The sequence below is a fragment of the Anser anser genome, assembly GCF_964211835.1.
Source record: "Anser anser genome assembly, chromosome: 23".
Classification (NCBI taxonomy): domain Eukaryota; kingdom Metazoa; phylum Chordata; class Aves; order Anseriformes; family Anatidae; genus Anser; species Anser anser.
This window is the reverse complement of record NC_139744.1, coordinates 4,245,698-4,482,335: the sequence shown is the minus strand read 5'-3', so window position 1 is coordinate 4,482,335 and position 236,638 is coordinate 4,245,698. Positions and strand designations below refer to the sequence as shown.

General features: G+C 45.4%; 15 protein-coding genes and 1 long non-coding RNA gene across 43 annotated transcripts in view; 4 read left to right on the top strand and 12 right to left on the bottom strand.

Moving 5' to 3' along the window:
• The window catches only part of DAD1 (defender against cell death 1), a 3,304-nt gene extending 2,151 nt beyond the window's left edge, over nucleotides 1–1,153 (bottom strand). The window contains exon 1 of the mRNA XM_083809657.1: nucleotides 847–1,153. Within this exon, the coding sequence (XP_083665783.1) occupies nucleotides 847–1,096 (250 nt within the window). The 5' untranslated portion in view covers nucleotides 1,097–1,153. The remainder of the gene's footprint in view (nucleotides 1–846) is intronic.
• Nucleotides 1,154–5,494: 4,341 nt separating this feature from the next.
• On the bottom strand, nucleotides 5,495–6,807 carry LOC310885814 (olfactory receptor 6E1-like). Its single transcript, XM_083809619.1, has one exon. It carries the CDS (start codon nucleotides 6,611–6,613, stop codon nucleotides 5,672–5,674), a length of 942 nt encoding a protein of 313 aa, XP_083665745.1. The 5' UTR covers nucleotides 6,614–6,807; the 3' UTR covers nucleotides 5,495–5,671.
• An 8,001-nt stretch (nucleotides 6,808–14,808) lies between these two features.
• Nucleotides 14,809–26,392, bottom strand: LOC310885805 (von Willebrand factor A domain-containing protein 5A-like). 10 transcript variants are annotated; one of them, XR_014574988.1, is made up of 18 exons: nucleotides 24,949–26,392; nucleotides 23,831–23,889; nucleotides 23,171–23,418; nucleotides 22,844–23,066; nucleotides 22,369–22,511; nucleotides 22,047–22,158; nucleotides 21,474–21,601; nucleotides 21,113–21,201; nucleotides 20,582–20,726; nucleotides 20,204–20,283; nucleotides 19,592–19,703; nucleotides 19,085–19,249; nucleotides 18,837–18,991; nucleotides 18,294–18,475; nucleotides 17,908–18,114; nucleotides 17,069–17,384; nucleotides 16,857–16,983; nucleotides 14,809–16,675 (listed from the first exon to the last, which is right to left on the bottom strand). XR_014574988.1 is itself a non-coding variant. In XM_083809594.1 (18 exons), the coding sequence occupies exons 2-18, from the start codon at nucleotides 23,877–23,879 to the stop codon at nucleotides 16,596–16,598; spliced, it is 2,466 nt and encodes an 821-aa protein (XP_083665720.1). In that variant the 5' UTR covers nucleotides 23,880–23,889; nucleotides 24,949–26,392; the 3' UTR covers nucleotides 14,809–16,595. The 10 variants fall into 10 exon arrangements, 8 of the variants coding, with proteins under 8 accessions (XP_083665720.1, XP_083665721.1, XP_083665716.1 ...); XM_083809594.1 differs by having other exon boundaries at nucleotides 17,164–17,384; XM_083809595.1 differs by having other exon boundaries at nucleotides 17,164–17,384; nucleotides 18,837–18,940.
• A 13,987-nt stretch (nucleotides 26,393–40,379) lies between these two features.
• Nucleotides 40,380–62,157, top strand: PLA2G4C (phospholipase A2 group IVC). 2 transcript variants are annotated; one of them, XM_083809605.1, is made up of 15 exons: nucleotides 40,380–40,509; nucleotides 42,536–42,655; nucleotides 43,490–43,632; nucleotides 47,585–47,783; nucleotides 48,027–48,144; nucleotides 50,428–50,571; nucleotides 51,702–51,755; nucleotides 53,411–53,488; nucleotides 54,045–54,167; nucleotides 54,283–54,408; nucleotides 54,611–54,661; nucleotides 56,056–56,151; nucleotides 57,163–57,317; nucleotides 59,821–59,989; nucleotides 61,714–62,157. In XM_083809605.1, exons 1-15 carry the CDS (start codon nucleotides 40,498–40,500, stop codon nucleotides 61,881–61,883), a joined length of 1,758 nt encoding a protein of 585 aa, XP_083665731.1. In that variant the 5' UTR covers nucleotides 40,380–40,497; the 3' UTR covers nucleotides 61,884–62,157. The 2 variants fall into 2 exon arrangements, with proteins under 2 accessions (XP_083665731.1, XP_083665730.1); XM_083809604.1 differs by having other exon boundaries at nucleotides 54,280–54,408.
• A 3,135-nt stretch (nucleotides 62,158–65,292) lies between these two features.
• LOC310885806 (von Willebrand factor A domain-containing protein 5A-like) lies at nucleotides 65,293–85,929 on the bottom strand. 7 transcript variants are annotated; one of them, XM_083809598.1, is made up of 18 exons: nucleotides 83,500–85,927; nucleotides 75,210–75,278; nucleotides 74,166–74,413; nucleotides 73,808–74,030; nucleotides 73,293–73,435; nucleotides 73,046–73,160; nucleotides 72,186–72,313; nucleotides 71,953–72,041; nucleotides 71,556–71,700; nucleotides 71,295–71,377; nucleotides 70,704–70,818; nucleotides 70,384–70,548; nucleotides 69,998–70,101; nucleotides 68,374–68,552; nucleotides 68,000–68,203; nucleotides 66,111–66,334; nucleotides 65,676–65,799; nucleotides 65,293–65,500 (listed from the first exon to the last, which is right to left on the bottom strand). In XM_083809598.1, exons 2-18 carry the CDS (start codon nucleotides 75,250–75,252, stop codon nucleotides 65,421–65,423), a joined length of 2,412 nt encoding a protein of 803 aa, XP_083665724.1. In that variant the 5' UTR covers nucleotides 75,253–75,278; nucleotides 83,500–85,927; the 3' UTR covers nucleotides 65,293–65,420. The 7 variants fall into 7 exon arrangements, 6 of the variants coding, with proteins under 6 accessions (XP_083665724.1, XP_083665725.1, XP_083665726.1 ...); XM_083809599.1 differs by having other exon boundaries at nucleotides 66,282–66,334; nucleotides 83,500–85,926; XM_083809600.1 differs by lacking the exon at nucleotides 72,186–72,313 and having other exon boundaries at nucleotides 73,046–73,099.
• Nucleotides 85,930–87,122: 1,193 nt separating this feature from the next.
• LOC310885811 (olfactory receptor 10A7-like) lies at nucleotides 87,123–89,232 on the bottom strand. The gene has a single exon (XM_083809615.1). It carries the CDS (start codon nucleotides 88,665–88,667, stop codon nucleotides 87,717–87,719), a length of 951 nt encoding a protein of 316 aa, XP_083665741.1. The 5' UTR covers nucleotides 88,668–89,232; the 3' UTR covers nucleotides 87,123–87,716.
• A 4,564-nt stretch (nucleotides 89,233–93,796) lies between these two features.
• Nucleotides 93,797–108,040, bottom strand: LOC310885810 (olfactory receptor 4D1-like). 7 transcript variants are annotated; one of them, XM_083809610.1, is made up of 4 exons: nucleotides 100,069–102,970; nucleotides 99,192–99,288; nucleotides 98,832–99,049; nucleotides 93,797–98,727 (listed from the first exon to the last, which is right to left on the bottom strand). In XM_083809610.1, the coding sequence occupies exon 4, from the start codon at nucleotides 98,718–98,720 to the stop codon at nucleotides 97,761–97,763; it is 960 nt and encodes a 319-aa protein (XP_083665736.1). In that variant the 5' UTR covers nucleotides 98,721–98,727; nucleotides 98,832–99,049; nucleotides 99,192–99,288; nucleotides 100,069–102,970; the 3' UTR covers nucleotides 93,797–97,760. The 7 variants fall into 7 exon arrangements, with proteins under 7 accessions (XP_083665736.1, XP_083665734.1, XP_083665735.1 ...); XM_083809608.1 differs by adding an exon at nucleotides 107,269–108,040 and having other exon boundaries at nucleotides 98,832–107,174; XM_083809609.1 differs by adding an exon at nucleotides 107,269–108,040 and having other exon boundaries at nucleotides 98,832–103,406.
• Nucleotides 108,041–108,233: 193 nt separating this feature from the next.
• On the top strand, nucleotides 108,234–111,023 carry LOC310885809 (olfactory receptor 4N5-like). Its single transcript, XM_083809607.1, has one exon. The coding sequence runs from the start codon at nucleotides 109,812–109,814 to the stop codon at nucleotides 110,772–110,774; it is 963 nt and encodes a 320-aa protein (XP_083665733.1). The 5' UTR covers nucleotides 108,234–109,811; the 3' UTR covers nucleotides 110,775–111,023.
• A 2,248-nt stretch (nucleotides 111,024–113,271) lies between these two features.
• Nucleotides 113,272–118,144, bottom strand: SDR39U1 (short chain dehydrogenase/reductase family 39U member 1). 2 transcript variants are annotated; one of them, XM_083809623.1, is made up of 6 exons: nucleotides 118,000–118,144; nucleotides 117,011–117,117; nucleotides 116,591–116,673; nucleotides 115,812–115,933; nucleotides 115,078–115,221; nucleotides 113,272–114,879 (listed from the first exon to the last, which is right to left on the bottom strand). In XM_083809623.1, the coding sequence occupies exons 1-6, from the start codon at nucleotides 118,031–118,033 to the stop codon at nucleotides 114,464–114,466; spliced, it is 906 nt and encodes a 301-aa protein (XP_083665749.1). In that variant the 5' UTR covers nucleotides 118,034–118,144; the 3' UTR covers nucleotides 113,272–114,463. The 2 variants fall into 2 exon arrangements, with proteins under 2 accessions (XP_083665749.1, XP_083665750.1); XM_083809624.1 differs by lacking the exon at nucleotides 118,000–118,144 and adding an exon at nucleotides 117,333–117,839.
• A 5,276-nt stretch (nucleotides 118,145–123,420) lies between these two features.
• Nucleotides 123,421–128,904, bottom strand: LOC310885808 (olfactory receptor 6A2-like). Its single transcript, XM_083809606.1, has 2 exons — nucleotides 128,165–128,904; nucleotides 123,421–125,826 (listed from the first exon to the last, which is right to left on the bottom strand). The coding sequence occupies exon 2, from the start codon at nucleotides 125,818–125,820 to the stop codon at nucleotides 124,855–124,857; it is 966 nt and encodes a 321-aa protein (XP_083665732.1). The 5' UTR covers nucleotides 125,821–125,826; nucleotides 128,165–128,904; the 3' UTR covers nucleotides 123,421–124,854.
• Nucleotides 128,905–132,797: 3,893 nt separating this feature from the next.
• On the bottom strand, nucleotides 132,798–135,212 carry LOC310885525 (olfactory receptor 6B1-like; the record flags this gene model as incomplete). Its single annotated transcript, XM_083808990.1, has 3 exons — nucleotides 134,828–135,212; nucleotides 132,937–133,433; nucleotides 132,798–132,827 (listed from the first exon to the last, which is right to left on the bottom strand). The coding sequence occupies exons 2-3, from the start codon at nucleotides 133,405–133,407 to the stop codon at nucleotides 132,798–132,800; spliced, it is 501 nt and encodes a 166-aa protein (XP_083665116.1). The 5' UTR covers nucleotides 133,408–133,433; nucleotides 134,828–135,212.
• Nucleotides 135,213–141,254: 6,042 nt separating this feature from the next.
• Nucleotides 141,255–143,884, bottom strand: LOC310885816 (olfactory receptor 5AP2-like). Its single transcript, XM_083809622.1, has one exon. The coding sequence runs from the start codon at nucleotides 142,490–142,492 to the stop codon at nucleotides 141,557–141,559; it is 936 nt and encodes a 311-aa protein (XP_083665748.1). The 5' UTR covers nucleotides 142,493–143,884; the 3' UTR covers nucleotides 141,255–141,556.
• Nucleotides 143,885–149,355: 5,471 nt separating this feature from the next.
• Nucleotides 149,356–186,272, bottom strand: LOC310885813 (olfactory receptor 4S2-like). 3 transcript variants are annotated; one of them, XM_083809617.1, is made up of 4 exons: nucleotides 184,677–186,272; nucleotides 183,614–184,582; nucleotides 154,022–154,454; nucleotides 149,356–152,470 (listed from the first exon to the last, which is right to left on the bottom strand). In XM_083809617.1, exon 4 carries the CDS (start codon nucleotides 152,434–152,436, stop codon nucleotides 151,492–151,494), a length of 945 nt encoding a protein of 314 aa, XP_083665743.1. In that variant the 5' UTR covers nucleotides 152,437–152,470; nucleotides 154,022–154,454; nucleotides 183,614–184,582; nucleotides 184,677–186,272; the 3' UTR covers nucleotides 149,356–151,491. The 3 variants fall into 3 exon arrangements, with proteins under 3 accessions (XP_083665743.1, XP_083665742.1, XP_083665744.1); XM_083809616.1 differs by having other exon boundaries at nucleotides 183,614–186,272; XM_083809618.1 differs by lacking the exons at nucleotides 183,614–184,582; nucleotides 184,677–186,272 and adding an exon at nucleotides 173,878–174,598.
• LOC310885778 (olfactory receptor 14C36-like) lies at nucleotides 165,379–173,576 on the top strand. Its single transcript, XM_083809525.1, has one exon. It carries the CDS (start codon nucleotides 169,240–169,242, stop codon nucleotides 170,203–170,205), a length of 966 nt encoding a protein of 321 aa, XP_083665651.1. The 5' UTR covers nucleotides 165,379–169,239; the 3' UTR covers nucleotides 170,206–173,576.
• A 19,684-nt stretch (nucleotides 186,273–205,956) lies between the features above and the next one.
• On the bottom strand, nucleotides 205,957–209,344 carry LOC310885799. The gene is made up of 3 exons (XR_014574980.1): nucleotides 209,120–209,344; nucleotides 208,717–208,820; nucleotides 205,957–207,389 (listed from the first exon to the last, which is right to left on the bottom strand). It is a non-coding gene; the product is annotated as an uncharacterized lncRNA (long non-coding RNA).
• Nucleotides 208,590–235,967, top strand: LOC310885792 (corticotropin-releasing factor receptor 1). Of its 3 annotated transcripts, XM_083809566.1 has the most exons (14): nucleotides 208,590–208,631; nucleotides 208,731–208,893; nucleotides 217,128–217,212; nucleotides 225,576–225,695; nucleotides 227,191–227,276; nucleotides 228,378–228,484; nucleotides 228,739–228,859; nucleotides 229,212–229,365; nucleotides 229,585–229,645; nucleotides 230,499–230,571; nucleotides 231,640–231,725; nucleotides 233,498–233,633; nucleotides 233,823–233,864; nucleotides 235,692–235,967. In XM_083809566.1, the coding sequence occupies exons 2-14, from the start codon at nucleotides 208,843–208,845 to the stop codon at nucleotides 235,830–235,832; spliced, it is 1,263 nt and encodes a 420-aa protein (XP_083665692.1). In that variant the 5' UTR covers nucleotides 208,590–208,631; nucleotides 208,731–208,842; the 3' UTR covers nucleotides 235,833–235,967. The 3 variants fall into 3 exon arrangements, with proteins under 3 accessions (XP_083665692.1, XP_083665693.1, XP_083665694.1); XM_083809567.1 differs by lacking the exons at nucleotides 208,590–208,631; nucleotides 208,731–208,893; nucleotides 228,378–228,484 and having other exon boundaries at nucleotides 217,193–217,212; XM_083809568.1 differs by lacking the exons at nucleotides 208,590–208,631; nucleotides 208,731–208,893; nucleotides 217,128–217,212; nucleotides 225,576–225,695; nucleotides 227,191–227,276 and adding an exon at nucleotides 227,304–228,240.
• The last annotated feature ends 671 nt before the right edge of the window (nucleotides 235,968–236,638 follow it).

The following is a 236,638-nucleotide window of genomic DNA, read 5'->3' as shown; positions in this document are numbered from 1 at the left end:
AAGAGCATCCTCCTGTGGTGCATGGTGAGCCCGCCAGGCCTGGCTCACTGGGAGAGGTCACAGCTGAGGGTGCTCTCGAGGAGATGCAGCAGCTGCAGGGGAACAAGCCTGGAGGCTGGCAGGAGCAGAGCTGTGTGCTTTAAGGTTAACAGGGAGTACCCGTGGCTGCTAGGCAGCATGGAACTCTGCAGTTTTCAGATTGCTCAGAACATTTTATTGTTGCTATAGCAACTTCCCGGTTTCCAGGAAGAACTGCTAGAAAAATACCAAGTACCAGGACTTGCCAGCTGCCAGGGGAGTCTCAGGGGCTGCTGCAGAAGCTCCCTGGCCTGCCGGGGGTCGTTTGGGGATCTCCAAGGGGCTGCTGTGGTCAATAAAAGAGATTTGTCCATTTCTGTGGGAACTCTAAGCTCCAGGGGGCTTGACACGTTGCTTGGGGCTCTCAGGTTGCCAACAGACCTTAAGACATTGCCACGGAGAGTGAGCAGAATCACAAAACCACAGAAACGTAGGAGTTGGAAGGGACCTCAAGAGATCATCGGGTCCATCCCCCCTACCTAAGCAGGATCCCTAGAGCAGGTTGTCCAGGTAGGTGTCCAGATGGGCCTTGAATATCTCCAGAGATGGAGACTCCACAACCTCCCTGGGCAGCCTGTTCCAGTGCTCCGTCACCCTCACCGTGAAGAAGTGCTTTTGCATCTTGGTGCGGAGCTTCCTGGGCTCCATTTTGTGGCCATTGCCCCTTGTCCTGTCCCCACAAACCACCGAAAGCGGCTGCCACGGGGATGCCCTGGCTGCCAGGGGAAACCGCGCAGGGGCCGAGGCGAGCGCAGGGGCCGCACTGACCGCCGAGAATGAAGCTGCCGACGGCGGAGATGAAGCCGCTGAGGAAGGAGTTGAAGGGGAAGGTACCGACGCCGAGGCAGTAGCCGAACTGGAGCGCGCCGGTGAGCAGCACGTAGAGCAGGTAGGCGTCCAGCACCTTGAGGCGACTCGGCGTGCCGCTGCCGTACTCGGCCAGGAAGCGCCGCACCACCGAGCCCACCGAGCCTGCGGCCCCCGCGCCGCCTGCGCCCGACCCCGCCGCGCCCGACATGTTGAGGTGCGGAGCGAGCTGAGGTGGCCGGAAGCAGCACCAGGAAACGCTTCCGGGGCGCGGCTGAGCAGCGCAGGCGCGTGACCTCCCTGAAGGCCGAGTTCTGCCCAGGGAAGGGCGGAAGCGAGGTGTCAGCAGACACTGCACGCATGCGCGCCGGTACGTGACGTAGAGAGGGGTGGGGTTCTCAGCTAGCGCCTGCGCCGAAGCCTTATTGGGCCCAATTCCTGGTGATTTCCAGGCGCCAATGAGAGCCGAGGAGTATTTTAATATTAATAATAATAATAATAAAGACAAGCCCTTGGGGAACATACTCAGGGGGAGCAAGCACACGAGCCATATGGGAGCGAGTGTGCAAAGACTCAGGCTACGGGAGCGATGCCTTGGTGTAGTTGAAGTGACACGAATACACTTGGCAGAAGGCAGGGGCTTCCTGCGAGCCCCACTTCTGCTGCGGCAGCCCCTTAGCATCAGCTGTCAGAGCACCCCTGGCTTGGAAGTGGCAGGGAAGCTGGAATGATTTAAACAGCAGCAAGACTTGGGCAGGAAAGTTCTGTTTCTGTCCTCTTGAAAAGCTGATTTTTTTTTTATTAGTATTATTTTTTTTTTCTAAACTAAAAGACGCTGTCTCATTTTCCTCTTATTTCAGGCTCTCTCCGTCCTTGTGGTTCCTTCTGTCGTTCCAGGGGGAAGAAAAACAACCTAAAAAAAGCCCAACCCTGAGACCCAGACACTTAATCTAAACTGTTAAAAACTAAACTAAACTAAAGTAAACTAATAAACTAAAGTGTTGCAAGGTCAGAAATAGAGAGCAGAGGTTTCTTTACCAGTCCAACCTTAAATTACCATGTTACAGCCTATTTATTCTTTCTCCCAAGAATCCCCCCTTTCCTCATGAATTCCTTTGATAAGAAGACTGCCCAGTTCCTTATTTCAAGTGCCCCAACACAAAGCCCGTCAAAGAACTGAAGAAATGATAGAAGTGAGCAGGAAGACCAGCGGCAGATATCTCCACAACCTATGCAGTCTGCGCCACCTCACAATCAAAGACACAAGCTGTGATACTGCTCCTGCCCTGTCAACTCCTCAGTCACAAGTGACCTCACAAGCACTGACTCAAGCCATGTGTATATGTTTCGGTTTAGTTATTGATTTGGCTTATTATTTTTATTATTTGTAGAATGATCTGTAGTTGTTAAAGAAAGTATCTGCTTGTAGCCTGGCTCCCGTGGTCATCACCCCTTGTTATGACAGGAATGTAATAATAAAGTTTGTTGAGGTTGTATTTCTGGTGATCTGAATACGTAAACACCAAAAGTGCTGGTGGCCCAAGTACAAATAAAATTGTAATTGTAACTGGAGGTAAGTGTTGACATTTGTCATCTGTAATAAGAATCATAGAATCATTAGGGTTGGAAAAGACCTCCAAGATCATCTGGTCCAACCATCCCCCTACCACCAGTATCACCCACTAAGCCATGTCCCTAAGCACCACGTCCAACCTTTCCTTAAACACCCCCAGGGACGGTGACTCCAACACCTCTCTGTGCAACCCATTCCAGTGCCCGACTACTCTTTCTGACAGGAAATGTCTCCTCATTTCCAACGTAAACCTCCCGTGGTGCAACTTGAGGCCATTCCCTGTAGTCCTATCACTAGTTATCTGAGAGAAGAGGCTGACCCCCAGCTCCACAACATTTCCCTTCAGGTAATTGTAGAGAGCAATAAGGTCTCCCCTGAGATCCTCTTCTCCAGACTAAACAACCCCAGTTCCCTCAGCCACTCCTCATAGGACTTGTGTTCCAGACCCTTCACCAGCTTCATAGTCCTTCCTTGGACACGTTCCAGGGCCTCGACGTCCTTCTTGTAGTGAGTAGCCCAAAACTGAACACCGTGCTCGAGGTGCGGCCTCACCAGGGCAGAGTACAGGGGGACAATCACCTCCCTGGTCGTGCTGGCTGGGATGATTCCTGATACAAGCCAGGATGCCGTTGGTCTCCTTGGCCACCTGGGCACACTGCCGGCTCACGTTCAGGCAAGCATGGACCAACACCTCTAGATCCTTTTCCTGTGCACAGCTTTCCAGCCATTCTGCCCCAGGCCTGTAGCATTGCATGGGGTTGTTGTGACCAAAGTGCAGGACCTGGCACTTAGACTTGTTGAACCTCATCCCATTGGCTTCTGCCCATCAACCCATCCTGTCCAGGTCCCTCTGCAGGGCCTTCCTACCCTCTGGCAGAACGACACTTCTCCCCCAACTTGGTGTCACCTGCAAACTTACTGAGGGTGCACTCAATTCCCTTGTCCAAATGATGAATTAAGATATTAAAGAAGATGGACTCCAACACTGACCCCCGGGGAACACCACTGGTGACCGGTCGCCAGCCGGATTTCACTCCGTTCACCACCACTCTCTGGGCCCGGCCAGTTTTTAACCCAGCAAAGAGTGTACCTGTCCAAGCCATGGGCTGCCGCCTTCCCCAGGAGAATACTGTGGGAGACCATGTCAAAGGCTTTGCTGAAGTCTAAGTAGACTATGTCAACAGCCTTTCCCTCATCCACTAGGGGGGACACCCTGTCGTAGAAGGAGATCAGGTTGGTCAGGCAGGACTTGCCTTTCATGAATCCATGCTGCCTGGGTCTGATCCCCTGGTTGTCCCACATATGCTGTGGGATTGCATTCAAGATGACCTGTTCCACCACCTTTCCTGGCACCGAGGTCAGGCTGACAGGCCTGTAGATCCCTGAGTCCTTACAACCCTTCTTATAGCTGGGCGTCACATTAGCAAGTCTCCAGTCATCTGGGACTTCTCCAGATGACCATGACTGCTGATAGATGATGGAAAGCGGCCCAGCAATCACATCCACCAACTCCCTCAAGCACCCTCAGGTACATCCCATCTGGCCCCATGGACTTGCGACTGTCCAGGTGGAGCAGCAGGTCTCTAACTATTTAAAAAGACAGGGCTCTCCTGGAAAGAGTCCAGTGAAGGGCCACAGAGATGATTCAGGGCCTGGAGCATCTTTCCTATGAGGAAAGGCTGAGAGACCTTGGTCTGTTCAGTCTTGAGGAAAGAAGACGGAGAGGGGATCTTATTAATGTTCACAAATATCTTAAGTGTGGGAGACAGAGGGATTTGGCCAACCTGTTTTCAGTGGTTTTTGAGGATAGGACAAGGGGCAATGGCCACAAAATAGATCACAGGAAGTTCCGCACCAAGATGTGAAAGAGCTTCTTCACGGTGAGGGTGACAGAGCACTGAAGCAGGCTGCCCAGGGAGGTTGTGGAGTCTCCATCTCTGGACATATTCAAGGCCCATCTGGACAACCTGCTCTAGGGAACCTGCTTATGCAGGGGGGATGGACCCGATCTCTTGAGGTCCCTTCCAACTCTTACAATTCTGTGATTCTGTGTGATTTTGTAACAGTTACCAACTGAACTGGGGGGGGTGGTGGTTCTTCTGCTCCTCGTCCCAGACTTCCAGGTCAAGAGGCTGAGTACCCCGAAGATAAGCGGTCTGTCTAGAGAAGTCCTTCTCTGTTTGTGAACAGCAGGTCTAGCCAGGCAACCCCTCTGTTAGCCTCACTAACCAGCTGAGTCGGGAAGCTATCTTTCACGCACTCCAGGAACCTTCCAGACTGCTTCCTCAGGGCTGTATTGTATTTCCAGCACATGTCCATGAAGTTAAAGTACCCCATGAGAACAAGTGCTGGTGATTGTGTGACTTCTGCCAGCTGCTTATAGAACACCTCATCTGTCTCTTCATCCTTGTTTGGCAGTCTATAACAGACCCCCAACAGGATGTCCGCCCTATTGGCCATCCCCCTGATCCTCATCCATAGAAGTTATACACAAAGAAAGAAGATCTAAAGAAGTTATATACAAAGAAAAAGAAGAGATATCAAAGTCAGTAAAGATAACCAAATCCACTGACTAGGAAATGTAAAGACAGCAAACAATCTTTAAAGCAGAAAGTTACTGATGTTAGCAGTCCAAAAGGATTCAGCTCTTGTTAGGGCAAACATAAATCTACCTTCTAACCTAGCTGTATTTGAAGATTCAAACAGGAAGAATATCTCAAAAACAAATAAATAAACAAAAAAGCACCATCCCCACCACCACCAACAGCAAAAACCCCCATACAAATAACACACTATATTAACTTGTCTATATGTTACATCACAGTGATTATTACACATTGTTATGATCTCTTTATCAGAGAGTGTAGTGAAAGAACAAGGGGTAGTAGCTTTAAAGCAAAAGAGGGTAGGTTTAGGTTAGATATAAGGAAGAAATTCTTCTGCCCTACACTGGGCAGCTGGGTGGGAATTTGGTTGTTAGCCAAGGCTAACCCACTAGAACCGAGTGGAAAGAACACACAGGCAAAACCAAGTGCAGGTGCTGGAGGGCTGAAAGACCCTTTCTGTGTTGGAATGTCTGGGTTTCTAATAGAAAAAGGTACTATGTAACATGCAAAAAGCATAAACCATTTGAATTCAGAGTCTTTAATTCAGTTACACAATGCTGATGCATCTGGGCAACAATTCAGTCACTCGGAGGGTCTACACCAGCTCTCATGGGTGCCTCAGGGAACTAGAAAATGCCTTTGACATGCTCTCCTTCAACGCTTGTTTGACTTGGTTGTTCCTGAGTGAGTAGATGTATGGGTTAAGCATTTGAGTCACCACGGAGAAGAAGAAAGAAAGAACTTTGTCAGAGCCCTGCCCACCCCGTTGCGCTGTGCGGTTATACCTGTAAATAGACGTGCTGTAAAATACAGTCACCACCATAAGGTGAGCTGAGCAAGTGGAAAATGTTTTCTTCCTTCCTGAGGAAGATGGCATATGCAAGATGGTGATAATAATGCAGCCATATGAAATGACAGTTATTGTTAAGGTACCTGGCACAATGATAATCGATAGGATAAAGAACAGTCCTTCAATGAACCATGTGTCTGTGCAGGACAGCTGCAACAACTGTGAAGCATCACAGTAAAAGTGGTTCATGACATTGGGACCACAGAAAGGCAACTGGACAATCATAATGGCAGGAGAAAGCATCAGGAGAAAACTTACTGCCCAGCAAGCCAGGACCAGTTGGAAGCAGAATCTGTTGTTCATAATAGCTGTGTAATGCAAGGGGCGGCAGATGGCAACATACCTATCAAAGGACATTGTTGCCACGTGGAAAAATGTGCAGGTACCCAAGTAAAAGAAAAGCAGCATCTGAAGAAAACAACCGGGCAGGGAAATTATTTTCCTCTCTGTCAGAAGGCTGTAGAGGGTGCTAGGAATGAATGTGGAGGTGAAAGTGATTTCCAAAATGGCAAAATTCCTGAGGAAGAAGTACATTGGAGTCTGAAGTAAATGGTCCACAAGTGTGATGCTGATGACAGTAATGTTTCCAAACAGGATCAAGAAGTAGGCAATCACAAGAATCAGAAAGAGGATGATCTCCAAATGGCGGCTGTTGGTCAGCCCCAAGAGGACAAATTCCACTACTGTTGTGTGGTTCATTGAATCTTCATTGCTAGCAGAACAAGAAAAGACCCATTTTGAGAACTAGTGGAAAACAACAGAACACAAGTGAATATGGTTTTGTTAACATATAAGGGAGATACCAGTAAGTAACCCCCTGGGAGAGACTGGAGCAGCTGCAGTAACTACATTTAAACAATCTTGTTCAGGTAAATAGAGTCCCAAGCTCCGTTTGTAATACTGAGTCCTCATTCCAGTTCAAACAACACATAGGGGTCCCCTCTTAGGACAGTTGGGAGGGATACATGTGCAGGAACTGTTTTGGACCTTAGGACTATGAATCTCTGAATGGTAATGACAGTATTTATCCTCCATCAAATGCAGACAGACACTGAAGCAGATTAGACACACTAGTGATGGATAAATTAGTATTGCAGAAAACAAACTTGCTGCAATTAAAAGGAGATATAAAGAAAAAGAGAGAGGAAAGAGACTTTACAAAGAAAAGGCTGGATAGATGGGTAGCAGTGCTACAAAGACAAGTTTGTAGAGCTGGTTACCACCGAGCAAAGGGAAAATGCATCAAGTAATGGATGGATACCACACTAAGCAAAAGTAAAAGAAAGAGAAGGGGGAAAGTATGGGAAGAAATTCTGTTTACTTTTCATTTAACCTCAGCACTATAGCTTCAGTAGATCAACTCTGATGCTGATGGTCATGCTTTCTTCTTCGTGGCACCTGTCTCTAAGTATCCCTCCACACTACACCATCCTACCCTAAACTCAGTCAGGTACTTTGTCCAATGCACTGTGTCTAATGCACTATGGAAAGCAAGCACATCTTAGACAACTCATAGCCCATACCAAACTCGCCATCTCATTTTCCCTCTTCAAGTGCAACTTACAAAATATTCAACAAAAGGGTAAATCTGAGCTAGGACACTATGATTATCCTTATCACACTACTCCCATGAATTCTTTCCCCCTTAGTTCACTTAGTGCTAGCAAAACACAGGCGTTTATTACCAGCAGCTCATGTTTTTTTTCTCAAAAACAAACAAAAAGCAAAAAATAAGCAACAAACCACGCACAAAAAAAACAACCAACCAACCAAAAAAAAACCCAAACAACCATGCAAATGGAACACCTCCTCCCCCCAAATCACATAAAGTATAGGACATCCTTTTTTAATACCACAGTTGGACAGACATTATCTGGAAGCTGAGCTTGGTCCCTTAAAACAAGAGACTCCCTCAGTAACAACTTAAAGATTTTTCTTGAGTTTAAATACTACGCCAGTCAGTTTTCCAAGCCATTATCCCTTTCATCTTTCCCTGTCTCCAGAACAATCACACCAAAGCTCTAAGAAATGCTTCAAAGAGTTACCAATATATCCACAGCAACCCAGGACACTTCAAAAAGAAGTCTAATTCTGATGTTTCTCCTCTATGTAGTCTGACTTTCAGCAAATAAATTTCCTCTTCTGAGCTCCTTCTTATAATGCTGTCAGTATTTTACATTGTTGTACTTCCTCACTGAGTCAAACCTCAGGGACCAATTTGGTATCAAAATCTGCCAAATACCTTCTGGGAAAACATTTGTGAACGTTTAAAGAGCAGCAAGAACATAGTCGTACCATAGAGAAAATGTGGTTGGAAAGCACCCCTGGAGGTCCAGTCTCCTGCTAAAAGCAAGCTGACTTCCAAGATGGACAAGGTTGGTCATGACTTTATCTACATAAGCTTGGATATCTGCAAGTATGGGGATCCCACAGCTTCTCTAGGCACTACCCGTGCTTCACCATTTTCATTGTGAAGTGTAATTTCCTTCTGTCCAGTGGAGGTTTCCTTGTTTAAGCCGTAACCTGCACCTCTTGTCCTTTCACTGTGCACTGTGCACAGGCGTAAGTAATCTTGGAGGCTGCAGTAAAGAGAGAGAGAAGGCTTACCAATTACTGCAACAGGCAAGACAGACCTGATTTGGGGAAGATTACTCCTATTTATTGCTGATTAAAAATAGAGTAGGCTGGTAAGAAACAAAGACAGAACCAGAACATCTCATGTACAATCCCGCACCCCTCTTCTTTGCAGGTTCCGCTTCACTCCTTCAGTCCTGACCCATCCCTGACAAGTGATGGAGGAGGGGTGGGAATGGGGATTGCGGTCAGTCCATAACAGCTCCCTCTCTGCCCCTTCTTCCTCACACTTTTCATCTGCTCCAGTGTGGGGTACCTCCCACAGGATGCAGTTCTTCATGAACTGCTCCATGAGGTGCAGGGGGGCAACCTGCCCCATCCCTGGATGTGTTGAAGGTCAGGCTGGATGGGGCCTTGGCCAGCCTGATCTTGTGGGTGGCATCCCTGCCCATAGCAGGGAGTTGGAGTTAGATGATCTTTATGGTCCCTTCCAACCTAAGCCATTCTAGGAGTCTAGGATTCTATGATCATGGTCCTCTCCATGGGCTGCAGGGGAATCACTGTTACATCACCTAGGGCACCTCCTCTCCCCTCTTCTTCACTGACCTGAGTGTCTGCAGAGTTGTTTCACTCACATTTTTCTCACTTCTCTCACACAGCTGCTGCACAGCATTTTTTACCCTTTATTAAATATTTTGTCACAGAGGCGCCAACAACATTGCTTATGGGCTTACCTATGCTTAGCAGTTGGTTTGCTTTGGAGCCAGATGGAGATGTCTGTGTCCCCAACAGGGACAGCCTTGTTCTCTTCTCACAGAGGCCACCCTTGCACCTTCACATCACTGACAAAACCTTGGCACATAAACTCACAATGCTCAGTACATCCCCTTTTAGAAAAACATGCAATAGCTTTGGAAGCAAACTGGAGCAGTTCAAAGGTTTATAGCTCCAAGCTGTCTGCTCCCATGCTGCAATCTGAAGTTACTGCCTCCCACCTCCCAAGCAGTCATTCAGGTGCATCATTTCATTGCTCCATAAGCCACGTCTGCACAAAGTCTGTGCAAGCTCTTTGTGACAGGCTGAGTTTAAAAAGGCTGACTTTGATTCAGCAAAAAGGCAACCTTTCAAACAAAGCTATAGTGTGCCTCTATTTTGAACCATTCTTTAAAGCAACCATTTCTAAGGCTTTTCCTCTATTTGTCTGTTCCCAGAACTTTTTTTTTTTTGAGTCAGGGCTCCCTCATCATTTTCTGGAGGGCTTCTCCTTAGTCAGTCAGTCCCCAGCTTGTACTGTTATTTTTCCATTTTTCAGTATATAAACTACTCAACTTCATTTTACATATACAAATCTCCCAAAAGATGCTTTACTCTCTCTGATACTGTGTACGCACTGCCTGCAAGTGGTGCTTGAATGGACACTGGAGCAGGAAAGTAAGATACCAAATAACAGAGAGTTTCAGGAGTGCATGTAGCAGAGTTTTAAAATGTATATGGTAAGATTTTTGGTTATCATCTGAACTAAAAAATGGTAATTGTGCAACCATTGTCTTTCCTGTAGCTGCTTAGCTAGACTAACATTTGTGACAATGGGTGTACATGATGATAGGGGGAAACATCATGCAAGAAGAAATTCTTCACATCTAATATTGTTTCACCTGCCTGTCCAGATGGAGATGGCTAAAGCAAACTATAGAAATGGTGAGACTATGAATTAATGTGTTAGGAGAGGTTTATCTAATGTATTTTTAGTGTTCAGGGAGACATGAATTGCACCCTGGTCTCTACTGCCTATATTTAAATATTTTAAGGAAATTTAGGAGTGATGGATGCAGGTTAGACACCATGATGTAGGCATGGCAACTGCTAGTATGGCTGTCTGGTGGATTTGAAATTAGAACACTGGAATGATTTCCTTGTGATCTATAATATAATACAGTACACAACAGAAAATGAAGCATCAGACTTACTAGGCGGATGAATGAATAGGTGGAATAAAAGTGGTATGATATAGAGGAAGGCAAGAGATGGAGTCTCTCTCTAAGCATCATTAATGCATATAGTAAGTACAGTAGATAATGTCTTTATTTTTATTCCTTGGATCAAAAGGAAGAGTTGGACGGAACAGCTTAATGATTTCAGCTAACTGTACCCAGTAGACCTGCCCATGAACATGCTAGAGAAAGCTTCCCAAATGACCACAATAAAACAAGAATGGGATTAGTTGTCTTGTGCTCCCCAGGTGAACACATTAAAATTGAAATAGTAGATTTAACAGGCTGTCCCATGGCACTGCGTATCAATAAAATACAGAAGTAAGGAGGGATCTGGAATGCTGTCAACATCTAAATTAAATAAAAATTTGTGTAGGATTTCCATTACCTGCATTGTGCTTCATTTGACCTTAGCTTTTCAGTTTACATATATACCATTCATTGGGAATTTATGCGGTTTATAATCAAAATAGGGGTAGACATATCTTAGCATTGTGAACTTTAGTTTCAGGCAATGACACTTTTGTACGCCCCAGTGCTGGGTACCACAATGTCTAAATGCATTTTTACAAGGTTCCCTTAAGGTCAGAGTCATAATAGTGTTTCTCTCTCAAACTTTGGGAGACGTCAGTAGGAAGCAGCATAGGCCTTACACTTCTGTGCAGTAAGGATACTACAGGCCGTTTCCTCCTTTAGCTGTAAAGGATAATTATTCTTTGAGGCTGAAACTAGTTGTCATTAAGCACTTTGCCTCACAAGTCATGCAGAAGGACCATGGCACCTTCTGGACAGTGAAGAAGGACAGTGAAGCACCAAAAGGACGGTTGTGGTTTAACCCAGCTAACAGCTAAGCACCACACAGCACCACACCCCATGGGATGGGGGAGAGAATTAAAAAAACTAAATTAAAATGAATGCTTGTGTGTTGAGTTGTGTGTTGTGTGTTGTGTGAGATGGTTTATTAGGACAGAAAAGAAAGGAAAATAATAATGACAATACTACTACTACTTATAACGTGTACAAAACACTGTTCTGCAACAATTAAACCATCAGCATGTTATCAACATTATTCTCATCCTAAGTCCAAAGCGCAGCACCATACCAGCCACTATGAGGAAAATTAACTCTATCCTAGCCAAACACACAAGAAAAAAAAAAAAACACATCAAAACCAGAAATATCCTTGGGAAAGAGTGATAAGGAGCACACCTAAAAACCTCTTCAGGAAGAAAAAAATACCAAATGTCTTTGGAATAATAACATGATCAATCCATGGATTTCTTCCTACCTTCCTTTTAAAAAATGTGTAGATTGCATCAGGAGTCTGTCTATTGAGGAAAAAATGTCCCCTTGAAAGCTTCTTCCAGGAATTTCTCCACAGATGGTGGATGGAAGTTATTATCAGTGTCATCTGAGCAGCAGTAACTTTGCTCAATTCCAGGGAGCAGCTTTGGTTGTGTCATACTCTAACAGGTATAGAATAACTTTGTTAAGGCCTTCATATGTGGTGATAATTGAATATTGAATGATAATGATTAAAAACTAACCATTGTCTCCCTGTTTTATTAATGAACATGAACCAAGTTATGCTTTGTTTTAAAGTTTGAAACAGGCCTAATTTATCTGTCATCTAGACACTCCTGTGACAGTGGTCAATAATTCCTTAGTGTGGGTACATATATATATTTATTCATTTATTTTCAACGCAAGATGATTGATGCATACGTGGGCTGATCTCTGCCCAAAAATATACCATGTTGTAGACGAAATGCTGTGCCTCTTGGGAACAGAAGTTTAGCTTAGTTTACATGATGGTGGGGCTGAGTGCAGATTGATATGTCATCATTCAGTTAAAGAGGAATGTGGAGGATGATCAGCCATTCAAATTGTCAGTGTAGTGCAACAGGTTGCAAGTGACCACTAACAATTAAAATACATCAATTGAAGTTGTATGAAGGCAGCTGAAGGATGTCCAGGAAGATCATATACTCACAGAATATCCTGAATTGGAAGGGACCCACAAGAATCTTTGAGTCCACCTCCTGGCTCCACACAAGACCACACAAAAATCAAACCATAATTCTGACAACATTGTCCGAACACTTCTTGAACTCTGGCAGGCTTGGTGTCATGACCACTTCCTTGGGGAGCCTGTTTCAGTGCCTGACTACCTTCTCAATGAAGAACCTTTTCCTCATACCCAGTCTGAACCTTCCCTGTCACAGCTCCATGCCATTCCCGTGGGTCCTGCCACTGTCCCCAGAGAACAGAGATCACCTCCTGCCTCTCCGCTCCCCTCATGAGGAAGCTGCAGGCTGCCATGAGGCCTCCCCTCAGACTCCTCTTCTCTAGGCTGAACAAACTAAGTGAGCTCAGCCACTCCTCATATGTCTTCCCCTCTAGACTGTAAAACAAATTTGTTGCCCTCCTTTCGACACTCTCTAATAACTCTATGTAGTGGGTTTACGTAGCAAGGTTTTGGTAGCAAAGGGCTGCAGGGGTGGCTTCTGTGAGAAGAATCCAGAAGCTGCCCCATGTTAGATAAGGGGCCCACCACTGGCCAGAGTTGAGCCAATAAGCAATGTTGTTTGCACCTCTGTGAGAGCAGATTTAAGAAAAGATAAAAAAAAATAATAATAATAAAACTGCTGTACAACAGCATCTGGGAGAGTGAGGAGTGAGAAACAGCCCTGCAGGTACCAAGGTCAATGAAGGAGGGGGTAGGAGGTGCTCCAGGAGCCAGAGAAGAAGTTCCCCTGCAGCCTGTGGAAAGGACTATGGTAAAGGAGGTTGTCCCCCTGAAGCCCATGGTATGCTGCACCCCACGGAGGAGCCCATGGTGGAGCAGGTGGATCTGACCTGAAGGAAGCTGCAGCCCATGGAGAGCCCCCACCAGAGCAGACTGTAGGCCAGATCTGTAGCCCGTGGAGAGAAGCCCATGCAGGAGCAGGTGACCTGGCAGGAGCTACTGCCTGTGGGGGACCCAGGTTGGAGCAGTTTGCTCCTGACGGATGGCCCCTGTGGTACAGACCCATATCTGGAGCAGTTCTTGAAGAGCTGCTGCCTGTGGGAAGCCCACACAGGATCAGTTTGGGAAGGACGGCATCCCATGGGAGGAACCCCACGTTGGAGCAGGGGGAGAGAGTGATTGTGAAGGAGTGGCGGAGATGAAGTGCTATAGACTGACCGCAACCCCCATTCCCCCATTCCCCTGCACTGATCGAGGGGAGGAATTGGAAGAGGGCGGATGAGGGGAAGGTGTTTCTGGTTTCTTTCCTTTGTTTCTCACTTCTCCTAGTAACAGGCAATAAATTTTACTAATCTCCCTACTCTGAGTCTGGTTTTGCCCATCAAAATAATTGTTGAGCAATCTCCCCATCCTTATCTCAGCCCATGAGCCCTTTGCATCATATTTTCTCCCCCTTTCCCTTTGAGGAGGGGGAGTGAGAAAGCAGTTGTGGTGGAGCTTGGCTGCGCATCTGAGTAAAACCACCACAATCTATTAACTTTCTTTTCTAGGTAGTGTTGCAGAAAGCACAGAGAAATAGAATGATCTACATGGACAGAAACTGGATTATTTGTTAGGGTAGGAGGGACGTCTTTTTTATGTCCTTATATTGTGGCACGCAAAGCTGCACACAGTCCTGAAGGTGAGGCTGCACCAGTGCAGAGCAGAGCAGGACAATCACTTCTCTTGACCGGCTAGTAATGCTGTCCTTGATGCACCCCAGGATATGATCGGCCCTTTTGGATGTCAGGGCACACTGCTAACTCATATTCAACTTACTATCAACCAAAGCCTCCAGATAACTTTCCATGGGGCTGCTCTCCAGTCTCCCATCCCCCAGTTTGTATGAATATCCAGGGTTTCCCTGTCCCAGCTGCAGAATCTGGATGAAGAAGAAGGTTGAGATTCATGAGCAGCCACCTCATCTTCATTTCCAATATAAGACTGACATAGATTTTTGAGGAATTCACCAAGGTGAATAGAATATTAAAGAAGGGCAAGTTGCTGAAGAAGAAATACTTTTGAAGTGTGGAACTGGTAGTCAAATGGTTGTGGAAATGATAACCATGTTCCCCAGGAGAGTGAACAGCTAAATCATCAGGAGCAGAGTGAATATTTGTATCTTTCAGGTGGAAAGGTCAATAGAAAGGATTCCCTGTCCTTGGTCCAGTTGGGAGGATTCATCTGATTGCCCAGTCTGTTGAAAGGACTACATGAAAGGAGGGATTAGCAGTCACTTCAAGCTGAAGTTACACAGCATCTCTGGGAAGATGACGTGAAGGTGTTGCTTAAAAACCGCAGCTGCTAAGGAAGGTGTCTGAAGGTGCTGACTGCAAAGGTATTTGGAAGGTGTAAGACTCTGCTTCATTAGGGTTACCTGATGTTTTCAGTGCTTTTCAGTGCAAATATGTTAAGGAGGACATGATAAACAACACTACACTGCTATCAGTAACTATGATTGTGTGCAGCTACATTTTTGATAGGTATTCACTGCCAGTTATCAGAGTTAATCATAGCACAGTTATACTGTAGTCACATGCTGACAGATTTCAACAAGCATAACTGACCTAAATGTATTTGCTGTTGCTGTGATTATCATATCTATATGCCATGGTTTATGTAAGCTGTTAAAGATCATTAAGCATGTTCTTCATATAGTCCAAGTTTCTTTCTTCACTAGCTAATGCTTCACACTTTCCACTAACAGAAAATGCTCCCCAAGTGATGTCATATCATAGCAGATGTCCTTTTTCGTATCAGTAGAAGAATTGGCACTGCATTTATCGGCTGTTTTGTCCTGTAGGTTTGGGGCTATATGTTCAGTATTGCCAGTACGCGGCTGAGTGGGGATGGTTAAGTGGGGAAGGAGCATCACCTAGCGCATGCTTGTGGTAAATACCCAGAATGTGCCTGACTGCCTGCCCAGGGAAAGTCCATGTCTTGAGTGTTGTGGTTTAACCCAGCGGGGAGCTAAGGACCACACAGATGTTCGCTCACCACCCTCCTCCCCCCCATCCCTTCCAAAAAACACACACACAGTAGGATGTGGGATAGAATTGGGGAAAAAAAAGATAAAAGCTTGTTGGTTGAGATAAAGACAGTTTAATAGGACAGAAAATGAAGGAATAGTAATAGTAATTGTAATAGTAGTAAAAATAATAACAAATATAAATAATAATGATAAGAGGATATGGAAAGCAAGTGATGCACAATGCATCACTCACCACCTGCTGACTTCTGACTGATGCCCATCCCATCCCCAAGCAGCGGCCCCAGCCCTCGCTCTGGCCAGCCATCCCATATTTATTATTCAGCGTGACATCATATGGTATGGAATATCCCTTTGGCTGTTTGCGTCAGCTATCCTGATTCTGTCCACTCCCAGCCCAGTTTCTTGTGCACCCCTAGCCTCCTCAATGGCAGGCTAGAGTGAGAAGCTGAAAAGTCCTTGACTTAATATAAGCACTGCTCCATGACAACTAAAGCATTGTTGTTTTATCAACATTATTCTCATCCTAAATCCAAAACACAACACCATACCAGCTACTATGAAGAAAATCTACTCTGTCCGAGTTGACACAAGGACACTGAGAAACATAAGCCTCTGACTGGGCCCCTTCCTAGGGTTTTCCCAACATTGCAGATGAGCATAATAATAACCCTGATGATTCCCTCCCCAAGACTGTAAAGACTTTAGAGGGAAATGAAGATGAAGGAAAACACCTAGGTGGTCCACAGAAATCCTGGGATGGATAGGCTACTCAAAATGGTGATTCACCCACACTCTAACATGTTTCTGTTAGGCTACGATGGACCGTGTCTGGAGATGTTGATGACAGGCACAATTAGGAGAGGCTATCTCCCACTCTCACTCCCACCCAAACCAAACATGCCGGAGGCTGTGAACTGTTCAGGAGTTCAGCATGGTACAAATGCAGCTCACCTAGTAGAAGATATCTCAAAAGCAGTGAGGGTTCATCTGTTATGTAAAACCCCAATTGAGAGCAGCAGTGGGATCCCAGCATGGCAGGTAAATTTAAGCTGTATTTTGTGGCCCTGTTTTATTCCACGGATGCTGATGGTCTGCAGCACAAGGCATGTGTTGAGCTCAGAGCCTAAAAACACTCAGCTCCACGCTGCTCTCGAGGAGGGTGTTGGCTGCCTCCAGACACTTGTCTAGCTGGGACGCTGCAATGAGGGAGAGATAGGGGCACCGTGGGAGCAAGGCAGGAAGAAAGGTCCACAGACAGAAAGAAGAAAGGGGACACAGGACTCCCAGGAAATAGTGGTCCTGAAGAGATTAAGGTAGGCCTCACTGGAGAGAGCAGGGAGGAAGCCATTCTGTGGAGATCTGGAAAACAAGACTCACCAGCTCGGCTGCACAGCCAGGTCACAGCCTTGGCCTCCAACAACTCACATGGGTCTTGATAATACCTGCTTTGCTTCTGCAGCCAGGTCACAGCCAGCACTGTGGCCCAGATGCTTGGCTCTGTGACCTGTAGAAGAACAATGACTCAGACCCGCTGACATTGTTGAGCACCTCTTCCTTTGTGACTTCTGGTTTCTGATCCCTTCACTCACCTCTGGGTGCCCTGGGATGCCAGGGTTGCCACCAGCCAAGGGGTTTCCACTGCCCCAAGTCTACACCCTGCCACCACAAAGGATTCTCCCCTTACCTCACCAGGCATCTTTCCCTTGATTTCAGCCTCATCGACTTGCAGTGCAGAAGCTAAGCTTGAGCTGAGGGTCCAAGAGCCATCTACATTCTGCAGTGCGACCAGCTCCTGACACTCATCAATGGCATTGCTGACCCATGGCCCCAAAATTTGAGAAGACAAAACAAATTTGGGATCCACATACTCGAGAGAAGAAATAGGTGGTGGCGGTGGTTTAGGTGCTGTGGGAAAAAATGTGAACTGGAGGGTTTGAGGAATCACAGGAAAGCTGGCCCCTCTCTACTCCCCTGTGCTCTGAGAAAATGCCCAGAACATTGTCTGTGTTCTTTGGGCAGTTACCTGCAGGCTGAGGACCTCCCTGCAAATCCCCAAAGTAGTCCTATCATCAACCCTTTCTGGATTTCCCTAATCCTTAGGGACTTTCTGGACGTCCCTAATCCCCATCCGTATTCTCCTAGCTTTCCTACCCAGCCATGTCCCCAAACCCTCTCTTGATATCCTTAGAACATCTCATCCAAATGTGCATTCATGATGCAGCACTGGTCCTGACCTGTCTCTGGGTGTCCCTGACCTGGGTCCCATAATTGCTGAAGGACTTTCAGCTTTAAGCATGATTAGGGGAAAGGTTAAATGCAAAATTCATTAGTTTTCAGACCAAGAGCAAACATGGAGAGTGACAATATAACTCTCCTGCAGGACATTGAATTAATCCCTAAATCTCCTGTCTGGGTCAAGATCCCATACCTTTTGAGTGAGCCCCATTCTGAGCCAAGGCAGCAATGTCATGGGTTAGATGCTGGATGGCAAGCCATGACTCCTGTACTGCAGTCAGCCATCCAGGTGGGATCGCGATGCTCTTAGGAAAGCAAGAAGAACCGCGAATGGAGCCACGTAGCTGAAGGATCTGGCAGGCGACCAGTGACTGGTGGCGTGGCAGCAGTGCCAGGGGCCCTTTGAGGGCAAACAGGGAAAGAGACTGAATTAAGCCCATGGGAAAGGAACATCTGGTGGTGATGGGGCCTACCCCTTGAGACTGGGGGTGCCCTGTGGCTGGGGTTCTGGCTCCTGTGGAATGAGAACATCCCATGGAGACACCCCTCCAGATCTTTCCCCCAAGCATCTTTCCTTACCTTGGTACCAGGTAACCCGCTGAGATGTGCGAACCCCCACATAGCTGGTGAAGGGGCAGATGATCCCTGAAGTCAGGCTGATCTCAACTGCACGTTGCCTTGGTTCATCCCCTGACCCACTCACAGCCTCTGCCAACAACATCCTGAGCAAGCATCTTGCAGCCAGACGATGACCAGCCAGCCTGGGGACAGAGTGGGGTAAGGCCCAACTACCTGGCTTTTCTCCATGCTGGAGAAAGGTGGACAGAGATTGGTCCTGGACACCCGGGTTCTCTCCCTTCAGGGGTAAGAATGGGTAGAGGGAAGATGTGGATGCATAGGTCCCCTGTCTGCAGTGAAATCAGGTCCAGTTTCATGGGTCCTATCCCTGTGGGTTCAAAGCAGGGAAGGAGAGCATGCTTGGACACTTGGGTTCTCTCCCAGTTTGGGATGGTACGTGGAAGGTGGGAATGAATAAGCAAGCTATCTGTTTCCTTTCTCAGCTGGAGTCCATGTGTAGAAATGAGGGTGATGCATGCATCTTTCCTTAGGACAGGCTCTCACCGGCCATCTCCCTGTGGGCATAGTGGGAACTGGATCGTGTGAGTGACATTCTGGCCATTCAGGCTGAACTGCAAGGTCAAGACACCGGTGGCCACTTTCATATCCTCGGAACACCCGGAAAGGTACTGGAGGTTACTGGAAACACATGATGGCTGCTGGGAGATACTGGGAAGTTACTCAGAGATTACTGGTAGTTAATGTAAGGTTATTAGGAAGTAACTGGAAATAACCATAGTCACAGCTCTCACCTGTGCTTCTCCACGGATCTTTGCATAGAGATGGATGTGTTCACCCTGAAAGATGGACCGAGGGGTGCCTCCCAGCACCTCAGCCTCCAGGCCAAGGGGTAGGGTCCAGCTCAGAGAGACTCCCTCAGCTGCTGGCTTAAGGGCTCGCTTCAAGCAGTTCAGAACCTGGGTAGAAATGGCAGGACACCACAGTTTGGCAGCACCATTAGGGTTCAGCATATGACCCTTCTGTCTGAGTTCCTTGGATGGCATGGGGATGTGTGGGGTGCCAGATGGCTTCCCTGGGAGCAGTCAGGTCTGTGAACTATAGGGGGGGGTAGAAGTTCAGGCATCTGGGTTTTCCATGGGGTGGGGCAGTGGGGAAGAGTTAGGGGAAGCCTGGGTGTCTGGGTTCCTTGGGGCACCTGGGTCTTGGCTACCATGGGTGGGCAGTCCAGGTGTCAGGGTACCTGGAAGGTATTGTATCTGTGGAAAGAAGGGCACCAACCAGGGCTCCTGGGTTCCTACCACAACTGCCAGTTTTTTGTCAGAGTCGACGTAGGTAGCTTCACCCCTTGTATCCCTGGCCAGAGCCATGGCCAGGGCAGTACTGTCCTCAGAGAAGCAGAAGGAGAAACACCTATGGTGGAAGCAGGGAAAGGTGTCAGAAATAAGAGCCAGAGATGGATGCAAGGATGCAGGAAAAGAGTTGGAGAACACAGGCTGGAGTTATAGGCAGGGGAGCAAATCTAGGGTGCAGAACAAGGGGCAGGAGGAAGAGTAGGGAGTGGAGTGAGGAATTGGGGTTGGAGCTGGGGTTAGACAGGAAGTGGCAGGAAAGAGCTGGAGCTTGGGGCAGAGCTGGGACCAGTATGGTGGGGCTGGGGTAGAGCTTGGGGGCACATCAGGGTGTACAAATCCCTCCTCGCTTTGTGATGGGTGCCTTGGGTGTGGGAGTATTAAGCAAAGACTCCCCTGTGGAGGCTTGACACAGGACAGAGCTGTGCAGGGTGGGAAGGGTCCCTGGGACACTGAAGGGGTCCAAGGATTCAGACAGGTAATGGTGAACAGGGGCCCTCATCAGTGATGGGAGGGGGTCAAGGGATGACTGAAGGACTGGGGGCAGAGAGTTCCCATTACCGGTGGCTGTTGCGATGACGGCGGACCTCAGCAGCAATGTCTTCCTTGTCAGGAGGTAGCCCAGTCATGAAGATGAAGAGCTGGGAGACAGGAGACATGAATGAATGGTAGCACCTTGCACAAGACCCCAAAATGGGGACGGCAGGTCCCCGAAAGGGACCCAGGTGAGAGAGACCCTGTAGAGACACTACCCACAAGGAGAGATACCATTCTCTCAGGGGACAGAACCCCCCTGAGATATAGACCCACTTTATTCCATTCCCCCACATTCTCTGTTCACCTTGGACCAGCGTGCCCCTTGTGTCGCTCCTTTCCCCCACACTCTGTTCCCCTCGGGGACACCTATCCCACCACTCCTCCATGCTCCTGTGCCCAGACCTGGCGTGCATGTCCGTGGGGCTGGGGGGTATTGTAGATTGTGCGGAGAGTTCCAAGCAGGTCAGCGTCACCCAGACGAGAGCTGGTGGACGGGATGCGTTGCATTGCCTTGATCAGGTTGTCTTGGGTATATTCAACACTCTGCCTGCAGCAGTCACAACATGTTCACAGAGCACATCACCCTGTGCTGGCCCTGGTGCTCCCTGAGACTTACCCCCATAGCTGTATCTTCTGCAAGTAGGTCTTAAAGAGACCTTGCCTCATAGTTCCTACAAGATTTTGCTCAACAGAACCCCAAGAGATGCTCTCCCATAGTGCCACAAAGATCCTGTCCCCAGAATCCAGCACCCAACCATGCACTCCAGTACCCAGCCTTGCCCCATATCAATCTGCCTATTTCAGAACATCCAGACCTATCCTCCAGCATCTCCCTCTGCCTCACAGCAACCAGTCAAGCCCCACAGCATCCAGCCATACTCGCCAGCACCTAATCCAGACACATAACACCCAGCCTGCCCCATGCTTGCTCACGGATAGATGCCCACAGATGTTGCTCCATAGCAGTAGATGTTGAAGTAGCAGCCCAGGGGTAGGCTTTTGAGAAGGAAGAGCAAGGATTCCTGTGGAAAGAAACTGCAGGCAGGTCTTAGGAGGTACCAGTGGTGGATACAGGTGCCCTTGCCCTTATCTTGGTCTTGCTAAAGCCTCTGGACTCCTCTGGATGACCCCAGCCAGTGTCCTGACCTCTCCTAGGCACCCAAGATATTCCAGGACCCTTTCAGACCCCACCATTGCCCCTACCCGTCCTGTTTCCTCCTGCCCCCCCCTCCCCCCCCCCCATGTCTGTGTCTCAAACACCTGCCCTGGCTTTGTTCCCTCTCAGCGGAGGTACCTGTGCATGCTCAAGGAAAGTGGTGTCCAGAAGGAAGATGAACTCCCCAGACTGGCACTGCCCCGGCATTGCATCAGAGATGCTGGGTGAGAGAGTCACCAACACGAGGGGGTCACCAAGCAGGGAGCCTGGAGGAGGTATAGGGTGGGGATAAAGCCCAATTAGGCCCTGTTAGAGACCCCTCTCCTCAACCTGGTTCTGATCCTCATTGTGCCCTCAGCTTACACCATCCCAGAGCTCCTGATAACCCACACTGGTGCCTTGTTACCCTACTGCAATGTACACAAGCTGCACAACACATTGCCCCCAGTACTCCAGCCCAGTGGCTCCAATACAGGTTACCCAGTGAGCCCTAATATAGAGGTCCTCATACCCATCCTGGTACATCTAATACCTCATCACAATGTCCCCAGCATCTCATCGTGGAATCCTAGGACACACACTATCCCATCTGAATGCCTCCTATCTTTGTCCAATGAAGCCTCTCACCCCACAATCCCCAGTGTCCTCCTGTGCCTCAATGACTCCTGTTACTCAGAGGTGCCCCCATGTTCCCTCCCCAGATGAACTCACCAACGGGGGCCCCAGGGTCTCCCTTCTCCACCACAGCACTGACTTCAGTGGGGTCTCCATAATACACGAGCAGCTCGAAATCATCTCTTGGTGGGACCTCAGCCAGTGAGACCTAGAGAATGGATGCCTGGTCATACACAGGAGGAGGAGGCCCAGGCCCAGCATTAGGCCAGGAGCAAAGGCACCAATCCCAGTGCATCTCCTTTTTTTCAGTGATGATGCCACTTGCCCCCTATCCCCACGATCCTGTCCCTAAGGAGGCCATCAGTGAAGATGCCACTTGCCCACTATCCCCAGGATCCTGGCCCTCAGGAGGCCATACCTGTGCAGTGCTGCAGTCCTGGGCAGTGTAGATCAAAGGAGTGAGAGCACAGTTGGCCTCAGCACTGGCCACACCACGGGGTGATTGCAAGCTGGCGGTGAGCAGCAGGCTGTAGTGAGGCTTGTTATTGAGACAATTCCAGGCTGCAGGGAGAAACAGTCTCTCTCTTTAGTGCGTGTGGGATTTGGCATCTATATATAAGACATATGGGGACAACTGGGGATTGTTGATAAAGTGTACAGAGGGGTTCCTGTGTCTGCTTATGTGGAATGTGTGGGGGAGGTGTGGATCCATTTTAAGGGACACAAGGAAGGAAGAGTGGATCTGTTCATGGGTTGCATGGAGGCAAAATTTGTGTCTCTTTGTGGGTACAAAGAAAGGCTGTATTAGGTCTGTTTGTAAAGTATATGGGGAGGCTCTGGTCCTTTTGTAGATTGTGTGACTGGGAGGGAAGGTTCCTTACGGGATCACTCACTGTAGTAGTTCCAGTGAGGATGCAGTGTGGCTGGCAACAAAAACTGGGCTGCTCCATCTGGCTTCCGTGGCAGCTCTTGGACATAGCGTAAGGTCACAACCATCTCCTTGCCAGGGGACAAGGAACCCAGGAAGCAGGCAAACACCTCGCCTGAATGCTCAGACTGATGCTGAAGGTACTCCCAGTTCTCCTGGCCCTTTGTAGCTTTGTGCAGCTGCTGTGTCTGGATGGAAAGGGGAGGGACAAAAAGGTGATCCCCAGGCAGGCCATGGGCTGCTCATTCCATGCCCCTCTGGTGTTCCCCCGTTCCTCCCTGAATGCTGGTACCTCATCGTGCAGCATGGCCTGGACCTTGGCATCCTCGTTTAAGGCCTGGAAAGAGTAGATGGTCATGTGGGGGGCGAGGGGGAAGACGAAGATGACTTCTGAGGAGGTACGACTCTTGTTCTGGTAGGTCAGTTCAGAGGCCACATCAGCCACATAGTCCTGGATAGCAACATCCACCACTGCACTACACAGGGGTACTGGGTACAGGGGTATACGGAGATCCTTCCCCAGCAAAAAGGATCCTGGTACTGTTGGGAGAGATGCAACCTTTCCATCAGCACACATGAATGACACAAGGAGGGGGTTGGAGATGCTTCAAGTGTGTTCCCACCCAGGAAATTAAAACTAGGTGGCCAATCAATGGTACACAAGGACAGATTCTCCCCTCCCAATGGCAAAAAGGGATCCTAAGTCTTTATCAATGGATCACATTTAACATTGTTGAGGGTCTAGCGTGAGCCTGCCACAGAACAGTGACTACTTCTACATCTCAGCTTCCTTTTTCCTCCATAACTCTCTTCCCCACCCTGATCCTGTAGACCTCTTGACCATTCCCATCCTTGTTTCCCTCTGGGAAGATCCAGCCTATCCTCCCTCTTTCTTTACCCTCCTTTGGGAGCATCCCCAAAATATCCCTCAGCTGTCTGATCCCCAGCTCACCGCCACTGATGTAGGATTTTTCTAGAAGTCCAAAGCTCTGACGCCACATCTCTGGAGACCTGTAGACAGGAAGGGGTCTCTTGTAAGAGGAGATACCACCAGGTAGCCTTTATTTGGTGAAGATTCCTCGCTATTTCCCCAGTTCTATGTACATGGCTGAAGGCCCTAACCCACCAGGTACAGCCAGAGCAAACCCAGGGATTCAGAAATCCCTGTTTGCAAAGACTGCGCAATGACTCTGCATTGAAGAGGTCTGCACGCCATCCACATCATGGGAGAATCTTGAAGAGAACTGAGGGATAGCAACAGGAGATAGAGGAAAGAAGGTGTGAAAGCAAGAGTAGCTGTCTGGCTGTCTGTAATTTTATTGTGATGAACAATCCACGTCTGGATGAACAGGCTGGCAGATGGGATCCATTTTGGGACAGACAGATGAAGAGATGGACAAAGAGAGACATGAGAATTTTTGTTGAAGTAGATGAATAGATGGAACAATGGATGGATGGATGGATGGATGGATGGATGGATGGATGGGCAGGTGGAAGGGTCCATTTTAGAAGGAATGAGTGCAGACCCAACACAGGCAGTATTGTGTGAATGCTGCTGCACAAGAGATAGCACCTGTGAGGGTATATTCATGGAGTAGCTTGCAAGGGCAGGCTGAAAGGCCAGGCAGTGTGGGGGGAAATGGCGAAGAGAGAAATGAAGTCAGGGTCAGGTATTTCATGGTGACAGAGCAAATCCCAGAAAGGCACTGGGGGGAGTTTGTAGGGAAGTTAAGTTTGGTTGCCTTCTGCCCAAGTGCCTAGAGGTGAATAGGACTCCCCACCTGTATCCCAAAGCCACCCATATAAGTTTCTGTGATTACAATACACTTGCCTCACTTTCTCCTGCTCTGGGTTGGCAGGGTCAGCAGCATCAGAAAAATCCCCACCCCACCATCACGCTGACAGTGTGGACAAAGAAAGCAAACAGGATGCACATCCCTGGGGAAGTAGGGCTGAGTGATGGACAGAGGGATGGACTGAACAGGAGCAAGCTCTTTCCAGTGATGGAGGACAATGAACAGACAACAGGGAGCAAGTAACAAAACGTAGAACAAACAAGCAGGCACTCACCAGAATAACAGCCGGGGTCGTCAGCTGGGACAGACAGACAATCAGATGCACTGAAGAGATAGAAGAGGAAGGGGAAGAGACAGTAAGAGGAAAACAAGAGGCAAACGGATGGGACAGAAGAGCGAGAGATGGAGAGACAGATCAAGAGATGTTCAGGCAGACAGGAAGATGCAGGGCTACGTAGGTGGAGAAGCGTCTGCAATGTGGAGAGAGGCGGGGGGACGGAAGGGCGGATGGACAGGCAGGGGAAGGCGGGCAGGGGCGGGGAGAGGCCGTTGGGGACGCCAAGCTCCTCCCGGGCGGCGGGGGGTCTGGGGGCCGTGCGTGTCGGGAAGCCTGGGGGGCTGCGGGGCGAGGAGGGGCGCGGGGCACCGCCGGTCGACGGCACCTAGTGGGGGTCCCTGGGGACCCCTCTCCCACCAAGTCTCACCTCGGAAGCGAAAGTGGCGGTGGGCAAGGAAGCGTCTGCATACAGACTGCGTTGCTGCAGCCAATGCAGCCTCCACGCCTTGTTCCCCACAGCGCCTGAATGGGAAGGGTGAGCGGGGCGGGGAGCGCCATCCCTCGCCGCAGGATGCTCCGTGCACACAGGCTGGTATAGGCCGTGCCCAGCACTCGCTGCCCCCAAGGACGGTGCTGCAAATCCCTCAGCAGGACTGCTCCTGGCCAAGCAGTGGCTGCCAAGCCTCCCCACACTGCCCAGCTCTTCAGCTCAGTCCTCACTTCTGGTGCAATGAGCATTAGCTGCCAAAGGCCTTGTACAGCCAGGCTGATGTCTTGTGTGCTCCTGAGGTGGCAGCAGTCCTCCCTCCACAGTCCTGTCCCACAGCCAAGCCTGCAGCACTGGCTGCAGATTTGGAGGATGGTCTCAAGTCCTTACACAGATTAGTGGCAGGCTGTTAATTGGGTTAGAGATAGTGAAGCCTCAAACCCAACATTCTGGCCAGCTGAATAAGGGAGAGAATTGGTAGACAAGCTCAGACTCACACACCTCCTTTTGACTTGTATGTCGCCTCTGCGGAATTGGAATACTCTGTCTCCACCTTCCTCTCATAATATAGCTCCATGTTTATACCACCCAGGCAGCAGTTTGAGACAATACACCTCATTTATGGTCTATAGATGCCTAGGAGGCCAAATTGCACTTGACTTCAGATGATCCCGCAGCACAACTCTCAATTCTCAACCAAACCTGGGCAGTTTTCTTCAAACTACCTCTATGTATTGGTGTGCTCCTCAGACAAGATGACACCAACGGCTATGCTGATGGTGTCACAGCCTTGATCATCACTGACAATTCTAGTTGCCTTTTTTTCAAATTCTGACACAGTGAGACCAGCCTCATTACACTTATAGAGATCAAGCCCTTTAATGAAGTGGGTGAACATGCCATTGGGAAATGACTACCTTCAAGTACTGGTTGAACACCTCACATTGTCTCCAATTGACCTGGTGCAAATGAATCATATAAAATATCCTGAGCTGGAAAGAACTCACAAGGATCATTGAGTCTGATTCCTGGCTCCACACAGTACTAACTTAAAAATTAAACCATATCTTCCACATGCATCAGGGGGCTGCACCTGGGTTGGGGCAATCCCAGACTTGAGCACAGACTGGAAGAAGAACTCATTGAGAGCAGCCGTGCAGAAAAGGACTTGGGGATTCTGGTGGATGAAAAGCTTGACATGAGCCAGCAGTGTGCACTTGCAGCCCAGAAGGCCAAGTGCATCCTGGGCTGCACCAACAGTAAATATGATGTAGAAATTATAAGAAAGCCAAACTCTTCTGAATTGGCCAGGTGGGGAACTCAAGGGCATCTCAAACTATATACAAGCCTGTATCCTATTTTTGTTATAGGGTAAACTTAAGGTTTCACTCCAAAAGAATAAACAAATGCTGATAAAACAATGGTGATCAGGGGATCGTGATGTGTGAGTGTACTCAGCAAGTGGCAGGGAGAAGAAATTGTGAGGTAGAGGGGCAGTGTCAAGGAGCCATTTGTTTAGTCTGTTTCATCTCTTTTATAATGAGGAATCATAGAAAGATAGAATCACAGAATGTTTTGGGTTGGAAGGGACCTTAAAGATCATCGAATTCCACCCCCTCCCCCGCCTGGGCAGGGACACATTCCACTAGACCAGGTTGCTCAAAGCCCCATCCAAACTGACCTTAAATACTTCCAGGGCTGGGGCAGGAGATAAAGAACACTATGTTCACTATGTTGTCACATCAGTCATAAGGTGGAATATAGTTCCCTATTTGGAACATCCTCAGAAGTAGTGGGATACAAGGACATCAAGAAAAGCCATTAAGCCCATGAGTTTGGTTGTGCTGAGCAGAGAAGGAGGTGTTCAAAGGCTTATATAACAGTGGACTGGGGCTGAGATGCAACATTTAAGCCTGTACATGAATCCAGAGATGACCTGGATCAGGATGGAGGGGAGGGAGCTGTGAGTTAGGATGGAGCCTGTCAGCAGGCTTGTGATAAATGTCTCAGGCACATGTATTGCCATCAGAGTGTCTCGGCTGATCACTATGATGGAGGCCTGGAGAGCAGGACCTGTGCATCTGCCAGTCTCTTGGAAACATGAGTTCGCGTAGGTGGATCCATGGAATTTCCTCTCCACATTCTGTGTGGGATGGATTGCTGACTGAAAGGATCATGTTTCCCAACACCTGGAGATTGCTGTTTGACTTCTGTAAGGGAAGTTTGATACAGGAGAAGTCTATGACTTTCTGTTCTGTCCATAATCAAAGCCTGTGAATTTCTGCTCTGATGAGCTCCAGTGGGAACACATTGTCCAACTCCATTTCCAGTCTTGCATCTCACACTGGTCTCCATTAAAAGTCGAAGTAACTTTTCTTTCTGCTTCTGCCTGTCATTTTGTCAAGGCACCTTACCAGATTTTACCAGAGCTGCAAAGTAACAGAGACTTTAGCACCACATTCCTCAAGGGACTCATTAAAATGCTGACAGCTATAATGAGCTCTGCATGTGGTTTCCAGCCACTTCCTTCAGAGTTGTAAACATCGTGTAGCTAATTAGGGAACTCTCAGATGTGTTTCGGTGAATAAATACAGCATCACTTTTGTTTGTCACTTGTTTTAATTATGTATTGCAAGAATGGAAAATGAAGGTATTTTAACAGGAAATTATTCTGGTTTATGTCCTGGTGGGAATCAGGCAGAGAGAAGAAAGTATCTTTTGGTGGCCAGAGACACCCTTTGGTTCATGTTCTGGGAATAAGGCAATCCTTGTTACAGTCTCTTCTCTTGCCACTGCAGCCCACAGCAGTGCCACAGCTATTTGCAGAGTCTATGCCTGCTCTAATTACCCCTATCTTTATTTGTTGTACTAACAATGCACAGAAGCAGGAGGAATATTCATCACCATTCCCCAAAAATTTCAAGACTTGTGGCTTGTTTTAATGAGAGTAAGAAAGCCTATTTTTGTTTTGTTTTGTTTTTTAATGACATCCTTTTTCCTGTGGGTCTGCCAAAATCCAGTTTCTTCTGGACATGAACCCTGAAAAGAGCTGGCTCAATGGAGAGATGGACAGGTGATAGAAATTTTCAGGAGAAATTAGACTGAAAAATATTTAAATAAAAGAATGAACAGAAAGAAATTAAGAAGAGGTGAATACATATGCAGAAGAGAATATCCAGCCATGTCGTTGGCTTGTCAGATAACATAGCGAATGGAAGGGACACCTGAGTATCAGTTTGATTGACTGGTTCAAGAATTAATGAGAGTTAATGAGAGACAGTTAATGAGAGAGACCTACGGTAAGAGTATTCATTTGAGAGGAATATTTTTTTCTCCAAACTTAAAACCATTTTTCAACATGTCCAAGTTTTCAACCAGTAGATCCTGTTAATATCTATTTTTCTTCTGAGATAACCAACAGATGGTGAGGTTTCCTATTCTCTTAGAAAAAAATTTACTTTCCCAGACGTTTCCTTCAGCTAAACCAGCCAATAGCAGTTGCTAGTTCCTACTTTCTCAGGGTGTTTTCCCATTTTTCCAGACTGTTTTCACCTTTTCAGATGGTAAGTTGCTGTTACAGTTCCTTGGTTTTGCCCTCATTGATGGTATCTTCAGGATATCTCCATTTCTTAGGTACTGACCTGCATTTAAAAGAGGTCAGTTGTGCTTCTCAAAGATGCTTCTGGTTCACAGGCTGGCAGTTCTCAGGCAGGCAGGATTTTCTTCTGTCAGTGTTTCAGCAGACATTGTAGCAGATATTTTCTGTCAGTATTTCTCCCATTAGGGTCAGGTCACCCCTGTGGCTGCTCCCATCAACTGGTTAGGTGATAAGCCTCAGAGAACAGTGATGAAGAGGTGGTATTTCACCTAGAAGATGGTTTCAAGAGTAGTACCATGGGGGTTTATCTTGAGGCCTGTTCTATTTAACATCTGGACCTGTATCAGCAGATGTGCTGAACTGTCCTCTAGTCAGGAGATGACACCAAAGTGGGGAACCAGTCAATGTTCTCAAAAGCAGGGGGATGCCACTCAGCAAGACCTTGCAGGCTGGAGGAATGAGTCAACAAGAACATTCTGAAATTTGAAAGGAAATTTTAAAGCCTTGGGAAGGAAGACCCCTACAGGTTGTGGCTGATGGGCTGGTGAGCAGCTCTCCAGAAAAGTCCCTGGGAGACAGTGAGCTGATCATGAAACCAGTGTGCCATGGCAGAAAAGACCATCACTCTCCTGGGCTATAACAGAGGCAGAGCCTGTAGATCAAGGCAATGAATTGTCCCCCTTTCTTCAGGACTCATCAGACCACACCTGGATTTAATGTCCAGTTTTGTTCTCCTCAAAGACATAGATAAACTGGGGCAAGTCCAGTGGAATGCCACTGAAATTGCTGGGGCTGGAGCACTTGCTCTGTGAGGGTAATGGTATCCTGGGCTGCATTAGGAGTGTTGCCAGAAGGATGAGGGAAGTGATCCTTTTGCTCTATTCAGCACTGATGAGGCCGCACCTGAAGTACTGTATTCAGTTCTGGGTTCTCCAGTACAAGAAGGACATGGAGCTACTGGACAGAGGGCAACAAGTGGCCACATGTGATTAAGGGACTGGAGTACCTCTCCTATGAGTAAAGGCTGAGAGAGCTGGGACTGTTCATCCTGGACAAGAAAATGCTCAGGTGGGATCTCATCCATGTATACAAATATCTGAAGGGAGGTTGCAAAAAGGCTAGAGCCAGGCTCTTTGCAGTCATGCCCAGTGTCAGGACAAGAGGCAGAAGACACAAACTATAACACAGGAGGATCCATCTGAACATCAGGATTTATTTTTTTTTTCCTGTATGGATGACCAAGCACTGGCACAGATTTCTCAGAGAGGTTATGGAGTCTCCCTTCTTGGAGATACTCAAAAGCCATCTGTTCATGGTCCTGGCTATAGGTAGCCCTGTTAAAGCAAGGGGTTTGCAGCAAATGACCTCCAAAGGTCCCTTACAACCTCAACTATCCTGTAATTCTGTGACAAATAGAGAAAAACGATCCTCTTCCACAAGCTCATATAGTTCCATGTATAATTTTTTTTATTTTATTTTTTTCCGGACTTTCTTTGGGAGCTCTCTGCCCCATACATGAGATAAATGAATTAGATCTCTCTCTGTCTTTCTTTCCTCTCTCACCCTCATTTCTGTTTGTATGCAAAAGGAATGAAGGCTTAGAAACTTTGACTTGTTTTTCTGAAATGTTCTTTTTATAGATTTGGAAACTTCTGTTGCTGGACAGCTCTAGCAACTAACGTTGTTTGCCTTTTCTGCGAACATGTTCTAGAAAAGTCCTTTTACTGTCTTTGAAGATTTAGAATATAGTGGTAAACATGTTCCCTTTTGGAGTTACAGCTGGATGACAGGGGAGACATCCTGGGATGTATAAGGTAGCATCAACTGTATATATGGGTAGCTGAAGTTAGACCTTGGTCATTAGATTCAGCAGTGTATAAGGATCACTTTAGCTTGCCGGGGGACTACTTCTAAGAGAGATGGTGTACTCTCCAGACTCCACTGTCTGTATTGAGCAATTCTCTGTGGTATATGAAAAAATAGAAAATCTTTGCAATGTAGGGTGTGATATTTGTGAACTTGCTTTTCCAAGTGAAAGGGACCACGTAAAGAATGTGGAAAGCGAAACCACAAACAACATCCCAGTATGCAGTATGATATATGAAGCTGTTGAAATAAGGCGTGTTGAAAAGGGCCTTTATTTTTTTTCTTATAGTCAGCTCACTCACAGCTTCCTGGTACATAAAATGTTCATTTTAACTGCAGCTGAATTTCCTGTTTCCTTCTTAGGAAGAACCCCAGAAACTGCTTCTCAACACGTGCTTTTTAATGAGACTGAATGAAAGTAACTGGAGAAGCAAGCAATGAATGAATCAGGTGAATCAGTGAACAGGCACTCCTTGATTGTATCTTAGACCCTGCAGCCTGGGTTCTGGGGAGTATCGGTACTGTACATTCTGGAAGGTACCGGAATGGCAGGGTTGGTGGAAAATACCAAACTTGCGTTATCATACCATCATAGACAGGATGGAACAGTACTAAGTAATAGTCAATCATCTCATGGTTCTATAATTAGTAGTCCTAAGAGAAGAGTCCCTTGAGATCTCCAGGTGTTGTCCCAAAACTGGGCTCTTTACCTGGTATGCAAGGAGCTGATTAACACACACAGTCAAGATATTTGTTTATTTCATGTCTGCACAAAGATGGGTGCTAAGTGGTAACTCCACAAAGCTAGCACACTGATTGTCCCAATTGCAGTTTCTTTATACTAGTCTATTTCCTTATTATTGGTCAATTATTACAACCGATGAATAGAAGTTAGTTCCTATATTTCTAAATAATGTGTAAAGATGCAGTAACATTTTAATCTGCTATACATGCGCATATAAGGAGTGGTCTTAAGTGAGGAGTGGTCTTTTTATGACTAGGGAGCTAATGTGAGGAGAGGTCTTGCCTTCAGGAGGTGTGATTTTCAAAGGATTTCACATTATAATGAATTAAGTTCATCTAGCTGACTTGGGTAACTTTATAGAATATAGCCAAGTGAGGTTTCCTGGTTTTTGGAATTAAGTCTGCCTGTCTGTCTGTAATTTTTATTTATTTATTTATTTGTGTATGTGCACAAGATCTTACTGTTCTTTCTTGGTGACTCATGCTATGATCTTCTTGTTTTATTTTGTTCATTAGCCTTTCATCACAGGAACCACAGTGGGCTGCACTCCTGATCTCCCCCTGAGCTGGGTACCCCTGACAGCATGTGCTTCTCAGGGCTGAATCCTTGAGGAAGAGGCTCATCTGTGGGCAAATGCCGACAAGGAAGTGAGGATACCCACTGTGGAATGTGCATCTCAATACTGACCCTTCAAGGAAAAAGCTCACCTGTGGACAAACACTGATGAAGAAGTAGGGTGAGTAATTCACTCTAGGGGGTATTTTGGAAGTGCGCAACTGGATTTAAACATCTCCCCAGTGTTGGCTAGATCCCATATTTCTCAAAATGTTTTCCTTGTGCACTTAGCTCTGATCACCTGTCAGTAAAGATAGCTCACTGGATGTCAAATGTCTGCATGTGTTTACTGTGGGCTCCGACTGTGTACCTCAAAGCACAACATGTGGAGCATAACTTGTACGGGATCAATACTCAGCCTTCCATGACTACCTTCTCTCCTGCTGCTCCCCACCCATCTCTGGTTGGTGTTGCACCATTGAGTCGCTTACCGCTTTGGTGCTGTTGGGAATGGAAGAGTCCCTGACCAATAGATTGGTGCGCTCTGAACTATACCCTCTCCCATCCAAAGGCAGCAAGTCGAGCCAGGCAAGGCCTTATGGCCATCCCATCTGGGTGACTAAATTGTTGTCCCACAGCTGGTTTCTCTACCCAGCGTGCAAAGAGATGATTAACACACAGAGCTGAGATATTTATTTCATATCTGTATAGAGTTGGGTGCTTAGGTGGTAGCTCCACAAAACTAGCACATTTTTCGATGCTGCAAACATGTCTTTATACACATCAATTAGATACAAACTTAATACAATTGGTGGCTAAATGAGAATGACAACTTCTAATTAGTTAATTCCCTGTCTTGTGTTGGTTTAAAGGCATCGTGACACTTAAATTCCCTGCAAATGCCATATGAGGAGTGGGCTTAAAGTGAGAAAGGGGCTATTTCTGATCCGGAGGTGTGGTTTTCAGATGTAAATGAAGATAGTTCACCCAAAGTTCGACCAACAAGTCATTTTGCTCTCTCAGCTATTTCTTATCTCCTTATTGTTGACAAGTGTCAATGTATGTGTTTAGCCAGAGCTCATTTTCCTCTGTTCTTCATTTCTGAACTTACCATGGAATCCTCCCCTTTCTCCCTTTCCTTGAGCCAGGATGTCCTTGGTTGCATATTTAGGGCCTAACCTTCTGTGACTAACCTTTGATCATTCATCATGCTTCCTTCTCTGTGAAATTCCACCAACTCTAACTTCTACAATTCTCTTCTTTGAGACCAGAATGAATAGAGTATTAGCTTCTATTTTATTCAAGTCTCACTTCTTATTTCTGTTTCTTCTTAATCGTTCAGGAGTTCTCCAGAAATCTTCTTTGTTTGTCTTGTTTGATTTCCCCTTCATTTCCGCTAGGGTTTCAAATGACCGTCTAGCCCTTTTTCTAAGTATTTGGCTACAGCAGCTTACACAACATTGGATTATGACATATATATATACAAACATAATTGCCCTGGTTATCACTAACCCAATCACTTTCCAGAACCAAATTCCCAAGTCTGGAAACCAGAAAGTAAGCCATTTCCAGACCTTGGAGAAACCTAAAGAGGTGTTGTTCCTTTGTATTCTGTGTAAAATCTACATCTGTTTCCAAATTTCATTTAAATCTGTAGCTATCCTTCCACTTTATCCTTCTACTTTGATCAATATATACATAGCAGCTGGTACTTACTACTGTACATACTCCCCCTTGTGATGTTAACAGCACGTCTAAAGCCATTTTATCCTGTACTGTTTTTTATCACTAGCTGTGACCCTTCTTCCTGTAAGACTGACGGTGCGTCAGAAGTCCTGTTCCCTATTGCCTTGACTATCGCAGAAATGTTAATTATATCCTTCTCTGGTTCGCTTACCCTCAGTCACAGAATAAAACACCTGTCAAAAGAATGAAATACAGTATTCCTTTCAACTAATGGGTTTTGTACTCTCTTACTTCTCTGCATGAAAGTTCTAAGCCATATCTGTTCCTTATTCAGCTTTCTCTACACTTTTCATGTTGGGGACTACAGCCCTCAGGGTGCAAATGCCATCCCAATTTGGTGACAGCCACTTTCTGGCTTTAATGCCACATATCCAATGCTGGTCTTTTCCATCAGGGACTGGCCATGCAGCGAGCTTGAACAATCTTTTCCCACACTGATAAGCATTTCTGAAATCTATGGTTCTGTTGCATCTTAGGTAATTTCCCATGTAAAAATGTACTATTTTGGGTAACCTAGCTTGTTTGTACCTTTGGGAGGACTACAACTCTGTATACAAATGGAGTAGATATTATTTGGCATTGAGGCAATTATTTCCTATTCTTGTGGGTCTGTTGTTTCATTAATCTTGAAGGTTGTATTGGCCCAAAGGTGCTTCCAAGAAACACATGAAGGGATAGGTATGCCAATTAAGATAACCCTTTTTCTGCACGTTCAGGGAAATGGGTGCAAATCCAATGATTAGTCTTAGCCAACTCAGCTATCTTGAGTTAGATAAAAGTGGGGATTTTCTTTCCAAGGTGTGGCCCGTACCACTATATTGTTGACACTCATATTAACCACCAATATCGCTAAGTGTATTAAAGCCATACTCCTCCTCTGCATTTGGTTGGTCATTATTTCTGAACAAGATAGTATTCTTATGAATCAAATAAGATATGTAAATGTGCTAATATAGACTGCAGTGTGTGTAGTCCAGAGTACAAGGTGAGGTCCCTTCCACCTTTCCTTTAGTAGTTCATCCTTCCAGGTTCAAATGCAGACTGAGTCTTCCAGCCTGAAATCATGCTCTGGGACATCCAAGGGAAGTAAGTCCCGCTAGTTAAGATACCTGTGTGGAGAAGACAGTAGCCACGAAAGAGGTATCAAGTAATCTTCATTGCCCTCAATATGCATATGATCATTTTGGTATTCTGCCCTATTGATAGGATAAGGTTCTCTGCATAACATTTCCAAAGGACGTATTCCTTCCTTTACCCTGGGGGTGATTCTAATTCTCACCAAAGCGACAGGCAGAGCATCTACCCATTTAAGGTGAGTTCCCTGACATAACTTTGAAGCCTGTCTTTTTAGGTTCTGATTCATCCTCTTGACTTTTCCACTAGACTGTGACCTCCAAGGGGTATGTACATCCCATTGAAACTGAAGACACTTTGATCCTCCTTGAACTACTTCTGAAATGAAATGAGGCCCATCATCTGAGGATAACCCTTCAGGAAGTCCAAATCATAGAATCATAGAATCTTAGAATGGTTTGGGTTGGAAGGGATCCTAAATATCATCTAATTCCAACCCACCTGCTATGGGCAAAGACTCCTCCCACTAGACCAGGTTGTTCAAAGCTCCATCCAACCTGGCCTTGAACACTTCTCGGGAGAGGGCATCCACAACTTCTTTGGGCAACCTGTTCCAGTGCCTCACCACCCCCAGAGTAAAGATTTTCTTCCTAATATCTAATCTAAATCTCCCCTCTTTTGCTTTGAAGCCATTACTCCTCATCCTATCCCTACATTCCCTGATAAAGAATCCCTCCCGTGCTTTCCTGTAGGCCCTATAGGTATTGGAAGGTTGTTATAAGGTGTCCCTGGAGCCTTCTCTTCCGCAGACTGAACTACTACAACTCTCTCAGCCTGTCTTCATAGGAGAGGTGCTCCAGACCCTTGATCATCTTCATGGCCCTCCTCTGGACTTGTTCTAATACTTCCATGCCCTTCTTGTGCTGGGGGCCCCAGAGCTGAACACAGTACTCTGGGTATCTAGGAATTATTTATTTTAGCAGAGCTTTTATTACTTCTCTAGCCTGACTGGTGCAGCAGTGAAAAACCTCTTGCCATACTGAAAAGGTATCTACTAAAACAAGTAAATATTTGTATTGTCTGCATTTTGGCAGTTCAGAAAAATCTAGTTGCCACTGTTCCCCGGGAGTAATACCCCATTTCACTTCACCTGCAGGAGGCCACTGTTGTATTTTAGGATTGTTTACATGGCAAATCTGACACCTTTTCAGTACTATATCTGTGTTTGTTCCTATAGTATATCTTTTGACATTGCTTATCATTGCATCCACTCCCATGCAGATTTCTTCACGTAACTTCTTAAGGAGGTTTTCTGTAACTTCTTAAGGAGGTTTTCTATCATTTTGGTTGTTGTAAGAACCTGCCAGTTAGGAGTTATCTACCATCCCTCTGCATTTTTTAAAAACTGGAATGTTTCTGCCAGCTGATAATACTTTTTTTTCCAGAATATTAAGGGGGATCCATATTCACTTCTCCACACAGTATTAATGCTCCTACCACATATTCTTGTAAGACCACTTTTTTAGCTGCCAAATTGACCTTTCTATTTCCTTGAATCACTTCTCCTTGTCCTTTTTCATCAGCTTTGCTATGAATTATTGCTAATTCCTTTGGCTCTAAAACCTTCTTGCCCTTCTTGAAGATAGGAGTGACTTTTGCTTTCCTCCAGTCTTTGTGCACTTCTCCCAGTCATCATGATTGATCAAGGGTTATTGAGAGTGGCCTCACAATGACATCTGCCAGCTCCCTCAGCACTTATGTGTGCATCCCGTCAGGGCCCATGGACTTACATATGTCCAAAAAAAAAAAAAATGATCTGAAAGAGAAGTCTGCCTGGTAACTCATAAGAAACATACATAAGAAATATACATACATATGTATGTATAAGAAATATGAGTGGTGGAAAAAACCTTTCTGATTACTGTGTAGCAGTTATCAAATGAAATGTAGCATCCAGAAAATATTTGCAGTGTAGGGTGTGATATTTGTGAACTTGCTTTTCCGAGTGAAAGGGACCACGTAAAGAATGCGGAAAGCAAAACTACAAACAACATCCCAGCATTCAGTATGATATATGAGGCTGTTGAAATAAGGTGTATTGAAAAGGGCCTTTATTTTTTTCTTATAGTCAGCTCACTCACAGCTTCCTGGTACATAAAATGTTCATTTTAACTGCAGCTGAATTTCCTGTTTCCTTCTTAGGAAGAACCCCAGAAACTGCTTCTCAACACGTGCTTTTTAATGAGACCGAATGAAAATAACTGGAGAAGCAAGCAGTGAGTGGTGTGCAGACAGGTAGCAGTGGGCACATGCTTAATTTCCTCCCTAATTTTTAAAAAAGGATGCCAGAACTCATTTTTAGTGTTGGGAAAGACAGATGTGCCAAGTTACATCTTATGTCTGGACATCTTGAAGAATCAGTAAAATGATGCTTATTGCTTACCATGTCTGCATTGCAAAACCTAGGGCTTTACAATCTTTGGTTGCAGGACCTTGACAGTGCTGAATGCACTGCAGTGATCATCCATTTTGTTATTCAATGAGTACATCTGTCTATGCATAGACATGCTAATACAGAAACTAAAGACTTATTACATGATTATTTTTTATACAATTTGTTAAACAGAGACCTCTCTTTTACAATGTTGTTATCCTAGGATTTGGCTGTGATCAGTATAGTATGCTATATACTAGTTGGCAAAGTGTTATACTTCTCATATTAAGGAAAGACCATATTTGCTGTTGGAAAAATGTCATGATACAAGGCAAAAATAAATATTGAAGCATGGCCATAGTAGGACATATTAAATCTCTATTGGATACCAGTAGTGGCTTTGTAGATTCTGATGGAGATAATTAAGAACTAGGCAGGAACATAGTGATATCCCACTTACCATTCACTAATAATGGTTCATGGAACTAGAATATATAGGATAGGACACATGGCCTGGGAAGAGTACAGGGATGCAGTCCAGATGAGCAGGGATGGGATAAGGAAAGCCAAGGCACAGATGGAACTGAGCCTGGTAAGGGATGCAAAGAATAACAGGAAGGGATTCTATGGGTACATTGCTCAGAAAAGAAAAGCCAAGGGGAGTGTACCACCTCTGATGGATGAGAAGGGTAAACTGGTAACAACAGACGTGGAGAAGTCTGAGGTACTCAATAACTTCTTTGACTCAGTCTTCACTGACAGTCAGGCTTCCCACATCTCTCGTTTCCCTGAACCTATAGATGGAGGCTGGGAGAGCAAGTCCCACCCACTGTAAGCAAAGAACAGGTTTGAGACCACCTAATGAAACTAAACAAGTAGAAGTCTATGGGGCCTGATACATGCATCCTAGGGTCCTGAAGGAATCAGCTGATGTAGTTGCCAAGCCTCTCTCCGTCATATTTGAAAAGTCCTGGCAGTCAGGAGAATTTGATGGTGACTGGAAAAAGGACTCCCATTTTTAGAAAGGGTAGAAAGGAGGACCTGTGGAACTACAGACCGATGAGCCTGGCAAGATCACGGGACAGATCCTCCTGGAAGCAGTGTCCAGGCACATGCAAGACATAGAGTTTATCTGAGACAGCCATCATGGCTTCACCAAGGGCAAATGGTGCCTGAGCAATCTGGTGGCCTTCTGTGATGGAGTGACTACAGCAGTTGACAAGGGAAGACCGACTGATATCATCTACCTGGACTTCTGCAAAACCTTTGACAGGGTCCCACATGACATCCTGATCTCCAAATTGGAGAGAAATGGATTTCATGGGTGGGCCATTCCATGGATAAGGAGTTGGCTAGAAGGCCGCTCCCAGAGAGTGGTGGTCAATGGCTCTAGGTCCATGTGGAGGCCGGTGATGAGTGGTGTCCGTCAGGGATCTGTCCTGGGACCAGTACTGTCTAATATCTTTATTAATGACATAGACAGTGGGATCAAGTGAACCCTCAGCAAGTTTTCATATGACACCAAGATGAGTGGAACAGTCGATACAACAGAAGGAAGGGATGCCATCCAAAGGGACTTGGACAAGCTTGAGAAGTGGGCCCATGTGAACCTAATGAGGTTCAACAAGTCTAAGCGCAAGGTGCTGCACCTGAGTCGGGGCAATCCCAGACAGGAGTACAGACTGGGAGCAGAACTCCTTGAGAGCAGCCCTGCAGAAAAGGACTCGGGGGTTCTGGTGGATGAAAGGCTCGACATGAGCTGGCAGTGCGTGGTTGAAGCCCAGGAGGCCAACTGCGTCCTGGGCTGAATCAAAAGAGGCGTGGCCAGCAGGTGGAGGGAGGGGATTGTCTCCTTCTACTCTGCCCTCGTGAGGCCCCACTTGGAGTACTGCATCCAGGTCTGGAGCCCCCAGCACAAGAAGGATGTTGATCTGTTAGAACGGTTCCAGAGGAGGGTCACAAAGTTGATCAGAGGGCAGGAGCACCTCTCCTTGAAGAAAGGCTGAGAGCACTGGGGCTGTTCAGCCTACAGAAGAGAAGGCTCTGGGGTGACCTCATTGCAGTCTTACAATACTTAAAGGGAACTTATAAAAAAGATGGAGAGCAACCTTTTGCTGAATCAGATATTGACAGGACAAGAGGGAATGATTTTTTTTTTTTAAACTAAAAGAGGGGAGATTTAGATTAGAGATTAGAGGAAAATTCTTCACTGAGAGGGTGGCAAGGCACTGGAACAGATTGCCTAGAGAGGCTGTGGATGCCCCATCCCTGGATGTGTTCTAGACCAGGTTAGACGAGGCTCTGAGCAACCTGATCTAATGGGTGGCATCCCATCTTATGACAAGAGGGTTGGAATTAGATGATCTTTAATGTTCGGTCTAACCCAAGCCATTCTATGATTCTATGAATATTTCAGTTTGTTTTGTATACACAAGTGCACACCTGTTCTTTACCTGTCTCTTGAAATTAGGTTGTTAACAATTGAGTGTTATACCAAAGGGTTATTCACACTTTATCATAAAACTTCCATTCTCTTCTTAAAAAGCAGAATGCTGGGAACTCAGAACTGCTTTCTGATGTAAATTATCAAATCAATCTGAGTCAAGTAACCAGTAACAGCCAGTAAAAGACCAATGTTACCCTAAACAGTTATACTATTACTGTCTAACTGTTTAACATTGGTCTTTTTATTGCCTTTGGATGTACACAGTACTTATGAATTTTTTTAGCATAAAAATTCTTGTTCAAATGATAACATTCTATGGCAATTATGGTAATATGGGCAGTGTTGCTAAGGTGGAGCAGTCAAAGCCACCAGTCTGTAAATCATTAATCCCTAGGATTTGTGGTGACTAGCATGATGCAACATGACAATTACTCAGTCCTTGTTAAACATTACTTTTTTTCTTACCCCCCCCCCCCCCCAACACATTTGGAAGTAATAAATTCAGCTCCTTTCCAGTTGCAAACTTACTCTGAGCTAAAACATTGCTCTTCATACCTTTTTCAAAGATCTATAGGATATCAAGACAGACATCTCAATGGCTACCATGGTATGCTCTTTCCCTTACCCTAGTTTTCCTCTCTATTTTCTAATTCCTCTTCTGTCTGCTTCGTTGTCCATATTCTATGACACTTATGTAATAATGATTTTGAAAATGGATTTTCTATGTACTTCATGCGTATGTTACTCTGCAAAGTATTTGAGTCTTCCTGTCTAGATAATATCAAAAGATAAACCTCCAAGACATGAATCAGAGCAAGGACAGGATTCATCTCACTGACTGTAAACATCTGCAATATAGATTTCTACATATGAGCTAATCATGAATGCATTTCATAGTGAAGTGGAACAGTGCAACAGTATCTCTGGGGTGTATGAAATATGGTTTAGGAGTGGTACTCTAGAAGAGGTTGTTTCTCTCCATTGATGTTAAAAGATGTTAATGTTAATGTCAAGAAATGTTAACGGCTATAACTGACATGGAGAAGGCTGAGGTACTCAACATTTTGCCTCAGTCTTCACAGGCAACCGCTCTTTCAATACCTCCCAGGTCACAGAATCTCAGGGCAGGGACTGGGGGAATGAAGTCCCACCCTCTGTGGGAGAAAGCCAGGTTCGATACCATCTGAAGAATCTGAATATGCAAAAGTTGATGGGGCCTGATGAGATGCATCCAGGGATGCTGAGGGAACTGGGAGATGAAGTTGCTAAGTGTATAAGGAATTGGCTGGATGGTCATATTAAAACGGTTGCAGTCAATATCTCAACGTCCAGGTGGAGACCAGTGATGAGTGGTGTCTCATCCCCTCAGGGTTCTATTTTGGGAATTTAGCAAAGCCAAGTGTACAGTTCTGCACCTGGGTTGGGGCAATCACAAATATCAATAGAGACTATGTGATGAATGGATTGAGAGCAGCCCTGCAGAAAAGGACTTGGGGGTACTGGTGGATGAAACACTTGACATGAACCGGTAATGTGTGCTTACAACCCAGAAAGCCAATTGCATTCTGGGCTGCATCAAAAGAGTCATGGCCAGCAGATCAAGGGGGGTGATTCTCCCAATCTCTTCTGCTCTCATGATATCCTGCTAGGAATACTGCATCCAGCTCTGTGGCCCCCAGCACAAGAGAGACATGGACCTATTACAGTCGGTCCAGAGGAGAACCACAAAAATGATCAGAGCATAGAACACTTCTCCTATGAAGATAGGTTGAGAGAGCTGGGCTTATTTAACTTAAAGAAGTCGCCTTCTCTAAGGGAGAGGAGAGAGCAATAAAGGGAGACCTTATAGAGGTCTTCCAATACTTACAGAAAGCCTCCAGAAAAGATTGGGAGATGCTTTACCAGGGTGTGTAATGAGAGGACAAGGGGTAATGGTTTTAAACTAAGAGAGAGGAAATTTAGACTGGATATAAGGAAGTAATTCTTCATGATGAGGGTGGTGAGGCACTGGGACAGGTTGCCCAGAGAAATTGTGGATGCCCCCTCCCTGGAAGTGTTTATGGCCAGGTTAGATGAGGCTTTGAGCAACATGGTCTAGTGGAAGGTATGTCTTCCCAGACATGCCAGGAGTGTTGGAACTAGATGATCTTTAAAGGTCCCTTCCAACCAAAACTGTCAATGATTGTATGATTCTATGATTCTATTATGTTCAGGGTACTGTAGATCTCAGGGTGAAATCTAAGGTTAAGTGAAATGAATGCTGCCACAAACATACATCTGATCTATAAGAGAAACCTGGGAAAGTTATATTTCTTTAGACTATTGTGAACATTAGTTCCAGCTAGACATCTGTTTGTAACCGAAAGATATATCATTGACTCAAGGAAATCAATTGTTGAATTTGACTGCAGTTGATAAATTGTTTCAACAAGAATTCTGCCCCTTCTATCCTCTGTTTAAAGTATACTAGAAAAATGAGTTCTCCGATCTTCTTTTTGATGATGTTAGGTATTAAATTAGGGTAAACATTGGCTAGTCTGTGGAGAGCTGGATCATATGTATGGATACTGTATATTAATTTTTATGTAGTGAGAAATATTCTTACCCTGAATGTGTTTCACTTTCTATGCCAGGTTAATAATGAAGTTCGTGTGTCTAGTGATCTCTCAGCAGGTGAGATAGAAGCCACTCAGAAGAGAAGGGGAAGAGTGCAGACATGCCTGCTTAAAGAACTTGGTGTTCATTGTGAGGAGGTAAGCACTGACAATCATGTTAAGGTAAAATGGATAACACTCCAGCAATGTAACTAGCACACAGACTGTAATTTGAAGTGAGGTCAAATTACTGACCTCAAGAAAATTAACTCTATATCAGCCAAAACCAGCACAACATCACATGGCATGAAATATTCCTTTAGTCCATTTGGGTCAGTTGTCCAATACCTATTATATTGCCTCCTAGTCTCCTGCTCACCCACAGCCTGCTTTCTGGGGGTGGAGTGCAGAGTGGGAAAGAGAGAGCCTTGATACTGTGGCAGCACTGTTCAGTAACAGTCAAATTATTGGTGTGTTATTAGTACCATTCTAGCCTCAAATCCAAAATACAGCACCATATTTGCTGCTATAAAGAAAGTGGACTGTAATCTTGTCAGATGCAATACAGCATACTTCTTTAGAAATGTCTTGGCTGGCTATAATAGTTCTTTCTCTTTTGGAAAAAATAAAAAATAAAGTTCTTGGTGACAGAAAGGGAACAGAGAAACACAGTAAGTACTTCTCAAGATTTATTTATATTTTGAAGCAACGGCACAGAAACGTAGCCAGAACAAAATTACGTATCAGAAAGACAAGTGCAGTTCATTCATGGTGGGACAATACAAAGGAGAACATATTTTGTGACCGTTATGTAAAGGGAAAAGAGAAATAGGGGAAAGCAGGTAGATTATGGAATGTGTCCTTAACAAAACTAACAGTTAGGTGAGAATTGCAATGGCCCTTATCCCTGACTGTTTGTTAAGCCTTTGCTCTAAAAAGAATGCACCAAGATTAACCTTTATGTACTGGTGTTTTCTGTCTTCCACTCCTCAGAATAATGTACCTAACATTGTTGTTCTGGGATCAGGAGGAGGCCTGCGTGCTATGATAGGCCTGCTAGGAACCTTGGTGGAGCTAAAAAATCAGAATATCTTGGACGCTGTCATGTATCTGTGTGGCGTGTCAGGATCCACTTGGTAGGTACCTGTTGACTGGTGTGATAGTAAGTGAACTGCTTCATAGATTCAGTAGCAATCTGACACTTTCGTCACTGTTCAGAACCCTGTATTGGACTCACAACTGATGAACCTAGTGGCAGGTGAGATGTGGCCTGTAAAAAGGTGGGAGGCACAGGAAATACTTATAATATCACCAACAGTCCAGCAAGACTGATCTTTCATCCCTAGAGAGGAAGAACCTCTCAATGGTGACTTAAATAATAAGCTAACTCTGTCTTACCTTCTTGAAGATATAATTCCCGTTGTTTACAGGTTAATGATGATGAGGAGAGCAGAAAAGTGACAACCAGCCAGGAAAACGTTGAAAACTTCTGGGTACCATACTACTCAGAAGTACAGGGGCTTGTTTAATAGAGGCTATGTTACATTTAGAAAGGGCCTATAAAACTTAGCTACATCTTTCGAGTGTATGGGAATGACTCAAGGTGCATAAATGTAAACACCTAGTGCCATTTTACCTACTTTGCCTGCCCCCTGCCGGTTGGGAAAAGCACTGAGTCTCCTACATATACTGCGTCAAATCTACTAAATTTGTAGTGATGTCTCTCACACACATGACACGTTAAATGACATTATATATATGCATGGTTATGCTCTTGAATATTGTACTTGATATACTTTTCAGATGTATTTTTTATGCAATTGAAAGAAACGACATTCAGGAACAGGAGCCATTTTACTTTAAGGTCTATGTGCACCATTGTCAGTGACATGCATGGATTGTTGCACACTTAAATTTAGACAACTAAATACATGTGCCTGTATGTGAAATATACACCTAGCCTTCTCTTTTATTTAAAGGGATAGGTTTATGATCTGTAAAGATAGACTTATAGTGACAGCTTGGATATTATAGAAGAAAGTCCTGTCTGGTTTTCTTCAGCTGGTTCAAAAGGACACAGGTCTACAGCTCCTGTGGAAGTCTTGGACACTTTACACCTCAAGTGTCACTATCTGTGGTTAGGAGCCCTATGTGGTGTCTGCAGTAATCCCAAACATCCTCACACTAGAGGGATAGGATGCCATCCAGAACGACCTGGACAGGCTTGACAGGTGGGCCTCTTTGAACCTCATGAAGTTCAACAAGGCCAAGTGCAAGGTCCTGCATCTGATCTGGGGCAATCCTAAGCACAAATACAGGCTGGGCTGTGGATGGATTGATAATAGCCCTGAGGAGAAGGAGTTGGCAGTGTTGGTGGATGAAAAACTCAACATGAGTTGGCAATGTGTGCTGGTAGCCCAGAAAGCCAAGCCCAAATCCTGGGCTGCATCAAAACAAGCATGGCCAGTAGGTCGAGGGAGGTGATTCTCTCCCTCTTCTCTGCTCTCATGAGATCTCACCTAGAGAACAGTATTCAGCTCCAACATAAGAAAGACATGGACCTGTTAGATCAGGTCCAGAAGAGAGTCACGAAGATGATCAGAGGGCCAGAGCACCTCTTCTACAAAGACAGGGTGAGGGTTGTTCAGCCTGGAGAAGAAATGGCTCCAGGGAGTCCTTACAGCAGCCTTCCAGTGTTTAAAGAGGGCCTTATGAGAAAGCTGAAGAGGAACTCTTTAACAGGGAGTGTAGTAATAGGACAAAGCATAATGGTTTTAAACTAAAAGAGGTAGATTTAAATTAGATATATTAAGAAGAAATGTCAGTCTGAGTTTGGTGCTGGGAAAGCTTGTGGGGCAGTTTACCTTGAGTGTCATCACGCAGAACTTACAGGACAACCCTGGCCCAGGGTTGATCAGGCCCTGATAAGGTCCAGTCAGCATGGGTTTATCAAAGGCAGATCCTGTTTCACAAACCTGATCTCCTTCTACGACAAGGTGATGTGCTCAGTGGACAAGGGAAAGGCTGTAGATGTGGTTTACCTAGAATTCAGTAAGGCTTTTGACACTGTTTCCCACAGAATTCTTCTGAAGAAGTTGGCTACTCAAGGCTTGGACAGGTGTATGCTTTGTTGGGTTAAAAACTGGCTGGGTAGCCAGGCCCAAAGAGTTGTGGAGAATGGATTTAAATCCAGTTGGAGGCTAGTCACTGGTGGTGTCCTCCAGGGCTCATTATTGGGGCCAGTTGTCTTCAATATCTTTATCAATTATCTGGATGAGGGAATCGAGTGTACCCTCAGCAAGTTTTCAGACGACACCAAGTTAGGCATGAGTGTTGATCTGCTCAAGGGTAGGAGAGCTCTGCAGAGGAATCTGGATAGGCTGGACTGATGGTCTGAGGCCAACTGTATGAAGTTCAACAAGGCCAAGTGCTGGGTCCTACACTTGGGGCACAACAACCCCAAAGCAGCACTACAGGCTGGGAGATGAGTGGCTGGAAAGCTGCCTGGCAGAGAAGGACCTGGGAGTATTGGTTGATAGTCGGCTGAATATAAGCCAGCAGTGTGCTCAGGTGGCCAAGAAGGCCAACAGCATCTTGGCTTGTATCGGAAATAGTGTGGCCAGCAGGACTAGGGAAGTGATTTTCCCCCTGTACCCAGCTCTGTTATGAACACCATGAACATCGTGTTCATTTTTGGGCCCCTCACTACAAGAAGGACATGGAGGTGCTGGAGCATGTCCAAAGAAAGGCAACAAAGCTGGGGAAGGCTCTAGAGAACCAAAGAAGGGCAAAAAGTCCGGTGAAGGGTCTAGAGAACAAGTCTTATGAGGAGCAGCTGAAGGAGCTGGGGTTATTTAGCTTATAGAAAAAAAGGCTCAGGGAGACCTTATTGTACTTTACAATTACCTTAAAAGAGGTTGTAATGAAGTGGGGATCAGTCTCTTCTCCCAGACACCAAGTGATAAGATGAGGGGAAAAGGCCTCAAGTTTTGCCAGGGGAGATTTAGATTGGATATTAGGAAAAATTTCTTTACTGAAAGGGTTGTGTGGCCTTGGATTAGGCTGCCCAGGGAATTGGTTGAGTCACCACCTCTGGGGGTCTTCAAAAAACATTTTGATGTAGAACTTAGAAACATGGCTTAGTGGTGGACTTGTCAGTACTTGGTTAAATGTTGGACTAGATGATCTTAGAGGTCTTTTCCAACTTGAACAATTCTATGATTTTATGAAGTTCTTGACTATTAGGGTGGTGAGGCACTGGAACAGGTTTCCCAGAGAAGTTGTGGATGTTCCATCCCCAGAGGTGTTCAAGGCCAGATTGGATGGGGCTTTGGGCAACCTGATCTAGTGGGAGTTGTCTGTGCCCATGGCAGGGAGGGATTGAACTAGATTATCTTTACAGTCCCTTCCACCTCAAACCATTCTATGACTCTGTGATTTTATGATCTTCATTGTACAGAGTCAATACACAGACAACAGGCTGCTCTTGATGAAGAAGGTAATTCTGTACACCTTAATTTATACTTGTATTAGGGCCATAGAGTTGGTCTTGGAACAGTCTGAGCCCTTCTGCAAGTAGCTAGCAGAGATGATATTTTAGTAGGAGATGATACCACACTGCAAATGTACCAAATTTATTGGTCCTAATAACAGACCAAAAATTTCACAAGTTTGTAAAAATGGTGACGCGATGTAATTCATTTTACTTAAGTTTGTTCCATGTTCTTTAATGGATTATCCATTTCTTAGCAGGCTTCACATCTTTCCCACTAAAGATTTCTGCAAAATCTGTATTCCTACAGCAATTTACCCTAAATACGTGGCATGTAACCATCTGAAATTCAGCTTCATGTCATCTAACTAATTAAATGACATTATCAGAATGCAGATGGGAAGCAAATGATCAAGGAACAATGACATCCTTCTATGCTGCAAAGTTCCTTGCTTGTGGAGAAGCCTATGACTTTTTCTTCCCATACATTTGTTAAATCATTCCAATATCTGCATGTAGATTGAAAGAAAAAAAGAAAAAATCAAAGCTCTGTTCATTTCCCTCTTTACTAGAGAAAGGATTTTTCTCCTTAAAAGGTGCATGTCCATGCTGTATACAGATTCAAAATGGTCAGAAAAATTGAAGTCCCTGGAAGAGAATCTGATCAAAATTCTCACTGTGGACACTTGGAATATTAAGAAGGCAATAGAATATTTAGAGGAGTCATCAGAAGATGAACATTACTCACTCACTGATGTCTGGGCCTCCTGTGTTGTATACAAAATACTGCATCAGGTAAGAAACTGATTACAAACACCTTAGGAATGTTTTGAACATCTCAAAGTAATTGCAACTGAACTTGACTTTGGTGAATGTTTTGAGGAGTTGTATAAATTGAAGTAATATTTTAGAGCATTATGTCTAATTTCTAGATACGTAAAGGTAGAGAGGTTAGTCCAACTCCATTCTCCAAAGTGGGGTTTTCCCCAGTAGTACAGAAGAGAGGAACAACAACTTATGTTCATACTTATTTTCCAGTTTGATGAGAATGAGCTGACTGATCACACGGCTGCCTTGAAGACTGGAATAAACCCTTACCCAATTTATGCAGCAGTGGATAAGGAAGAACTGCATGAAGAGGGTGCAAGCTCTCCAGGTAAATATGGGTTCGCCTTACAGTATTTTAAATACCATCAGATATCTTAAATACCATTAGGTTCCTTTAAGTTAATGGCAGACATTAACTGTGCCGACATCCAACCCCATTTTGACAAATAAATAATGGAGAAAAAGAGGCACTTCCAGGGGCTGAATCACATTCTGTAAAGGTCACTTGCATGATAGGATAAGGTGCGACAACTCCAGAATGGAATAGACTAAACAGATTAGATAACACATCAATAAAATAGATCTTCAAAATGTATGTTGTGGATGAAACTTTACACAGATCTGATGTAGCAGCAGTTTAAGATGTATTAATTCCTTTACAGTAAATCACAAATTAGTTTGTATGATTTTTTTCCTTAGCAGCATTTAATCATTAGTTAATCGTTATCATATTTAACACAAAAACTCCTCTACATCAGCTTATTCAGCAGGCAATCATTGAACCTCAGGGAGTCTGCCCTGACAGGCATCCCTCCCCAGGGAAAGATCCTAGGTCACAGCCCGCTGTGGTCCTGGAGAGCTCAAAGGGGCCTCCAACTGAGTATTTAGAGGGGCGCAGTTCTCTTGCAAATGCTCTATCATGTATTGGCCCTAGGAGGAGCTCCAGAAAAATCCAGATCTTCTAAAACTGAACTAGGTAACTATAGTCTTTTTCAGTATATGGGTGGAAGGACTTCACATAGAAAAGTTCACATTCATTCAATTGCTCAGTCAATCCTGTCTCATTAAACTGAATTTTCCCTCACTACAATTTAAAACTTTCCTACACCTACTTGCACAGAGGACAGATCACCTCCTTCCACTTAACATCTGTAGGCTTTGATATAAAATGATGAGACTTGATTTATAAAGCACAAGCTGGCCCAGAATTCTGATAATCCTGGAAGGTCTGAGTGAGAACTGGGAACTTCATTGTGGAAAGACAGTGTGATCAAGGAAGGGTTTATGAAATAAAGGGTAGGTGGCTTTGCAGTTTAGACAGGTGCATGTATGGTAATAGTCACAACAAAGAAAAAGTTTCACCATTGCTATAGAATGCATTTTATTTTCCATACCTCTTAGAATAATTAACCTCTTACTAGAGCAAATCAGATTGATTCAGTTGTCCATACAGAGGCCTCTATTCACATTTGAGAATCCTTATGTCACAGAAGTGACTCAGGATGTTCTGTGACAAAGGGGGAATTGGTACCTCCTTTTAATAAACATTTTTGGTAAGATTTAGTCATGATCATGAGACAGCTGCTCAGTTAGGGAAATGAGAGGGAGAGAGCACACATACACACACACACATAAAATTTGCAGTAGTTTATATACAATTTGCAATAAAGCACTATGCAAACATATCCAATCACATTATTACAGCAGTCCCAACTCTGCAAAACATCTTCCCTTATTCCATGAAAAACAGAGCTTTGGCACAGGATAGGTGCAGGCCTTGGGTTGGCACCAATCCTTTGTTATGTGTTCCTGAGGTCTTGATCTTCTCTGAAGTTGATTTTTTCTCAAGACAGGATTCTTGGTGTTTCTGTCAAATAATCTGTTTGTTGTTCCCAGCCCATCAGGTAAAAGTGCTCAGGCCAATGTTTATAGCTCTGGGCAGAGACAAAGTGATCAGGTCCTAACTTCTAGGCAGATCATTTAACCCTTTCATTGCAGAGCAGGTAGCACAGAGCAGGCAGAGCGGTTAACCCTTGCCTCATCCTTACCATACTCTGCCTACTTCACCTACTCCTCTATAACAGTATGGGCTTCCTTTCCATCCTACATCATAACAGTCAGCTCCATGCAGATGACTCAGTTCAAGATAGGTCCCTTGGTACCATAAGTCCGTGGTAATAGACACGTGGGTACTTGAATGAAGCCCTTTCTCTTCTCTTCACTGACACTAAAGTGTATTAGGGCAGTCACGCCATGTGAGCAGAAGGACTCTCTTAGCTTATAAGCATTGAGAGGCCTATGAGTTATGCTAGCACATCTGAGAGATTTATTCAGAGCTGTACAATTTGACAGATGATCTGCAGGAATCCCAGACCTTCCAGGTGTAGCAGTTGGAGGCTAGGTTATAAAGGATACCAAGAGCATAACAAGCAGCAGGCATAGCATGCTATGACTTTCTTTGTTCCCCATATGACAATTCATCTTTGTCAGCTGAAGTCAGGTGATTTAAGAAAGGAAAAGAAAAACAACCAGAATGCTATCTTGGGATGGTGAGGTCAGCTATACTTCTGAATACTGTGTGACAAAGCACAATATTCTTTGATTTTCTCAGGGACCTGGTTTGAATTCACTCCACATGAGGCTGGATATACTGCCTTGGGTGCTTTTGTGAGTACCAAGCACTTTGGAAGTAGATTTGAAAAAGGTAAACTGATGGAGAATAAGAATAAGAAGAAATGCATTTGTTACATGCAAGGTAAATCTTCCTAATTCTTCTTTGTAGAATATATATATATATATGTATTTGTATTCTGTATACATATGCAAGTATATATATATGTATGTATATACAGGTATTCTATTCTGTATCTTTCTGCAGGTTATAATAATATATCTATTATTGTATTATGCGTGTGTATATATATTACGTATGCATGCATAATAATGGAGAATTCTGGCGAGCAATTTGTCTATCTTTAAACGTCCAAATGGGAACATCGGAATACCTCTCTACTCTCCACTACCTAAATTGACCAGTTTTCTGTGGTTTTTAAGGAAAATTAGAGACCTACATCCTAGATTAATGAAGTTGGTAAAATATTCCCAGCCTAGCTGTCTAAATGTTTTATAATCTCAGCATGTTTACTTTACAGGGAGAGATGCTTCCCAAATCAGATGCATCCTGTGAGGACTGGTTCCTCCTATTATTTCAATTTGTTTCACTCTGTTTCAGTGCAGGTCCCAAATCTTTTTATTCCCTACCTACAGCTGCAAATCTCATCTCACTTGTCTATGACGCATCTAAATATATCTATCACCCTTAAACACATCTTGCATTTAATCACTTCAAGTCCCAGTCTCCTCAGAACACGCACTTGGCATCATTCCCTCTAGGAAAAAACAATCTCAACAAACAAACAGAAACTCCACTCTAATTCTGGCTATTTAATTCACTCGGACAGAAAAAAAAAAAAATCAAAACACAGAGAAGCAATGAAGAGTACTTATGGCTCTGGGCTCATGTGTGGGGTCTGCCCAGGGAAGTGTTCAGCCAACAGTTCTACAGTGTGAGAGTATTCAATGTTTGCCACGAGATACTGGACTTAATGTAAAAAAAATAGCCCACTGATCTGTAGATCTGGCATGAGGAAGAAGGAATAAATCAGATTTCGAGCTGTACAATCCTTTCAGTGGACAATAAGGGAAAACTATGCAAGTAGTTTTGAGTTAGGCTTTTACCTTATAGGTGTTGAAAGTTAGGTAAGAGGAGTGTACTATTGAAAGGCAATCTTGGATTGAATTCTTAGTAAGATTATCATAAAACAAGCACTTCAACTGCATTTTCTTTTTTTTTTCTTTTTTTTTTTCTTTTTTTTTTTCTTTCAGGCTTATGGGGGAGTGTTCTTGGAAGCAAAGAAGAAACTCTAAAGGCTATACAAGGTACTCTATTTTTTTCTGTTGCCTCTATGTTCAAATTACTAGTTGCGTCTGCTGAAATTGAGCATATACTTCAAATTACCCTTGAGTAATCCTTGCAGTCCTCCAGTTTCAAACAGGAATAGGGCTATGTCTAACAGAAGCTCTACTGGTACTCCATTTTTCCTCCTCCCACTGTTCAGTAGAATCACAAGGAATTTGGTGAGGGTAGTTTGAAATACTTTTATGGAGAGTGGCAAGAATGAAAGCGTATTTTGTGATGAAATATTGAAATCTTTCTGATTTAAAAACAAAAAATAAAACACAAGAATCATTCAGCCTAGTGCATATTTCCCTACGTGAGCTACCCAGAGGACACAACTTACAGAAGTGTTCTACAGGTACACCAGTTTGCACAGCAGTTCACACAAAAGGGCACACAGAAAAAGGCCAGCATCTGTACTGAGGACAGCATCCACACCATCAGCAACCACAGCTACACGTTACATGGCGTGGTCTCTAGCACCTGCTGGTAATATTAGAGTCCTCAATCAAAATGGAGCTATAGGAGAATGAATCTCTGCAGGTCTCTGACTGCAGCGAGTGCTTGCAACCTTTTACTGAGACTCAGGAACAGGAGATGGTCTTCCAGTTGCAGGAGAACTGTGCTTGTTGAGGACCTGTGCCTCAAAGTAGAGGTTCTGTGGGAGGAGGTCAGCAGGCTTCACAGCATCAGAGATGACAAGAAAAAGATTGGTCAGATCTTATCTAAGACAATTTGAAGAGCCCAAGTTCCATCAGTATCAAAGAAGGATCAGTCTTTGCATGTCAAATTGGGTAGTGGAGACTGTCATGACGACACAAGCTGGAAGCTGGTGACTTTTGGCATTAAGAAGAAAGCTCCTGCTCCCCCTGAAAATTTGCATTTAAGGAACAGATTTAGTACTCTCATAAAAGAGAAAGGACTGGGAGAATGAGAGTCTGAGCTCTGTCTCAAATGAAGCTCTGTGTCAAATAAGCCTGTGCCACCTACAAAAGGAAGCAGTGATTTACAGTACTGAGAGACTCTGTGCCACAGTGGACAGACACCTCCATGTACCCAACTGTTCTCTTGTCTAGAGAGGTTTGCTGTTCGCTGAGGGCTTGGATTCATGAACTTACGGAAATTTAGCTGTTTCTTGTGTGAACCTGATGTTATCATCCTCCACAGCTCATCCACATGGGCATTGAGGATACTGCTAATTGAGACTTGAAGTGTCAATCATGACTACATCTGGTGAGGGATGTTAACGGCAACAAGAAGGGCTTTGTAGGTACATAATCATCAAAAAGAAGACTAGGTAAAATGTGGACCTGCTGCTGAAATGGAGGCAGGCAGGAATCCCGGCGGCAAAGGACATGCATAAAGTTGAGTCACTTGGTTCCTTCTTTGCTTCACTCTTCATCTGGCACTTCAAACACAGATCTATGAGTGATGAACAGAACCAGCAGGAGATTAGTGCTCTTCTAGAATGCCAGCCAGAGGACAAGGGAGATCTTTCAAGGAATCTAAAATGGAACTGTACTTACATTTACATTTAGGTGCAAGGCTAGATTTCTTGATGTCTTTTGCTGAAAGACAATGACTATTTTATGAGAAGGGGTATTCTTATTTTAATTATCTTTTTATTTCTTTCAAGAGTTTATCAAGCAGTTGTTACAAAGATTACAAAGATCCTGTGAGACAAGGATATGCAGCCCATATGGATATGATCATGGTGGGTTATTGTGATTCTTTGTGCTTTTTTGCCTTTTTTTTTTTTTAATTTAAACACACTGATTTGCTTTCCCCATGTAATCCCTTAGGGGACTGTCAGGATTGTCAGCCAAGGTACAAGGAAATCCAGGCCTTTTTCCCCCTCTCACGCATGTAATAATTTGTAAGGTCTTCAACAAGTAACTAATTCCCATTTACTCCAAATTTTGCTACTCCTCCTCCTATTGTGTTTCATGGAGCTTTTCTTCCAGAATGAAAACAAAGACTATTTCTATTCTGGTATGATTATATAGCCATCCAGATGTGAAAAACTCAGTGTTAGATGTTTTTATTGTCAGCAGGGAGAAATATTCACTTTGCTACATTCTTCTTCTCACCAGCTTAAACTTCTTTAGGATATGAAAAATGAGGGCAGGCTTTCTACATATTCCATCTGATACAATGACTATATCTTCACTAATTCATGTTAGTTACCATCTACTTAGATCAATACCACCATGCTGATGTTTGGTAAGATAAATTCCACCCTGATGTAACTTCTATCTTATCTTTCTTAGAAAGTATGTCAAATACCACCGAGGTTTTTCAGACTGCTTTTCTTCTACTAGAACTTCAGCTATGTGCTGTAAGTGGGAGAGATCCTGAAGAAGTCTTCAATAAATTGTTGAAAATATTGTCAGGCAAGTGAATGATGTGGAATTTTCTTAGTACCTGCACTCTCAGTAATCAGATTTCACAAATTCCTTTGTTGTGTATTCTTATACTTTCCTTTTCTTCTTTTCTCTTTTTAAGAAGATGAAAAAAAATGTGCATCCTACCAAATGTGCCTTAAAGTGCATGAGACTTGGGTGATGAAAACAAAGGAGGAAAGAATAGAGAGCTGTGTTAATCTGGGTGAAGAAATAGAAAAGGAATTTGGAGGCAAGTATTGCACATTAATGCTTATCATAATGGTGATGCTCACCCTACCCCATTTAGAAAAATTCACGTTTTTCTACAAATCCTGTGATTTATTACAAAAGCCCACATGCATTTGTTCTAAAAAGCTGTCATGTAAGTTGCTGTGTATTTGTTTCTTTGATGTCACTGGCTTTTAGCTTTTTCTCCACTTCATTTTCCTCAGTGTGTCTTGGAGAAGAAGGTACTCCAGAAGAAATGCCACGATTATTGCATGGCAAGTTTATCTCATTTTTAGTATCTTTTATTGCTCTTTATATTGTATGTGCTTTGAAAAAAATCCATCTTTGGAGGATTGTGAACATAAATTCCAAAGTAAATCTTGGGTAGGGTCATTGTGGGATAATCTAGTGAAAACTGTACTGTAGAATGTGTCATGATATTCTAGTTTCCAATGTTCACAAAGCTTTCTGTTCTCGTGAAAGTAATTAGAATATGCCTTCCTGAGTAAATAAATTAGGAGGCCTAATCCTGAACAATCAGTTTCCCATTTCCTCTTGTTCCTGAGTGAGCCTGTACTTCTCAGGCATTCAAAACTGATGAAGTATATGTTGCAGAGAGTGGATTTCTCAGTGGATTGCTGTTAGCTACTTAGCATGCATTACTCTCAAGTGTTACTTGGAACATCTGTCACTAGAGACATTTTGAAATGAAAAGTCATGAAATAAGAAATCCTATAGCAAGCATTTTGGCAGCTAATCAAAATTTCCGCCCTTTTATCTGCTTAGATAGAAGTAACTTTTAGTTATTTTTAGCACTAAAGTTTTAAGTAACTGAACTCATTTAGCTTATATCTACAATATTTATTGGACTGTGAGTCAAATGAAGCTTATTTGGATTTACGTCAAAAAGACTGAGAAGAGGTCTAAGCAAGACACAATTAAATTTCAAATTAGAATTTCACATTGAAGTTCCTAGAATACATTTGCAATGTTAAGCTGGTACATCATATGTTTAGATCCAGGGCTCTGCTAATTCCATCACCCACTGTGTATGGGCAGCTTTCTGCCAATTCCTTCTGGAGCAAATTGGTGGGTGCTATGAGATTAAATATGGCCATTGTTTCTTTAATCTCCTGTGCTTGTTCCAAGGACTGTGTACACAGATCACACCTGGACTGTCTTTGCCTAATACAGTCCACCAAAGTATTGCATTGAGCTGGTTTTCTCACATTTTCTCACACGATCTCTTGAATTTCTCATGGTTTTCTGTCAATATTCCCCACCTTGCACAGCTTGTTCTACTGGGCTGTAACATGGCTCTCACTTTATCCAAGGGACTTTTCAGCTGGAAAGAAGATTAAAAGAAAGAACGCTCTCTGAGCCACAAGAATGTTGCAAGGGGCCCAGAAAAGATCAGGCCTTGACTGACTTATTCAAATCTGTTTCAAGTGGGCTAAGATTCCACTGACTGATGTTAATTATCTGAACTAGTGAAAAGTATGGTTCTTTTTCTTTGGAAGCACTTGGGCCTTGGCACTAAGGCTGGCTGTATACTATCAGCACGTATGTTCTTCTGACATGATGCATCTTCACTGGATTTTGTTGCACCAGTCAAAAAGTGAAGTTATCTAGATTCAACTATGTTCTAAATTGTTTTATCTCTTCTTAGGCCACTTATTGAGTATCCATAGGATCCTGACTAAAACAATGCACTGTACTTTAAACTGGACGTGGGGAACAACTAATAACTTCCTTTACAAGTGCCGTAAGAAACTCCAATGAAATCTTTATTTATTTAAGATTCAAAAAATACAAACTGGTAATGTTATCTGACTTGATCGATGGAGCAGAATGCATGGGATCTGGTAGAGCTTTTAGGCTGTGCTTGTGTGATGTTAAACCAATAAAACTGTCTTTGCCATTTATTTTTTTTAATACAGCAAGTTAGATAACTTTCCTTTCCAAGATCCACCCTCTCTTAATAGCATCCCATTGTGGGCAGCAACTAAACAAGTCATAAACAGAATTTTATTTCACACTACTGGAATCCAGACCTGCAATATCATTGCAGATACATAAGATACTAGCTCAATTCAGTCACATAAACACAGGCATCCAACATCACACAAACTGCCCTGAGTTCAGGGGACCACAACATTAGGGTGAAAAGTACAAAAGAAAACCTATAAAACCCCTGTGCCCATTTGGAGGAGAACCTGGAGGACACAGAAAGTAGACTAAGGAGGTGGAACTAGACATCTAAGTTTATGAAAATGAGTTGTGCTCCTGACACATGGACAGTAACATTGGTCTCTAGATTCCATCACCTGCACTAACTGAATGCTCACTTAAAATAATGGAAGTTTTGGGACCTAGTTTGTAAGTAGAAACCTTCATTTAGACAGATATATTTACATGTCATGATCTTGAGCTAGCTCATCCATTCATTTTTCCCCTCAAAGATCTTATCTTAAAATGACTAGTGCATATTTCTAGGGGCATAATCTCTTTTAAAAGATCATCAGGAATTTTGGTCTAAAACTGACCACAGTCAAAGAAAGAGGTAGGTCATATGGGTGTAGATTCCTCCTGTCAGAATACAGTTGGACATCTGGTTGGGCATGAGATGCAGGTTCCTATATACTTTTGGAATGCATAATCATTAAAGTCTGATGTACTCTTTTGGGGCTGGTCATATATATATATATATTCATATTTGTCTTCATGAAATCTCATTGCTTTTTTTTTTTCTTTTTTTTTTTTTCCATTGGATTAGCTAACATTCAGTCCTCTCACCTGGTCAAAAACAAAACCATCTCCTTGATTGATGCTGGCCTGGCAATAAATTCTGCCTATCCTCTGGTACTTAGAGCACAGCGTCAAACAGATCTGATCCTTTCCTTTGACTTCAGCTCTGGAGATCCTTTTGAGGTACATATGTGGTTATCTCTTTGTAGACCCTATTTTGGGAGTGATTAAGTTGGAGACTGGAGAAATGCATTATAATCATTAACAAAACAAATTTCAAAGAAATGTGTAAATGGATTCTGACAGGCTGGTAAGCTGATCATCATGTTGCCTGGACTTTTTTTCAAGGCAGTTGGCAGAAACAGATATTTTTAGAACTTGAGGCACTTTATCTGTCTTGTTCACAGGTATTTGATGATATACTCTCAGGTGATCAAGCTATCAGGTTATCAAAGGTGCATAAGAGCAACAAGGAGAAAGCTCACAAATTTCTTAGTCTCCCTTTTTTCCTTAAAGCTGGCCAGAACTTTTGTGTGGGTAACTGATGCTACTCCTTCCTTAAGAGTAATTGATGACATTCTTCAAAGAGATCATTCAGGTATGCAGCGTGAGGAAATGTGGTATTGATAGTCTCACCAGCAAAAAAGTCTGCAGCAACTGCAGAGGTTGGAAATTCCTGGAGAAGAGAAAGGAAAAGAAATTCAACCAGTTTCAAAGATGACACAGCAAGGGTATTTCCTAGAGATTTTTGTGCTGAGTGGAATTTTTTGAAACAATTAAAACAATATGAAGTTGTTAAATGCTCAGTGAAAAAAGATTAGGGAAAGGATGCACTCAAAAAAAAATATACAAAAAAATAACAACAACAATAAGAAGACCAGCCAAAACAAACAAACAAAAACAAAATTAAAACTCCTTAGACAGTGATCAGGGAAGATATTGATTACAATTATTTTTATTTTTATTATTTTATGTTTCTAACTCTGTTTTATTCTATTTTGGGGGGGGGGAGAACTAGGAGGGAGAAGAACGCTAAAAAACAAAACAAAACAAACTCCTTACGCAGTGAGCAGGGAAGATATGGTTTACATTTATTTTTATTTCTATTATTTTATGTTTCTAACTCTGCTTCTCTGGCTATTTTCAGTGTGGTCACTTCAGGGACAGTGGAGGTAAATGCACCAGGAAGCACTGGCTGCTTTGGGTTGCCATATCTTACAGCAGGCATTGAGAATAGAGTAGAGTAGAGTAGAGTAGAGTAGAGTAGAGTAGAGTAGAGTAGAGTAGAGTAGAACAGAACAGAACAGAACAGAACAGAACAGAACAGAATAGAATAGAATAGAATAGAATAGAATAGAATAGAATAGAATAGAATTAGAATCGAATTGAATCTAGTCCAGCTGCCTGACCACTCCAGGGCTACCCAGAAGTTAAAACATATTCCTGAGGGCATTGTCAGTCTGAGGAGTCAGTATGGATCAGGACTAGTGGCAGAAAAGTATCAGATATTTCCTTTCTCCTTTATTAAAAAGTTGCATTACAAGTGAGGGTAAATGTACAATACTATTTCTGTAATTGCTTCTATTTAAATATAGTTGTCTAGGGAATTAGTTTGGGGAACTTGATTTAAAAAAGAACTTGCTAGCTTTCAGAGATTTTATTAGTATTTCTTGTCTTTCAACTGAATGTGGGACATTTGAATGTCTTTTGTGACTACAAAAGCCATGTCTTCTTTACCTTTTTCCAACAGTAATAAATAAAAGTGATAAAATCTATAGAATCTAATCCACAGATGACATAAATACTAAGGTGTCAATAACTGCCTCTCTATGGGAGAGGCTAGTAGTGTTCTTAACGCCTCAGGACCCATCTTTAACTGTAAAGTGCATTCTTTGTGGAGGGCTTGTTGGAATGAGTTGTGCAAGACCCCAGTTAATCTGGGAAGTTTAAATTAAGTGGCTGCTGTTCACAATCCTTGCACCATCTCAAAGCAGAACATTGCAAACACATTCAGAGAAGAGTGAAAAATGTCTCAAATGTTGTTTCTCCTCCTGAAATCTTCAGTCATTGGAGGATAAGTAAGTTTTCTCAGGGACACCACAGAAAATCTCATTTTGTGCAAGTTCCCAAAATGACACCTACTTTAGTCAATACTTTCATTCAAAGTTAAGCAAGCATTAAAGTTTATGTATGGCTTGAATTGAGTGTGTTGCCTCCATTTGATGGTCAGATACACATATGGAACATGTAGCGACTTTTTAATTTTGCTAGAGTGCAAACATGACAGGACTGCTTCGGAAAGCAAAATTTGTTCTGAAAGCCTGTGAACCTGGTCATATCTTCAGACTGTTGTATAGATGTCAAGACCCTTTAATTTTGATATCTTTCAGTGTCAGCCTTTCTGGATGTAGCTGTAATTTGTTAAACAAAGGTTCTTGCTAGAAGTGACTCCAGAAGCAAGTGCTGGATTTTCATTTATATTCTCGATTCAGTCAGTTCCTCAGAGAACTGAAGAAAATTTTGATTTTTATACATAATTTAGGTTATAATTTACTATAGTCTAAGAAACTATCATCATTTTGTAGCAATTAATTTTATTACTGGAGATAGGATTGATTTATTCTAGGTTTTCAAAAACAGACAAGATAAAAAATGCATACAATTTCTCTGTGTCTCTGTGTCTCAGACTATCGAGAAAGCAGCTGAATACTGCCAAAAAAATGGTATTGCATTTCCTAAGATAGAGAAGCAGGAAACGGAGAAAGAAAGCCCTTCTGATTGTTACATCTTTCGAGGAGACAAGTCATGCCCTACAGTCATGCACTTTCCACTCTTCAACAAAGTGAATTGTTCTGGTAACATACATTTGATGCAATTTTGTCTCTGTGTACTTGCATTTCATATTTTCAACTTCCAGTGCCAAGCATTTCAGAGTCCTCTTTTACCCAGTGCTGTTGTAAATGGACACAGAAGATAAGGAAGAGAGTAGGCTCTATTCATAATCAACAGATGCTTGTGCAGGTGTTAATATTTAGTGTTTACCCTCACTCCCTCAGATAAATATATGTCTGTACTCATGGCTAAAAGATTTTATGTAATCTTTGGTTTGTTCAGTGTATCAAGCTCAGGAAGTGCGGCCTAGATGAGTGGACAGTGAGGTGGACTGGCAATTGGCTGGATGGCAGAGCTCAGAGGGTTGTGCTCAGTAGTGTGGAATCTAGTTGGAGGCCTGTAGCCAGCGGTGTCTCCCAGGTGTCAGTACTGGGTCCACTGTTGTTCAATTTATTCATCAATGACCTGGACGTGGAATGGAGTGCACCTCAGCAAGTTTGCTGATGACACAAAGCTCGGAAGAGTGGCTGATACCCCAAAGGGCTGTGCTGCCATTCAGAGGGACCTTGACAGGCTGCAGGGATGGGCCAAGAGGAACCTCATTTAGTTCAACAAGGACAAGTTCAGGGTACTGCACCTAGGGAGGAATAACCCCAAGCACCAGTACAGGCTGGGGGCTGACCTGCTGGAGAGCAGCTCTGCAGAAAGGGACCTGGGAGTCCTGGTGGACAGCAGGCTGACTGGGTGGCAGCAATGTGCACTTGTGGCCAAGAAGGCCAATGCTATCCTGGGCTGCATTCAGAAGTGTTGCCAACAGGTCAAGGGAGGTGATTGTCCCCCTCTACTCAGCCCTGGTGAGGCCACACCTGGAATATTGTGTCCAGTTCTGGGCTCCCCAGTACAAGAAGGACATAGAACTACTGAAGCGAGTTCAGAGAAGGGCTACAAAGATGATTAGAGGACTGGAGTACCTGTCATATGAGGACAGGCTGAGAGAACGTGGCCTGCTTAGCCTGGAAAAGAGAAGACTGAGGGGAGACCTCAATAATGTATATAAATACCTGAGGAGAGGTTGTAATGAGGATGGAGCTGGTCTCTTTTCGGTAGTGCCCAGTGACAGGACAAGAGGCAACACGCACAAACTGAAGAACAGGAGGTTCCATCTGAATATGAGGGGGCACTTTACTGTGAAGGTGAGAGAGCATTGGAACAGGTTGCCCAGAGAGGTTGTGGAGTCTCCTTCTCTGGAGATAATCAAAACCCACCTGCATGCCATCCTGCACAGTGTGCTCTAGGTGATCCTGCTCAGCAGGGGAGTTGGACTAGATGGTCTTCAGAGGTCCATTGCAACCTCGGCCACTCTGTGATTCTGTGATCATTTTAATTAAATTGTGGTCCTCCCATTAAAAAGAAGTTGAGGAGACATCACATTTAGAAGCTAGACTATCCAAATTGGGGATATTTATTACTGTTTCCCATGTAGTTACTGATGAGGAACAGGCTGGTACAGATTTATCTCTCTCTGATAACTGATAAAGCTGGTGATCAAATAAGTACCTCTGGATTTTCATTGAACTTCTGCTCTCTCGTTTTGCTGGCTCCAGCATTATCTTAATGTGATAAAGATTTTTTATATGAAACTTGTGTGTCTTCAGGGATTAATACTTTCCACAAGTCCATGCTTTTCTTGGATGATCTTGTAGCTTTATATTTGGCATTTACTTACATAGTGTTTTCTGTTTTCTAGATAAAATCAAAGAATACAGAAGCAAATTCTCTACTTTTAAAATGTCCTTCCCCGAGACAGACATCAAAGATCTCCTTGCAAAAGCAAAGCTGAATGTGTCCAATAATAGTAAGAGAATTTTGCAAGAGATACAACTGCTTCTATGTTCCTCTCATACAAACAAGTTCTGAATGCAAAGGTAGTTTTTGTGTTTGTTTGATTGTTTTCCCTTTGGTGCAGAATAATGAATTTATGACTCTGTATTTCTCACCTGCTCATTTTTCTGCATTTCCTGTGTAGAATATTTAAAACTGATCAAATATGAAATATCTGAGCTATAGGTTGTTCCTGATGGCAGAAGTATTTGACTTTGTCCCATGGTGCACTGAATAGTCCCAGTCAAATAATATTGCCTATAACATCCCGGCATTAGACAAGTATGCCTGTGATATTAAAAAATGTCAAAGTCCTCAGAGCTGTCCTGTGTTTAATTTACTAGTGTTTTCCTGTGTTTTCTTGTGTTCAGACTGAGTTTAAAGAATTAGGAAATTGAATCTGAACTCAAGAAAAGAAAAAATGTTTTACTGAGAGGTTGGTCAGACACTGAAACAGGTTGCCCAGACAACCTGTGGACTCTCCATCTGTGGAGATACTGAAATCCCAATTGGACAAAGTTCTGGACAACCTGTTTGAGCTGACCCTGTTTATGCAATGGGTTGGACTGCATGATCTCAAGAGAGCCTGTCAAACATAAACAATTCTGTGTGATTATGTGTAACCAGGTTGGTAAATCAGCAATAGCATTACAGGAAAAGTGCTATTTCATTAAACTCAGAATAATTTCTTTTGAATGAGTTCCAGTTGGAAATCAGGCATCTTGGTTGTGGGCAGTAGATATGCTTAAGCTAGTACTCCATGGATTTTGGCTTACACGTTTGCTTGCCGAATCAGTGGTAAGGAGTATCCAAACACTATGAAAAACAAGGTTTTGTTGGCAATGAGTTGTCAACACACACACACAGACAGGCAGATGCGCAGCTTGCCACAACAGAGAACCATTTTGCAAATCCTTATGCATTTGGTAACTGACATGCTAAACATCCTCAGTGCTGCTTTGCAATGGAACTGCATATTCTCAACATGGTTTGCTGAGCCAAGGCCAAAAAGGACTTGTACCTCTGTCACCTACACCAGCAATGACAGATCAGGATACAATTTTTCTGAAAGTCTGGTAAGAAAAGAAAAGCACCTCCTATACTTTTACCAAGAGCTGTAAGTCAAGGCAACCACACTGTCAGTGTATGAGTCCATCCTTAAGGATAGCTTCACATTTGTTGGTCACAGCAAACAATTAGTCAGGGGAAAAAAATATCTGGGAATGAAAATGGGAAACTGTTGAATGCACTGACGTCTGTACTTCCCCTGACCAGTATGTTTATTTTCTTTGTAGCTAAACCAGGTAGAAATGAATTAGGCTTAAAAAGAGTTGCAAAGTGTGTATGTCTAACCTACTGCAGTCACACATCCACTTATCAAGTTTTACATTTCCTCTGGGGATTAAAATACCTCCTCCCAACTTTTCAAAATATGTGGTGTTTGTCCTCATGATGTGGGCATTGAATAAGATGTGCAAGACATAGATTTGTGTATGTATTGCCTTTGGGTAGGACCTTATTCATTCCATTTATGTGCCTAAAATATCATTGTCAAGAACTAGCATTTATATTTGCCTAGACAAGTTTTGATGAAGTTTGTTCTTTAGCTTTTTCATCTAAACAGTATGAGCTCAGTTCTTCCATGCAATGTATTGAGGCAGAGTTCAAACGTGAGACTGTTATCAAGCTATAAAACATTGGTCTCTGTTTTCTTGGGAGACATTTAGAATCACAAAATCATGGAATCATAGCATAGTTTAGGTTTGGGCTCAAGGTCATATACCCCTGCTTAAAGAGGTGAAGAGATATGATCATAGAATCATAGAATGATTAAGGTTGGAAAAGACCTCCAAGATCGTCTGGTCCAACCATCACCCTACTACCAATATCACCCACTAAATCACGTCCCTAAGCACCATGTCCAGCCTTTCCTTAAACACTCCCAGGGACGGTGTTTAAGGGACAAATGAGTCCCAGCACTCATTTCCATGGGCTATCAGAACCAAGGAAACACAACTGGGATCCCTGGTCAGCTTTCCAAGGTCATGGACTTGCCCTAAGAGTGTTTCAAATCTCATTTTTCCAAAATTTGAGTGAAAGAAATGATTACCAGGGTTCTGCAACTGTGTTTGCATATGAATTTCAAAAAAGCTGCAATGAATGTGATCAAAGATGCATTTAAACTACTGTTTTGTCTTCAAGTGGGACAAAAAGGTATGCTCAGGAAGAATATGACAAACCCTCATGAATACTCTGCTTTCCTCTGGTTACTCTCCCAATCTCCAATCATTTGCAGATCAGGGATAGCATAAGGCAGATGTGGTTTCTATTTTTCAGTAATAATTAGATGATTTTTTTCTCTTCCATGAGCTCCGGGGGGAACGTTGTCACCCAGGTGTCAGGCTGCTGGGTATGCCCTACTCTTAGGTCAGTACAGGATGGCAGCAGCGAGCACAGCTGTGGAAGGTGTGCCCAAGTTGAAGAACAGCTTCACCTGGTGGCAGAGACTGGGGAGGAAGTGGGCAGGCTGAAGAGCATCAGAGAGAGGAGATTGACTTGATGGGGGTAGTGCTCAGCCAGCCACTACACAAAAAATGAAGGCTCCCCTACCCCCTTGCCACTAGGCAGAGGGATGGGATCTAATACCCAGGCGAGTGGAAGCAGGTTCCTGTTCAGCACAGCAGGTGAACCCCCCTGTTGCCTATCTCACCTTCCCAGGTGCCCCTACACAACAGGTATGAGGCTCTGGAACTTAACGGGCAAGCAAATGACAATGTGGACAAAGGTCCATCCACACTGGGGGAGTTGCCAAGGCGAGACAATCTATGCCCCACATCACAACAACTCCCACCAAGAAAAAAAGAAGGTTTATTGTCATAGGGGACTCCCTTCTGAAGGGAATGGAAGGCCCGATTTGCCATCCAGACCCAACCTACAGGGAAGTCTGTTGTCTCCCTGGGGCTCAGGTAAGAGTCATCACTTGGAAAGCCACTCACCTGGTACATCCCTCTGATTATTACCCATTATTGGTTTTTCACGTTGGCACTGATAAGATAGAAAAGGGAAGACCAAAAGTGACTGAAAGGGACTTTAGGGCTTTGGGGCAATTGGTTGAAGGATCAGGTGCACAGAGAAGAGCAAAAGCAAGAGGACTCGTGTCAAGATATATAGACAGTTTAATAAATGAAGAAAAGAGGGGAAAAAAAACAAATGATGCATAGGCAATCATTCTGATACAAAGGCACTCACCATCTCCTACAAGTAAACTGATGCCCAACCAATCTCTAAGCAATGCCTTCTCTGGAAGACAATGCCCCCTACCCCACCCTCACCTTGCCCCAGTTTCTCCCTCACTGGCCCTCCCCTCCCCTCCCCTCTCCGGCTGTCCCCTCCCCTCCCCTCCCCAGCCCTCCCCAGCCCTCCCCAGCCCTCCCCTCCCCTCCTCCCTCCTTTTCATATTTTATTTTTAGCATTGTATTAATGATATTGAATATGCTTTCAGACAGTTTAGGTCAGTAATCCTGGCTGCATCCCTGCCCAACTTTTTGCTCACTCCCAGTAGTATGGGGAAGTTCACATCCTGAAGCTGATGGGCTCTACCAAGCAGCCTAAGAGGGAATTTGCTGCTTCCAGACATTCATCCAGATGGATCTCTGCAAGCAGAGAGAAAAAGTAGAGGGCAAACACAACTCAGAAAGGGAAGACAGCGTATATTGACAGTCTCATAGACTGCCACACAGGAGCACAGGGAAAGAGGAACATGGGTGTTGGCTGTGCATTTTGTGGGAAATGCCTAGAGTATGACTCCTCCCAGCAAAATCTACTTACCAGTTTGGTCCCGTAGCCACCTACAAGCCTTGGCTTCCAGAAGTTCTGACCAAGATACCCTCCATTTATACCGGTGCAACCAGACTAAGGCCAACACTGTGGCCCAAGCAGTTGGCTTCACATCCTATGGAGGAAAATTGAACAATCAGGGGGAAAAGAAAGACCAAACCTAAAATAGCACAAACCTTTGGACAAATCTTTTCCTGAAAGGAGGACTTCCACACACACACACAAACTCTCTAAGCTTCTGAAATCCTCAAAACCAGAAAGTTCCCAGATACCTGTGTTGATTACATCTCTCCTTTCTACAAGCAGACAGCCTGAATATCCTGACTGTTCTGATCTTCTCCTGCTGGTTCAGCTCAGACTGGAAACTTGGAGGAGAGAAAGGTTCAGCTCATGATATTTCCCCCCACCTGCCCCTGATCTGCTTACCTTACTGGGCCTTTGGCCCTTAACTTCAGCCTTGCTGAGCCCCAAGGCTGAGGTCAGGGCTGAGGTCAGGTCCCACGAGCCATTTGCTTTCTGGAGTGCCACTACTGCCCTGAGACTGGAGAAGTCGCACAATCTTGTCGACAACGGTGAAATTTTCCAGTCCCAACTTACGTGAAATGGTGGTGGTTCCTCCATCACCAGCTCTTCAGGAGGAGATTCCTGCTCTGGAAGACAGCAATATTCACATAGCTCATATGAGATAGGCAATGGTTAGTAACCTTAAATTCTGCCTTCTCCAGGTATCCTCAACTGTCCTACATCCTTTCTGGGCTTTCCAAAGTTTTCCCAGTCCTCCAAAGGCATCCTGAGCTTTTCCAGAACTCCAAGAGCATCCTCAAATTTTCCCAGTCCTTCACAGGTATCCTGACACTGCTGATCTTATAGGTCTTTTCCAACCTAAATGATTCTATGATCATTAAAGGTCCCTTCCAATCCAAACCATTCCATGATTCTACAGCATTTAAAGCCCCACTTCATCCTTCTCCACCATCAGTTCTTGAACCCACCAGTCTTATCATGAGCTGCTCCTTTCCACATTCTGGGATGTAAGACTTCTTTGAAGCTACAACAGCACTGCAATACATGAGCGTGAAGGTGAGGAGGGTCAAGCACAGGCCACAGGACATTAACGTTATAGGCATGGCCGAGTTCTGTAGCAGAATTAAGAGTTTTTATGGGCAGAAGAAGAAGTATTGGGGAACAAAGAAGTTGGGGGCAGAACTAGGGATCATGTAAAGCTAGCCTAAATGTATACAAAGTAATTTAGGTTGGCAGGAATCTCTGGAGGTCATCTAGTCCAATGCCATGATTCAAGGAAGTTCTCATTTAGATCAGCTTGCCCAGGAACTTATCTTGAACAGTTCCAAAGTTGAAGATTCCAACAGTTCTTGGCTATTCTTATGATTAAAAAAAAAAATAACCTTCCTCATACCCATTCAATATTTCCCTTGTTCCAACTTGTATCAATTGCCTCTTATCCTAATGTCACGTACCTCCAAGTCTCTGTATTCTTTGTATCTTCCTCCAGTCAGGTAGTTGTAGACAAAAGTAAGGTATCCTTATTAACAAAACCAGTTCCTTCAACCTCTTTTAGCATGCCATGTATTTCAGCCCCCTCACTTTAGTGGCCTTCCTCTAGATTCATTCTAGTATATCAATGTTTTTGTTGTAATTAGAGAGTTTCCAGTAACTATCATACGTCTTTTCTTTCTGTTTGGACACTACAGTCAGGCTCAGCTGACTCTGGATGCCTCCCCTAAAAGGCCTAGTTTGTTCTCACCAGTGCCTGGGCATTATACCTATTCTGAAGCTGCAGGTCTGCAGGTTGAGCAGGAGCCTTCCTATTGGTGCCAGAAGTCACAAGTCTCCAGCTTTCTCCATTCTGACTGTGAATTTCAGATGTCCTATCTTCCTTGCTTCATGTCACTCAAAATCTTCTCTTTGCAGACTTTCCACAAAGACCACAACAATCTCCTCTTCATTCACCCTGATGGTGTGCAGTGTGCTCATTACTTTTAGTTCCTTCAGTTAGCAGCTCCAGGCCTTGTCTAGAGTATACCTCTCACAGAGGAGGGCACTTCTGCCCCAGCCCCAGAGAGAAGCACCAGCCTCTCTCTTCAGCTCAAGACCTAGACAGCAGTCTCTTCCTTTCATGCTCTGTCTGGACTGAGGCTTCCAATGCACTATGGGCAAATTTGCTTTGCCTATTTCTCCATCCGTCACCAGCACAGTGATAATCAGGAAGTCTGGTGAGAAAATAAATACTGAAAGGAGAGTTCAACCGTTATGCAACACATCAGAGAATCCACAGTTGAGAATTTTCTACTTACCTTTACAGGGGGATGAAAACTTGGTCAGTGCTACAGCATCAGAGGCTTTGGGATGAAGCATCTCAAGACAGAACTGGAACTTTTGGACCATCCAAAACTTGGTGGAGTTGAACCACACAGGCCTGAAGCCACACCAGAGGAGCTGGCAGGGAACCAGGTTGTGAGAGGGAGGAAACAGCATGGGGGAGTCTAGAGGCAAAGAATCTGAGAGAGAGGCAGGAAGATGGGGAGTGAGGGTTAGACTTTTGTATTTTAGAGATAAGCAAAAGGTTGTTCAGGCCCACAGGATATGGGGCTGGTGATGGTGAAGAGGCATCAGACCAGCAAGTTCCACTTTCCCCTTACAATCCTGTCCCCACTATTCTTGGCCTTACCACGGTGCCAGGTATCCATCAGTTCCATGCGTACAGCTGTGCTGGATGTGAAGGGGGATTGGACCCCCAGGCTGAGGCTGAACTTAACTGCATTCTGCCAGATGTCCTCTGACCTGCTTGTCCCACACCGGGAAAGTTTCCACAGCAGATGCATCAAGGCCATACGGTGCACATGCAGCCTGCAGGGAAAGGGAGTTAGTTGTTGTTTCCACTGTGGGTAGAGGGATGAGATCATAGAATCATAGAATGATTAAGGTTGGAAAAGACCACCAAGATCATCTGGTCCAACTATCCCCCTACCACCAATACCACCCACTAAGCCATGTCCCTAAGCACCACATCCAACCTCTCCTTAAAAACCCCCAGGGACAGTGACGCCACCACCTCCCTGGACAACCCGTCTCAATGCCTGACTACTCCTTCTGAGAAGAAGTTTCTCCTAATTTCCAACCTAAACCTCCCCTGGTGCAACTTGAGGTCATTCCCTCTTGTCCTGTCACTGGTTATCTGCAAGAAGAGGCCAGCACCCAGCTCCCCACAACTTCCTTTCAGGTAGCTGTAGAGGGCAGTAAGATCTCCCTTGAGCCTCCTCTTCTTCAGACTAAACAACCCCAGTTCCCTCAGCCACTCCTCATAAGACTTGTGCTCCAGACCCTTCACCAGCTTTGTAGCCCTTCTCTGGACATGCTCCAGGGTCTCGATGGCCTTCTTGTAGTGAGAAGCCCAACACTGAACACTATTCAAGGTGTGGCCTCACCAGAGCAGAATATAGATCACGTCCCTGGTCCTGCTGGCTAGATGATTCCTGATACAAGCCAGGATGCCAGCGGCCTTCTTGGCCACCTGGGCACATGGCTGGCTCATGTTCAGGTGAGCATCAATCAGCAACCTCAGATCCTTTTCTTCTGCACAGCTTTTGAGCCACTCTTCCCCAAGCCTGTAGTGCTGCATGAGGTTGTTGGGACCAAAGTGCAGGACCCGGCACTTAGCCATGTTGAACCTCATCCCATTGGCCTCTGCCCATTGATCCAACCTGTTCAGGTCCCTCTGCAGGGCCTTCCTGCCCTCCAGCAGATTGACACTTCCCCCCAACTTGGTGTTGTCTGCAGACTTACTGAGGGTGCACTCAATTCCCTCATCCAAATCATTAATAAAGATATTAAAGAGGATGGGCCCCAACACTGACCCCTGGGGAACACCACTGGTGACCAGTTGCCAGCTGGATTTCACTCTGTTCACCACCACTCTCTGGGCCCAGATGTCCAGTCAGTTTTTAACCCTGCAAAGAGTGTATCTATTCAAGCCATGGGCTTCCACCTTCTGCAGGAGACTGCTGTGGGAGACCATGTCAAAGGCCTTGCTGAAGTCTAGGTAGACTATGTCAACAACCTTTCCCTCAACCAAGGCTGCTGTGGAGTAGCAGCAGGAGTAAAGAGGAGGGGGCAGTGAGGCAATGGTCACCCAAATCCTCTCCCCAGGTCAAGGCAGAGGAGACAAGTTGGGAGCACTGGAAACCCATATTGTCTTCCCATCTCAAGGTATGCAAGCAAAGGACACCTATTGTCCCTCCTCCAGACCTTGATAATGTCCCTTTGTCTTGTGGGCTATTGTGTTATCCTCTCACCTGTCATCTGCTGATGGGGACAGTGAGAACCTGAGTGTGTAATCGAAGGACTGGCTGCCTACATGGTACTTTAGGGTCACAGCTGCCACATCTGCCTCTGGATCCTGGGGACACAAGGGAAAGAGTCAGACAGAAAAGTTTATCTGCAAGGCACAGAGAGGCTGGCCGCTTAGCTTCCCTCTCTGCTATGCTAAAGTAGTAGATAGATGTCCATAGTTGGAGCAGAGGCAGTGTCATCTCAGGGGGAAAAAACAGGCTTCACAGAGACATAACATTGGTCTTTCCCAGGTCTAGCAGAGGTGAAGGACTCCATGTGTTGAGAACGTGAAACTGGGAGTGTTTCCTATACCTTCCAGAAAGCCTTGCTCCTGGATCTGATTTCTCACCTGTGCTTGTCCATGGATCTGGGCATAGATGATGCTCTGATGTCCCTGGAAGATAGACTCAGGAGCTTTTCTAATCATTGTCACCTCCAGGCCTGGTGGAAGGTCCCAGTGTAGTGAGATCTCGCTTGCCAGAGGCTGCAGGGCCTGCTGCAGGCATTTCACTGCCTGGTGAGGGGACACAGAGAGCACAGGCTACTGGAGGGGGTCTCTGAGTTGGAGTGGATGATGGCAATTGGATTGCCTTGCATATCTAGGAGAAACATTGGAAGCACTGAACAGAGCAGCGGGAGTGCTGGAAGCACAGGCACTTGGGCAGTTACCTCAGATGTCATGTCCAGCCTGGAGTGGATGCACACACATTCACCCTTGGTCTCCAGGGAAATGGCCTGGGAAAGGTTGAAGCTGTCACAGTTGTTAACAGGAAAACAGAAACACCTGTACAGGAAAAAAGAGGAAGGTTAGAGAGTGGACAAAAGTGAGAGGTAAGAAGGACAAGAGTGGTATAAAGGAAAGGTAAGAGTTTTTAATTTTAGGAATGAAACTGATTCAGCTTTCTCTCACCCTGGAGTGAGAGAGTTTGCCTGCTGTGTAGGGAGAGGTTAAACTGGTTTGGGTTATAGAGGTCATGGGAATGGGTTTTGGGCCCTCAGAACACACTGAGGTATTGCATGGGGAGGGGGAAGAGGAAAAGTGCTGAGAACAGCCTGGAAAAATTGTGAGAGAAGGCCCACTACAAGAAGAGTATAGGCAGTCTCAGTGAGCTAAGGAAAGTGTGTGTGGAGGTCATTGCTGAAGTCCCATCAAAGTAAAGAGAAGATGTAGGACAGACTAGGACCTGAGAGAATTTTTGAAAGACTGACAGTCAGGGCAAGTAACCATGTTGGGGGACAGGAACAGGGCTCCCCCATTACCGATGATCATCACGGTAACGGTGGACCTCAGCCATGATAGCTTCCTCTTCACTGCAGATCTTCCTCTGGATGAATATGAAGAGCTGAGGCAGAGAGGAGGGGAAACAAAGATTTTTAGGGCTGTGCACCCTCACAGAGGAAAGACACATGGCAACTCTCAATGCAAGCGTCAACAGCATGACTCACAATGAGTACTGAAATCTACCTTTGCCCCAGTGTTTACATTCTTTCACCTCCCCATTACCCTTTGTGCCCTGATACCTGGCGGGGATGCCCACGAAGGAGAGGTGTGCTGTAGATAGACTTTAGGAGGCCCAAGAGGTCACAGCCCCCTAGATCAGGGCAGATGGAAGAGAGGCGTCTCACAGCATTGTCCATGCTTTCCTGCGTGTATTCCACACTTTGCCTGTGGGATAGCAAGCAGAATGTCAGAGGGAGAGAACCTGGTCTACAGCTATCCCCACATGACCACTCTCCAGGAAAGCCCTACCTCACCACCAGTGTTCTAGAAGCAGCCTGAAAGGAGAACTTACTCTATCAGTGCCCATAACAGATCCAAACCCACAGCTGCCATCCAGCTAGAGCTTGTCCCATAGTTTCACTTAGAGTTATACTCAACTTGCCCCTTGGCCCTGACCCAACATCATCCCCAACTCACGGATAGAAGGCTTTGAAAGTCGCCCCAAAACTGTAGATGTTGAAATAGCAGCCCACAGGCAAACTCTTGAGGAGGAAGAGCAGTGTGTTCTAGGGACAGACAGAAGGATGGGCAGAGCTTAGATGGGAAAGCTAGGCAGAACATCCACTCCCATGAAGCAGCTTGCCTCTATCCTCATCACCTGAGCAGAAGTATTGTGAAAAGTCCACACTGAAGCCCTCCTCAGATGGTACCTGTGCATCCTGGAAGAGGCTGCAGTCTATGAGAAAGAGGAATTCCCCAAGATGGCCTGTACTGGGCACCACTTCAGGAATGCTGGGCTTCAGTGTCACCATCACCACAGGGTCTCCCAGCAGAGATCCTGGAGTGTGGGGGGAAGCAGGGAGGATTTTTTGGTTGGAACCCCCTTCTCTGTCTCTTTGCTTTTGTCCTACACGTTGCCTTTAGCTCCAACCTATAATATTAACTTAGAAGGAGCTGTTGACTCCCTCAAGGGTAGAGAGGCCTTTCAAGGAGATCTTAACAAATCAGAGGGCTGGGCAATCACCAACAACATGACATTTAACAAGAGCAAGTGCCAAATTCTAGATGGGTCTAGAGGAAAGATGTATGAGGAGCAGCTGAAGTCACTTAGTTGGTTTGTTCTAGAGAAGAGTAGACTGAGGGGAGACCTCATTGTGGCCTACAGCTTCCTCATGAAGGGGAGTAGAGAAAAAAGTGCAGACCTCTTCCCTTAGGTGACCAGTGACAGGACTTCAGGGAATGGTATGAAGCTGTGTCCAGGGAGGTTCAGACTGGATATTAGGAAAAGGTTCTTCACTGAGAGAGCAATTGGGCACTAGAACAGGCTCCCCAGATAAGCAGTCATAGCACCAAGCCTGTTGGACTTCGAGAAGCATTTGGAAAATTCTCTTAGGCATATGGTTTAATCTCAGATAATCCTGAATGAAACCATGAGTTGGACTTCATGATCCAAGTGGGTCCCTTCCAACTTGTGATATTCTGTGATTCTATAATTTGATGAAGCTATTGCCTGAAAATTCCTCAGATTTCCCCAGTCTCCCTGGTGCTCAGTTCTGTCATCCACACTCACCAGGTGCAGCTTTGGGATCTCTCCTCTCCACCACAGCACTGAGATTGTGAGGCCCTTTATAATACACAAGCAATTGCAAATCATCAAAGTGCCAGGGTGCTGATTTCAATGAAACCTGAGGACAAGTGGGGTGTGGGGAGGAAAGAGAACCAAATAAAAGGACCAAGGAGCCCTTAGGATCATCAGTACATCACAGACCCTTCCCTACTTTCCCACTTTGGGACTCTGGCATCTGACAGGGCCATACCTCAGCAGATGTCTGATCTGGAGCTGTGTATTGCAGAGGGGTGTGGCTGCTGTTAATGTCTATATGAGACACACCACGGGCTGACTGCAGGTAGATTCTAAAGCGCAGGTTTTCCAATATCTCGTCCTCAGAAATCCGCCAGCCTGTAGGGACAAAAAGATGTGAGAAGGTGAAAGGAGAGAACATAGGGCAGCAGACAGTGATAGTGGAGTACTATCTGTAATGGGTGGTGGTGGTGGGTCAAATGTGGAATCTGAGATTTCCTCACTGCAATGCTTGTTTGGGGGGATATGTAGTCTCACGGTGTGGACTGTATAGGAATTCGTGGGGATCTTTTGCAGTGGAATGTGTGGGGAGACTTTGGGGTGCTCCTAGCTGTGAGGTATGAGGGGTTATTTTCAGATTCTATCGGTGTGGTATGTGTGCAGCTATGGGGTCCTGCCCTGCAGAGATGGTGAGAAGGACTGTGCTCCTCCCTGGTATAGGCACCTGTGGCCTATATACTATACACTCACTAAAGCGTGTATGTTGGGGCAAAAGGTCTCGTGGCCAGCAAAACAAGGCAGATCCATCAGTATGCAGCGGCAGCTCCTGGATATAGCACAGGTTGATGGCCACCTCCCTGTTAGGAGGCAGGGTCCCCAAGAAACAAGCAAACACTGGACCCCATATATCCGGCTGATCTTGCAGGTATCTCAAATTCTCCATGCCTGACGTGGCTTTGTGCAGCTTCTGGGCCTACCACAAAGGGAGAAAAATATGTTACTGAGGTTTCAGCAGAATTTTGCTCTCCCACTTCCACACTCCATTTCAACCTGAACCCCTCTCCCTGCCCCATCACCACACCCCCCCCCCCCCAAAGAATCAGAGTACCTCCTCCTTGTCCCAGAGCATTGCTTCAATACGAGTGTCCCCCATGGTAGCACAGAAGGTGTATACAACAGTGTCAGAGTGCACAGGAAAGATGAACATGATCTCGTCAGAGACTTGCTGCTTATTGCGGAAAAACAGCTTAGACTCCACATCAGCCACAAAGTCCTGGATGGTTACATTTACTGCCACAGATTCCAGCTCTATTTTAGGATAGATTGAAAAGATCCATATTCCCCTGTCGAATAAGCCTGAGGAAGACATAACGATTGTCAGAGTCACTGGTTGACTGTAGAGGATTTTAAATTTGAAGTGTCTGCTTGCAATAGGCAACGTTTGTGTGTCCAAACTTGCCACAGAAATACAATTTGCAAAAGCTGACAAATAGCAATGAAAGGTCACTAAGGCTGCCAGCATGTTTCACTTGGACCACATTTCCTCATCTCTCTAAGCCCCTTTCTGTCCAGCATGGACCTCAGATCACCTAACTGTTCCATGCTTCACCTTAATTCAGACCTATCATGGCATTGTGAGGAGTCTGTCTGTCCTTCAACATGTAGAATGAGATAGCCCCACAACAAGCTTCATGCAAATGGCAGGAAGTGCTCTGCAGCTCTTCAAACCTTCATACCGTTATCTCAGAGACAAGGAGCAAGTCCTACCTCCTGTTTTGAGACTAATGTTCCAGAGAGACTAGCTTAAGTGGACATATGACTCATTTTGCACTACTAAAAAGGAAGGAGGGATCCTAGCATAACAAAAAAGGTAGAGTCACAGGAGGTCCGCATCATCATCCCATTTCTTGATGGCTTCCCTGGAAAGCCCTGAGCACTACGGGTGAAATGAATCACATGTACAACAACCTCTTTTTTCCTATGCAACTCATAAAAAATAAATACTGACTACAGGCCATGCCACTGAGTTCCCAGAACACAAAGAAATGTGCTTCCCTCTCAACCATTCAAGAAATCAGTTCCTTTCCACATTGCTCTCCAGCAAAAATCTTCCCCGCTGTTCACAGACACCACACTCTTGGCCCCAACTCACTCCTGTAAATACGATGCTTGCTCAGGATGCCACTTGGCCTCATCTTGACTTTCTGGTTGAAGACAGGTTCTGTGTAGGAAAGAGCATAAAGCGAGTTATGAGGACCTCATAAAAGAAACTGGGCACCTCCATCTTCCCTTCCTCTAAGACAGGAAGCTCCCACCAACATACATGGCCAAGATGACTCTTGCTTCCTCACATCTTTATCTCAAGATTCTTTTTCACTAGCCTGGTTGTAGATTGGTAGGAGAGAGGCCTGCGATGGGAATGGCAGATGTCCAAAAAATCTGTTGACTCAAGGGGTGTGTGTGTGCTTAATTTACACTAGACAGGGAAAGGAAGATGGCAGATATAATGGGTAAGAGACGGAGAAACAAGGCAGAGCATGGGTTTGGGCCCGAGAGGTGGTAATTTCACATGGAGGAAACCAGCACCAATGATGACAGGAAGAAATGGACAGAGGGGTGGACAAAGAGCAGATGAAACATAGTCTGGGCAGATGGGTGGATGCATACATGGATTTGTGTAAGGAGAGTGGCAAAGCTGTTGGTTGGAGAGGGCTGTATTTAGTGGCAGCAGGAGTGAATGGCAGAAAAATATGAACATACGGAAAGTTGGGCAGGAGAATGGATTAATGAATTTGTAGTTGGATGCAAGGATGGCCATCCAGGCCAGTGGGGGCAGATGAGTTTGTGGTGGTTTTACCCAGCTGGACAGCTAAGCTCCACCTCAACTGCTCTATCACTCTCCCTTCTCAAAGGGAAAGAGGGAGAACATACGATGAAAAGGGACCTAGGGCTGAGATAAGGGCAAGGCAATCATTCAATAATTATCGTGACAGGCAAAACAGACTGAGTATAGGTAGGCTAGAGAAATTTATGACCTATTACTAACAAAATAGAGAAATTAGAAACTAAAACAAAACCATACCAAACAAAACAAAAAACTAAAAACACCTTCCCCTCATCCACCCTATTCCAATTCCTCCACCCAAGCAGCGCAGGGGAAATGGGGAAATGGGGACTGTGGGCAGTCTATAGCACTTCGTCTCTGCCACTCCTTCACAGTCACTCTGCCCCTGCTCCACATGGGGTCCCTTCCATGGGATGCCATCCTTCCCAAACTGATCCTGTGTGGGCTTCCCACAGGCAGCAGCTCTCCAAGAACTGTTCCAATATGGGTCTCTACCACAGGGTCCATCCGTCTGAATCGGACTGCTCCAACATGAGTCCCCCACAGGTGGCAGCACATCCCAGATCCCCTGCCCCACTGTGGGACCCATGGTGGGACTCCATCCTCCACGGTCTACAGCATGGATATCTGCTCTGCCGTGGGACCCATGGGCTGCAGGGAGACAGCCTGCTCCACCAGGGGCCTCTCCACGGGCCACAGGGGAACTTTGTTCCAGCTCCTGGAGCACCTCCTGCTCTCCTTCTTCACTGACCTTGGTGTCTGCAGGGATGTTTCTCAGTCCTCTCACTCCCAGCTGCTGTGTGCAACAGCTTTTCCCTTTCTTAAATCTGCTCTTACAAAGACACAAACAACATCAATTATTGGCTCTGCTCTGGCCAGGGGTGGGTCCCTTTGGGGCTAACTGAAACTGGTCCTTATCTAACATGGGGCAGCTTCTGGACTCTTCTCACAGAGGCCACCTGTGCAGCCCCCCACTACCAAAACTTTCCACATATACCCAATACATTCCCCCAAGCCAAGAACAAGCTGAAAGATGGAAAAAAACATCTTCGAGTTCATCAGGTTTATATGAAGCATAGGGTGATTTTTACCATAAAAGCCAAAGAAACTCTCTAAGACTCTCATTTTGGAGTTTTAGAAAGCAGGCATTCTTTAATTGCGGTGGATCACTTCACCTAGTGTGCGCACCGAGTTGCTCAATCACAAAGGTTATAAGTAATCAAAATATACATATTCATTCGATTTCTATTGGATAATTATTATATTCATATTACGTTCCATAAATCATTAAAATATTCAAATGTTCCTGATGCATGCACATTTGTTTCTACTGGTGGTCTTTCAGGGTCTTCTGGTGGTCATCAATAGTCTTCCTTGCTGTGTTCACTGGTTGAACCCAGTTCTTGTGCATGATCATGCCATCTCATTCTTTCTTTTCTTATTGTTTCAACTTTGGCATGTATACTGAGCTTAGTCATTTACACATCCAAGGACATATGCATAACATGAGTTCCTCATCTCATCTTCTTCTGACACATCCTCCAGGCCTGGATCATCTTGTTTTCACTTTGAGATACAAGTCTGTATTTGCTTACAGATGAAGCTGGCTAAGTAATACAAAGTTTCCAAACTTCCTCCTATCTAACTAAACATAGCAAAGGTTAGACCTATCTGCTCATAATGCATTTCAAATTTTGCCCCATTGCTCTATCAAAGGGGGGAAAACATACGTCTTTTAGGTTCAATATCATTTTGACCAGGTACCAATGGTAGGACATGGTTGCCAGCTAGTAGCACTAAGAAGCTGCAAGAGATCCAAAGAAATAGAGCTTAGCCATACAGCCCTGAGCAGAGGTGGTCCAATCTCCAGTCAGAAAGCTGGCCAGCAGCCTGAGCAGTGTGATGGAAGTGTAGCAGATCTCCAAGCTAGACAAATTCACCAGCACATCAGTTTGTGCAGATGCTGATTTGTCACCATCAGCAATGAAGATTTTCCTAAGCACAGTCTGCAAAAGGAGAGAGAGAAGGAAGCAAAACACCTAGAATCAGGTGTGTTCCCAAATGCCAACATTTTCCCATTCTCTTTTCTCCATGCTGTGTTGTTGGTTTTCTCTTCCCCTCCCTTCAGAAAGGGCACCTAGGAGAGAGAATATTTGTGAAAGGAATTACTGTCAGAGAGAAAGCAGTGTTGAAGACACATCAGTCAGTGTTTCAGGGGCTCCATACTTACTGGAAGAAGAGGAACAGGTTCTCAGTGAGAGCTTGTCCTAAGACAACTCCCTCCAGCGAAACAGTTGAGTTACCCCATGAAGTTGCTCTGTGAAGGGTATTTGCTTAGACTTCAACAGTCCAATTACTATGCCTGAAGTTATTCCCAGCATGCTCTTCACAGGTGTTAAGAACAGAGTTCCTTTAGTTATCAGGCAGGAGAAAGACAGCTTGGAAAGTGTGTACGAGGTGATTTAAATCTTGGATTCACAGTAAATGAAAGAGGGACCATTTGAGTATACAAGTAAGTCATAATCCAGGACAAATATATTTAGCTTTGATTATGGCATGGCAGAAGTTAACCATTGCTTGCAGAATTGCTGCATGAGCTTATATTATTAATTATTAGTCCATGTGGTGGATAATATAATAACATCACTAATAGGAGAGCTGCAGAATAAGGACTAAGTGGCTGCTTCTGGGTCAGTCTCAACTGACTCTTCAAGACAGAACTGACTTAGGAGGGACTATAAACAATCTGCCTGAAGAAACTGAGAAAGTACCAAAAGCTGCAGGCCATTGAATTTAGAGGGGATAGAAGACCGCTTAGATTCTGTGGGGTGCCATTAGCAGGAAAATAATCAGTGAAGAACCCACTGTCTAGTAAACTGCTGTGAAGATATAGCAATCCTGATCAGATGACCAGCACATAGAGGAACTGTTGATCCATACAGTAGTTAATCTGAGGAGGCCCAGGCCTGTGCTGTGCTGTGCTCCATGTCCAGGTTGGCCTTCAGTGCTGCACAAATCTCCTGGCCACAGCCTAACCTCAGCAGCTTATTGTAATGGAGGAGCCTACATGCAACTTCTGCTCTGTACCAGTGATTACAGCACCTGCATGCTGTTGCTTTTTTGTAAAAGTGCAGCAAGAAGTAATTATGTGAACATCCTCTATGTTTTCCTTTAAGAAAATCCTCCAATAACTGAAGTGATGAGACCAAGGTAACCCACATGTGCATGGGAGATGCCCAGCATGCTGCACCAAATTGAAAACATCTAACTCATCTGATGCTTTACAGCTTCTAGTTCTCATAGTTCCCAGCATCAAAGAAAGGTGAAATTCTCTATATCATTCTCTCTTTTGGGTTAGTATTAATAAACAGCATTTTAAATGATACTTTACAAAGTCTGAGTGCTTTTTTTTTTTTTTAAAGTGGGATCAAATCAAACCATCACCTCCTAATCCAAAACATGGTGCAAACCTTCTCCAGGCCGGCTCAACATGTCAGGAGGGATGATCTGATGATCTTGAAGCTCCTGTGCTGTGAATGTTGACTCTAAGGGCTAGTACACAGGTCCCGTGGACCTCAGCAGGTTAGTAGGTCTCAGGGACGTGTGAATGCTTGTCCTAAAGGAACCTGGAAAGGTCTGTGTACCTTTAACATTATACTGCTATCAGTAACCATGATTGTGTAGCTACATTTTTATAGGTGTTCACTGCCAGTTATCAGAGTTAATCACAGCACAGTTATACTGTAGTCACATGCTGACAGATTTCAACAAACTTAACTGACCTAAATGTATTTGCTATTGCTGTGATTATCATATCTATATGCCATGGTTTATGTAAGCTGTTAAAGATCATTAAGCATGTTCTTCATAGAGTCACAAGTTTCTTTCTTCACTAGCTAATGCTTCACACTTTCCACTAACAGAAAATGCTCCCCAAGTGATGTCATATCATAGCAGATGTCCTTTTTCGTACCAGTAGAAGAATTGGCACTGCATTTATCGGCTGTTTTGTCCTGTAGGTTTGGGGCTATATGTTCAGTATTGCCAGTAGGCGGCTGAGTGGGGATGGTTAAGTGGGGAAGGAGCATCACCTAGCGCATGCTTGTGGTAAATACCCAGAATGTGCCTGACTGCCTGCCCAGGTAAAGTCCATGCCTGAGAGCTGTGGTTTAACCCAGCGGGGAGCTAAGGACCACACAGATGTTCGCTCACCACCCCCACCCCATCCCCCCATCCCACCCCCAAAAACCCCCACACGTTGTAGGATGGGGGAGAGAACTGGGGAAAAAAATTAAAGCTTGGGGGTTGACATAAAGACAATTTAATAGGGCTGAAAATGAAGGAATAATAATAATAATAATAATAATAATAATAATAATAATGGTGATGATAAATATAAATGTAAATAATATGAGAGTATAGAAAGCAAGTGATGCACAATGCATCACTCACTATCTGCTGACTGATGCCCATCCCATCCCCAAGCAGTGGCCCCAGCCCACACTCCAGCCAGCCAGCCCATATTTATTATTCAGCATGACATCATACGGTATGGAATATCCCTTTGGCCAGTTCAGGTCAGCTGTCTTGGCTCTGTCCCCTCCCAGCCCTGTTTCTTGAGCACCCCCAGCCTCCTTGCTGGCAGGGCAGTATGAGAAGCTGAACAGTCCTTGACTTAGTGTAAGCACTGCTCTGCAAAAATTAAAACGTTGGTATGATATCAACATTATTCTCATCCTAAATCCAAAATAGAGCATCATTCCAGCTACTAGGAGGAAAATTAACATTATCCTAGAAGAAACCAGGACAGCTCACAATGAACAATACACTAGTAGTTGTACTCCTAAATTCCACTGATTTAATGAACAAGATCTCCTGGCAGGAGAGGGAGACTCACACACAGCCAAGATGTGGGGAATAGGGAGCAGGAGGGCTGCCAGAGGTTGTGCAACAGGGCACTGAAAGAGCAGGTGAGAATGTGGCAGATGGATGAATGGTGTGTGAAGGGGATGTAAGAGGGGACAGAATGAGAAAGGGAAGGAGGGATGTTCATTCACTGCTGTAGTGATCTTGGCTGGAGAATCATCACACACGAAGGAGTTAGTGATCCACACAACAGTTAACCTGAGGAGGCACAGGCCTGTTCTGTGCTGTGCTGCACATCCAGCTTCACCTTCAGGAGTGTGCTGGGCTGCACAAATCCCTTGGCTGCAAGATAACCTCCCCCAGATCACTGTAACAGGTCTGACACTGTAGCCTGCTCATTTTAACATGTTGCATGCTGATCAGGTAGATCACCATTTCATGTTGCACAGCCTGGGGTTCCCAACATTGATGGGGATGTGATTATCTATGCTATCCTCTTTCTATATGTATCTTATTTCTTTACTGCCCTAAATCTAGAAAATGTCATTTAAAATGACACTTTACAGCATCTGAGTGTCCTTTTTAATGGGATCATAGTGAACCAGCAACTCCTGGTGCAAAACATTTGATGCAGTCATCAGATCCCAGTGAGAAATGCCTTTCTGGAAAAAGGAGGAAGACAGACTGAGTGCCCGGCTGGCCTGCATGAAAGTGTGGGGGCAGCTTCAAGGTATTCTTTTTGCTCAGGGAGCTTTCCTCGTGATTTTGGAAAGGGAGGAGGAAGTGCCTCAATGTTCCAGTCCAGCTGAAGTATTAACTTATTTCAGGGAGTAAGGAGGGAAAATTTGCACTGTGTTTGGTTGGTACCTAAGTGTTTGAAGCAGCCACCGGGATGTTTGGAGCTGAAGCAGCAGCTCTGCCTGAGCTGCCGGTGCAGCAGCACCTGGGTGACAGGTTGCAAACAGTGGGGAGAAGGGGCAGGGTGGCCCGGGCACCTCTGAGGTATGAGCTTCTTGTTGGGAAGAACAGGGATTGGAGACCTTGGTGACCCTGGGATGAGGAGTGGAGAGCGGGGTTGGTGGACAAGTACGGCAACAGCATTTCTATCTGGCCATTGGAGATGACAAAGGCAAAGGAGAGGGGCTGAAAGGAAGCTTGGAGCACTGGGGCATCGGCCCTGCTCGCCTCTCCCCAGTCGATGAGGAAGAGGCACCTTGCTTAATTGTGTCCTCCCTCCCCGCAAATGAGACCAGGCAAGGGGGGACCCCTCTGCAGCATAGCTCACAGTGAAGGCTGGGGTGTAGGGGGGTGGGGGTGGGGGGTGAGTGTCTCCCATGTGCTCTATGTGCTCTGCTTGTAACACTGGGCAGATGGTGTAATAAGCAATGGGCTATGACTGTCCTACATGCAGGAGCAGAAGTCAGCCTAATGCATGGAAATCCACCCTGTTGCCCCAGGAGGAAACATGAGTGTTAACACAAGGGGCGGGGGCAGGAAGGGGAAGAACTGTCTTGCAAAGTCATTCTAAGCTCTCAGCCAGGAAGATGTGATGCATGACCATGCAGTTCCATTCCAGGCATAATGATACAGCACCTAGGGAGAGCTCAGAACTGTGAGCTCTTGATGATCACCGGCAGTCAGGGTGGGATTTCTAAGGGAATGGTTCTTGGGAACCTCCCTTTTGTTCCCAGGAGATGGAGAGACTCCAGCACCCCTGACTCAGCTCAGCATTAATGGCAGTCTTGTATTCTCTGCCAGACTGCCCCAAACAGAGTTACCGAGTTAAGGGGATTTTAACACATGTAAATTTGAAAGGACCCCATAAGAATCAAAGACAGTTTTTCATTTGGGTTTGGGGTCTGCACATGGCAAAAGTACAGAATTAGAAAAATAGAAAAGAAGAAAGGAAGGAAAATGACTATGTCCAAACCTGCCACCAGGGACCACTCACCACAAAAAGTAAGGACAGGTATAAGTGTCCGCACCTTAATCATGTAAGAAAGTGATACTCTCATACACACATACTCTTTGTCCCTGGTGCTCTCAGAGACTCCTCTCTTCAGTCAGCTATCCTTGCTACCAGTTTCTTTAAGCTGTACATGGATAAACCTCCAGTTGCTGGAGGACCCCTTTGTTAGAGGAGTTCCTGTGAAGACCATTGCTATTTGATAAAACTGAGTGGTGCAAAATTAGTAGAGGACTGACTAAGGATATAATTCTGTGTTCACAGTAGAAATTTTGTTTTACCAGCAGCCAATTTTAAGAAATCTAGTAACAAAATATGTATGAATATGTATGCTAATACACTTATTCTGAATTATTATGAATTTATGAATATCATAATCTTTGCATGTATGTCTCATTGGCAATTCGAATCTTAGCTTGCACACTTTCTGTCCTCAACCATGAAGATCCCAAATATATAGGCAACATTTAAACTAATTTACTCAAACCAGTTCCATTTTTGGGCTCTCTCTGAGGGTATACGTTGTTCTTAGTCTCATGCAAAAGCCCTACAAGTAACAAGAGATGGGCAGACTCATTGCCCAGAGCAACAGAAATGAACAGCAACACAAGTTCCATGCCCCACAGCCTGGCAGGACTGGGGAATAAAAACAGACAGACATGCAGAAACCTCCTAACCTTTGCAGCAGTACAGCAAGCACAAACAAACAAACATGCACATGTGCACAGAACAGCTGTAAGGATGGATGCAGAGGCACACACTCACCATGGAACAGCAGCCTGCAGCAGGAGCAACAAGCAGACAGACACAGGAATGTTTCTGTGACTGAACCCTGTCAGCTGCAGCATGAAAGTATGGACAGACGTGCTCAGACGAGGAGGAGGAGGAGGAGGAGGAGGAGGAGGGATGATCTCTGCAGGAAGTGGGAGGGACAGATAGGAACTGAGTTCACTGTTACAATGCCTGTGTGGCTGCCTGGAATGCAGCCAAATGTGCACTCAGGGCTGGGAACCGGGGATGCTGCCGGTCCTTCCTGCTGGGATGGGCTAGGGGGACTGGAGATGCTGCCAGCCCTGCCTATTGGGATGGGTGGAAGGCACTGGGTGTAGGGATGCTCAAGGTCTCTGGACTGTTCTGGAATGTCAGTGGAGCCATGAAGAAAACAAGGCCATGGGGAACCTGCATGGGAAGTGCTTTTTGGGCCTGGATGGAGGAAAGAGGCCAGGGAAGGCACTGACAGAGACCATGTAACGTGTTGGCAATCTCCTGGGGGCTCCGAGCCGGGGATGCCACTTTCAAAAGGCTTGTTGTGTGCAGCCAGGGCTATCAGGGAGCAAACTACAGCAGGGCTGCACAGGGTGGGGGGTCTGCCCAGTACTGCCAACTCTGCTGAGCAGCTGGGCTCAGGGGATGGGGGCAGGCTCCTGTGTTCCCCTCAGGAAGCACCCCACAGCCAGAAGCAAAAGTGGGTACTGAGCAGGTAGCGTCTCCAAATGGCCACCCCAGTTTCCCCTGCACCCACTCAAGTACTTCAAACAAGTTCATCAGTTGGCCTTCCTGATGCTCTTCCCTGCCTTTTACTTTGTCAACACGCCTCATTGGGTCCGACAGGATACAGGTAGGGAGCCAGTTTTAGAGCAGTGAAGAAGCCTTGGAAGAAGAGATGGGCATCTTGGATCTTTCTTGTAGACATTGCTGAGCTTGCTTGGAGGCATACGCCCGCAGAGAATTGAATGCCAAAGCTGAAAATGGTTTGGTAATGGATGAGCCTATACCCAGACGTGGGGTACTGTTTTCTTGAGGACCACTTAGACCTCCTTGTTCCCCAATGCAAAGACTATTTTAGTTGAGCGCTGGAATCACCAAAGTGCACTAAGTTGCTCCCATCCTGCAACAGTGGATTCTTGCTGCCAAGGAAATAGTAAGTGAGCACTGGAAATGACAGACAGGGTCCATCATTTTAAGATGGTGCTTGTACCATACTTTCTGTAGGTTTTCTGTTTCTGAGCTGCGGGAAAGAAATTTTAATTTCCCACTAGATGCACCATAGAGAAGTTCTGCTACTGGGCTTGCGGGTGCAATGTATGAACCTCATCCATGATCAGGAGTATTTGGACTATGCTGAGTGCATAAAACAATGAAAAATAAGTAAAGAATATGAATCATAGCAGATGGAGCTATACTCTACTCATTGGCATCCAGTGACAGGATGAGAGGCAATGGGAACAAAGTAAAATACAAGAATTTCTGATTACATGTAAGAAAAATATTCTAACTTTAGAGGTGGTCAAACAATGGAACAGGTTGCCTAGAGATGCTGTGGTGTCTCCATCCTTGGAGATGTTCAGAACTGAACTGGGCAAGACCTTCAGCACACTGCTGTAGTTGACCTGCTTTGAGTGAGTGGGTTGGACTAGAGATCTTAAGAGCTTCCTTCCAACTTCAGTAAGTCTCTGTTTAAATGCAAGTAAGCATTGCAGTCCCACACATCTCTTGATGACTCAGACACCTTTGCAGCTGCCAGCAGGATTCATGGGACTTCTGCTTCCCCTCCTGATGGATTCCTGCTTGGCCATCACAGGCTGTTTGGGTGCCTTATCAGAAGTGAAAAACACACAAATGCTTAGCCTTAGAGCTTGGTACGTTCCAGTTGTCTTTTGTATGCATTAAACAGTAAACAATTGTTTTATTCTTTTAAACAACATATTTTTGCTAGCAGACTCTCAACACTGGCTAAATATACCCGAAAAAAGCGACCCAAGAGGAGGACCATGACAAGATCCTACGATTATTGCTGGGCCAGATATTGGTAGAATAAGCTGATAAGGTGTATATAAGGTAATATAACAACTCAAAGCTGTGACCCACCTGGGAGGAGCATGTAAGGTTCTATTCCACTTGTTGGAGTTCCTGGCAGCTGCCACCGCAGAGTGACAGTCTGTAATGTCTCCACACATCAGCTCTGACACATCAGCTTCCCCATGAAGTCCCATGAGTTAGGGTCAGTTTAAAACCCTTAGCTGGGACCAGGTGATCAACAATATCTGTACTGCTAAACGTGGCAGCTTATAGGCCTGCAGTCATGCTTGTCTCTAATATTTGTCCCTACAAGGCAACACACAAAGCTCAGAGGAGATGAATCCCAACAGAGGTTTCTTCTTTCCCTTTATGGTACTTTTTGTGCTTAGGTAAATCAATCAAATAATACATTTTGCTCTTGGAAACAACACATTACTTACTCTTGGAAGACTAAACGATGTGTCTTGGTTTCTGAAGTTTGTTCAAAGAGAAACTTTGTGTGCTGTACGAAAATATGAGGCAGAAGAATGATGGGAAATCTGGCCAAGAGGCCCTGATTTACCAGGTAAAATGGCACATACAGTCGTCACTTACGGACTTAGAGCATTCATTGACTATGAACGAGACTGATTCCAGTTTCTTTCTCCCTCTGAGAAAGCAAGGACTGTTTTCTGCCCTCCTCCTGAATGAATACTCTAATGTCCTTGAGTCACTTATCTGCAATTGCTTGTACAAGCCTCTCAGTCACTTTGCCAAAAGCTATTATTCATGGCATAAAGAACAAGTAGCAGAGAGATGCAAAATACAAATGACAGTATGGCCTGAGTAGCAAGATAATTGTCTAAGACACATTGCAGTCTCTGCTACAGTGACTTTACTCTTTTCTTTTCTTTTCTTTTCTTTTCTTTTCTTTTCTTTTCTTTTCTTTTCTTTTCTTTTCTTTTCTTTTCTTTTCTTTTCTTTTCTTTTCTTTTCTTTTCTTTTCTTTTCTTTTCTTTTCTTTTCTTTTCTTTTCTTTTCTTTTCTTTTCTTTTCTTTTCTTTTCTTTTCTTTTCCTTTCCTTTCCTTTCCTTTCCTTTCCTTTCCTTTCCTTTCCTTTCCTTTCCTTTCCTTTCCTTTCCTTTCCTTTCCTTTCCTTTCCTTTCCTTTCCTTTCCTTTCCTTTCCTTTCCTTTCCTTTCCTTTCCTTTCCTTTCCTTTCCTTTCCTTTCCTTTCCTTTCCTTTCCTTTCCTTTCCTTTCTCTTCTCTTCTCTTCTCTTCTCTTCTCTTCTCTTCTCTTCTCTTCTCTTCTCTTCTCTTCTCTTCTCTTCTCTTCTCTTCTCTTCTCTTCTCTTCTCTTCTCTTCTCTTCTCTTCTCTTCTCTTCTCTCTTCTCTCTTCTCTCTTCTCTCTTCTCTCTTCTCTTCTCTTCTCTTCTCTTCTCTTCTCTTCTCTTCTCTTCTCTTCTCTTCTCTTCTCTTCTCTTCTTTTCTTTTCTTTTCTTTTCTTTTCTGGAAACAAGTATAGGTTTTTCTTCTTCTCTTCCCTTTCCTCCCCTGTCAAATAATGAGATGCTCATCTCCCAAGCACCAAGTGGTAAGATGAGGGGAAATGACCTCAGGTTGTGCCAGGGAAGGTTTACATTGGATATTAGGAGAAACTTAACTACTTCAAGGGTTGTACATCATTGGAATAGGCTGCCCAGGGAAGTGGTTGAGTCACCATCCCTGGAGGTCTTCAAGAAACGTGTAGATATAAAACTTAGTAGCATGGTTTAGTGGTGCACTTTAGTACTACGTTAAAGGTTGGACTAGATGATCTTAGAGGTCTTTTCCAACCTGAATGATTCTATGATCTATTAAAAGATGTTGGGAGCATGTAAGGGGTGGAGAATTTTTGTTTGTCTATGAAATAATGAATATTTCTTCTATAAAGCAAGGCATAAAATTCAAAAAAATAGAAAGAGAGAAAAATCTTCATCTGTAGCATCTGATACAAGGTGATGTATTATGAATACTGAATTAGTAAGTTTCATATACACTCATACTGGACAGAAGAAACAAAAACTTTCTAAGTACACTTTGAGATACATCCAATTTCCTAGTGTTTCAAGTTGTCAGGACATTTAAAAACAGTCAAGCATAAAAGAAACAGTCAGTCCAAACATGCAGAGGAGAAGAAAGATTCCTTTTAAGCAGCGTAAGTTTATATCTTACTCAGCTCAGCTATAATTTTGACTAGTGCTCCTTTCACTTCTTTGTTCCTCAGGCTGTAAATCAAGGGGTTTAATGTAGGAATTATGGCTGTGTAAAAGAGAGCTATGATTTTCTTAGTGTCTTGTGAATTACTGGACTTGGGCCGTAAATAAATCAAGGTCCCACTACCATAATATAGTGTTACAACAATAAGGTGGGAAAAACAGGTGGAGAAAGTCTTGCATCTTCCCTCTGCAGAGGAAATCTTCAAAATGTTGGAGATGATGCAGGCATAGGATACCAGGATGAGACAAAATGGTGTAAAGATGACCAGCACTGTGGCTGTAATTATCTGCTTCTCATAGAAGGAGGTGTCAGTGCAGGAGAGCATAATGAGTGGGGGAATATCACAGAAGAAGTAGTTAATCTTGTTGGGCCCACAAAATGGCAATGTGAACACCCAAACTGTCTGCACCACAGACACAACAGTACCACTAGCACATGACAGCAGGACTAGGGAAAAACAAGCTCTGCTGTTCATGATGATTGCATATCTAAGGGGGCTGCATATGGCCACATAGCGGTCATAGGCCATGGCTGCCAACAGGTAGCATTCGGTAGCTCCTAAGAAAATCACAAAGTAGAGTTGTGTGGCACAGCCCACGTAGGAAATTCTCCTCTCCTCTGACAGGAAGTTTACTAACATCTTGGGAACAACAATAGATGCAGTAGAAACATCCAGGAAGGATAAGGCCCGTAGGAAGAAGTACATGGGCATGTGGAGGTTGGGATGCACTGTGGCAATGAAGAAGAGAAGATTTCCAGTGATGGTGAAGGTGTAAATCAAGCAGAATGTGAAGAACAGCAACTTCTGCAGTTCTGGGTGGTTGGACAATCCAGAGAGGACAAATTCTGTCAGAATAGTATGGTTTCCTAGTTCTGGTCTTTCTGTTGGCTTCATCTGGGAGGAATCAAATGGACAGAGTGTCAGAGGAGTAGTCACTGCAATGAGATCAGAGCATTTCAGCCAGTTATTGAAGCAAGGAGCCTCTTGGGAATCCCTGGGGAGGCATTGGATTGAGGGTTACCACTCTGGAGATGGCTTTGCTGAACAAAGATGGCAATTGCTGTGTGTGCTTTGAGAGTGTAACACTGGTGTTCACTAAGTGTCATAGTGTGGGAGAGTGACCAAAACATACAACTATTAGCAGTTGGTATTTAAGGGTTTGCTCCATTGTGGGTGTAGGGTTAATTGCCAAGAACATGTGTTCCCCCAAATGTCAGGTTAGTGGTCCCAAATGGTTCCATAGGAGTTCCCTGCACTAAAGACAAAGCCCAGCTGACAATGAAAACACTGACAAACCAAAGAAAGAAAAAACAAAATAAAGCAAAACAAAGTAGCTTTTGTCTACAGTTTGTTAACAAAAGAAGGGATAATAAGAGGGAAAGATACCCACAGAGAACACCAATAAGGCATAAAGAGTGAAGTTCAGTGCTGTCTGCCTCATTAGTCACCTTGATTCATTATCCTGAAGAGTGCCTCTATGTGTGTGATGCAGATAGAGCACTATTCAGCACTGTGGCAGCTGTGGCAGCTTCATGTTTTGTTACTGCCCAGAAGGGGAAACTGAGAGAAAGAGAGAGAAGAAATTAGACTGCCACCGCAGAACAAATGGTCATTAATTCTACATTCTCCAGGCTCAAGTTCTGTTACCTAGGGGGGAACCCAACACTGGACTACACTAGTGAATCTCAAGGCACAAAATGTTCTTTGGTGGCAGAAGTGTATCCTTATATGGGGAGAGTGGTGCGGAAGTACATTTTCCACAATACATATAGGGACCTGATCAAGAGACCACAACAAAAGAGAAGAATACATTATCAAAACAAGAGCAATGCTCACAACCCTGTCATGTTTCAGCCACCATTTGTAAATACTTAATCCAGTTTCTCTGTCTCTCTTACCCTTTTGCTGCCCTTTTGTCTGTGGTTTTTCTAACATGAACAAGGAAGTCAAAGTTGTGGAAGTGGGAGCCACAGATGATTTTAATTTATATATAAAATAAGGGAACTCTTAACATCTTCAGGCATTTAAATATCTAATGTATTTGAAGGGAATCTTTGTGGTTTTCATTGTTTCTATTGGCATAGAAATGAAAGAATAGCACATTACTGAAGTTCCAGTTTTGAGAGAGATCTTGATATAGCCTACTCATAATAGAGAAGAACATTAAAAGTTACCCTTAGACTGTAAGGGCACATATTTACAATACTTTTCTTAACTTTTGAGGTCCAAGTAGCTGACGTAGAATCTACCTAAGCTCTTTGATCATTTACAAAGTTTTAACCTATTGCCTTGGTACGAAGTTTTAACCTATTGCCTTGATTTAGCTTTTAATTAAAGTTAATTAAACTCATAGCAGTCATTGCTTTACTGATAGGTTTTATTACCTAATGAAAAACACCTGTGAAGAACAACTCTTACTTTGTGTACTGCTTTTTTAGTAACTATGAGGACTTACAAGTTTTGGTCTTACTACTTCCTTGGATTTGCTTTGTATAATAATAATAGGCATTTTGAAGTAAGTGTCTTACCTTCAGCAGTTCTGCCATCCAGTGTCTCCAAAACGGGTTAGGTGATTTTCACTAGAAGAATTTCCTTTCTTTTTTTTCTTACATTACAGACAGTGTTGGACCGATGATGCCTACAGCCAGCTTACATTGCAGTGTCCCCTCACAAAGCTTACATTTTTGTTTGTTTGGTTTGGCTTGGTTTGGTTTCTTTCTTGGCCAAGAGAACATCTGAACTACCTCTGAATCATCATTTACTCTGAGTTTAAGTAGACTCTCTTGAAATCCCTATTTCCCTTTTGGGTGGGATCTATTTCAGATGACTTTGGAACTGTAGAAGTTGGTTGATCTGAACTTGAGGCTCCCTCTGTAGACAATGGGAGGGAGCGAGCCAATTCCATACTTCTAATAGTAGATTAAATGCTATTTTGAGTGGCAAACTTCTCTTACTTGTCTGTAAAGGGGGATCAGAGTGACTTCTTCAGACTTAAGCATATCATGTTTTACATGTTTAATGCTATGAACTGTGCATCCTGAAACAGTTGATGATCATTATTAACCAAGAGGGTGTGAAAAATAGCTGAAAACATCAAAAGATGTGTGATTCAAGTGATAGAACTATGGGAGAGAAAACTGTTTTAGCCCTACCTTAACCACTGATCTAGTCTGCTGTCTTTGTATATTTGGGCAGGATGCTTTTAGGGGCAGTAGCTGAGATTTCATTCATTTCTAGCTAATTATTTTGAATCTTCAGTCTTACCTACTTTTTAACTTTAAATCCTTCCCTTCCCTTCCCTTCCCTTCCCTTCCCTTCCCTTCCCTTCCCTTCCCTTCCCTTCCCTTCCCTTCCCTTCCCTTCCCTTCCCTTCCCTTCCCTTCCCTTCCCTTCCCTTCCCTTCCCTTCTGTCACATTTATACGGTGTTATGTTCCACATGAAAGTTCAAATCACTGGCAGAAATAATCATGATGACTGAAGATGCCAAACTGATCAATATATTACTTCAGCCCGTTAGCAAAATAATGAGGAGAGAGAAACCATGAGAGCACCTAGAAGAATACAGCAACAGGAATTTCTGTATGATTCTATTTGACACACTTCAATGCCCTCTATCATGGGCACAATCTTCATTTCCAGTTTTAGATGGACTTACTGTGTTTAGAAAGATGAATCACTGGAATTAAGTTCTGTACATTGTGTACAGTATTAACTTCAGTAGGACTCATATACCTGTGATTAGGCATTTAGTGTCATTTGGATGTCCTAGGATTGAGACACGAGTACAGGACAAATAGATATGTCTAAAAACTAAGGGAAAACAGCACCTTTCTAGAGCTGCAGCTGGAGACTGAGGGGGATACCCTAGAGAATCTAAAATGAAATTCAATGGATATGTTTAGGAAAAAAAGAAGACAGTCAATAAGTACACTAATCCAAACACCTGTGGTGCTAATGTCAATATATGGACTAATCATCATGCCCCTTTCAACATCCAATGAAGAAGAACAGTCTTTTCAATTACAACATTCATCTCTAAGACAGTGTGATGGGGCAGATCACCTTCTAGGCCTGTGAGAGGTGCTGACTTCTACCACTGAGCTATGATTATATTATCTTCAGGGCACACCCTGCCACATGATAACTGTTCCCCTAGCAAGCAGTGTTCCAAAAAGGTGGTGCTGCAGCTAAACAAGTCTGTTCAAAACAGCCCTGGCACACTTCTGTTTATCCTAGATACCTGCTTATCTTATCTCTAAGTATGGAAGTATAGGGCCAATGCTTGTGATCACACAGATTTGCTTCTGACTCTATTAGCTACAGTACTTGTCTCAGTCTTTCTCTGATATTCCGCAACTGCACAGTCTGTTCTCACTTCCTCTTTGCTCCTTAACTATTTTCAGGTCCTGAGATATGAGCGTTCCACCAAGTTATGCTTCCTATATCCATGTCTCTAGGCTTTCACAAAATATCCATTCACCGCCTATGCTTTTTCCACAATTGCTGTCTAGCAAATCTAGCTGTCTGTTGCTGCTTGTCAGGTCTCTTGAAATCATGATAGGATGAAAAGTAATGGCTTTAAAGTAGAAGAGGGCAGGTTTAGATTAGATATAAGGAAAAAATTCTTTACTCTGAGGGTGGTGAGGCACTGGAACAGGTTGCCCAGAGAAGCTGTGGATGCTCCACCCCTGGAAGTGTTCAAGGCCAGGTTGGATGTGGCTTTGAGCAAACTGATCTAGTGGGAGGTTTCCTGGTCCACAGCTGGGGGGTTAGAACTAGATGATCTTTAAGGTCCCTTCCAACCCAAACCATTCCATGATTCTATGATTCCATGATTCTATGATTCTATGATCCTATGATTCTATGACTGTGCAGTACATTTCTGTATTCAGCAGAGAAAGATAAGCACATTCAAAAGTCTCTTCATCCTATACTAAGTCAAAAATCTAAGTGATTTCTCACATTTAGTGAGAAATTGTTCTCAAAAGGTATGTATTTCAATTAACAGAAGTGAAAGTCTAGATAGTTTAGTCTAGTATAAATTTAGATCAATTTCAAATTTCTAGAAGTAGATGAGAAAAATATTCACTCTAAGGGTAGTAAACAATGAGTTTATTTCTTGCTTTAATCTGAAAGCAGTATTCATCTTGCTTCACTTTTGATATCTAGAAGTTTATATATTATAGGTACTGACTCATTTTACAGCCTGTGGACAAAGTATTCAGTTTGACCATGAGAGTTTTCAGATGTCTAGACATTTAGATCCATATCATATGATGTCTAAGACATCTGCACAGGGCTAGCACATACAGTGCAACACTTAGGGCATATTCAAGCCCTTCTGAAATGGGAACTTAAAGCTAGACAGAATTTGCAAAATCGTACTATGCACCTAAACATGGACAGTCTAGTCACTTCCCATATATCTACTACCTAACTGATCTTTCCAGCAATCAGATACACCTTACCTACTTCTTTGTGCTACGCTGTGGTTGCCTGTTTCTAAGTTAATGATCTAGAAACTCACTTAATAATCAAAGGAGAGAAAGACGTGTCCAAGAACAATTTCTCCTGAAGTATAAAACAACAACAAAAAAAAATGCATGAATATTTAGTTAAAACTGGTTGTTCTTATCCATTGCCATTCTCCCTCCTAAAAGGCCTAATTCTCTACCCTGAATCTTAACATAAACTAGGATTAGTAACTCCAATTTAATAATTCTAAATTGTCATGTCTAGCAACGGCGGCCATTAAGACTGAAGAGCAGAATCCACTACCCAGAAAATTTAAAATAATTACTTTAACAAGTGTTAGTTAATGGAGGCCAAGAATTGTCCCTGGCCTGTTGAAATATGGAATTATATTATTTTCCTTACTGTGAATTTTGTCCAGTTCAGTTAGCCTTGGTTTTTAATCAGTAGTACTCACAATTTATGTGGTGCGATTTTCTTGAAACACAGAGTCAAATAATAGTTGAGGAAAAAAAATATTGCCTTTAATCTCTCCTTGTTAGGTGTTTTTATTAAAAAGTGCCACGATTGCCCACAGTCTGGTATAATATCAATGTGAAAACAATATTGTAGCAGTTCATGAACCAAAACACAATGAAAATAAACTAAATTACCTGAAAATGGCTTTTTTTTTTTTTATACAGTAAACGGATGTAGTAAATTCTCCACTGATTACATCTTCATAGCTTTTACTTGTTCCAACTGTTTAAGATTTGCCCTTTTCCATCCATTTGCCCTTGTCCATCTGACAAACTTTTCTTCATAATATTCTCCATTTTTAAATATTTTCTTTCTTTAAAGTAGTAAGAAATTTTATTCATAGAATTACAGAACAGCTTGGATTGGAAGGCACCTTAAAAGCATCTAGTTCTAACCCCCCCCGCCACGGACAGGGATGCCACACACTAGATACGGTTCCAAAGCGCCTCATCCAACCTGGTCTTGAACACCTCCACAACCCCTCTGGACAACCTGTTCCAGTGCCTCACCACCCTCTGAATGAAGAATTTCCTGCTAATTTCTAATCTAAATCTCCCCTCTTTCAGTTTAAAACAATTCCCCATTGTCCTGTCATTATAAGAGGAGGCTTAGGGGAGACCTCAGTGCTCTCTACAACTACTTGAAAGGAAGTTGTGGGGAGCTGGGGGTCAGCCTCTTCTCACAGATAACTAGTGATAGAACAAGAGGGAATGGCCTCAAGTTGCACCAGGGGAGGTTTAGGTTGGAAATGAGGAGACATTTCTTCTCAGAAAGAGTAGTCAGGCATTGGAACGGGTTGCCCAGGGAAGTGGTGGAGTCACCGCCCCTGGGGGTGTTTAAGGAAAGGTTGGATGTGATACATAGTGGGTGATATTGGCGGTAGGGGGATGGTTGGACCAGATGATCTTGGTGGTCTTTTCCAACCTTAATCATTCTATGATTATCTGAGCTAAAAGTTGCTCTCCATCTTCTTTATAAGCCCCCTTTAAGTATTGAAAAGCTGCAATAAGTTCACCCCGGAGCTTTCTCTTCTGTAGGCTGAACAGCCCCAGCTCTTTGTGGCCCTCTTCTGTATCTGCTTTGACAGATCAACATCCTTGTGCTGGGAGGCCCAGACCTGGATGCAGTACTCCAAGTGGGGACTCACAAGGGCAGAATAGAGGGGAACAATCACCTCCCTTGACCTGCTGGCCACTCCTCTGCAGGATGCAGCCCGGGATGCAGTTGGCTTTCTGGGCTGCAAGCACACACTACTGGCTCATGGGAAGCTTTTCATCCACCAGAACCCCCCAAGTCCTTCTCTGAAGGGCTGCTCTCAATGAGTTCTTCTCCCAGTCCATACTCATGTCTGGGATTGCCCCAACCCAGGTGCAGCACCTTGCACGTTGACTTGTTGAACATCATTACGTTCATGTGGGCCCATTTCTCAAGCCTGGGGTACATGAGCAACCTGATCTAGTGGGTGACATCCCTACCCATGGCAGGGGGGTTGGAACTAGATGGTCTTTAAGGTCATTTCCAACCCAAGCCATTCTATGACTCTATGATTCTATGATTCTATGATCTAGACTGGTAATGTAAAGGGCAGTTATTTATAGCTCAAGTGGGCCCATGGCACCTCTGGCCATTGTGGAAGAGCCATAAAATTTAGATGAGTTCGTGACTGAGGTGTGGACTTACACAGTATAGCATAAGTTACCCATGAATATGAAACGTGCCGCAAGCCAACTGGTTAAAGCCTCTCTGGTATGGGGGTTGATGGCCAAAATATCAGCATTGGGAAGCCTGGCAGATTGCTTATATCACACTGCCACAAATCCACCAAGACAAATACCACATGCTTACAATGGTAGAAGTGACAACCAGATGTCTGGAAATACATCCTGTGCCCTATGCCACTGCTCCAAAGCACTAGCCTGAGCCTTGAAAGGAAAGTTTTACAATGACGTGTTACCACAGAAAGAACTGAGACATCAGAATTCATTTCTGAAACAACCTCAAAGACACCAGTGTCAAAGAGTATGGCATTGAGTGGGTATATCACATCCCCTATCATGCACAAGCCTCTGGGAAAATGGAACAATACAATGGACTGTTAAAGACTACACTAAGAACAATGGGTGCTGGGACATTCAGACATTGGAATATGCATTTGGAAAAAGCCACGTGCTCAGTCAATACTAGAAAATCTGCCAAGTGATCTGGCCCTGCACAGTCAAAACTTTTATTTAATGTAGAATGGGATAAAGTCCCTGTAATGCACATAAAAACAAAACAAGCAAAAAAACAAACAACAACAAACTACATGCTGGCAAAGACAGTCTGGGTTATTCCTGCCTCAGGCAAGAGCAAACCAAAGAAGAATGAGTTTTGATGGAACCAAAGTGCAACGATGATACAACTGGACAAGTATAGCAGTGTTACACCAGAGCTGGCCTCTGCATGCAAAAATTTAACACCACACACCACCTCTTCTACCCTGAAAGACCATTATGTCTGATGGAGCCCAAAGTCATGAAAGCAACAGCCCTTGCATAGAGGGCTGAACCATAGAGGGGTAGTCCGTACACCAAGGGATATCTGTGTGCATATACCAAAAGGCTGGAAAGGCGGTGATGATTAATGAGAATGTTTTGGAAACTGTGAGACCTGACCATGACATAAATGGTATAGAATAAGAGGTGGATATTGTCCTGGTTTTGGCTAGGATAGGGTTAATATTCTACATAGTGGCTGCTATGGTGCCATGTTTTGGATGTAGGAGGAAAATAGTGCTGATAACACACTGGTGTTTTAGCCGTTGCTAAGCAGTTCTTACCCTAAGCCAAGGACTTTTCAGCTTCTCATACTGCCCTGGTAGTGAGGAAGCTTAGGATCCACCAGAAATTGTGAGGGGACGCAGCCAGGACAGCTGACCCAAACTGAGCAGAGGTGTGTTCCATACCATATGATACCACACTGAGCAATAAAACTGCAGAGAGTTGACCAAGGGGGCTTCCATTATTTGGGGACAGGTTGGGCATGAGTTGGGTGTTAGTGAGAAATTGTGTTGTGTATCACTTGTGTTTTGTATTCTTCCTCCCCTCCCCCATTTTCTTTCCTATTAAACTGTCTTTATCTCAACCCATGAGTTTTATCTGTGTGGTACTTAGCTGCCGGCTGGGTTAAACCACAGCACATTGGCTGTCCAGGTCTCCAAGTACTCAGTGAAGAATCCTAAAATCTGAATAAGTCTGTGATGAACCTTTGTCTCTTCTATGATGGAGAACATTTGCATAAACTAAACTAAACTAAACTAAATTAAATTGAGGTAAATACCTGTATATTAAATGAGTAAGACTTTCCTATTCTTACGCAGTAGCTTTGTTCTCTGTTCACCACTGCTTGATTTCCTGGACTACTATTTTATTGTGATAATGATAAATTACCAATATTTCATGCAATGCATTGATCTGAACAAAGAATATTTCTTAAAAGAAAGTTTGGACATTTTGAAAATTTTGATATAGAATAATATACTTCTATTCTGCTTTCAGAAACAATCAAAAAATGTTTCCATGCTTATTGTCAAGTCTTATGTTCTGCATTTTTTCACCCGATCACAAATATTCCACATGAAAACAAAAACAACAAAAAATAAATCTGGAACAACCATATATAAATTCCCTAGAATTTTTTAAAAATTAGAAACTTAGAAAACAACTGGACCCTTAGTAAAAGGAATGAGTATAATGGACAAGGGATGTTCTTATTTATTTAATTATTGCTGTTGGTTTTCTGTTTTCATACAGGTTCATTGTTTTATTAGTCTGCAACCACTTTGATTTCCAAGCAGTTATTACCTTCAGAGACAGCATTGTCATCTTAGTCTTCTGTCAATTGCTATTTAAATTTCTTTTTATGATTCTATGATTCTTTTTCTAAAGCAAAAATCAGTTATTATGATGACATTATTTGCTTTGATTTTACATTTCTCTGTAAAAGAAAACAATCATCTATGAAAGGAATGACAGTTGTGAATTTCTCATTCTGAAAAAGATATTGTTGAGAAATTTCTTGATGGCATTCTTCATCTCTGTGTTCCTTAAAGTGTAGATTATGGGATTCAGCATTGGGGTGATGATAGTATAAAGAGATGACATGGCTTTTTCCGCCACAAACTTTTTGAATGGCCATGCATAGATGAAGATGCAGGGTACAAAATGGATACTCACCACTGCAACCTGGGCTCCACAGGTGGAAAAGGCTTTGTGCTTCCCTTCTGTGATATGTGCCCTGATTTTGACCAAGATGACAACATGTGACACAATCAGGACAATAAATATGAGGATCATAAGCAGTCCACTGTTGGACACCATGAGCAACTCAACCGCATAGATATCTGTACAGGCTAGTTTGATTACCTGTGGGAAATCACAGTAGAAATTGTCTAGTAAATTTGGTCCACAGAATGGCAACTGAATGATCAGTGCTACCTGCACAATAGAATGAACAAATCCCCCTATCCATGCTCCTGTGACCAGGCCAAGGCAAACATTGTGATTCATGATATTTAAGTACTGCAAAGGTTTATGAACAGCCACAAACCGGTCCAGAGTCATCACTGTGAGGAGGAAAACCACAGCACCTCCTGTGAAATGGAAGAAAAAAATCTGTGCAATGCATCCTCCAAAACTAATGGACTTATACTCAGACAGGAAGTCCCATAGCATCTTGGGCAGAGTCACTGTGGATTCACTGAGGTCTATGAAGGCTAAATTTCCTAGAAAAAAGTACATAGGCTTGTGAAGCTCTTGATCTATGATTACTGTGGTGATGATGGTGACATTTCCAAGCCAAGTCATTGTGTAGATTATGAGGAAAGTTGCAAAAAGTACATACTGTAACATGGCACTTTCAGTAAAACCAACAAAGAAAAAATTTTTCACAGTGGTGGTAGAATTCTCCAGCTCCATTACTACCCTATAGGATGCAACCAACAGAGATAAGATTAGGTGAAGTAGTTATTATTCATAAATGCTGTTACTCAGAGTAGTCTATTAGATATTCTGCCTCAAATGACATACCTGGCAGATTCTGGAGTTCCTTCTTCTCCGAAAGTGGCCTGATTCCTTGTCTGTGGTATGGATGATGAAGAGCTGTGATGGGAAACTTCTTGGGATAGCTAGCTTTGAAATCAGCAAAGATGATGTGAGGTATGGATTCTTCAGATACACAAGAGCCAGTTGTATTCTAGAGATGTCTGTTATTCCTTGTGCAGTTTTGTGGAGGCTTAAACTTCCTGCTAGTGGGTGAAAAGATTGTTGCAGATAACAGTTCACTTTCATGTGACATCTTATACACTAAAATAAAAAAATAGTTTATCTTCAAGGGCTTTAAAAATATTGTAGAATCTGCAAGGTACGTGTTCTCAGTGTTACTTGTACCTTTTGGAAAAACAGAAGTGTTTCTTCAGTCTATCCAGGTGTTGATAGTTCCAACATACAAGATTCATCTTAGCTAGTTGTCTACACTGATTTCACGCTAAACAGAAAGAAACAATTCTTTTCACAGGACAATTTTTAAAAGATCTTTTAGGTGTTTACCCCAAAGTAAATGAAATCAAGTTCAGTAAGTATTGCTTTCTTCTTAAACTATACAATCTTAACGTCTATCTCCAATGAGTTTCTGAATAATTTCAGCTAAGGGCTTGTTAATGATTGCAGCACTGCAACAAGTAGTTGCTTAGTAAAATTGTCATAATTGAGTATGTGATTGGCTGGTTTAAGGCAAGAGTGAAGGGGGTGTATTCCACATAAATTTAAGCATTTAGACACTTTAATTAGGAGTGAGCAAGCATGCAAGCAAACAAATAAGATTATTCACTGTTTTCATTTTTTTTTCCCCAGGCAATGAGATCTGCTGGGTAGCATAATGTAGACAGATAGGATTGATCTCACTTAAACATAGCTGCCTAAAATTCAGTTGACTAAGTCTACACACATCATCCAGATCCTATCTGTAATCAGTGGGAGAAGATAGATAATTACATGGAGAATTTATCTCACCAGAGTTGTCCAAGACCAGTCAGATGAATCACCACAGCTGCTGATACAATTTCAAAAGGGGGGGTAACATCCATTTACCAGAGAAGGAGTAAGGGAGCTGGTGCTCATGTTTCTCCAGGCCTAGTCTAGGAGACAAGCTATTCTTTGTCTAGTGTACATGAATGGAAAGGGTTGTTTCTATTGTTACTTCACTGCCTTGATTTTTTTTAAACTTTTGCCACCTTAGGAAATATCTTCACTTTGCCAACTAAGTTACCTGTACAATTTGCCTTCAATGCCTCTTGTGATTACTCATTTCCTCATTTCTGTGGATCCCTCCGGCAGATGGGCTCAGACACTCACTCTGCTCAGTAGCTAGCCCTGGATCCCAGTCTCCCCAGTTGCTGGTATCTGGACATACAAATCCCTAAACACAGACAGTGGGATTAAGTGCACCATCAGGAATTTTGGAAACAACACCAAGACGGGTGCTATGGTCAATACAAGGATGCCATCCAGATGGAAAAGGTGCTATGGTCAATACAAGGATGCCATCCAGAAGGACCTGGACAAGCTTTTCAGGTGGGCCTGTGCAAACCTCATGAAGTTCAACAAGGCCAAGTGCAAGGTCCTGCATTTGGGCTGGGGCAATCCCAAGCATAAATACAGGCTGGGAAGAGAAGGGGCAGAAAGCACCCCTGAGGAGAAGGACTTGTGGGTGTTGACGGATGAAAACCTCAACACGAGCTGGCAATGTGCACTTTCAGCCCAACCGTATCCTGGGCTGCATCAAAAGAAGCGTGACCAGAAGGTCTAGGGAGGTGATTGTCCCACTCTATTCTGCTTTTGTGAGACCCCACCTGGAGTAGTGCATCCACCTCTTGGGCCCCCCAGTACAAGAAGGGTATGGATTTACTCGAATGAGTCCAGAGGAGGGCCATGTGGATGACCAATGTGCTGGAGAAGCTCTCCTATGAAGACAGGCTGAGAAAGCTGGGGTTGTTCAGTCTAGAAGAGAAGGCTCTGGCCTTCCGGCACCTCAAGGGGGCCTACAAGAAAGCTGGAAAGGGACTCTATCATACAGTATAATGAGGGTAGATTTTGATTAAATACAAGGAAGAAGTTCTTTACTCTGAGGGTGGCGAGGCACTGGAACAGGTTGCCCAGAGAAGCTGTGGATGCTTCACCCCTGGAAGTGTTCAAGGCCAGGTTGGATGGGGCTTTGAGCAAACTGATCTAGTGGGTGGCATCCCTGCCCAGGTGTTGGAAATAGATGATCTTTAATGTCCCTTCCAATCCAAACCATTCTATGATTCTATGACCTGAGATCCCACTCCAGTACAGAATTCTCACTTAAGTCAACTCACTGGGGTCTCTCCCTGGTGACCAGACCATTTGGACACAAGCATCTTAATGGTTATGGGTGTGCAGAAGCAGAAGTGAGTGAAACCACTCTAAGGATGAGTATGAGTGACTGAAATCAGATTTTTAAATTGAATGTCACTTTCCCTTTCTAGAAGATCTCACTTTGTACCATGCTACATTAATTGCTTATACTCCAAGGTTGCATACATGCACCTTCCCACGTATTAGTGGAATTTCCAAGAAAATTTCCTCCAAACCACCAAATGTAGGAAGGGCTTGAAAGCTGATTGCAAATGGAGCTTAATCCTAAAAGCCTAATCCTAAAACATTCAACAGAGAGTTTCCTTACTGGGACCAAGCAGAAGAATTCTTCAGTGTCCATGTGGTTATGCCGGTCTTTGAAGGCTGTCTCTCTTAGGAAGCAGTGCACATTGCAGCTGTCAGTTAACTAACAGTAAAAGGGTGGGGGGAAATGAGATTTTTCAGTAAACAATGACTAACAACTCAATAGAAAATATATACTCTTAATCATGTGAAAATACGGTTTATAGAATCATAAACTTCAGTGATAGAGGACCAAAAGTTAAAAAAAAAAAAAAAAAGGGATGAGGAACATTGACAGAATAAAATGCAAACTCTGCTAACTGCTGGCCTACAAAATGTTGATTTTTTAGTTTGCTTTTTAAAGAGAAAGGTAACATAAGCCATTTCAGGATATATTGTTTGCCTGACGTCAGAATCTACACAACAACTAACTAATGGCAAAATGGTTAATTATATTTAGCAATTGTTTTTTGTTTAGATGTGCCCAGGGAAATTAACTTCCCTGGGCAACATTGGAAGCCTTATCTCTTCATAATTAAAACACTGGAGAAACAAAGTTAAGGAAACTTCATTTAAGCTTCAACTAACTTTGCTTCTGAGAGTTGATCTACTTTTACCTCCATGAAAAGAGTTAGAAAATTCAAATTTTAAATTTTATTTCCAAAATAGGCAAGGTAAGACCTGAAGTGACTTTTTGTTTTGTTTTGTAAAAAGATTATTTAATTTAATACAGTAACTCTACAGTGAGCAGCCTGAATCACTTCAAGGGACCATGCCTTTCAAATGGCTACAGATTTTAATTTTGCCTCTTTTAAAGATGATTCAGATTGTGCTCCAAGAGGAAATAGACGTTCAAAATCATTCATCCATTTAGAATAAACATTATTTATAATTGCTGCAGAGCCCACCCATCAAACTCTACCATCAATATACCATGTTCCCTGAATTCACCTCTCCTGCTCCCTGTTTCTATATGCCACATGTGCATGAAAGAAACCCCAAATGAATAGCTCGCACAAACAGGAACTTATGTTTTTGATAGTGAGATTGGTCTTCAGCTAGTGTAAATCAGAATTTCACCTCTAATAATAAATACTGACTTTTGGTGTCTAAGAAACACAGCTATTGATTTTGCTAGAGTCTACCTCACTCACACATGCCATCCTGTCTCCTTTATAAAGAAGGCAAGTTCTGGTTAAATTGTGTCATTTAGTAGATCATAGTTTCACAGGCTGTAGCCAAAATAGACCTAGGAAGCAGCTTGTGGTTAGATTCATGTCTCTAACTCCCATACATGATCTATTGATTCCAACATGTCCAAATGACGTGTTTTTTTTTTTCTTTGTTTGGTTGCTTTTGTTCTTTTTCTTTTTCTTTTTCTTTTTCTTTTTCTTTTTCTTTTTCTTTTTCTTTTTCTTTTTCTTTTTCTTTTTCTTTTTCTTTTTCTTTTTCTTTTTCTTTTTCTTTTTCTTTTTCTTTTTCTTTTTCTTTTTCTTTTTCTTTCTTTTTCTTTTTCTTTTTCTTTTTCTTTTTCTTTTTCTTTTTCTTTTTCCTTGTCTGGCATTAATTAATTAATTCATTTATTTTTCCTGTGCCTTGAAGAGAAACTTTTGGGACTCCACAGGGAACATTCCCTTTATTTATGTAACATTGATTCAAAGACCAACATAATATTAGGAGTACATGAAGAAGATGGAGAAATTTTTGAGAATATGCCATCGAGTGTAATATAGGCATCACTCTTAGGTATCCCTCCACAGAACCAGCATGGCACCGATCTTGGAAAGGTATTTTTTTTCATCAAGTACTGCTGCCCAACAGATATTCTCAGGCCTCTCACGAACTGAGACATGCACATACCTGGTTCTTTAGGTGTATATCAGGAATGATCTTTAATCATTAGTTTCATTCAGAGTTCATGATTAGCTGTAACAGAGATAAAACTTGTGCTGATACAGAACTTGTATAAGAATAAAGAAGAAACAGAAGTTGCAAAGGCATTTTTTTGGCTCTTCCCTAGCCTTAAGGTATATATATGCATGCTTGAAGGTTCACCTCTCTATGTGCATACACACAAACACAGCACACTTTCTGAAGTAAATAAATGCATTGTACTTGTGATATGTTATATAATATTTATAATGAATACAGTATCACATTTTTTTTGGAAAGGTATCCCTTCAAGGAAGATGTTTTATTTCACCCAGGCAAAGGGACCACCATGGAGAAAGGCATCCAGTACCTGAGACAATTAGCTGTGCTGGAGGTGATTTATGGTGACCTAGACAATAAACCCAAATACAAAGATCCACATGAAGTCAGATGCACACGGCCCATGTGGTGGAAGTTTGTACAGAATGCACCATCGTTGTATGCCAACTCATTGGCAGTAACAACCTGGAAAGATGGAGAGGAACACAAGGTAGATGCATTGTCTGTCCAACTTTAGCAATATGAAGAAAGCCTCTCTTCCGCTCTATGGGCATGTGTTTCAGCGATGAAGAAACTTTCCCAAGAGGTCCACCAAATCAAAGAGTTATGCCCTATTCCTCATCTATATGAACCAGTGTCTCAGCTATTAGGAGTAAGTGTTCCTCTGCCCAAGAGAGGACATAGTGGGTACACACCATGTGCCATCCTGTGGTTTTTACCTGCGCAACCGCAGAGAGGACATGAAGTGGGATGGAAAATCTACCTCAACACTAACGCATAGGTACATGAATTACAAGGAAAAACAATGGAAAAAGGGAGTGAAAAAGGGACTGCTAAGAAAATGACTGCTGCAGTATCCAGTGAGCAGATCTCCAGAGTAGATGAGTTGAGTTTACTCCTGGCTTCAATGAAGGGACATTTGATCCACATTTACATGAAGTGAGTAATGAATTTCAACACAATGACCAGGATTGATTGGAAGGACCCTGCCTCCAGCCAGGCAGAGGAAAGAAACAATCAGGTTTATTGGACTGCGTGGATTCAAAGGCTTGGCACATCAGACACACAGTAGTATTAGGCTCTAGTGGACACTAATACACAGTGTACCTTAATGCCAACAAGCTAGAAAGGGGCAGAACCCATCTTTATTACTGGAGTGACAGGGACAGCTGGTTGTATTGGAGGCCAAGGTGAGTCTAACAGGGAATGAGTGGCAAAAGCACTCCACTGTGACAAGTGTGGAGGCTCTGTGCATCTTTGTCATAGACTACCTCATGGTATGGTATTTTAAGGATGCAAAAGGGTACTAGTGGGCTTTTGGCATAGCTGCCTTGGAGACAGAGGAAATTAAACAGCTGTCTGCCTTGCCCAGTCTCTCAGAAGATCCTTCTGTTGTGGGATTGAAGAGGGTTGAAGAACAGCTGATATTGCTAATACATTTTTCTCAATCCCTTTGGCAGCAGAGTGCAGGCCACACTTGGCTTTCACTTGGAGTGGTGTCCAGGACACCTGGAATCGACTGCCCCAGGGCGGAAATACAGCCCTACCATTTCCCATGGATTGATTCAGACTGTGCTGGAACAGGGGGAAGCTCCAGAGCACCCGCAATACATTGATGACACCATCAAGTGGATCGGTACAGTAGAAGAAGTATTTGAGAAAGGGAAGTAAATAATCCAAGTCCTTCTGAAAGCTAGTTTTGCTATAAACCAAAATGCAACGCTACAGGCTTGGGGCAGAGTGGCTCGAAAGATGTGCAGAGGAAAAGGATCTGAGGGTGCTAATTGATGCTCGCCTAACCATGAGCCAGCAGTGTGCCCAGGTGGCCAAGAAGGCCACTGGCACCCTGGCTTGTATCAGGCTTGTGCCAGCAAGACCAGGGACGTGATCTGTATTCTGCTCTGGTGAGGCTGCACCTTGAGTAGTGTTCAGTTTTGGGCTCCTCACTACAAGGCCATCGAGACCCTGGAGCATGTCCAGAGAGGGGCTACAAAAGTAGGAGAGGAGAGGAACTACTGGTCTGTAGTTCCTCAGTTCTTCCTTTATACCTTTTTAAAAATGAGAGTGATATATCCCTTTTTCCAGTCACCGGGTACTTTTGGCCTGAGTGCCTTGATTTTTCAAATATGATGGCGACAGGCTTGGCGACTACATCAGCCATTTCCTTCAGGACTCTGGGATGCATGTCATCAGGACCCATAGATTTGTAGTTGTTAAGTTGCATCAGGAGGTCCCAGGCTTGTTCTTTGCTTAGAGTGGGAGGGACTCTATTCCCCCAGGCCCTGCCTAGAGGTTCGGGGACTCAAGAGATATGGGAAGCCTGACCACTAGTAAAGACCGAGGCAAAGAAATTAAGTATCTCTGCCTTCTCCACGTGTCATTATCAGATCTCTGTCTTCATTTGTCAGAGGCGGTACTCTCTCCTTAGTCTTTCTTTTGTGGCCAATGTACCTGTAGAACCCCTTCGTATTATTCTTTGCATCCCTCGCCAAGTTTAGCTCTTGGTAATTGGAGATTCCTCTCTGAGAGGCGCTGAGGGACCCATTTGCCACCCAGACAATCTCTCAAGAGGTTTGCTGCCTACCTTGAACCCGTATTCATGACATCACAAAGATGCTACCAAGATTGGTCAAGCCGGAGGACTATCACTCATTCCTGCTCTTAAATAATCATATACCTTAGGGCTTTTATTAAGACACGTGGGCATCTCAGTTAGCGCTCTGGAAGCACAGCTGCTTTCTATAATTATGTAACCTCCACACTTGGAACAAGAAACCACCTGCAGCCCCAGTTGTCTGTTAAGGAGACAAAGAAACTAACATACAGAGGATGCAAAGAAACAAAAACTTCTTCATCCTCTGGCATGCACCGTTCATCCTTTATCGGCAGGTGGTGAGTGAAGCAGCTAAGGTCATAGGCAATCTGGTTGCAGTCTGTTGTGCTAGTGCTGACAAGCAGACAGGGAAAAATCACTGAGAATGGGCATGGAATTTAACAGAATTGAACCTCTGGTGCATGCACAGCAGTGCTAAACACAGGGGTGTGGGGGAGAGGAAGAGAAAGAAGACTTCAAGCCAAGATGATGGACTACCAACAGAGATCCTGAAAGTGAGATATGTATTGAAGATTTTATGTATTTTAGCTTTTGTAGGATTCTAAAGCTGGGATTGCTTCAGAAATAACATCACGGCTTGGAGTGAAGCTGAGAGTTTGGTAGCTGGAGAGCTGTTGGTACCTGGGAAGCACTTGGGAAAACAGTAGATAAGAGATGGAAGGATTAGGGGAGTTCAGGTCTTAGCTGTCTTGCATTCACACGTGATTCAGGGAATGCTGATAAAACTGATGTCAGTAAGAATAACCCCAAATCAATGAACTCTCACAACCAATAAGGAAGAAAAGAATTACAGGCAATACTGTTCTCCTCCCAATACAGGGCTTGAGACGTTGACTGCTCACCTTGCCTGAGGAGGAAGGACGTTCTACCTTGAACAGTGGATGACAAGAAGGGTGAGAACACTAGTTGCACAGACATTTAGGTTCAAGAATGCCAGTCAGAACCAGGGAATAAATTCAGAGATTATATATAATTTTAATCTGTCCAAAGAAAAAATGCAACTGAAAGTCTGAGGTAGACATGTAGAGCAGAATTCGAACAGCTGAACATAGCATTCAGTGCTGTCAGGTTAAGGGCTGGGATATCTCAGACATCTTTACCAGGTCTGCCATAGCTGAGACGCAGGACCCATCATTTTAGATCTGAAACTGTAGAGCAGAGCACATAAAATGGCACAAAAGAATTGTGTTTATGAACCTGTGTTCTATCCCTACACTTGCTAAGGAGAATTGTATCTTTTACCTTATACTGTGTCCCCGTGGTTGATATGTTTGTTATGTTGACATCTTCAGATGTAGATATGTACACACCAGCATCATAAATTATGCAGGAAGTAACTAACTCTAAAAAGGTGGCTTTGCTGTAGAAAATACGAGAATAAGTCATCACACTCAGATTGTGATTCCTTGGGCTCCTGTAAACAGTTTCTTTTTGAAGCAGATGACTTAGTGAAATGAAAAGACAAAAGAAGGTATTACATGTCTTTCCTGGCAAGTTTCTTTCCAGTAGTGAAGACTCAAATGCAGCAGGGGAAATAGGAAGAAGGCAAAAGAAGGAATAAACTTGAGTTCAGAGTAGCCACTCTTTTTCACAGTGGAATGGAAACTGGGTGAACTGCAATCGGCAGCTGAAGAGTGGAGAGAATCTTGACACAAGAAGGCTTGTGTCAAGACTTGGGTCATCAGGGAAGTAGGTACAAAAACTGGGAAATATTTACCACCCTTCTGACATGGCACGGCAGGAAACAGCAAAGCGGATGTAGCTTCAATTGCTTCTTTAGCAGTTAGGGCTGAGCAACCTAGGTAGTAGAGATGTGAAGTCATCAAAGTCAAGTGCAACCACAAAAGTATCTATAGCTAAGTAGAGGTGAAAGGAGAGTGTTACTGCATTGGATGGGTATGTAGGGTCAGATAAAGGACAGCAGTGTGGAGCAATAGATTCCTTCAGGAATCTTCCTGACATGTGATGGGATGGGAAGGGTTGTTAGATTAGTTCCAGAGCTGACCAGATCAATGAGAGGAAATTTTAAGTGAGGCAAAGAGACACTTAGCTCCAGATGCCTGTCGGTATGGATTTGCAGGTAGCTGAGAAATTAAATATTGGACAATATGGACCTATTTACACACACATCTAGCACAACGAGATTTTCAACTGTCCATGTAATAAAGGAGCAAATAAAAAAAAAAAAACCCACAAAATGTCAATAATGTTTTTTTTGTTTGTTTATTTCCAGGCATGGTGAGAAATTTTGATATTTGACAGAAACATCAAAAAGTGTCTAAAAGGGTATTTTTCTCTCTTTATTCCTTCTTTTCCTTTATTTCTTTATTTTATTTTAAAGTTTGACTACTTTTTGCCACTTTCTCTTCCTCTCACTTGTTTTTCTATTTTCAGTTTCCACTGTCAAGACCAATTTCATTTCTCACTGGTCTCAATAAGGGAACTAACTACAACTGTTCTAAAACTAAATGATGCTTACAGATCTGAGCATCTTTTCCCATCACAGCATTTTCAGTATGGTTTATTCTATTGCAAACTATGAATGCAGTAACAGGCAGACATAGTCATGCATACAAACATACCATCTTTGCAGCAAAATGAAAGAAAGATATTAAAAAAGAAAGGGAGACAAAATCTCATGTAACTTTCTTCTGACTCAGAAGAAACAGAATCGGAATTGGAAGGAATGGCAGAACTTATTTTACAAGTCTTTCTATTTAACTAAATTTGACTGTTTTTTTGTTTTGTTTTGTTTTGTTTTTTAATGCTTGTCTTTGTGAGGGAGGAGTTAAAATCCACAATTTCATTCAAATGTATGGAAATTGAAATGACTTGATACATTCCAAGGAAAATCTCACTTTGTTTTCAAAATCTGTCTTCAAGTCAATTCTTGGTGGATTAATTTCAGAGAGATATTTAGATAATGGAATTTTCTTCATGGTTCCAATGCTCTGACGATTCCATTGGAAAATTAGACACTGCTGAGGGATTTCTTTGAGGAAAGGTGGAAGTCAGTATGTGATCTCGGCACCCTTGAAAGACAATCGGGGAAAATATATTCTTTTAGAAAATACTTGAATCGATGTATTCTTGGGAAAATTTATGATGGAATTATTCACTCCTTAGGCTAGCTGTACCGATATTGACTCTGAAGTGATTTTAAATTGTTCAGTTATAATACTCTTTGCAGCTGCCAGACAAATTCACCCAAAGAATTCATACACATTCATTCAGATATGAGTGATCTATACTTAGTTTCCTTTCATACTCCTTGGATGTTATTGTTAGGTTTATTGAGTAAGTAGAGTGCTAGAGTGCAATTCATCTAGACTTGTTTGACTGTCTATATTAGAATGAATTGTATAGTACCCTGGAAGGGCCTACTTTTGTCATTTGGAGAGGGTGTATACAGGAGTAGCTCAGATAGACAGTTACATTGTAAACCACAAAAGTTAGCCTACTATAGGAGACTGGACTGATACTTTATGATTTACACTTAATCCTGGTGCCCGTTCACAGGGTGTAGAGAAAATGTGGAGCCCCTGACGACATGTGGATGTTTTCAGTTTATATTTCCAGTACAATGCCCAAGTTAGTGGGACTCTAAATTACTAGCTTTCAAGTATTTCACCATAAGGAGTTCCTTAAAACTAGACAATGGTCAAAGGGTGTGCATATTAGGCAGTCTAAGTATACCTGAATTTGCTTAAATATTTTAGTATATTTACACTGGTATTTGTTTATTTTTCTGTGATTGCTGTTTTTCAGGGTTTTACAGAGTCAAAATGGAGTATGAGAACAACACAGTGGTTAAAGAGTTTGTTCTGTTAGGATTTTCTCAAACCCACAAAGTCCAGATGATTCTCTTCTTCTTCTTCCTGCTGTTCTATATGATAATTCTTCCAGGCAACATCCTTATCATTCTCACAATTCAAAGGGAGTCCCAACTGGGAACACCCATGTATTTTTTCCTGGCCAATTTGGCATTCTTGGACATCTGTTACTGTTGTGTGACCCCACCTAAAATGTTGGCTGACTTTTTCTCACACCATAAGACAATCTGCTACAATGCTTGTATGGCGCAGCTTTTCTTCCTCCACTTCCTGGGAGCAGCTGAAGCTTTCCTGCTCGTGGCCATGGCCTATGACCGTTATGTAGCCATTTGCAAACCTTTTCACTACACCAGGCTTGTGAACAGGGCAGTATGCTATGTCCTGGTTGGAGCTTCATGGGCAGGGGGCTTCATCCATGGCATCACTCTATTTGCTCTCACCATTGCTCTCCCCTTCTGTGGCCCCAACATCCTGAACAACTTCTTCTGCGATGTTCATCAACTGGTTAAATTGGCCTGTGCTAATACTCACATGGTGGAACTTTTGATGTTTCTCAACAATGGAGTTGTCATTGTCATGTGCTCTGCACTTCTTCTCATCTCCTACGCTGTCCTGCTGCTGAAGCTCCAAACACAGTCCTCCAAGGCAAAGAGCAAAATTGCTTCCACCTGTGTTTCCCACATCATTGTGGTTTTTGTCATGTGTGGCCCAGCTATGTATATCTATGTCTTACCCTTCCAAGCTGTCCCAATGGAAAAGGTTGTTGCTCTTTTCCATACAGTCATCTTCCCACTGACTAATCCCTTGATCTATACCCTGTGTAACAAGGAGATCAGAAGCTCAGTGTGGAAGTTGGTCAGCAAATACATATTTACATGTGGAAAAATAAAACAAACAAACAAACAAGTATTTTAAAGTAAATGAAACTGTTGTTGTTTTGTTTGTTAATGCAGTTCTCTTAGGAACAACTCCATGATGTACGTTATGTAAGAGCATAATATATAATCAGTAATCTTTAAGTAATTTTCTTCCATCCAAAAGTCATAGGGTGATACTAATTACTGTATGGAATAGTTTAGAGAACCAAGCTGTGTAAAGGAATCGTATCAGTTGTGCTATGAAGTTACTGTTAAAAATCTTTTTTTTTTTTTTTTTTTTTTTTTTGAGAAATAATCTGGTAGGTGTTGAGACTTTCTAGAATTATTAATGGACTTCTGGTTCTGATGCAGAGAGTCACAATGGTTGCAAGCATGTTAATTCAAGATTTCAGTTTATAGTTGAACTTGAACGTTGATGCTGCCGCCCTGGAGGCATGACTGCCTCCCCTCTTCCATGGCTGCCTTTTAAATGAGTTGATTGCTTCCCCACAGAGGGACAATGTGTAAACTGCTGGATCACCTAGTTTGTAGGCAAGCTTTTGCTTCTCATACAGCATAGGTAGTCCACTGCAATCTGAAACTGTTAAGTAAAAATCAAAGGCAATGTTGTCATGGTCTTACGGGAGGCATAGAATCATATGTTTGGATTGGAAGAGACCTTAAAGATCATCTAACTCCAAACCCTCTGCCATGGGCAGGGATGCCACCCTCTAGACCAAGTTGCTCAAAGACCCATCCAACCTGGCCTTGAACACTTCCAGGGATGGGAAATCCACAACTTTTCAGGGCAACCTGTCCCAGAACCTCACCACACATTGACTGTATTGTTTATCTATACAGTTATAGACATCTGCAACATAGAATCCTATGGATTCCTAAGGATTCCTGCAAAAAGCATTTCTAGAGAGAAATTCCGCTAACACATTTTTAATTCCTACTTTGAGTTGAAATAAACTGTGCCTTAGATTTTTTCTGTCTTGGCCCTTACATGCCCTGTAATTTACCTCTTGTTTTGTCTCTAAAGTAGAATTGGCCAAATAATTCCTTGTTGAGAAAAATTAATTCCTTTTGTTGAAAAATCAGGATTTCGGATCAGGAATATACTTCTTACTGAAGTATATATTCCATAGACAATGTAGATGCAGAATATGCTAAATATAGCTCCATCCACAAAGTCTCCAATAATATCCAAGAAGGCACTGCACCGTACAGAATCACAGAATGGCTGAGGTTGGGAGGGACCTCTTGAGATCATCTAGTCCAACCCCCCTGCCAAGCAGGATCACCTAGAGCACATTGCATAGCATGGCATCCAGGCAGGTTTTGAATATATCCAAAGGAGAGTCCACAACCTCTCTGGGCAGCCTGTTCCAGTGGTCTGTCACCCTCACAGTAGAAAAATGTTTCCTCATATTAAGCTGGAACTTTCTGTGTTTCAACTTGTGCCCGTTGTCTCTTGTCCTGTTGCTGGGCACCACTGAAAAGAGTCTGGCCCCATGCTCTTGACACCCTCCTTTCAGGTATTTGTACTCATAAGACCCACTCTCAGTCTTCTCCAAGCTAAAGAGGCCCAGCTCTCTCAGTCTCTCCTCATATGAGAGGTGCTCCACTCCCCTCATCATCTCTGTAGCCGCCTGCTGGACTTGCTCCAGGAGCTCCATGTCCCTCTTCTACTGGGGAGCCCATAACTGGATGCAGTACTCCAGGTAAAGCCTCACCAGGGCGGAGTAGAGGAGGAGGATCACCTCCCTCGACCTGCTAGCAACGCTCTTCCTAATGCACCCCAGGATACCATTGGCCTTCTTGGCCACAAGGGCATATTGCTGGCTCATAGTTAACTTGCTGTCCACCAGGACCCCCAGATCCTTCTCTGCAGGCCTGTTTTCTAGCAGGTCGGCTCCCAGCCTGTACTGGTGCTTTGGGTTATTCCTCCATAGGTGCAGGACCCTGAACTTGCCCTTGTTGAACTTCATGATGTTCCTTACCAACCAATGCTCCAGCCTGTCAAGGTCCCTCTGAATGGCAGCACAGCGCTCTGGGATATCAGCCACTCCTCTGAGCTTTGTGTTGTCAGCAAACTCGCTGAGGTGCACTCTATTCCATCAACCAGGTCATTGACGAATAAAGTGAACAGGACTGGACTTGATATGGACCCCTGGAGGACACCACTAGCTACAGGCCTCCAACTAGACTGTGTCACTGATCACAACCCTATGAGCTCTTCCATCCAGCCAGTGTACCTCACTGTCCACTCATCCACCCCATACTTCCTGAGCTTGCCTACGAGTATGTTATGGGAGAGTGCCAAAAGCCTTACTGATATCAAGGTAGACATCATCCACTGCTCTCCCCTCATCCACCCAGCTAGTCATTCCATCATAGAAGGCTATTGGGTTAGTCAAGTGTGATGTCCCCTCGGTGAACCCATGACTACTCCTGATCACTTTCTTCTCCTCCATGTGCTTGTACAGGTCAGTGTTCTCAGTTCTTATGTAACACCATCTGTAGCATGCTCTAAATAACCAAATATAGTTGCCTGTAAAGTAGGATTTATTTTGTTGTTGCTGTTTATCCCCTTATTTAACTATCTTCTGCATACCATTTGGCAAAAGAAAATTGTCAAGTTGAAAATTGACTTTTCTAAGGTCAGCTTTCTTTACTGACCCCTTTCTGAGGTTGGTCTTCCTAGTTACACCACTTTGAAGACAGCTAGATCCCCACTTGTGGGATTGGTTTGTTAGCTAGTGGTATTGGTTATCTTTTGAATATATGTATGTGCCTATAAGTAATCAATAATGAGTATATTTGCTATTTCACTAGCATTGTTTGTAATAACCTGTAATATTAGTATATATCCTTACTGCTTTATTACTGACTGCTGCTATTGACTTTTTATATATAAACACATACAAATACACACACACTCGTTTTCCTGATAATAATTCGTAATAGCTTGATAAATATACTTGTGTTATTAAATGCATGTATACTTGCTAGCAGTGATTTGTAGTAACTTGTCATAAAGCAGAAAAACTTATGAATGAAAGTCCTTGGATGTGTATTCCATAATATGGATACTATGGAATCCTGCAAATCCACCTGTGGGGGCACAATGCTCAGGCCGAGTCTGCTGGAGGTTCTGACACCTTTGCTCTAGCACAAATCTACCAGAAAAAAAGGAGAAGGCAAGGTCTCCAAGTCACCCATATCCATCATTCTCTGTGCCCCCTCAAATGGATCCCCCCACCAAGCTTAATTACAAGCTTACAATTAATTAATTAATTACAATTTCCTATGAGATTGAGACGAGCAAAACAGAAGAGCATAACTAAGTCTCTTGAGAACATATGGTGAAAGACATTGGGAAAAACAGGCAGAGCGACTTCCAGTAACATGGAGAAGAATTACAACACCTGATGATCTTCCCTGCTGCCATACCTCTTTTGCAGGGGCAGACACATCCTTCCCCCAAGGTGCTCTGTGAGCAGCTCACATACACGCTGTGGAAAAGAGATGGCAGATTCAGCAGTCACAATCCTTAAAGAGGTCTGTGCCCTTCACCAAAAGCAGGTGGAAATTGCAGTTGGAAATAGGAAGGATGTCTCCTAAACTGGAGATGCACAAAAGAAGACAGAACAGGAAAAGACACCCTCTTTCACCCAAGGGAAGGTATATGAGCCAGGGAACCACAAAAAAAAGGCCCTAAACAGCCTGAACAAGGAATACTCAAGCCACAATGTCCTTCAAAGCTGCAGAAAGGTCAGGAAAGATGAAATGGTAGCCGCTCTCCAGGGTGCGCTTTGGTACCACTTTCTGGCCCTCCAACAACATAACAGCCCGCTCGACCCCAAAGACAGCTCGCACAGCCCAGGCAGGCACTGGCAGTAGGGCTGGGCGTCCCAGGGCTGCTGCAAACTCCTGAGTGAAGGTGCTGTTGGAGGTGGCAGGAGAAGATGGGGAGACACCATTAAAGACCCCTTGCAGGCACTCATTCTCCAGGGCATGACATATGATCCCGGCCAGGTCCTGAATGTGGATCCACGGGAATGGCTGGTGCCCAGACCCTATGGGGCCTCCCAGTCCTAGCCAGAATGGCCAGAGCATCTGAGAGATTGCGCCACCACCTCGGCCCAGCACTACACCTGTGGAAAGAACAGAGTGAGACAGGGACCCTCTCCAGCCCCAGACCTACAGCCAGGAGACAATCCTCAGAGGGCTAGACCTGAGACCGAACCCCAACAAGAAGAGATACGTAATCTGATGCACTTCTCCCACCCCTTCCCCTCATGCCCCAGCTCCAAAGCAGCGCCACTCCGGACACGCACAATGTCCCATCTTACCAGATCTCACCAGAACACCACGAGTTGGACCCTCAGGGATGAGAGCTGCAGCTTCCCAGGAGCTCACCAGGCGCGAGAAGAAGTCAAAATTCCCCCCAGGGCTATCCTCAGTATACTCAGCTGTGGGGCTAGGGCGGTAATAGCCTGGGGGTATAACAGCAAAAAGCGGGGTTGAATCCCAATATCAGCTGTCCCTCTTCTCCCCAACCCTTATCCCTGTCTCCAGGGACATCCTCATATGAACAGCACAAGGTTTTGAACTACAAATGCACTCTGCAGGTTCAACAGGATGTGCTAGTATTCCAGTCAAGATGGCAATGCCATGAATCAAATGCACCAGCAAACAAGGCACTGAGCTGGCTGCATAGAAAGAAACTTCCTGCCTGTCATAAATGCTAACCCGCAGCAGCTTCAAAGCCTGTAGGAAGCAGAAATGCAAAGCTGGAGATGTATGGGGGGATTCAGCTGAGTCCTTGCTTAGACAACTTGGTTCTACAGATGCCTTAAGGCTTTCACAGGGAAAAGGTCCTGTCCTAATGCCACCAAGTGAAAGCATGAGGATCTAAATTCCTCTCCAGTACAAAAAACGCTGACCAAGCCTTGCCTAAACACAGTGATGCTGATGGCAATAAAGCTGGCATTTCAAGGCAAGATATATTTTCCCCAGAAGCATGCTTCTGTCTGGAGGTACACCTCTCCTCATCAGCATGAGGCACACTGGGCCCAACCAATACCTACGCCGGTGACGACGACCCAAGCATTGGGTGGCTGGTTAGCATCAGCAATGGCTTTGGCCAAGGTCTTGGTGGTTTCAACTCGGCTGCTGATAACTTCCTTGCAGAAAGCATCACCCCATCTGGAAAAAGGAGAGCCACTCATACTTCCCATCAGGATATCCCAGGAAACAATAGCCCCAGGGGGAGCCCCCACGGTCACCTCACAAGCACAGGAGATGTCACATAAATTCTCCCCACCCCAGAGTAGGAGGAGGACATAGAATATTACTACTTAAACATATGGTAACTGTGGGAGAACACAGCTCACGATTTCCTATAAAAGGCTGTAGGTTTTGGATGCCCTTAGGGCAAACACATCAGAAAATGTTGGCACCAAAGCTGTGTGAATTCTCCTCAAACACCTGGAAGAGGCATTTCCAAAAACACCCTCAGCAATACAAGAACAACTTCCACAGTCCATTTTGGTTCTGATTTTATCTAAGCATATTATCATCTGTTAACATAGGCATCTGGTGCCTTTTTGGATGTATGCAACTACTTTGCCTAGCCTCCCCCGTCAGTCCAGAAGGAAATCTGTCTTTCAAAATTCTCCGGGGACTTAACAGGCCTACAGAAATGTTCTGGATACCTGAAGACCCAGAAGTCAACAGCCAGGGAACCCAGGTTGTCCTTTCTGGACACCCTACTCCCTTGCCAGACCCACTCCACATTTTCTGACAACATTGGGCTGTCTTGCCTTCACCTTGTCCCTGCAACACTATGGGAGATCAAGTTACCTGCGGAAAGGGTTGAGGACATTCTCACCAGCCAAGTTCACCACTGCATCACACTGTGGCAGTCCAAGGCGGGACAGCTCTTCCTAAACAGGGGTAACAGAGACATCACACACCCAGCCTCCCCTCTTCTCAAGCCTTCCCAACAACAAAGCAGGATGAGCTCCCAAAACACCCAGCCAGTTCCTTCCTGACCCTTGTAAAACACTGCCTGTCGCACAAGCATGAATGGAGAACATTTTGCTCCTTGAAGCTGCAGCAGTACCCACCCCAACTGACCACAACCAGTACAGCACCTAGGAGCTGCAGGGTACATCAGTGGGAAACAGTTTGCCCACTACAAATTCCCTGCATGCCGTGCCAGGTAGGCTTGTTCCTCAGCCTTGAAATGGTCTTCCTTTTGTAATCACTCTTATTTCGTACCCAGCTGATGCGATCCTTGCCCCCTTGTCGAGAGACATGGGTCACCTCATGACCACGGCTCTGAAGCAAATGGGTCAGGGCTCTGCCCACAAATCCAGTCCCACCACCTGTGAAAAAGACAGGATATTAGAGACCAGAAGCAGCTCACAAAGCTAGCACAGGAGTTCCTGTTACCATGGCCATCCTCCCAGGGTACACCACTGGGCCCTGATCACCCTCTCCCCAGCCCTCCTACTGCAGGCCTCCACCACTCCCCATACCCTGGCTCCACGCACTGCATCCTACCCCCTCAGGGTGCCTGGATCCCAACTGCTACACGCACCATGCTGAATCACGCAGGACATCGAGATGCTCAAGCGTGTCTAGAAAAGGGCAATGAAGCTCTTGAGGGGTCTGGAGAACAAGTCTTACAAGGAGCGGCTGAGGGAGCTGGGGTTGTTTAGCCTGGAGAAGAGGAGGCTCGGGAACGATCTTATTGCACTCTATAGGTACCTTAAAGGAGGCTGTAGTGAGGTGGGGATATGTCTATTCTCCCACGTGCCCAGTGGCAGGACAAGAGGGAATGGGCTAAAGTTGTGCCAGAGGAGGCTTAGGTTGGATATTAGGAAAAATTTCTTTACTGAAAGGGTTGTTAGGCATTGGAATGGGCTGCCCAGGGACATGGTTGAGTCACCATCCCTGGAGGTCTTTAAAAGACGTTTAGATGTAGAGCTAATTGATACGGTTTAGTGTAGGACTTGTTAGTGTTAGGTCAGAGGTTGGACTGGGTGATCTTGGAAGTTCTCTTCCAACCTAAATGATCCTGCGATTCTGTGAATCCAGGCCCAGGCCCCCCCATTTCCAAACCACAACTCCCTCAGGGCTCCTGCAGCCACCCCCGCGCCCTACGGCTCCCCGGGGCCCCCCACCCAGCACCAGCCGCCCCCTCACAGCTCCCTACGCAGCGCCCAGAACCAACGGCGCGCCGGAAGCCCCCGCCCCGCACTCACCCACCAGCACCCGCATGGCTGCCCGGCTGCGCATGCGCAACCGCTCCCGCCCGCGGTGTCCCGGCGCGTACAGTTCCGCACCCCGCTGGGGGATCCTTAAAGGGCCAGCGTGCTCCGGGCGCTGACGGGAGGGGTTTAGGCGGGAACGCGGCCAAGAATGGCAGGCACCCGCCGGGGGTGACGGGTCCTGCGGTGGGAAGATGGCGGCGGAGAAACGGCTGCCGTGAGCCCGGCGGGCGTTCGGGAATGTGCGGCCCCCCCCCAACCCAAAGCTAGTGGAACGCGGGTTAGCATGACACGGGTGACGCCTCTTGGAAGAATGCGATGAAATGAGAGTGTGGCCACCTATTAACTTAAACAGTGAATGAGGCAGAAATTACGGGTGTTGCATGGAGAGGTAAGAAAGGAATCTGGGCAACAACAGCGAACTGGCTTTGGAGATGGAGAAACTCTGAGTTTGGCCTTGGGGTGATGTGGCCAGTGAAACAGTTGGGAGCTTATGTTGAATGTCTACATTAGAAAGCAGTAAAAAGTGAAAACAATAACCCAGGGGGAGAATTCACTCACCAACCACCAGCACTGTCGACAGGACTGTCATAAAATCATAGAAACAACAGGTTGGAAAGGACCTACAAGATCATCTAGTCCAACCGTTCTCCTATCACCAATAATATCCACTAAGCTACCAAATCATATCTCGACATCATGCCCTCAAGGTGGAACTGCTGCGTGCAAAGAGCTGCTTGCCAGCCAGGTCTTGTCACCTCCAACAGCTGCAGTGAGTGTCTCGCTCTCCTGAGCAGGGATCTCGGTCCAGAAGCCTTGACTCATGTCAGAGCTCTGCCCAGATGCATGTGTTTGTGAATAGAAATTGGCACCTGCTGCCATAGACATCAACTTGGTTGGTAAATGGAACCTACAATGTATGCCACTGAGTAGTGGTGTTCTGTGCCTGCCATTGCCCTGTCCCCAGCTTCCCTGGGACAGCTGTGTTACAGACAGGGAGCCTCTTGGGCTGGAAACAAGGCCATTTCCAAACTCTTTATGATCCAGGCATGAAACTGGGTTTACCCAACAAGAAACAGGCACCTGCTGCAGGTACACTCTGCCTGGCGTTGTGACTTGCTAAGTATTACCTCACCTTGATCACTTGAATATCTGGCCTAAATTTCAGCATGCTTCACTACAATGTATTTGTCTAGCTGAGGTGGGGTATTATAGCTTTGCTTTGTATAAGCAGTACATATGCATACAGTAGCTGGAAGTGGTGAGCCATGACAAACAGGACAATGTGAACAGGATGTGAACAACCTTGGGTCAGTGAGTGACAGGAGAACATCTGAAACTGCTGCAATGACATCATCATGAACTCATCTGATTTGTGGCCTGGACAGGCATCTGGCAATAAAATAAAATAATGAAATGAAATGAAATGAAATGAAATGAAATGAAATGAAATGAAATGAAATGAAATGAAATGAAATGAAATAAAATAAAATAAAATAAAATAGATCTGTAGTAAATATGGGAGGGTAATATTTCTACTTGGATGACTGACAGTGCTCTAGTTCTCCCTGTCCCCTGTGTCTGTGAGGGCTGCATGTCACAACTCAGAGCTAAAGTCAGACACTTTCTGCTCTACACTTCCTCTTGCTGTTCAGTCTCATTCCAGAGATCCTGCACTGTAGACCCTGGCCATTTCTCTCTTTGTCTTGAGGGACTCGGTGTACCAACCATTTGTATACTTCATTTCCCAAGCTCATTACCAACCCACCAGAGAGCTGAAGTTCTTTGTTCCCTTCCTGTTGTCACTGTGTGAATGTGTTTCTGTGTTAGAAGAAAGGCCTTGCAAAAGCAAAGAGTGAAAAATATTCAACTGGTACCACAGACTTGTAATGACTCAAAGAAATAGTGGATAGGTACTGACCAGAGATTTCATAGGGGTGGGACATTATGTTTCTCTATGCCAAAAATACTTTTCTTTAATCAAGACTTTATCTACAATGTCAGAAAAATTTTCCCTCATGAAAGGAAAAAAAAAAAAAGAAAAAAGAAAAAGAAAAAGAAAAAAAAAGAAAAAGAAAAAAAAAGAATGAAAAAAGAAAAAGAATGAGAAAAAGGATGAGAAAAAGGAGAGTAAATCCAAATCCCTTATGCTTTAGCAGCAGCTTAAAAAATAAAGGGTAACAAGGTTATCTGTTTTAATTAATATGTTCAGTATTTTAGGCAACCAAATCTTTAAACCTTTTTGGATTCAAGAACCACAAAACTCAAATGCAAAATATTGAAACATGGTATCAAACAAGCAGAGATGCGTTTAAAGTGTGTTCTGTAAGCATTTAATAAAAATTGGCTAATACTGCCATCATCTGTTCTAAAGAGTTATTGGCTCAGAATTAGATATATGTATTGCAGAATGTACATTTGGGTGATAAATCTCACCATTTTTGTCTACAAGAGGTTTAGGATTACATTCAGGTGTCTTGACATTAGACATTTACAATATAGTTGTTACAAACTGAGCTAGCTGCCTAGAAAAGCTTTACAGGCAAAGGAGAGAAAGTGCGTCAGCAGAAAACTTTTTTTTTTTTTTTAACTTAAATGTATGCCTCTGGCAGGGATGCTACCCACTAGATCAAGTTCCCAAGGGCCTTGTCCAGCCTGGTCTTGAACACCTCCAGGGACGGGGAATCCACAACCTCTCTGGGCAACCAGTTCCAATGCCTCACTACCCTCTGAGTGAAGAATTTCCTCCTAGCGTCTAATCTAAATCTCCCTTCTTTTATCATAGAATCATAGAATGGCCTGGGTTGAAAAGGACCTTAAAGATCATCTAGCTTCAGCCTCCCTGCTCTGGGCAGGGTTGCCAACTACTAGAGCAGGCTGCCCAGAGCTGCATCCAACCTGGCCTTGAATGCCTCCAGAGATGGGGCATCCACAACCTCTCTGGGCAACCTGTTCCAGTGCCTCACCACCCTCTGAGTGAAAAGCTTTCTCCTAATTTCTAACCTAAATCTCCCCTGTCTTAGTTTAAAACCATTCCCCCTTGTCCTATCACTATCAACACATATAAACAGGTGTTCCCCCTCCTGTTTATATGCTCCCTTCAAGTACTGGAAGGCCGCAATGAGGTCTCCCTGGATCCTTCTCTTCTCCACTCTAAACAAGCCCAGTTCCCTCAAACTTTTTGCATAGGAGAGGTGCTCCAGCCCTCTGATCCTCTTAGTGGCCCTCCTCTGGACCTGTTCCAAGAGCTCCACAACCTTCTGGTGCTGGGGGCCCCAGGCCTGCACGCAGTATTCCAGGTGGGTTCTCACAAGAGCAGAGTAGAGGGGGACAATCACCTCCTTCTCCCTGCTGGCCACCCCTTTTTTAATGCAGCCCAGGACATTGTTGGCCTTCCGGGCTGCAAGCGTGCACTGCTGGCTCATGTCCAGCTTCTCATCCATCAGGACCCCCAAGTCCTTCTCTGCAGGGCTGCTCTCGAGTTCTTCTTCACCCAGTCTATATAAATACCTGGGATTGCCCCAGCCCAAGTGCAACACCTTGCACTTGGCCTTGTTGAACCTCATTAGGTTCTCATGGGCCCACTTCTCCTGCCTGTCCAGGTCCCTCTGGATGGCATCCCTTCCCTCTATTGTATCGACTGCACTGCTCAGCTTGGTGTCATCTGCAGACTTGCTGAGGGTGCACTTGATTCTGTCATCTATGTCGTTTGATAAAGATGTTGAAGAGCACCGGTCCCAAGACCGACCCCTGAGGGACACCACTTGTGACCGGCCTCCACCCAGACATAGAACCGTTGACCACAACCCTTTGGCTGTGACCAGCCTACCAATTATTTATCCACCTAACAGTCCATCCTTCAAATCCATACCTCTCCAATTCAGAAAGAAGAACGTGGTGAGGGACCATATCAAAGGCTTTGCTCAAGTCTGGGTAGATGATATCCATCGCCCTTCCTTTGTCCACTGACACCATCGCTCCATCATAGAAGGCCACCAGATTGGTTAGGCAAGATCTGCCTTTGGTGAAGTCATGCTGGCTGTCTGGGATCACCTCGTTGTCTTTCACGTTCCTTGACATTGCTTCCAGGAGGATCTGTCCTGTGATCTTGCCAGGACTCAGAGGTGAGGCTCACTGGTCTGTAGTTCCTTGGGTCCTCCTTTCTACCCTTTTTAAAAATGGGAGTGGTTTCCCTTTTTCCAGTCACCATCAACTTCACCTGATTTGAAAAGCCAGTACTTTTCAAATATGATGGGGACAGGCTTGGCAACTGCATAAGCCAATTCCTTCAGGACCCTGGGATGCATGTATCAGGCCCCATAGACTTGTACTTGTTTAGTTTCATCAAGTGGTTTCGAACCTGTTCTTTGCTTACAGTGGGTGGGTCTTTGCTCCGAGAAGGGAGGGCAGAAGATAGACCAATTTCTTCTATTCTGCGAGCAACAAGAAACATCCTTCTACTGAAACAAAAATAGCCATTATCTAACATGGTGCAGCTTCTGGACTTTTCTCACAGAGGCCACCCATGCAGCCCCATGCTACCAAACCTTTGCCACATAAACCCAATACAGGCACATAGATGCTCACATACCCATAGTTGTGCCACTGGAGAACACCAAAACAACCAGCAGGTGGATCAGGCTGCTAGAATTGAAGTGGTTCAGGTGAATTTGGAATGGCAGTGAAAGGAGTTTTCTTAGTACCTTGGTGGGACAATGGCATCTCAAGCCATCAAGGAAGAAATGCAACATATAGATGGGCTCAGGATCGAGGGGTGGACTTGAGCATGGACACTATTGCTCAGATTATCCATGAATGTGAAACATGCACTGCAATCAAGCATGCCAAGCAGTTAAAGCCTCTCTGATATTGTGGAAATGGTTGAATACAAATACAGGGAGGCCTGGCAGGTTGGTTATATCACACTCCCACAAACCTGCCAAGGCACGCACCATGTGCTGACAATGGTGCAAGCTACCACCAGAAGGTTTGAAACATACTCAGTGCTTCATGCCACTATCGGAAACACCATCTTGGGCCTTGAAAAGAAAGATTTATGGCAAAGTGACGCTCCAGAAAGAACTGAATCAGAAAACAGGACTCATTTCTGAAACAACCTCATAGACACCCGGGACAAAGAACATGGCATTGAGTAGGTGTATAACATTCCCTGTCATGCACTAGCCTCTGGGAAGACTGAATAATATGATGGACTTCTAAAGACTGAGAGCAATGGATGATGGAACATCCAAACACACAGATATAGATTTAGCAAAAGCCGCTTGGTTAGTTAATACTCAATTATTTGCTAATTGATATGGTCCTCCCAATTGAAACCTGTGTGCACTGTAAAAGGGGATAAAGTCCCTGAAGCACATGTAAAAAAAACATGCTGGGGAAGATAGTCTGGGTTATTGCTGCCTCAGGCAAAGGCAAACACATCTGTGGGATTACTTTTGCTGAAGACCTGGGAGTACTTGGTGGAAAATGCATAGGGTTTGGGAAGTCTGATGTGTATCTTGAGGGGATTTGATTTTATCAAAGAATAGCCAATGATTTTAATTGTAAGATGTTAGTTGCTATATGATGCTGTTCATTATATGATGCCATCATTGCTGTGGCTGCTATATGTCATGTCAGTGTTATTACAGTAAGAATCACCCAAACTAATGAAGAAAATACTTTGATGGAACCAAGCAAAGTGAAGCAGAGATGGAATCAGAGCTGACCTCAGCATGCAACTATCCAACACCATACACCATCTCTCTTGCCCTCAGAAATGCCCCATTAAGACAGGTGGAGCCCAAAATTATAAACTAAATGAACTCAATGGACATTTTAGTGGGAAGGCTTATAGACTAAGGGTATGATATCTGTGTTTATATGTCAAAAGACAAGAAGTGTGGTGGTGATTAATTGGGATGTATTGGAAAGTGTGGGACATGAGCATGACGCACATAGAATAAGAGGTAGATATTGTCCTGGTTTTGGTTGGGATAGGATTAATTTTCTTCCTTGTAGCTGTTATGGTACTGTGTTTTGGACTTAGCAGAAAAATAAAGCTGATAACACACTGATATTTTAGTTGTAGAGCAGTGCTTACACTAAGCCAAGGACTTTTCAGCTTCTCATCCTGGCCAGGTAGAGAGGAGCTGGAAGACTGGGGGTGCACCAGAAGCTGGGAGGGGACAGAACCAGGACAGCAGACCCAAACTGGCCCAAGTGGTATTCCATACAATATGACATCATGCTGAACAATAAAACTTGGGGAAGGTGGCCAGTGAGGAGCTCCCGTTACTTGGGGATTGGCTGGGCATCAATTAGCTGGTGGCAAGTAATTGTGTTGTGCAGCACTTGTTTTGTTTACTCTTTTCTCTATGGGTTTTTTTTTTTCTTCTTTTTTTTTTTCTTATTAAACTGTTCTTATTTCAACCCATGAGTTCTGACACTTTTACCTTTTCTTATTCGTTCCCCTGTCCCACTACTACAGGGGAGTAAGTGAATAGATGTGTGGTGCTTAGCTGCATGACAGGTTAAATCACAAGAATTGATTATATAGGAGAATGGTCTGCAAAAGCAGGAGTCTTCCCCTGACCTTAACACCACATTTACCTTTGACTGTTACTATTAATTCTCCTTAAAAGGACCTATGGGGACGTTCATAGTGACATAAGACCATGAGTACGACTGTGTGTCATTCAGTTCCCTGCAATTCCAACATTTAAAGAAAAAAACATTTTTGGACCAGCTTGCTTCAGCTTCTGAAGTACAAACCAGAGTTTCTCATAACTTGATTTAATTATAAAATCCATTGTTTTTATATGGTTTTATTATCTTTCCAATCTCTTTTTAAACCTGCTGATGCTTCTGCAAGGAAACTGTTTTGCTGAAGAAAGACCTTTTAACAGCATCCTTGATTTCCTGGTTTCTTAGGCTGTAAATTATGGGGTTGAAGAGAGGAACAACAATAGAATAGAAAGCAGACACAATTTTGTGTGAGTCATGAACTGCAAGTGTTTTGGGCCTCACATAGATGAAAATGCTTGTTGCATAGAAGACAATGACCACTATAAGGTGGGAGGCACAGGTGGAAAAGGCTTTTTGGCAACCTTGTACAGATGAAATGTGAAGAACAGTGAAGATAATATAGGCATAGGATAGCATTACTATGGAGAGAGGCATCAGGAGAATAAATAAGGCAGCCACAAAATCCATAAGAACAGCTCTTTCCATATCTGTGCAGGCTAAGTTCAAGAGAGGCGAAACATCACAGAAGAAATGGTTAATTATATTGGGTCCACAGTAAGTTAACTGAGAGATAAAAAATACTTTACATCCAGAAATTAAGAAACCAGTCAACCAGGATCCCATAGTAAGGTAGACACAGACAATATGTCTCATAATGGTGGAGTAATGGAAAGGCTTACAAATGGCAACATAGCGGTCGTATGCCATGACTGCTAGGAGGAGGCACTCAGTGTTCCCCAGGCTGAGGAAGAAGTACAACTGTGTCATGCATCCCATGAAGGAGATTTCCTTTGCCTCTGACACAACGCTCAGCATTGTCTTGGGAAGCGTGACTGTCACATACCAGATTTCCAGGAAGGACAAGTTAATTAGAAAGAAATACATGGGGCAGTGGAGGTTATAGTTTGTCCAGACAGCCAGAATGATGATAACGTTTTCTGCTAAAACTAAGATATATGCGATGAGAAATATTGCAAAGAAGAGAATCTTCAAGTGAGGAGCAATGGGAAATCCAAGAAGAATGAACTCTTTGACCGTGGTGTGATTACCAACTTCCATGTCTCCCATCTACCTCTGTAAAGACAATGACATCAAAGACTTACTATTAGTGAATATAATACACTTGTCTCTCTGTATCTCTCTCTCATTTTACAGTTGTTTTACATTTCTTTCATACTACATTAGTGTTGATAGTGCTATACTTACTAGTACCGTTAATCATTAAGATAGTCAAAGACATGCTAGTTAGAAGAAAATAACAGTAACTCAGGAAGATTATGAATTCTCTGAGCTACATAATGCCTAACTCCTATTTGACCTTCTAGAGAGAATTATCTGTTACTCTGTCTTGTCCTTTTCTAAATTTTACAGTGCACTAATCTGTGGATTTGTGAACAGAGTTGCCAGAAAATCAGTCTCCATAGGTACTTGTGAAAATCACAGTTATCAACATCATTAGCAGCATCTACATAGTCACTACGAATGCATTATTACTTTGTAAAGTGGAAATTTTCATAAAAGTCAGAACTTAAGCTGTAACTATAATGAAATTAAAATATCTATCATAAATAAAGCTTTTCTGCTCTGTAGACCACACATCCAGAAACTGTGGTCTTAATCCACAACACAATTTGAAAATTTTCTATATTGTGTCACATTTTCAAAGAATTTTGAAAAATTTGCAAAATTTTCTTGTATAGAAAGTGTACAAACCTGAATAACTACTGAGTTTTGGGGTCCTCTTTCCCCAAGGACAAGATTCAGGTGGATACATATAGCTATGTAATACCACTTAAGAAACTTCAAGATGTCTGAGATTTCCAAATGTGTGTATCAGCTGAGATGCAATGTGGTACTGTAATTATCAATTAATTTTAGCTAGACATAACACAGAACCTAAAGAGGACCTCTGACCTGGTGAAATGGCACCTGGGAGCTGAGCAGAACATTTCTGAGCATCTCAGTAGTGGACAATTTATTCAAACCTATTTTGTTAAGTTAAATTGATATCTTGACTTTCTTGTCTTTACTGATGTTAGTCTGTTAATTAACATACAACCATAGAATATCCTCAGTTGGAAGGGACCCAAAAGGGTCATCTAGTCCAACTCCTGACTCCACACAGAACAACCTAAGAGTTAAACCATATGCCTAAGAGCATTGTCCAAACACTTCTTGAACACTGACATGCTACTACAATAGAAGTTTTGACACATACAGACTGATTAAGTTATCTAAAGAGTTACTTACTATTATTCAAGATAGCCTAAGCTATCCAATATACACCCCGTGAGTTGTTACATGCCCTTCATTAATTGGAGGTTATCATCTAGCATATCTCAAGGGGTATTAGACAGCTACACTTTGGCAATTGAATTTTAACTCCTATCTCACATGAGGACGCCTACATGTAGACCCCAAAATTAAGAACTCTTATGCTGAGAGCTGAATAACATCACTGCTGTCTGATTATTGGGGAGAAAAAGAAACAAAAAAAGTGAAATTCAGAAAACATATGTATCTGAATGAAAAACATTGAGTTTTTTTCTTGTTTTTCTTTAAGAGAGCCAATGTTTGCTTTCACAAACTTAGATGTCTAAATTCTAAAGGCTTCAAAGCACATATTTTTGTTATTAAAAGCAAATCATATGGATTATACCTTGAAGAATTTCTTGAAAAAGTTTTCAGTACTCTTGTGATCTATTACATTAACATTCATAATATGTTTAGATCTTAAGTGCCAAAATATAGAAGTCTTCATAGTGTCTTTTTGTAACAGTAGTCCTTTTTCTCAGTTATTTGAATGAATCAAGGGAAGGGAAGGGAAGGGAAGGGAAGGGAAGGGAAGGGAAGGGAAGGGAAGGGAAGGGAAGGGAAGGGAAGGGAAGGGAAGGGAAGGGAAGGGAAGGGAAGGGAAGGGAAGGGAAGGGAAGGGAAGGGAAGGGAAGGGAAGGGAAGGGAAGGGAAGGGAAGGGAAGGGAAGGGAAGGGAAGGGAAGGGAAGGGAAGGGAAGGGAAGGGAAGGGAAGGGAAGGGAAGGGAAGGGAAGGGAAGGGAAGGGAAGGGAAGGGAAGGGAAGGGAAGGGAAGGGAAGGGAAGGGAAGGGAAGGGAAGGGAAGGGAAGGGAAGGGAAGGGAAAAGATTGACGGAAGCGAAAAGATTGACAAAAGGTATCTTCAATTGAAAGATATCATGTGTGTGTTATTTTTTTTCTTTGCATGAAAACTCACGTGTTCTATGAGAAATAAGATTTATTTTGTGGCTTCTCACTAAAAATATTTAGTTAAAAATGTATGCATTTTGTCATATTTTTTACCAGCTTCCTTAGCCGATATAATACATGACAGACACAAAGTGTTATTTTTATTTACAGTAAGAAATATTTAAATAGCAAATACTACAATTTCACTTACAAATTTGAATCCTTCTACCAACGTTGAATGTGTTGCTTGATGTTCAAAGAGAAGCTGAGAAGTTCAGAGAGAATGTGCTCTGATATCCATTTATGATTTCTTCACTTTCCTGAAGACTTTATTTGTGTATTTGGTTTGTTCTTCCAAAGGGACCAATCAAAGAAACAAATAATTTCTTCTCTTCCCCAGCCTGGCAGTAGTATTTGTCATTGAACTTAAAGACATATATCTGTTGTAGTTTAAACCAGCAGGCAGCTAGACAGCATACAGCCTTTTGCTCACTCCCCCTACTCTGCAGTGGGATGGGAGGGAATATTGGAAAGAAAAGTGCAAGAAGTCATGGGTTGAGATAAGGACAGTTTTATGTTAAAGGAAAAAATAAAGCAACTAAAAGAATAACAAAACAAGTGATGCAGAATACAATTGCTCACCATCACACAAACAATGTCCAGCCAGTCCCCAAACAAAGGCATTCCCCTTGCCAATTCACCCCTCAATTTTATCGCTGAGTATGACATCTTATGGTATGGAATATCCCTTTGGCCAGTTTGGGTGAGCTGTCCTGGTTGTGTCCCCTCCCAGCTTCTTGTGCACCCCTAGTCTCCTTGCTGGCATGGCAGCATAAGAAGCAGAAACATCCTTGACTTTGTGTAAGCGCTGCTTTGCAACAACTAAAAACATTGGTGCTTTATCACCACTAATTTCATCAAAAAAATCCAAAACACAGCATTGTGTGAGCTTCTACATGAAAATTAACTCTCTCCCAGGCAAAACCATGACAGACAATGATGAAGATTAAAGTGAAAATTAGCTAGTCTTCTTAAAAGAAAAGTTTTCAATTTCATCATGATTTTTTTTCTATTGTGTGGAGTGGACTGAAATGGAGCAGAGGTACACAAATGACATCAGAATTACCTCCTCTGAAACAAATAATGATAAACATAGAACCCAGAACAGAGTCTGACATTGTTTATTACTTTTAGATTAATTTCACTTTATTATAATAAAGAATTATGGAAGCAATTTGAGAATTCTGGTCTTACTAGGGATACTTGAATACCAATTGCCTTATATAAGGCAAGGTCAAATAAAATGGAATTTATTTCACATGGAATGTGAAACTACCAGGTAGGAAGCATATGTTGAGATAGTTTACCACTGCCCCTGAGATTTTGGGATACATATTATAGTTGTTGCGATGCAGGAGTAAGAGGCCACTACCACAAGCAATGGTAGGAGAATTATAACCAATGCCAGGATGAAATCCACTGTCACTGCAATTGACATATCCCTGCAGGCAAAGGTTGAGCAGATGTGAGATGTCACAGAAAAAATGGTTGATGGCATGAGATGAAGACTACCTTGAGCATGTAACTGGTAAAACTACCCACCCTAGACCCAGCTGCTAAGAAGAAGCAAAGAAGCAAATGTCATTGGCTATGATGGGTGGATAGAGAAATGGGCTTCAAACAGCCACAAAGTGATTGTAAGCCATGACAGCTAGAAGCAAACACTTGGTATGGGCCATTGCAATGAAAAATAGACCTGAGCCATGCATCCCACAAAAGAGATGATCTTGCAACCAGTCAATAAGTTGTAAAACAATTTAGGCACAGTAACTGTAATATACCACATCTCCAGAAAGGAGAGATTGTTCATGAATAAATATACAGGGGTATAGAGGGAGCAGTTAATACGGATTGACCATATTCTGTTGTAGTGTCAGTATATAGATAGCAATGAAGGCAATTGCAAGTAGGACCTGAAGTTCTCTGAGAACAATGGATATTCCCTGAAGGACAAATTCTTGAGAGCTTGCCTTTTCTTTTTTCATCTCTGTTGTTAACCAAAGGAAAGAACAAAACAGTATATTGTTATCTATTATAAAAAAATATTATATATATATTTTCCTCGTCATCAGTGAAGAATTTCAGTAGCGTTGGACCCACAACTGGGTGGGACTCCTGAGGTACTCCACTAGTGACTGGGTTCCAGCTGCACTTCATGTGATCACAGAGGATCGCAATCTTCTGAGCCTGACAGTTCAGACAGCTGTCAGTTCAACTAAGTCTATTTATCTAGCCTCTACTTCCTGAGTTTTCCTATGGGGATGTTATGAGATAAAATGTCAAAAGCCTCACTAAAGTCAAGATGACAACATCCCCTCATATACCTGACCCATTAGCTGATTCATCATCCATCCCAAGGCAGAGTTTCATGCATTCCTGCAGCTCCCTGCCCCTCCTCCCCCTCCTATCACGTCCTTCCTAAAGTGCCTATATCCTTTCATAGCAGTGTTCCAGTTGTGCGATCTGTTCACCTCATGCCTCCATAATCACAGGGAGATTGTAGCTATGCAACTACACACAACTCTAGCTCATCCTTGTTTCTTCTGCTGCATACATTAATGTACAGACATTCACTCATGCTGCTTTCATAGAAAAGGTATGAATGCCAATATGAGTGCCCATTTCCCCATAATTCCGCCCCATAGACACTTCTTCATTCATGTGCCTATGCTTGAACTGGACTTCTTTCAAACTGACTTTGTTCATTATGATCTTCGTTTTGTTTACATCCCTCTGCATGCTTTGTCTGCCAAACCAATCCACTACTTCCTCACATTGTTTTAGGTCATCTTCTCCCACCTGCATCATTCCTAGTATAAAGCTCTCCTTACTAGGTGTTTTATACCAGAAAAAAGTGCTGGGTCCTTATGATCCTCATGAAAAAAGCACTCAGACTCTATAACACATTCCTTTAAATGTCATTTATTGGAGCTAGCACTGTAAAGAAATAGTATAGTATAGATAATCAAGTCAGTTCAGATGCTGGGAACACCTACCAATTTTACTTTTTTTGTGTGTGTGTATCATTCTTAGTGACACTGAAGACCTAATTCTGTGACTGTACCCTGGATCTCATGCTAGTTCTGGTACATGAGTTAAATGGCCCTCCTAGCAGAGGTAAGAATGTAATTGCCTCAAGCCCTGTGTTTTGCAGCAGGAGTTGCTGGCTCATTATGAAACCAGTAAGAAAGGAGCTCAGATTTTGTAAAGTATTGCTCAAAATGTAATTTTTAGGTGCTACCAGTATAAAGAAAAAGAAAAGGGTACTAATAATCGTAGAATGGCTTGGGTTGGAAGGGACCATAAAGGTCATCTAGTTCCAACCCACCTGCCATGGGCAGGGATGCCACCCACTAGATCAGGCTGGCCAAGGCCCCATCCAACCTGGTCTTGAATACTTCCATGGATGGGGCATCCACAACTTCTCTGGGAAATCTGTTCCAGTGCCTCACTACTCTTACAGTGAAGCACTTCTTCCTAATAATCTTACGTCCTTTTTTCAGGTGCTGGCAATCCTGAATTGTATAGCATCAAACAGACCTCCAATCAGGTTACAGCATGCTGCGCATACCCCTTGTGCCAAAATATGATAACGTTTTGGCCAGTTGAACCAGTATAGTATTTTCTTGGATAGAATTGTTTTCTTCTACCGTTTCAACCATCAAACAGAATGGATGTTCACATGAGAAGTTCTTGCTGCACTTTTAGATAAAGGCAAGGGTACGAGTGGCATGATCACAGGTAGTGCAGGCTCTACTGTTAAAAATCAAATGGCAAAGTTTACCCTGTTGCCAATGGATGCACACATCACAATACAGGCCTGAAGACTGAGCTGTATGTGCAGCATGGCACAAACTTGTGCCAGCTCAGGTTAAAAATTACATGGATTACTAACTCCTCAAGGTACAATTGTCTTCCAGTCAGGTTTACTATACACCAAACATGAGGTCATGTGAAGGTACAGCTAACACAAGTAGTATACATACAGCAAGGGTGACATTTCCTGTATACAGCAAGATTGTGATAGTATAAGAAAGTCAGACAATTTCTTTGACATGTACTTAGCTCTCTGTAACTCTGTCCACAGGGATTTGGCTGACTGATTTTCATTGATATCCAACCTTCTTACATGGTTTTGAAAAATAATAAATCTTATTATTAGGTTTTCTAAAAGAAAATTATCTATTACCAAGAGCGTGGTAGGAATTATTGCATTATTATTGTAGCAGAATAATTTACAGCCAGGTGAGTTTATTCATGTAAGCATCCTCACAAACAGGAAGGAGACATTTCCACATAGAAACAGTGATACAAATTCTTCCTCACCAGACTTCAGTGCAACAAGTCGTTGATGACTGGGGCAACAATGAAGAAGTTGTAGTGGTCCTACTCAAATGCATTTCAAGAAGGAAGCTTCTCAGTAGTGTCTTTGCTCTTCAGTATCCTTATCCTAGGCACTTAGCAATGTGCAGAGCAGCTTGTGACTATGATCTTTCTCAGAACCTCTTTCACTTCCTTGTTCCTGAGACAATAGATTAGAGGATTTAGTGCTGGAGTGAATACCGCATAAAAGATGGACACTATCTTGTTGAGGTTGAATGGATGGATCCTTCTGGGCCTGGCATACATGAAGAGAGTGGCTGAAAAGAAGATGATGACAACAGTGAAATGGGATGTGCAAGTGGAAAAAGCCTTTCTCCTTCCCTGGGTTGAAGGCATACTCAAAATGGTTGACAAGATACAGCAGTAGGAGAAAATAATGGTCAGGAGAGGTACCAGAAGGATCACCAAAGCCAGTGCAAAGTCCACTGTTTCTGCAAGGGACATGTCAGTGCACGAAAGATTCAAGACTGGAGAAATGTCACAAAAGAAGTGGTTTATGACTTGTGGGCCACAGAATGTGAGGCGTGAAATAAAAGATACCTTGACCAAGGAAATAGAAAAGCCTCCTGTCCATGAGAGAATTGACAGCTGCAAGCACAACTTGTGGGTCATGATGGCTGGGTAGCGCAGAGGATGGCAGACAGCCAAGTAGCGGTCATAGGCCATTACAGCCAGGAGGACACATTCAGTGCACATGAGGGAGATAAAGAAGTATAACTGGGTCATGCAGCTGGAGAATGAGATGGTTTTGTTCTGCGACCAGAACCCAAACAAAAGCTTGGGCAACGTTACTGAGACATACCAAATCTCCAGGAAGGACAAGTTTCCCAAGAAATAATACATGGGCTTCTGTAGATGATGGTTCCTTTTCACCACAAAGATGATGATTGCATTCTCAGTGATTGTCACCATATAGGTGACAAGAAAGACCAGATAAAGTAAGGTCTGGACCTGCAGACCATAGGAAAATCCCAGAAGAATGAACTCATTGATAGCGGTTTGGTTCTTCATACCATATTGGGTGCACACAGCTATCCCTGCAGAAGTCAAAGCAGAAGAAATAGAAGAATGTTAAGAGTTCCACAAAAGTAAGACTGTGTGAAGAATTAGGTCACTTAGTAAACTGCTTCCCATGGAAACTGTTTTTCACAAAGTAGAACCAAAATTTCTGACCAGAATGAAGTGAGAGTTACACCTGTCATTGTTTCCCTTGACTTGTTATCTTGCTTTTAATAGCAACGCTGGAAAAAGCAAAACAAACCAAAAATGAACAAAAAAGCACCAGAAGACCTTCTTAAAGTTCACTATTTTCCTGTAGGACAGAGAATGGGGAAAAAAAAAAAAAAAAAAAAAAAGCTAACTCACATTGCTGAAAAAAGCACCACAAAAGCTCAGATAGTATGCAGACAAAAATGTTTAAGAAAAATAATATAAATTGAACAGATCATTTTGAAAATATTACAGATTTTAGTAGTTTATATTTAAGCAAGTCAAATGAGATTTACCATGAACGGCAAGACTGGCTTCTTCAGCCCACAATTCATCTAACTGAAACACATCTTAGAAAGAGAAGAGTAATTCTCTCTTCCACTTAGATCTCTTCATCTTAGCTCTAGACATCTATCTAATGGATGTTTTAATTTCAATAACTTATAGTAGATATTACATGTTTCTATTAACTGTTTTGCTCTAGATTCCATTTATAATCAATGGATATCTGGATAATAGGTATTAATTGAGCATTTATAACCTAGAGTATAACATAGTCTTCAGATATAACTTATACTAAAACATATAATGTATTTGCACTCTAGAAATGCCTATTTCTCTTCATAGAGATTTCAGTGACCCTTGATTAACCTTTAAGTAGATGCCACTGTTTACAGTAGAACTGTAGATGATTTAAAATAGAGGAGATAAGGTTTGTTCTTACTGCTTTTAAGGGAAACGAGCATATAATTAACATACAAACATACCTCATCCCAATCTACTTGCTTTCAGATTTTACAACTCATTAATACAAGCAAGTTTGTGGATAGCTAAGAAAGAAAGATGTCAACACAAGAGATGTACTTACGTACTGAGAACAGAAACATACTCTTTAGCTATTTTCTTTCATTACCTACCAGAATATGTACAGTCGTTTGATAAAGGGATGACAAATAGAACTGGAGACAAGGAGTACTCGCATTCGGCAGTTTCAAAATCTTGCACTTTCATTAAGAGGGAATGAAAAGACTTAATACATTTTGCTATTACTCTTAATTTACAGGTATTTTCCCTTATCATACAACTGTCAGTTTACATGAAGTGCATGGCATAACAAAGAATAAATTGTTTTTGAAGCATTCAGATCAATAACTTACACCAGAATGGATCTGAGATTTCTTGTGTCATCTGTTACTACAAGAAAGCATTAAGACTTGCTTACCAGTTCAGGATTCCCAAGTATGCATTTGGCCATTAAACTCTTGCAACAAGCAGAGGTATCAGATAGAGTTTTTCTGAAATACCTGAAGGGTTGTCCTTTAAAGGAGTCAGTGATTTATTTTTTTTTTTTTGGTTGGTTGGTTGTTTTTCTTCTCTTTCTTTCCCTCTTTTTTTTTTTTCTTTTATGGGAAAGCTTCCCTTGCAGCAAAAAGGGCTGAGCTAGTAAAGTCTTTTACCAATTAAAGTAATGGAGGGTGTAGAAGCTTATTATCTCTAATTATCTCCAGTAATTATCTCCAGAATACTCTGCTTTGTTGTGGCACACCATAGGCTGCAGGGAGATAACCTGCTCTACCATGGGCCTCTCCCCAGGCCACGGGGGAAATTCTGCTCCAGTGTCCAAGCACCTTCTCCTCCTTTTTCACTGCCCCTAGTGTCTGCAGGGTGGGTTCTCAGTCCTCTCTCCTCTAGCTGCTATTGCACAGCGGATTTTTTTATGTTTCTTGAAGTGCTCTCAGAGGTGCAACCAATGTCACATTGGCACAGCTGTAGCCAGTGGTGGGCCCCTTTTGGAGCTGTCTGGAGCTGGCTTTTAACCATCATGGGGAAATTCTGGACTCTTCTGACAGAGGCCAGCACTGCAGCCTTCCTGCTAACGAACTTTTGCCGTGTAAACCCAGTACAAAATTGCATGTCCTGGGGGTCTGCATGAAGGCATATAAGTACATTAAATGGACCAAACAAACATCCTTGAATTGATTCAAGAAGAAATCTATGTGTTGATACAGATATATCTCCACCAAATAACTTAGTTAGGCTTTCTGGGGTGATTCACTGTTCCTTTTTTACTTTTATTTCTCCATATTTTGAAAGATTTCAGTTAAACTAAGAATTTTGATCTCTAAAAGAACTTGTTTATGGTAAGTTTGAACTTTAGCTGTTATTCAAAACAAAACTCCTGCTTACCTAGGCTTACATTTACTTGCAGTCTGATTCCTAGGAGACACAAACTCCCAGAGATGAAAATTTGACAACCCTACCTTCAGTGTTTTCCAGATGCATAGAACTGAAGTGATTGTGTAGACAAACATGGATGGCTGGAACTAATTATTTGCTTTACTGTAGCTATTGAAAAATTAGGTGATTCAGTTTGCAGATAAAAACAACAATATTTAAGAGTGTCATTCAGTCAGACACCTAAAAAATGTTTGTAGGCACTGACCACCCAAACTTTCCTTATGGCAAAGATGAATTGGATAAAAATGTGGGTGGAATCTAGACATCGGTTCAGTTAATCAAATGCAGGGCCAGTATTCACCTGTCCAACAACCTGAAGTAGCAAGAACACCTACAGTGCATCAGCTGAAGGCTGAAAAGAAAGCTAATTGCCAGGGCTGGCCCGAGAAAGAAGATGAAAATATAGTACTGGAAGGCTTGATGGAGCTGAGCTTTTGTACTGAGTCTGGCTGGGATGGCACTAACCTTCCCTGCAGCAGCCCATACAGTGCTGTGCTCTGCACTTGTAGCTAGAACAGCATTGGTATCACACCAGGGTTTTGTCTATTGCTGAGCAATACTGGCACAGTATCAGGACTTGCTCCAACCCCCACCTCCCCCAAGAGCCAGCAGGCTGGAAGTGAGCAAGAGGTGGGGAGGGGATGTCCCCAGGGCAGCTGACATAAACCAACCAAAGGGATGACCATATGATGTCACACTCAGCAATAAAAGATGGGAAAGGGGAAGGAGAGGGGGGGCTCTCATTATGAAAATGTCTGTCCTTCCAAACAACGGCTACATGTATTGAGGCCTGACTTCAGGAACATGGCCAAGCACAGCTTATTGATAGGAAGTAGAGAGTAATTTCTTTCCTCTCTCTCTGTAATTCCACATGGCCTTTGCTTGTTTTTCGTTTGTTTGTTTTTCCCCTCTTCCTTTTCCCTTTAATTAAATTATCCTTATCTCAACTCCTGAGTTGGTTTTGTTTTGTTTTGTTTTGTTTTTTGTTTTTTCCAGCATACTTTCTTCTTCCCCTCTTCTTCTAAGGAAGGGGAGTGAGAGAGCAGTTGTGGTGGAGTTCAGATGCCTAGCAAGGTAAAGCCACCACAACTTTGTCTGCTGAGCATTTTCATTACTTCTCCCAACAACAGCAACTATGGCTAGTGAAGACATAACATTTACAGAATATTTTCTCCTTTGATGGAATAAACCTAACAGCATTCTATATCAGCTCATCCAATGTGTGTCCTCACACCCTCCTGTGGACCTGGCTTAGGGGGATAAAAGGCATGAAAAGCCCAAACCTTAGCCAGGGCATGGACTTCTGACACAGGCTTCCTGAGGAATTGTCCTCAGGTCAATACCCTGCCCAATTGTGTTTTGTTCCAGCAGACAGCTAAACGCCATATAGCTGTTCACCCACTCCTCCACCCCCTCAGTGGGATGGGGGAGAAAATTGAAAAGGAGTGTGAAAGAAGGTGCAGGTTGAGATGAGGGCAGTTTAATAAGAATAAAGAAAAAAAAAGGAATGGAACAGAAAGGAAAGGAAAGAAATGACAAGGCAAGGCAAGGTAAGGCAAGGCAGGCCAAGGCAGGGCAGGGCAAGGCAGGGCAAGGCAGGGCAAGGCAGGACAGGGCAGGGCAGGGCAAGGCAATGCAAGGCAAGACAAGGCAAGGCAAGGCAAAATGCAATAACAACAAAAAGAATAAACAAAACAAGCGATGAATAATGCAAACGTCACTGTGTTATCACCATTAGTTTCATCAAAAATCCAAAACACAGCAGCATACCAGCTACTAGGAAGCAAATTAACTTTATCCTAGCCAAACACTGGAGGGTACTCTGGGGTATCTTGGAATCCAAAACAGCAAGGTGTCACAGAATTAGATTTACACAACTTCCCCTTCTATAGTAGAGAAGAGTTTTGATTGGGCAGGGCCAGCTTAATCGGCAGATCCCCTAGTGTTAACTAACCAGATGGTTTTAGCTATATGTGTATCCTAATGCCCCAGAGCCGTCTGCTCTCACTGTGGTCTTTAACAGTCCCTTGTATTGTTCTACTATTGCAGAGGTTGGTGCATAGAATCATAGGGTCACAGAATCATTAAGGTTGGAAAAGACCCTCCAGATCATCTCATCCAACCATCACCCTACTACCAATGTCACCCACTAAGCCAAGTCCCTAAGGACCACATCCAACCTGTCCTTGAGCACCCCCAGGGACGGTGATGCCACCACTTCCCTGGACAACCCGTTCCAATGCCTGACCACTCTTTCTGAGAAGAAATGTCTCCTAATTTCTAACCTAAAGCTCCCCTGGCACAACTTGAGGCCATTCCCTGTAGTCCTATCACTAGTTACCTGTGAGAAGAGGCCGACTCCCAGCTCCCCACAACTTCCTTTCAGGAGTTGTAGAGAGCAATAAGGTCTCCCCCTGAGCCTTCTCTTCTCCAGATTAAACAACCCCAGTTCCCTCAGCAGCTCTGCATGGGACTTGTGCTCCAGACCCTTCACACCAGTTTAGTAGCCCTTCTCTGAACATGTTCCAGGGCTTCAATGTCCTTCCTGTACCGTGGGGCCCAAAACTGATCACAGTACTCAAGGTGCGGCCTCATCAGAGCAGAGTACAGGGGAACAATCACCTCCCTGCTCCTGCTGGCTACACTATTCCTGATACAAGCCAGGATGCTGTTGGCCTTCTTGGCCACCTAGGCACACTGCCGGCTCGTGTTCAGGTGAGCATTGACCAACACCCCCATATCCTTTTCCTCTGCACAGCTTTTAAGCCACTCTCCCCCAAGCCTGTAGCGTTGCTTGGGGTTTTTGTGGCCAAAGTGCAGGACCTGCCACTAAGCCATGTTGAACCTCATCCCATTGGCCTCTGCCTATCGACCCATCCTGTCCAGCTCCCTCTGCAAAGCCTTCCTACCCTCTGGCAGAATGACACTTCCCCCTCAACTTGTTGTCATCTGCAGACTTACTGAGGATGCACTCAATTCCCTCATCCAAATCATCAATAAAGATATTAAAGAGAATGGGCCCCAATACGGACCCCTGGGGAACACCACTCATGAGGGGATGGGACATACTACTCAAGGGCATGCTCTTTGGCCTAGGTGTCTGTAAGGCTGATTCAGAAATCAGTCCCGTTGTCTGAATAACTTCTTTCTGTCATAGGACTTGCTTTTCATGGTCCAGGATAGTGGTCCAGGCAGTGGCATGTGGTATTGGGATTTTCCAGCCATCTGTTCAGTGGTTGCTTCCAGCATTGTAAGCACACAGCTCTTGCCTTGGTGAGTTTGTTGAAGTGTGATATAACCAATCTGCCAGGTCTCCACACACTTATATTTCAGCCATTGTCCTCTATACCAGATAGGTTTTAACTGTTCGTCTTGCTTGGTTGTGGTGTATGTTTTGCATTCATGGCTCACCCATGCAATGGTGTCCAAGATCAAGCCCACCCCTTGATCACAAGTCCATTTATATGTTGCATCTCTTCCTTGATGTCCTCAGGTGTCATGGACCCATTGAGCTATAAATAACTCACACTTATGTTGCCAGTCCAGATCCACCTGAGCTTCTTCAATCTTAGCAGCCTGATCCACCTGCTGGTTGTTCTGGTGTTTTTCAGTGGCACTACTCTTGGGTATACTAGCATTTAGATGGCATACTTCTACAACCAACTTTTCTACCTGGGCAGCAATATCTTGCCACAGTGTGGCAGCCCAGATGGGTTTGCCTCAGCACTGACAGTTGCTCTACTTCCATTGCTGTAACCATCCCCAAAGGGCATTTGTCACCATACATGAGTATCGCAGAATTAAATTCATGCAACTCTAATGTAGCAGCAATTAAGGATTTATTCTATACCTTTATAGCAGATAACAAAATTACATGATTTTAACAGCACTTAATCAGTATCTAAGTATCAGTCAATTAACAGAATGATTTAAAGAAATTTGCTACAATAGAATAGCAATTTATTTAAAGATTCATGAATGGCAAGGTTCACCCAAGACCAGGGGTAAGGGGAATGGAAGTAATGTGCTTCCAAAATACCTGCTAGTGTGAATTACTCACACTACTCCTTTGTTGGCAGATGAGCTTGTTCATCAGAGTCAGCCCTGATATGTACATCCCCTCAGGGATACCCTGACAAGCAGCCCAGATCAGGGGCAGATCAAGGGTGCAACCTGCTGCGGACCTTGGGAGCTCAAAGAGTTCTTGTCTGGGATCACTGTTTATAGGATTGCATGGTCGTTGTCTTTTAGTCACTAATTTTCCAGGATTCAAATCTTTGCCAATATAATAAGGAATCAGGTTGCACAGTCTCCCTCTCCTTAGCACATGTGTCAAATAGTCACACCACAGGGCACAGATACAGTCAAAGGGCAGATTGTACGGGACTTTGAGCAACCTGGTCTAGTGGAATGTGTCTCTGCCTGTTGCAGGGGGTTGGAATTAGATGATCTTTATGGTCCCTTCTAACCCAAACCATTCTATGATTCTGTGATTCTATGTTTATTTTTGACTACAGGGACAACTGAGCATCAATGACTGGCTCTCTGATTTAGCCACAATGTCTGTATCCAGAGTTGGATTACCTGCAGAGCCTGTTTTGGAGGTGGGATGAGATCCAGAGACCTTCTCTTCCCCTTGAGGGTGCAGAATATTGTTGACTAGTGTTGGGGTGGTTCCTGCTGACTGGAAGGTAGTCAATGTTACACCCATTTACAAAAAGGGCATGAGAGAAGACCTAGAAAACTACAGACTTGTCAGTCCAACCTCAGTACCTAGAAAATAAATTGAGAAGATTCTGATGGGGTATACGGAAAGGCACTTAATGAACAAAGCAATTACCAGGCATAGTCAACATGGATGTATGAAGGGAAAGTCCTGCCTTAATAACTCAGTCTCCTTGTATGATAAGGTCACTCTCCTTGTGAGTGAAGGGAAGACAATGGATATAATATTTCTGGGTTTTAGTAAGGCCTTAAATACCATTCGTCACAGAATCCTTCTGGACAAGTTGTCCAAATGTGAGTGGAAGAGGTTCAGGCTACACTGGATAATGAACTGGCTCATCAGTAGATGACCATTCACTATGACCTCAAAGGGCCGTAGTGAATGGGAGTTACATCTGGCTGGTGGGCAGTCATTAACAGTGTTCCTCAGGGCTCAGTTCTAGGGTCTGTCCTGTTCAACATTGTTACCAATGATCAGGATGCAGGAGTTGAATGCATCCTTAGCAAGTTTGCTGAGAGATCTGTTCTACTATCTTTGTCTTCCAAATGGGGGTGGGGGGTGGGGTGCAGAGAATAAAAATGCCTACGAATATACCCAGTAGACTTGTCTTACATTGTCTGTAGTTGCAGAGGTCACAACATGAGATCAGATGTAGGGCACTACTATGTTACAGAGCCTGCTGCTATTGAGATAGTGACTGTCACCATCTGAAAAGTTAGTTCCTTCAGACTACTCAGTGACACATCCCTCTGGGGTGGGGGAGGGGGGAGGGGGGAAGGAGGGAGCAAATAAGAAGCCCTGCAACGGCAAAGGGGACCTGCCTACTCTCTCACATCATGCAGATATGGCAACAAAATGTCTAAGATACTATTCCCTTTTCCTTTCTCTTTGTCAGGCAGGAACCAAACTATTTCATATTTAATTATTCTGTTTTGACAGTTCTCAGGTTCTCTCACTCCCGCCTGGACTCCTGAATCTCTGTAGTACTCACAGAGAGCAATACAGACTTGTTATTGTCCTTCGAAGGGCTTCTTTGACCTCCTTGTTCCTCAAGCTGTAAATTATAGGGTTCAGCATGGGTATTGCCAGTGTATAAAACACAGAGATGATCTTGTCATACTCCATAGAGTATTTTGAACTGGGTCGTAAGTACATGAAGGAGCCTGTCCCATAGAAGATGGCAACAACAGTCAGATGGGAAGCACATGTGGAGAAGGCTTTGCATCTGCCTTTGGCAGATTTCAACTTGTAGATTGTAACCCCAATGCAGATATAGGAGATGAGAATAAGGAGGATCGTTGAGATGATAAGCACAGTAGCACAGGTGAAATGGACCAGGTCAGTGATGTAAGTATCAGAGCAGGAGAGCTTCAGGATGGGGGGCACATCACAGAAGAAATGATCGATGATGGAATTGCAGAGGGACAGGCGGAATATAAATAAAGTCTGAATGGTTGCATTCACACAACTCATGAAGTAGGACCCACACACAAGGAGGATGCAGAACCTCCTAGACATAATGACAGGGTAGAGCAAGGGGTTGCAGATGGCTATAAATCGGTCATATGCCATCACTGCCAGGAGGTAGCACTCGCCTGTCACTGCAATGCAGAACAGGAAGAGCTGAGTTGTGCATGTTGTGTATGATATGACTTTTGTCTCAGACACAAGGGTCATGAGTGTGCTGGGTATAATGATGGTGGAGTAGCTGACATCTAAGAAAGAAAGGTTGCTGATGAAGAAGTACATGGGGGTGTGGAGCTTGGAGTTGATTTGGATGAGCACGATCAGCCCCAGATTTCCCACTAGGGTCAACAGATAGATAAGTAGAAACGCTGTGAAGAGAAGGACCTGTAACTTCAGGTCGTCGGTGAATCCCAATAAGAAAAACTTAGTCACCACGGTGTGATTCCCTTCTGCCATCTATCATTGGTAGGAAAAAACAGAGTTATGCTGCAAAAAAAAAAAAAAGGCAAATGCCCATCAATACATCAAACTGGCTAGAGTCAGGCTGATGTAGGATAAAGATATAATTTTGCCAATCATCCTATTTACGTTTTTTAAGTTCTGAACTCAAATTATCTCATTGTCATTTCCTGCATTTCAAAGCCTTGTATTATTTCTGTGTACTCTGAATGAGCACAAGTTAACAAATCACACTTACTACTGCAGATCTCACTACCCCTTCCTCCCCAAATGCTTAGTTTAATGTGTAAATGAGTAATCTGCACAGCTAACATTAATCCCATAATATTTGTTTCACCTCACATAATTTAGATGTCTACTCAAACATGATTTGCAGGACACTCTTGAAATGCTCATTTTTCCCATATGGATAATTAACTTTGTACATAACAATGTACAAAGTTATATACAAATAACTTTTATAATATATATAATATAATACATAATATATAATATAAAGTCAAACACATGCTAAACTAAAAAATCTATCAAAGAAAAGAAATGGGGTCAGACATATGTACCTTATGACTATTTCAAAATTATATTTCAGGTTAATTATGGTAAGCAGAAAGCCAAAGCTAGGGATTTGGAATAGCTCACCTATAAATATTAATGGCATTTCAGCTTGAAAGGGAGCAGAACTTCTGCTCTGCTATTATTTTCAAAAAATCAAGAATAACATGAGAATTATAATCAGTTGACTTCTTGAGCACATTCTGTTTCTGAAGGCTAGAAATAAGCTTTATATGCCCAGGAATAAAAAATTTTGAAGACACCTTGGAAGAACTGATCTTGTCCGTTTCACTTTTCCAAGGAAGAAAGAACTCTGTTGATGTAACTTATGAAAATATTTGTCTGATTTGTTCTTTAAACTCTCCAACAGCTTGGCTTGGAAGAGATCTTAAAGATCATCCAGTTCCCATCCCCTTGCCATGGCAGGAATGCCACCCACTAGATCAGGTTGCCCAGAGTTGCCCATCCAACCTGGTCTTGAACACCTCCATCCACAACCTCTCTGGGTAACCTGTTCCAGTGTCTCATCACCCTCTGAGTGGAGCTATTCCTCCTAACATCTAATCTAAATCTCCCCTCTTCTGGTTCAAAACCATTTCCCTTTGTCCTCTCATTGTCTGCCTGAGCAAAGAGTTCTCTCCATCTTTTTATAAGCCCCATTGAAGTACTGAAAAGCTGCAATAAGGTTACCCCACAGTCTTCTCTTCTTCAGGCTGAACATCCTCTGCTCTCTCAGCCTTTCTTCGCAAAAAGTTTATGATAGTTAGTATTCTCCATGAGATTAACCTAAATTTTCCTGTTGCAATTAAAATGAAAATGATTTGCTCTATCTTGCCCCCTGCCCCCAGATTGTTGCCTTGAATTAAAGAGTGTACTCTCATGGCAAGCACGTCAAAGAGAAACTCATCAAAATGAGAAAGCTACTGCTAAGAAAGCTAGTAAACTCAGATCCCACAACTTGAAAATAAATAAATAAATAAATAAAAACAGAGGTTATTTTCAAGAATACCCATATTGCTATGCTATAAGGGGAATCAACCCACCAAAAATAAAATAAAATAAAAAGTATAAAATATGTTCAGGCATTTGTGTTCATCACAAAACTCTTACTTCCAAGCCTGTTCTTATCTTACCATACACACTTTAGCATGTTTGGGCGTACTGGTGTTTCTTCTCATGTCAGTGGACTGTCCTGTAAAAGAAAAAGGAAAGAAGTTAACATTCAGCTAATGCAGATTTGAATGCAAGATTCACAGTCTTTATTGGCTCCTGACACTATGGGATTTATATTCTCTCAAACTAGAATGGAAATTATTCTGTATCTGTACAAATACAGAGAGAAAGTGTACCTGCAGGAGAGGAAAATCTCTTGTTCCTTATCAAAAAGGAGGTATTTTAGCAGCTTACATGCACATTCATATATTTGTGCTCTGTTTGGTTGTTGAATTTCTGGTTGGCCACAGAGTCTCTGAATCCAAGACAAGGTAGACAAGCCACAACGGGACCATTAAAATGTTCTTTGGGCTCCCCGTGGAGCCACCTTTCCTGCAATTAGACATACACACTTTATTCACCTGTTTTAAGGAGAATAATTTTTTTTTTTCAGAATCACAGAATGTTAGGGATTGGAAGGGACCTTGAAAGATCATCTAGTCCAATCCCCCTACTGGAGCAGGAACACCTAGATCAGGTCACACGGAATGCATCCAGGCGGGTTTTGAATGTCTCCAGAGAAGGAGACTCCACAACCCACCCTGGGCAGCCTGTTCCAGTGTTCTGTCACCCTCACCATGAAAAAGTTTCTTCTCATATTTTAAGCTTTCTATATTCCAGCTTGCACCCCTTGCCCCTTGTCCTATCATTACATGTCACTGAGAAGAGCCTGGCTCTGTCCTCCTGACACTCACCCTTTGCATATTTATAAACATTAATAAGGTCACCCCTCAGTCTCCTCTTCTCCAAGCTAAAGAGACCCAGCTCCCTCAGCCTTTCCTCATAAGGGAGATGCTCCACTCCCTTAATCATCCTTGTGGCTCTGTGCTGGACTCTCTCAAGCAGTTCCCTTGTCCTTTCCTGTCCTTCTTGAGTTCCTTTCCCATATGATTCCTTACTGGGTCTGGCTGAGATGGAGTTAACTTTCCCTATAGCGGCCCACATAGTGCTGTGCTCTTCACTTGGAGCTAGAACAGCCCTCATATCACACCAATGTTTTGTCTGTTGTGGAGCAATGTTGGCACAGCAACAAGACTCTCTCCGACTCCCCCGAAAGCCAGTAGGCTAGGGGTGGGCAAAGGTGGAGAGGGGACATCACCAGGGCAACTGACCTAAACTGACCAAAGAGATATTACTATATACTCTACTATACTGTACTGTACTGTACTCTACTTTACTCTACATGATATACATACTATATCCTATATCCTATATCCTATATCCTATATACTATATACTATACTATACATGATATACATACTATATCATGATACACTCAGCAATAAAAGGTGGGAAAAGGGAAAGGGGAAAGGTAGGGGGAAGAGGGGAAGTCAATTTGTAGATGATATCAGGAATGGTACATCCTTCTTTCCCTGTGGGGTAATTAAAGCACCTTTTGATTTTTTTCTAGCATCTATGGGTAACCAAAATAGTCCTATTGCTAGGTCTCGAGAATGCTTTTTTGCCTTTTTTTTTTTTTCCTAAGATTAAACAATTACTTAAGAATGCCATGCTGGAATCTGCCCCAAAACAGTGTGGTGGTGGGCAGCAAGGTGTGTGGGAGGATATGGCTAGATACCTGTCATGGTTGTCTCTTCTGATGATTTTGAACTTCACCCCTGAACAAATGCGAAATCCTGAAAAACTGATAGAATGCTTGAAAGACATGTGCCCTGATCCTGGAAATGCCAGAGAACTCCAGCTTGCTGCACTGCGCTGGGGCCTAGCCTATGCTTATCAAACAGTAATAGGACAACAGGTAAGAGGAAAGGGACAACCAGATTTACTGGACTGAGTGGATCTGAACACAGTACTGCAGGTGGGGTCTCATGAGAACAGAGTAGAGGCAGAGAATCACCCACCACCCACCTTCTGGCCATTCTTCTTTTGATGCAGCCCAGGATATGGTTGGCTTTTTGTGCTACAAGTGCACATTGCCAGCTCATGTCAAGCTTCTTGTCAGCCAGCACCCATAGGTCCTTCTCTTCAGGGCTGCTTTCAGTCCATTCTCCACCCAACCTGTATTTGTGCTTAGGATTGCTCTGGCCAAGATGCAGGACCTTGCACTTGGCCTTGTTGAACCTCATCATGTTTGCACAGGCCCACCTCTCAAGCTTGCCCAGGTCCCTCTGGATGGCATCCCTTCCCTCTACCGTGTTGACCGCACCACATAGCTTGGTCTTGTCAGCAAACTTGCTGAGGGTGCACTCAATCTCACTGTCCATGTCACCAATAACAATGTTAAATAGTGCCAGTCCTAATACTGACCCCTGAGGAACACCACCCATTACCGATCTCCTCTTGGACATTGAGACATTGACCACAACTCTTTGAGTGTGACCATCCAGCCAATTCCTTACCCACCAAGTGATCCATTCATCAAAACCATGTGTCACCAATTTAGAGACTAGTCTATCATGGAGGACAGCATCAAATGCTGTGCACAAGTCCAGGTAGATGATGTCAATTGCTCTCTCCCTATCCACCAATGCTGTAACCCATCAGAGAAGGCCACCAGATTTGTCAGGCACAATCTGCCCTTAGTGAAGCCATGTTGGCTGTCACCAATCACCTCCTTATTTTCCTTGTGCCTTAGCATAGTTTACAGTAGGATCTACTTTATGATCTTGCTGAGCACAGAGGTGAGACTGACTGGCCTGTAGTTCTCTGGGTGACAAGACCTGAAGCACAGGGAAACAAAAAAAGAAAAAAAAAAACTACCAGGAAATTAGAAACAGAACTTTACCATTACACATACATATTGATCACTGGTATGTTAAAGATCAAGTACATTTCCTTTCATGTCTTTTTGAGACAGTCTCCATCTAAAGCCAATGTTACCCTCAAGGAATAACAGCTCATATCCAAGGATTAGATATGTCAGGACATATGATCAAAGTGTGTAACAGCAATCTCAATTTATTTGAGAAGGATGGCATAAATATCCTCAAGAATCCTAGTTATCGCCTTTGCCTCTTCTGAAAAAGAAGACTAATAATAAGGTCCCCTATTGACCCACTTTTACGCTAGGTTGTTGATTTGGAAACAAGAAGCTGACCCAAAGGAACAGTGCATCTCTAATTCAAATCTCAATACTTCGGCTATGGCCTGAGGAAGGTCCCTGCTCATGAATAACTTTCCTTTTTAAACCTCTAAGGAAAAGCAGCAGCCCTCCTTATTATCCCTATGATTGTGATAGACCTGAATAAGCTCAGCCACAGAAAGACCTATCACAAGTTTTCTTGGAGCACCTTTCTGACAGTACATAGATGAATTAATTTGCACAAATGATGTGTTAGCTGGGTTTTGTATACCTCACTCAAATACCATATTGAGAACGGAAGCTGTCAGGTATACATATGTAGTGACACTGGGATAATAAATGTACCACTGGTACCTCTCTACTCACAAACCCCCATGAATTCACTTTTGTGGCATATCCATGTGGTAAATGGGTGTCAATAATGCACAATTTGTATATGAAGAGAGAAAAAACACAACCTTGTCTATTATACTGGTGAGTCTTGGCTTCTGAATCCTGTTCAATAGTCACAGGTCACTCAGTTCTTTCCCCTCAGCAATCTGCCTCACCGACCAGCTATTCCCCAACCTGGGCAGCAGGAAAATGCTGTTTTGTGTCTCCATCTCTGTATCCATGCCTCTTCATGTGCAGAGGGAAAGCAATGTGGGGATGACCAAAGTGTGTGTGTGTGTTAAGAACATTTTGGGGTATGTGAAAAGCTTGGGGGACAATGTGAGAATGTGGTACTGAACATGTGGGAAGTGCTGTTACCAGCTCCTGAGTACTGTAACACTGACAACATCCTTTTGATAAATCCTCCTGGAAACAACATATAACTGGAGGGGTGTGGGGGGAAGCAACTAATACACCAACTTAAAAAAAGTCTAAAAAATCTGTGAATGAGATTGTTCTTTTTCATAAAATCAGCCTAACAAAAGTCACTCAAAAGAAATGTCTGTTTTCAAAGGTAGGATTTCACAGTCAAGCTTGAACAATGCAAAGGGACACTACAAAGCAAGTCTCCAAGAGTTGGCTTGCTATTGCTGCTCTGGATGCCCTTCTCTGACCGCTTTAGGTGGTTTCATGGCCACGTCTCAGATGCAAGTTGCTACTTAGATGTCATGACAGCATTCCACATCTATGCCAATTCTGAAACCCAGAGGCTGGAATGGATGGCCTGACTGTCTATTCCCATTTCTCATTCTGCAAAAAAAAATAACTTTCAAGAGCATCTGCAGGAACAACTCTTTCACAAGCTGAGGCAGAAGGATTTAAAGTATATCATACAAGAGAAACACAACACTATCAGGAATAACAACACCCCAGAAGTATATGAAGACTTCTTTGTCAAAAATCACCAGTGAGGAGCTAAAAATTGTACTTTGGATGACTTTTGGGATAGTCACTGAAGGGTGATTGTCCTGGTTTCCTCTGGAAATTAATTATCTCTAGTAGCTGGTTTGGTGCTGTGTTTTGGATTTAGGATGAGAATATTGCTGATAACATAATGAAGTTTTATTTGTTGCAGAGCAGTTCTTATACTCAGTCAAGGACTTTTTAGCTTCTCATACAGCCCTGCCAGCAAGGAGGCTGAGGGTGCACGAGAAACTGGGAGGGGACAGAACCAGGACAGCTGACTCCAACTGACCAAAAGAATATTCCATACCATATGATCTCATGCTCAACAATAAAACTAGGTGGAGGCGGTTGAGGGGGCCTGACATTGCTCAGGGACTGGCTGGACATTGTTCAGTTTGGTAAAAAACTGAAAACCAAATAAATCTTGTTTGTTTTTGTTTCTGTTGTTGTTTTGTTGTTTGTTTGTTGTTTTCTTTTGTTTCTTATTATTAAATTCTCCTTTCCTACATCCATGGGTTTTTGCAGTTTTAATTCCATGGGATGGAATTAACTTTCCCTGCAGTGGCCCATATATTGTTGTGCTCTGCACTTGTAGCTAGAACAGCATTGGTATCACACCAGTGTTTTGTTTGTTGCTGAGCAAGGCTAGCACAGCATCAGGACTTCCTCCAAAACCTCCCAAGAGCCAGCAGGCTGGGGGTGGGCAAGAGGTGAGGAGGGGACATAGGCAGGGCAGCTGACATAAACCAACCAAAGGGATATTCCACACCATATGAGGTCACACTCAGCAAAAAAAGGTGGGAAAGGGTAAGGTGAGTGGGAGGGGGGAGGAGGGGCTCTGAAGATGTTGTAGTGGTTTTATTCAGGTGGGCAACCAAGCTCCACCACTACCACTTTCTCACTCCCCCTCCTCAAAGGGAAAGGGGGAGAAAATACAATGAAAAGGGTTCAAGGGTTGAGATAAGGACAGGAAGATCATTCAACAATTACCGTGATTGGCAAAACAGACTCAACGTAGGGAAATTAAAGAAATTTATTATCTATTACTAACAAACTAGAGAAGTGAGAAATAAAAATAAATAAATACATTAACTAATTAAAAAAAAAAAAAACACAAACCCCCCATCCACCCTCTTCCACCTCCTCCCCCTGAGTGGCACAGGGGAACAGGGGAATGGGGTTTGCGGTCAGTCTATAGCACTTGGTCTCCGCTGCTCCTTCTCAGTCCCTCTCTTCCCCTGCTCCAATGTGGGGTCCTTCCCACAGGATGCCATCCTTCATGAACTGTTCCTGTGTGGGCTTCCCACAGGCAGCAGGTCTTAAACAACCACTCCAAATATGGGTCCGTACCACAGGGTCCATCCGTCAGGAGCACACTGCTCCAACCTGGGTCCCCCATGGGCAGCAGCTCTTGAAAGATCACCTTCTCCTGCGTGGGCTCCCTCCTCTCCATGGGCCACAGGTCTGGCCCAGAATCTGCTCTAGCAGGGGTTCTCCACTGGCCGCAGCCTCCTTCAGGTCAGAGCCACCTGCTCCACCGAGGGCTCCTCCACAGGCTGCAGAGTGGAAACCTGCTCCACCTTGATACACTATGGGCTGCAGGGGGACAGCCTGCTCCACCATGGTCCTTTCCACAGGCCACAGGGGAACTTCAGCTCCAGTGCCTGGAGCACCTCCTTCCCCTCCTTCTTCACTGACCTTGGTGCTTGCAGGGCTGTTTCTCACTCCTCACTCTCCCAGATGCTGTTGCATGGCAGGTTTTTCCCTTTCCTGAATATGCTATCACAGAGACACAATCAACATCACTTACTGGCTCAGCTCTGGGCAGTGGCAGGTCCCTTTGGAGCTGGTTGAAACTGGCCCTTATCTAACATGTGGCAGGTTCTGGATTCTTCTCACAGAAGCCACCCCTGCAGCCCTTTGCTACCAAAACCTTGTCATGTATACACACTACAGACATCTGTCTTCCCAAATTACCTCTACGCATATTGTGGCCCTGCTTTCCAGGTCACGGCCAAACATTGCTCATTGATGGGAAGTAGAGAGCAATTTTTTTTGTCTACTCTCCGTGCTTCAGCACGGCCTTTGCTTGCTTTTTTCCTCTTCCTTTTTCCTTTAATTAAATTATCCTTACCTCAACCTATGAGCCTAGCCTTTTTTTTTCTCTTTCCAGCATAATTTCTTCTTCTCCTCTTCTTCTGAGGAGAGGGAGTAAGAAAGCGGTTTGGTGTTCAGCTGCCCTCTCAAGGTAAAACCACCACAGGGTGGTGTCAATGACAGCTGAAATACTGCAAAAAGGACTTGATGCCTTCAAATTGGAAGGGAGAAGATTCCCCTCCTGTTACCTGCATCAGCAAATAACATAACTAGCACCTAATATCAGTTTTTTATTTGCTAATGTATGGATTCAAAATAGCAGAATGTTGTTCAGCTAGCAGAAAGGGGCCTACTTTGATGTTATTGCTTCCAGCAGCAGGTAAGGATAGTCTTCTCTTCGCAGGGTTACAGAGCAGATGAAGTTTATCTGAAAGTTTACATATGGGAGAACTCCAAGTAATGGTCTAGATGACATTTTTGATACTTTTGATAGTATTTATTTATTTACTAGTGTTTCGGTAGTGCTCAGGAACCTTAGGCCTGGGTCTGTGACAGTCAAAGGGAATAGAAAGGGGATCCTTTCTTGTTACAGTTTATATTGGTCTTCAAATCAGAAGATACACCTTCAGATCTTCCTAATTACAACAGGAGCTAAAAGACAGCTTGTCTTTCAGAGGGAGTTCTTGGGAAATTTTCAGAAGAACTATCATGAGCGATACTTGATCTCTGACACTTTTGAAAAGTTACTGTTGTTCTACACCTCTCCCTTTTCATGTCCTGACTCTTTACTCCACAGTTTTTTTATGGCATTCTTCACCTCCTCATTTCTGAGTGTATAGATGAGTGGGTTCAGCATGGGTGTGATGACAGTGTAAAACACTGCCACACTCTTGTCCTCTGACAGATTGCTGGACGGGCGTATGTAGGAGAACGTGCATGGCCCGAAGAACAGAATCACTACAGTGATGTGGGACCCACAAGTAGAGAGGGCCTTGTGTCGCCCTTCGGATGTTTGTCTTTTCAAGGAAACCAGGATGACAATGTAGGACACAACCAGGATGAAGAAACAGCTCAGAGCTATCATTCCGCTGTTGGCAACAACAATGATGCCCACAGCATAGGTGTCAGTACAAGCCAGTTGTAGTAGGGGGTGGACATCACAGAAGAAGTGGTCAATTTTGTTGGGGCCACAAAAGGGTAGAAAAGAGGTTAGGAGCGTTTGCACCATGGAATGCACAAAGCCTCCCACCCATGAGCAGATCAACATCCGGTCACAAGCACGCCTGGTCATGAGAGTGGTGTAGTGGAGAGGTCTGCAGATAGCAGTATAACGATCATAGGCCATCACTGTGAGGATGAAGATCTCGGTGCAGCCAAAGAAATGTACCCCGAACAGCTGCGCTATGCAACCCACGAAGGAGATGGTTTTATTTTCAATGAGGAAGTCAGCAATCATTTTGGGAGCTGTGACAGAAGAGTAACAGATATCTACAAAGGATAGGTAGGAAAGGAAGAAATACATGGGCGATTTCAGATGTTGACTGCTCATTACAGTGACAACAATGAGCAGATTTCCTGACATGATAATCATATAGAAGAATAAAAACATAACAAAACATATTTTCTGAATTACTTGATTTTCTGAGAGTCCAAGAAGAATGAATTCCTTCACGCTGCTTGCATTCTCCATGTTAATCATTTGATTGGCAATATACAATATACAGCCTATACACCTGGAAAGAAAAGGACATGTTATTCTTCACTTTTTTCATTATTAATAATGACTTCGTATCAGAATTATATACAGACTAAGAAATATATAGGATTAGTATTAAGCTTACAAACTGATTAATTTACATATTATTTTAGTAGCTATTTAATTCTACATGCATACAAATTCAGATATATCTGTGAGTTCAGGATTTTGAAGAACTGGCTCTATGGCTGGTGAAAGGGAAATTCAGATTGTTACTGCTCAGCAATATTAATTTGTGACCAAGGAATGACCTGACATGGAGGGCAAGAAGGCCTGACTACAGAAAAGGTTAAAAATTGGCTGGAAGCAGGAATGTCAGGAAAAGAAGGACTTCTTGTAAAGGAGTGAAGTTTCCCTTGCTGAAGAGATAAAAAAGAGATGCAGAGTTGTCTTAGAATGAGAGAACTCAAACGCCGCCTTTGGGCAACAGAGCTGGTGCTGGGAGATGAACCGCTCACTGGGCTAAGGAGACTAATGCAGATGCTCCCAGGACTGATGCTGGGGCAAGCATATATAAGGGGAGATATTAGGAACATGTTTTCGTGGGTGATATTGATGGTAGGGGGGGTGGTTGAACCAGATGATCTTGGAGATCTTTTCTAATTCTTACTCATTCTATGATTCTATAGGGAATAGAGTTGTGCCGCATATTTGCAGACTCCTTGTAGTACCACTTATGATGGTAGGACTCTATTCAATGCATTGTTCACTAAATCTTTTTATAATTGAGCCAAAGTGAGCCAAAGGATCAATAAGAACAACAGGATATCAATTTCTACCTGTTAATAGAAACCTTTGATCCTTTCCATCCCTCCTTTCATTTAGCAATAGCCCAGATTTCTCCAGAAAATAACATAAAAAGATTAAATAACCACACCATTATGGCAGTACAGTTACCCAGTGGAAAATAAATATCTGGGCTCAATCCAGGCAATAGCAGAACTGGAAGCAAACAGCACTAGTCCTTGTGTCATGTTTAGGTAATCAGCTGTTCAGAAAGGAATGACCAAGAGATAAATGATCAAAGAAAACTGAATTCTTGAACAATGGCAGATAGGAAATTCCTAAGCTAAAAACAAGGTGTATGTTTTTTTGAAAGGATAGTGAAGATACAACCTGTTAACAATACAGATTTACTACATATCCCTCTTGGTAAGGTCCCTGCCACAACCACCAAATTCCTTTTACAAAATATATATCTGACTGAGGGAAGGGAAGGGAAGGGAAGGGAAGGGAAGGGAAGGGAAGGGAAGGGAAGGGAAGGGAAGGGAAGGGAAGGGAAGGGAAGGGAAGGGAAGGGAAGGGAAGGGAAGGGAAGGGAAGGGAAGGGAAGGGAAGGGAAGGGAAGGGAAGGGAAGGGAAGGGAAGGGAAGGGAAGGGAAGGGAAGGGAAGGGAAGGGAAGGGAAGGGAAGGGAAGGGAAGGGAAGGGAAGGGAAGGGAAGGGAAGGGAAGGGAAGGGAAGGGAAGGGAAGGGAAGGGAAGGGAAGGGAAGGGAAAAAAAAAAAACAGACAAACTGGAAAACTTACCTTTTCTGTATTTAGAGATCTAAGTTTTTCTGAAAGTGCTATACAATTTTATCTCCTCAGTGTCTGCCGTCCCTGGTATGAATGTGTCAGAACACAGACTCTTTAAAGAACATAGAATTGAATCTTAAAAGCTTCCAAAAATTGCTTAGAATGTGTCTTTTATTGCATAATCCCATCTAATTTATTTTCTTGCTTTCTTGTATCACAAGTGTTTCTTGACATTTCCTGCTTTTGTGACAACAGTGTTCATGGTCTGTCTCAATTATGTGGCCTGTGTGCACTGAACGATGTTTTCATCACCCAGCAGCAGCAAGAAGGGTGGAGAACAAAACTGTTGAAGTACCACTCTTTAAACCTTCTCCCAGGGAATCCACCACATGAAGATCTCTTGAGGATATAGCTGGGAGTCATGGAGATGTAGTGAAGGAAAGGCCTGAAACGAAGGGGCAAAGGAGGAGAAATGAATTCTGTCTTAACTGAAAAGTTTAAGCAAATGTATTTTAAATTAGTAGTCATTGATCCGTAGTTTTATACTATGATCCACCATAATCAAATGGAGAAATTTCAGGATTTTTCCACTAGAAATAACAGCAGATGCATTAGTCGAATATTAAATGGGACAAGCAAACTCATCCAGTTAACTCTCTCCAGAATCCTTCATTAAACCAGGCTGATAACCTTATGGTTTTCCCAAGAGCAGAGGGCCATTAGGTCCACTGCTTTGGCTTTCTAGCATTGTGAACACTAAAATAGCGCTTTTAAAACTTAAAATTTAAATTTAAAAATTTAAAATAACTCCACACACACACACATACACCCAAAACAAACAAACAAACAAACAAACAAAAGCAATTCCTCGATAAAATAAATAAATAAATAAATAAATAAAATAAAAGAGAGAGAGAGAGATTTCTAAGTAGTAAGGAGAGAGGCAGCATCCTCTGGGGGAGTACCTAATGATACCAAATCAGAAGGACATAAGGTTGTCTCCATGGTAGAATAATAGAGCCAAATCTGAAATATTTTATGAACAGATAGGCCAAACTTTTATTATGTTTAGTTAGACAGAAGGAAGTTTAGAAACTTTGTATGTGTAAATGATGAACCAGGCCTGGAGGATGTGTCTGAAAAGATTAGTAGAAGAACTCATGGTCTTTCTGGCCCAAACCATGGTCCTCGTGGTCCAAGCTCATATATCCTTGGACATGTAAATGACTTAGCTTAGTATGCATGCCTAAATTGTCTATGGAAGAACATTGGAAGAACCCAAAAGACCACCAGTAGAAAAAAAAAAAAAGTGCATTTTTAAAAAAAAAAAGAGGATCCTGTGGAGGTGGGATACCAATTTCCTGGGGCCTATTTCCTTATGTCAGGGATATTTACATACTTTAATGAGTTCTGGGAAAAAGTGTGGATATGTTAGTTATTTCTTGGAAATCAAATGAATATGTATGTTTTGGTTGTATATAACCCCTGTAGCTTGAACAATTCAGCACACACACTAGGTGGAGTGCTTTCCACTGCAATTGTGTTCATTTTTTTGTGCTGTGCTTGATTCAGTGTTGGATCCTCGGATCAAATGTTTGAGGAACAAAGAGGTGAAAGAGGTTTGAGGAACAAGCTGTTTTGTACACTGTTAGGTCAGTCGGTAGGTTGCAGAGATGCAGTTTAGAGTGTAATGGGGAAAAACACACTTCCTTCTGGCAGTATAGATGAGTAAGACCACTAAGACAGTTTTATTTGCTGGCTCAGTCATCACCTGACTGCTCATGGTCTGCCAGTTTATTGTTTTTCAAGGAATAATCTGTTACAGGGTTGCTTTTGTGTGTGAATGGATCCTTCCTATACATGGGAGTGCTTTGATGACTAAACCCAACACATCAGAAAACTATTCTGCTCTGATATAAGGATCTTGGTGGAGGAATACATATGTTTGTTTAAATCATAATAATGTGGTTTTGTGGTGTTTTTTTTTGTTTGTTTGTTTGTTTTTTCAAAATCATGTTGGAATATTGGCTATTACCAAAAAAGAGTTATCCAAACCTTTACAGAACCAGTTATTCATAACTGACTGAAGTTGTATGTGAAAGAACTGCAACTTCCACCAGCCTTGCTGTAACAATACTGTGTCTGTTAGCCCTACATTGACATAATCTTATGTTTCATATCACAGGGTTGAAGACAAATGCCAGGAGATCTATTCAGCTCATTTGGACCAGAACCAGAGTAAGATCTGATATACAGTAAATACTCTAAAGTTATATGGAAGGAGAAAACTTCTGTTCCTTTAAGAGTATGCGGTCAAGGGCCTTTTCAATAAAAACAAAATGAATGATGAGAAAAGGAGGAAGCCATAAACAAAACCACAGAGAGACACATACCTGATTAACAAATGACAAGGGCAGTTGCAAGAGACTGAAAAGCAAAAAAAAAAAAAAACCACACTCAAACACTTGTCAACTTGTCAGAGAAAAGGTGTTATAATGCTAACGAGGTAAGATACTGTCAGAAAAGAGGATCCTGTGGCGGTGGGATACCACTTTCCTGGGGCCTATTTCCTTTTCTTGGGTAAGCATCTGAGACACCTTGGCACGAGTGGTTCTGTAGCTGGAGGAGAAAGGCATCAGCAACGCCCTCCCCTCACACCAACACTCTCTCAAGAAGGTCTTGGGACACAGTCTTGGAATAATTAGTGTACAAAGCAAGAGCTGGAGGTGGGGACTAATTCAAAAATAGCACAACTCAGAGGGCCACATGTGCCCCCACCATCATCACAGACACAACAACTGGAGCAGAGATGTTGCTGGAACCCAGGGTGGTTATCTGGGCCTTTCCTCTACTTCTGCCTTTTTAACTCTCTCTCTCTCTCTCTCTTTCTCTCTCTCAATGTATGTTATGGGCTGATCAGCCTTTCAGCCTTTTTTTTTTTTTTTTTTTTTTAAATAACAAGGTTTAAATAGCTCCAGTTAAAAACTAGGTTTAATCAGTTTCTTCCAGAATAGTTTCTGTCATCAATAAAATTTTTCAATAGATTGTTTGGTGTTATGTCACCTTAATGTAGCCCAAGGGTACTTTGAACATCAGTGACCTCTAAGTGGGTCATCCAGGACTGTCCTCTCTGGGACCCCACAGCAGTAACAAGAAACAAACCGGTCAATGACCCTAATTGATAAGTGGGCATGGAATGTCGGAATGTTTATTTCAGTAAGATTATCCCCACCAACCACTGGGATGGGAATGATGTGTGTCCCAAAAACCAGATGCTAGGGTGAGTGTTGGTATGTGCGTGCAAGATGGCTGCAACGTCTAGGGGCTAGTGATACTGAATCAGGACATATGTTTCTCTCCATAATAGAATAATAGAGCCAAATCCAAAATGTTTTATGAACAGATAGGCCAAATCTTTACTATGTTTAGTTAGATAGGAGGGAGTTTAGAAACTTTGTATCTCTGGTGTTACCTTACTCACTAATTAGTCATCTTTACCTATAAGACCATATGGAATTGTATCCCAGGACAGGGCAGGGGGCAACATAACCTAGGCCTGGAGGATGTGTCTGAAAAGAATAGGTTAGGAACTCATTGTGTAAATGACTTAGCTTAGTATGCATGCCCAAGTTAAAACAAGAAGATAAAAAAGAAAGTGATGGTCTGAGCATGCACAAGAACTGGTTCAAGCAGTGAACATAGTGAGGAAGACTATTGACAACCACCAGAGACTCCTGAAAGACCAGTAGAAACAATGGCGCATGTGTCAGGGACATTTGAATATTTTAATGAGATATTGGAAATAGTATGAATATGTTGATTATTTCTAGGAAATCTAATGAATATATATGTTTTGATTGTATGCAACTCTTGCAGCTTGAACAATTCCGCACGCACAGTAGGTGGATTGATGCCCTGTGTATTTGGCACACAATCAAAGAATGCCCACTTTCTGAAACTCCAAATTGAGTCTTAGAGAGTTTCTTTGAACAGTTCTTATGGTAACACTAGCTACTGCTTCACAGGTGTGAATGGATTAGGGACCAGACTGGGGGTGTAAATTCCCCTGGCCTGTAGTGGCAGGTACTAGAGCAAATGGGAGTCTCATACAGCTACCAGACATTGGGCAGGAAATGGTGTGTGTCTCCAAAACCAGCGTACGGCAGGCCTTACCAAATGCCATACAAAGGAGAAGATCTAACACAAGTAGGAAACCAATATTTATGACAACATATTATAGTTTTGGGCAAGCAACTAGAACAAATTGATAAGAACATTTTAGGCACTAGACCTTTTATTAGCCTCCCAAGGAGGAATATGCACATTAATAAATATTAGTTGCTGTATGCATGTAAATGAGGCAGGGCGAATTGAGACTGATCTCAAAAATATTTGGGAAAAGACCAAGATCTTACATAAGGTAGTTTAAGATGACACCTTGTGGGGTTTTCGAGAATTACAGAATAAATTTACCTCGGTTACCCAACTTTTCTTGGCTTAAGCAATTGTTTATAGGAATATAGATCTTGCTTTTACTAGTATTCTTAACCTGTGTATTAGTACAGTGTGCATTTTGGTGCTGTATAAAAGCGTTAGATGAAACCTGGAAGTGTAACCAAATCAAGCACCAGGTAAAAACTGGTAAGAATTTTATGAAAACTTTGAATCAAGAAGGAGTGTTATAAGCAAAGAATTTGCTTAGGATAAAGAAAAGGGGGGACTTCAGACAGGGAACAAGGGAAAGCATGTTGATTTTGCAGGTTTTAGCTAACACACGGAGTATATTGTATATCAACCACAAGGACAGGACTGAGGCAGGGAGTATGTTTTACATCAACCGACAGGTGCCCCCCTTACCAGGGGCCAACCGTAGCACTGCAGTTGTGACGCTTACCTCTCACCCGGCCCTGGGCAAAGGCTGAGGTTGCGGGTCTGAGCCCAGACCCAGGACGCTCCACGAGCATCCTTTTTCCACCCACCCTACCAAGATGCCTGGTCCCTCAACCCCCTCTTTTTGCACCCGCCTGACCCCGACACGCCCTCCACGCCTTGCATGCCTTCCACACACCCCACACCCCACCACCTTTTTTTCCTCCACCACCGCCGCCACCACCATGCTTTCGCACACACTCTGCACCTCACTCTGCTACTCTCACTAACCCCCCTACACCTACCCGTGACCACACCACTGCAGGGGGGGGGAGGACAATACCCAACACAACCTCCCCAACGCGCCTGTCCCACTGCGCTGCTTTCACCTACCATATGCTTCCCCTTCACTGCTAACATGACCTGATGGCCATCGCTCAGCACTTGGCAAGCAACTGCCTTGCGTGTCGCTTGCTAGGCACATTCTATTGACAGGTGCGCTACTTTCACCTACCGTACGCTTCCCCTTCACCGTCCCCGGGGTGTATAAGGGAAGTTTGGTTGTGGTACTTAGGGACATGATCTAGTATATAATATTGGTGGTAGGGGGGTGGTTGAAGCAGATGATCTTCAAGGTCTTTTCAAACCTTAATGATTATATGATTCTTTAATTCTGAACCACGCTTCTAAAATGTCTTTCCTGCTCAGAAAGGAGCAGTTGGTGAAGATTTCAGTCTGCTTTCAAACACCATACCCCAGGAGAGTCTGTCAGCCCTGAGGCCTTGGGGATACTTCGAGGGAGCCTAATGGGACAGAGCAAGTGATATTATGGTCAGGTGCTGTGCTGCTAAATGGGGCCAGGCTCCTGGGACAGATAAAGCTCCTGGGAAGAGGGCCATTGAGCAGAGAGACAGCTAGAGGCTGGAGAGTCCATCAGGATGGAGGTCTTTGTCCCCTTGGCTATGGGTGATGTCTCTGCCACTGAGGCCTATGAGGAGACACGTTGTCCTCATGACACTGAGGCCTTGCTGCCTTCTTGCCACCCCGCAGACAGGCCCTGTGGTGTCATACCTTTGTCGTGCACTCAGCATCACATGGCCCACACCCCACTGCCGTATAGATGAGGGACAGGACCTCTCTTCCCAGGGCTGGGCTCAGGGCTTGGCCTTTCTGCTTCATAAAAGCCAAGGCTTTTCTCAGCATCAGAGCCATCTGCAAAATGCTCTTAGCCAATCTAAAATCATGGTCTCCAATTATCTGGTCAGATATGTCCATTGGGAGACTTTGTCAATTTTGACCCTCAGCTGGGCCAGTTTATTGCTCCAAGAATCTTTGTTATTTGCTCTGTCTACCTTCTGGTTCTTCAGTCTCCTTACAGTACCTGAGCACCAAATACACCATGGGGGTCATTAAAATGCCGAACGCCCTAACAAGCCATGTCTGTTCTGGCAATTTCCTTAAGTCTTCAAGACTTGCACAACTAATTAGTGAAGTTTCAGAAATGTAGTTAAAGAGGAAGACTGCTATGAGCACTTGATAAAGAAGGATTTTTTCATGATTATAGATATTTTTCATAGCTCTTGAGATTAGGCAAAAAGTGATAGCAACATTCTCCCATTTACGTTGATCCATGGTGTCTACTTAGGAGGTCTGGACAGGTAGGAAAAGCAGACTACTGAAGCAGGACACTCTCTGGACAAACTTTCTCTTCACCTGGCAGGTGAAGAGAACCTTCCATTATTAAGTGAACCTTCTCTTCACTCAAGCAGTGACACCTGCAGAGCTCTGTTATATGAGTATTTTCCTGTGTCTGGCAGCTGTCAGAAAGGTCCTGAAGGAGACCAGAGCCCTTTGGGAAATTCAGACAGAGCTGAGTGGATTTCCTAAGGCACCTCTACTGCCAGCAGTAGAGGTCTTTGTCCCTGTAACTGCAGCCCAGCCCAGCACATGAAACCCCTCCAAAGAGAAGTGAGGGGGTTCTTGGGACTGACCCATAGACGAAATGGTCATTTGGAATGTAAGAAACTCTGGCTGATTCTTTGTAGACACCTGAACATCCATGAACCATCTTGGGTCATCTGTGGCAAACTTAGGCTGAAAGACTCAAAGGCAGGTCCCTTCAAGTGGCGATGGTGGTACCCATCAGCTTGCCCCAGTTTGGGAAATTGTCCCCTTCCAGCCAGGGAAAAACCTACCAGGCACTGAGGGGCAGCCCAAAGGGCCACTGGGGCTGCTCCTCCATGTGGTACCTGGGCTCTTGGCCCTGAGCCACTCCTGCATGCTGGGGCTTCTCCCCCAGCTGCAGAGGAAAAGGGAAGAAATGGCAGCTGAGACCATTTGAGTTCTCAAGGCTTCTTTATTGTCTTTATCTACACAAGAAGCCACTCCTATACATACATGAGATGATTGGGAAAAGTAAATAAATTAATTAAGAGGCCAGATGCTAAGAATAACATAAAATCAAAATCACATTTTTTTAGGAAACAATGATAATAAAAAATATAATTACAAGATACTGTATTAAGAGATTTTTCCAATAATCTTGGTGTCCCATTAGTATTATAGGCATATTGTTGATGCTAAAGAAGCAGGTATCCAAAGAGTTTCCTCACTGCATTCTTGAGCTCCTGGTTCCTCATGCTGTAGATGAGGGGGTTCACTGCTGGAGGCACTACCAAGTACAGAACTGCCACCATCACATTTAGGAATGAGGAGGAAATGGAAGGGGGCTTTATGTAGGCAAACATGATGGTGCTTAGAAACAGGGAAACCACGGCCAGGTGAGGGAGACACATGGAAAAGGCTTTGTGCCGGCCATGCTCAGAGGGCATCCTCAGCACAGCCCTGAAGATCTGCACGTAGGACAGCACAATGAAAACAAAACAACCAACACCTAAACAGGCAGAAAACATGATGAGCACTATCTCTGTGAGGTAAGAATCTGAGCAGGAGAGATTGAGGATCTGAGGAAGTTCACAAAAGAACTGGTCCACAGCATTGCCTTGGCAGAGGGGCAGTGAAAATGTGTTGGCAGCGTGTGGGACAGCATGGACAAAGCCACTGCCCCAGGCAGCTGCTGCCATCTTGGCACAAGCTCTGCTGCCCAGGAGGCTCCCGTAGTGCAGGGGCTTGCAGATGGCAACGTAGCGGTCGTAGGCCATGACAGTGAGAAGGGAATACTCTGCTCCAACCAAGAAGACTAAAAAGAAGACCTGGGCAGCACATCCTTCATAGGAGATGGTTCTGGTGTCCCAGAGGGTATTGGCCATGGCTTTGGGGAGAGTGGTGGAGATGGATCCCAGGTCGAGGATGGCAAGGTTGAGGAGGAAGATGTACATGGGGGTATGGAGGCGGTGGTTGCAGGTTACAGCAGTGAGGATGAGGCCATTGCCCAGGAGGGCAGCCAGGTAGATGCCCAGGAAGAGCCCGAAGTGCAGGAGCTGCAGCTCCCGTGTGTCTGCGAATGCCAGCAGGAGGAACTCGCTCACAGAGCTGCTGTTGGGCATTTGCTGGTTCTGGGCATGGGGCCCTGCCCAAGGAATAGAAAGATGGTGATAATTTACCACAGAGTTATCTGAGAATAAACTATTTCAATTTCTCATTAAAACCCCCTAACACACTTGCCCACTTCCAGGCAGACATTTGGCAGGTCACTTTCAAGAGTTCTGATTAATGCTGCCTGAGAATGTCCTTGGGAGCGGGGGGCTCTGCTGTGGGCAATGCAGGAGTCAGTTCTGCCTTACAGCAAGAGGTGAAGAGGAACATGGGGTAATCCCAGATTCAATTCACTCCTGATATCTGGAGATTGTGCACATTGTTGCTCCCAATTCACCCAACTGCAGAGCAGGGTTGTGGGGCTTTCTTTTTTGTATTTTTTGTTGTTATTGTTTTGTTCCAGCTGCCCCACCGCATCTGAGGGGTGTTTCTAAGGCAGAAATCCTTGGCATTTCTGCTGCACTCCAAGTGAAACCCTGTGGATCATCAGAGGCAAAGGGACAGTCCCTTAAATGCAGATTGTCCTGTAGAGAGGACAGCCAGGCTGTCAGTCAGTCCTAGTCTCTGCTGCCCTGTGCTGGCGTCTCTTTGAGCTTCAGGACAATTGCACGCAGAGGCTCACCTGAAAAGAACCTGGACACTGCTGAGATCAGAAGAATCAAGGCTCAAATTGCACATCTCCAGCCCCCTCACCCTGTCCCTGTACTCCACTTCCAGCCAAGCACACCAAGGGCTCACTCCATATACATCTGAATCCCTCATTCCTAGCCAGCCTGGAAACAAGAACAGCAGCAGTATGTCCAGATAGAGAAGCCGGAAGGAATGTCACCGTGCTGCTGCCATGGGAGGCAAGGCCAGGGAGGGACATACAGACACTCAGGAGCCCCTCCTCTGCTGCAGCTCCAGCTGCAGGGAAGGCAGCTCACGCTCATTGCAAATGCTGTGTGCTCAGGTCTGGCCTGCAGACACCTCCCAAAGACAGGGCACTGTCCATAGGCATCACAAGGGTTGCAGCGCTTAAAGATCATCTCCAGTAAGCCCTGAGAAAGGTCACAAATGTAATGTTGCAGTCTTTAAGCTGTGGTGGCTGAAGGGACTTTAAGTTCATTGCTATCATACTGATCTCTCAGTGCAATGCTCTAGGAGTCTCAGTCTCCTGTACAATCCTGACAACCAATTACCATGAAATCTGCCTCCCCTCCACTGCAGAAATCTGAAAGCACAGACTCCAGAAAAAGTCTTACCCTTCAGGTAGACCCTGTCTTGGTCTTCCTCTTGAAAAATCCAGTCATAAATGCCATTCTCTAAAACATCTTCTACTCTGTGCTGGAGAAACAGAGAGAGGCATCCTTACAGACACTATCAGTCATCAGATGTGCCAGTTGTAGAAGAACCCTTTGGCAACTGAATCTACATTACTTTGCAGCCGGAGACTCACAGTGTCAAGAGTCTGCAGAACTGTCCTGCCTCACACTGTCCTCTGTTGTTGCACACCTCCAGCCCTTCTGCGCTGTGCAGAGGAGCTGCTCATGGGCAGAGCTGTCTCTCTGCACCATGTTCCTCTTGTCAGGAGCTCTCTCTGTCCCAGGAGCCCAGCCCAGCTCAACAGCAGAGGCCCAGCCCAAGGCATTGTAATGACACCTCTGGTGGCTTTGGTGATGAGCCCATGAAATGCTGGCACTAAGAGGAAATTGAAGAAATCTCTCAAGAAGTCCAAGTCAAATGCAACTTTCCTGGCATGCCCCCCTGAGGGCCAGAACTGACATAGCCTCCCTTGGAGCTCGTTAGAGCATAGTATTGGAGGTAGTGAAGACAAGTAGACAATGGCAATGTGAAAGTGACACTGACGCACAGAAAAACTACTGCTCGTGTTTCACCAAACACAAGGGCCAGGCCTTGACTCCTGGCCCCTGGGAAGGGCGTAGGAGATGGGGATGTGCATGGCCAAGTGCAGCAGAATGGTCTGTCCCCTGCCTGGTTCATGGGTGGCGGCAAGGAGTCATTGAGGCCCTGGTGCTTAAACAATAATCTGTCTTCTCATAGGCCTCAGTGGCAGAGAGAACAGACATAGCCATGGACACGAAGACCTCGGTTCTGCTGGAACTTTCAGTCTTGCCACAGTCCTTGCTCCTCTCCACACTGCTGTCCTAGGGACTCCCAGACTTGCACTTCTTTCCCTTCTGGCTGTAGACCCTTGTCCATGTGGTGTCACACCAGATCTGAGCTGAGTATGATAATGCAGATTTTCCTGGTGGCCATGCTCCTCGTAAGGCAGCTCTGTATGAAGCTGGCCTTGTTCCTGGTGAGCAGGCACCACTGCTCATATGGCATCCCTCATAGTGCCCAGACCCTCCTCCTCCTGGGCACTGCTCAGTCAGCAGGGTCCCAGTCCACCCTGATGTACGAGGTTACTCTTCTGATGGTGCAGATCTAGGCTCTTCTCCTTGTAAATGTCAAGATGTTTCTCTAGGCAAAATCCTGGAGTCTCTCAAGGTTCCCTTTTATAGATGCTCCAGTCTGTCAGCTGTTAATGTCTGCAGGCAGACGGCTCACCCTGATTGTGCTGTCTCTGAGAAGATAGCAGTATTTCTGCCTTGGTCAGGCCTCACCTGGAGTACTGTATCCAGTTCTGGGCTCCCCAGTACAAAAAAAAAGACAGGGATCTCCTGGAAAGAGTCAAGCGGAAGGCCACAAAGATGATACGGGGTCTGGAGCATCTTTCCTATGAGGAAAGGCTGAGAGACCTGGGTCTGTTCAGCCTTGATAAAAGAAGATTGAGAAGGGATTTTATTACTGTTTATAAATAAAATAAATGCCTATAAATATAAATAAATGTTTATGAAGTGTGAGAGACAAAGGGATATGGCCAACCTCTTTTCAGTAATAAGATGGATAAACCCATCATGTGTTAATTCCATGTTGTCATTTAGGTATTGATACTCAACTGTCAGGCACCATCTCCCACCTGGCTTTCAGACTGCCCAGACTGGTGAATGGTATGGGGAGTGGGGTCTAGATATAATGTGCCATTTTTCTGACTCTGCTGTTAAATCGGAAATTCCATTTTGAGGTGCAACAGTAATCAGACACTGGGATACAACAGTAATTTTCAAATCAGGGAGTGCAGGGGCAGTTCAGAGTACATGTACTGTAAATTCCCAATTTCTACAGGTGTTGGCATTGCAGCTGAAGGATCGCACACTTTCTGGCAGGTGCCAGTTTGTTCCATCAAAACATCAAAATCCAAACTACTTTCACGGTGATTATTAACCAGAAAGCAAGAAGACAACATGTGCTTCTCACACAGGAGCCATATATGTTAATTTTCATGGTCAGACATATTAAGACTTACTCCATTCACTATCAGAGTGACCATCTGATAAACACCACACGAGGGTACAAAAAGGAAAGCCACTGTGCAGTAGGAAATGTATTAGAGCAGACCGTTCTTTCTGAGAGGTATGAAACCAGTGAAAGAGACAGAGAAGAAAAAGGCAGTGGATGGGACACGCCAAGGATGAGATCAGGGCTTTCTGCAGTACCAAGGAAGATCCCCTGCACCTAGTGTGATTCCTCTGTGGTCAGAGAGAACCTGAGTGCTTTTCTGAACCAAGCCATCTGGAAGAGAAGGCACAACAGTGTCACCAAGCTAGGAGGGACCTCAATAGGCAACCTGCCGCTCCACGCAGGATCACAGCAACTTACTCAAGGCTTTAAGCAGATGGCTCTTGAAAATTTCCAGGTGTGGGGCTGGCTCACATTTTCTGAGACATAGCTTCCAGAGCTGTTCTCTTGTTGGAAAAGTTTCTGTACACATGTAGCACGAACGTCTCTTTTTTCAGCCCACTGCCTCTACTGATGTCTTGCATGGCAATGATGATCCTGAATCTGTCCTCTTGGAAACCTCTGCACAGGCAGTGCAGAGCTACAGTGTGTTCCCCTCAAAGCCATCCCTTCCCCATGCTGAACAAGGCCAGGGTTCCCATCCTCCAGCCCTGACCATCTTGGTGGCCTCTACTGAACTGGCTTCAGTCTGTTAAGGTCTCTCTTGCATGATGGAAGATATTCATGGTGTGATTCAATGCTGCTTTAAATCATTTTGGAGAATTATGTCATGTCATGTAGAACTACAGGCCTGTAACTGGCTGTTAAAGGGAGCGGCTGCCCTGAATTAGGCTGCACAATGTGTGAATGCCCATGAGACAACTTCTGATTATAAAATCAGCAGACATGTCGGAAATAGAACAGATGGAGAAGAGAAAAAGAGAGGCTTGGCTGTTCCTGTGGCACATGACCCCATTTGATCACCCTACACCTCTAGGGATCGCCTTGAACCCAAGGAGTAAGAAAAGGTTCAAGTGTCTTACATGTGGGCATTTGCTGCCATTTCAGTTGGTCACAGGAGTTCCCCACCAGCCTCCCAGATGGTGACTCCAGTTGCTGCTCTTTCTCCAAAAATTGCTCCATTACATATTGCAGATACACACATGTATCTTGGCCTGTGTCTGGCACTTGAAACGGAGTCAGGAGTTTGCATCTGAACACCTCACCCATGGCCACCTCCTCCATTGCCTAGCACAGGAGTTAGAAAAGGAGCTCATATGCCTGTTTGGTGCACGCCTGAATCAAGGCAAGAGGAACTCCACCTCTGACAGATTTGTGGTGTTCATGGAAGGAGGCTGAGTTCCCTTCCAGCCGCAAGACTGCAAACCCCAAAAGAGATGCCTCAATTGCCTTGGCTGCATCCCTTCCCTCAGCAAGGGGAAAGGATCTCCCTGCCTGTCCTGGTCTAGCTCTCCTGCCTAATGTCAGGACAAGGCAAGGTGATTCTCCCACCCAACTCTGCCTCTGAGAGCACAGAGAACAGTGCTGGAAAGAAATGTTGCTGTCAGCTGAGCGAGGGAACACCAGTGCCGTCTCTTTCAAGGAGGCACCTGGGGAGCCCCAGGGACATCTCCAGGGAGCCCAGTGTGGGGTGGGGAGAGCAGAGGAAGCGACGCCTTGGGCTGGACCTGTGCTGCTGAGCTGGGCCAGGCTCCTGGGAGGGAGGGAAGGAGGGAGGGAACTCCTGGGCAGTGCTGAAGGGGGACAGAAACCACGGGAAGTGTGAGGCAGCCTGCAGTAGGTGGGCAGAGGAGACCTGACTGAGGCAGGAACCTTCACAGCTCCTGGCATGGTAAGTCCCTGAGTGCAGGGCAATGCAGCTGTGGTTCCTGCAGGGATCTCCTAAATTAAGCACATCCCACAGCTTGTGGGACTTACAAGAATGACTTTTGTGGTGTAAGTCTCTGGTGCAGAGGAGGGGGACATGCTGTAGAGAAGGCCTTCCCTGCCCCATGTCCAGTGGCCAGGACCCCAGAGTTGCCTTCTGGCAGGGCCGGCTGCAGCTGGGGTACACGCAGGGGTGCCCAGGGCTGTGGTGCAGAGCAGGGTCCCTGCTGTGCCCCAGGGGCTGTGTGCCGGGGCAGGGCCTCTGCCACCTGCCAGGCTCAGCACTCAGCCTGCCCGGGGAGCTGCCCAAGGGCTGCGGGGAGAAGCTGTGGGTGGAAGGAACCCCCCGGCAGGGCAGGGTCCTGCTGCTGCCCAGAGGCTGCTGCCTGGGGCAGGCTGCTCACAGCTACACAGCACCCCCAGGGCATTGCCCCAGGGGCTTGGGCAGTGGAAGGACAGGGCAGGGGCTGCCTGCAAGTGAAGGCACTTTCTGCAGTCTCTGCCTGCATTTTTCTGCTGTGATGAAAAAGCAGGCTGTGTGATAATGGAATGATTAGATTTCTAAAGGGACTGAGGCTCCTACAGCATTACTCTGAGGTATAAATAAGTTGTTGATGAACCTTTGAAAGTCCCTTCATTCATCTCTGCTTACACACTTTCCAGCATCTACTTTTTTTTTTTTTTTATCTCAGGGAATTGCCAGGATATTCTTTAGGACTTGCAGACAGGGAGATGTCCCCAGAGCTGTCCCTATCCCTGGGAGGTGTCTGCAGGGCAAAGCTGCACACACAGCGGTTGGGATGGGGTCTGTGAGCATGGACAGGAGAAGATGTGGGGACAGAGAAACAGCTGCTGGCAGGCACAGCTGCAGGCAGCAGTGGCATGGGCAGGCAGTGAAAGGGAGCTGCTCCCTCCCTGCCATCCCCTGCAGCACAGGTGCCTTCATTGCAGTAGCCCCTGGTCTCCTATCCCCCTCACAAGCACAGCTTGTGTCATGGCACAGATAATCTGAGAGAATCTCTGTCCTCAGTCTTCAACTCTATATTGTCCAGGGCAGGAGCTGTCTCCTGTGCTGCCAGAGCTCCTGCAAAAATAAAGAAAAAAAAAAAAAAAGATCTTTGCATTGTCCAAGTTGCCTTGCTTACTCTAATGAATCAGAATCCTTGTCAAGTCTTCTTACTTGCATTCTGCACAGCTGTGCTGAAAGTGTCTTTTCCACCTGCACTTGGAGCTGGCGCCGTCTTCTCCCAGCAAAGCTCAGATGATTTTTCAGCACAATCTCTGAGTGCAGCCATCCCCAAGATGAGACTGTTGCAGGCAGTAATCCACACAACAAAATACCCTCATTGAACACAGGGATCCCCTTCCCAGGTGCCCTCCCTCCAAAATCACAGCGCTGTATACACCTACATGTACTACTGCTGTGCAGTAAATATTGTCCGTAAAAGAATTTCTGGGCAGAGCCAGCTGCTGTGTATAGGACATCAGCCAGCACAAGGCAGGCCTACAGCAAGGGCGATGCACTAAGGACTTGTAGGAAAAAAAGGTAACATGAAATCTTTAATAAAGAATGAATTGAGTTTTGCTCCAAGAAACCTACCCTATCTTTGAATGTTTTTTTCTCCTTTGGCAGTGTCCATATCCAGAATCAGCAAATGCCCAACAGCAGCTCTGTGAGCGAGTTCCTCCTGCTGGCATTCGCAGACACACGGGAGCTGCAGCTCCTGCACTTCGGGCTCTTCCTGGGCATCTACCTGGCTGCCATCCTGGGCAACGGCCTCATCCTCATCGTCGTAGCCTGCGACCACCGCCTCCATACCCCCATGTACTTCTTCCTCTTCAACCTCGCCATCCTTGACCTGGGCTGCATCTCCACCACTCTCCCCAAAGCCATGGCCAATACCCTCTGGGACACCAGGACCATCTCCTATGAAGGATGTGCTGCCCAGGTCCTCTTTGTATTCTTCTTGGCTGGAGCAGAGTATTCCCTTCTCACTGTCATGGCCTATGACCGCTACGTTGCCATCTGCAAGCCCCTGCACTACGGGAGCCTCCTGGGCAGCAGAGCTTGTGCCAAGATGGCAGCAGCTGCCTGGGGCAGTGGCTTTGTCCATGCTGTCCTGCACACTGCCAACACATTTTCACTGCCCCTCTGCCAAGGCAATGCTGTGGACCAGTTCTTTTGTGAAATTCCGCAGATCCTCAAGCTCTCATGCTCAGATTCCTACCTCAGGGAAGCTGGAGTACTTGTGGTTAGTGTTTCATTAGTATTTGGTTGTTTTGTCTTCATTGTGCTGTCCTACGTGCAGGTCTTCAGGGCTGTGCTGAGGATGCCCTCTGAGCAAGGCCGGCACAAAGCCTTTTCCATGTGCCTCCCTCACATGGTTGTGGTCTCTCTATTTGTCAGCACTGTCATGTTTGCCTACCTGAAGCGTCCTTCCATTTCTTCCCCATCTCTGGACCTGATGGCGGCTGTTCTGTACTCGGTGGTGCCTCCAGCAGTGAACCCCCTCATCTACAGCATGAGAAATCAAGAGCTCAAGGATGCCTTATGGAAATTGATGACTAGGTGTGTTTCAGATGCAGCAAATTTCCAATCTGCTTCTGCAGATGACTCATAATGTCAATAATTACAGGAATAGCCAATATTCCATTTTTTGTGTGTGTCTTTGTGCATATTTTTGTTAGAGGATTTTCTTTGTTTTAATTTGGCTAATGTTTCCAATTAAAATGAGATGATTCACCCCATTTGCATTTCAGTACATACCTGTTGAATATAGGTCAGAAAGTCTGCGCATGAGGAGCCAGGCTCTCTGTGAATTTGAACAAAATAAAGAAGCCCTGCACTGCCTTTTTTTCTCTGACATCCTACCTGTGAGACCTGTTCTGAGCCCCCAGAATGTGAGCCTGTCCAAGGTGGACTGACCAGACCTAATGTGCTAAATCTGGTGTAAACAGGCAGAGGAGAGCTCTGCAGCCCCAGGACATGCAGCAGCCTCAGCCAAGGTGTCCGGCAAGTGATTCATTGCAGCCCTGGGGCAATGGCAGCGACCCCATGTGCTGGGTCTGTCTCCCAGCCTGCCCAGCATGGCCCTGCAGAGTGCCCCTGTGCCCTGGGCACCACAGCCCCCTCGCTCTGCAGAGCAGCACTGCCAGCTGGGGCTGGGGCTGGGGCTGGGGCTGGGAGGGTGCTTCCCCTGAGTGTCTTCTAGGCCAGCTTGAGGCACATGGCTTGTGGAAGTGAGCGTGATCTTCACTTTGCTCCAGGAGCTGAGAGACTACCAACAGGCATGGGGCTTGAACATTGACTGTAAGGGCACTCCTGCCCTAGCACCTCACAGGACTGGCACGTAACTGGTTCATGTGTGTCACAGAGGCTGAGAGTCCAGCAGGAGTGCCATGGGCTTGAAGGAACACAGCCAGCTCACTTCTACCTTTGCTTGTCCAAGGCCAGATACAGAGTGTTTTGTAGGTATGGTATGACAATGTCAGTGGTGCCTCAGAAATTCATAATCCACTCCTAAGAGAAGGTCTGTAAAGTCAATTGTGAGCTGACATTTTTCTGAAGTAGCTGACAGGTCATCCCTTGTCTCCTGGTTGGGGTCCGTGCCTTTAGGCTCACAACTGCAAGTGTCCCTGATAGGCCAGCAGAAGGCACATGGTTTGCAAATAGTCTGGGAGATCCGCTCTTTCTAAGTACCTGGTAGGCCCCATAGAGGAAGAGTTCTTAGATAACGTTTGTCAGGTCAGAGGCTTCAACTTTTGACTAAACTCATCCTTCAGGGCTGCTTTTTGTTTTCTACACTGAGGTGGCCACTGCCTCCAAGATGCCCTAGGGGAGAGGAAGCCTGCATGACAGGCTGCATAAAGTTACCCTGGATCCATAGGAGCCATTCTGGAACCAAAACTTGTAGGAACGAAGCACCCTTTTGTGGTGGTGCAGAGCTGCTGGTCATGTTGTGCAGGGTGCTCCTGTGGAACTTTGTGCCCTTTTCCCTCCTGACTACAACAGCACTTCTGTGTCAGGAATGGGGTAGCTAACAGAGATGAGACAGATATTCTGAGATTATGAAAGCCATCAGAAAGCTGCCCCTAAGAAGATGACTGATATGGAGAGGTCAGGAGAAGCCTGGACAGGAGAGGTATGTGATTTGGGGGAGGAAAGAGGGGCTTGGCAAGCAAAAATGAACAATTTTGAAGAGGTATGAGGGTTCAGGTAGTGTTGATTCTGCTGTAACACTGACTCTGAAAACATTTCTGTTAGGCACTTACTGTGTTTCTAAACCCCTAACTGCTACTCCTCACCTTGAATGTAATTCACTACTCTCCCATTTAACCTCAAACCTTCCCTTGAAGCCAAAGCTCAAACCCGTAAGCCCATTAAATTTTCACTCACCCTGATCTCTGCCTTTATCACTAGGATAGAAATGTTCTATTTAACCCTAGCCCTCAGGCCATCCCTAAAAAAAACCCTATCCCACAAAACTTGCCCATACCCTAAACACTGACCTGACACCCAAAGCTGATCACCAAACCCTCCACCTATGCCTGTGTAATGCCTGATGTGGGAAAGCTCTAACCTGGAGTACTAAAGCCCAATATCCTGGTTCCTGGGATCTAAAACCCTGACCTTCATCTCCTCTCCTACCTCTAACTTAAGAAGTTGGCCCTCTTGGCAGGAATCATGAAGTTGCTGAGCTTCATACATCGTTCAGAGATGAATGTGAGGTGATGTGTGACATGTGATTGAGATCAGCTTGTAGGCCGCAAGGAGTAGATGGGTGGGAATGCTATGATGAGCTCAAACGTGCCTCAAGTTTTTCATAGGCCCACAGGAGGAACATGGTTGTAAAGATGACTGTGAAGTCACTTCTGTCTCTGGAGCATCAGCTCCAGAGCAAGTAGCAAGAAAGTGAATTGAAAAGGGATTGTGAACTAGCCGACAGGTCGGCCCTTGCCTCCTGGCTGGGATGTGTACTTTTAGGCTGTCATCTGCCAGCGTCCCTGAGAGGCCAGCAGAAGGTGCCCAGTTGGCATGTTGACTGTGGGATCCCCTCTGCTTAAGTGCCTGGTAGGCCCCATCCAGAAAGAAGGCCTGGAGATGGGGTTGTTCTGTCCCTTCTGCAAGAGGATAGGAATAGAAAGTAGGAGGCCCATGACTTGGTCGTGTCTAGCCAAGGAGTTTGAAATGAGCAGCAAGCCTATGGCTTGCTGGATGATTGTGAGGCAACTTGTGTCTGGTCAGCTGAGAGACCGCAGGAAGTCTGTTGGGTTGGGAGTCCTGCTTGAGGAGTGGTTTCTGAGATGACAAAACTTTGCTTGTTAGCAGGAAAGAACAGGAAAAAGATCAGCTGTCAGAAAATGCAACTTGGAAGGTGTGCAGTGAGCTTGAGGAGGAAGAAATGTCCCTCAGAGGATAATACTGTGGTGCCAGTGGTCACCTAGATGAAGTCCGTCATCAGAGCATGTCGATGTGTTTCAAAGAACTCCCATGTGAGGGTGGAGAGACATCCATGGAAATGCCCTGTTGCGAGCAAGAAGAAGGGAGAGGAGTGTCTGCAGCCTGCAGGGAAAGGGGCAGGTGTGGGACAGTGCAGGACAGCCTGCAGTGGAGATGGCTGAGGGCCCTGCCAAGGGTGAAGGGCCCAGCAAGATGGAGGTCTTTGTCCCCTTGGCTATGGGTGATGTCTCTGCCACTGAGGCCTATGAGGAGACACGTTGTCCTCATGACACTGAGGCCTTGCTGCCTTCTCGCCACCCTGCAGACAGGCCCTGTGGTGTCATACCTTTGTCCTGCACTCAGCATCACACGGCCCACATCCCACTGCCCCATATGTGAGGGACTGGACCTCTCTTCCCAGGGCTGAGCTCAGGGCTTGACCTTTCTGCTTCACCAAAACCAAGGCTTTTCTCAGCATCATAGCCACCTGCACAATGCCCCTGACTACCTGCAATCATGGCCTGCAGTTAATCTTTTCTAACAAGTCCTTTGAGAGGCTTTGGTAGTAAAGGCCCTCCATGGGGCCAATTAAATGCTCCAGGAAACTTTGGTGTTTGCCTCTTACTTTAGGTCCTTGAGAGATTTCTTCTATCTCCTTGTTGTACCTGAGGTACCTGAGCACCAAATACACCATGGGGGTCATTAAAATGAAGAAAGCCTTAACAAGATATGTCTATTTTGACAATATAGTTCAATTGTTCAAAACTTCTACAGCTAATTAGTCAAGTTTAAGGAGTGCAGTAAAAGGAAGACTTGAATGAGGCCTTTATAAAGAAAGACTTTTCGTACTTACAGATATTTTTCATTGCTCTTGAGTTGAGGCAAATAGTGATAGCAACATTCCCCAATTATGTTGATCCAAGTTTTCTCCTAAGTCTCTCAGTCTGTTGAGGCTGGACACCGTGTAGAAAACCTTGCTCCTCACCTTCCAGCTCTGCCATTTCTCTCACTGACCACCTGAGCCTTGCATTGCTTTTCCTTACACCAGAATTCTCCACTGAAATCAGCAGCTGGATGTCACTGCCCCCTTGCACCAGCTCCCACCTTTGGCTGCACAGAGACACAGAAGTGTTTTTCCTTATTTTGAAGCAAACAACAGTAAACCATGATACAATTCACTGAAATATAGAACAAACACCTCAGCTGTGTGCCAAGTCCAGGCTGCCTCTAGACAGCTTCACTTTTCACAAGGGATAAGTGTAGTAGAAGTTAGATTGATAAGAAGTGAGAAAGATTTTTTAGATAAAATATTTTAGACAGCGAGATGCAAACAGAGTTGAGGAGCTAGATAAGGACAAGATTGGACAGACAGCTGTAAGATGGGCAAGCTTGAACTCCCTGAATCATTGTTGTGGTTTAACCCAGAGGCAGCTAAGCACCACACAGCTGTTCACTCACCTTCCCCCCTCCCTCTCTGGGATGGGGGAGAGAATCAGGAAAATGAAGCCTGTGGGCTGAGATAGTTTGTTAGGAAAGAAAAGAAAAGAAAAGAAAAGAAAAGAAAAGAAAAGAAAAGAAAAGAAAAGAAAAGAAAAGAAAAGAAAAGAAAAGAAAAGAAAAGAAAAGAAAAGAAAAGAAAAGAAAAGAAAAGAAAAGAAAAGAAAAGAAAAGAAAAGAAAAGAAAAGAAAAGAAAAGAAAAGAAAAGAAAAGAAAAGAAAAGAGAAAAGAAAAGAGAGAAGAGAAGAGAAGAGAAGAGAAGAGAAGAGAAGAGAAGAGAAGAGAAGAGAAGAGAAGAGAAGAGAAGAGAAGAGAAGAGAAGAGAAGAGAAGAGAAGAGAAGAGAAGAGAAGAGAAGAGAAGAGAAGAGAAGAGAAATAATGATAATAGTACTACTAATAATAACGTGTGCAAAACAAGTGATGCACAATGCAATTGCTCACCACCTGCTGACCGATGCCCAGCCTATCCCCGAGCAGCCAGTCCCCCCACCCAGGCCAGCCACCCCTATATATTCTTCAGCGTGACGTCAGATGGTATGGAATGCCCCTTTGGCCAGTTTGGGTCAGCTGTCCTGGGTCTGTCCCCTCCCAGCTCCTGCTGCACCCCCAGCCTGCCCGCTGGCAGGACAGAGCGAGAAGCTGAAAAGTCCTTGGCTTCGTGTAAGCACTGCTCTGCAACAATTAAAACATCAGCATGTTACCAACACTCTTCTCATCCTAATCCAAAACATAGCACCCTACCAGCTACTAGGAGGAAAATTAACTCTATCCTATCTGAAACCTATCTATCCTATCCACCCCTTATTCCATACCATTTGTGTCATGCTCAGGTTACACCCTTTCCAATACATTCAACTTAATCACCATTTTCATTCATGTATATAGAATGTCCACTGAGTTTCCATAGTCCATGACTGACTTCGGGCTCCATCTGTCACAGCAGTCTTTCAGGGCAGAAGAGATGGTGTGTGATGTTGGATCGTCACACATTGAAGCCCATTCTCATTCCATCACACCAACACATCCAGGTGTTGGGTGAGGGTCATATTTATATTTAGGGTTAGGGTTAAGGTTAGTGTTTAGGCCTGGACAGTGCAGAAAAGCAGGGTCAAAGATCTTTACTTAGATATGGTCCACGGGGTCCATTCCAGCCACAGCCATTTGTTTCCCTCCATGAATTTTGTATAAGCAGTAAAATATGCTTCAATTCTCACTTCTTTATTTGTCTTCACAAAATCAGTCCATTTTGTGACACATTCTAGCGTCTTTAAATCCATACTTTCAGCTGAAAAACCGAACCTGTGGTGGACTTTTGGCCAGGAGTATAAATTAAGAAGAAACTCCTTTGGAAAGCAGAAGAAGGCTGTCTTTTTTGTACCTGGCAAGTTTGGAAATGTCTCACTCAACCAAACTGCACAGGTTCACTGTTCCCTGGCTGGTTCACAGCAATATTAAGGTCCAACATTTGTGCATTTTGTCCCGATTTTTCCCAAAAATATTGATTACCAGTTGTCCCTAGACTATCTTTTTTTCTCATCAAGGGAGAGAAATATTGCATGTTCCTCTTCTTTTTCTTTTCCTTTTTTTAGGTCTCCAACTTTCAATCTTTATTATTTTTATTTCCAGTGTTCATGCATGTGTTTATCTTCTTGAAGCACCTTTCCCCCCAAATCCACCAAGTTGCAGACACTGAATATGTGTGTGTTGTTTCCAGCCCTTTGTGCAGCTGCTAAAAGAAATGCAGTCACCCAAGGCCAGAGACAGATTTTAAATCAAATCAAGTAAATAAGTAAGTAATGGCCATTAGCCTGATAGTGATGCACAAAGTCCATGGAAGTTAATCACAGGGAGCAAGAGTCCCCTGAGGTAGAGAGCCTTTATTGGGGGAAGAGGGGTTGGTGGTGTTTTCAAAAGCTTTTGTCAAGGGCAATGAAAGAATCTGGCAGTGAACACTCACATTAACCTTTCCTTCTTGTCATTAGAAAGTGGGGTATTTCGACTTCCCCATCCCTCCAGCTGTCCAAATGAAAAAAAAAGAAAAAAAGAAAAGAAAAGAAAAAAAACTTCTGATTAATCACACTCTGAGTTATTAACTTTTCCAGTTTTCTTCTGGCTTGGAGTTTAATAAATTAAAGGCTTTTAAAATACACCCCTCCACGTTTTTGTCTCTAGATAGCATTGCTTGGTTTAAAGAGCACATTCAAGAGCAGATATAATCAGCTGGCAAGAAGGGAATGGCTTTTTGATTGAAAATGAAGCAAAACTGTATTGGAAACTTTATAGCATGGCAGTGTGGGTATCACCTGTTGCGTTTGTTTCCCCACAGCCTAAAAAAAACAAGGGGAAGAAAAGGCTAATTCTTACCTCTGAGGCATTGTGCCCATTATTACACAGATGTTGATGGGCATGCAGATGAGACAACAATTCACAATGTAGAAAAGTCTTTTAATTATGTTTAATATTCAAATAGGGACTTAATGGGTCTTTTCAGGGATAAATAAAAAAAGATGAGGAAAGAAGAAATACACTTTGGGCAGGTCCAGTGCCAAACCCTTGTTCAGTTCACAAGAAAGGAACAAAAAACTGTTTACTGTGGGCTGATTAAAGCATTTTCCTTGAGCTGATGTGAAACATTTTCTCCTCATTTTCAGGCTCACTGTTTATTTTAATTCATCCAGAAAAAAAGATAAATTGATTTCCAAATGAGCATTTTTTTTCCAAAAATAACAAAATAAATGCTCCAACTGCTTCCATGCAGATCCAGAGAGAGGCTGCAGATACATGTGCATGAACGTCCTGTTTTCCTCCTTTTTTATTAACAAAAGTCATTTTGCTTCAAGTAGCACAGCTAAGACAGAGGGTGTGACTTTCCCATTCCTGACTGCAGTATTTACCTACTGTATCTTCCTAATGAGCCAGTATCATAATTATTGTTTGTACTGAACCGTGCAGGCACACAAAAAGAAAATGAATCTTCAACTTGTTCTGCCCTTCCCTTTCATCTATTGCCATACTTTTTTCTCCCTGTTCTCCTGCAATGCTCTTTGGCATAATTAGTAGCATTCAAATAGCTGTAAACACTTTTAATTTGGTTTATTTTATCTTCTCTCATTAAGTCAATGAGCTTAATGCATTCATAGATTGTGAGGCAAAGAACCATTCACCTATGCCTCGTACTTTTTGCACAAAACACAAGCTCAGGCCAAGCGATGACTTCCAAGAAGGTGAACTGACTTCAGCAAACTGCTGTCTATCAAGGTAGAGTGGAAACCTTTTAAACAAAATGGAGAAAATGCCAGGGAAGAAAACTTTTCCTCTCCATTCTCTAATTAAAAAATAATTTTCTGAGTGAAAACAACATTTTCTTTGGAACATTCTTCTTTTATCAGAAACTATTGGGGAAAAGACTAGAAGAGAGGCCAGAAGAATTGTCTGAAATGAGGTCCAAAAAACACTTGTGGAAGCCAAAGTAAAGTCTCATTAGACTTCATCAACAGGTTTGAATTATTCCTTCTATGCAAAATGTAAATGAAAATAAAGATGATGACAGTGGTGTCATAACCATCACTCCAGTGAGGCCATTGGTCTCAACCCAGCTCTATTCCTGCTCCAGTACCATAGTTCTGTTTTCATCCCTGCAAGTGATTTTCCAGCTCTATAGCTCTTGCTGGCCCTGCTACTGCTGCTGGTTCTTCCCTGCTTTAAAAAGCCAAAAAAGGGATCTACTCCCCCTTGGGCTCCCAAGGAACCCGTTGGGATCAGGCCATCACTGCCCTGCAGAAGGCTGTGTGCTCAAAGCCTGGTCTTTTCAGTGTTCAGTGAGTCCTTTAATGAAAAATACACCCTCGCTGCACTGCTGTCGTCTCGGCCTGATGTTTTGATGACTAAATTTCGTTCAGTTTAATTCCATTTCAGTGACTTAGACTGCAAGAGAGTCATGTACTTTTTAATGCATGAATAATTCCATACAAAATACTTTAAAATTAGCCACTTTGCAAATCCCAGGCACTCAATGGTTTAGGGGATAGCAGACTTCGGTGTTCATTAAATATTAATCTGCCTGGATCATGTGTATCCATTCTGATACGGTGTCTCATTATACCACCCCACTGTATTTTTTCCAGAGCCCCTGCCTGGAATTGCTGTTCCCAAAGAACAGCCCTGAAAGGCATTAGGTCTGCCAAGAAACTGCTCATGATATTTCATTTTCATACAAAATGTATTGTAATGCCGCTTCCTAATCCAGTCCTTTAAATCTGTCTGGACTATAACACGGTTTGTTTTACAGAAAATAAATCTTTTTGTGCCCTTAATAATAATGGCAGTAAAAACAAACTAATAATCCTAGGAGACAGGAGAAAAAGCTGCTGCAGCAGTTTTGTCAGCTAACTTGCGTAAATAGAAAATGGTGGGGAATAGAAGAAATGCGGGTGTGCACTTGTCTGCTCCACAAAAAGCTTTTCTAAGTGCATCTCCGCTGATGGACGGAGCAGCCTCGGGTGTGCCTTGTGCCTTTCTCCTGCACTGTTTGCTGCAGAAGTGCTGTTTTGATGACAGTAATTGAGAAAGGGTTCAGGTAGGAAAGCGATTCTTGAGACTCAGAGTTCCTTGGCAATATGTGCAAAGCCAGACTGCGTCTCCCAAAAGTGCACTGCAGAAAGGCTTGCTAAAATTGTATGATGCTTGTATTTTGATCCATTTGCAGTTTGAAAACAACAAAAAAAAGGGAAAATAGTATAATTCAGTTTTAGCTTGAGAGACCTAAGTTCTAGAAGGTCTTCTTGGACACTGAGAGTTGTATTTATCTTCCTTGAGCTTCCCATATAATCACCCGGCCACGGTTTTTAGGCCCCACACTGTCCTGCTTTTAGGTCTAACATCCAGCTACACCCATGGTGATGCAGCAGATGATAGGAAGTATTTCCAAAGCCACACAGCCACCTCTGGCAGGACCAGGGATGCCACCGCTTCCCATGGGAGCCAACATGGTGCACACAGCCTGGGTCTGGGCAGGGAGCTCAGCCCCCAGTCATCCCCTGCAAGCACCACACTCTTCAGCTTCAGTCTGATGATACACAGAGCAGAAAGCCTTGGTGACATTTAGCTCCTTTAAAAGGATTTAGCCATTCTGAACAGAAGCAGCCACATTCAGGTCTCCAGAACCACAACAAGTGCACTATGGGCCATATCCTGCGAACTGGAAACCCTCCTGGGCAGGCTTAAATAGCTCTCCTCCAAGCAGCAGCTATGAGCTGCGTGGCCACGTCCCTTTTCCAGGATAATTCAAATACAAAAGGGAAAAACAAGCAAGGCAGCCAGAATGAAGCTGGATAATTTGGCATCCCCTCCACACACCCATCAGAAATGGCTTGGGCTTTTTCCAGGCAGGTGAGAAAGAGCTAACCTGCCTCCACCATGAAGGGTTGTGGGGAGCAAGAGACAAAACTTTCCAGTGTCAGGTGAAGAAGCTCATTTCAAGGGGCTCTCTCCCAAAAATCAATTCACAGGTGCCAAACCACTTCCTTCGTAACCTAGGCTTGAGATAATTAGAGAACATTTAAAGTAGTGCCTCCAACACTCCTGAGCTCATGTGGTGCTCTGAGCCAGGACAGCCCAGGGATAATTCTGCAGTTTCCAAAGGTAGGTATTTGCTTGGAGGCTAATGAAGTCCAGGCAGTGTTATCGAAACCACAGGGCATTAGTTACAGGCTAAGGAAACAAATCTCATGGCATAATCCTGAGGCGTCTTTCATGTTCTAATTAAACCTATATATAGCAGCTGCAGGCAGGAACAATTGCCTGAAAAACTTTCTCATCTGCTGAGTATTTTTCCATCCATCCATCCCCCGCCACTACCCCCACCTCCCCTAACCTGGAGAGGGTCTGAAAAAGATCCCTCGCATTGATTTGGAAGGAGAAAGAGAGAGAAATGCCAGGCAGATAGAGATCAGCAGCATTTCCATTCCCTGAATCCTGCCTGAAAGGCACAGTGCTGCTGACACTCCCTGATAAGACCCACTTGTGCTGCGATAAGGCAAGGCCAGCCCAAGCCACTCACTTGGGGTCGAGCATAGCATTGTAGGCACCGGCTTTTTCCCTTTCTCTAATTGCAAAGCCAGGCTGGAGATAGGACAATAAACCTGGGGTCCTGGGGAAATCACAAAGGCTGTCCAGGAGAATTAGTGTTCAGCAAAGGTCGGGAGGGGATGGGGCAAACTTCTCAGCCTTTTAATCTAGAAAGGGTCATAGGAGACAGAAGAAGAAGGAGGGCAAAAGCCTGCCGTATATTTCAATGCTTAGCAGAGCCATCAAAGTGATGGATGATGAGTTTGGGAGACAGGAGGCACTGGCAGAAGCTATTTCATTGGGACAGTGAGGTCACAAGAAGTTTACAGGAGGCACTGGGCACAGACTGGAGCACACTCTCTGAACACCAGGAAATGTTTCTTCACTGTGCAGCTGACAGCGCTGGCATAGGCTGCCCAGAGAGGTTGTGGAGTCTCCTCCTGGGAGTTCTTCAAAAGCCTCCCAGAGGTGGATTTGAGTAAGCAGCTCTGTTCTGTGATTCTGCAATTCTGTCACACTGGGATCCTGGTGTCCACAAGGGCTTGATGTTGCTCAAGCTGTTAAATTTTTCCACCTTGCACAAGTGGTCCTTTATCAGTTAATTTAGCATCTGTGTTTTGAGCTTTTCTCCCCAGCATGGTATGCACGGAGGATTCCCAAGATCTTCTGGGGGGAGCAGAGGGGCATGTGGTGAGGTTGCACTTCCAGCCCCATCAGACATGGGGAGGCTGGAGTTAGTTTAAAGTGCAAATCCTGAAGAAAAGAACGACAGCACTGGCTGAAACCTCTTCTAGTCATGTCAAATACTACCCACAGACTAGTTTTACCCCAGGGAGAACACTTGTAAGAAATGCATCTGCTTCAGCAGAACTTTCACTAATAGTGACAACATAGTCTGGGGTACAGATTCCCATGGGAGCTCCCTGGGTTGTCTGTGCTGTGACAGACATGGAAATGAGATCCTCTATCATCATACCAGGGCTATCTGAAACCTCGTATCTTTAATTTCCCTTCACAGGGTCTACTTCAGAACTAACACTGAGGGTATCTTTAGCCGCAAGGCAGCAGATGAAGGGCTGAGCCTGCCGACAAGGAGGCGTACTGAAATGTTCATTACCACCTTCTCCATGCCAAAGGAGCCCCTCCCACAGCAGGGATTATTCTATAATTAGCTTAAAGAATAAAGAACTTTTAATTAAGGACTGAAATTCAGCAGGCCATCTGCCTGGTTTTATTTGCAAGCAATAGGCATATTCTGCTGGCAGCAACATTTTTCCTGGTTCTTTTCTCTAACCCTCCAAGGCTCTCTCCTGGGCTGACACCAGGACTGAGCACGTGAGCCAGTGCCAGCACTTCACATCTATGCTGCCCAAGACACTGCATTGTAATTTGTTGGTTATTACGTTTCAAAGCCACTCTCAGAGACAGGCACGACAGCAGGGAGGGCATCTCAATCTCCTTGCAGTCTTACTGCCACTGCTTCTCAACTCCATGACAGCATCTGCTGCAAGAAACCCACCCAGAAAATCTCAGCAGATGCTCTTGCCATTAGTTCATGGATAAGCACTTCAGGCTGCTCTGCAAATACTAAATGAGCTTCAGGAAGACCAGAGACACAGTTCCTGAAGCCTGCCTGTCTTGCACAATCGTGGGAGGTAAAATAAGTTGGATAGCTGCTAATCTGGAGGTCACTTTGACCAACCTGTTGAAAAGATGCAGAATCCAAAAGGCTCCTAAAATTGCACAATTCCTTTAACACCTCGTTACATTCCCCTATTACAATCCATATGATTTCTGAATCCCATGAAATAAGCCATTTCTCTTCTTTAATATCCTTTCTGGACCTGCCATCTCATAGTTCTTACTCATTTAAACCAAGGTGAGACAACATTTTATGGTCTTGCAATGAACACAGAAGAGAAGTTTGCATTCTGACAACACACACATATTTCATGTCAATCAAAAGCTGTTAAAATATTTTGACATCTCCAAAATTACTTTTTTTTTTTTCTGTCCCTCAAAGTCTTCTGTTCCCTTTATTGCACTTGTAGAAATAAGCTGCATTCATAGAATCATAGAATATCCCGAGTTGGAAGGGACCCATAAGGATCATCAAGTCCAACTCCTGGCACCACACAGGTCTACTCAAAAATTCAGACTGTGTGACTAAGTGCACAGTCCAAACACTTCTTAAACTCAAACAGGCTTGGTGCAGTGACTATTTCCCTCGGGAGCCTGTTAAAATATTTTGACATCTCCAAAATTACTTTTCTTTTTTTTTTTTCTGTACCTCAAAAGCTTCATTCAGCGTGGCTCTGCAGTAAAAAAGAGAGATGCTAGGGTAAAGCCTCAGTTTGTGGCTTGGTTCCCACAGGAGTGCCCATGGGCATCTCACGGCCAGGAAAGGCCTCACTGACAGATGCTCCCCTGGTCCTGCCCATCCACCTTGACACAACTTCAGTCTCTGCAACTCTGCATCAAATGTATTTTGGGGGAGTAGAAAAGAAAAAGGCTGACTAGTTCCTCTTCCCATGCCATCCCTCTCTGCCTTTTCATTCCATCTCCAGAAGAATAAGGGCTGAGGCTTAGGCAGGGGAGCCTTTCACTAGGGCTGACTTAGGCTGAATTAGGATGTTGCCACCCATCAGCAGAGCCAGGGTGTAGTCATGCACCCTGTCATGTGCAGTCATGAAGATGGGTTAAATGGACCTGCCCTATTTCTTTTCTGGGTGGGTCAAGAAGGGAGAAATAGTTGATTGCTATGTCTTAAGAAAAGGAGGAAAGCTGCTAATTTATCAAACTGAGACTGCAACTATTCCCAGAATGAAAACCAGCTCATTTGTAGCACACATTGGATCAAGTCCACAGGACACAAGCTGTTAAATGGGGCATCCAAGACATCTCTGATATTCATTCATTTATTCATTTTCTTGTGAGTTTCTCCAGCTCCATTCAACAGCTACAGCCACACAGACAAGAAATCAGCACCATGTCATATTGCCAAGCCCCACCACTCAGTCTCACCCCTCCTCTTTGCACTGCTCCTCACTTCTTGTATTCAAAGGCTGTTGTTCTGGGCTTGAAGTGAAGCACCGCAGATCAGAACCATCTCTGGAACGCTTCATAATACCTATTGCTCAGACTTTGAGGCATCAGGCAGCTTTTCAGAGCCAAAAGATAAAAACAAGGTGTAGTCTGCCAGTAATGCCTGAACTGAAATTGGTTCATAAATATATTTACCCAGTTGCAGATGGCTAACTGATGCATAGGAAACACGCTCTGCTATTGTGTGAAGACAGAGGTACAGAGCAAATCCATCTAACAAATTATCTCCACAGTCCACACGAGCAGCTCACAAGAACATCTATCTATCTCACCAGGCAGGCTTTCAGGCAGACACTAGTAAGGTGTGTGTTTCAGTAGCACAGCTGCAAGTCTTCATTCATTTATTTATTTTTCTTTGCAAAGGAGGACAATTAATTTCTAACTAGCACATTACTAGCTTTCGGCACCTAATCCTCAGGTCGAAAACTGCTGCAAAAGTAATATGAGGGAGGAGTTATGAAAGGCACAATAATGAGAAAATCAGACAGTGGTGACTTAGGCTTTAAATAAATGATCCTTCCCCCCCCCCCAGTTGAAGAAGTGGTACTGAAAAAAACATTGAAGGTATGAAAATGAAAATTAAACACAAAATTAAACAGCAGCTGAAAGCTTTCTCTGTGGAGAGGAGTGTTTGCAGAGCACTTTCCACAGTCTGTCACAGTGACAGCTTGGAGAATCAATAGGAGAAAGGAGAGAATAACATATCAGGGTATTTTTGGAAACTCATGAAGGCTTACAGGGAAATTCCTTTGCAGGCAAAGAACAAATATTTATTGCCCTTGCTTTATTTCTTTGGCCCACTCCAAGATACGAAGGGCTCTTTCTCAGATCTCAATAAACAAGAGCTGACATGCATCCTCTGATCTTTTGCTCAGGTCTTGATTAATGCTGAAAGACATGAGGAGCATAAAGAACTAGTCTGATATTAGTCTGGGGGGCACCAGTGGGAAATACTAGAGAGAGAATCCAGAGGAAAAATTACCTGGTTTGGGTTTTGTCACTAAGTTTGCTGAGAATCCCAGCCAGAGATCTTGAATGCCTAAGATGCAAGTACCAGCCCAGCCTGAACTGAATGGAGGATCTGCTCCAAACCAAGACATGGGAAGATGCAGTGCAGATCCAACCCAGTTTGAAGGCTGCTGTTCTGACAGCCCAACAAGTTATTCTCCCTCTACAGTAAAGTTTAGACTTTACTGTAGACTTTACTACCCAGCAAAGTTTAGACTTTAATTGTATTTAAAACCACAAGCACAGATCTGTGGGCAGGAGCTCAGTTCTATGGCAGCTGCTTTTTGAACTTCCTGATAAAATGCAAATCCTGAGTACCACCTAGACACACACGTGTAATCTGCCGTCTCAGCACAGGCAAATCTCTCCATGCTTGAAATGTTTATGGTTTCCTCTTTTTGCTTTAGAAGGGCAAATATTTATGATGAGAAAATGTCCTGGTCTGACAAGCAGGGTTTCTTTTCTATTTTTTTCACTTGCAGATGCCTGATTTAGGAGAGGAGATGAGGCAACAGGTGTTTTCCTGCAGTGGGGAGTACCATTGCCAAATGTTTGGAGTTCATCAGATGAAAAGTGCTATCTGTTCTCCAACCACAGACCACCTCAGGCCTTTGCTCCAGACCTCAGTTTCAGGCACAATCCTACCAGAACACCCTTTTCCTCACTCACACCTTGCTAATTTGCACAATTTCTATCACCTCCCCCAGCTGCCAGACTGCCGCCACCACCACGGCTTAAACAATACACCAGCGGAGGAAAGTACCCCCATCCCAATTAGTCTGGCAAAGACCTGTGACAGCCCTGATGAGGAGCTGCTGTTGAAGTAGTATTTATTCCACCAGAAAACCCACCCTCGCTTTCATTTCAGCAGCTTTCAGCAGGAAAGCTCTGCGGCATTCAGACCTGCCTCCACGTATTGGAATAAATATGAGAACACTCAGGAACAGGACCTGAATCCCATCGTGTTTTGCTGCATTTGCTCGTGTCACAAATTCAGGCACTTGAAAGACTGAGTCATCCTCCTCCTCCTGGCTCCCAGACTCAAGCCGAGGGATTTTGTCCAGTTGTTTCTCCTATAAGCTCCTGGTGATGTTTTCTTCTCTGGCAGCCTTCTTAGGGGCTGCGTTCACTGCAGGTTCAACACCGGCAGCTGACACGAGGTGGCTGCTGCTGTGCCAGCCCATGGGGCTGGTGTTGCAGCTTCAGCTGCAGGACAGTGAATGGAGAAAAAGGAATAAAGCAGCTTACCAGCCATAAGGGCTTGTGGTTGCCTAAATGGAGAAGTCTAGCCCCATGTCGGATGCAACAAGGTGTTCCTCAGCCTTTGGCCATCTCTTTTGATGGGTCCATTATTCCCACTGTCCCAAGTCATATTTTCCAGCCTCAGGGATCTCCAGATAGCTTGCAGCAACTCAGCAATAGGTATCAGTGTTTGGACAGCTGGACTGCTCAAGGTGTCTATTTTAGGCAACCTCTATTGAAACCATGTGGCACCAAGACAGCATTCCTGACCCAAAATGGTTGGAGCTCTTGCTGAAATACTTCTATTTTCTGCCAGATGCTCTAATTCTACAACTGGCACTCTCCCAACATCAAAATGTGGCACGGGAAAACCTATTGCCCTGGCCCTGGGTGCATATTCATGCTTTCCAGCAGTGCCCTGACCTCGTGCTCATCTCCTATGTGCCTCAGGTGAGATGCCAGCAGAAGGGAGCGTTGCCTTCTTGGTTTGTGCTCCCCGGTTTCTGAGCCGCTGCACTCGGTGCTTGTCATGCAAGCAACATCATCTTGCTCCATGGCTGGTGGGTGGCTGTCTGGAAGTGGAGTGGAAGTTGTTTGTGGAATATGTAATGAGGACTTTGCATGTATGCAGATCACTCGGAGATTGGCTGAGCTCAGCGTCTCACAATGATGCAACCTCCTTCTTGTCTCTTTTTGGTTTTCTTAAACACAGGAGAACCCTTCCCTTCCCCCATCCAAATGAGAAATCAGGATTCATCCTTCCCCTCTCCACCTGCTCCGTCAAATTGAGGTGACTGATTTAAGTCACTATTTTAGAAACGATAATTGACTCTGGGTGTCTTTTCAAGCTACTACTTGATTTTCTGAGCCTGGAAAAGTAAAGATTTCAAACTAAACTGCAAGCACTAATCCTAGACCCATGTTTTATGCAGTAACTGGATTTCCAGCACCATCCCAGATATTTTTTTTTGATGGGACCATTGAGAATTGTGAAAGGAAGTAACATGGATTTCATTCTATTGTCTATTCCCAGTGCTGCAGTCTGAAGTGCCAGAAGAGTCTTACAAGAAAGACAGCAATGACAGAACAATAGTTGAGGCTGGGGGCTCACAGCTCCAGACCAACAGGGTTAGGGTATTCCTGCGCCCCTCACCCAGGGTTTCTAAGGAGCACTTTGCTTCCTGTGGCAGCATTTGCAGATAGTGGACAGGGAGAGAAAAGTCCTTTTTTGTTCAAACCTGGAAATCAATCTGAACTTCTAGAGCTGGAAGGGGACACCTGGGCCATCCAACCACTAAACTTCACTTTTGGGGGGGGTAAAAGTCAATTTTATTTTGGAGCTGTTTTGTTCCTGTGCCAAGGTATGTGTTTGGTTTAGGTCGCTGCCCTCCCTCTTTCTGTGTACCTGAACCCATGCTCTGTGCAAGGTGCCCTGCTCCATCCTATCTCCTACTCTGTTTTTCACATCCACCAACCCTCCTTCCTTGACCTGGGCTTCAAGGCAAGTGCTTGCTACAGAAGCACTGGCTCAGGTTGGAGAGGTGGGGAGGGCGAAGAGGGCAGAGGGATGGGATGTCAGCAATGGCAGTGGAGGGGAGAAAAAGACAGCAGAAGGGCCAGGGAGGAGGAAAAGTATTTGTACCTTCTCCTGCAAGTCTCTGTTTTGTTGATCATGAAGACACTGTCAGTAGAAGGAAAAGAGAATAAGTTTTTTGCCAATAAATCAGCTGCATAGCTACTACAGTGCAGGAGTCCAAGCTCCTGTTCACACAGCTCTGCTGACTCTCAGCAAAACACTTCCACCGAGAGACACTGAGATGTCCAGGAGCACCAGCAGTGTTGCTGTACTCACTCCCTTAGCCCTTGAATTTGGCTCGAGTCCACAGCAAAGGCAGAGAGAAAACCTTGGAGGTGTCTGGGGAAGCTCAGGTTCATATTTCAAACAGCATTGTTGGCTGAAAAGTGTTTGAGAGATGAAGTGAGCCACAACCCAGGGCACAGGAATTATTTTGGCAGCCTTGGATGTGAGGAATGCTCACCCCATCCACCGATACAGCTGCTTGCTGCTGGTAGGTGTCTGACATGTGCAGTGTCTCTGAACAGAAACGAGTGAGCAGTGGGACACTTACTCCATCACTTCTGCTTCCTCCTTCTTCCTTCTCCCTTTTCATTTACCTTTTCCTGGAGGCTTCAGTTTCTCACATCATGTGCTATAAATGATCACTTGGGGCTTTAATGTGCTTTGTATAATTGTATTATTTCCAGAACAGAAGTCAGAGGTTGCCTTTGGTTTTTCTTTTGAAGTCTTTTAAGAAATAACTTCCTCTCTTATGAAAACAGTGGTCATTTTTTTCCCCTAAGAACATTAACTGGGTTATTTCCAGGCTTGTTCTTTGATGAGGTTTCATTCCTCTGTACATCTACATCTCTGAGGAACGGATACTGACAGTCTTGAAAAAATCTCCAATAATATTTGGGGAGGGGTTGGGGGGATAATTGTGTTTGGTTTTTTGTTTTGTTTTGTTTTGTTTTTGTTTTGGTTTGGTTTGGTTTTGTTAATATTAGTAAAGAAGCAGAAAAATATGCTTGTATGACATGAGAAAAATAAAATACTTTCCAGTCCATTAGGAACTAAGGAGATTGTTAACCAGCATCTAATAGGAACAAAACTATATTTATATAATTTCAAATTGATAGTCCCAGAAAATTTTCATTCAGAAGTCTTCCAAAAGCTGCCCAAGGAGCTCTCAAGCATGCTGATATTAAATGTTAATGAGTGGTGAGTCCTTCTCCTTATGGGGGAGCTTGCAGAAATTAATGGAGCATTGTGCAGAGAGAACAAGCAAGGTGTCACAGACCACAACACATTCATAAAGCAGATGTCACTCAAGAGCAAAATAATGGGGAGGTTGATCATGGGATTCAGTTAATTGGGAACAAAAGGCTGGGAATGTCTTGCCATGGGTTGTTTGAGGCTGTCTCTGGTCAATTAAATTTTCAGTTTTATACTTATGGTTGATAAAAGTACCTGCTCTTTTGCAATTGATTTCAACTTCTGAAAGGCTGTTGGCTTAGCACTGATTAAAAGGTTAGCATTAAGCCCAAAGATGGCTTGGTCTGCCTGGCTGGACTAAGAAAAGGTATCACTTCTCGGGCCAGAGCCTGGCTTGCCAGTGTTAATGAAGCACATGAATAAAGAGCTGTCGGGGAAATCACCTTTGGATGGGATGCTTCTGGGGGAGTGATGCAGAACTGCTGCCAGATGCTTCCCTCCTATTTCATCACCACCATGCAATAAAGGCATGTGCAAAGCTTTGTAAACTGGTGAATAGCAAAGCAGTGAAGACAGAACAAGATCACAACTCTCCTGTACAACAAGCCTGTTCTTATCCATGCATTTGTACAGCTTTCTTCCATCCAACTCTCCCCAGAAACAAAGCTCTGCATCAAAGGACAAACCAGGCTTACCCACAGCAGGCTGTATCCTGGAACTTAACAGAAAATGAACCAGGCTACATAAGCACTGAACACCAGTCTAGCTGAAAGGGCCAGAGGCAGTGCATGCGTGCATTACAGCCAGAAATGGTCTACCAATAAATGTGTGCTACCCTGGCTTTGCCAGAGAGCCAACATGAGCAGCTCGGGTGCTGTTGGCATCTCCCATCTGTAAGAGAAGGTGAAAAATCAGAAGGGACTGAGAGCAGGGGTCAGGTGTGAGTGGAGACAGGGAAAATACAATACTGCGGGAGATTTAAAGGGCTCCGTCTGGTTAGCTGTTTAAAAAAGAGGGGGACTGGACAAACTGAGAGGTGATTTGATCACAAGGAATAAGTGTCTCCCTGCAGAGAAAATAGAAGCTACTCAAGCGCTCTTGAATATAGAAGAGAAGGAATCAGTAGTGAGGATCTGAACCAAGGCAGCTTTGCATTGGAAATGAGGCACAAGATTTTTCTGCAACGAGCATGACTAATGCATGCAACAAGACACTAGCCATTCTTATGTCATTCCAACAGTGAATCTGGATGCCTTTCTAGCAGCCCGGCCATGCCCAGTGAAAATGATCAGGCTCAAGAGCAAATGATGTGAAAATTGAATAGTGACTTTGCAGTCCAGTCCAGGCTCTGCAGCAGCAGAGAGGCTGGAAATCATGGGTTCAGCTATGTGTACGAGCCCATGGCTGGAGCAGCCCGGAGCTAGGGTTTGTCCAGCAGAAAGGCAGGGTCCTCAATACATGCTTTTTATCCAAATCTAGGATTTCTGCAGAAAACTGAAAATATTTAAACACAAAAAGTCTGCTTTTTATTTTTTGCTCTGGTGGGACACATCAGGCCTTTGACCTGAGCTGCAATGGTCCAGGTATCGGGGACAGGACATAGATGTGCAAAACTACTCCAAAAACTGCTGAGAAACTGCCTCTGCAGAGAGCAGAAGGAGTCTTTAGCTTCCTCTCATCTGAAGCACTGTTTTATCCCCAGATTTACCCTCAAATAATGCCCATGCCAGGTTAACTCCTGATGAGTGAGTGCCATCCTGGTGGGGAATACAGCGCAGTGTCAGTGACTCAGCCTGAGTGGGAGAATGTGCTGAGTACGAGGCATGGGGGGGATGACTCACAGCACAGGAACAGGGGTTTGCAGGTCCAAAGGCAGCAAAGGAATGTGAAGTCCCTGGTGCTGGAGGATGATATGAATCAGGCACAACTTTACACCTTTCTCATCCGTTAATGAAAAGAAAAAGGAGGCCAGATTGGAAATAGCTGGAAATGGAAACCCTCTCTGGGCAGGACTGACTCCACTTCTTTGCAAGTGGCATCTATGGTGATAGGGAAATTCCAGCAGCCTCCAACCAGGACAGCCCGGGCAGCAACAGCCTCTCGCAGTTTTGGGGAACCATCGCTCTCCTAGCACTGCCCCTGAACACCAGGGACCACCCAGCAACCTTGCCTCATCCTGAGGACTCCGAAGGAAAGATTGCCCCTCCTGCAGCAAAACAAAGTTCATCAGATTCACGCTAGCAGCAGCATAAACCTTCACAAAGGAGCTAATATACCCCCTTCTGGAGTGCCATGCAGTTTAAATGAAAGCTTGCCGACTAATTAAAATCCCCTCATCCATCTCATAAACATCCTGGAATCGTTTTTCTCTCTGACTGAATTATTTAAGAGTCCGTTCCCTCAGGATTCCAGATGATTGTTTTAGTGTTGCATTGCTGCAAGTTCAGTGTGGTGAGAAACCCTTTGGCCTCTAAGGAACTTCATTTGTATAATAAACCAATACAGAGATGCTGTTGCTCTGCATTTAGACAACTTCCTTCGGTGAAACCTGCCACTGGTCCAGGAAACCAATAAGGCAAAGACTTCAGGGACACCTCTGCTGCCCTCGTGCTTGCAGAAGCATGGGAAAGGGTGTGAGAAGGGAGCAACTCAAGGCTTCGATCAGTTCCTCACTCACTTGGCAGAGCAGACCCAGAAATTACACCTCCAGCAAAACCAAGAGGTTCACATGGGATTGGGCTGGAGGAAGAGGATGAGAAGGAGGCAGGAGCTGCTTAATTAGGCCCTGTCACCACAGAAAACCACTGCAGCATCATGGCCAAATGGCTCAGGGCACTTGCAGGATGTAACTGCACAGCCGAACAGAGGGGCCTCTGTTAAACTGCCCCAGCAGACTCCCGAGTTGTTCTCCTCTGCAGCTCCAGCTGAATTTCAGCCATCTGTAGGTGGCAGCTGGACACATCAGGACAACGAGCACTGTCAGGGCTGGCTGAAGCCCCCGGCAGGCCTGGTCAGGGGTCCCAGAGTCCAAGCAGGCCTGGTGATGTTGGTACCTTCGCTTCCACTGGTACCTTGCAGCGTGCTCTGCTGGGCAGAGATGCCACAGGGGAAAGGAGCTTCTACAGTTACAGCCTATGCCATATCTTTACCTACAATTAAACTTCCTGCTAGCCCAGTCTTTCAAAATCCGCTTCAAAATCCACCCCTATTCCTTTCTGTGACCCCTTCGGTAGGTCTTGACCCACCAACAGATGGACCGAGGCCTTCAACTCAGGCAAAGCTCCTCACGAGTAGCGAGGGACAGACACACTCCAGAGCCTGGCATTTCCCACCTGCTTTGCTTCTTGACCCATGAACGATGCCTTCAGCGTCCCTGTTTCTTGGGCCAGGCATGTACATGGCAAGGAATGATGCCTCCAGATGACTTTAATAATGTGGACAAGTGATTGATCGAGGCATTTCACATGAACACTATCACTTTGCCTCCCTCACAGTCACTCTGGAATTGCTAATCATGGTACATCAAATCCAATTTAATTTCAATTACAATCTCTCTGAGAAAGCTTGTGGCTTCTCTCCCCATCCCCCTTCGTGCACTGCATGCATCCTGCTCTCACAGATACAACACACGGTGCACTCACAGAAAGAAGAGACAATACATTTCTGTTGCATTAACAAAAGTTTTTGGTGGTTTTTGCTCCTCCATGCATATATAGCATAATGAGAAAGTAGGAACATTATTAACAAAATGTTGCTTGCAACATTAGGATTTAATAGATTCCCATGGGAAGGAGACACAATTCTGACTTCAGCCTGACACTTTGGAAGAAGCAGAAGGAAGAACTTTTTTTATTATTTGAATGACACTCAGCTTGGAAAGCTGAAGAAAATTGTATTGATTTCACTGAGGTTGTGGAATCATTATGAAGGATCTGGCTAGAACATAGAATAGCTGTTTATCTATTCTGCAAATGACATCTTCAAGCCTTTGTATGTTCAACAGGAGCTGGGAGACTCAAGGAAAGACAGAAGTGACCTGCGTCTGCACAGCTCCGTGGCAGCCCAGGGCTGGGAGACGAGGGAGGGGGGACGTGCTGCAAGCAGGAGGGGGCACTTGGGGTGTGAGTGAAGGGAATGGGCAGAGAACCGAGGGACACAACCCAGGCTGGGTCCTACCTTCACCACTGGAAAAAAAAAGAGGGGGTAAGGCCATGGCCAGTGGCAACAAGATGTGCTTTGTTCTTGGCTCTGGTGTGCATAGCCCAAAACATGTGTTTTTATGGTCAAACTTCCAGATGTGCTCATACAGCTCAGCAGCGCCCTTCTGCTTCATCCCAGACCTGACACATACATACACATATACCTGTGAATTTTATAATTAATTCCTACAAGTAGGCCAGTGGGGCTTTGACAGTGCTGAGATTGCCTCTAGCACTTTCATTTTTCCCTTTATTATTTTTTGTTAACTTTGCAGCTGCTCCTGCCTGCTCTACAAACCTAGTTCACTTTGGAAAAGAACATGAAAAGTGGAGAAGACAAAAGCAGCAATTAGCCACGCGGCCCTGCACGCAGTCATTAGAGCACAGGAGATCAGAGCCTCCCTCTGAAGAGCAAATTACGGCTGGCAGCTTTGTGGGGGCAAAGAGACTTCCAAGGAATGTCACAACCAGGGTTATTTTTGTTTCTGTTCCTTTCCAGTTTATTGCATTAGACTCGGATTTGGAAGATGCTGTTTAAAAGAATAATAAATTGGAAGGTCTGGGAAGCAGCCCTTCACCGCTGCTCTGGAACATATGGGGTTCACCCTGATTGCAATGTGGCTGGATCCACCCCCATGCAAAAGCATGGGATTTTGAAGATGTTATTGGTTATTTTATTGCATGCCAGCAGAGCACAAGAGCCTTGAGAGTCTTCAAACACACCCCAGACCCACCACAGTTGAAGGCTTGGAGGACAACCTTGTAAATTGTCTCTCTTCCCTCCTGTACAGAGATAGCAGGGAGAGAGCCGTGTGCTGCAGTCCCCTTCTTCCCTTATATCCCTTGCAGGAGAAATACAAATCTCTATCTTTTTTTCCCCCCTAATTTTTCATTTTTTCTCTATTCCTACTTCCCAGCATACCTTTTTCTTTCTTCCTTCCCCCAGCACACGTGCTCCCAACTTTCAGGAGTTGGCTCTAACGAGTTGCAGCCCTTTGGCACTTCTCCCTGAAAATAAGCCTTTTTTATTTCATATCCAAATACTTTTCAAATTTCAGCAAAGCCAAGAATCTGCCTCCAATTGAAAGAGGTTTTCAGAAATATGTCTCAAGCTGAAGCATGAGCCTCACCGGAGCTCTATACCCGTGCAAGTGAAAATGGAAGTTGTCAGGAGACAATGAGATTAAATCTTCACAAAGTGTGAATAGCAAATGACCAGACTGCTATGAAAAAGAGAGGGTTGGAGATACAAAATGCTTCTGAATACAATTTCTAAAGATTTTGAAGATGAAATGTAATATAATAAGGAAAGAAAAGAAAAAGGAAATCAAAGGCAACAGGAGAAGCATTGACCCTTTGGATGGAAAAGACAGCCAGAGGCAAAGGTCGTGCAGGGCTGTCTTCGGCTGGGGACCAGGTGGTTGCAGGTGGGGTGGCTCTTCCACAGGGGACATTGGGGCTACCTCCTCCTTGCTCAGCTCCCCAGTGACATGACATGCACTGAGCTGGTGCAGCCAAACCCAACTGTGTCTGAATTGAGGGGGGGGGCAGCATGGGTGCCCCCAGACACTACCTTGTATACCCTTGCAGGCATCCTTTTTCTTGTCTGAGGCTCCAGCCGTAGGACAAGACGAAATGTGCTCTAGAAGCCCCCAGACTTCCTTTATGACTAAAACTGTGATACCACTAGCTTAATGCTTTTATCCAGTTTCTTACAGGAGTGACTTATTAAGCAGCCGAGTGTTTTACCAGCTCACCCTTGCCCAGAAGTGAGTATACTGGTGCTGGAGGAGAACTTCAGTGTGAATAAATCCTGACCCTTCGCTTTGTAGGGGTCTGCTATGAATAAAAGTAAAGCTTTCCACTCCACCTGTAATGAGAGCTGGATTATGAACCCGCTCCATTGGCTTCCACAAGATCCCTTGTTTTCAGCAGACAGCATCCTAAATCAGAGTGGTGATGCCTGACCAGTCCATGGAAGGTGGTGCCAGCAGGGTGCAGTGAACAGGACTTTGCTTCTCTCCCCACACGCTTGAACACATTGGCCTCAGCTCTGGCACTGAGCTAACCCACATACTCAAAAACATAATGAGAGTATTGGAAAGAGACCACGTGAGAACTGATTGACCATGCATACGCTGACATCAGAAATTACTTGGCTGAAAATGCTACCCAGAGACAGAGGGACTGGGACAGCCTCAGCAGCCAGGACACGGGTGATGGCATTCACTCTGCCCACACCTGGGACCTGTCTCATGTCCTCTGGCACTGCGTGTTTTTGTCAAGGCAATTAGGTGCAGAAACGTTCCGCTTTCTGATCTAGCAAAGGTTCCCCCAGGCAGTCCCCGGTGGAGCAGAGCAGTTATCAGAGCCACAGACAGGCAGAGCTCTCTGTGGATCTGCCTCCCCCAGGCACTGTTGCTGGACCAGGCGCCCTGCCTGCAGCTTGGCACCACTCACTGTTTCCCAGCTGATCCTTTAGATTTGCTCTTTGCCTCCGGCAATTCCCTCTGCATGGCTGCTGCGCTGTCAGCCTGGCTGAGATGAAAATGCTGAAAATGCTGTTGAGCACCTGCCTGGTCCTCGCTCCCTGCACCAGCAGCGCTTCTACTGTGGAGTAGTAGAGGACAAACTCAGCCTTGTCCTTCTCTGCTTTCAGAGGTGGGCTGGACTCTGCTTGCAGGTGATCATAGTCATGACTAGAGCCACCTGCCGTCATTCCTTGGGCCCTCTGAGTTATTTCAGCAGAATCCGGCCAGTCCAGGTGGATGAAGGATGTCCACTCCTCGCCCTGTTGGCTCCAAGGAGCTGCTCTTCTCTCTGAGCACACCGTGGTCCTTCAAACCCTCACAAACACAAACGGCAAACCTCTACAAATCACGGTGGAGCACAAGCCTGCTTTTTTTCCAGTTAATGCATCACACTGTGCTATTTGTGAGCCTTTTTTCTCCTGCTGGTACCAACACTTACATCCCCTGGGAACAGCCGTTATTGAAATAGAGAAGCTGGGGAAATAAGTGCATCCACACCAAGATATATACAGGCAGAGAGAGAGACATCTAATTACTCTACTTTTTTAGGACCAGCTCTTTTCCTTGTAGGATGTAACTTTATTGGCTTACAGGTTATACCAAGGAGCTCACATGTGCTGCAGCTCACCAGCATCCCCCAGACCAGAGTCTGATTTCCTTTGTCTCCAATATTAGTGAAACGTCCAAGCTTGAAACCCTCCAGTCCAGAGCAGGCAATCCAAAGTATTTGTCAACATGGCCGCGGGTCAGTGCCAGCGACTCTGGTTGGTTTTATTCCTTCTCTGAGGTTTCTTGGCATCACAGCTGAACACAGGGAACCTCTCTCTAGCTCTCACTCATTCATGCTCTCTCTGTGCCACCACATTTAAGTGGAGACCTAATGCATTGCAGCAGGTAGCTTGTCACAACATATTAGCAGGGTATCTCTGGATAATTCCCTTCCATCAGCTGAACTACATCTCACTTTCTGGGAAGATTTTAAGATTATTTTTTTTTATGTGTTGTACAAAGCTCAGCAAATAGCTGTGACTTGCTTTGCAGGACTGCAGCACAGCCTGGCTGGTCCTTCACCTGCTGATTTTGATGTATGCCTTGAGCTGATTTTTTCCCCGTATCTGATGACTTTCTTCCCCTTCTACCTTTGTCTTGCTGAAGCCTTCATTCATCTGGCTTAATGCCAATGTCTTGTATGGGGTGGGAAGAAAGGAGCTTGAAGTGAGCAGCCCCTGTGCAGAGACCTCCACAGAGAGATGACCACCTTCCCCCAGCTAGAAAAATAAAAGTTGGAATTAAATGAACAGAAAGGACAAAGGTGAAATAAGTGGTTTTGCTTTACCAAATATTTCCGTGCCTTAAAAAAATCTCCCAAGCCTGACACCAGGATGCACTTAGGCCTTTTCCCACTGAACATCATTTCCCAGCCGCCAAATCATTTAGCATTAAATAATCCCAGTTGCCATCACAGGGCTGGTTAAATGGCAAGCAAATGGATACAGATCAGCCTGCCTCGTCCTACAGCACGGTGATTACATGGAAGATGTACTGGCTGGGTAAGATTCGCAGTGCAGCCATTAAGCTGACTGGGGGCTGATCCAGGTCCTTTGGCTGGACTAACAAGGTTAATCACACAAACTTGTTTCGTGACAATTATTTTTGTGGCTCAAGCTCCCCACACATCTTCATCATAACAGCATGAACACAGCATAGAGACCATGGGAATAGCATTGAGGAACAGAAATCATCTGTAATTCACTGCCATCTTCCTGGGCTTTGGGATGAAGCCTCTTCAAAGGGAGCCCCCTAAATGGGGATCCAGGCTCTGGGCTCACCCCACTGTTAGGAAACAGGACCACAAGTAGCTGGGGATGGTCTCAGCTTGCAGACACTGGATTTAGGGATGGAAACGTAGCTGAGCCACTGCCAGAGACCCAGCATTCCACGTCCAGACCCTGGGGCACATCAGCAGGGTTTTCCTTCCCCTGATGGGACCTGCAGCCCTACAAATCTTGTGTTAGAATAAAACTTAAGGCACAAATAAGCTCTTGCAAAATGTACGTTAATTTGAAGGGACCAGAGCAAGCCCAGAATCTTATGGGGTCACAGGGAAGAAAGACTGATCCCAGACAAGGTGCACAGGTTCCTTCTTTCCACCAAACTAAGCCAAGCACTTCTGGTCCCCGGCCAGCTGAACATGCTAAATGATGGCAACAGAGTGAGAAAAGGGACAGAAAGACATTAAGGGCTGGGAAAAAACAAACAACACAGCTCATCAAGATCTCTCTGACCTGGGCAGTGCTTAAATCTCAGGAAGAATTTGAGCATTTTAACATTTTTCTGTGCATCCAAGGGCCCTGGCAGAGGTCAAGCCAAAGGTTTTTTTGGTTTGCGGTAGTGGACCTTTGCTCTGAGAAAAAACCTCCACCCTGATGTCTGCCACCAAGGAGCAATTTACCTCTGCAACCCCCTGATCTTATAAAAGCTGACAAAGGTACTGGGTCACCTCAGGACAGACAAGATTGTATTGATGGTGATACCTCAGCCTGGCATGATCATAATGGCTGTGTGCATTAGTTACATTTGTGCACGTTTTTCTTCTTTCCTTGCTTAAAAAAAAGGGAGGTGTACAGAGGGCAGAGCTCCATCTCAGCAGCTGGGGGGCTATTTACCCGTCAGTCTCTCAGTGCTCCTTCATGCTCTGACTGCAGCAGGACATCCCCATCACGGCACCATAGAATCATAGAATTGGCCAGTCCTGCCAGCCACAGTAAAACTGAACCCTGATGAGACCTGCTCAGCAGCAGGTGTAGCCTGAAATACAGAAAATTCACCAAAAGACCCATGCAGCAGCAAATAGCTCTTATCCACCAGCCAAGCACTGGGGCAGTGGCAGGTGAAGACTGCCGGTTGTTTCTGCTCCCCCTTATTTTGGGGCATCTGTGGTTTTGTTCGCAGTTCTCATGCAAACCAGAAGGCAGTGGAGTCAGGTCTTGCTTGTGTCCCCTAGGTGGCATCTACAGACTGTGCCATGACGGTCCCAGCGTTTCCTCGGGGGTACCCTGCTTTCTGAAACTCCGCGCGGCTCATCCCACCGGGCTCGATGTTGACTGCTTGTGTTTGCAGCCAAGGGGCTGAAAAGCCACCAGCCCTCCCTGCCCACATCTTCTGGGTTAGTAACATCTCCACCAGCTCCAGCTGAATTTCACCCCTCCCCTGATGCTCGTATTTCCTGATGGATTCACCCTGTGAAATTCCTGCTTGTATACCACGTTGGGATCCTGCTCTGCAATTCACCCTGTTAAAAGCATTTATATATGTTATAGAGGCTCTGCTTTGCCTCTATAACGTTCTTTACAAGCTGGGAGTTAAGCTTAGTTTGCAATATGGGAAATGAAAGCACAGAGGAGCCCTAATATGCCCAAAGCGATGGAGCCAAGCAGATTGCTCATAAGAATGAAAAATCCTGGAAAAAAGCCTGATTTCCCTCACTGCCCCTGATCTACAGCAGATGTGGAGGAAATTGCATGGGGTGATGTTGGTCCAGGTCCCTCTTGTGATGTGGGGACTGGCCTTTGGGCCTCCAGTTTGCTTTCGCCCAATTTTCAGGCTAACTTCTGAAAAGGTTCCTGTCTGCCTGGGGTCTGCTCTTCTGCAGCTGTCACCGCTTCCCTCCTTCCCAACACCCCTCCAGGTACCGTCACAACTCAGTGTAGCCAGGCTGGAGGCAACTGCCCCTCTGTGCTCTGCCCAAACTGGGAATGGGAAAGTGAAACTGCTGGGAAATCCCACCTCTGAAATGCAGGTGCTAAGGAAAAAACAAGCAAACATAGACCCCCTTCAGACAAACATCTGCTGGATTAAGCTCACAAATATCACATTGCAGGACCCGATGGAATAATCCTGGACTTTGACATCTCCCCCCTGGAGGATAGTGGGTGGTGAGCAGAGTGATTTGGGGTCACGGTCTGGGAACACGGCAGCCACTGCGCTCCTGTGCACCTGTGTCTGGGAGCAAACTCCAACAAGCCAGCTCATCCTTCCCTGGTCAAAAGGAAGAAGGTGCCTCAGAGAGGCTACGCTGTGACCTACATCTACTTACAGGAGGGCAGGAGGTTGTCCTGGACATCCTGCTTATCGAGCACACGTGTGAGTTTGCTGGGGAGAAGCATGCTGCTCACAAAGGGATGGGGTGCAGCAGGCTGCAGCGCTGGCTCAGCAGCTTGGAGCATGACATAAATCACCACCACCGCTCCATCCACTGAGTGTGCGGGATGCATGTTCCCTATAGGTGCTCCACACAGGGTAATAAATGTCTGATCTCTGCCAAGAGGCAGTGACAAATCAGCAACGCGTTTAGCTCTGACCTCCTTGCACATGGCACTGCTCAGGAGCTGGGGATTCAGCCACAGCAGAATCCACTGGGACATGAATTGGCCAGGGACGAGGACACATCCCTGCTCTTTTAGAAATTTTATCTTGCTAAGGCATTTCTTATTTCTTGTTATGGGGTTTCTAAGGGCACCAAGACCTGAGAGCCTCTCTCTGGGGCTGGACCAGGCTCCCATCCTCTTGCAGAGCCTCGGCTGCAGCGTGCTCCTCATCCCAGCAGCCCAGAGAGGTCCCTGAGGGTCCCTGTGACCATGGCCATGTCCATAGGAGCAAAACGAGTCTGTGGAGGACACCCTGACCTGCAACTGCTTGTGCAGGAGGGAGGGAGGACACCTCTTGTCTATGGGGAGGAGAGGATACCTCTTGGCAAGACCACCACACGATAAATTACCAGTCCTGTGACCAGGTTGAGGAGTCAGAGCAGGTGATGCTGGGAGAGCCAGTGCATTTCTGAGCTGGGATTAGATGTAAGAAAGATTAACCAGTGCTAGAAATCCCAGGACTGGAGAATAACCAAACTGGAGGCCTGGGTGAGCAGCCCGAGCAGCCGCTGCATCCACGTCCTGACCCGCTTCTCCCTGCCACCCCCCTGCCTGCTGCTCCTTGGCTAATTTTAGGTTAAAGGAACTTTATCAGCTACCGAGCCTCCAGCATGCTCCAGGCACTCTGTAAGAACCCAGACTGCTCCCCGTGGCTTTCCAGAGGGAAAAATATTCAAGAGGTTTTGAGGGCGGCAGAAGTGACAGCTTGCTGCGAAGCAGCCACAGCTCCTGCCTTGGAATAGCCTGGGAAAAATATCTCCTGGATCAGAACTTCTTGAGGACCATTTCTGGGCATCACTGTGCCTGTTTTGGCCCCTTCACCTTTAGGGAAGAGTCTCATTTAATGCTGGAGAAGGCATCCCAACTGCCTAGAAGGCCCCAGCTATTAAACAGCCTAAATTTCCAGATGCTTTATTAAATAAATAAATAAAAAAAAAAAGATCTACTCTGGGCTTCTTATCCTCCCAGGTTTGCTTCCTTTGGATCATGTTTCCTAGCTTTCATTTCCTATTTTTCCTGTTTGAACAGAAGGAGACCAGGAGACTCGTCCTGAAGGTTCAGGAGCTGGAGCCTGAACACAGACCAATATGCTGGGGCTCCCAATAAACCTGAGCAACACGAACAGCTCTGCCTTGAAAGCAAATGAAACTTGTTCCCTCCCATGGCCACGCTCCCAACCTTGAATGTGGCAAAAATTGCATCTTGCACCTTGCTAGGCTCACCTTGCAGCAGGAGGTAGCTTTGAGCAGACCAGTGCACTGAAGTGCCGAGCTGGAGCCAAAACTTGCAAAAATGAGTTAATTCCAATGCATATGCTCAAGCTAATGGGAATGCGGAGACTTGTGTTGAGTCATCCTGTGGTGCAGCAAAATCACAAGTAGAAAAAGACCCAGAAGACCACATCCCTGCCCGGAGCGGGTATGATTGCTGTTCTGTAAAGTGGATGAAGCTCACGAGCGGGGAAGATGGACTGTGTCTGGTGGAGCTGAGCGTGGTTTTCTTCTGCTCGTAGGTCATAGTGATGCCAGCACACCTTCTGCTGGCACACGAACAGAAGCAGCTCCAGCTGCTGCCCATTTCCTTACTGCACAGAAGATCTAAACCTGCTGCTCTCTGTGCTGCCATCACAGCTGGTTTCTGAGCTGCTTCTCTTGATAATTGACAAAGCACAAGCAGCAAGATTGATCGGTGAATGGAATTAGATTCTGAGGCTGCTAGCTGCATGTCCCAGCACCCTGGAGACTGTAATCGCCTCAGTGAGCATCAAAAAGTAGGGAAGATAGACAGGGAGAGAGGAACGAGCTGTAGCAGATATCTGCTAATGCCTCCGTGAGGCTCTGCCGATAGATTCAGCCCCATGGAATTGCAGCGTGGAGAGGTTAGGGGACAGTGTCCTTCCTCAGGGCAGCACACCCAGTGTCGAGCAGCTGGGGGTGAGGATGTGGCAAGGGAGGACTTGCTCTCCCCCTGGGCACCTCCAAACCACAACACAGACTGGTGACCTTGCACTGCCTGGGCTGAGCACAGTGAATAGGGGGACTGGGTTTTTCTGCAGCCCAGCATCAGTGCAGATGGAGCCTGACCCAGAGAACATCCTTCCTGCCAGCGGGTACCCCTGGATACCCAAGGTCAAAAACTCCCCGTGCAGAAGACTGGGTGTGAAAGATGCCCCTGGCTTCATACGTGGTCCCATCCTAGACATCCTGGGATGTGCACAGAGGAGGTAGGGAGTCAGACTGTGAGCAACAGAAATCTTCTGCAAGTGGTGTCTGCTGCTTTGCAGAGGGGTGGGAAAGGAGGAGAAGTGGAACACGTGATTCACTTTTTCTTCCTCTCCTCTCCTCTCCTCTCCTCTCCTCTCCTCTCCTCTCCTCTCCTCTCCTCTCCTCTCCTCTCCTCTCCTCTCCTCTCCTCTCCTCTCCTCTCCTCTCCTCTCCTCTCCTCTCCTCTCCTCTCCTCTCCTCTCCTCTCCTCTCCTCTCCTCTCCTCTCCTCTCCTCTCCTCTCCTCTCCTCTCCTCTCCTTCTTCAATCTCTTCCTCTCTATTCTATTCTATTCTATTCTATTCTATTCTATTCTATTCTATTCTATTCTATTCTATTCTATTCTATTCTATTCTATTCTATTCTTCCTTTATTCTTCTTCAGCCAGAAAATGTCAATGCACTTCTCCAAAGGCAGCTCTACCCTGTTATTAACTGCTCTGCAGAAGCAATCGCTGCAGTTGCTACAGTGATGCTCCGTGTGCGTGGAGGTAGGAGTGGGCTGCCATGCACAGCTTTCCCATTCACACACGATGTCCACCACAAAGACATTCAAAAGCATATTTCAAAGAGGGAAACACATCCCCCATCCAAACTGGATTCCTTTCTACAGACCAGTTTTGTGATTTCCTTCCTCTTTAATAAACTTTGGTTGACCCTCACTCAGCAGTTAATTTTACTTAATGAAGGCAAACTCCTGCTTGATGGAGTAAAACATTCACGAGGAACACAGCTAACAAACTGCCAAGTTCTTAAACTCTACGGAATTGAGCATTAGTCCTCTCTATGCTCCTGATGGTCTTCATAAAGCAGGAGAGCAGACCAAAAGAAACACCCATGACTAACCTTTCTTATACTTCCCCAGGTGAAGCAGCAAGAATCTACAGGATCACAGTTATCATGTTCCTGGAGAAAAACATCTGATAGAATTAGGATTTTTACCTATGTGGCGAAACCATTTTATCACAACTAGTAGGCAAGATAGCTATCCCATCACTTCTCAGATCATCCACCTCATTCATACGCAAGCCATGGCTGGAGAACCAGAGGATGTGGAAACCTGGGGTTCATCAGATATCAGGAGATTGCCTGTGACATTATTATAAGGAAAAAAATGTGCCAACATTCCCAAAGACACACACAATAAAAATAAAATAAAGGTGGAGAGGATACAGAACTGCTCAACACTTTGTCAGACTTCTTTTGTGGCTGCCCTGGCAAACTGTTTTGTACCAGCATCAACCACATTAACCATGAATATTTTCCAGAAGCCACGGTCTTGGGCTCAGAAGGATGGAGGAGAATGGCTTTGGGGGAAGCAGCCTTGCAGAACACCTCAGAACATCAGCGGAGTTCAGCTTGGGGTTGCAATACCCAGAAACCAGATGGAGATGGGGCCTCATACTGGCCTTAGGTGTTGAAAAGAGACCTCTCGTTAAGGAATCATCCACCCTCTCATTAAGGAACAAGAGAAGGAAGAGGAAACCTTCAACAAAATCCCAGCAAGAGCATAAGATCTGCCCGAGCAATTGCCTGATCTGGGTCCCCCTGTCCTCCCATACCATTCCTGGCAGGCTCTTGCTCAGCCTCCCAAGCCCATCGACCCCAAGGGCACTGGGCCATCTGGTCTCTGCTCTTCATGCTACCATAAGGATGCTTTTTATAGAATTTTCCATTATGTTTGTGTTTTTACTTTATTTTTATTTTGCTGCTTTTTTGCTCTCTGCATAGAGGCCCCGTGCGTCATTCCTTCTGGGTTTTATTTGATTGCCTTTTGGAGATGAGAAGATTAATATTTCATCAAATGTACAGGGAATAAATAACCAGATTTGAAAGACATCCAGAGTCTCTCCTGCCTTGACTGGCATTTACGGGGCTGAAGAATGGGGAGGTATTTTTACAATGAGACATTTCTGAGGAAGCCACAACCCTTGCTGTGATCTCTGCAGGACATTTCCATTGCTTGTGGCACATCCATACCCACGAAGCGGTCATGCCCAAAGTGTGCGTTAGCTGTAACATGCGGCACACTGTGGATGTGGCTTTTCACCCCACCTTGCCAGTGGCAGGTCCCCTGGGGACATAGGTATGTCCCCGTGTCAGCAGAGCTGCTCTGGCTACTGTCCATGCAACAGCATCATGTACACCTATGTAACACTGCCACGTACATCAGCGCAACAAAACTTTCCTAAGAGAGATGTAGACAAAAGCTGGCTGGCTGGATGCTGGCAGGTTCACGCATCTCTGTCACACAGCTCATGAAAGCAGAGCACTTTTGGCTGATGGCTCATTGGGATGAATCTCCGGTGTAAATCTGGGGAGTTCTTCCCAATCACAAACTGTGGCATTTTGTCTGATAGGGAACACGAACATGGCAATTGGCAAATTTGGGTTGACTTAGCTAAAAGCTTTTTGATTGAGGAAAATAATAATTATGACTATTATTGTGATTAGTTTAGCATCCTGCCTTGAGGTTTAATTAGCTGTAAAACAAAAGCTTTTCTGTTCCCGTTCTTTTCAAAAGTGACGCTTCCCCCCGACAGAAATCTGAAAAATATGACAAGCTATTTTAAGAAGCTCAGAAATCAAATGAGATGTTCAGTGAGATCCCAGATCTTTGTGGGTTTCCCAGCTTCCTTGAGTTTGCTCGCTTTTATTTGCAGATGCTGCCTCAGCGTTTTTGTTGACTTGATGTACTGATGCACACAATCTGGGAGAGGGAAAAGAAAGCATGGGAGGGAATTATCCGTGCACTGAAGGAATTGGTCTTTTGCTGCATGGAGCAGTGAGTCAGAGCAAAACTCAGCACAAAGTGTGTCCTGGCTGGCTTTTCCTTCTCCTGGGAGTACGCGGGTTTCTCTCCCTGCATGACTGCATCGACAACACCAGCCTCTCTGGTAGAGTTTGATGGGATGAACAGGGGTCTGAAGTGTCTGGAGGCCACCCAAGCCTTTCTCAGGGTCTTCAGGACCAACAAACCTTTCTGCCAGCACAGCTCCAAGTCATTAACCATTACAAGTGGTTGTGGGTTGAGCAAGGAGCCTTCAGCCTCCCTTCCCACAACATATTCAGCAGGTCTTTGGATTAAGCTTTGCCCTGTAAGGCTCGCAGGGACAAAGCAGGCTATATGGAACAGTTAAATACAACAAGACTGGCCAAAATTTGGAGCACAGTTGTACAATGTCTTGGTATGTGGAACACCTGGGCCCACAACCACTGTTTTTTTTTGCAGATAGAATTAGAGAACATCTTCTTCCCTTCTCCACAGGTCCAGGAGGAGGAAAAATGGTCAAAGCTTGGAGAAAGAGCCTGAAACTGGATTTTAAAACAGCTCCACACTGTGACAGCACTTCCTACACCAAACATCACACTAAAAACCATCCTGTGCTTTCCTCATTGTCACAGGAAAGGAACAGCCCCAATCAACCAGAAGGGAAACTGAGGCCCGTTGCCAATCTTGGCTGTGTTTTCAGATGAAAAGCCAAATTCCACTCTTCTACCAGCTTGACCTCTATGTCCATGACTCTGGGGACTGCTTTTTGCCTGCGGACGTCCCAGTTAGAAGTATCAAGTACCCATGGCCATCACTGCTACCAGTGCCCCAAGGGGGAAGTGGGGGACACGTGTGCCAGGTTCCCCAAGGGCAGGAACCTGCTCTGGTCTTGTCCCTGTTGGCCATGCCATGCTGAACGGGTGCACAGAGCAGTCCCAAGTGTGCTGGGAGGATGGCTGCAGGGTGACAGGAGACAACAGAGGAATGCTGTGGTGGCGTAACTCACACAAGCAGCCCCAAAGAGCAGCCATCCTGGAGCTGCTTGGAAACAAAAACATGTGCAGTTACATAAAATAATAATATATCAAAGGCAGATAAAGTCAGGCTAAATCGCTCCTCTCCCTCCTTCCTGGAGATCCAATATTTCTCTTCATTTTCCCCATCCCTAATACCCATCTCCTACGTTTGTCTCTGCGCCGCACCAAGGAGTTTGAGATTAACCATGACGAATGGACTGATTTCCATGTCTCAGGGACTGTTTTATTTTCCCTTTGCCACATCTGACAAGTTGCATTTTGCTATAAATCCCCTCAATTAGGCCTTTAAAACAGCACTGCAGTTATTTCCCTGATATATGGGAAAGGAATTATCTTCAGGTCCCTGGCAACCAATTCCTTAACTAAAAATAGTTGGTGCTCACTTTGGCTTTCACCCCACACTCCGGGTACCTGAGATGACAGTGGCTATTATCACATGTGTCCTGGCCTGGACATCATGGGATGGCTACGGACTAGCCCCAGGAGGGTGAAAATGGTGTTTTCTTCTGGCATTTCTGACCAGCACACGCCACAAAGCCTCGCTTGTGGCATGGGAGTGAGGTGGGAATCAGCACTGCTGGGGACCGGGTCAGACCTGTGGCTATTGGCAAAGGGGTGAATGCTCACCCAAGCCTGATCCTGCAAGGATGTGGGAGCAACACCCACTTAGGCAGTGTCAATCCTACAGCTCATGAATTTCAATACCAAAAAAAAAAAAAAAAAAAAAGCCATTACCAGAGAGCTGAGCTGAATTTGGGGCATGGTGTGGAAATAGGGTCCCCAGTGCTCCTGGCTGCAAGGTGCCTCCTGTGCCTCATAGACGTCCCCAAAACCAGAGCATAGAGCCATGCCCCAGCCCCATGACACTCTTAGGGAAGGGGCTAAATTTTCCTGCCCATGGGGAAATGCCAGCAAAAATTCTGCCTTGCCCCAGCAGACTCAAGCCCTGCCTCCTCACCACCAAAGAGGGATTTTTCCTTTAGAAAGTTTTGAAGTGAAAGGCAATGCAGAGGTAGCTCTGGAGCTTGTCTTGTCCTGTCACTTCTGGGGGGTAGGGGTGTTAGGAGACTTAAGAAACAAAGAGTTTCCTCAATTTTTCAGAGCTTTACATATTTTCAAACTTATTTTCCAAAGCAGTGACACAGTTGGTTAAATCCAGCTAATGCCGGAAGATTTGCATCTGGGTTGTTTATTCCCTTTAATGACTGGGCTGGGAGCTTTTACCCTTTGAGCTCTGGGGTGGGCCATTGGTCGCAGCCCTGGCCAGCCACTCACACCTTGGTCCAGCAGATGCAGGATGTTCACCTTGTTCATGCTCTCTCCTGTGCTTCAGAGGCAGAAAGTGGCTCGGCGAAGATGGATGGAGGCTTCGGCTGGGAATCCATCAAAGGACGCTGCCCTCTTATTGATCTGTCTGCCACGTGCTGTGGTCAGAGGCTGTGACTGGGACAAAGAGGGATGCATAGTTCTACACCCCACAAGGAGCTGGCAGCAGAATCAGGAAGGGGGAGTGTCTTTCATACCCCCCAGAATGGTGACCCCAAAGGTGATATCTCCTATTGTCCCCTTCCCAGCAGCACACCTCAACTCTCCTTATTTTCTCAAGGAAAATGGAACCATAACTTGCTGCCTGGATTTCTGCTGCCAGGTCATTGAGCCAGGCTGCCCAGGGCAGGTGCATCAACCATGGCTAGAACAAACACCCCAAGCCCGAGGTGGGTGCAGAAGGGATGCCCAGAAACTGCTCTAGCTTCACCCAGAGATTCATCCAGCTCAGAGGCGGACCCAAGCTTGGCCATTGTGCCCCCAAGAGATGTGGGCTTCTAGGCAATGGCACAGAACAGAGACCCCTTAACATCCATGTTTTAGGCTAGAGGGCATTTGTTAGCCCCAGAAGCATTGTCCAGGCTCCCCTGCATCACATCCCCCCCCACTCTCCCCCTCCCCAGGACACATGTCCGCCAGACAAGTGCCCCCCGCTGTCAGTTCAAGCCCCACTGCTCCCGCCCCATTGCTTCTGCCCCTTCTGCCACCCGTCCTATGTGAAAAACAGCCCTCAAGCAGCACCCCCCTCCATGACTCAGTTTGTCCTGTTACGATCAAATATCCCCAGCACATCCCTGCTGCATGGAAGGACCAACGTCCCCCCCTTGTCCCTACAGCATCTCCATCACGAGGAGGGGCTGAAGCCCATTCTCCCCCATCCCTTTGGGAAGTGGAAAGGGGCTCCCACCTCCCTCTGATTCACCAGCCGCTTTGCAAGGAGCTGCCAACTGCAGCAGGGACGGGAGGGGAAGCTTCCCCTTCCCCTGACCCTGTGCCAGAACAAAATCTGTGAATGCATCAACCCCCCTGCAAACTGCAGCCCAAATCCCGCTGCATGCAGGCACAGGTGCCCGCAGCCTCCGCATGAGAGCCCGCAGCGCCAGCAGCAAAATGCCGGCTTTTGCGGGCAGAGAGAGGAGAGGTCCAGGTCGTGGGGGGGAGGAACGGGGGGGATGCGGGACCTTTCCGCTGCCGAAGATGCTGAGGGAGAGGAGAAAGGGGGAAAAAAAAAAAAAAAATAGTTGGAAGGCACCAGGGAGGTGGAGGAAGGAAAAGGGGAGGAGGAAGAGGAGGAGGTGGGAAGGGGGGAGTGGGAGGCTGATGGGGAGGGATGTAGCCCATCGGCAGGCGAGCTGCAGGGTGGGCAGCCGGAGGGGCGGCTTCCGGGGAGGTTATAAAGGCAGGAGAGGGTCTCTGAGCGAAGCGGGGGGGTGAAGGCACTTACCCACTTCCTTGCAGCCCCGGCGCGAAGCCCCGAGGATTTTGCAGCCCCGACGGCAGAAGGAGCCCAGCAGAAGCGGGGAGCGCTGCCGGCCATGCCCCGGGGAGCTGGGCACAGAGGGAGTTAAGGATGGTGCCCAGCCTGCGTCCTGCCCTCCTCCTCCTCCTCTTCCTCCTGCAGGTAAGGTGCTCGCCAGCCCTCTGCTCCCCCGGGGACCCTCCTGCCTCCCTCCCCTCGGCACCCTGCCCCGCTCCGTGTCTCCGCGACGACTTTGCCCTTTCTTTCCAGGAAGGGAAAAGTCAAAGGAGACACAAAGAGCCCCCGGGAAGGATCCTCCACCTGAGCATGGGGTCTTGGCAAGAGTGCCCAAAAAATAGCGGGGAGGGGGCTAGAGCCAGGGACTCACCACCAGGTCCCCCCGAGAGCAGCCCGGCTCTCCCAGCAGCTCCCCACCTCACGCCTCCCAGTGAAACCAGCTGCCACCAGTAGCCCTTAGCCACCCCCTCCCAGCAGCCTGCTCTGGGGGTGTGATGGATGGGGACAGCACAAATGCGAAGCTGAATTCTTCCCCCCACCTTTGACTGATTTCCTAAAGAAACCTCTCTCTTTTTTTTTCCCCCCACCCGCAAATCTCAAGACTTTCCTCTCTGAATTGCTCACGGTGGAACTGGAGCCACTGCTAATTTTGCAGCTCTGCACAAAATGCAAATGCTTTGTCAGAAGCAATATTTTTCCTCCCTGAGGGCTCATCAAGAAAGCAAATGCTCCCAGCCCAAAGCATGTTCAGATCCCAGACCCCAGGGAATGAGGCGAGGAAAATGTTTCCAGTGAAATCCCGAGCATTATTTTAACAGACCTAGGTGGGCAGTTAAAAAAAATGACCAAGTTTTTGATTAAATCTCTGTGTTGAGAGTGTTAAAAAATAAATAAATTTGCCTGGCTCTCTGCAAAATGCTGTCTCAGTGGCCCAGTTGTGACTGCAGAATTAAAAGGACGGAAAACACGGAGGGTCAGCCCTCACTGTTAGCACCTTTGTGGTTCATACCTGCAGGCTGGTTTCTTACCACCCAAATTCAGCTGCACCTTTGGATAAAAAGTTCTCACCTGGGTGAGAAGAGCTGATGAGCACCCAGTGACTGCCCTCCCTGCCAAGTTGGTGCTGCTTTTTAAAGCTTCTTTTGCTTTTAACTGCACAGCCCCATCCTGTTTTATAAGAGTTTGGTTTTTTTTGGGGGGGGGGGGGGGGGGGTGTATTCCCTAGCTCAGGTTTTGCTTGGCTCCAATGTAAGCAATGAAGGTGAGATAGAGCAGGAGCTCTTTCCCCCACCCAGGTGCCCCTTGGATGTTACATGGGGACACCGTGGGCAAAGCCACCACCCTGATGTAATAGGGGCAGGATCTGGGATAGGGACAGCCAAGCAAGAATGACAGATCCCTGTAGCTACTGTGGGAGCAAGAAGTGGTCAGAAAAACAGTGCAAAGGTACTGAGACACAGCTCCCATGCTCTGCTAGACCCCGCCAGGTTTGGGGGTTTCCTTAGCCTCTCCCACATGTTCCCCAAGGGTGGTCTTCCTGTGAGGATGGGGGCTGAGTCCTCAAAACCCTTCCAGAGTTTGAGATAGAAACCACCCGGCACTGGGGCTGGGGCCAGGAAGAGGGTCACAAAAAGCAGCCTAAGCAAAGAGGAGTTTCCCCCAGCCAGCCCTGAGCAGTGCACCCAAGCTGAAAAACACTCCTTCACAACCCATCCATCTATTTTGTCTTTAAAATGTATGTATTGAATATTTAGATCCTTTTCTAGCATGATCCTACGCTCTCAAAGAACACAGCGCCCTGGCTCCATGATTTTCCCAGTGGTGTCGGGACTATCCCCAAGGTCTGGCAGTGCAGCCCAAGCTGTGGGCAAAGCCAAGCTTCTCTTGGGGACAGGGTTAGCTAAAAGAAACAGGAAAACTCCAGCCTCAACCAAGCCCGTCCCTGCAGCCAGCAAGCACAGAGACCTGCAGCAACTTGGCTCCGACAGGGCCAAGGGGCAAGTCTCTCCTGCTTGGGCAGGCTTTGCGTCCTGCAGATCCCTGGGCTGGCACAGCTAAGGTGTTCCCTGTGCATCAGCTCTAGTTTAGCATTGGTTTGTCCACCTTGCCATGCGGAGCAGGCATCCCTTGAGAGGGTCAGACAGACAGACATGGAGGCAGGCAGCTAACTTTGGGATCTTGCTCTCTGGCATCCTGCACATCATATAAACAAACTAAACACATGGTTGAAAAGAACAAGTTCACGTGCAGTGATGTCAGGAACTGATGACATTTCGGGGGCTGATAATAGTGTAGAAATGTCTTACAGAGAACCAGGTCTGATGGTGGGGGGTGGTTTCCCCTATCCCTTGATCCGCTCCAGCAACAATAAGCTCCAGAACCAGCTCCCCACCCCTTTGCTGCTGTGTAGGACACGGAGACACAGACACTGGGGATCTCCTCCAGTCCTTGTATTCCTTAAAAGCTGGAGTAGATGCAGTGTGTATGAGCTCACCCCCGTGGTTTCACATTTTCAATGAAGAAGTGAATGGAAATGGCACAGCTTGTTCCCAGAATAGCTGCTCTCTCGCCATAGGATGAATATATAGAAATGCAATGAGAATAGCCTGCACAGAAGGCTCGATCCTGCCCTGAAATACAGCCCTGCTCTCCAGAAATCTCGCACAGGACTGGCTCAGAAGTTAGTTGGGAGCAACCAGCTTGAGCTGTGGTCCGAGGCTGCAGCATTTGGAGAGGTTACATCTGTGTTTTTAACACAGGAGAAGGGTATCCAGACCCAAAGCCAAGCACAAATCTTTAGTGGAAGTCCCTGAGCAAGCAGCCCAAAGAACCTTTCTCCAGTGCTTGAGAGCTGTTGCTCAGGAGCGGATGGCTCTTTCCGAAGATGGGAGAACATGCCCAGAGGCCCATCTGTTATATTTTTTTTTCCCCCAACTGTATTTTTCCTAGCAATACCCTGGTTTATCAATGAGTCACCCACTGAGAAGCAATTGCCTCCATTCAGACAGCAATGGGCAAAGGGTGTTGGCCTTTCATGGACAATAGCCCCTGTTCCACCCTGAAATCCTGCACGGCTCAGCCTGAAAACGCAATGGCAAATGCAGCCGATGTTTTGCTGTGGTCAGGGTTTCCCCAGATGTGAACACAGGTAAACTGGAGGAAAATTATTGGTGAATTGAATGGCAGATACTCAGCCCAGGGCATAACCCTCAAAAGGTGATGGGTGAGGGAGAGTGATGGGACAGGTGAGGTCTGGGTTGTGGGAGGCAGCTGGGGACAACAAATCTTCAACCCCCAAAGTGAAAATATCTGAATGCACAGAGGTCCCATAATTAAAGTCTGCAGAGGTCCCATAATTAAAGTCTGCAGGAGAGTTTAGTACAAACACCTCAGAAAAGCAGTCCTGTGGATGTGCCCATCACTCCACGTCTTCTCTAGCAGCCTTTGCTCTGGCCAACCCAGAAGCCATAGGAGCTGCTTTGATTTACAGCGTCTCCTTCCCCAACTTGCTTGTGTCGTTAGCTTCCAGCACCCGAATGACATTATTCTTTTTCCACCTGTCCCCAAAAATCCATGTCCCTTTTGATAGATAAATGAAGTCAGAATTATTTATGTGCTGTGAGAGACTGGAGTGTAATCCAGGAAAACCTTTAATTGCCCATAAATCAGGTTTTACAGGCACTCATTTAGCCCTGATTGATATTCTTTTGTTAGGTTCTGCATCCAGCATGCTCAGAGAGAGACTCCAAACAGAATAAATGTTCACACCAAAGCCTCCGTCAGAGGCTGGCCCTCTAACATGGCTAAATTCATATGTTCCCAGATTTTAATGCCAGATGGAAGCATCAACGCAGTCTGCTCCCTGTCTCCTCCCCCCACACACACCCCGGGTAACGTTAGCCATAGAAAATCCTCCCCTGGTTCTTGCTTTGAGCCTTGATCTGCTGCTTTGCCTCGATGCTCGCAGGGCTCTCGATGTGGATTTGCACAAAAGCAAGTGAAGGAACAACAGTTCAAAAATAGGGGGCTCGAAGAAACCTTAACTCAGGGCATGGCAAAGCAGATGAGTGTCAAGGCATGGAGTTGTACAGGGGGCTTTCAAGGACTGGGAGCTCCCTGGGGTTATCATTTGTGGCTTAGGACTTTTCCAAGGGATGGGAGCCCTCCAGGTGAGGTGGTAAGAAGCTGAGCAGCTGCAGTGGCTGGAAGTCAAGGAGCTGAGGACAAAGGGGTGAAAGCAGGGGACGGGGCGGGCTGGAGGCACCATGCCCACCTCCACGTGCAGCCGAAGGGCAGCTCTTTGGGTGAAGCTTTGCAAAGGCCACTTCCAGCCTGCAGCTGTGGTGTCGACAAATTGTGCTGCCCTGTGCCCTCCCTGCACACCTGCTGGTGTAGCTCTGCAACCCAAGCTTGGCATCCAGCTCCTGCTGTGCTCACTGCATTCAGCACCCCCAGTCTGGTGCCTTTTCCTGCAGGATCGCGGCCAAGAGCAGGATCAGTCCTCAAGGTAGGTCTGGGACAGAGACTGCTCAGTCCTTCCCCAGCCTGTATGTCCTGACTGTCCCAGGAGGGACTTTCTTCTTCCACACTTACTTTTGAGCAAGTGTGAAGTGGTGTTACAGGGTGGCAGCAAGCCCAGCTGGGCTGGAAGGATGGACCAAGGGGAGTGAAAGGTCCCTACAGCAAGGACACAGCAGGTTGGCTGGTGCTGCACCCATGCTGTGGTGAGCAACCATGGACACGTGTCCTTGGGTGAAGGAGCCAGCAGGGCAGAGCTGCTCAAAACCAGGTTTTAAGTGCATCTGATCAGGAGCAGAGGCCATAAAAAGTGTCTCCTAAGATAGATCCTTCCAGCCCAGGTCCTGTCCCCAGGTGCTACGCGCAGGAGGATGTGACATCCCCTTCCAGATGCCTTCATCCTGAGGGATTTCCTGCAGTGACTGAGCCACTGGGGCTGCTTTCTGCTGCTCACAAAAGACCCCCCCACAACCCACCTGGGGGGGTCTCGGATGCTTTCACCATCCATCAGTCCCACTGACCTCCCTGACTCTGTGAAAAGCCACTTGCTCGCATCTTGCTAATCACTCTGCTCTCCAGTTACAGCCCTGTTGGCCACGGAAAACCCAAGCCCCATCTTAGCTTGCTAATTAGGCCACGAGCCATCTATCTCGCAGCTTGGAGCTGTCAGCCCTTCCTGCCATGCAGATCCGATCTTGTTTGAGGCAATGAGATCTCAAGGGGGGGGGACAAGCCTGTCTCTGGGTAATATAGGATGGGGGGGTGATGTTTGACTCAGATGTTAGTTCATTAATTAATACCTGTGGATTGCTTTGGAGAGAGAAAGCACTGCAGGGGAACATTAATTCCTAATTGTTGTTAATTGAATTTTGCTGCTAGGTCAGTGGCAGGTCAGAGAGATGGATGCTCCATGCACACACATGTGCGTGTGTGTGCGTGCGAGTTTGCTGCTCACACCCAGATCAGCAGTGAGATCCTGAGCATCCTCGTGCTGATGAGCTGGAACAGCTTTAAAAAAAAAAAAATCAAGCAGCTCAGGGCATGGCTGGCAGGATGGGATGGGGACATCCCACCCTATGTGGTGCAGCAAAGCCTGAGCAAGATGCCCTGTGTGCCTCTTTTTCCCTTCCGGCCCAAGTTTGATGTGCTGGGGGTGGGACACTGACCACAGCTGTGCTTGCTGTGGACAAGATACAGCAAATGCTGGAGCAGCAGCATGTTGCAGTGTCCCAGTCGTGCTCTGCAAGGTCTAGGCTTAATCAGGTGTCCTCAGCATCTGCTGGAATGCCTCCACATGTGAACTGGAGACGTTAGCAGAGCCTGGGAGGGAGCTGGGTGGCTGCTGAGACAACAGCGGTGGAGCCATGGGTGGCTCCAGATGGAGAAGAAGTTGCTGCCAGCACGGGGCCATGCAGCTCCTGGCAGAGCACCATCCTCGTGGGAGAATGCCATGGCTGAGCAGGACCTCTGTGCAAAGTGGTTGCTTCTGCAAAAGCAGATTGCTTGTTTTAGCCTCCACAGCTGAACACTCAGCAGAAGCTCTCTGGGATTTTGGCAGCCTGGGAGAGGTCGCAGAGGTTTTTTTCACTGCAGAGCATGGTTTTCAGCAGCTTGTGTCAAAACAGGACCGGGAGGGCAGAGGGAAAGGGCCGCTGGGGCATGCATGGCTCCAGCTCAGCCAGGCTGGGACCTGCTGGGTGCCATGTGGCAGCTTACATCAGGGGTGCTTTGGCAGGCAGAGCTGTGCAAGGACAGAGCTTTGACCTATTCCTTCTGCAAAGCCTGCAGAGGGGTTAAAGTAACCTGCAGGGGACAAAACACGCAAGAGAGCCTGGCCATCAGGCTAAATGGGCAGAATGCTTTTGGTTCGTGCAAATGCACCTGGAGTCACTACCTTATCCCCTCCAGCTGCAAAGCCGACAGGACCAGGTAAAAAGGCTGTGGTGTGAGCTTTGGCCACATTGCAGTGAGACAAAATTCAGAGTTTGGTTTAAAAGCAAGCAAAAACTGGTAGTTTGTTTTGTTCTATTTTGGGGATTTTTTTATTTTTTATTATTTTTTGGTTTTGCAGTTTTAGCTCACTTACAAAGCCTGCCCAGAGCCTGCACTCCCTCTCTCCATCCTCACCCCCTCCAGCAGTAGCTCAGTCCATGTTGCAGCCCAGTGCCAAGACCTCTCCCTGTGTCTGGAAGGAGAATGGGCACTGCCAGGCTGGAGCAGGCTGTGATTAGCACAAAAACGTCCAGTTAACACTTGCAGGCCTGTTCAGGTAGGCAAACCATCCCAGGCCCTTTGGGGAAGAAACCTTTAACCCCAGCCGCCTGTGCAAAGAGCCACCGGATCCAGCACGCACCGAGCAGAGGGGATCCAGTCCCACTGCACCTCCATTTTGGCATCTCTGGAGTTCGGGCACTCTCATCTCTGGGCTGTGCTTCATCGCCACCGATCCCAGAGCATCACTGAATGTGCACAGATCCTGCGGGACCGGTGCAGTGGGAGCCCTTACAGAGCTTGGGGCAGGGATCTGCTGCCGGATCCCCTGTGCCATCTGGAGCAGTCATAACAAGGAAGCTATTCTCAGCTCCGCTTGTATGTCTGCCTGACATCTCTCTTGCTGTCAAAACCAGCTTCCTAAGGCAGTAAATAGTTGTTTGGAAAAGAGCAAGTGGGTGCTGAGCTTTTCTCCCCGTCTGAATAAATTCTGCTAATGCTTTGATAGGGTGCAGGAGATCTCTGGATGTGCCAGCAAGAGGAGCCAGTGTTTGTATGTCTAAAGGGTATGGGGAGGACACAGTCCTCCCTACGCAGGGTGGTTTTTAAGGTAAATGGCACTCAGAAAGGGAGATAAGGCATGGAGGAGGAAGTTTCTGGGTTCAGCCTCGTCCACTGTTGGTGTCCATCCCCTGAGCAGAGGGATAGGCCCCGGTCACCCCTCTCAGCTGGGGGAGGAAGCAGGCAGCTGTGCCTTGCCCTTGCAATCACTTTCCTCAACTTCAGTTTCCCCAAACTCCTGCAAAAGCCAAAGGAGCAGCCACCTGCAGTCCATGTGGCCTTCTCCAGGTCATCCACTGTGCCTGCCACCGCATCCAGCCCCTGCTGGCAGAGTCTCTAGGTTGTTCCTGCCGCACAGGACCAAAGGGCTCGTTGCAATCGCTGCTGGAAACCATCATTCAGGAGCAGCTTTTTCAAAATAGCTCCCCAGGTAGATGGAGTAAATGGTTTTCACTTCCAGAGGAGCTGCAGAGCTGCTTGGGAGCTGTTCTGGAGAAGCTCTTGCTGATGGGATAGTTTCTGGTCAATGCTTGCCAATACTGCAGGAATAGCAGTGCTCGTAGACAAGCCTTTCTCCTAAACGAAGGCTTCATCCAGACCTGATTGACTGGATCAGGTCTCCTTAAGGATGCATATTAGCATCTTCCCACTGACAGCTTACAAGGCTGTGATTTTAATAAGGTATTGCAAATCTGAGCGCAGTGTCAGGCTCGTCATGTTTCCCCTGCCTGCTCTCAGGATGCAAAGATGCTAAAACTAAAAATGTTGGTTAAAATGCTAAATAGCAGAAGCTCTGAGGCCTGGCGGGGGCTGTGCAGGGCTGCAGCATGAGTCGCTGGGGAAGATGTTTTGGGGCAGAAGATGAATAATGGGTGGGAAACAAAGCAGAGAACATCAGGCCCCCAGCCCCAGGCTGGGAAACCAGTCCCACAAACAGGTGCGCATCCACCGTGCAGATTTGGGGGGTGACATCCATCAAGACATGGGCAAGCTCGGATCTGACCAACTTGCTGCCACATCCAAGAAGGCACGGGGGAGCTGTATATTGTGTGTATAACCCTGCTACCATCTGATTTCTCCCCACGCAGGCGTTTCTCCTGTGGGATAGCCCAGTGGCAGCCTCCATCCAAGAGCAGTACTGCGAGAGCCTGCCGCCCGCCACCAACCACACAGGTGAGTGTCCTGTGTCCCCAGCCTGCCCTTGCTTTGGTCAGAGCACCTGGGGCAGAGGTAGTCGGGGTGGGAGGGAGGTCTCTGGGCTGATCCAGCTCCTTTTCAGGGGGTGGGGATGTGCTGAGGCTGCATTGCAGCCCCGTGGTGAATGCCGCATCAGCACCTTTGCAGGGTGTCAGTTGAGGCAGGTGGAAGATGCAGAGCTCAGGAGAGCTAAAAATAGAGAAAATAAATTGTGCGTGGGGCTGAGCTGGAGGGGGAGGTGGGCAAAGAGACACCTGCCCTGTGCCTGCTCCAATGCTGCCCCTTCTCTGCATGTCCAAGGACACCAGGAGCCAAAGTGGTCCTTGGTACCAACTGGGGACCATTGTCCCCTACGTCCATGCCTCACTGGGTTACTGACAGATTTAGGGAGAGGAACAGTGGCTGAGGGAGAGGAGAGGAGCTCCCAGGGACCAGGAGAAAAGCCCTCCATGGCTCAGGGTTGCTACAGAGTTCGTTTTCCCACAGCTGAAAGAAGACAAAGCGTGCACCGAGCAATTGCCCTGCTTGTCCCAGTCCCTGCTCAGCAGAGCATCCCTTGCTGTCAGGGTGACAAAAGGCTGACGGGTGGCTCCCTGCCACACCACTCCCATTAGCAGCAGATTAAAAAGTTCTTTTTAAGCAATTTCTGCTTAACATCAGCTGATTCTGTGCCTGGCCCATTGGCAGAGCCCAAGGCATGGTGCTGCGGAGCATCCCAGCCTGAGACATGCGGGTAGAAAGCTGAGGGTAAAGCAAGGCTGGAGGTGGAAATGGAATGCCTGCGTGTCTCTGTCCTGGGTGCTGTGCAGGTGGGAAGCCCGGTCATAACTCAGGGGCTTTGCTCCCTGAAGGTTTCATTACTCTGCTCAGCAAGGAGTGTGTCCTTGGCCGCATTAAGCTGTGATAAATTTTGCTTTTGTCTTCTTCTTAACGCTCCTACCTGGTGCAACCTGTGTCTGACTCTGATCCACGGCATGGTGGGGTGCACCAGTCAAGCACCTGCAAATCTTCCCACGATGCAGGAGCTGGCCCATGGCACAAGCCAGGGTGGCAGCAGCCCCTAGATCCTCCTCGTGCCCAGCTCATGGCCCTCGTCACCTGCTGCTGCCACCTCCTGAGCCTGGGGCAGAGAGCAGGGAGTGGGGAGCATTTTCAAGCAGCGCGTGCTGCTTTTTACAAGCACTGGGCTTCGTTCAGTTGGGATTTACTGGTGTAAAGCATGGCAGGAGTGAGTGCGCCTCAGCCCCCGTCACTCTGGGATGGAGAACACAACATGCCAGCCTGCAGATTTGCAAAATCTCTGCTCTCTGACCTGTCATGCCTGGGTAACTCGATCGATTTGGGATGGGGATGGTGCACGCGAGAGTTGCTCCCAGCTCGGGGAGGGGGCTTTGAGCAGGAGCTGAAATTAATTGGCTTACGTCTGTTGCTTGGTAAGCGGAGCTCAGCGTCAGCCCTCATCCTTGGGGCCCATTTAAGCCCTGCCTGATTTAGGCAGCAGTTCTGAGGGGGAGATATTTACAAAACTGGCAACTTTGTTTCGAGGCTATTTAACGTGGAGACTTGTTAGGATGATGCTAATGAGAATTGCAGCAAGGCCGTGAGACTTAATTTGTTAATGTCTGTGTAACTCTTGGGAAATAGCACGTGCTAACAACACGAGCCCACGGATCCTCAGGCACGTGAAGCAGTGGGCCTGCCACGGCGTTGCTCCTCCAAAAAAAAATAGCCCAGCCTGGTCTCTCCCCCCTTCTCACATTGCGAGTCCCTTCATTACTTAATTTCACACTTTTTAATGAGGATGCACAGCTGTGCAGTGCTATTGCTGGGCGCTGGCACTCTCCAAAGCAAGTGCACTGAGCTGAAAAGGTCTCTGCTCCCAGCAGGGTGACGCAGAGAGGTCCGGGTGATGCTCACCAGGTTCTCATCCATCATCCTCTAAACACCCTGTCCACAGCGCAGTGTGGTGTCCCTTGGCATTCAGCCTCATCCGGACCCCTGCACAGATGTGGTGGCTCAACCTGACTGAAAATACCTCTTGGTGGGCCTGAATCTGGCTGGTTGGCACCCGTGCATGTAGGTTAGCTGCTGCATCGCTGAGGCTGCTTTTCTGTTTACTCCTCCAGGCAGAAATTATATCAGGCTGGACCTGAGATCAACAAGGTGCATTAGAAAAATCGGGTCAGCTCACACCTCCAAATGTCTGGAAGCCAAAAAATTCCCAGGTTAGGCTTAATTAATCAGAAGAAATAACAAGGATCAACATCCCTTGTCCAGGGTGGAAAGGTGCTGATCCCAATGGCTCCCTGCCTCCAGATTGCTGCAAACAGCAAACTGTCTTCCTGAAGATTTTGGCTCCCCAGGGCCTGTGCGCAGCTGCTTCTCCCTTTGCCCTGCCACAAAATGGCTCACAGAGGGACGAGGTCGTTTCCCCCCTTGGGGATGAAGCATCCCGCTGTGGCCGCAGGACAGTTTCCCACCATGGTCTTTTCCGGGGAAAGGAATTAAGACTCTGAGCAGATGGGAAAGCCTCTTCCTAATTAATAGATAAGACTTTTCCAAAGCAGCCCAGCAGAAAGCACTCGAGCAGAGCGGGTGCTCCCGGGGTTATTTTGCTTTTCATAACATTCAAGCTTGGATCAGCCCAAGGAGCTGGCACCCAATTGCTAATAGCCCTGGCTGCTCCCGGCTGCACGATTCACCACTTTAAGCCATTAAATTGTTATCACAATAAATTGTTATCCTCAATCTCGTGTGTGTGCCCAGGAGTGAGCATGGAGCACAGCTGATTTCTTCCCAGGAAAGAAGTGCTTTGGGCCACTGCATGTTCAACTAAAGCAAGGGAAAATGACACCAAAGCTAGGCAGAAATGAATAAAAATGTTTGTTTGTTTTTTAAAAATGAGCCTTTTTCAAGGGCAGAAGGGAGCATTTAAATAAAGCAAATTGAGCTGGTCCAGATGCAGCAAAAAGTGGTGGCTGAGAGGCACAGGAGAGCAGCAAGCAATGCGAGCATTTCCTTCGCATGTGCTTTGCTGGACAGGTCTGGAGACATGTTTTGCAGCAGGTGACATTTTGACCAGGAGCCTTCCCACCCGCTCCAGCCCCACACCACTGACACCACGACAGCCATCCCTGCCTGAGCCGCAGCTCTTTCATTCACTCTCTGACTCCTCCGGGGAAGAGACTGGAATTTAAATTCATAAAGGTCAAATTAACAACATCAGTGCCTCTCTTCCCTTCAGCCTCATTGGCATCTCTCCCACTGATGCAGAAATACTAATAAAAGGGCTAAAGAGGCAGCAGGGAGTCCTGGCAGGGACTTAGCACCGAGGGATTGCAGTGATAGGCTCGGGAGCTGAAAATTTTGAACTCACCTACATGAAAAAAAATCAGGGTGTTTAAAGTGTATGCTGGTATTGATAAAGCCATTCTGCTCCATCATCTGGGAAACAGGGATGTCAATAGAAACTTGCTTTTATTCATAGGTTTTGTTGTAGTGGAAGAGGGAAGATAGTGATGATTTGAGGTTTTCTGGTAGGAAGCAGCATGCTGGCACATCTCAGCGGCAGCTACACCAGTTAAACTGCACTTTGGACTGAATGCAGTAAAATCCTTGCCAGCTGCTCCATTCCGTTTTAGCCAAATCAGAGAGGAAACCTCTCTCAGCAAGGGATTGCAATTCTTTGCTCAGCCACCAGCAAAGCCCAGGCGAGACCAGGGAATAAACCACTGGCTGCTGCCCTTGGCAATGACACAACCCCGGTCACACCATGGGTCGGATCAAAACAAGATCTGCCCCAAACCAACCCACCACATTACATATTCTGTACAAATATATGATCCCTATCCACCGCATTATATACTCAATACATATATAAGATTCACATAAGCTTGACGTGGATCAGTCTCAGGTGACAGCATCGCACAGATGCATCCCATTGATGGCAGAAGCTAGGCTTGGTGCCTCCTGTTTATCCTTCTCCAGAACAGCAGCGAAGACCTCAGGGGACAGCCAACAATGGTGAATAGCAACAAGCTGAAAATTCATTACGAAGACCCTTTGCTATCATAACGCTTAATTAGCCTGTGTAATTATTTTTCTTTGAGGATCATGAAACTTGAATGCTTGGGAAGATTGATGGAGATTTTTCTAAGGTCTGGACTCTTACAGAAATAAATAGAAACATCCAACACCAACTAAAGCAGCACTGGATGTAGGGTGTGAGCAACAGCGGGGGTATTTTGAGACAACCACAGTGCTCCCAGACAGCCTGTGTATCCATCCTCAACTCAAAGGGAAAGCAAATAGCTCCACCACCCCACTTTCAGCCCCATATTAATGTAAATTGCCCCTCAGTGTTGTTTCCCTTGGTGCCTCCAGGTGTTCCTCATAAACATTCAGCACCTATCCCTCCTGAGCACATCAGAGCCTTTAAATAAGAGCATCCCCACCAAAGCTTTTATGTGGAGGTATTAAGATAGGGAGTGGCTCCTTTTGCTCTACCAGCATGGTAATACTGCCTGGGTGCAGATGACTTTTCACAGCGTGGGTCTGCCCTTCAGGTGCTGCCTGCAGTGAGTATGTTTTGGTTAGACATGGAAGTGAAGCCCCGATTATTAAATACAGGCCCCCAGAAGTGATGGCCAAAGCAGGGGATGTCAGCCTGCTTGAGAAGCAGTCACAGAGGCTGTCGGGGTGGACAGAGATGATTGTGGTTGAGTAAGATCTCCAGACAGGTAGAGATATGAGCTAACGCATCTCAGCTCTTACTCAGCCTCCTGGGACACCTGAGATAAATAACTGTACCACTCTCAGCATGGAGTGAGCCTATGATTCAGTTTTCTGTTGTGTCTCCTTGCCCCTTTTTCATTGTGCGGAGGGAGAGAGGCTTTGCCTCCAAGCAGCTGTAACTTGCTGGGAATTCAGCAACAAGCTGTGATGCTGCGCGGCTGCAAAGCTTTGCTGGGGTGTGAGCTGGGGCTGTGTTTATTGATGCTGCTGTATCAGCACAACTTTTGCTTTACCCCTCTTCATGCCATTCTAGTAAGGGTTTGATGGTGCAATCATGTTCCAGGCCTCCTGGCACCAGCTTGAGGGCACTGCAGCCATGCGTCTGGTGGTGCTGGCACAGGACAGGCTTGCTCTGTCCTCTAATTTTGTTCCAAATCTTCTGGTGGATCAGCTGGGACCAGGGCACTTTGCCCTGCCAGGCTTCGTACGTCTGCGTGGCTTTAGCCTGGAGCCATCTCAGGAGTTTCTGAGTTGTGGAGGCAGGCTGGGGAAGGCTCTTTTATAGAAACAGAAGGGAATCTGCTGTAGTTATCCTGATGCAGTTATGTTACAGCTGTCTCAGGGTAAGTCCCTGGACAGGCATTTTTCTTTTCATGAGAAAGGAAAAGCTTTGCTTTGTTCCAAAGCTGCAAAAGCCTGAGGGAAATAGGGTGAGAAGGGATTTGAATGACTTCCCCTGTGCCACGTTCCCTGTCTCAAAGCAGGACCTGATACATATGCTGCATTTCTGTGTAGGAGGGAGCAAAGTCTGGGGGATTTGGGTGCACATAGGAAAGTCCCTGACCTTTCTTGCTGCAAAGACCAAAACTGTGGCTGCACCGCCAACAGTACTGAGAAAGCCGGAGCAGGTGTCTGCAGAACCTGGGAGAATAATCCCTCTGCAAATAGGATGGGCCACAAAGCAGATCTGAATGCATTTAGCACTGATACATATCATTTCCATGCTAAACAGAGCTCTAAATGCTGGGAGCTGCATGCCTCTGGGGAGCAGCTGGAGCAGACGGTCGTGATGGGCGAAGGGGACATCGCAGCCCTCCCTGCACTGTTCTCTTTCACTGGTTTACTTTAACCCTTCCCCAGCAAGAGACTTTCTTCCCTATATGCTGGACATCACAACATTTCTATGATTCAGAAAGTGGGGGAAATATTATAGCTATATTATTTGTTGGTATATATTAATATATAATATATTATAAATAATTAAATATATAATATAAACTAGATTCAAAACTGTCTGGATGGACCTCCAAATGCCATTTCCAGCAGCACTGGGGCAAAGCCTGCTGTGAATCGGGTGCAGTTCCAGGAGCTTTCTGCAGCCTCACACCACTGCAACCCCAAGCCCAAATCCCACTCCACCCAGTAACCTTGATCTGTGGGACACGGAGGGGCTGAGGTCCTGGTGATGCTGCTCCACCTTGTGCTGGCTCTGTCCACCCCGCATCCCCGCCGTGGTGGGATGTGACACCCATCTGCTGTCTTTGTCACCTGGCAGGTGGTTGCCGTGCTCTAATGGGAGTGCCAAGCAGTATTAAGTCAAATGCTTTGGAGAAATACAGAGGTATTATATCCAACCTTGAGCAGAACTGTAACAGCACAGTGCCATTTTTGCCTGGTCACATCATTTCCATGAACTTATGGTTTTGGTTATTAATGGTATTGCAGTGGTTTTGCTTTACTAATTGGAAGAGTGCTGCTGCCCGCCTCTGGCTCTGCTGACTTTTAATTGCTGTGTCTTGCTGCTTGTCCCCTGTGAGCAGCCTGCATTTGTGCCTGAGCACGACCTCTGGGATGCAAGACGGGAAACTGAGGCATGGGAGACTGGAATAAAATGGGGGTTGTGCTCAGCCCCACTGGTCACAGGGAGACTTCTTGACATTATCATTGTGCAAGCCCTGTTTTCTCATGCTGGATTACTCCAAATGAGTATTTTCTACTGCAGGTATACGTGTGGCTTCCCAAGTGGCTAATGGGGGAGGGGGCGTTCACACCTTAACTTTGTCCTTAGTAGAAGCAATCACCAGTTCTTTATCTGAATGAGTATTATAAAATTTTAAATAGGGACTTCATTCCCTATGACCCCTCTATTTCTCTGTCAAGTTTGGGTCAAAACACCTAAGGAGCTCAACAGTTGCTAATAGATGCAGATGAGCACAGATGCGCACCCTACATGCGTGATTAAATGCAACTTTTTTCCTAAGAAGTACTGGCTTAGAACAGTTAACTTAAAGGTTGCTACAGCAACCATACACATTAGGAAAGCTAAAAGCAAAGGTCACTGTTAAAATTAATTTCTCCCTACAAGCTATGGAAGGCAGAAGATAGTGTTCTGCACACTCGGATGTTTCCCCAGCTCACACACTTGGAAGTTGCTTTCCCTTGCAAAGAGATTTAAACCAAACCTTCCTTTTCTTCACACTGAGAATTTGCTCTAAGAGTGTCCCAAGAAACAACAGTATCAATTTTTCAGATAAGCAATGAAAAAAATATTATGCTTCCCCACCCCAAGAACTTTCATCATAGTAATAAAGCAACTCTTTGCTTTTCTGTTCTGCTGTTTTTTTAGCCAGCTCTACCCATAGGATGTCTTGGGAAAGGCTTCCAAACAGCGACCTGCTCTGTGTCGAGTCCTGGTGGAGAGGAAACGCTTTGTTCTCACACCCAAAGAGCTGCAAACTGGGGGTAGTTTGCTTTTGGAAATGGCAATGTCTGGCTCTGTGCTGGCAGCACAAACATCTCCGTTACCCAGGAGCGGTTTGCACTGAACTCTGCCCCTTCCTGGGTCTGCTGCCTATCATCCATCTGCTGCCTGCTAGGGATCGCATTGTATTGATATCACAGCCGTTGTGCCTCCTACCTCACTTTGAGATGTAGCTAGGACATATTTAGCTACAGTACATGTTGTTCTAAATATACACAAATTATACATAAAAAAGCCTGCAATCTGGCCTACCTAATGTCTACATTAACACACTTGTGTAGCTGGGAAAAGCACACAAGTCCTGCTTGAAATCTGAAATAGCAGCAGCAGACTTGGAGCTTTCTTCTTGGGAAAGGCTGGAATAGACCAGCAGGGATGGCCAGGAAGATGTTGGAGCCAGGAGGTGTGAGAGGCTTGGAGGGGCTCTCCAGCACCAGGCTGCAGTCACCACTGGGACAGCAAAAATATGGCTGTAGCAGGGCCAGATGCCAAAGTCATGGCTGAAGAAAGGAGCAGGGCTGGAGGACCAGAGCAGGGGACCTCAGGTGGAAAGTTGGGTCAGAAAAGCAGCCTAGTACAGAACCAGGCTTAACTTGGGTGCTCAGGCAGAACCCAGGCCATAGATATGGAAAGGATGGATAAGTCAGCCCCTGGGGAGCCTAAGCACAGACAGCATTTGGCGTCTGCCTTGAAGCTTCCCTCAGAGCTGAGCTTGCAGCAACCCATCAGCTCAACTTGGACCACAGCCCCAGCTCCCTGGGCAAACCCTGAACCTTCAATGGCCTGGAGATGGTCCTCGGTGGCCTGGAGACCTCCACTAACCTTCAACCCTTCTCCCCACCAGGGCCCCAGTGCAACGCCTCTGTAGACCTGATCGGCACGTGCTGGCCCCGGAGTGCGGTGGGACAGCTGGTGGCTCGTCCTTGCCCCGAATATTTCTACGGTGTGCGGTACAACACCACAAGTAAGCTGGGCAGCGCCGGTGGGGACAGGATGGGTAAGGGGTGGGGGAGCAGAGACCCGGGGACACAAGTGACAAAACATCCCTGGGTGCAGAGCTTGTTGAGGTGCGCTGTGGTATGTGTCAACCAAAAAGGAAAGAATCCTTCATCTCAAATTTTGGAGAGGGTGGTTATATAAGGAGATGCTCCTGGGTATGCACTCGTGAAGGGGAAGAGGGCTGACGTCCCCATCTTGGAGACAGGGAGTGAAGGGGGAGCCTGTCCTGCTGTTGGAGGTGCTACACAGGTCTACAGCCCCCAGCTGAGCAAGGACACGGGGACCTTGCAACTCATCTCCCAGCACGGGTGACTGAGCTGTCACTGCCAACGACGTGCTGGGAACAGGGGATGAAGTAAAGGCACTTGGAAAGCCCCCAGAGCCATTCCTAGCACGCAGATGAGTTTCTGTCCACCCGAACGCTACTTCTGATGAAAGAAACATCTTGCTTCATGCAGAAAACATCACATTTTCTGTCCCACACCCTTTCACCACTGTGGAAGATCACATGCATACGGCTCCTGCTTGGCGGTGCCGTTCATGCAGCTGTAAGAGTCTCCTTGCATTAATTTGCACTTATGCCTGCCTAAGAGCCATCCCCATCCCCATCCCTGTCCCATCGTATCGCCCTGATGAGGCTCACGGTCTCTCCTTTTAATAGCAGAAGCCCGACATCACCCTGGTGCTGATGTTAATCAGAGGCTGCTCCGGGGCTGTCAGAGCCGTGCCTTCCTAATTAGTCTTGCCTCCTCTTGCCATCCTTGCTGGGAGGGGAAGAAAGCTCCTAACATGGGGAGAGGAGAGCAAACTTCATGCTGCCTTTGCAGCAGCACTCACTGGATGGTTGGTGATTGCTGGAACAAATGGAGGAGTTGGTTTTGTGCTGCTCCTGCTGCATCTCGGTGCTGGGAGGCATCGGGGTATCCCAGCACTGAGGAACAGTGCTGGTGCAGACCCAAAGCCCTTGAGTGGGACTGAAATGTTCCCATTAAGATATAAGCTGAATTGTCTCTGATTTCCCGGTTGCATAGGGAGCAGAAAGAGGCTCTTCCAAAAGCAATTCTGCCCAGGTCTGGAAACACTAGGATGGGCTTTCAGACCTTCCCACACCACATTTTCAGACCATGAGTGCTTTGGAAGGCTTGGGGAATCATCCCAAGGGACAGATCATCTTGAAAGCACTTCCCCAGGCCTTGCTGTTTTCTGGGAAAAAAAAAAAAGCAAAAAGCCTCCTTGCTTTCCTCTCTGTAAAGCTTTATAGAACAGTGGTAGCACCTGGGGAGTTTCATCCTGTGGTCTCAACTGAGGCAGCATCTGAGCTGGCTTCAAAGGAAAAGACACCACCGGCTTGATATCAGAGACCCCACATTAGTGATGACAACCAGGTCACATCTGTCATGTTTTGGGGTTTGTGCCCATCTCCAGGTGCTGTTACTCCTTCTGTGCACCCTCTCTTTCAGACAATGGCTACAGGGAGTGCCTCGCTAATGGGAGCTGGGCTGCACGGGTTAACTACTCCCAGTGCCAGGAGATCCTCAGTGAGGAGGTAGGAGCTTGGTGGTATCTTGTGCTCTGGACAGAAGGGTGAGGGATAGATGATGTAATATTAAAGGGCACCAGCACCCAGGTCAGGAATGGCCCAAGGGATTTGTGGGGCTGGGTGTACACCAGCAGCCAAGTGTACAAGTTTGCATGCAGCATATATGACCCTGTCCTTGGTGCGCATTTTCATTCCTTAGCAAAAATTTTACCGTTCCTGGTTCATGTTAAGCCAAGAGGATTTGCAGTGTGGGGTATCCTCGTCCTGGGATGCTTGGTGCAGATTGGCATGTCCTCCAGCCCCATTACCCTCCTCTGCTTCTCCAGCTCCTTCCCAGTACAAGAACACAGTGCAAACCTCATCCCTCCCTGCTGGCAATGTAATAAAGGAGATATTTAGGAAGCTGAGAGGGATGAAAAATGGGTACCACGAATTACAAGCCCCTGAGTAGGTCAAGGCACCCCTCAGAGCAGAGGAGAAGAGATACAGGCTGTTCATTTGCAGTTGATAAGCACCTCTGGTATTTGGGATGCTGATATCTCTTGCCAGGAATGGTTTTCTCACTCAGTTAATTGCTAATTCACAGGTTGGATGAGTGCCTAACAGCAGGAGCAATCAATTAATTTAATTATCACTCATGCCTTCCTGTGATCCCTTGCTCCCTTTGCCCACATTCAGCCCAGCCTCTCAGCTGCCCCTAGGGCTAAGGGGAATGAACTGAGACATCAGATGTCATGTTGCCAGCGAGCTCAGATGAATTACAGCAGGATTTCCCCAGATGATGGCTCAGGGATGCCCCAGTGCTGAGCAGGGTTGATATAGGAGCAGCAATCCTGAGCTGCCCCGGTGTGGGTAGGATGTGAAATGCCTGAGTCCATTGCATGGCCAAGTTTGTGCATTTCTGGTCCAAATTAGCCCCATCTGACCAACCCTGGTGCCTTCCAGCCTCTTCTCCTGCATCCTGCACCAGGTGGGTTCCAGTGGGCTTCTGAAAGAGGTCCCCAAGTCTGCAGAGCAGCTCTGGGAGGTGACGTGGTGGAGGAAGGGGGTTTGTGGGGTGCTGGGGCTTCTGCTGACCCCTTCCCTGTCTCCTTTCCCCCTCCTCAGAAAAAGAGCAAGCTTCACTACCATGTTGCCGTCATCATCAACTACCTGGGGCACTGCGTTTCCCTTGGGGCCCTCCTCGTGGCCTTCGTCCTCTTCATGCGCCTGCGGTGAGAGACCCGACCTGCTGTCCCTCTCCTGGCAGGGGCACGAGCCCACAGAGGTCACCCCATGGCCCTCGGGATGGGGATGGACCTGGAGCCCCTTTGTTTTGCCGTGTCCCCCCCATAGCCATTGCTCTCTCCTCTGGAGAGGTTGTGCCTCTTCAGCGCCACGTATGGCCCTGTTCTCCCCTGCAGCCCAAATGGGGTCAGTCTCCAGACCCCCACCATGCTCTGATGGTGCCTTCTCCCCCCGTCTGCAGGAGCATTCGGTGCCTGAGGAACATCATCCACTGGAACCTGATCACAGCCTTCATCCTACGCAATGCCACGTGGTTCGTGGTGCAGTTCACGATGAACCCGGAGGTGCACGAGAGCAATGTGGTAGGTGCAGCCCAGCCCTGGGGTATGTGGGGAGCTCAAGGATCCCAGAGACAAGGCCAAAAAAGCAGCTTGAGAGGTCAGATAGGGTTGCTTGGTGGCCGGAGGACAATGAAAGTCTATGGTAAAGCCAGGTTCAATTGCCGTGCTGGGGTCTGTGTTGCTGTGTGCCTCAGTTTCTCCACTGTAACACATCCATACTCTTGCCTTTTACTGTGGCAGCATGGAAGAAATATTCATGGTATGTTATGGGCATGGCCCAGGTGGGAGCAACAGTGCTCCATTGGGGGTGATCAGTTTGTCTCTGAAGTAGCTCTGCTCTTCACCCTGTGTCACCTCCTAACCCCCTTGGCAGGTCTGGTGCCGCCTGGTCACTGCCGCCTACAATTACTTCCACGTCACCAACTTCTTCTGGATGTTCGGCGAGGGCTGCTACCTGCACACAGCTATTGTGCTCACCTACTCCACCGACAAGCTCCGCAAGTGGATGTTCATCTGCATCGGCTGGTGTAAGTACCAGCGCTTCCCCTTCGCCCAGCGCGTGGTGCCCACCCCCATCCTCTGCTCCTGCTCTTCTTCCACCTAAATAGTTGCAAAAAGGCTTCCAGGAGCAGGAGGATGGGAGCTGTGGGCCCGTATCAGCTTGCCCTCTGCAAGAAAATCACCGTTATAGCATAGCCTGGTTGTGATATCACACCCCTGAGGCCCATCTGTGTGTTCATCCGCAGGTATTCCTTTTCCCATCATCGTCGCCTGGGCCATCGGGAAGCTGTACTACGACAACGAGAAGTGAGCCTCACTGCTCCCTGCCTCCCCTCTGCCCCAATTCCCTGCGTGTCGGTCATGCCAGGAGCTGTGCACAAAGTGGGCACGAATCCTGCCTGCAAGGGTTCATAGGAGGCAGGGTACATGGAAAGGGTGGGAGGAAAAATGATATTCTTCCATTCTTTCTTTTATCCCACCTCTAGGCTCTCTGTGACACGAGCCCTGCCTGCTGCTGCATTTTTCCCTTCAAACTGCAAATGAGATTTTTAAGGGGGCAAAAGGCTAGATTAAGACAGAGCTCCTACAAAGTGTTTGCTAAATGGAGCTGGGATTTAATCTACCAGTAGAGACATAAACTACCACCACCTGAGCCATTTTCACAGAGACTTGTTAATGGAGGACTTAACAGGAACCTGATGAGTTCATCACGGGGATGGTGGAGCTGAAAGGAGCCCGCTCAGATGAGTGGCAGCTCGCCTTGTTTTGCAGTACTGGTTTTGCCCCCTGGCTTCAGCAGCCCTGTTACACATAGGAAAAGCAGCAATTTAAAAGAACCCAACTCTCAGGACACCGATACCTGCATGAGCTCCTGCAGGGTCTGCTGGGGACAGAGCCACCCTAGTCCTGTGTGCATGTTGTGTTGTCCTTCCGTGCCCCACAATAATGAGTTCCCATAAAGACCCCATACATGGGGGTCTCAGAGAAGCTATTCTGTAGCAGCTACTCGCTGCTACAGCAGCTTAAGTCTTTGTGCCTTCACCCTATGGACAGCGACCTACAGACATAGAGTAAGGGCAAGAGTAAATCCAGGTCACTCATGCTGCAGGCTTGTCCCTAACACCTCTTGTCCCCAATACTGCCTGTCCTTGCCTTGCAGGTGCTGGTTTGGGAAGCGAGCAGGAGTTTATACTGACTACATCTACCAAGGTCCCATGATCCTAGTGCTTCTGGTAAGGGCAAAGTGACCTTGCTTGTAAATATTGGGTCCCCCCACCCAAACTGCACCTTGAGCAAATTTGGGCACCTAGCCCAAGATGAGAATCAGTGTGCATGGATCCTGATGACTTGGGATAGGCTAGGAGAGCAGTCTGGAGACCTTGCTCTAATAGGGGTGCTCCCATCAGCGAAATCCCACAGGCACCAGCAAGTCCCTGCCCGGGGCACTGTTTGAGTGCAAGTCGGTGCTTTGCCAAGCATCAGAAGCTGCCTGGGGACCTCATCCTCATTCCTTGATCTACATCAGTTTGCTGCTGGCTGAGCAGCAGTGCTTGAACCCAGGGATCTTACAACCCCCTGGTGCTTCTCCTTTCCTAGAGTGGATGAACAGGAGCAGGGCTGGCAGGTCACAAGCAAGAGTGCAAGGCGTTTGACTAGCAGGTCCAGAACCAAGCACAAAATCCTACAGCTTTTTTCCCCCTCCCTACCCAATGCTGAGAAAACCTGAGAGGCCATTAATCACTGGCACCAAGCAGCCTCCCCTCCACCTCCCTGAATAATCGAGCCTGCTTCTCATTTCCCAGCCTGTCAGGTGGCTGGGCTACCTCTAATCTGTGCCAACTGTGCTCAGCCCCCAGCTCTGCCCTCCCTGCTTTCATTAGTGGTTCAGCAGCGAGGAGAGCTGCTCCCTGCTGTGATGGCAGCCAGTCTCCCCAAATCCTTTTGTCAGCCTTACAGTCCTCCTCCCCACTTATCTTTTTCTCCCACCCTTCCCTCACCCATCTTCTGGGGTGCCCTTCTGCCCCTGCTCCCCTGAGTAAATTCCTAAATCGTATTGGAAAGACGTTTTAAAAATGGTAAATGCAGATGTCCTGCCCCTGTGCAAGGAGGGCAGCGCAGATCGTAGTGAGAAGCAGGGTCCCTGTGTACCATACCAACTGCTTCTTGCTTTTGTGGCTGCCCAGGCTTGGTTCAGGTTCAAGAGATGTTCCCAGTTCCCCTGGCACAGCCTGTTTCCTCTGCTGTGGAAACAGAAGAGAACAGGGGGAGTAGACACTAACGAGCTGCCCTCTTCCTTCCAGATCAACTTCATCTTTCTGTTCAACATCGTCCGGATTCTCATGACAAAGCTCCGAGCCTCAACCACGTCAGAGACGATCCAGTACAGGTAAGAGCATGGAGGGAGAGAAGACAACTAAGCAGAAAGCAAAACTAGAAACAGAATTGGCAGGACTGAGGGGGGACAGGAGCAGCCCCAGTAGCCATGCAGCAAGGGGATGGGAGTGTGGAGACATCTAAGAGCACCTCAGATGCTTTCTGAAGACAGATGGCCATTGCTTCTGTGGTCAGTTGAAAATCCTGGTGAAGGACAGCTGGATCTGCCTTTGGAGGGAGCAGCTGGGAGCTGACCCCTTTTGCAAAAGCATCTTCTGAGGGGACTCGATCAGCTTGTTGGGGTCAGGGCTGCAAATCCTGACGTGGAAGTGAGAATTACATTGTGGCTTGGCAGTGAAGCAAATGGTGATGAAGGAGCAATGAATTGATGCCACCTCAAAATCTGCTCATGAAGCTGCAAGGAGAAAGCAGCACACAGCAGGAAGATTTAACCATTCCCTGCTGCAGAACATGTCACAGGCAGCTTGGAGGCACGCGGTCAGAGAAGCTCTGAAGTACCTGGAAGGGGAGAAGAAACCTTGGACTTTGACCGTGCTTCTCCAGATTGTTTTCTGAGCGGAGATCAGTGAATCTCACTGAGTTCAGAGAAGTAGGTTTGGAGTCGAGGGTGGCTTTTTTCAGCTAAAAATGGAAAAAAATCACATGCTGTCACTGGAAGATGCCAGCTTTCCTTGTCGCAGAGTATTGAGCTCTGGGGTGAACAAAGTTGAAGACTATTGAAATAAGCTGGTTTGCCTCAGGAAGCAATTCTGAGAGAATTTTTTTTTCCAGCATTTTCCTGATTTTGGCAGGGAAGATTTTTCACCCTGGGGCAGAGGAACATCTCCATTTCCCAGAAACATTTTGTGGGATAGGAGAACTTGAAGAGTTTGAGTGGGTATAAACTGCGCAGTCCTGCTTAAACCAGAGCCTGGAGGGCTCCTGCTCACCTTAGATGATGCCTTTTGGTAAAAGCAGATGGATCATCCACTGCTGTGACTGTTGCCCTGGGAAAGCTACACCAGAGCAGGTCATGTCCTTTATTTTTAATCTTAAATTCCAGGGTTTTTGTTATGTTCCAGTTTGCCAGCTGAAGCCCCCTCTATCCTCAGTTATTGCCAGCTCTTCTAAGCCATCTCCCAGCTTACATTGGTGGCTGGGGCTCTGCTGTAGGTCCCAGCCCACCCAGACCCACCAGGGATGACATTTCCTGCATTAAGCTACTGTTGGAATCTGTCTGTTAACATGATTTTTAAGGAAAAAAAATGTCAGTTTGGCACTGTTCGTTCCCTAATCAAAATGAATGAGATACTGAGCCCCTACCCTTCCTGTGCTCCCTTGCATCAGCACAATCACTTTTCACAAACAGCACTTGTAATCTCATCAAGAAAAGATATCAAATTAATTAGCTGAGATAAGTTTTTCATAAACCTGTCTTGATAGGTTTGAATTATCTTACCCTCTGTAATTCCCTTTTAACCGAGCCCTAGATCATCCAGGCAGTCGTGTCACAGCAGCTGAAGGTCAGGTCTCGTTTATCCACCTGCTATCCACCACCCATTCTGGATGGAGAAACCAAAGAAGGTGCCTGCTGCCAAAAGCAGCCCAATTATTTGGAGAATACATTGGGAAACAGCCCAACTCTGCTCTCTCCTCCCCTTGGCACTGGTTGGTCCAGACCCACCCCCACCAGTCCCAGTGATGCTGGTGCTGGGAGCAAGATGGGGCCAGTCCCCGTGCCCAGGACCATGTGCTGGTGGCTCAGCTCAGTGGTTTCTCCCCCAGAAAAGCTGTCAAAGCCACACTGGTGCTGCTGCCCTTGCTGGGAATCACCTACATGCTGTTCTTCGTCAACCCGGGGGAGGATGAGATCTCCAGGATTGTCTTTATCTACTTCAACTCCTTCCTGGAGTCCTTCCAGGTAAGATCCTCAGCTTTGGCCCCATCCCAGGCCCTCACCAAGGGCTGTGGAGGAGCACAACGTGCGACTTTTGTCTCACCCCACTCCTTCTCCATCAGAAACATTGACCTCCCCAAACCTCGGCGTTGCTCCAAAGCCACTCAGCCTTGGGGTAGCTCTGCTGTGACTCTAACGTTTGTCTCCTTCCAGGGCTTCTTCGTCTCCGTCTTCTACTGCTTCCTGAACAGCGAGGTGAGCACTGGGGGTGCTGGGGGTGTTCGTGCCCATCCTTATGAGGGGATGTGGGCTCAGCCTGAGGCTCTGCCCCTGCACAGGCACCCAGGTCCCCAGCTGAAGGCATTTGCAGAGTTAGGCTGTTACCTGCAGCTACAGGCACAACCACAGGTTGTACCCAGACGGGAAACTGGTTGTTCCCTGGCTCTGTGCTTCATCCTGCCAGTGGGATCTGGCATAAAACGGGAGTTGTTTCTCATGGGAAATGGAATATGTGGTTCCAGCTCCTTCTAATTTCTTTTTTTTTTTTTTTGTGAGAATAGCCCATGAGTGCCCCTTCCAAACCAAACACAGCTGGCAGCTTCCAGGGCTTGGCAGTGTGGACAACTGTCTCCAGCCTTTAAAAAATATTCCCCCCAGGTTTCATATTCGTTGTGGCTTGTTGGGTTTAGTAGGCATGCTCAGCCTCCAAAAATGCGAAAAACTGAGAAACTTTGTTGCTTCTTTCACATGCAGCAAGAAAGGCAAGGCTCTTGGGGAGAAATCTTAGCCCAAATGGACCATATCTCAGAAAAAAATATTAGTTTCCCACTTTTTCCTCCCATTTGGAGGAGGAAAATCCACCCCTGAGAATAAATGCTCTGGGGGTGCATCCATGCAATTCGATGCATCAGAAGGGTCCGGGGCCCCCATCCCTGTGTACACACCCATGACACCTCTCAGGCCCTGACCCAAAACACAGCAGCAAGCAAAGGAGGTAAGAGCAGGGGCTGATCCTGGGGCTGATCCTTTCCTCCTCCTCTTCCTAAATGCTCTCACACCTTTGCTGGCTGTGATACAGCAGCTGAGCGGGAAGGCAACCAGCAAAGCCCCAGGGACTGGCAACATAAAAAGCATTTTAAAGCTCCAGAGATAATGCAGACCCCTCTCTGGGTTCTTTTTCAAACTTCTTTTCAGGAATACAAGGCAGCTGGCAGCATCCTGACATAACAGGCTCAGCTGTGCTAAATAACTCACTGATGCAATACAATTACAATATTAATATACAATATACACGTATATACATACATATATATATATATATATATATATACACACACAATAGTAATTGTTGATGCAGGAGGAAAAAGAACTATACCAGAGCTTGCTGGTGGATCAGGAGCATCTCGTGCCACACAGCTCATGGTCCTTCAACGATCTCCACCCCTCAGTCCCAGCTGTGCTGGCTGGGGATTTTGGTGTTTGTCTCAGCCGCTGTCGATGAAAAGGCATTTCTTCAATATTCATCTGCCATGCAAAGCACTTGGGCTGCTGTCAGCCAGAATTAATGTTGAAGAAATGCCACCAGCATGGACCAGACAAGCCATAAACCTCCCCAGCTGTCACTCGCATCCCTCCTGGCTCGTCACACCAACCATGAGGATGGCTGGTACCTCCGAACAGCTTTGGACCCCAGTTTGATGCTGGACCTGAATAGTGAGACCAGTAAAGAGGAGGGGGAATGGGATGCCTGGGTGCCAGCAGGACCAGGCTCCGTGCTCTCCTTTGCCATGGGGGGAAGACCACCTTGCTCTTTTATGGTTTAACAGAGGAAGTGGCTGAACTGCTCTTGGGATTTGACCTCCAACATAGCCCAATGTAGCTGCAGGACTCACTTCCTGCACCTAACACTTGTTAGGATGAGACATTTCTGTGCCTCAGTTTCCCCATGGGGAGAAATAGTGCAACACCCTTGATTTCCATTGCCTTTTGCAAGTGGGGGCCCAGGTAACCCCTTCACAGTGCCCATAGCTCAATGCTTGCAGGCCATATGGTTCCTAAATGTCCCCTCTGTGTCACCTCCAGGTGCGATCGGCAGTGCGGAAGCGGTGGCACCGATGGCAGGACAAGCACTCCATCCGCGCCCGCGTGGCTCGTGCCATGTCCATCCCCACCTCCCCGACCCGTGTCAGCTTCCACAGCATCAAGCAGTCCACGGCCGTCTGATGAGCCGGGAGCCAGCTGCCCAACGCGACGGCGTCCCCGTGTCCCCCCTGCGTGGGTCCCTGGGCACGGCGTGGGAGCAGGGTCCTGCCCGCAGAGGGTTCACGAACTCACTGCAGCTGTGGGAAACCCTACAGAAGCTCCTGTCCTGCTTGCCAGGATGGAGCTGTAGGATGGGACAGCCAAGATGCTGCTTTGCCATCGCCACGGCTGCGGTGTGACCTGCCGGGGTGGCAGGAGGAGTCCGGAGAGGTTGCACGGCCGTCCTGCCCGCATCCATCCCAGGCACGATGCTGCCTGTCCCATCTCTGCCTCGTGTTTGTCACTGAGGTGTCAGGACACAGGGACCCCCTAGGGACAGCTGGTGGGGTTAACCCCTTGGCTTGGGATGCTGCTCAGGGGAGGCAAAAGCCTCTGGGTCATTGGAGAGGATGGAGAGCCCAGGGCTGATTGCAGACTTTGCTATATGCAGCTGTGTTTTTAAACCACTGGGGTTATTTGAGTCCCCCGAGTCCCTCACCGAGTCCCCAGCCAGGTTGTTGCTCGTCTTGACGCTGAGGATGCAAGGCAGAACCTCGGTGGGAGAGGGCAGGGAGGCAGGAGATGGAGTTAATCCTGTGCTCCACCTTGGTGGGTCTCCAGGGCTTTGCAGAGCTCCTGGACCTCAGCCCGGTCACCGAGCAGCGGCTCAGCTCCCCTCTGGCAGCCCCCACGGGGATGTGCATGTCTCTGCCCTGCTCTCCTCCTCCCTGCCTCGCTTCCACCCTCACCGTGAGCTCTGTGCCAAAGCTGCTCCCTGCCCTCGTGCA

What these genes read in the sequence shown, in the direction of transcription:
- LOC310885814 (XM_083809619.1), bottom strand. Translation starts at nt 6,613, where the DNA reads ATGAACCACACAACAGTAGTGGAATTTGTCCTCTTGGGGCTGACCAAC.
- LOC310885805 (XM_083809590.1), bottom strand. Translation starts at nt 23,879, where the DNA reads ATGTGGCGTCAGAGCTTTGGACTTCTAGAAAAATCCTACATCAGTGGC. An exon ending in CTTTCCTTGAGCATGCACAG is followed by an intron (nt 21,202 to 21,473) that starts GTACCTCCGCTG and finishes TTCTTTCCACAG; the next exon opens with GAATCCTTGCTCTTCCTTCT. An exon ending in GAATGGGGCTCACTCAAAAG is followed by an intron (nt 17,385 to 17,907) that starts GTATGGGATCTT and finishes TTTTTCCCACAG; the next exon opens with CACCTAAACCACCGCCACCA.
- PLA2G4C (XM_083809604.1), top strand. An exon ending in GGCGTGTCAGGATCCACTTG is followed by an intron (nt 43,633 to 47,584) that starts GTAGGTACCTGT and finishes TCTCCTTAAAAG; the next exon opens with GTGCATGTCCATGCTGTATA. An exon ending in CCCATATGGATATGATCATG is followed by an intron (nt 53,489 to 54,044) that starts GTGGGTTATTGT and finishes TATCTTTCTTAG; the next exon opens with AAAGTATGTCAAATACCACC.
- LOC310885806 (XM_083809598.1), bottom strand. Translation starts at nt 75,252, where the DNA reads ATGAGGCCAAGTGGCATCCTGAGCAAGCATCGTATTTACAGGA. An exon ending in GCCTCTTCCAGGATGCACAG is followed by an intron (nt 72,042 to 72,185) that starts GTACCATCTGAG and finishes GTCTGTCCCTAG; the next exon opens with AACACACTGCTCTTCCTCCT. An exon ending in ACTTTCAAAGCCTTCTATCC is followed by an intron (nt 71,701 to 71,952) that starts GTGAGTTGGGGA and finishes GCTATCCCACAG; the next exon opens with GCAAAGTGTGGAATACACGC.
- LOC310885811 (XM_083809615.1), bottom strand. Translation starts at nt 88,667, where the DNA reads ATGAAGCCAACAGAAAGACCAGAACTAGGAAACCATACTATTCTGACA.
- LOC310885810 (XM_083809608.1), bottom strand. Translation starts at nt 98,720, where the DNA reads ATGGAGCTGGAGAATTCTACCACCACTGTGAAAAATTTTTTCTTTGTT.
- LOC310885809 (XM_083809607.1), top strand. Translation starts at nt 109,812, where the DNA reads ATGGAGTATGAGAACAACACAGTGGTTAAAGAGTTTGTTCTGTTAGGA.
- SDR39U1 (XM_083809623.1), bottom strand. Translation starts at nt 118,033, where the DNA reads ATGCGCAGCCGGGCAGCCATGCGGGTGCTGGTGG. An exon ending in GGTCGTCGTCACCGGCGTAG is followed by an intron (nt 115,222 to 115,811) that starts GTATTGGTTGGG and finishes TTATACCCCCAG; the next exon opens with GCTATTACCGCCCTAGCCCC. An exon ending in TGGTGTTCTGGTGAGATCTG is followed by an intron (nt 114,880 to 115,077) that starts GTAAGATGGGAC and finishes TTCTTTCCACAG; the next exon opens with GTGTAGTGCTGGGCCGAGGT.
- LOC310885808 (XM_083809606.1), bottom strand. Translation starts at nt 125,820, where the DNA reads ATGGGAGACATGGAAGTTGGTAATCACACCACGGTCAAAGAGTTCATT.
- LOC310885816 (XM_083809622.1), bottom strand. Translation starts at nt 142,492, where the DNA reads ATGGCAGAAGGGAATCACACCGTGGTGACTAAGTTTTTCTTATTGGGA.
- LOC310885813 (XM_083809616.1), bottom strand. Translation starts at nt 152,436, where the DNA reads ATGATTAACATGGAGAATGCAAGCAGCGTGAAGGAATTCATTCTTCTT.
- LOC310885778 (XM_083809525.1), top strand. Translation starts at nt 169,240, where the DNA reads ATGCCCAACAGCAGCTCTGTGAGCGAGTTCCTCCTGCTGGCATTCGCA.
- LOC310885792 (XM_083809566.1), top strand. Translation starts at nt 208,843, where the DNA reads ATGGTGCCCAGCCTGCGTCCTGCCCTCCTCCTCCTCCTCTTCCTCCTG. An exon ending in TGTGCGGTACAACACCACAA is followed by an intron (nt 225,696 to 227,190) that starts GTAAGCTGGGCA and finishes CCTCTCTTTCAG; the next exon opens with ACAATGGCTACAGGGAGTGC. An exon ending in CTGTACTACGACAACGAGAA is followed by an intron (nt 229,646 to 230,498) that starts GTGAGCCTCACT and finishes CTTGCCTTGCAG; the next exon opens with GTGCTGGTTTGGGAAGCGAG.